Raw genomic sequence first — 288,358 nt, forward strand, 5'->3', positions numbered from 1 at the left:
TCACTAGACTTCGGATCCAATAGCCACTGGATCCCCTGAGCGCTTTCACTATTAGCACTCAGTATCTTTCTCAAGCGTCACCCCTGCTTCCCTGCTGGGTCCCTGGCTTGGCACTCACAGATACTCTTCAAGTGTCACCCCTGCTGACATGCTAGGTCCCTGGCTTGGCACTCACTGATGCTCCACAAGCGTCAGCTCTGCTGTCCCGCTTAGTCCCTGTCTTGGCACTTGCTGAGGTTTTCCCACTTCTTCCCTGTCCCTGGCTGATGAGAAGACTGCTCTGGTACTGTCCTCAGCTTACTCACAGCGGTTTCCGGTAACAAGGTGGATGGTCCCTTCCCCTTCTACCTCCGACCACAGCTGGTTCCCTGTCTGGCTGAACCACTACTAATTGTTGGACTACAAGCCCACAGTCCCAATCCTGCGCTGCTCTCCTGCTTCTGGATAGGCCCTCAGATAGCCTAGCTGCCAGATGCCCCCCCCCGGTATAGGCTTCAGGCTTCCGGCCTAGCAGCCCGGGGCAGCATAACACATGTCCAGACAGCCGTCTAGGTGGCACATACCCCGATCACCTGACTCCATCCAAATTAATAGGCTCTCCCAGCAGGCCAAGGGGTTTAAAGAAACACCTGTCAATTGGCTGGGACACCCCATTCAGTCATAATCTGTCTTTGCTATGCCCTTGTCTTATCCAATGTCACCAGCTTCCAGGCCACCTAGTGACAGAAGAGAGAAGTGCAGCAATTCCAGAATTAGGGGGAAATCAATTGATGTCCTAACAATGCTACAAGTATATGGAAAAAATGGATAGACTTTAACCGGTTCTCGACCACCTCACGCAGATATACTGCGGTAGAATGGCTCCCCTGGGCGAAACCCCGTACGGGTACGTCCTACCCTTTTTCGGTCACCAGAGGGAGCGCACTGCACGGCGGGGGGCTCGATGCACTTGGCCGGTGGCGATTGCATGCACGAGCGCCAGCACGGGGATTTGTGTGTGTAAACACACAAATCCCTGTTCTGTCAGAGGAGAGGAGCCATATCGTTTGTTCCTACCTACTTCCCCACACAGTTAGAACACACTGAGGGAACACACAGTTAACCTCTTAATCACCCCCTAGTGTTAACCCCTTCCCTGCCAGTGACATTTACACAGTAATCAGTGCATTTTTATAGCACTGATCGCTGTATAATTGTCAGTGGTCCCAAAAAAAGTGTCAAAAGTGTCCGATCTGTCCATCGCAATGTCGCAGTACCGCTAAAAATCGCAGATCACCACCATTACTAGTAAAAAAAAAAAAATAATAAAAATGCCATAAAAATGCCATAAATCTTTCCCATAGTTTGTACATGCTATAACTTTTGCGCAAACCAATCAATATACGCTTATTGCGTTTTTTTTTTTTTTTTTTTTACCAAAAATATGTAGAAGAATATATACTGGCTTAATGCCGTGTACACACGAGCAGACTTTTCGATGGATTGGCGGCATTACTGATGAAGAATTTTTTTTTTTTTAATTTGGGGATATTTATTATAGCAAAAAGTAAAAAATATTGTTTTTTTTTTTCAAAATTGTTGTTTTTTTTGTTTAGGGCGCAAAAAATAAAATCCGCAGAGGTGATCAAATACCACCAAAAGAAAGCTCTATTTGATGGAAAAAAGGAAGCAAGTTTTGTTTGGGTATAGCGTCGCACGACCGCGCAATTGTGAGTTAAAGCGACGCAGTGCCAAATTGTAAAAAGTGCTCTGGCCAGGAAGGGGGTAAAATCTTTCAGGGCTGAAGTGGTTAAGTGGTTAAGAAAACTAGGAAATATACAGAGAAATTGATAGAATAGGCGGTGAAGGGGAGAGTAGAAACATAGAACAACAAGAGGGGAAAAAGGGTAGAGGAGACCGAAATCAGGAGGGGGGAGGGGGGGGGGTAGAGGGTGGGTGGGCCGGGGGAAGAGAGAGAGGGGTGGTGAGTGGGAGGTTATTACACACATATACTGTATATGTACTCTATATATATATAGATGTCCTGATGAATACTGTTTCTTTTTAAGTATTTGAAATTTGTTGGCTTTGTTATATATAAAACCAAATATAGTTTAAATTAAAAAAAAAAAAAAAAGGAGTGATTCTGATTGGTCTGTGCTGGTACACATCATAGCTCTGATTTGTCCTGGAAGAACTGCAGAAAAAAGGGGGAGAAGAGCGGGGATTTCAAAGTCCCAGACTGCTACACCAGCTGAGTGGTCAGTGACAGCTCATCACCCATGGAGGTAAGTACAGCAAGGACTGGGGGGTCGGAGGGAAGGGTGTAGGGTGTTAATTCACCTTTTCATTTTTTTTGGAAAAGGTAAGCTAATCCTTTAAAGCTGAACTCAAAGAAACTTGAAAATTCTCCCTTGCAGTGAGGTTGCACCTGCACTGCCAAGGTAGCTAGCTAGTTCATGTTTAGGTCTAGTGGGAATGGAAAAGTAGATTTACTTACTAGATCCTCCTCTCCTTCGCACTGTTAGACCTGTCGTGCAGTGTCTTCTCCCACATGCTCCAGCGGTCTAAGGTCTTGACGTCATCAGGGCTGGTGCAGGGTTCATACCAGTGGCGGCCCGTGCATTGTGGAGTTCACCAGAGCATACGGGCACCCCCCCCCCGGCACCTCCGCCGCCCTCCCTATTCATGTGCCTGGCCCCTTTTGGGATGCCGGACACATGAAATACTATGGCGGGGATAGGCAGGGGGTGGGTATTTTGAAGCACGTGATTAGAGCCAAAATAGGGTGGTCTCGGGGTGCAGAGCACTGCGTCCTGATCCCACCCCGTTGTGTGGCATAGCGAATGAATTTTCGCTATTTTCACATTAACGTTCCCCCCTGCCAATCAGGAGGCAGGTCAGTGAGACTTATCTCCCGATTGGCCAAAGCATTAGGCGATCCTATTGGATGCCTAACGCTTTGGCGGAAGAGGAGACATGGTGGAGGAAGCCTAAGGAGCCGAGCGAACACAGGAGTCGCAGCTTCCTGCCACTGCAGAGAGCCCAATCACTCCAGGAGAGGAGCAGAGTCCCGCCACACGAGTGGTAAGTCCCGCCAGACTGGCCGCGAGGGGGTTGGTTAAAGTGACAGCAGAGGGACGCGCCTGGCTACATATGATGGGCACAGTGGCTGTATTTGGTGGGCACATTGGCTGCACATGAGGGGCGCAGTGGCTTTATTTGGTGGGCACAGTGGCTGTATATGATGGGCACAGTGGCTGTATTTGGTGGGCACAGTAGCCGCATATGATGGGCATAGTGGCTGCATATGATGGGGACAGTGGCTGCATATGATGGGGACAGTGGCTGCATTTGATGGCAAAGTGGCTGTATTTGATGGGCACAGTGGTTGCATATGATGGGCACAGTGGCTGCATATGATGGGCACAGTGGCTGCAATTGATGGGCAAAGTGTCTGAATTTGATAGGCACAGTAAGGCTGCAATTGATGTTTCTTTTTTAAGTTTCTTTCAGAATTTTTCAGTTTGTTTGTGCCCCCCCAAAAATTTTGAGCACCAGCCGCCACTGGTTCGTACCCTTGCATTGGATGCAAGTACACCAAGGGACACTTCCACTGCCAGAGCATAGGGGAGTACCACCTGCAGGGGAAGCAGAGAATCAGGTAAATAATGTGCCTCGGGGCTTTCACACTGGAGCGGTGCGCTAGCAGGACGCTGAAAAAAGTCCTGCTAACAGCATCTTTGGAGTGGTGAATGAGCGGTGTATACCTGTGGCCTCCTTAGTCACAACCCTTCTCTACAACCCTAAGCTACCCGATAGCTTAACTTACCAGATGATCTCACCATGGTTGCAGAAGAACCTTTTTCACTATGGACACCTAGTGAACCCAGTGACTAGGGTACTACTATCTTTTGACGAACTTAGAACTAAGCATGACCTTCCCCGTAATGCTTTCTTTGATTACCTTCAAATTCGGCATTACACCCTTACCTTCGCCCCTAGCCTTCAATTCTCCACACTCTCCCCATTTGAAGATTTAATCTTATCTGGTGCCTCACAGAAAGGACTGACCTCGGACATATATAAAAATTCTAAATTCTTCTGACAGAGTCTCATTAGGGAAACATAGTTACATGCGTACATGGGAGGAACACCTTGGAGAGGAACTGTCCCCGGAACAATGGAGAACCATATGGTCCTGTGCAGCCAAGATCTCTATATGTACACTTTATAAAGAGAACACTTATAAGGTGCTTTTCTTTTGGTATATGACACAATCTCGCCTACATGCTATATACTCATCGACCTCGGATCTCTGTTGGAGAAGTCTTCAAGACCGGGACACATTACTCCACATTTATTGGAACTGCTTGTCTCTTCAGTCTTTTTGGCGCTCGGTCCAGGGACTTCTCCATCGGCTGTTTGAAGTAGATATTCCTTTCTCCCCTAGGCTTTTTTTATTGGGTCTTCTCCCTCCCAAACTCCCCTGGCTAGCCAAAAAACTAGCCACACATATACTAACAGCAGCAAGGTGTTAAGTGGTCCTTCACTGGAAAAAGCGAAACCCCCCCCAACATTACCTGATCTTTATGCTACAATTAAAGATGTGGAGCTTATGGAGTCCATGTTGGCCCATTTGGTTGACCCGGTAGATCGACATACGGCGATATGGGAGTGCTGGAATCTTCGAAAATATCCCCCTTAATTGCCTGAGATTCCCCCTGCCTTGTGCTGTGAAATTATTTAGAGCCCAGGAGTGACGAGTCCAGCTGGTTGGTTTTATTTTTTTTTTATACCTTTCTTCTTTTTTTTTTCCCTGGATACGCAGGTCATGCTATTATACAGTAAGTTACTGTATATGCTGATAGTATGTTTGACTGAGGTCCTCTTATTGTTATTACTTCAAAATTATGTTCTCACCTTTTACAGAGATATATCCTAGCCTCTTATGTTAATAGGCTATGTCTCATATTTGATATTTGCTGGACGCCTTTATGCTATCCAAAGAAGTTTGTTTTTATTATTTCCCTTCCTTTTTTTCCCTCCTCATTTGTGTCTTATACTTTTGTATTGAAAAGATCAAAACTTAATAAAAATGGTCAATTATCAATAAACACCAATGACCCCGTGCCAATGGAAGCCATGCATGCCCATGCCATCACACTGCCTTCACCATGTTTTAAAGATGACATTGTGTGCTTTGGATCATGAGCTGTTCCAAGCCTTCTCCACATTTTTTTCTTCCCGTTATTCTGGTACAGATTAATCTTAGTTTAATCTGTCCAAAGAATGCTTTTTCCAGAACTGGTCTGACTTTTTTAGATGTTTTTTGGCAAAGTCTAATCTGACTTTTCTATTCTTCAGGCTTATGAATGGTTTTCACCTTATGGTAAACCCTATGTATTTGCTCTCATGAAGTCTTCTCTTGATTGTAGCCTTTGACAATGATACGCCCACCTCCTGGAGAGTGTTCTTCACTTGTCTGGATGTTGTGAATGGGCTTTTCTTTATCATAGAGAGGATCCTGCAATCATCCACCATTGTTGTCTTCCATGGACGTCCAAGCCTTTTTATGTTGCTGAGCTCACCAGTGTGTTTTTCTTTCCTCAGAATGTACCAAGCTGTTGATTTGGCCACTCCTAATGTTGCTGCCATCTCTCTGATGGATTTGTTTCAGTTTTGAAGCCTTACAATGGCCTGTTTCACTTGTATGGACAGCTCCTTTGAATTGAACGCATGATGTAGGTTCACAGCAATAGATTCCAAATGCAAATACCACACTTAGAATTGACTCCAGACCTTTACCTGCTTAATTGATGAAAAAAATAAGGAGTAGCCCACACCTGGCCATGAAACAGCTTTTGATTCAATTGTCCAATTACTTTAGGTCCCTTGAAAAAGGGGGATGGTTATTCTTAAGAGCTTTAATTCCTAAACCCTTTCTCCGATTTGGATGTACATACCCTCAAATTAAACCTGAGAGTGTGCACTTTCAGCCCATATCCATCATATAACTATAGATTGAATATGTTTTAGTAAATACTTGAAAAAATCTAAAATTATGCCTGTGTCAAAATATATATATGGACCTAACTGTATGTGCAACTATCAGTCCCCAGTAAAATCTTTACTCACTGTATCTCCAGAGATGTCTGCCACCCAGTCTTCACAGGTAGATCCCCAATGAGGGGAATGCCAAAGTCCTCCTCCAGACCTGGACTCTGAAACAGTGTCCTTCAGCAGGTATCCCCTTCTTAGCTGTCCTCTTCTGGCCCTTAGTGCAGCAAATGCTGAGGCCCAAATGGTGGTTTCTAGTCTTAGTGATCCTTCTCCTACAGGTAGCAGCCCCAGGAATGCCAGAACCCTCCCTGATAAGGAAAGAAAAGTCTGCTCAGGGCTTCTGCACATTTATCACCACCCCAGCCATCTTTTAGGCACCCCCTTGCAGGGATTGCCTAAGTCATGATAAATATTCAGCTGATCATTTAAATGCTCTAGAAGCTTCTTCAAGAGGTAGAGGGAAGGAATCATACTCTCAGCATAGGAATCCTGAGCAGACCAAAACAATCAACTACCACTTCACTAACTACAAAGTGGAGCAGCAAAAAATGAATTTTTTAAAGTAGATTGGAAATGATTTGAATGCGTATTCCGCTTCTTATGACTTGTTATCATATGTTTGAAGTGATGGGAAATCTCCCTAATGGGGTCACAGCCAGCAATAAAAAACAGACAGAGGCTCTGACCCTTAAAAAAGTTTTATTTGAGTTCTGCTAATTTCCAAATTGGCATGCCTTCATCCTAGAAAAGTTCTAACCCTACACCTCCCCCCTATAAAAAAATGAGTCTGGAGTTGAGCTTGTACTGGTTTTTGTAACTTATCCAAATTGATTTTCAGTGGTGACATGCATGTGGTATCCCTGAGAGGAGCAAACTTGCATGGTGGGCACCAAATGTCCCTTGCTGCCCATAGAATGAGGGTGCATCTGCAGTATTATTGTCGATAATGCATTAGGTTATTAAAGAGCTGGCTCTGATCTCTGGCTTGTGTTCTCCTCGGCTTTTATCTGTACCCAGTGGAAAGCTTCAGTGAGGTGTATTCCTCTGGGAGATCTTCCGCTGGTCTGAACTCAAACCGTAGAGATTCCTGTTTCCTGTGTCTGACTCAGTATTATGGCTTTATGTCTAGAACAGAATACACAACGTACCTGCCAATCATACCAAAAAGAATACAAATTCAAGGTCATGCAAAAATAGCTCAGCCATAAAACATCCATCCTATTCTGAACAGTCAGCATGTAATCTTCAGATTCCTATAGACAGGATCTTCCACGTCTATTGTATGTCATTTTATTTTTGTATATTATTTTATTTTTGTAGTTATCACTATATATATACATATGTATACACATATATATATATACATATACAGTGCTCAGCATAACCCTAACAGATTTGTCAGAAAACCTTTATTTTTCTTTCAGAATTTTCTGAATATTCCCACAAATGCGGGTTATTGATTGCAACCAAATTTGTTAATTTGCACACACAAAAAGTATTTTTCCTAACAAATTCTTTCAAGACCATGTTGCAAAAATAAATACACCCCAATGAAAGTCTTAGGAGCAAAGCTATATGTTAGACAACAAAATCCTAATTACCAAGAATTCAACTAAATGTGAGTCTGATTATTCATTAAGCACTTGCCACCCGCCATATAGCAAAATGACGGCGGCAAAGTGGTTTCAATATCCTGACCGGACGTCATATGACGTGATTAGGATATCGCATCGCAGCGATCGTTGTTGCGGTGTGTCAGTCTGACACACCGCAACTCCGATCTAGGTAAAGAGTCTCTGACGGAGACTCTTTACCACGTGATCAGCCATGTCCAATCACGGCTGATCACGATGTAAATAGGAAGAGACGGTGATCGGCTTTTCCTCACTCGCGTCTGACAGACGCGAGTAGAGGAGAGCCGATCGGCTGCTCTCCTGACGGGGGGGTCTGTGCTGATTGTTTATCAGCACAGCCCCCCCTCAGATCCCACCCAGGACCACCAGGGAAGCCGCTTAGGACCACCAGGATGGCCATCCACACTGGACCACTAGGTATGCCCCCTAGACCCCCAGGGAAATACCAATCTGTGCCCAGGCAGCTGCCAATCAATGCCCAGGCAGCTGCCAATCAGTGCACACTCCAATGCCTACCATTGCCAGTGCCACCAGGGTTGCCTATCAGTGCCTCATATCAGTGCTGCATATCAGTGCCCATCAGTGCCACGTATCAGTGCCCATCAGTGCCCAGCAGTGCTGCCTATCAGTGCCCATCAGTGCCCAGCAGTGCCGCCTATCAGTGCCCATCAGAGCCCATCAGTGCCGCCTATCAGTGCCACCCATAAGAACCCATCTTTGCAGCCTTTCAGTGCCCATCAGTGTCGCCTATCAGTGCCCATCAGTGCCCACCAGTGCCACCCATGTGTGCCCATCAGTGCCGCCTATCAATGCCCATCAGTGCTGCATATCAGTGCCACCCATCAGTGCCGCCTACCAGTGCCCACCAGTGCTGTATATCAGTGCCCATCGTCAGTGCCGTCAGTGCCCGCTCATTGGTACCACCTCATCGGTGCCACCTTATCAGTGCCTGTCAGTGCCGCCTGATCAGTGCCCATCAGTGAAAGAGAAAACTTACATATTTACAAAATTTTTTAACAGAAACAAAAGCAAAACTTTTATTTTCTTCAAAATTTTCAGTCTTTTTTTATTTGTTTAGCAAAAAATAAAAACCGCAGAGGTGATCAAATACCACCAAAAGAAAGCTCTATTTGTGGGAACAAAATGATAAAAATTTAGTTTGGGCACAGTGATGGATGACCGCGCAATTGTCATTCAAACTGCGACAGCACTGAAAGCTGAAAATTGGTCTGGGCAGGAAGGTGTATAAGTGCCCTGTATTGAAGTGGTTAAACAGGTTTCCAGCAAACAGTTGATTATAAAAGGGGTTGTAAAGGTTCACGTTTTTGAAAAAACATCCAACAATACCACCCCCCCCAGCCCCCCCATTTTACTTACCTGAGCCCATGCACCTGCTGCGCTCGCCCCCGATTTCCTCTTCGCCGCTCAGGCTGGCCGTTGATTGGCTAGTGAAGTGGATTGGCTCATTGGCTCACGCTGCTGTCAATCACATCCAATGATGCGGCGCGCTGGGGGGCGGGGCCGAGTGATACAGTCGGAGGCTATAGCCGCCGGCTGTATCACGGGAGCGCGCCTGCAAGAACTAAACACCATATGAGAGAGCTCACATGAAGGTGTTTAGTTCTTGCAGGGAGGAGCTGAGACAGCCACCAAGGGACCCCAGAAGACCAGGTTCGGGGCCACTCTGTGCAAAATGAGCTGCACAGTGGAGGTAAGTATAACATGTTTGTTATTTAAAAAAAAAAAAAAAAAACCTTTACAACCCCTTTAACAAAGAAAACCCCTTCCCATTTCATGTTGTCAGCAATGGCCCCACATGGAAGAGAAATATCACAAGGCCTGAGAAAGAAAATAATTTCTTTACACAAGAAAGGTGAAGGCTACAAGAAGATCAGCAAAGCTTTACTTATCAGTCAGAATACTGTAGCAAAAGTGACACAAAAATGTAATAGAGATTGAACTGTTACCATCTTACGGAGATATCCAGGCCGTCCACGGAAGTTAACACCTCGACTGGAGCGTCTTCTGATGAGAAGGGTTGAAGAAATCGAAATGCAAGTTCACTGCAGTTAGCTAAAGAGATAGAAAGCCAAACTGGGGTGATTGTTTCCCGTGACACAATACTATGGCGAACACTGCTGAGGAATGGCATGCATGGGTGTCGTCCACGAAGGAACCCTCTATTAAAGCCCATTCACAAAAAAGCCCACCCAGAATTTGCCAGGGCCCACGCTGAAAGAGAAGAAGACTACTGGGACTCTGTACTCTGAGGCTTCAGTGAATAAGGCTCTGCCCTTTTACAAAGCCACATATTTGAACAGGGGGCACTTCTTAAATATGGGGGATGGATGGCTTCACCTCTCACTGTAACTGATTTATTTTCACACTTGTTTAAAATAATTTTTCTACCATATGAGCTTTAATGATCTGCACCTCATTGCCTTTGAAGGTGCGGGTGAATAGTCCTGTGCTAAATGTATAGTGGGTTTCATATTTCATATCTCCTGGACAGGGTGGATGGTTTTATCGCATGGATCCCTATGTTTTGGTCAAATATGTAATGGGGGGTTGATGGAGTGGTGTGGGTTGGATTGACAAGCTTCATAGGCAATGCTTATACTTATGTCAATGTAATGCACTTTTTCTTTTTGTGTATCACTTCTTTTCTTTATTTTTTGGGACGGCTTATCGTATTGTGGTGGGCGGTCCTTACTGTTGGTTTGTATACTATATGTGTTTTTAAAAACAATAAAAATAGTTTTTCCAAAAAATAAATAAAAAATATTACTTTTCAAAAGGGTTGTACTCATTTATGTTGAGCACTGTGTGTGTGTATATATATATATATATATATATATATATATATATATATATTAGGGCTGTTACTGATTAAAATTTTTGTGTTCGATTAATCGATTTTTTTAATTGATTAATTTCGATTAATTATAACGCACATACAGATCCAACTACTTTTATCTGATTTAGCACCGTTTACGGCCGGACATAGCGGGGCATGGCTAGGACTTCACACGTCATAATTTCAGCCTTACCATGCCCATAATCACAGCCTCACCATGCCCATAATCACAGCCTTACCGTGCCCATAATGCAGTCTCACCGTGCCCATAATCTCAGACTTCCCGTGCCCATAATCGCAGCCTCACCGTTCCCATAATGCAGTCTCACTGTGCCCATAATCGCAGCCTCACCGTGCCCATAATCATAGCCTCACCGTGCCTATAATGCTGTCTCACCGTGCCCATAATCACAGCCTCGCTGTGCCTATAATCGCATCCTCACCGTGCCTATAATGCTGTCTCACCGTGCCCATAATCGCAGCTTCACCATGCCTATAATGGCAGCCTCACCGTGCCCATAATGCAGTCTCACCGTGCCCATAATGCAGTCTCACCGTGCCCATAATGCAGTCTCACCGTGCCCATAATCGCAGCCTCACTGTAGTCAGTGCCTGTGCCTGGATTACACAGTCTGCGGGCATCTCCCGCTGTGTGTCTTGGAGCTGAGTGTGAAAACTTTGGCCGCGCTGTGAGAAAAGTCCCGCCCTCCTCCTAGATCAGCTCGTGTGATAGACAGAACACTGTGTCTATCACACGAGCGGCCAAAGTTTTCACACTCAGCTCGGAGACCACAACACCATTATACCATAGTTTTTAAGATCAAAGATACATGTTGGTGTCCCTTGTCAATTTTACATTGTATTTTTTTAAATGTAACTGCCTACTCCCAAACTGTTATTTGAAGGAAAAAAACACATAGCCAAGTATTATTCTCCACAATTATTTTATTATGCATTAAAAAAAAAAAACAAATAAAATTAGACATGCTATCTGCCAACAGAACAAAAAGTGCATTCTATGCATCCAAAAATATAGAAAATATACCAAATCAAATCATTATTCAACCAAAAAAATAATGTCAAAGCAATAACTCCAAGGCCAATAATAAATAACACATTATTCCGCAACATGTCTTGTTGACGAACGACCGTTCAGAAACTAACTGAAAAGCGTGAAAAGAAAAGTGCGAAATGAAAAGCACGAATCAACACTCACCAAACTTCTACCAACACAAAATTAGCAGAAGGAGCCCAAAGGGTGGCGCTAAAGAGCTGAAAAACAACGTAGTACATCACTACGTTCGTATTTGTTGGCCGACAATTCCTTGTCATTTGTATGCAAGACAAGCTTGGGCCAACGCCCTTCAGACAAAAGTCCACGGTTTTGTTGGCCAACAATCCGATCGTTGTACGAAGCTTAAGTGTCCAGTAATTTTTCTCAGTCACATGCTATGTGAGTGTTCTCCAGCAGGGTGTGCTAGAGACATTACTGCACATTATAGATATTTAATACCTAGCCAATCAGCAGGCCAGAGGAGCTTGCTGTGCATGCTAGGAGAGCTATTAAATATCTGAGTTACTTCCTGCTCTCTCTTCTTCCCTCCAGGGACTTTACCTGAGAGAATGTCTGTGTGATCCACTTATCTAGGCCTTGGGCCTTAGGGCCTAGAGATATGGAGTGTTGAGGGATATCCTGTCATGGGAGGTGTGCCTAAGCTGCTGGCTGGGATGAAGTGCTACTGGCCGTTAGGGAAGCAAAGCTGCAGTTGTCCTACCACAGGGATGGTGAGTGACCGACCGAGCTGGGAAGCACCACATGAACCTTCCCACTGCTGTCCTGCCTTGTACACTAATGCCCTGTACACACGATAGGATTTTCCGATGGAAAATGTGTGATAGGACCTTGTTGTCGGAAATTCCGACCATGTGTAGGCTCCATCACACATTTTCCATCGGAAGTTTGAAAGCTTGCTATAAAATTTTCCAACAACAAAATCCGTTGTCGGAAATTCCGATCGTGTGTACACAAATCCGACACACAAAGTGCCACGCATGCTCAGAATAAATTAAGAAATGAAAGCTATTGGCTACTGCCCCGTTTATAGTCCCGACGTACGTGTTTTACGTCACCGCGTTCAGAACGATCAGATTTTCTGACAACTTTGTGTGACCGTGTGTATGCAAGACAAGTTTGAGCCAACATCCGTCGGAAAAAAAACATGGATTTTGTTGTTGGAATGTCCGATCAATGTCCGACCGTGTGTACAGGGCATAAGACTGAGAATACACAGGACCCTCAGTTGACAAGGAACCACATTCTGTGACAGAAGGATTGATATTAGTGAGAAGACCATGTATGGGACTAGAGATTGTGTACTGTTAATGGAACCCTCAGGTGTCCTGTGTTCCCGAGTCCCCCCCTCTTCCCCCTCTTCATGCATGTGCATTATTAAAACATCTAAAATGTATTCAAAGTGACTGGTGCCCTTAATTAATCCACCACCACCCAGGAAAAAGGACTTTCACCCTGAGTGAGAAGGAATGTGCCTGGGACATTTATCACCAAGTAAGTGGGTTTGAAATATTCACATGTACCTAGTGGGCATCAGTAGAGCAAAATGTTCCAGTACTGGTTACCGATAGTGTTACACCTGGAATTCAACTTTAAAGTACTTAAGAACAGAGGAGGTTTTTGTCATTGTATGAGTACTAGCTGCAGTTTTTTAATACAGTATTAAAGCAAAACTTAACTGTATCTGAGCACCACAAACTGAAAAGGCTATTTATTTCTTGTTTTAATATTAAAAAGCAAACTTACCCACCCATCTTTGTCACCATGCTTTATTTTTCCCTAGCAATTTTAGTCACAGCCATCGTGAGTAAGGACAGATGATTCATGCAGCGTTTACTTCCTAGAATCCATCTGCCCTTAGCACAGGCATGAAGGCAGAAGGGTGTGCTTAGCTGATAAAGCCCTTTCTCCCCTCCTCCAGATGAGAGATAAAAAACGCACAAGAAGACATGGGATGTATGACCTCATTTTGGCCTAGACCAGAAACCAGAAGTAACTGAAGAAATATAAAACAAGTAAATGTAATATACCTTCCTGTGTATGTACTAATGCTAGCAGCATGAGGATTAAAAATAGTTAATGTTGATTGAAAAAGTTTAGTTCCGCCTCAGATGCAGAAAATATAGCAGATTATATGTAATGATATCATTAACATTACACGGGGTTAAATTGTAAGTATAATAAATACAGAACCTAAATAGGTCCCTGCACCTGCACAAATTAATCATTTGTAATTCAATCAACTGCCGGGACACAGATGTAAGGAGGGGCTCCGCTGATGGGGACACAGATGTAAGGAGAGGTTCCGCTGATAGAGACACAGATGTAAGGAGGGGCTCCGCAACCAGGGGACACAGATGTAAGGAGGGGCTCCGCTGCTGGGGACACCAGATTTAAGGAGGGGCTCCGCTGCCGGGGACACAGATGTAAGGAGGGGCTCTGCTGCTGGGGACACCAGATGTAAGGAGGGGCTCCGCTGGGGCACCTGATGTAAGGAGGGGCTCCACTGCTGGGGACACCAGATGTAAGGAGGGGCTCCACTGATGGGGACACAGATGTAAGGAGGGGCTACGCTGCCGGGGGGCAGATGTAAGGAGGGGCTCCGCTGCTGGGGACACCAGATTTAAGGAGGGGCTCCGCTGCCGGGGACACAGATGTAAGGAGGGGCTCTGCTGCTGGGGACACCAGATGTAAGGAGGGGCTCCGCTGCTGGGGACACCAGATGTAAGGAAGGGCTCCGCTGCTGGGGACACCAGATGTAAGGAGGGGCTCCGCTGCTTGGGACGCTCATGTAAGGAGGGGCTCCGCTGCTGGGGACACCAGATGTAAGGAGGGGCTTCGCTGCTGGGGACACTGATGTAAGGAGGGGCTCCGCTGGGGGCACCTGATGTAAGGATGGACTCCGCTGGGGGCCCCTGATGTAAGGATGGACTCCGCTGGGGGCACCTGATGTAAGGAGGGACTCTGCTGGGGGCACCTGATGTAAGGAGGGACTCTGCTGGGGGTACCTGATGTAAGGAGGGACTCCGCTGGGGGCCCCTGATGTAAGGATGGACTCCGCTGGGGGCACCTGATGTAAGGAGGGACTCTGCTGGGGGTACCTGATGTAAGGAGGGACTCTGCTGGGGGCACCTGATGTAAGGAAGGACTCCGCTGGGGCACCTGATGTAAAGACGGACTCTGCTGGGGACACCTGATGTAAAGACAGACTCCGCTGGGGGCACCTGATGGCATCTGGTGGCAGGCAACGTGGCAGGTGACACGCTCATGGCTCCCACTGCTTCTGCATTATGATGAATTGAATGATTTTATTTTATATTACAATGTGATAATAGAAATAATGCGCTTCAATCATCCTGACACCATAACAACCATGGTGCTGAATGATTGAAGCGCTAACACCAGGTGTTTGGAGTATCTTTATCTGTTGATTGTTAAACTTTCTGTAATATTATTATTATTATTTAAGGTACTTATATAGCACCGTCAATTTACGCAGCTCTTTACATTTACATTGTACATTCACATCGGTCCCTACCCTCAAGGAGCTTACAATCTAAGGTCCCTTACTCACATTCATATACTAATTTAGACAGAAGCCAATTAACCTACCAGCATGTCTTTGGAGTGTGGGAGGAAACCGGAGTACCCGGAGGAAACCCACGCAGGCACAGGGAGAACCAGGAATGCTACCCATTACACCACTGTGCCGTCCGAATACACATATTCCTATTGTGGTGTAGGATCTGGGCCTGCTGTCCCTCTCTCTCCCTCACTTCACTTCCTGGATTTACACAGACAACCAGAGGCACACCTCTTGCTCTGCAGCCGTGCAGCTTTCATTGGCCCTCTTATGACTCACCCCCCCTCCCTTCCTGGCAAACTCTCACAAGAATGAGAGAGTGCTGTGCATGATGTCATAAGCCTAGGCTAATGCCCAGACAAGAAACAGGAAGTGCGCTGTATAAGTTATTTACTGGCAGACAAAAAAATATTTTGCTATCCAAAGTTAAAGCAGACCTTCAGAGCCCATTCACACAGGGACGACTTGTCAGGCGACCTAGTCGCCTGACAAGTCGCCTCCCGTTCTGTGCTATGGAACCGTTCTAAGGGGAGCGACGCAAGTCGCTCCGACTTAGAAAAAGGTTCTTGTATGACTTCGGGGGCGACTTGGGGCAGCTTGCATAGACTTCTATGCAGAAGTCGTTTTGCAAGTCGCCCGGGCAGTCGTGTGCAGGTCGCCTCGGTGAGGCGACCTGCAAGTCGTGTTGCCCCTGTGTGAATGGGGTCTCAGTCATTTTTTAAAACTTTCCATCTATTAAATCTTCTGCTCTTGTTGTTTTAACTTTGGATAGTAAAACTTTTTTTCTGACAGTATATACCTTATACAGCCCACTTCTTGTTTCTTCTGCAGGGCTGCAGAGCTGGAGGTGTACCTCTGTGTGTCTGTAAATCCAGGAAATGAACAGGCAACAGCTTCAGTTGCCCACAGTTAAAATGGTTGCAGCTAGACTCAGTGGAGGGAGATTTCTGCAGCATATTTGGCAAGTACAAAATCACAGTATACTGTATATAAAATAATATGCAAAGTGATTGGAGGGAAGCTTCAGAATGGCAAAGATGTTTTTATTACAAATTATGTGAGCAGACTGCAGTTCATCTTTAAAACAACAAGGGCAGAGGATTTAAACGATAGAAAGATGAAAAAATAACTGAAGTTCCACTTTAATCTCCTGTTATTCTATTTTATTTACAGAACAGGTCATTAAGGCTTTTAACAGGAAAATCTCACACCTAATATTACATTGTGTATCCATGCACCTATGTATAAATTACTTCTTTGGCTAGCCACAACTTTGAAGGCTCCTTTCAGACCTATTACAAAAGATGTGTTGTATTTGTTAAAGTGTCACTAAACCTGCATAAAAAACTATCAATAAATGTTGTATTACATGCTCTTCATACAGTACTCACTCAGTCACCATGATAGTCATTTTCTATTTTCTGCAAAAACCTGGTTGATCCTGCTGTTCTCTATCTCCCCCTTCTGTCCATGCCCCGAATTCAGCTAGGGAGTTTCTATGCTGAGCATTTTCTCACTTATCACATCTGAGCAGTCCATGTGAATATAGAGTTACACATGTGGGTGTATACACAGTAGTAAATGAAAGCCCACTCCCTCCCTCCTCTATGCCCACTAACCAGCTAAACAAAGTGGGGGCTAGATATAATATGTAGATTGATGGAGGCTTCACCACCCTCTTACTCTAAGACACAGGCTGGAGGGGCATGACACAGCCTGTAACTGGCTGAAATCATTGCTGAAAAATAATAAAGGTTTGATTACAAATATATATTTGTATCACAATTTAAAACAGTTTGGTAATATTAGTTATTTATTTTTACTCTGTTTGCCAGATGTAGCACCCTGATGTTTAGGCAGGGTTGCTAATAAATTTATTTGCCAAGCGATAGTTGCCTTGGCCAATTGCTAGGAGGTCAATTGATTTCGCCCTAATTCTGGAATTGCTGCACTTCTCTTTTCTGCCGCTAGATGGCCAGGTATCTGGTGACATTAGATAAGACAAGGGCATTGCAAGGACAGATTGGGAATGAATTTAGTGTCTCTGCCATGGGCAGGGATTTTCTTGGGTCCCTTGACCTGCTGGGAGAGCCTATTTATTTGGGTGGAGTCAGGTGATCAGGGTGCTATGCCACCTCGACGGCTGTCTGGGTGGATGTGTGTTGTGCTGCCCTGGGCAGGAGACCTATCCCAGGATTTCTGGCTGCTATATTGTCTGAGGGCCTATCCAGAAGCAGGAGAGCAGCGTAGGGTTGGAAGATACTGAGTGCTACAGTGAAAGGGCTCAGGGGATCCAGTGGCTAGTGGATCTGAAGTCTAGTGAGAGAGACTGGGAGCTCGCTGAGTGAAGACCCACAGTGAGTAAGTGCAGGATAAAGAGAACTGTTCGTGTTGCAGATAGTTGAATACCTTTTACCGTTAGTAACAGCTACAAGATTGTTGCCATAGGAGACAGCGGTCCTACCTATGCAGAAGTGGTGTCCAGCTGGAGACCTTCACCTGTATAGCTGTCTACCTATAGAAGCCTCGGAGTCTGCTAATTATCTTTGCGTCTACCTAAGGGTGTCCTGGCCCTAACCCTCTCTCCCACAGTTCTGTTTAAGAGACAATAAATCTCTTTGCATTCAAAAGGTGTTTGGCGACCAGCTGTTCATCTTGCATTACACCCACCAAGTCTTGTAATCCACTCCACTGAAGGATGTCAGCTCTCCCTAACTCTGGAGGTAACTATTAGGCCTAAAGAGGCCCAGGACTTTGGTACACAAAGGCTGTTTTTTTTTTTATTTTGAACATGTAACCAGCAGCAGAGGATTAGAAGCGCCCGCCTCCTGCTTATGTTTCCCTGCAGACAGACTGGGGAAGAGCTGGGTCATGTGACAGCTGTATATCAATTAGGAAAAACATACTTTTTTAAATAAAAATAATTACAGTGCTATCATCCATATACAGAAATAGAAAGGACAATGTAAATTAAACAGTGTGTGTTTAGTATCACTTTAAGGAGTCTATGCATTTAAATAGGCTGCCAATGTACACAACAGATTTAAAGTGATACTAAAGTCTTGTTTTATTTTTAGTTAAAAATAACAAACATGTTATACTTACCTACTCTGTGAAATGGTTTTGCACAGAGCAGCCCCAATCCTCCTCTTTTCGGGGCCCTCTCCTGTGTTCCTGGCCCCTCCCTCCTGTTGAGTGACTCTGCAGCAAGCTGCTTGCTATGGGGGCATCCGAGCCGAGCCACAGCTCCCTGTGTCCATTCAGACACAGAGCCGTGGCCCGGCCCCTTTCTCTCCTCATTGGCTCACTGACTTAAATTAACAGCAGTGGTAGCCAATGGCACCGCGATGCTGTCTCAGCCAATGAGAAGGGGAGTCCCAGACAGCTGAGACACTCCTGCAACATTGCTGGATCTAGAGGGGGCTCAGGTAAGTATTAGGGGGGCTGAGGGGGGCCGCTGCACACAAAAGGTGTTGTATGTTCATGCATAAAAAACCTTGTGGCTTTACAACCACTTTAAAATGGTCTGTACCTTCTTTTCCAATGTAGTGCACCACAATGCACAGTAGTGCATTGCTGTGCATTGTGGTGTGCTGCAATGCAAGTGTGTAGGATGTGTGCTGGTTTAGTGCATTGGAGTTACATTTGTAGCACCCTGATGTTTAGGCAGGATTGCCAGTAAATTTACCTGCCAGGTATAGTTGCCTTGGCCAATTGATACAAGATCAATGGATTCCACCCTAATTCTGGAATTGCTGCACTTCTCTCTTCTGTCACTAGATGGCCGGGTATCTTGTGGCACTAGATAAGAGAAGGGCATTGCAAGGAAAGATTAGGAATAGATGGGGTATCTCAACCAATGGGCAAGGATCTTCTTGGGTCCCTTGGCCTGCTGGGAGAGCCTATTTATTTGGGTGAGGTCAGGTGATCGGGGCCAGAGCCTGAGGCCTATCCTGGGGACATCTGGCTGCTAGGCTGTCTGAGGGCCTATTCAGAAGCAGGAGAGCAGCGCAGGGTTGGGACTGCGGCTTGCAGTCCAACCAAAAGTGGCGGTTCTGCTGGCCGGAGAACCTGTCGTGGTGGGAGGTAGAGGGGAAGCTGTCGCCACTAAGGGGACCATCCACCTTGTTACCAGAGACCATCATGAGTAGCTGACGCAAGTACCAGAGCATTATTCTCACCAACCGGGGACGGTGAAGAATTGGGAAACTTCAGCAGGTGTCAGGCCAGGGACCCAGCCAGCGGAGGTGATGCTTGCAGAGCAGTCGTGTGTGCCAAGCCAGGGACCGAGCAGGCTAGTGGGGTGATGCTTGAGGAGTATCTGTGATTGCCAAGCTAGGGACCCAGCAGGGACGTGGGGGTGATACTTAGTGAGAGGTTTGGAAGAGCTCAGGAGATCCAGTGGCAGTGAGTCAGCGGGTCTAGGTGATAGACTGGGAGCACAGTTGAGTGAAGATCGAAAGAAGAGATTGTGGAGAAAGTTAAAGAGTTCATTGCAACCTGTGTTAGAAACTGTTCAAGGAGACAGCATGTCTACACATGCAGATGTGGCGTCTGGCTGGCTATCTTTTCCTGCATGGCTGTCTACCTTTAGAAGTCCCGGAATCTGCCAATTAACATTGCAACTACTAAAGGGTGTCCTGGCCCTAAACCCTCTCTCCCACAGTTCTGTTTAATGCCGCGTACACACAAGACACAGACTTTGCCTGGCGGACTTTTCGCCGGACTTTGTCTGCTAGGTGCGCCGGACTTAAAAACGGACGGACTTGGACACACACGATCACTCCAAAAGTCTGATGGTTTTGAACGTGGTGACGTACAGCACGTACGACGGGACTATAAAAAGGAAGTTCAAGCCCCACTACGGCACCCTTTGGTCTCCTTCTGCTAATCTCGTGTTTATCTCGTATTAGTAGAAGTTTAGTTAGAGACGATTCGCGCTTTTCACACTTCAGCTTATTTCGATCGTTTTCTGCGGTTCAGTTTGTGCTTGTGAGGTTTGTATCTGCTTTTCAGTGCGTGTTGGTCAGTTCGTAACCTGCCTAGCAGGCCGTTCTGGTCCGCTCGTTCCTGATTTTCAGGTCGCTCTCCATAGGCCTTGCTGTTCTTCAGTGCGTTTGTTATAAGTTTGTTTGTTTGACCAGCCGACCGTTTTGAAGCCATGTTGCGTGGACGTACTCGTTCTCGAGTTCGTGCTGCGTGGGGACTTGGTGTTGGGGTTAATACTTTGACCCATCCAGTCCATGAACAGGGCGAGGAGGAGTTCATGGATGAAGAATTGGTTGCGCCAGCTTGACCAATTCTCGCACATGCCTTTGCTGCGTGAGATCCGTGAGAATAATCCTGAGGATTTCAGGAATTATCTCAGGATGACGGACCCCGTTTTTGAACGTCTGCTAGCTATGCTGACCCCCTATATCAGCAGGCAGGATACCTGCATGAGGCAAGCCATCACTGCGGAGCAGAGGCTAGTTGCCACTTTACGTTACTTGGCGACTGGGAGAAGTCTTCAGGACTTGAAGTTCTCGACAGGCATCTCCCCCCAGGCTCTGGGGATCATAATCCCAGAGACCTGTTCTGCTATTATTCAGGTCCTGCAGAAGGACTATATGAAGGTAAGTTTTATCCTTTAACATTACATGATATGTATTAAATGTTTGCTAATGTATTGTCTAAATGTCCTCGTTATCTAATTACCATGCTTGAAATATGCTGTGAATGTCCCCTTTATCTTCATGCATGCCTGTTTTTTTACATTAATCATTTTTTGCCCTACATGCATATTTACCTTCAATAACCTCCCCACCATGCAATCCTGGGTCCATTTATATCTCTAGCCTATAGTCCCTTGAACAATGTATATTGTCAGCTCCATTGTACTGTTTTACCCTCCCCCACCCCCTCAAATGTTAGCAACTGTCAGGTGTTTTTTTTTACCTAATTAGAACCCCTCCCCCACCCCCTCAAATGTTAGCAACTGTCAGGTGTTTTTTTTAACCTAATTAGAACCCCTCCCCCACCCCCTCAAATGTTAGCAACTGTCAGGTTTTAACCTAAATTAGAACCCCTCCCCCACCCCCTCAAATGTTAGCAACTGTCAGGTGTTTTTTTTAACCTAATTAGAACCCCTCCCCCACCCCCTCAAATGTTAGCAACTGTCAGGTGTGTTTTTTAACCTAATTAGAACCCCTCCCCCACCCCCTAAAATGTTAGCAACTGTCAGGTTTTTTTTAACCCAAATTAGAACCCCTCCCCCACCCCCTCAAATGTTAGCAACTGTCAGGTGTGTTTTTTAACATAATTAGAACCCCTCCCCCCACATTAAAATTGATCAATGGGCCATCAGAGGGGATGAGTAATCTTATAAGTGGGCCTTATGTTTTTTAGAATTAAAAGCAAAAAAACACATATTAATAATGTTCGACTGCTGTTGTTCAAGAATGTTTTTGTGTAATCTTTTATCCAAGTTATGTTTCAAAGTACTTATCTTATTTTTGTTATTGTTTCACTCCACAGTTTCCTTCCAGTACACAGGAATGGCAGACTGTGGCCTCCCAGTTTGGTGACCGTTGGGACTTTTCCAACTGTGTCGGGGCAATCGATGGGAAGCATGTCCGCATTGTGCCACCACCCCATTCGGGGTCTTATTTCTACAACTATAAGGGGTTCCATAGTGTAGTTTTGATGGCGGTGGTCTCGGCACAATTGGAATTTATGTTCGTGGACGTGGGGAAGAACGGCCAGATGTCTGACGGAGGAGTCTTTGCACAGACCAAGCTGTGCCAGTGTCTCCAGACTGGTGGCCTGGGATTGCCACCTGATGACCAGAATGTTGATGGACTCCCCTCAGTTTTTATCGCTGATGAAGCATTTGCTCTTGGCGAGCACTTGATGAGGCCGTTCCCCCAAAGGAAACTCACCCCTGAGAGGAGGGTATTTAATTACCGGCTTGCCAGAGCAAGAAGAGTTGTGGAGAATGCCTTTGGGATTCTGGCCAGCCAGTTCCGTTTGTTCCTCTCGGCCATAAATCTGTACTATAACTATAAAATAAATCATGTCATACTGGCTTGCTGCATTCTCCATAATTTTTTGAGAAGACATTCAGCTACATATATGACCTCTGTTGGGCCTGAGGCCGGACTTGTAGTTGACCAAACCCTCACAGGCCTGGAAATTGGCCGTTTTGGCTTGGCCCCCCAAACCGCACATCAAGTGCGTGACCGATATGTGAATTATTTTAATGGTCGGGGGGCCATTGATATTCAACAAGAGCTCTAATTTCTTAAAAAAATAAACAAAATTTTTTTTTACAAAAATATCTTGTTTTTATTCTTGTTTGCATTTAGTTTTGTCTGTCTCCTAGTGCACTTGTAGTGGCAAGTGCATTTCCCTTTAGTTAATAAGGCCCTTTGTCACTGTAACCACACAAAAATTTGCAAAACATCTTATTGATAAATAATCAGCCACACACATTGTAGTAGTAAAAACATTTTACTGTCTGCACATTGAAAGGTGCATTTTTGGGAAAGGTTTTTTTTTTTTTTTTTGTTATTTTAGGCATATTTCCAGAAAAATAGACCTTTTATACAAAATTAAAATTAACAACAGTGTTTTTAAAACCATACAAAAAAACAAAAGAACTTACAAAGTTCAACATCTGAATAACGGTGCTGCTGATGTCACCCTTGTAAAGCCGACAATTTGAAGATGCTCAAAATTGGGTATTAAAAAAGGTTCAAGTCAACATGTGCTATCTCCCATCATGGGGGAGCAATATACGTGTTTTGTGTGTGCAATCCCTTTGTTCCTCTCACAAACAAACATTTTGATGATGAAGGGGTTGCAAACACAAAACAAGTCCATTGAAATCCCCTGATGGAAGATAGCACATGATGACACACCATGTGCATCTGCAAATAGTTTTTTTTTTAAGGAAAAAACTTCAAAAATTGAACTATACACAAACTTCACAATGAAATGAAGAACATGATTGATGTTTTTAGGCTAAACGTTATTATATTCTGCCCAAAGCATCAATCATTTCCTGTTGCATGGTGTCCAGCCGATTCTTCATGCTGTCAATTTGGTCACGCATTCGATCAATTTGGCCATTCCACAACATTATCTGGCCAATAAGTCTTTGTGCACTGTCTGTGCTAAATGGCTCTTCCGCTTGGCCTTCCACAACCAGAACCTCACCTAAAATGTGTTGCAAAAAAAATGGGTTAAAATATGGACGCATAAATAGATTTCCTTGAGCTGGGGTGTCAGTCACTCACTTGGTAGGGTTGAAATGTCGCACACTTCCTCCACCTCTCCTTCCTCCAGCTCGTCGGGTGGGCGTGGTCTTGGGCTGGGGCTTGGGGTAATGTCAGCTTCAGGCTGGTGACTTGGGGGGGGTCCTGGGATCCTTGGACTGATGTCTGAGTCTTTTCTCCCCTATGATAATTAAACAAAAGGTATAGTTAAAACACAGTGATATTTCTTTGTCAAAAAATTATTATGAAACGTTGGTTATGAGTTGGGGACAAAAGACAGGATGAAAATTCCCTCTGAACAACAATTAAAAACAAGACACATTTTCATGCAAGTTTCACAGATGCAGACACCTCAATGATCTCCTATGTGTATTACCCCTCAAAAATTTCTTTATGGTCACATAGTACACTAGTGCTCGTGAGTCCAGATGTGGAACCAGCTGCTGTGTCCTGTCCTTACATTACACTGAATAATTTTTGAAGAAGCATTATATTTTCAAACACATCTACACCACATCACCACATTTTTGGAATCCGACAAGTTCTCAAGACCTAAATGTATGTCCAACCCTGTACCATCGTTTTTGGCGAAAAAAATACGTCATTTACATAGTATCATATGTATTTTACAAAGAACGATCTTTACGAACGATGCTGTATAAAGTCAAAAAATATGGATCAGCATGCAAGTTAAGTATCTCAATAGGAACACACAAGTACTTACTTTTTTTAAGCAGCTTCTTTATTCGCCAATATTGTTCCGGCTCCCTACTTTTGATGTCAGACCACCGCTTCCTCAATTGTTCTTTTGACTGTTTAGTGCCAAATTTTGCTTCTAGAGCGGTGACAACTGAGGCCATTATTTTGTCCTTCCGCATATTCGGGCGTGTGTACGGTCCTTTTTTCCCATCGTAGTCCTCCCTTCTCAATATGGACACCATCTCCACCATCTCTTCAAAAGCCATGTTGGTGGCCTTATATCTCCTCCTGGATGTGGATGGTTGTGGCTCAGGGCTTTCCTCCGCGCTACTTCCACTTAATGTCTCCGCCATCTTTCTCTATATACTCCCCTTGCGCAGTGAAGAGTGAAGAGGCAGGGACAAATCGTACTAAAGAACGTCAGGGGCGGGCGACGCAGGCGGAGCATGACACATGCGCAGTGTATATAAAGCTATTACGATGGCCTACGTATGTCCGTGCGGAAGTAGCGAGCGTCAGAGACGAAGGTAAGATTAAACGTGTGTGTGTTTGTTGAATGTGTTTTGTGTGTGTGTGTGTGTGTGTGTGTGTGTATATGTGTCCCCTAGATTATGCCAAAAATAATCCTGGGAGTTCTGATTGACATTACAGTTTTTATCTTGTGTCTTGTCTTTCAGCAAAAATGAATCCCTTTAAGGAGGCAGATTTTTTGACAAGATTCATTGATTTGTATCAGGAAAACAAAAACCTGTGGGAGGTCAAACACCCATTATATTTCAATAGAGATGTGAGGAAGGCAACACTGGGCACACTTTTGGAATTTCTGAAAACTCGAGTCCCCCCAGGCAGACCTCAAGTTTGTGGACAAGAAAATTGGTATCTTGTGCAACATGTACAAGCGGGAACACAATAAGATCCAGGAGTCGCTCAGATCTGGAGCAGCAGTCGACCAGGTTTATGTACCCAAGCTGTGGTACTACCAAAAACTGCGATTTCTAGATGACCAGACAGAAGCAAGGCAATCACTTTCGACCCTTTCCCCCCACCCTTCCCCCCACCCTTCCCTCCAGCCTTCCCCCCACCCTTTCCTCCAGCCTTCCCTCCACCTCCACCCCAGCTGAGGAGTCCCAGGAAGAACTGGGCCTTTTCATCCTTGATGAAGTGGATGCGCCCAGCTTCAGCCAGGTATCCTTTTTTGTTGAATTTATGATTGTGTAAATATTAATGATGTAAACATCTCAAATTTTTAAGTGCTTCATAAAAAATAACTTCATCACAAATCTTAATATGTAGACATATCACTAGACAGTAGTGGCCAAAAATATACTAACTTCAGATATTGATGAGCAGCTGAAATAATGGTGGGGTCAAATAGATAGCCTTTACTATTTGTTTAGAATTATATTTGCAAGTCATGAGTTGAAAATTGTGTGTGATTGCGTAACCCAAAATTACAACTATGTCCCTTTTTTTTGACCCAGGATGAGCTCAGCCAGGAGGAGGCCTTGCCCAGTGAGAGAGAGGAGGAGGCCTTGCCCAGTGGGAAAGAGGAGGAGGCTGTGGCTGGGCCCAGTAGAAGCCGCACGGAGTGTCAGGTGCCTCCCCTCCGCATTACCACCAAAGGGCCAAGAAAAATGACACAAACTGAGGAGGAATCCCTAGCCCTCATTCGTAAAGCGAGCAAAATCATAAGCACACCACCCAATGCAGAGGAGGCGTATGGGACATATATGGCCAGCAGATTGCTGGAACTGGAAAAGGGGCAATGCCTCCTCTGTGAGGGTTTGATCTTTCAGGCCTATCAGAAGGGCTTGAGAAGGGAGCTTACTGCATAAATAGATTTCCTTAAGCTGGGGTGTCAGTCACTCACTGTGAAGCCACTCCTCCTCCTCCTGCCCCAAGTACACCACCAGAGGCACAGCCTCCGAGGAAGACTGCAGAGAAGCGTGCAGGGAAGGCTCCACAGAAGAGTTGAAAGTGATTGCCTGGCTTCTGTCTGGTCTGACTGTGCTCCCTGTGCTCCCTAGTCGCAAGATACCAATTTTCTTGTCCTAAAACTTGATGTGTGTCCTGGGGGACGAAAGGCTTCATAGATTCCAAAAGTGTCTCCAGTGTTGCCTTCCTCATTTTTTTTTTGCCAAAAATAAATGGATTTTTTATTTACCTTACATTGACTATGTGTTTGTATTTCAAAACGACATTTGGTTTTGGAGTAGGCAGGTATAGGTCAAAAAGACTATGTGTGTTTTTCAAAAAGGCTAAATCATTTAGAAAATCAAGTGCAAAGTACTAGTGAAAAGTGCACTTGAGAAATTGCACTGCAAGTGCACTTGTTGGAAGTGCAGTCGCTGTAAATCTGAGGGGAAGAGCTGAAAATGAGGGGAAGCTCTGCTGATTTTATCATACAATCGAGTGCAAGAAAAAGGTTTTTTATTTATTTGTGGTTCCTTGCATGTGCAATTCCAAGTAGAATTTGCACTTGTAGTGAAAAATGAATTTGCCTTTGGAAAATAAACCCCCCTATGTCTAATTAACAAGGGACACCAACCTCATTAAGGTTCATTAAAACAACACAAAATATTAAGGTTATTGTGGTAACTTGAAACTCCAAAACTAAAAAAAAAAAAAAAAAAATTTTAATTTAGCACACATTGTAAAATAGATAGTGTTTAAATCTAAAAACAAGAAAGATGAGTCCAAAATCTAATTTAATACTTTATTTATGGAGATCTGGCTTTTTTAAAATATCATATTAGTCATGGCATGAGGATAAATCATGAAGAAAGTCGTTTGTGAGAACTCTGTGTGAATAGAAAGCAGCAAAACAACTTAATTCCTCTCGCATTATAAAGAAAAAAAAAGCGCTGTATTAAAAGATCACAGAAGAGGAATGTGCTAGCTTCAATACGAAGGCTAGTTTTACTAGACCGAGCGCTTCCGTCTTGTAATTGCTTCAGAGCATGCGTCAGTTTGAGTTCGTCGGACTAGCACACAGACGACCGGTTTGTCCGCTAGAAAGCAAAGTCCGTCGGATAGATTTGAAACGTTTCAAATCTAAGTCCGTCCAACTTTTGAGAAAACAAAGTCCACTGGAGTCCACACACGATCGAATTGTCCGACCAAATCCGGTAGGCCGGATGAAGTCTGCCATAAAGTCCGCTCGTGTGTACGCGGCATTAGAGACAATAAATCTCTTTGCATTCAAGAAGTGTCTGGCTCCCATTAATCTACCTTACATTTTACCCACCATGCCTCGTAACCCACTCTACACAAAAGGATGTCAGCTATCCCTAACTCTGGAGGTCACCATTAGCCTGGAGAGGCCCGGGACTTGGCTACATTCAAAATAAATGGTATTTCAGAGCACCACACTGCAACAAATAATTCTGAATGGGCCCTTAAAGGAGATTTACAAACTATCTAGCAAACTGTATTAGCAGGGCAAGATGATGTGTATATATATATATATATATATATATATATATATATATATATATATATATTTATTTATTTTAAGATTTTTTATTATTAGAAAATGAGGATCACATACAAAAAGCCATATAAATTCAAAACAAGGCATAAGAACAGTATACATTCACAGGTCCAGCCAAAAGGCCAGTCCTTCAAACATAGAAGACCCCCCAATGGAGCCCCATACTAGACATCTGTTTCCTAAAAGTCTGATATTTGGATTTTGTGTTTTGTTTTTCTAAACAAACAAAAAAAAACAGCGTACAGTATCAATAACAAAATAGGATACAATTGAATTTCCCCCCTCCCTTCCTCTTGAGACCCCAAACACTCTAGAGGACCTAGGAGCCAACGGGCCTCCTCCATTTTGTAGATCAACTACAGTGCCTTGAAAAAGTATTCATACCCCTTGAAATTTTCCACATTTTGTCATGTTATAAGCAAAAACATAAATGGATTTTATTGGGAGTCAATACTTTGTAGATCCAAAAAAAATCAGTCGCAGTGTTACTGATCCCAGCGCTCAAAGAGAAATTTATGCACTATAGCTGCTATTATATAAGAAGAAAATTATAAAAATATGCAAAGATAGAAATAATCCCAGCATTAACAGCACTTCCAGAATATCCAAACGTATTCAGTGCAATTAATGACATTCAATGAACTATAAAATTAAACACAAACATAGTAAGTGAAAATAAAGTCCATAGAATAGTCCTTAGATAGTGTATAGTATTCCGTATCCCATCAAAACCATAGAAGGAATTGTTCAGTTGCTGAATACCGTTACCGATACACCACGAGCACATAAAATCCCCCTTGGTAATGCACTCACCACAGATAAGGGTCAGTAAGCCTGATATTTCCACACAATGCTGGATAAACACCTGTTGTTGGATCGTAAAAGGTCCCTCATGGAATGGCTCAAAAGTGCATCATGCAAAACAAAGGAACACTCTGCATAGCGTAATACTGTAATTTTATTAAAAAATATCCCCCACAAACAATATATGCTTAAAGGATTAACTATAAAAACAGCATGTAATCATTAGCCTGTTTACCACAGCATATGTCCTCTCACCGCTTCCTGGAATGGCTGGCCGCGATGAGACCCGGGATGACACACATCATGATTGACAAGAGAGCCACGTGGTCATGCCCTAATGCGTTTCGTCATCACATCTTCGTCGGAAGGCGTGGCCACATGGCACGGCTCACTTACTAAATACTCAAAAGGGGCGGGTAGTTAACCCTACATGAAATGAGGCATAGCAGACATCACGAGTATCACTGTGGCCTTTGTAGAACCACCTTTCGCTGTAATTACAGCTGCAAGTCTATGTTGGTATATCTCTACCAGCTTTGCACATCTAAAGAGTGACATTTTTGCCCATTCTTCTTTGCAAAATAGCTCAAGCTCTGTCAGATTGGATGGAGAGCGTCTGTAAACAGCAATTTTCAAGTCTTGCCACAGATTCTCAATTGGATTTAGGTCTGGACATTGACTGGGCCATTTTAACATGAATATGCTTTGATTTAAACCATTCCATTGTAGCTGTGGCTGTATGTTTAGGTTCATTGTCCTGCTGGAAGGTAAACCTCCGCCCCAGTCTCGAGTCTTCTGCAGACTCTTAACAGGTTTTCTTCTAAGATTGCTCTGTTTTTGGCTTCATCCATCTTCCCTTCAACTGTGACCAACTTCCCTGTCCCTGCTGAAGAAAAGCATCCCCATAACATGATGCTGCCACCACCATGTTTCATGGTGGGGATGGTGTGTTCATAGTCATGTGCAGTGTTAGTCTTCCGCCACACATAGCGTTTTGCTTTTAGGCCAAAAAGTTCAATTTTGGTCTCATCTGATCAGAGAACCTCCATCCACATGTTTGCTGTGTCCCCACATGGCTTCTCGCAAACTGCAAATGGGGCTTCTTATGGCTTTCTTTCAATAATGGCTTTCTTCTTGCCACCCTTCCATAAGGGCCAGATTTGTGGAGTACACAACTAAAAGTTCTCCTGTTAACAGATTTTCCCACCTGAGCTGTGGCTCTCTGCAGCTCCTCCAGAGTTACCATGGGCCTCTTGGCTGCGTCTCTAATTAATGCTCTCCTTGCCCGGCCTGTCAGTTTAGGTGGACGGCCATGTCTTGGCAGGTTTGCAGTTGTGCCATACTCTTTCTATTTTCGGATGATGGATTGAACAGTGCTCCATGATTGAACAGTGCTCCGTAACTTAAACCTGCTTTAAACTTCTCCACAACTTTAGCCCTAAACTGTCTGGTGTGTTCTTTGGCCTTCATGATGCTGTTTCTTCACTAAGGTTCTCTAACAAACCTCTGAGGGCTTCACAGAACAGCTGTATTTCTACTGAGATTAAATTACACACAGGTGGACTCTATTTACTAATTAGGTGACTTCTGAAGGCAATTGGTTCCACTAGATTTTAGTTAGGGGTAACAGAATAAAGAGGGCCCGAATACAAATGCACTTTTTAGATATTTATACATTACATCATACATCATTTATTTGTAAAAAAATTTGAAAAACATTTTAATTTTCCTTCCACTTCACAATGTGCCACTTTGCGATGGCCTATCACATAAAATCCCACTAAAATACAATTATGTTTTTGGTTGTAACATGACAAAATGTAGAAAATTTCAAGGGGTATGAATACTTTTTCAAGGCACTGTATGTACAAGAACCATTGGGCAGTTGCAGACGAGGTACAGTAATCCAAACCCCATCAATAATAACAGTGTGTATTTACTTCAGTTAGGGCCTATCAAAATACATGTATCATGCAGCAGCGTTTCCCCCCTCATGGAATTATCTCATTGATCCACCTCTCCCTTCAGAGTATCTCTAGAATCCATCCACTGAAACCACACCTTCCTAAACTGCTTGGGGAAACCCAGTGCCTCATTTGTCATACGATATAGAAGAATGTCATCATTTATTACTTTAATCCACATCCCCAACGTCAGTTTTTCCATATATATCCATCCCCTTGCTACGAGCTTCCATAACCCCAAAATAAAGGGGGAGCATATATTAGGAATGTCAAATGTATCAGCTATAAACTCTGTCACGATAGACCACAGAGGCCTTATCTTGGTACACTCTCATTAAACTTAATTCCAGTGCCAGATGCTAAAGCGTGTGGATGAGAAAAGGATGCGAGATGGCTGCGGGTGACGTCACGACGCTTCCTTCCTGAACGCGTTGTGTCCCTGTGGGCGGAGACTTCATCAGCCCACAGCGACGCAGCGCGTTCGGAAGGAAGCGTCAAGACGTCACCCGTGGCCATCTCGCATCCTTTTCTCATCCACACGCTTTAGCATCTGGCACTGGATTAGTGCCATGTTTTTAAATTTAATTTCAGTTGTTCATTAATAAAGTTTACTTTGCGGAGAGCACTATGTTGTACCCTTCTCTATTTACATGATTCATGTGCTTTGGGAGTATCCTTGCTGCATAGCCCTTGCTTTTTGTTGTTATTTGACTGATCTAGATCCGTTGCCTATCATCTCCATTGACCCGTAAGGGAAGGTGCATTTGACCCTCTGTAATTAAAGGGTCCCTGCGCTGAGGTGAGAGGCTATCTTTAACATTGGTGGAGGGATCACATATACCCACTGAGTTTTCTGCATGATACCACATCACTGATGACCATTTGGATATAGTGTTTCATTGTTTGATTTATGAACTTTATTACATATACTTTAGCGCTGCACCATCTGTTTTATATTGTTTTCCGGGATTTGTGATTGTTGAGTAGATATTTTGTCATTTTACATACATATTTGCGCTGATTTGTTTTCCTTTTTTATTTTTGTCAGAGGAAGCTTTGTGACATAAAAATATTCCTATCCATGTGTTAAAGCTTTTTGAATTGAGTCTATGGTCATAAAATGTCTAGTAGTGGGAAGGAGTGGAGGGTCTGAAACACAGGAGAAGAAATACCGAGTACAACTCTGCTCATGAACTTCTATATTGTGGAAATAATAAACATGGTTGTGTGGTCCGGAAATAGCGCCATCTCTGATGCTTATGAATACTGGCTACTGGCATGTCACATTTATATCTTTTGAACACGGGACAGGGACATTGCTGCTTCTTTCACTCACGCTAATAGCAGCTGGAAATCAGATATTTGTGCATCCCAGGACAATGGAAAATGGACGAGGCAGAAAACAGTGAGAGCATCCGTAAATAATTTATCCAAATTAATGAGCAATAAACGAGACATCTCCTCAGCTAGGAGTATTTACGGGAAGTATTATCAATATTTCATGGGCTGCCTTTCTCCGCCCACTATGCCATTTTTATAGCCTACATATTGCCAGCAGTTATAGGCACGGTGCCATCCTGACTGCAGTTAGGATAGGTTTGTGCTGTCTGTTACTGAATAATACATTCTTTCTAAAGTATATATTTAGCTATGAAACCCTAATGATTAAGTAGTTTGTTTATAAGGTAAGTACATTTATAAAAGATTGCTTCATCAATATATCTAAATTGTCAAAATCTTAGAATATGCTTTTTTAATAACACTTCACATCACCTGCTCACATTTAGAAAATGTATTTTTAGCTGACTAGATTGTCCAAATGTATAGATGATCTAAGGATTTCTGTGTGTTATGGTCACATAAAGCAAACCTGACTAGGGGCAGAACAGCCATCTGCCAGGCACTGCTTTAAGAAGACAGAAAGCCTAAAACAGATTTAAAGGCATTTTTTATGGAAAGAGAAAGGGAGGGTTTTTTGCCAAACGTGTCCTATTCAGGAGAATTCCATTCACTTCCTGTCCTATAGCCAGAACAGGATGTTAGAGGAAATCGCTCCAAAGTGAGAAAATCCCTTATTGTCATAAAGCCCATTGATTTCCCCTCCATCCCTGCTCTGGTGATAACCCAAAATTTGGAATTTTCTTTCACTCTCAGAGATAATGGTAAACAGGACAAAAAGAAAAGGTTGAATCTTTATAAGAAACCAGACAGATCTTCTAATTCAGGGGTGTCCAAACTTTTTTTAAAGAGGGCCAGATTTGATGAAGTGAACATGCGTAAACCATTCTTTGAACCATTAAAATTAAATGCAAATTATCTAATACACCGCCCAACAAGAATTCTCTTGCCTTTGGGCATGAATGCAGCTTCACAAGTGCCATGAATGCAGCCTCACCATTGCCTTGAATGCAGCCTCTGAATGCAGCCTCACCATTGCCATGAATGCAGCCTCTGAATGCAGTCTCGCCATCTCACCATTGCCATCAGTGCAGCCTGATCCATGCCCATCTGCAGCCTCGGGGGGGACAGGGAGGGGGCGGGACGAGCGCCATCAGATTACATACAGGAGAATCTCCCGTTTACTCGGTGACCTCTTTAATACAAAGTCCCGCCTCTTATGATAGACAGAATAGTCGTCCAATGCCAGCCCAGGAGACGGGACTTCCTATTACAGAGGCCACCAAGTAAACAGGAGATTGTCCTGTATGTAATCTGACGGCACTTGTCTCGTCCCCTCCCTGTCCCCTTCGAGGAGCGATGAATACGGTATATCTCTTTTTTGGCCCCCCAATAAATCCCTGAGCACTGCGCGGCACTCAGAGATTCGTTGGGGCCACAAAAGATATATAAATGTAAATTACCAGTTAGACCGTATGAAACTGGAACACGGGCCACAATTGGCCCGCGGCCAGGACTTTCTCCACTCTATACAATACATTAAAAAAAAAAAAAAGTTTGCCGTTAGCTATACTTTAACCACTTGAGCCCCGGACCATTATGCTGCCTAAGGACCAGAGGTCTTTTTCCAATTTGGCACTGCGTCGCTTTAACTGCTAATTGCGCGGTCATGCAATGCTGTACCCAAACGAAATTTGCGTCCTTTTCTTCCCACAAATAGAGCTTTCTTTTGATGGTATTTGATCACCTCTGCAGTTTTTATTTTTTGCGCTATAAACGGAAAAAGACCGAAAATTTTGAAAAAAAATGATATTTTCTACTTTTTGTTATAAAAAAAATCCAATAAACTAAATTTTAGTCATACATTTAGGCCAAAATGTATTCGGCCACATGTCTTTGGTAAAAAAAATGTCAATAAGCATATATTTATTGGTTTGCGCAAAAGTTATAGCGTCTACAAACTAGGGTACATTTTCTGTAATTTACACAGCTTTTAGTTTATGACTGCCTATGTCATTTCTTGAGGTGCTAAAATGGCAGGGCAGTACAAAACCCCCCAAATGACCCCATTTTGGAAAGTAGACACCCCAAGGAAATTGCTGAGAGGCATGTTGAACCCATTGAATATTTATTTTTTTTTGTCCCAAGTGATTGAATAATGACAAAAAAAAAAAAAATATTTACAAAAAGTTGTCACTAAATGATATATTGCTCACACAGGCCATGGGCCTATGTGGAATTGCACCCCAAAATACATTCAGCTGCTTCTCCTGAGTATGGGGATACCACATGTGTGGGACTTTTTGGGAGCCTAGCCGCGTACGGGGCCCCGAAAACCAAGCACCGCCTTCAGGATTTCTAAGGGTGTAAATTTTTGATTTCACTCTTCACTGCCTATCACAGTTTCGGAGGCCATGGAATGCCCAGGTGGCACAAAACCCCCCCAAATGACCCCATTTTGGAAAGTAGACACCCCAAGCTATTTGCTGAGAGGCATATTGAGTCCATGGAATATTTTATATTTTGACACAAGTTGCGGGAAAAAGACTTTTTTTTTTTTTTTTTTTTTTTGCACAAAGTTGTCACTAAATTATATATTGCTCACACAGGCCATGGGCAAATGTGGAATTGCACCCCAAAATACATTTAGCTGCTTCTCCTGAGTATGGGGATACCACATGTGTGGGACTTTTTGGGAGCCTAGCCGCGTACGGGGCCCCGAAAACCAAGCACCGCCTTCAGGATTTCTAAGGGTGAAAATTTTTGATTTCACTCTTCACTGCCTATCACAGTTTCGGAGGCCATGGAATGCCCAGGTGGCACAAAACCCCCCCAAATGACCCCATTTTGGAAAGTAGACACCCCAAGCTATTTGCTGAGAGGCATGGTGAGTATTTTGCAGCTCTCATTTGTTTTTGAAAATGAAGAAAGACAAGAAAAAACTTTTTTTTTTTTCTTTTTTCAATTTTCAAAACTTTGTGACAAAAAGTGAGGTCTGCAAAATACTCACTATACCTCTCAGCAAATAGCTTTGGGTGTCTACTTTCCAAAATGGGGTAATTTGGGGGGTTTTGTGCCACCTGGGCTTTCCATGGCCTCCGAAACTGTGATAGGCAGTAAAGAGTGAAATCAAAAATTCACGCCCTTAGAAAGCCTGAAGGCGGTGCTTGGTTTTCGGGGTCCCGTACGCGGCTAGGCTCCCAAAAAGTCTCACACATGTGGTATCCCCGTACTCAGGAGAAGCAGCAGAATGTATTTTGGGGTGTAATTTCACATATTCCCATGGCATGTTTGAGCAATATATCATTTAGTGACAACTTTGTGCAAAAAAAAAAAAAAAAATTTGTCTCTTTCCCGCAACTTGTGTCGCAATATAAAATATTCCATGGACTCGACATGCCTCTCAGCAAATAGCTTGGGGTGTCTACTTTCCAAAATGGGGTCATTTGGGGGGGTTTTGAACTGTCCTGGCATTTTATGCACAACATTTAGAAGCTTATGTCACACATCACCAACTCTTCTAACCACTTGAAGACAAAGCCCTTTCTGACACTCATTGTTTACATGAAAAAGTTATTTTTTTTTGCAAAAAAATTACTTTGAACCCCCAAACATTATATATTTTTTTAAAGCAAATGCCCTACAGATTAAAATGGTGGGTGTTTCATTTTTTTTTTTCACACAGTATTTGCGCAGCGATTTTTCAAACGCATTTTTTGGGGAAAAAACACACTTTTTTAAATTTTAATGCACTAAAACACACTGTATTGCCCAAATGTTTGATGAAATAAAAAAGATGATCTTAGGCCGAGTACATGGATACCAAACATGACATGCTTTAAAATTGCGCACAAACGTGCAGTGGCAACAAAATAGATACATTTTTAAAAGCCTTTAAAAGCCTTTACAGGTTACCACTTTAGATTTACAGAGGAGGTCTACTGCAAAAATTACTGCCCTCGATCTGACCTTCGCGGTGATACCTCACATGCATGGTGCAACTGCTGTTTACGTTTGACGACAGACCGCCGCTTGCGTTCGCCTTAGCGCGAGAGCAGGGGGCGACAGGGGTGCTTTTTTTTTTTTTTTTTTTTTTCTTTATTATTTTTTTGCTTTTTTATCTTATTTTTAAACTGTTCCTTTCATTTTTTTTTTTTTTAATCATTTTTATTGTTATCTCGGGGAATGTAAATATCCCCTATGATAGCAATAGGTAGTGACAGGTACTCTTTTTTGAAAAAATTGGGGTCTATTAGACCCTAGATCTCTCCTCTGCCCTCAAAGCATCTGATGACACCAAGATCGGTGTGATAAAATGCTTCCCCAATTTCCCAATGGCGCTATTTACATCCGGCGAAATCTAAGTCATAAAATGCTCGTAGCTTCCGGTTTCTTAGGCCATAGAGATGTTTGGAGCCACTCTGGTCTCTGATCAGCTCTATGGTCAGCTGGCTGAATCACCGGCTGCATTCTCAGGTTCCCTGTTGAGACAGGAGAGCCAGAGAAAAACACGGAAGACGGTGGTGGGGGGGGGGCATTCCCTCCCACGTCTTGTAAAAGCAGTCTAGAGGCTAATTAGCCACTAGGATTGCTTTTACATGAAAGCCGACCGCTGGCTGAAAAGAATGATACCAAGATGATACCTAAACCTGCAGGCATCATTCTGGTATAACCATTCAAAGTCGTGAATGGCGTACCTGAAGACAAAAAAATGGTTAACAATAAAGCACAGTAAACGGTAAAGTATAAAAAATTGCATACCTGAAAAGCAAACGTGATAAAACATAATAACAATAAAACATTGCAGAATAGAATACAGTAAAAAAGAGCAGAACAAGAGAGAGAGAATAGAGAGAGAGAGAACAATAAAATGACAACTATTTTTTTTTATTTTATATATATATTTTTTTTTTTACACTTTTTTTGTAACTAACTTTTATAACGGTAACCGGTTCCAGGTTCGGGTCTCTCAAAATGCGATGGCATCTTGGGAGACCCTGTGAAAGTGTGCCTAGTCTGTGCAATGCTGTACCCTACGCTAATACTCAACTAATGAATGGTAGCGTTCAAAACATTCACCAATGCAAAGACCAGGATTGTCAGGACAGGAGGGACAATAATAGCGGGTGTCACGCCTATATCCGCGCTTGCTGCAGACACAACATCTTTTTTGGGGGGTTCGTTGGGTAGGGGTACTCGAGAGGACATAAAGAAAATGCCTCTCATGCAGCCGACTGCATTTGGTTTTGGCTGTGAATGGGGGAAGTACGGGCGCTGCAGAAGCGGTGGGTTCCCAATTAGGATTGGCGAATGCAGCAGGAAGAGCACTATGGGCACGACGGGCCTGTGTTTGTCTTCTTGGTGGCAGCGGGACACTACTTGTGCTTGCCACCTCACCAGCTTGAACTGCACTTATGGGACTCGCCACGTCACCAAGTGTTACTGCAGTGCTGGTTTGACTACGACCGGGGTGTACTAGGCCGCTGGCGCTTGCCAGTTCAATAAAAAGCTACCAAAAAAACTGTTAGCGATCGCAGGGATCAGGCCTGACTCTGCGAATGCTGCAGTTATGCGTTAAGTGTTTTGTAAGTGACAGTGATCGATCGATACTGAACTTGGGTGGGCTGGGCCGGGCGGAGGGGCAAAATGCAGGTGCTAGCAGGTATCTGGGCTGATCCCGCTAACACTGCGTTTTTGGGAACCCTAAACTGCTGGGGACGCCAGTATAGATCTGATCGGATCAGATATTGATCCGTTCAGATACTATACCACTAAGGGAGGTGTACGGTGCGTGCGTGGGTGTTAGCGGTACTGGCGCTAATCTGACGCTGCTTGGGGCTGGTGCTTGCCAGTTCACCAAAATACTACCAAAAAACTGTTAGCGATCGCAGGGATCAGGCCTGACTCTGCGAACGCTGCAGTTATGCATTTAGTGTTTTGTAAGTGTCAGTGATCGATCGATACTGCACTTGGGTGGGCTGGGCTGGGCCGGGCGGAGGGGCAAAACGCAGGTGCTAGCAGGTATCTGGGCTGATCTCGCTAACACTGCGTTTTTGGGAACCCTAAACTGCTGGGGACGCTAGTATAGATCTGATCGGATCAGATATTGATCCGATCAGATACTATACCACTAAGGGAGGCGTATGCTGCGTGCGTGGGTGTTAGCGGTACTGGCGCTAATCTGACGCTGCCTGGGGCGACGCATATCACCGCCGGGCGATCAGGGGGCTAAACCTTTATTCGGTAATAAACGGCGGGTGCCCTGACACTATAAAAAATAAACAAACTAACCAGCGTCACCCGTAACAGTTATACGGTGATCAGTGGTGAAAGGGTTAACTAGGGGGCCATCAAGGGGTTAAAACATTTATTCGGTAGTATATGGGGGTCCCTGTCGCTATAAAACGCTGACGGCGAACCTAAATATTTAGGTCCCTAACTAGCGTCACCAGCGACACTAATACAGCGATCAGAAAAATGATCGCTTAGCGACACTGGTGACAGGGGGTGATCAAGGGGTTAAAACTTTATTAGGGGGGGTTAGGGGGGTATCCTAGACCTACAGGGGGGTAATACTAACTGTCCCAACACTGTAACTGTCACAAACTGACACCAATGCAGTAATCAGAAAAAAAAAAAACTGCTGGTGTCAGTTTGTGACGGGGGGGGGGGGGGGGTGATTGGGGGGGGATCGGGGGGCGATCGGGGGGGGGGATCGGGGTGTTTTGTGTGCCTGGCATGTTCTACTGTGTGTGTGTAGTGTTGTGCACTCACATACCTGTCTTCTCTCCTCGGGCCGGAATGGAAATTACCGAGCTGAGGAGAGATGACATAATTTCCTTTGCTGCTGTTTAGCATACAGCAGCAAAGGAATGATGTGATTGACCGGCGGCGATCGTGAGGGGGGGGCCACGAACGGATGGCCTCCCCCTCATCTCCGATCGCCGTGGGACAAAAGACGACCGCCTCGGGCACCGGGGGGGGGTCCGATCGGACCCCCCACCCGCGGAAGGCAAATCACGTATATGTACGTGATTTTGCCTGTCCGTGCCACCTTGCCGACGTAAATCGGCGTGAGGCGGTCGTCAAGTGGTTAAAGCTGATATAAAATACACAAATTATAGCAGCTCTCTAGTCATGAACACATTATGAAATTGATTTTTTGAAAGCAGGTAATTGAATTTGACCTGGAATCAGCCTCAGCAAAGCTCAGGCTGGGAGAAGTGTTGTAAATAGTAATGATATTAAAATGTTACTAAACCCAGGACTATATCTGATCTCCCACAGTACACAGAATTTGGAAATGCAATAGCTTTAGTAAATATAAACTGCTAAATACCTTTTATCATCAGCAGTATATAGCAGTCTTGAGACTTCTATCAGTGTTCAGCAGAGCACTGGTTAAAGCTTGTAGGAGGAGTTTTCATTCTCCCCTGATTGTCCTATGAGGCTGCAGAACCTCTGTCTGGCCCTGTGCTCATCACATGCACTCTCCCAAGAAAAAAAAAACTCCCTAGGAATACTCACCAAACTGAGTGTGTGCAGCATGCCCCCAAGGCTCTGTTCTAGCAGGAGATGGGTTGGGGAAAGTGGAAGAAGGGGAGGATTCAGAGAAGACAGTATCAAACAGCCTTATTACACAATGCAGAAAATTAACCCCTAGGTTCCACAGTGAGTATGAAAAACATGCTTTACTGCATATACAGACTGATTGTACTGTTATGGGTTTAGTAACACTTTACCTATTCATTTAATATAATTGTTAGTGTAGCCCTACCCCCCCAGGAGCCGCTGGTAATTATGGGTATCTCCCACCCTACACTGTCAGTCACACAAATTTGCTGGAGTCAGGAATCAGTCCTTGCAGCTTTGTTTTTGGATTTTTGTTAGGGGAGTTGAACTTGGATAGGGGATAGGGTTTTTATGGGATGCCCACTTGATCAGCACAGAAAGAATTCTCCAGGGACACAACTATATACACATAGTATATACACTTCTCTTCTACCTCCAGCACAAGCTTGCTTATAGAACTACATCTTCCAGGACCAGCTAGCACTGCAAGGATGATCCAACCTAGATCCAGTTAGACCTGCAGAAGATGCCCTTTGCAGGCAGGGACCCCAGGCCCCTATGGTAGTGTAGCAGAAAAGAAGTTGCAGTGCTTAGCTGTCCTATTCCTGTGGCTACTGACCCAGTACCACCTTTTCAGGCACTTCTAGCCCACCTGGCTGCAGCTACCCCTTTCACTAGCCCTCCTGCCTAAAACTCCACAGTTCTCCCAGACTGACTCTGCATCCATCCCTGACCGCTTGCACCCAGTCCCTTCAGACATGCCTGTAACACTCACCAGCCCTCCTGGCTGTCTCCCTCCCTGGAGATTTGCCCGGAAGTGTTCTCCTGCTGTCATTCTCCTTGCGCTCGTGCCTCCTGGTCAGGATACCCCTGTGTGTCCTAAAGACTTGAAGAGGGGTCCCTTCCGCACCCAAGCCCAGGACTGAGTTCACCCCCCCCCAGAAAGGGGGTTACTCTCAAAGGTCTCTAACAGCCTAACACGCCATCTCCAGTTTGCATCCGAACTCCACTACTCCAACTGGGCTGACCCTGAGTATTTGAGGGGGCCTTCCCCCTGCCAACCCATTGGTTAGGGATTGGTTAGGGCCCTCAAAATACTTCAGGCAGCTCCTCCTCCCCTCCACTCCCATCCTTCTGGAATCCTCTGCTAGTTTCCAGAAGTAGGAGGAGGTATTAGAAATGCTGCCTATGGGTCATACCAGCCTCCCTGAGTAACTCAACCCTGACCCAGAAAAACACACAGGCTTGGCTGCTATCCAAGCCTGAACAATTTACCTACACTGTACAAAAACTAACTTTAGCCCTCTAGCAAATTATTGGATCCCAGAACAGATGACAAGTCCAAAAGAGTATGTGCAAAATAATACAATAAGCAGAAATCTCCAAAGTCTGGTTGTCTTATCATACCTTAGCAGGCATATTGACACTCCACTCATCCAGCTTATATGTCTAATCTATTTAGGCATCCAGGTAGCTTTCATGCATGCAGTAATGCATATTGTATCTTAGATCACTCCTTCCATCCATAATACTGTCACAGCATTTACAATATTTTCTTTATATACAGTTTCTTACCTTATGTACAATAAAGGCAACTGATTGGTTGATCAAAGACTTTTGATCTAGTATGTTAACCACTTCAATACTGGGCACTTTCACCCCCTCCCTGCCCAGGCCAATTTTCAACTTTCAGTTCTATCACATTTTGAATGACAATTGCATGGTCATGCAACACCGTACATATATGAGATTTTTATCATTTTTTGAGACAAATAGAGCTTTCTTTTGGTGCTATTTAATCAACACTGTTTTTTTTTTTTTTTTTTTCCTAAACAAAACCGAAAATTTTGAATAAAAAAGCATGTTTTCCTTACTTTTTGTTATAAAAGTTTGCAAATAAGTAATTTTTCTTCTTCACTGATGTGTGCTGATGAGGCTGCACTGATGGGCACTGATAGACTGCACTGATTAGGCGACACTGATGAGGAGGCACTTATGAGGCTGCACTGATAGTGGGCACTGATGGGCACTAATAAGGCTGTACTGATAGGCGGCACTGATAGGCGACATTGATGGGCACTGATGAGGAGGCACTGACCGGTGGAACTGATGGGCACTGATAGGCTGCACTGATGGGCATTGCTGGGACTGCACTGATAATTAGGGCACTGATGAGCAGTGCCCTGATTATCAGTGTAAACAATGTGCTGACAGGCTTGCTGGTTAACGGCTCTTCTTTCCTCCCACAGACACAGTGGAGAGGAAAGGGCTAATGAAAAATGGCAAGTTTGTTTACATGGGACACAGCTGATCACATGATAAAGGGCCACTTTGATTGGAGGACACAGCGGTCATAGAGCGCTCCCAATGCGCACCGTAGGAGGTACTAATTTTGGGAGGATGTCCATGGATGCCCTCCCAGAACTGGACTACTGCTCTGTAGCTGGCTTTTGGCTATGGTGTAGTGGGAAAGGTGTTAAACAAGATAAAAAGACGCTACTTGTAGTTACTGAAAATAACAATTAATGCCAACTGTTACATAAGACAGTAAACAATTATCCATTTGACCAGTCTCTTCATCCCAGTGACATTGATTCATATATTGCACTTGAATACTCGGAAGCTCACTTTAGATGTAATTTATGCTTATTCTCTCCTGAGGCCTCGCTCATCTTCTGTGACTACCAGGCTGGGTCCCTAGGATGCCCTGTGCTGTGAGTCAGACCCAGTATTATGGTTTTGGTCACAGGAAAGGAGCCTAAGCATACTCCTTCAATACCAGGGCCCTCCACCACCTATGCCAAGTTACATCACTTCCTGACCGGCTGTTCCTTTTGCACTGGACACTAGTACTGTGGTCATTGATTGGCAAAGGCAATATAGCCTCCTCTGAATAGCTTCACTACATATTAGACATCTGTACTGTATCTTCTCTATCTCTTCTTGTCCCTGGGTGTTAGCCCTATTCTGTGATACGCCAAAGGATTGTCCTAAAATTATTTCAAACCAGGCTAAGTTATGTAACATATACTGTATGTTTCTTTACTAAAGTGGTAGAAATTCAAATGAACAGTTCAACTTGGGTATTTCCAACACACGTTTCTGTAGAAGTTCTTCTCCGCGCCCCTTGGTGCCCATTAGGTGTTTTTTTGGTGTCCCTGCCCCATGAGGTAGTCATAACTCACATGGGTGCGAAAAGTCCTTTAGAATCCTTAGATGAGAGGCACAAGTTCATACCCCTGCAACCCTGACTGGGCTCCAGCAAGGGGTGGTTAAATGGAAATGTATAAATCACATCCTTAGCAGCATACTTGTTTCTTGGATGGGGTAACATGGAACCAAACCTCTGCCCCTTGTGTCATGTGTTTATTCCCTTTCGCCCTTTCAATGACAGCATGCTGCCTACTTAACATGCAGAGCCTACTTTTCAATGCCTATACAAGAACCAGGAAAAGCGGTCAGGATGATATGATAAAAATGTTGTCAAAAGTTCTAACCTTTCCTCGCTCTACTAATTGAACATTTTTTCATTTGTGTAGATCCTCATTAACCACTTGCCGACCAGCCACCATCATTTTACTGCGGCAGTTTGGCACGATCCCGCGAACCGTCGTAGCTATACGTCGGCTCGCAGGATCGGGATAGGAGGGGCGCGCGCCTGCTGCACAGCGGGGGTGCCGATACTCGTGGTCGATGGTTGCGATGACCGCTGGCCACGAGCGATCATGAGCAGGAGACACAGAACAGGGACACACATTTCCCTGTTCTGTTCGGAGTGACAAATTGCGTGTTTCTATTAGCTAGGAACCACGATCTGTCACTTCCTCTAGTCAGTCCCCTCCCCCTTCAGTTAGAATCACCTCCCAGGGAACACAATTAACCCCTTGATCGCCCCCTAGTGTTACCCCCTTCACTGTCAGTGACATTTTTACAGTAATCGATGCATTTTTATAGCACTGATCGCTATAAATGTATAAATGGTCCCAAAAATGTGTCAAAATTGTCCGACGTGTCTGCCATAATGTCGCAGTCCTGATAAAAATAGCAGATCGCCGCCATTACTAGTAAAAAATAATAAAAATGCTATAAATCTATCCCTTATTTGGAGACGCTATAACTTTTGCGCAAACCAATCAATATACGCTTATTGGGATTTCTTTTTACCAAAAATATGTAGAAGAATACATATCGGCCTAAACTGAGAAAAAATTAGCTTTTTTTTTAAAAAGGGGAAATTTATTATAGCAAAAAGTACAAAATATTGTGTTTTTTTCAAAGTTGTCGCTCTTTTTTTGTTTATAGCGCAAAAAAAAACAAAAAACACAGAGGCGATCAAATACCACCAAAAGAAAGCTCTATTTGTGGGAAAAGAAGGATGACAATTTTGTTTCGGTGCAGCGTCGCATGACCACGCAATTGTCAGTTAAAGCGACGCATTGCCAAATCGCAAAAAATGGCCCGGTCGTTCAGCAGCCAAATCTTCCAGGGCTGAAGTGGTTAAAGAAATTTACCTTCTACAATGGAAAGCATAACCCTTCTTCACTCTAAAACTAAATAAAGGATTGTGCTTAGGATCACCTAAGGTTGGATAGTTCTGTGTTTCCTGATCAGCAAAGATCCTTTAATGTTGGCTATACCTGAAATTACACAATTGTGCCGTAAGAACATATTCTTCTACATTTTAATGAAAGGCCCAGTTTAACAAAAGTAACCCAAACACTGGACAAGTAAAGTAAATGTAACAGTGAAACCACTAATCATGCATAAAGTTGTTTATGGGCTGTGGCTTTCCAGACAAAGGGAAAATGCAGCGTGGGCAGTGGATGAAGCACAACCTCAGTATCATCCATGTATCAATTAGTACACTGTAAAACAAATTTGATCTGTGACCACAATTTAACTGGCTGCATAATATCATTCTTGGCTTTGAGCATCTTATTAAAGTAAGCAATGGTTTGCATGAACTACATTTGTATGTTTGGTGTCAGATTTGGGGAGCAATGGTACCTTAGACTAAAGGACTGGCTGTGGCTGACATCTTAACTGAGGAGGAACAGGGATATGGTCGTGCTTATAGATATTATATAAAAGTTACCGAGGTTAGAACTCTTCCCATAATTGTCATATTTTTTTAGTTTGTTTACTTGGGTTCTCCTTAAACATAATCATTTCCTCTATGGACTGCATCTCGCTCATCTCACATACCCATTCTACTATTGTAGGGCTCTTCACTTTTCCCCAATTTCGAGCTATTATTGTCCTTGCGGCTGTTATCATATGACGAAAGATATCTCCCTTAATAGCTTTCATTGATCCTGGAATAATTGATAATAATAAAGTACAGATATTTAATTGTATATTAGATTTTTCTATTTTCTGATATATACGAAATATCTTAAACCAGAAATCCAACACCATTGGAGAATAATACCAGATATGTGCCATTGTGCCTCTTTCATGGAGACATCTCCAACATGTTTCCGAATTACCTCCATTTATATTATGTAAATCCACTGGACTCCAGTACCATTTTGTCATAATTTTATAATTTCTTTCCTGATGCTTAGCAGCTAATGATGATTTATGTGTCAAAAGAAACGTCTTTTCTCATTCTGATGGTAATATCGGCCTCTCTATTTCGGCTTCCTATTTTCTTGTGTATGTTGATTCAGTAAGTGAGCCAGAAGGAAGTAAAAGCTTATATATCATTGATAAATTATGTGTCACCAATGTGAATTAATCAATTTCAGATCTTTTTATCTATTTTTAATTCAAATTATACATGGTCCACTTTTTATACTCTTTTGAGAAAATGACAGGATTTGTAGGGAAAGATTGGGAATCAATCATGGAGGGGTACTTAAAGGATTTTGGTAGCAAGGAACAAATTGATTTTGAAATATCATCACTTTTTCATAGACTTTCAAAAACCCTAGAGAAAAAAACCTATGCTTTATTGGCACACCAAGTCCTTTGAGGACTATATAAGAGAGGATATCAATCCCCTAGGCCTCCGAGTCCAGATCTTCCTCACCCTGGAAGGTCTTGACTCTGAGTTCAAAATGAAATGGGAAGAAGTTCTAAAGGCCTGCTCACGAGGCCTTATGACAATCCTAGTAGATGAATATAGAAAAAGATCTAATATTCTAGATATTGATATTGTGAATATTTGTGGTAAGTTACAACAACTAAAAACTCACAAATCCCTAACTAAAAAGGAAGAAAAACTTAAAAACACCTTGAGGTTTTCAATAGGGATATACTTATCAAAAAAGGACAAAAGCTTATGAGAGACAAAAATGCGTTTAGGGATGGTAAAGCCTATAGATGGACCCAGAATACAAACACACAAAATAAAGGGAACCCTAATCAAAAACACCCCCCACTAGCTCACAAGAGACACTCAACCGATCTGGTTCTCATTTTCCCACTCTAAATAAACAAAAAAACACAGACAGCACAAAACGCCAATATCATGCTGATCCATCTGAAGGTCATTCAGCAAAGAAACCGGTATTGGATATACCACCTCATGTTTCACTCTCTAAAAACACTTCACAAGGTCCAACACCTTCATCCAAAATGAATCCACCCACCAATAATACCACCATTATAAGGGACTCAATTTCCCAATCAAACATCACACTATCTGATTCTTCAAATATTACCCCCAACGATCCCTCTTTTTTAGAGAAGATCCTGGCGGGTGTCCAACACCCACAACCCAATTTGAACACTTACACACAAATGACCCTTTAACTACTTCAATTATCACTGATTGTGTCAGGGATACTGACCTTAACATTATTAATTTGTCCTCATATACTCTGTCAGAAGATGAAAAATAAGTCCTCAGGAGAGGACTAAATTTCTGTCCCAGTCAGGATTTGGACAGGTTTGAAGTCTACAAGGACCTTCAACTTTTCAAATTTAACAGAGATTTCTATACCCTGATTGATACTGCTTTTTCTAACAACACAATAACTAAACAACTTTGGAATTACATCAGAAATGACTTTCCTCGGGTGCCCACTTTTTATGCACTACCCAAAGTTCACAAGAACGACAGGAACCCCCCAGGTAGACCCATCAGCAGCAGGCTGATTGATGAGTGCTTAAAACCATTTGTGAGAGCGCTACCCTCCTTTGTGAGGGACACTTCACATTTTTTACAGATTCTAGACAATTTGACTATCCCTGATAATTGCACTCTGGTTACAGTAGACATCAAAGCGCTTTATAGCTCCATTCCACATAGTAAAGGTGTGGCAGTTGCCAGGCACGTTTTGCTTAAGGATAAAGACACTGATCCAGCTTATAGCGAATTTATAATTTCACTATTGGAATTAATTCTCGAACACAACGTGTTCACGTTCAATGGCTCCCACTACCTCAAGGTGCAGTGGGTTGCGATGGGTACTTGCTGTGCCCCATTGTATGCCAACCTGTACCTGGGGGAGTGGGAAAACATGTTCCTTGCAGATGAAGAGATATCAGTGTATACGGACCACATTTTAGGGTGGTACCGATACATTGATGATATTTTTATTATCTGGGATGGCTCGCATGATATGCTTTTGAATTGCCTTTCTAGGATGAACAAAAATTATTTCAACCTTTATTTCACTATGTCTCAACACAAACAGCGGATTGCGTTTTTGGATGTGGAAGTCTATAAGGGGGAAGGGGGGACCCTCCTCAGTAGACTTTATAGGAAACCAACTGCCGGGAACGCAATCCTGCATGCTACTAGCTTCCATCCTAAAGCTCTCATTGATTCCATACCATATGGACAATATCTTAGGATTCGACGTAACTGTACTGATGATGCGATCTTCCAAGTTGAGGCTAACAACCTGCGAAGCCACTTACTTTCGAGAGGATACTCTCATGCCTCTCTAAAAAGAGCCTTCCAAAAGGCATCCAAACGATCAAGACACAATTTGTTATACTCCCAAACACCTTAAAGCAATGCTAATTCCCTCAGAATTATTACAAGATTCACAAATCAACAACACAAAGTAAAGAATATTGTTGAAAAGTACTGGCACATGCTCTCACTCGATCCACTCTTAGGCCCACTTGTCCCCAACAAACCTTTGTTCACATTCAGGCGAGCCACTTCGGTGAAAGACAGAGTTATGAGCACTGAATTTAAAGGTGATCATCGCAAGGACCACTGTAAATACAAGGGGACCTTTATGTGCAGGACCTGCAACTATTGCAGGTTCATGCTCACCCAGAAAAATCCTGTCTTACCGAATGGCCAGATTTTCTGCCCCAGGCATTTTGCTAACTGCAGGACATTTGGGTAGTCTATCTATTGATCTGCGACTGCAACTGCTTTTATGTCGGGAAAACAAAGCTCGAATTTTGGAGGAGAGCTAACCGACATATACGCAGTATGCAGGTATGCAATCCATACCTCTCGCTTGGGCGCCATACTAAATCTATACGCCAAGGTATTTTTCCCAAGATTAAATTTCTCATCCTTGACTGTGTGCACCCCAGCTCCAGGGGAGGAGACTGGAACAAGATTCTCCTCCAGCTTGAGCTGCGGTGGATATACAAACTTGAAGCAACACGTTTTCCGGGTTTAAACAAAGCCATCTGCTTCAAACCGTTTCTTGAGGGGTTTTCCTCAGGAGGATTGGAGCTTTAACGGCTCTCATACCTCCATCCCCTCGGATGTGGTTTTTGCATGCACCTATGGCTCTATATTCTGATCCCTATATAAATTCATACAATTTTTCATAATTTATCTCTCCTCTTTTTTTTATGCATAATAGAGTTATAATATGTCCTGCTATTTGTCATATTGTCTAAATCATGTCAAAAGATTTTCTTGTTGTGCTGTTTGACTTATTTTTGTACCAATATATGTATTGTTTTGATATGCCGTTTGTCCTCTTTGCTTGATGCCCACTTGTTATTTTTACCATCGCCCTCTGCTGTTTTGTTCACCTCCTTCCCCCCTCCCTCTCCTCTCTCTGATGGGTGGATTTGCTGGGGGTCCACCCGGCACGCAAAGCTGCCCAGGTATTCCATGTGGGGAGACACTATTCTCTCAGCGTTAAGGCCTCTATCTTGCTCCTCCAGCGGACATACTCGATTCGCTGTTGGGGCATTGCGTGTCGGTGTGGGCAGGTCCCCGTTCCAGCGCACGCTACTCCTTGGCGTGCGCTGTGGACAGGGGTGCGTGCGCACGGCTCAGGGGGCCGTCCTGGGATCAGGCCCTGTCCTCTTTCCCTGCCTCCTCTCCAGCTAGATCAGCTGTGTTTTATACGGCTGCTTGCGATATGGAGGAGGGAGGGGGTGTTCTCTGCATATCAAGGCAGCTCTCTCTGGCATCCAGTTCAAATCCTGGGTTGGGTGCTGGAGCGAACGGTCACATTATTCCCACAGGTATGTTTTTTGGCTGGCCTGTTTATTCTACCATTTGCATTTGGTCTGTTGGATCCTTGACTCCCTATACATCACCTTTTGTCTGTTGACTCCCTCACACTTTTCACTCTCCAACAAAAAAATTTTTTTCAAAAAAGTGTTGTTTTTTTTAATCCATTTTCACTCTTTCCTTTAGCTGTGGCATTCGCAGACAGCCTCTCCTCTTGTTACGTTTTTCTTACCACACAAATAGCAACGCAGCCAAGTCATTTCCACGCACCACTGTGCAGGTATTTTTATTATATATATATTTTTTGTCAACAATTTATATACAATATTTTAGAACCAAGCTATTTTTTATAATGGGCTAATATACTTCATTGCATTAAAGCTTTGTACCCTATGGGAGGGTCTATCGCAACTTTGAGATTTTTTTGAAAAAACTGTTTAAAGAAAACCTGTACACATTTTTTAATACCTTACATTCATTAATTCATTTCATGTTTTCAGGGTCCTTTCCTGCTTTTCGGCCCCAGTGGGTCCTCTGGCTTCCCCTCCTTCAGGTTGGTGTTGTGTGGGCGTGGGGGAGCTGGACCAGCACATACGGGCCAGGCATTCTCCTGTTCTTGAGGTATGCCTGCATATTGAACTCTGTGGCTCAAGCAATTTGGAAACAACTCCTCTTGGCACCTCTATGTTTTTAAACAATTGTGACTTCCAGTCTATGTAAGTGCTCTCCCCTTTATTATCCCTCCATGAATCCTGCCTGACACTTTATATTTGGATGTACAATATGTTATATATTTGTATATTTATGCTATAATTTTCTCTATTTTAATGTCGAATACTGAGTTTCTTGTTTAAACTATACTCCTGAAGAAGGAGGATTACATTTTCACTCCGAAACGCGTTGGAAACACTAGTCCATTATATGTATTCTGATTTGTATGACAACACTGGAATGTTTATTCTCAACATTTTATTTATTAAATGTTGTGTAATTTTCATATTTCAATAAATACTTTTGATATTAGAATATACCTTTTTACCATTCTGTGCCTTAAAAGTCTGCCACCTGGGAATCTTGTTTCATTTCTTGTAAACATTGGATGTGGCACAACTATATGCCCAATTGTAAACCGACTCACCCTCGCTTTGCTCCTGTATTAGTAATTGCTCAAAATTTGTTAAAGATCTATCTATTGAAGAAAGTTGTGATATAGTTCTAATATATGTAGATAACTGTTGATATTGCATCCATTTATGTTCATGTTCAGACCTCAGCTCGGACAGCTTAGGAATATTGCCATCCACCAGGGTCTGAGCTAATCTTATATTCTCAAAACTATTCCACTTAATAAAGGTTCTGACCTCTAATGCTGGTGGAAATTCGGGATTAGAAAACAAAGGGGTCATCGGCCCTGTGTAGAAAGGCATTTTCTTTTTAACATTAAATCCTATATCTTCAAAGTTGATGACACAAGGAGCGTTAACTCCTTCTTCCCAGGTCGAAACTGGGGGTTTACCATGGCAATGATTTAAGTTTCAAAGGGGTAATATCTTCCTCTAAAGTTACTCATTGTTTGTACTTTGCATTATGAAACCAATCTATAATCCTAATTATAGATACTGCACGCAGATATATTGTGAATTCCGGGAGGGCAAGGCCTCCATTATTTTTTGTCCTAATTAAGATTTCTCTTTTTATTCGTGGTGATCTCTGAGCCCAAATAAAACTTCCTATAGCTGTGCCATTAAATTGATTGGAGGAATCAATGGCACTGCTTGAAATACATATAGTAGTTTTGGTAGTATATCCATTTTCACTATATTAATCCTCCCAATCCATGAGTAAACCGATCTATCATACCTTTGAAGTGATTTTAGAGGTGCCTCTTAATATGTTATGCCATTTGACCATACACCATCATTTCATTATGTCTAAGATAATGTCACCATTTTGTAAGCTATACTAGTGCTAAAGGCCAACTCCAATAGTGGATACAAAAGGAAAGTGTTAGAACCTGTGTCAGCTTGTAATTGCTATCTGTTTTCCTGTTTGAAGACTTTCTCTTACTTTTCTTTTTTCCTCAGCTTTGTTAGTAACCACATAGGATGTAAAGGAAATTTGCTCAACAGGGACAGGCAGCAAAAAAAAAAAGTGGGTCTATCCCTTTCCCACTTTACTAAAAAATGTACTATTATTAATGACAGGGATTGAGAGATTCCCCTCATTTCCCGGTTAGCACACAGAAAGTGAGATCTTCCCATTAGGGACACAAGTGCTCAAAATTTGAATATTTCAGCCTACCCTTTCATTGGACTTCCCAAATGCACACCAAGTCAGAATGACAGTTTTCCAATCATGTATACAGCACCACAGGTTCCAAGAAAACAGTTTTTTCTCTGAAACAGGCTGCTGGATACCTGGACCACCATACCCACACACAGGGATTCATTGGCATTCATCTGGGCATGTGAAGACGTATACAACTTTCACATTTTCTAGGCTCCCTACCAGATCCCAAGACTTTCTGTAGACCCTTGTCTTTTTATGAGGACATTTGCATCAAACATGAGCCCTTAAAGGACACACTATCGGAGACACACCTATTGTTCCTTTCTAACCTCCAGTTACCCCTTTTCTGCAGAACAGGTAGAGCTCATTCTATTCCTTTCTCATAAAGCCTCTGTAACCAATATCAGGAACTTGATTACATGCCTATTATAACTCACGCCAAATCCTAAATCTAGATACAAGGGGCTCCTTACTGATCCAAGGCCTGCATCCCATGTAATTGGAAACAATCCCAGCCCCCCGTCCATAGCTCAATGGTACAATGGCATTATGCTAAAGGAAATCTGACTGCCTCCCATAAGGATAAGGCAGAAGCCTTCAGGAAAACATGGTTTTAGTGGGTACAATACAAATTTTCTGTGGAAAACACAAATGCACTTCCAAACGCCAATACAACCCTCCCTTTACAAAGTAATTAAAAGCAAATGTTTTTGTAACCCCTTTCCAGCAAAGCAAACTAATCCCCACCTTCACTTAGAGTCTCCTGGTAGCAACCTCAATCCTCTTCCTCCCCCCTTTTCCCCCATTAGTCCCCCTTAAACCAGAGGTGGCTTTCCCACCCGGAGCAAGTCACTATCCCTTTATAATATCACCAACCTATATAACCAAAATGTATTATTTTCTTTCTTTTTCTAGTTTTTTAAAAATCTTTTTAACTCCACACCATACAGATAAGGGAATTGATCTACAGCTGTAGAACTATGTAGACATGATAAACATAACAGTTTGTGCTGTACATGACCAAACATACTTTAACATCCTATGGTTAATGTATTGCATGAAAGTTACTTTGAACTGTATCACTTTCAACTGTTATATATATTTCCTTGTCAAAAGAAGTTTATTGAGTATACAATGTTATAAAGATACATAAAGTAAGTTTACAAGGATCTATAAAGTAAGCTCATTGTTTTACAGTAGGGTTTATATAGGTAAATATCATGAAATTTCAAATATTAAACATTGGGTTCACGTAAACCTAAATTAAAGATATATATATCATTTCCTTAGTTACTTTTGTAGGTATTTAAATGATTTATACCTATTATACATATTGTTTACAAGTAGAGTGTATATAGGTCAAATAAATTCTGATAATGAGCTTTAATCGTAAGGTGGAGAAAAGGAAAGAGAAAGAAGAAAAAGGGTTGAAAGGTAGAGGTATGGTCCACAAGGTTGTCCCGCTCGTCAGTTTATTATTCTTTTTAGTTCTCTTTGAAGCCTTAGAATGGGTGTCTCTGTAAGTCATTTAATCTGTTACCATGGCAACAGGACAGAGTCATTGAAGTTTGACAGGAACTGTTGTTTTATCCAAGGATGCCAAAGTTTTTCATATTTTGGAATTTGATTTTGATCGATGGCTACCATCTTAGCATGGGACATTGTATTATTCATTCTGTGAATTGTTTCTGCTAGTACCAATGTAGGAGATTTCCATGCCTTGGCCACTGTTTGTTTTGCAGCCGTTATTAGTTGGATCATAAGTTTGAATTGAGAGAGTGTTAACCATTCCGGTTTTAGATTAAGTAAAGTTAAATATGGATCTGGTTGTATCATTTTTTTAAATATTTTAGATGCAATCATGAAGACTTCCTTCCAGAAGGTTTGGATTACTGGGCACGTCCACCATATGTGTAAATATGTGCCTATTTCTGGGCATCCTCGAAAACAAAGAGCTGAGGTATTAGGTGAATATTTTGCCACTCTAGCGGGTACAAGGTACCAGCGAGTTAGGACTTTATAATTTGTCTCCAGTGCTAAGATGTTGGGTGAAGATGACTTAGATGTGAGCCATATGTTAGACCAGTCCGTGTCTTTTAAAGTTCGTCCCAGGTCCTCCTCCCACCTCTGAACGTAAGAGGGTCTATTAAGATTTGCTACTCCATATAATTGATTATAAAGTGATGAAATTGTACCTTTAGTAAATGGATCTTTTGTACAGATTGATTCAAAAATGGATAATTGGGATAATGGTGTATCCCTGTTTAGGAATGGTGTATAGAAATTTTTGACTTGGAGATATCTAAATATCTCAGAGTTTGGTAGATCATATTTTTCTCTAAGCGATGGGAATGAAAGGAATGATTTAGATGCTATGAAGTCATTTAGTGTCTGAATGCCTGATGTTGTCCAAGCTTTAAAAGAGTTTGGGCAGATCCATGCCGGATAAAAGGCCGGATTTCTGATAAAAGAGAGGAGAGGATTGTGTGGAGATTGTAACTGATATTTGGTTTTTAGTTTATCCCAGAGAGATAAGAAGTGTTTAGTTATGGGATTATGAATTTTAAAGCGGTCTTTAGGATCAAGCCATAATAAATTTGATATTAATAGAGGGTCATTTTCTGAAGCCTCTATAAATACCCATAATGGGATTTCCTGTTTTGCATGGTATTTGGACAGACTGGCCAAATGTGCTGCTCTGTAGTAGTTAGTAAAATTAGGGTATCCCAGGCCTCCTTTATTTTTGGGAAGATGTAGTGTGTGTATAGGTATACGTGGTTTAGAAGAGCCCCATATAAACAAAGTTGCTTTTTTTTGTACTATTCTCAAAAAATAGGAAGGAATTGGAATAGGGAGGACTCTGAATAGATAAAGCAATTTGGGTAGAATAGTCATTTTGATTGCATTAATCTTCCCTATCCAGGATAAAGGAAGTTGCGACCATTGTTTTATTAGATTTGTGATCTGTCTTAATACAGGAGGATAATTGGTTGAGAATAAGTCAGAATGAGATGCTGTTAAATGAATTCCAAGATATGGGATTGATTTTTCTGCCCATGTGAATGGGAGTGCAGCCCTAGCCGGGATCAATTCCATGTTTGTGAGTGAAATATTAAGCACTAGGCATTTCTTAGGATTAATCATAAGGCCGGATAGGGCTGCAAATCCATCAAGAGCTGGTATTAAGTTAGGACCAGAGACCTGTGGTGATGATAGAAAAAGTAATATATCGTCTGCAAATATACATAATTTGTGTGTAATACCTCCTACTTCAATGCCAGTTATAGTTTGGTTTGTTCTGATGTATTGGGCCATGGGTTCGAGTATAAGGGCAAATAATAAGGGAGATAATGGGCAACCCTGTCGGGTACCTCTTTCGATATTAAAGGCTTCAGATTTGTATCCAGCATATTTTATATAGGCTTTGGGTTTATTATATAATGCTTTGATCCATGTTAAAAAGTGGGGTCCAAAACCCCATTTTTGTAATGAATATTGCATATATTGCCAGGATACTGTGTCAAATGCCCTCTTAATATCGAGAGATAGAAAACATAAAGGGATTTTCCGTTTTTTAGCAATATGTGCCAATAACACTGCCCTGCGTATATTATCGCCTGCCTGTCTATTTGGCATGAAGCCTACTTGATCTCTATGTATTAACTTTCCTATAATGCTATTGAGGCGTTTTGCTATTATTTTTGCTAATAATTTAATATCGAGGTTTAACAGAGAGATAGGCCGATAATTCACACAGGAAGTATCATCAGAAAGGGGTTTTGGGATCATACAAACAATTGCCATTAGTGTTTCTTGCCGAAAAGAATGTCCATCTAGAAGTTTGTTAAAAGTTTCAGTGAGAATGGGAGAGAGTATTTCTGAGAATGTTTTATAGTATAAAGCCGAGTAGCCGTCTGGGCCTGGTCTTTTGTTAAGTTTTAGGTCTTTTATGGCGTTAGCAACTTCATCTATAGTTATAGGCTCATCCAAACTGCTTTTTTGATTCTGAGATAACTCAGGTAAGGTTATTTTTGAGAAGAAGGATTCAGCCTCTGTAGGATTAAATTCATTGTTTGTCTTGTATAAAGTTGCGAGATGTGAGTGAAATTTTTGGACTATTTTAACTGGATTACAAGTGTAAACATTTTTTGATAATTTCAAGCGTATTGGTTTGAAAGATTTGTTAGTTGAATTTAATGCCCGAGCCAAATATGTACCGGGTTTGTTTGTATTCATGTAGAAATTGTGTTTGGAGCGTTTGAGGGATTTATCAACTGACTCAGTGAGAAATAGATCGTATTCCAATCTAGATTTTTCCAGATGAGATTTTGTACTCTGAGATGGATTATCTTGAAATGATATGTAGGCTGCATTAAAATTGAGTTCTAGTTTTTTTGCTAGATTTTTGCGTTCCCGTTTAAATAGTGCCATTTGTCTTTGTATTGTACCACGCAAGACAGGCTTATGAGCTTCCCACAGTGTTATTGGGGAGATGTCTGTTGTATTATTAATTGATATGTATTCCTTTAAAGCTTGTTCAATGGCCATCTGATGTAGTGGGTGTTTGAGCATTATGTCCGGTAAGTACCACGTTGGGTCATGCGCTTTTGGTATGGCTGAGGCTATAGTAGTGTATACTGCATTATGGTCAGACCACGGAATCGGAATTATATCTGATGCAATAATTTCTGGTATCATTCCTATTGTTAGAAAAATATGATCTATTCTGGTGAAGGTTTGATGAGGGTGCGAGAAATAAGTGAATTTCTTTTTCATTGGGTTACTTTCTCTCCACGAATCTACCAGATTGTATTTGGAAAGAAGTTGAGAAAAAGGTAATCTAGAGGTTATTTTGGATGGTGTAAAAGGTGATTTATCTAGAAATGGGAGGAGGACCTGGTTCGAATCCCCACACATTATCACTGTTCCTATTTTGTGTGTATTAATCACTTGTAATATATGTGAGAGGAATGGTGTAGGTTGTTTGTTAGGAGCGTAGTAGGAAATCACCGTGATTGCTGTATCCATTATATAACCCATGAGTATCAGGTATCTACCTTCTGGGTCTTTAATTTCTGATGATAAGGTGAATGGTGTGGATCGGTGAAATGCAATTAGAGTTCCCCTTTGCTTGGTACAGGCAGAAGCCGTGTAAATTTGTTGATAAAAAGGAGAAATATATTTTGGAGTAGAATCTTTGGTGAAGTGTGTTTCTTGGAGGCATACTATGTGAGCCTTCTTGGTATGGAAAGTACAGAAGGCTTTGGTCCTTTTTTGAGGGACATTTATTCCCTGAACATTCAGGGAAAGTATATTCAGTGGTGCCATGGCAATAGATCAAATAGTTTTGACTTACTTTTTGTTATGCAGAGCTGACTGCGCAGATCAACCTGTGTGGACTGAAGAGATGAATAGATAGAAAAGAAACCAGTGAATTCTGGAGTAAAGAGTAAACAAAAAACATATGAGATTAGATGATACATTGTATAAATTATTTTTTGCAAGTAATCACAATTTACCCGTGAAAGAGAATAAATATCTCTCTCAGGGGAATAAGTGCCTTCGTCACACTCCCACATAATATGGTTGGGAGAATGAGGAGGGCTAATGGGGGTACACGGATCGTCCGCTTACAGGAGAGAAGTGCTATGTCAAAAGACATCAAAATGATGTTTCATTAATTGGAGTGCAGAATATAGTTTTTGTTGAAATTATTTATTCCAGGGTGGTTGTATATGGTTAGTCTTGCCCTAGGCTAAATAATTCAGTTAGAAAGGTACTGTTAATAACTTTGGTATTGATGAAGATAGTTTGAATTATTTTGGGATTTTAACCCTTTTAGAGTAAACAATTACATATTTTATTCATATGTAACTGTTTAGATATGTTAACTCATAAAATTGAGGTTGTATTGCTTCAGATTAGAATAAACAAAAACATAATTCTAGGAACTAGTTAGGTAATAATATATTTGTTTTAAGAAAAGAAAGAAAAAGCTTCCATTACTTCTGGATTATTGAACATATATGTCCTAAAAAGTAATAAATCTATTGTTATTACCTGATAGTATATAACTGAACAAGAATTTCCTTATTTCACTTATATATTCTAAGGCTATATGAATCAGAAGTAATAAGAAATATAACTGGAATGTAACATGATCCCACACAGTGTGTGACTATCAGAATGCAGTTACATTCAGTTATAAATATAGGTTTTTTATAGAGAACCATCTCTTAGTATAATAAATGAAGAGATATCAGGAATTAGGATGTCAGTCCATTGAATCTTCTTGGTCCATGGATGATGTGGCATAACGGCCTCTTTTGTGAGAATGATGATTCCCATTTTGTTCTGAAATTTTCTGGGTGCTGCCTGAAGGTGAAGAAGATGCCATTCTTCTGCGTGTGGGAGTGTTGCTGCTTGTGGGTTCTGTCAGATTTAATTTTAAAAGGGTTTGTTGTAATTCATCTGCTGATCTGCTTCTGTAAATTGTACCTTGGTAGTTAAATCTGACTGAAAAGGGGAAGCCCCATTGATACATAATGTTGTGGCGTTGCAGTTCCATTAGTTGGGGTTTCATGGATCGTCTTTTAGTAATAGTAAGTTGGGATAGGTCAGCAAAAATTTGATAATTGTGTCCTTGAAAATTAAGTTCCTTTTTTTCTCTTGCAGCAATTAGTATTTGTTCTTTCGTTCTGTAATAATGAAATTTTGTGATTATATCACGTGGGGGTCCATCTTTCTTTTTGGCTGTGAGGGCTCTGTGTACTCTGTCCAGTTCTAAACGTTCAATAGGGATATCTGGCTTTAGTTCTTGTAATAGAGCAGTAATAGTAGATTGCAGGTCTGTCACAGTTTCAGGTATTCCCCTTATGCGCAAGTTTGAACGTCTGGCTCTATTTTCGTAATCTTCGAGCTTAGTTTGAAGTATTAAATTCTCTTTTTTTAATTGTTCCAATTCTGTTATATTTTCTTGGGTTGTAATTTCAATTTCATCCATTTTTATTTCTAAGGCTGCGGTGCGGTTTCCCAGCTCTCTTATTTCTTTGGTTAGGCTTTTTGTTATTTGGTCTGAGGTTTGTTTTAAAGCCTTATGAAGCATCTTTTCAAATTGTAATAATATTACTGGGGATACTGAGGAGGCTTGTGGAGAAGTTTGTGAGAGGATTTGTTCTGTATCTGACTCAAATGGAGAGTCTTGCTGTGACATTTTCTGTCTGTGAGAGCGCCCTGGTGCTGTATATTGTGAGGTGACTGGAGCTGCTTCAGCTGCAGTGAGTGTCTGTGAGCTCTTTGTGAGGTGATTTTTATTTCTGCCACGGTTTCCTCCCAGTACCATATTTCCTGCCCAAACTTTCACAGTTTGTTCCCTGGGGCAAAAAGGTTCAAATGGATACCTTTTGAGCCTGCAGGCTCCGCTTTGTCCTTCTCTTCTCTCCTCAGCGGTGTGGAGCTCTAACAATGCATGTCTGCTCCGCTAGGCTCCGCCTCCTGCCCCCTGTTATATATATTTCATAACATGTTGATCTCCTGTTCATATAAAGGGCCTGATATACAGTAGAGTCTAATCTATCCTTAATCTAATAAAAAAAAAAAAAAAACTTTTGCCCGGAGTTGGGCAATAAATACAAAATGCATAATCTAGAAATACTAGGATTTTAAACTACAGTATATACAGTATCTCACAAAAGTGAGTACACCCCTCACATTTTTGTAAATATTTTATTATATCTTTTCTTGTGACAACACTGAAGAAATTACACTTTGCTGCAATGTAAAGTAGTGAGTGTACAGCTTGTATAACAGTGTAAATTTGCCATCCCCTCAAAATAACGCAACACACAGCCATTAATGTCTAAACCGCAACTAAAGTGAGTACACCCCTAAGTGAAAATGTCCAAATTGGGCCCAAAATGTCAATATTTTGTGTGGCCACCATTATTTTCCAGCACTTCCTTTAAGTGGATGTAAACCCAATGTCATCCTTTCTAAACTACTGCCATGGGGGTTATCTATAAGGATATACATGCCTCCTGCATGTATCTTTACCTGTCAAATGTCTCCCCTCTGTCTGTTATGAGAGCTGAAAAACTGTAGATTCTGTGGGTGGGTCTGTTGTCTGGAGCTCGGTGGGTGGAGTCGTGATGTCAGTAGACTCCCCGCCCACCTCTACACTCCCCTGTGTATTTCTAACACTGAACTTCTGCTATGATCTCTAACATCCAGTGAAAAGACAGGAAAGTAACCACATGACTTCAGCATGCCAAATCATGGTGAGGTGTGGAACAGCCAATCCTTGCAGAGCTGCTGAAGAAAGGAGTGGGGGAGGGAATTTAAAAATACTGCATGTGTCTTAGGCTGTCACTCACAGCAAGGGGGAGTATTTGACAAAGTTTTTCTCACTTTGTCAAGATTTTTCTCACTGAACAATAAAAGAGGATTGCTCAGAGATGGATTAACTCTGTGTGGCAAGACTGGGCTCAAATGATAGGAAATCTTATACTCTACAGTATGATATGTATATATATATTTTTTTCGGCTTTACATCCACTTTAACCCTCTTGGGGTGGTGTTCACCAGAGCTTCACAGGTTGCCACTGGAGTCCTCTTCCACTCCTCCATGACAACATCACGGAGCTGGTGGATGTTAGAGACCTTGCACTCCTCCACCTTCCGTTTGAGGATGCCCTACAGATGCTCAATAGGGTTTAGGTCTGGAGGCTTGGCCAGTCCATCACCTTTACCCTCAGCTTCTTTAGCAAGGCAGTGGTCGTCTTGGAGGTGTGTTTGGGGTCGATATCATGTTGGATTATTGCCCTGCAGCCCAGTCTTCGAAGGTAGGGGATCATGCTCTGCTTCAGTATGTCACAGTACATGTTGGCATTCACGGTTCCCTCAATGAACTGTAGCTCCCCAGTGCCAGCAGCACTCATTCAACCCCAGACCATGACTCTCCCACCACCATGTTTGACTGTTGACAAGACACACTTGTCTTTGTACTCCTCACCTGGCTGCTGCCACACACGCTTGACACCATCTGAACCAAAAAAGTTTATCTTGGTCTCATCAGACCACAGGACACGGCGGAGGCGAACGGGTCCTCTTCCTGGCTTGGTGTGGAGACGACTGATGGCCCCCACCCGTCTCCATAACATTGCAGGGCGGAAACCACAACAAAACGTCACTTCTGCCCATAGCTCTTAAAGTAACATTTTTATTTTTTTTTTTAAATGACATTTAATTTTTTTTTTTTTATTGCATTTTAGTGTAAATATGAGATCTGGGGTCTTTTTGACCCTAGACCTCATATTTAAGAGGTCCAGTCGTGCTTTTTTTCTATTATAAGGGATGTTTACATTCCTTGTAATAGGAATAAAAGTGACACTATTATTTTTTTTCTAAAAGAGCAGTGTAAAAATAAAAAATAAAAGGTAAAATAAATAATTTTTTTTTTTTTTTTTAAACGCGCCCCGTCCAACCAAGCTCGCGTGCAGAAGTGAACGCATATGTGAGCAGCACCCACATATGAAAACGATGTTCAAACCACACATGTGAGGTATCGCCATGATCGGTAGAGCAAGAGCAATAATTCTAGCCCTAGACCTCCTCTGAAACTCAAAACATGCAACCTGTAGAATTTTTTAAACGTCGCCAATGGAGATCTTTAACCACTTAACAACCGGCCCATAGCCGAATGACGGCTACAGGGCGGTTGCATAACTCTGGGAGGGCGTACAGTGACGTCCTCCCAGAATTCCGCTCTCGCGCGCCCCCCTGGGGCGCGCATCCGAGAACATCCATGTCCGCCGGGTGCAGAGGACCCGGCGCATCACAGATCATGGTAAACAGCCGCTGATCGCGGCCGTTTACCATGTGATCGCTCCATCAAATGACGGAGCGATCACATGTAAACAAACCGGCGTCATATCATGACGCCGGTTCCTCTTTCCCCTCTGTGTACCGATCAGTACACAGAGGGGGAGGGATCAGATGGCAGCAGCACTGTGGGCTGGATGTGTAGTGCCCACAGCGCTGTTCTGTGACATGTGCAGCCACATCCATGGATCCATCCATCCGTGCTCAGCCATCCCTCCATGCTCAGCAATACCCTGCACTACTCTGCAATACTCTGCAATTCCCTGTGCAATACTCTGCAACTCCCTGTGCAATACTCTGCAATTCCCTGTGCAATTCTCTGCAATACCCTGTGCAATACTCTGCAATAGCCTGCAATACTCTGTGCAATACTCTGCAATACCCTGTGCAATACCATATGCAATACTCTGCAATACCCTGTGCAATACTGTGCAATACTGTGCAATACCCTGCAATATCCCGCAATAACCCGAAATACCCTGCAATACTCTGCAATACTCTGCAAAACCCTGCAATACCCTGCAATACTCTGCAATACTCTGCAATACCCCGCAATACCCAGCAATACTCTGCAATACCCTGTAATACCCTGTAATACCCTGCAATACTCTGCAATACCCCGCAATACCCTGCAATACCCTGCAACTTTGTGTTAAAAAAAAAAAAAAGTATTTTAACCACTTCCCGCCCGCCGTCATATGACGCTCTTGACTTTGTGCGGGGATATCTGAATGATGCCTGCAGTTACAGGCATCATTCAGATATCAGCTTTTTCAGCCGGCGATTCCCTACACCATAAGAATGATCATAGCGGCTGTTCCGCTGTTTGATCGTTCTTACGGGAGGCGAGAGGGGATGCCCCACCACCACCCTCCGGTGCTTCTACCGACTCACCGCTACGATTGAAGCCAGGATTTTTTTTTTTTATTACTTCAGGCTTCCCAGCCTAGAGGTGAGATGTGGGGTCTTATTGACCCCATATCTCACTGTAAAGAGCACCTGTCATGCTATATTCCTATTACAATGGATGTTTACATTCAGTGTAATAGGAATAAAAGTGATAAAAAAAAAAAAATTGGGGGGAAAAAAGTGTCAAACTAAAATAAATAAAGTAAAATGAACAATACAAAAAAAAAAAATTGAAAGCACCCCTGTCCCCGTTTGCTCGCATGCAGAAGCGAACGCATATGTAAGTCCAGCCCACATATCAAAACGGTGTTCAAACCACACATGTGAGGTATCTCTGCGAATGTTAGAGCGAGAGCAATAATTTTGGCCCTAGACCTCCTCTGTAACTCAAAACAAGTAACCAGTAAAAAATTTTAAAGCGTCGCCTATGGGGATTTTTAAGTAGCGAAGTTTGGCGCCATTCCACGAGCGTGTGCAATTTTGAAGGGTGACATGTTAGGTATCTGTTTACTCGGCATAACTTCATCTTTCACATTATGCAAAAACATTGGGCTAACTTTACTGTTTTGTTTTTTTTTTAAAGCACAAAACAGTTTTTTTCCCAAAAAAATGCATTCGAAAAATTGCTGCGCAAATACCGTGCGAGATAAAAGGTTGCAATGACCACCATTGTATTCTCTAGGGTCTTTGCTAAAAAAACATATATATATAATGTTTTGGGGTTCTATGTAATTTTCTAGCAAATAAATGATGATTTTTACATGTAGGAGAGAAATGTCAGAATTGGCCTGGGTGCTCCAGAACGCCTGAAGGTGCTCCCTGCATGTTGGGTCTCTGTATGTGGCCACGCTGTGTAAAAGACTCACACATGTGGTATCACCGTACTCGGGAGTAATAGCAGAATGTGTTTTGGGGTGTAATTTGTGGTATGCATATGTGGTGTGTGAGAAATAACCTGCTAATATGACAATTTTGTGAAAAAAAAGAAAAAAAAAATCTTGATTTTGCAAAGAATTGTGGGAAAAAATGACAACTTCAAAAAACTCATCATGCATCTTTCTAATTACCTTGGAATGTCTTCTTTCCAAAAAGGGGTCATTTGGGGGATATTTGTACTTTTCTGGCATGTTGGGGTCTCAAGAAATTAGATAGGCCATCAGTAATTCAGGTGTGATCAATTTTCAGATATTGGCACCATAGCTTTTGGACTCTATAACTTTCACAAAGACCAAATAACATACACCAATTTGTACTTATTTTTACCAAAGATATGTAGCAGTATAAATTTTACCCAAAATTTATGAAGAAAAATGACTAATTTGCTAAATTGTATAACCGAAACAAAGAAAATTTCATTTTTTTACCAAATTTTCAGTCTCTTTTCTTTTATAGCGCAAAAAATAAAAAACCCAGCGGTGATTAAATACCACCAAAAGAAAGCTCTATTTGTGAGAAAAAAAGGACAAAAATTTCATATAGGTACAGTGTTGCATGACTAATAACTAATTGTCATTCAAAATGTGAGAGCACCGAAAGCTGAAAATTGGTCTGGTTATTAAGGGGGTTTAAGTGCCCAGTGGTCAAGTGGTTAAGGGTGAATGTTTGTCGCCATTCCACAAGCGGGCGCAATTTTGAAGCGTGACATGTTGGGTATCAATTTACTTGGCGTAACATTATCTTTCACAATATAAAAAAAATTTTGTTAACTTTACTGTTGTCTTATTTTTTAGTTAAAAAAGTGTATTTTTTCTAAAAAAAAGTGCGCTTGTAAGACCGCTGCGCAAATACAGTGTGACAGAAAGTGTTGCAACGACTGCCATTTTAATCTCTAGGGTGTTAAAAAAAAAAGTATAATGTTTGGGGGTTCTAAGTAATTTTCTAGCAAAAAAAAACAGTTTTTAACTTAAACAGCAAATCTCAGAAAGAGGCTTGGTCCGTAAGTGGTTAAATAATACAAGAGAAAACTTTGTTTTTCGTTACTGTTTTTTACATTCAGTCCATCTACTGCACTTTGGGTCTCATTTGGAAGGATAAGTCTCTGCTATTTTAATTTTGGGTATGTACCAGCAGGTTGAATCACCCTAGGGTTTCTAGGTCCATGGCTATTATGACACAATTACATAGCGCCCAACTGTCCCTGATTTCGAGGCACTGTCCCTAATTTGGAACAAAGTCCCTCTGTCCCTCTTTCCTCCTCATTTGTCCCTCATTTTGGTCTGATCTGTATAGTTGTATATAAAATGCACTATTTATCTTTTAAAAAGTGTTTCCCAATGCTAAGCCTTTCATCCAGTTTCTAAATCGTTGCATTTGTAAATTTCAAATGCCAGTATAAAGGAATAGAAGTGGTTAAAAAAGCTCTTCTGGGTTTGGCTTATCTTTTTTTGTATAATTCTCCTTTAAGGGGGTGTGGCAGGGGGTGTGTCTTATGCCTTCATACCTTTGCTAATAGGTGTCCCTCGTTCCCAACTCAAAAAGTTGGGAGGTATGCAATTACACTATTTCTGTTGAAGTTTTAATTCATTGTGCATTACACAGAAAGCAATGGGACCCCATTCTAGGATGAATAAGGAAACTTCCAAACTTGAATGAACTACATTCCTGGTGTGAAAAATACATTCATATTCACTATCAAAAATGTTGCAGGTGTAGGAAGTGCAACTAAGCCTAGGCTGGCAAATTTGGATGGAGATAAAAGAAAAAAATGAGGGCTGGCACTACAAGGGTGGATGGCCCTTCTTCATTCCTGAATCTAGTCAATGAAGCAGTGAATGATCAAGACACATAATACCTAGATAGAAGGCTTTTCTATCACTCACGCCTGTAGGCACATAAGCTTTGCTCTCAAAATCACACCACTCTGCTATGATCACTTCTGTTATAAAGAGCATTTTACTGGTCTTAAATTGGTTGATAATATAGTGACAGTGTGACAGTTATATGAGATGGGAAAAAAATGTGTTAGCCATAACTGTACAGGAAAAAGCCACCTCCATACTTTTGCAATAAACACACAAACCTACTGTGCCGAATAGTAATCACTGTTCAGGAAATAGTAACATTTATAAGTACCCCAATATGATAAAGATGCTGAGTCATCAAGGTTAGCTATTTCTTTATTCTCTCACATAATTCTGTCCCATTATGGCCTATGATGATGATGATTATGATGATTATGTAGCTGGTGTGGCAAAAATATGGACCACTCAGTTCTAAACTGGCGACGGACCACAAAGATCCATAATTAATACTGAGTTTATAAAGTTTTATAAACATACATCTAAAAGAGAAATGCATTTGTAATTGACATGCTTGTTATTAAATGTGTTTATTTGGAGTGTTCTTTACGTTGCTTCCAGAATCTGCATTCTGTGTGTATCACAGGGTATTGTGCCTGAGGCAGTGCCAACACTGTCTCTGCCAGCGGGAGAGATGGGGCCATAGGGAGTATAAGGAGCCAGGAAGGAAGGAAGGAAGGAAGAAATGCAGAGTGATATAGGGAAGCTGGTCGGATCACATCAGATAAGCTTTGATGAAACATGTTCCCTGAGTTTACAGCAAGGCTGGATGGATCATCATTGAAGGAAAGATCATTATGATTCAGTGACAGTTGCTGCTATGGAGTTGCATTGCTGGTGAATAAAGGGTGAGTGTTCTTTTTTTATTACTGTAAATACCACAGTAACATTATATATGATTATATTATTTTCAATCTATAGCTTTCATGGTAGGCATTTGCAATTTTTACCTAAAAGCAGAATATTCCCTGCAAAAAATGTAACATTTCATTTCCAGGAATAGGGTTTGATTATATTGCTGGAAGCGTGATGAATATACATGGTATATCCTCAGTAGAAGGGGTGATTAGTTACATGATATGGTTGAAGATTTTACATGTCACATGACAGGGCATATATAGATATATGAATATACATTGCTTAAATGTACCGGTGTTGTTGCCCTCAATGACACTTTATAGAATGATATAAGGGTTCATTATTTGTGAGTTTTGAGATGTAAGAAGCAATATCAAGTGCTGTGTCAGCTTTTTATGTTCACCAATAAGATGCTAAAAATATTCAAATGCTTTTTTGCCACTTTTTTCCGGAACCCTCATATAATGTCCATCTTTCATTGGTGTTTCTTAGGCTACACTATTTTCTTTGCCTCCAGCTTTGTAATGACCGTCAGGCCAAGCACCAGAAGATGGAGTCGGGAGTTTGTGCCACCCACAGAGGTTCGGTCTGCTTCCGGCTCCCGGGAGAGGTCGCACTCCAGGGAAAGATCCAGGCAAAGGCAAGTATTTCCTGTTCTTATGTGTTCTGGAGGAAGCATATAATGTACTAGACAACTGCATGTGACTTGAATGATTTGGTTTACAAATTTTCAGATGCAATTGCTGGTTTATCTGGTAAGCAAATGTTGCACTAGACAGCATTTCCAAAAAATGCTTACAGTTGTAGTACTTACATAAACCTGCAAGTTCTTAATGTTAATTCCTAATATGGTAAATGGGATATGATTGATGATAAGATGCCATTAAACAAACATAAAGACATGCGGTGTGATAAAATACATGCTTAGGAGTACATAGACATAACAGGAGAAATAATAGCTTTTTTCAGTCTTAACTTTGTTATTTTTTTTATATTTATGTACATTATTTACACAATGCAGATATCCCAATGTGAATTTTATTGGTTTAGCAGTATGTTCAAATGCATTGCCTCTGGATGGTCTCACATGTAAAGATGCACCCTTTATAATTAGAATGTGTATGTATACTGTGTATATATGTTTATATATACACTATATTACCAAAAGTATTTAGGCGCCTGCCTTTACACGCACATGAACTTTAATGTCATCCCAGTCTTAGTCCGTAGGGTTCAATAATGAGTTGGCCCATCCTTTGCAGCTATAACAACTTTAACTCTTCTGGGAAGGCTGTCCACAAGGTGTAGGAGTGTGTCTATAGGAATGTTTGATCATTCTTCCAGAAGCGTATTTGTGAGGTCAGGCACTGATGTGGACGAAAAGGCCTGGCTTGCAGTCTCCAATCAAATTAATCCCAAAGGTGTTCTATCGGGTTGAGGTCAGGCCAGTCAAGTTCCTCCACCCCAAACTCGCTCATCAATGTCTTTAAGGACCTTGCTTTGTGCACTGGTGCACAGTCATGTTGGAACAGGAAGGGACCATCCCCAAACTATTTCCACAAAGTTGGGAGCATGAAATTGTCCAAAATGTCTTGGTTTGCTGACACCTTAAGAGTTCCCTTCACTGGAACTAAGGGGCCAAGCCCAACCCCTAAAAAACAACCCCACACCATAATCCTCCCTCCACCAAATGATTTGGTCCAAAATTCCCATAGACACACTCCTAAACCTTGTGGACAGCCTTCCCAGAAGAATTGAAGCTGTTATAGCTGCAAAGGGTGGGCCAACTCAATATTAACTTCAGCCCCGGAAGGATTTACCCACTTCCTGACCAGGCCATTTTTTGCGATACCGCTTTTACTGAAAATTGCGTGGTCGTGCGAAGCTGTACCCAAACAAAATTGACGTCCTTTTTTTCCCACAAATAGAGCTTTCTTTTGGTGGCAGTTGATCACCTCTGCGTTTTTAATTTTTTGCGCTATAAACAAAAGAAGAGCAACAATTTAAGAAAAACCCCAAAAACTAAATTTTTTACTTTTTGCTATATTAATTATCCCCCCCCCAAAAAAGTCTTCCTCAGTTTAGGCCAATATGTATTCTTCTACATATTTTTGGTAAAAAATAACACAATAAGTGTTTATTGATTGGTTTGCGCAAAAGTTATAACGTCTACAAAATAGGGGATATATTTCTTTTTTACTAGTAATGGTGGTGATCAGCGATTTTTAGCAGGACTGCAACATTGCGGTGGACAGACCTGACACTTTTGACACTTTTTTGGGACCAGTGACATTTATGCAGCGATCAGAGCTAAAAATAGCCACTAATTACTGTATAAATGTCACTGTCAGGGAAGGGGCTAACACTAGGGGGCAATCAAGGGGTTAAGTGTTCCCTAGGGAGGTGTTTCTAACTGCGGGGGGAGTGGACTGACTGGGAGTAGAGAGAGATCGATGTTCCTGATCACTAGGAACAGCAGATCTTTCTCTGCTTCCCTGACAGAACGGGGATCTGTCTGTTTACATTGACAGATCCCCGTTCTGGCTCTCTGAGGAACGATCGCGGGTTGCTGGGCACGTGCAACAGCTCCGGCGTCACGCAGCAGTCACGTGCGCCCCCTATAGCCCTTAACCACTTAAGGACCGCCTCACGCCGATGTACGTCGGCAAGGTGGCACGGGCAGGCAGAATTACGTACATGAACGTGATCTGCCTCCCGCGGGTGGCCGAGGCGGTCCGCTTTTGTCCAGCGGCGATCAGAGGTGAGGGGGAGACCATCCGTTCGTGGCCCCCCCCTCGCGATCACCGCCGGCCAATCAGATCATTCCTCTGCTGCTGTATGCTAAACAGCAGCAAAGGAAATTATGTCATCTCTCCTCGGCTCGGTATTTTCCGTTCCGGCGCCGAGGAGAGAAGACTTCAATGTGAGTGCACAACACACACACAGTAGAACATGCCAGGCACACAAAACACCCCCCTTTACCCCCCGATCCCCCCCAGATCACCCCCTAATCACCCCTCCCCCCCCGTCACACTGACACCAAGCAGTTTATTATTTTTTTTAACCCCCCCTAACCCCCCCTAATAAAGTTTTAACCCCTTGATCACCCCCCGTCGCCAGTGTCACTAAGCGATCATTTTTCTGATCGCTGTATTAGTGTCACTGCTGACGCTAGTTAGGGAGGTAAATATTTAGGTTCGCTGTCAGCGTTTTATAGTGACAGGGACCCCCATATACTGCCTAATAAATGTTTTAACCCCTTGATTGCCACCTAGTTAACCCTTTCACCACTGATCACCGTATAACTGTTACGGGTGACGCTGGTTAGTTCGTTTATTTTTTATAGTGTCAGGGCCCCCGCCGTTTATTACCGAATAAAGGTTTAGCCCCCTGATCGCCCAGCGGTGATATGCATCGCCCCAGGCAGCGTCAGATTAGCGCCAGTACCGCTTACACCCACGCACGCAGCATACGCCTCCCTTAGTGGTATAGTATCTGAACGGATCAATATCTGATCCGACCAGATCTATACTAGCGTCCCCAGCAGTTTAGGGTTCCCAAAAACGCAGTATTAGCGGGATCAGCCCAGATACCTGCTAGCACCTGCGTTTTGCCCCTCCGCCCGGCTCAGCCCAGCCCACCCAAGTGCAGTATCGATCGATCACTGTCACTTACAAAACACTAAATGCAGGCCTGATCCCTGCGATCGCTAACAGTTTTTTTTGGTAGCATTTTGGTGAACTGGCAAGCACCAGCCCCAGGCAGCGTCAAGTTAGCGCCAGTACCGCTAACACCCACGCACGCACCGTACACCTCCCTTAGTGGTATAGTATCTGAACGGATCAATATCTGATCCGATCAGATCTATACTAGCGTCCCCAGCAGTTTAGGGTTCCCAAAAACGCAGTGTTAGCGGGATCAGCCCAGATACCTGCTAGCACCTGCGTTTTGCCCCTCCGCCTGGCCCAGCCCACCCAAGTGCAGTATCGATCGATCACTGACACTTACAAAACACTAAACGCATAACTGCAGCAATCGCAGAGTCAGGCCTGATCCCTGCGATCGCTAACAGTTTTTTTGGTAGCGTTTTGGTGAACTGGCAAGCACCAGCAGCCTAGTACACCCCGGTCGTAGTCAAACCAGCACTGCAGTAACACTTGGTGACGTGGCGAGTCCCATAAGTGCAGTTCAAGCTAGTGAGGTGGCAAGCACAAGTAGTGTCCCGCTGCCACCAAGAAGAAGACAAACACAGGCCCGTCGTGCGCATAATGCCCTTCCTGCTGCATTCGCCAATCCTAATTGGGAACCCACCACTTCTGCAGCGCCCGTACTTCCCCCATTCACATCCCCAACCAAATGCAGTCGGCTGCATGAGAGGCATTTTCTTTATGTCCTCCCGAGTACCCCTACCCAACGAACCCCCCCCAAAAAAGATGTTGTGTCTGCAGCAAGCGCGGATATAGGCGTGACACCCGCTATTATTGTCCCTCCTGTCCTGACAATCCTGGTCTTTACATTGGTAAATGTTTTGAACGCTACCATTCACTAGTTGAGTATTAGTGTAGGGTACAGCATTGCACAGACTAGGACACACTTTCACAGGGTCTCCCAAGATGCCATCGCATTTTGAGAGACCCGAACCTGGAACCGGTTACAGTTATAAAAGTTAGTTACAAAAAAAAGTGTAAAAAAAAAATATATATATATATAAAATAAAAAAAAATACCGTATTTATCGGCGTATAACACGCACCGGCGTATAACACACACCCCAATTTAGGAGGGAATTTTAAGGAAAAAAAACTTTTAGGAGGGAAGTTGAAGGGAAAAAACTTACATTTAAATGCCCATCATTGCAGCCTTCTCAGTGCAGCCTTGCCCCAGTGCAGCCTTGTCAGTGCAGCCTTGTCAGTGCAGCCTTCCCCAGTGCAGCCTTGTCAGTGCAGCCTTGTCAGTGCAGCCATGTCAGTGCAGCCTTGTCAGTGCAGCCTTCCCCCATTCACATCCCCAACCAAATGCAGTCGGCTGCATGAGAGGCATTTTCTTTATGTCCTCCCGAGTACCCCTACCCAACGAACCCCCCCAAAAAAGATGTTGTGTCTGCAGCAAGCGCGGATATAGGCGTGACACCCGCTATTATTGTCCCTCCTGTCCTGACAATCCTGGTCTTTACATTGGTGAATGTTTTGAACGCTACCATTCACTAATTGAGTATTAGTGTAGGGTACAGCATTGCACAGACTAGGACACACTTTCACAGGGTCTCCCAAGATGCCATCGCATTTTGAGAGACCCGAACCTGGAACCGGTTACAGTTATAAAAGTTAGTTACAAAAAAAGTGTAAAAAAAAAAATATATATATATAAAATAAAAAAAAATACCGTATTTATCGGCGTATAACACGCACTGGCGTATAACACGCACCCCAATTTAGGAGGGAATTTTAAGGAAAAAAAACTTTTAGGAGGGAAGTTGAAGGGAAAAAAACTTACATTTAAATGCCCATCATTGCAGCCTTCTCAGTGCAGCCTTGCCCCAGTGCAGCCTTGTCAGTGCAGCCTTGTCAGTGCAGCCTTCCCCAGTGCAGCCTTGTCAGTGCAGCCTTGTCAGTGCAGCCATGTCAGTGCAGCCTTGTCAGTGCAGCCTTGTCAGTGCAGCCTTGTCAGTGCAGCCTTCCCCAGTGCAGCCTTCCCCAGTGCAGCCTTCCCCAGTGCAGCCTTGCCCAGTGCAGCCTTCCCCAGTGCAGCCTTGCCCAGTGCAGCCTTCCCCAGTGCAGCCTTCCCCAGTGCAGCCTTCCCCAGTGCAGCCTTGCCCAGTGCAGCCTTCCCCAGTGCAGCCTTGCCCAGTGCAGCCTTCGATCCCCTGTCTTCAAAATCGCCGACCGCGATTTGAAAATGGCGCCGCCGGCGCCGAAATACACAGAGCCGGTCCTCGGCTCTTTCCGGCGGCTCTCGTTCACTTTCGGCTCCACTCGTAGTCCCGAGCGGAGCTATCCGAACCTAGCCGAGTAGGTTCGGATAGCTCCGCTCGGGACTACGAGTGGAGCCGAAAGTGAACGAGAGCCGCCGGAAAGAGCCGAGGACCGGCTCTGTGTATTTCGGCGCCGGCGGCGCCATTTTCAAATCGCGGTCAGCGATTTTGACATTTTGACAGCTCGGGATAGCATGGTATCGGCGTATAACACGCACCTGCGACTTTCCCCTGATTTTAAGGGGAAAAAAGTGCGTGTTATACGCCGATAAATACGATAGTTGTCGTTTTATTGTTCTCTCTCTCTCTCTATTGTTCTGCTCTTTTTTACTGTATTCTATTCTGCAATGTTTTATTGTTATTATGTTTTATCATGTTTGCTTTTCAGGTATGCAATTTTTTATACTTTACCGTTTACTGTGTTTTATTGTTAACCATTTTTTTGTCTTCAGGTACGCCATTCACGACTTTGAGTGGTTATACCAGAATGATGCCTGCAGGTTTAGGTATCATTTTGGTATCATTCTTTTCAGCCAGCGGTCGGCTTTCATATAAAAGCAATCCTAGCGGCTAATTAGCCTCTAGACTGCTTTTACAAGCAGTGGGAGGGAATGCCCCCCCCCCACCACCGTCTTCCGTGTTTTTCTCTGGCTCTCCTGTCTCAACAGGGAACCTGAGAATGCAGCCGGTGATTCAGCCAGCTGACCATAGAGCTGATCAGAGACCAGAGTGCTCCAAACATCTCTATGGCCTAAGAAACCGGAAGTTACAAGCATTTCATGACTTAGATTTCGCCGGATGTAAACAGCGCCATTGGGAAATTGGGAAAGCATTTTATCACACCGATCTTGGTGTGGTCAGATGCTTTGAGGGCAGAGGAGAGATCTAGGGTCTAATAGACCCCAATTTTTTCAAAAAAGAGTACCTGTCACTAGCTATTGCTATCATAGGGAATAAGTGTCGGCCTGGCGTCGAATGTAAACAGCAATTGCACCATGCCTGTGAGGTGTCACCGCGAACATCAGATCGAGGGCAGTAATTTTAGCAGTAGGCCTCCTCTGTAAATCTAAAGTGGTAACCTGTAAAGGCTTTTAAAGGCTTTTAAAAATTTATTTAGTTTGCCGCCACTGCACATTTGTGCGCAATTTTAAAGCATGTCATGTTTGGTATCCATGTACTCGGCCTAAGATCATCTTTTTTATTTCATCAAACATTTGAGCAATATAGTGTGTTTTAGTGCATTAACATTTAAAAAAGTGTGTTTTTTCCCCCCAAAATGCGTTAGAAAAATTGCTGCACAAATACTGTGTGAAAAAAAAAATGAAACACACACCATTTTAATCTGTAGGGCATTTGCTTTAAAAAAATATATAATGTTTGGGGGTTCAAAGTAATTTTCTTGCAAAAAAAATAATTTTTTCATGTAAACAAAAAGTGTCAGAAAGGGCTCTGTCTTCAAGTGGTTAGAAGAGTGGGTGATGTGTGACATAAGCTTCTAAATGTTGTGCATAAAATGCCAGGACAGTTCAAACCCCCCCAAATGACCCCATTTTGGAAAGTAGACACCCCAAGCTATTTGCTGAGAGTCATGTCGAGTCCATGGAATATTTTATATTGTGACACAAGTTGCGGGAAAGAGACAAATTTTTTTTTTTTGCACAAAGTTGTCACTAAATGATATATTGCTCAAACATGCCATGGAAATATGTGAAATTACACCCCAAAATACATTCTGTTGCTTCTCCTGAGTACGGGGATACCACATGTGTGAGACTTTTTGGGAGCCTAGCCGCGTACGGGACCCCGAAAACCAAGCACTGCCTTCAGGCTTTCTAAGGGCGTAAATTTTTGATTTCACTCTTCACTGCCTATTACAGTTTCGGAGGCCATGGAATGCCCAGGTTGCACAAAACCCCCCCAAATGACCCCATTTTGGAAAGTAGACACCCCAAGCTATTTGCTGAGAGGTATAGTGAGTATTTTGCAGACCTCACTTTTTATCACAAAGTTTTGAAAAATGAAAAAAGAAAAAAAAAAGTTTTTTCTTGTCTTTCTTCATTTTCAAAAACAAATGAGAGCTGCAAAATACTCACCATGCCTCTCAGCAAATAGCTTGGGGTGTCTACTTTCCAAAATGGGGTCATTTGGGGGTGTTTTGTGCCACCTGGGCATTCCAAGGCCTCCGAAACTGTGATAGGCAGTGAAGAGTGAAATCAAAAATTTACGCCCTTAGAAATCCTGAAGGCGGTGATTGGTTTTCGGGGCCCCGTACGCGGCTAGGCTCCCAAAAAGTCCCACACATGTGGTATCCCCGTACTCAGGAGAAGCAGCTGAATGTATTTTGGGGTGCAATTCCACATAGGCCCATGGCCTGTGTGAGCAATATATCATTTAGTGACAACTTTTTGTAAATATTTTTTTTTTTTTTTGTCATTATTCAATCACTTGGGACAAAAAAAAAATATTCAATGGGTTCAACATGCCTCTCAGCAATTTCCTTGGGGTGTCTACTTTCCAAAATGGGGTAATTTGGGGAGGGTTTGTACTGCCCTGCCATTTTAGCACCTCAAGAAATGACATAGGCAGTCATAAACTAAAAGCTGTGTAAATTCCAGAAAATGTACCCTAGTTTGTAGACGCTATAACTTTTGCGCAAACCAATAAATATACGCTTATTGACATTTTTTTTACCAAAGACATGTGGCCGAATACATTTTGGCCTAAATGTATGACTAAAATTGAGTTTATTGGATTTTTTTTATAACAAAAACTAGAAAATATCATTTTTTTTTCAAAATTTTCGGTCTTTTTCCGTTTATAGCGCAATAAATAAAAACCGCAGAGGTGATCAAATACCATCAAAAGAAAGCTCTATTTGTGGGAAGAAAAGGACACAAATTTCGTTTGGGTACAGCATTGCATGACCGCGCAAATTAGCAGTTAAAGCGATGCAGTGCCAAATTGGAAAAAGTCCTCTGGTCCTTAGGCAGCTAAATGGTCCGGGGCTAAAGTGGTTAAAGCAGCCGCTGTACAGCTATGGCAATTTGCGCAGGGGAGCCAACCTGCTGCCGTATAACACCCGAAGTCCACAATTATGCCAGACAGTGCCTCACTATATATATATATATATATATATATATATATATATATATAACTCATATAATATATAGATTCATTACACACAGAGTGATATATTTCAAGCACTTCTTTCTTTTAATTTTGATGATTATGGCTTACAGCTAGTGAAAACCCAAAATTCAGTATCTCGGATAATTTGAATATTACATAAGAACAATTAAAAAAGGATTTTCAGTACAGAAATGTTGGCTTACTGAAAAGTATGTCCATATACAGTATAGTATGCTCTCAATACTTGGCCGGGTATCCTTTTGCATGAATTACTGCATCAATACGGCATGGCATGGGGGCTGTGCCTGTGCCTGTGGCACTGCTAAGGTGTTATGGAAGCCCAGGTTGCTTTAATAGCGGCCTTCAGCTCGTCTGCATTATTGGGTCTGGTGTCTCTCATCTTCCTCTTGACAACACCCCACAGATTCTCTACGGGGTTTAGGTGAGGCGAGTTTACTGACCAATCAAGCACAGTGATACCGTGATCATTAAACTAGTTATTGGTACTTTTGCTAGTGTGGGCAGGTGCCAAGTCATGCTGGAAAATAAAATCAGCATCCCCATAAAGCAGGTCAGCAGAGGGAAGCATGAAGTGCTCTAGAATTTCCTGGTAAAGGTCTGCACTGACTTTGGACTTAATAAAACACGGTGGACCAACACCAGCAAATGACATGGCTCCCCAAATCATCACTGACTGTGGAAACTTCACACTGGACCTAATGCAACTTGGATTCTGTGCCTCTCCACTATTCCTCCAGACTCTGGGATCTTGATTTCTAAATGAAATGCAACATTTTTTTCCAGAGCACTTCATGCTTCCCTTTGCTGACCAGCATTATGGAGATGCTGATTTCATTTTCCAGCAGGACTTGGCACCTGCCCACACTGCCAAAAGTACCAGTACCTGGTACTTTTGATGTTCTTAGGGTCATAGTCTGCATTTTCCTTCCTCCAAACATGGCTAGTCGAGTTAATGCCAAAGAGCTCAATTTTGGTGTCATCTAACCACAGCACTCCTAATCCTTCTCTGAATCATTTAGATGTTCATTGGCATGACTGTACATGTGCCTTCTTGAGGAAGGAACTGTTTGGAGAAAGAAAAATGCTGACTATGAGAACACCATCTATACAGTCAAGCACGGAGGTGGAAACATTATGCATTGGGGCATGTTTCTCTGTTAAAGGGTACAAACCGACTTTGCCGCATTGAGGGGCCAGTAGATGGGGCCGTGTATTGCAAAATCTTAGACGAACCTTCTTCCCTCAGCCAGAACACTGAAGATGGGTCATGGATGGGTCTTCCAGCAGGACAATGACCCAAAACATACTGCCAAGGCAACAAAGGAGTTGCTCAAGAAGAAGCACATTAGGGTCATAGATTAATCCTATAGAAAAAAAGAGACCTTAATCCTATAGAAAAATTATGGAGGGAGCTGAAACTTCAACTTGCCAAGTGACAGCTAAGAAACCTGAAGGATTTAGAGAAGATCTGTAAAGAAGAGTGGACCAAAATTCCTCCTGAGATGTGTACAAACCTGATAACCTGATAACCAGGTTACGTCTTACCTCTGTGCTTGCCAATAAGGGTTTCTCCACCAAGTACTAATTCATTTTTTTTGCTTGGGTATCAAATACTTATTTCTTATTGTACATCAAGGGACACAGAGCCATAGTAGTTACTATGTGGGTTATAGGCCACCTTCAGGTGATGGACACTGGCATGCCCTAAGAGAAAAAGTGCACTCCCTATATAACCCCTCCCACTGCTGGGAGTACCTGGGAGTTTTTTCGCCAGTGTCTAAGGTGTTGGTCATGAGTAAAGATGTGCTGTGCTGAGCTCCACTGGAGCAATCCTTGCTGGGGCTATCCATGCAGCCGGATCCATTGAAAGTGTCTTTTTGGCCGAATTGAATGGTACCCAGGCCTCGTATCCGTAGAAACAAGGTCTTGCCTGTAACGCTTCCCTTTTTAGAGAGCTGGACCCCAGGATACAGTACTTTTTGGTATTAAGGCTGGTGATGGTGCTAATACAGGTGCAGGATTGTGGGTTTCCCTGAGGATCCCCAGCTCCTGAAGGTTTAACGGAGCCCACCATGAAGGGTGAAGATTGGGTCTGTTGGTTTACCACAGAAAACCCTGCGGCAGGAAAGGTAAGTGGAGTTTTCTAAGAAATTTTTCAAATTTTCTTATGAATGTCTCCTTTAATTTAGTTAATGTTGTCATGCCTATGCGTCACCACTGGGGGCTGTATAGAGCAGTTACCGTCTCATGCTTCTCAGAGAGCCCACGTTGTGTCTAGGAAGCAGCCGTTTCTTCTTCCTCCGGCTAGCAGCAGACCTCCGATAAGTCTGGGGGGTTCCCTCTTCCCACCAGACGCCCTCCTGTGCTGTTTTTTCTTCCCCTCTCCTTGAGGAAAGAGCGCAAAAAAACGGGCGCGAGCGGCACGCTGCTCGGCGGCTTCCAGACCCCCTTCGCCATTCCTTCTTCCCTCTCTGTGGATCCCATAGGATCGGAGCCCGCGCTCGCGTGGGAAAAAGCTCTTTTTTTAATAAAAGAAGGGAAGGGCCGTAGGCGACGGGGGCGGGGCTTAGCGCGGTGTTGGCGTCCTCCAACGTCCAGCGCCGGAGGTATGTTTTTAAAAGGCACCATTTCTGCTATTGCAAGCTGCGGAGGGACACAAGAGCAAAGGTGGCATATAAGAGGTTTGGTGACACAGGCATTCCTTTTGACACATTTACTACTGCATCAGGCTGAGCATTAATAGCAGTGACAGAGCTGGACTATTGCTCAAGCAGTGGATGCATTCCTTCTGGTAGTACCTCTGCTTTGTGCATTGGGCTATGGTGGGAAGGGAGGTGAAAAACACCTCAAAAAAGGGCTCTAGAATGACTTCTATAGTCACACGAAAGCCTAGATCCATCCCAGTAAAGATGGCATCCTCCCCTGAAAGTAATATGGCTGGTCAGAGGGAGCCATCAGGAGGGGCTGGTGTTGCAGCTGCTCTTAACACTGCAGCCCCTGTGTATATTACTAAGGAGGTTTTTTCTTCAGCCATTTTAAGCTTGGAGCAAAAAATTGATGCTTTAATCGCATCCCAGAGTGGAAGTAAGCGCAGCAGGTCTCCATCCATTGCTCAGGACCCTCTTGCTGTGGAACAAGGAGCGAGAGATGACGATTTTCTGTCAAAGGACCAGGAAGAGGCTGATGTCTCCTCTTCCGAAGAACCAAATACGGAAGTATTAGGTTCGCAGGAAAGGTTGTACAGTCTCTCACTGAATTGGTCCGCTCCACATTCTTACTGCCAGTAACGCAGTCAGTCGATTAGCCCACCTCTGGTTTGGGTTCACTAAAGCCTCCCCAATCTGTTCATGCTTTTCCTATCCATTCATGGCTAAGAAAGCTAATGTATTCTGAGTGGGAGCACCCAGATAAACAATTTTTTTCCTCCAAAAAAGTTTTCAATACTTTATACTATGGAGGAAGAGTTTTATAAGAAATGGGGAATTCCAGCAATTGACGCTGCTCTATCCTCTGTAAACAAGAACTCGACTTGTCCAGTAGACAATGCTCATATGCTAAAGGATCCAAAAGATAAGAAGTTGGAATTCCTTTTTAAGAACTATATTTCACTCGCAGGTTCAGTCGTTCAGCCGGCACTGGCAGCTATTGGAGTATCTCATTCCTTAAAGGACCAGTTTATAGAGGTACTCAAAGTTATTCCTGACCAGCAGGCCCAGGAGTTGGCCGGGATATCATAAGCGTTGTGTTTTACAGTAGATGTAATGAAAGATTCTATTCTTCAGGCCTCACGGCTCATGCTAGGGCTGGTACATGTGCATAGAATCCTATGGTTGAAAAATTGGTCAGCCGAAGCGCCATGCAAAAAGCTCTTGGCCAGTTTCCCTTTTCATGGTGAATATGTTATTTGGAGACGATCTGGATAAGTATATCCAAAGAATTTCTAATGGGAAAAGTTCCCTTTTACCGGTTAAGAAGAAGTTTAAGCATTTTTCTTTTAAATGTGCTTCTTCTCCAGTGCCAGGGGCATCAGCCTCCAGGCAGTCACGACGGCCTCACCGCCAGGTTCAAGAGGTAAACCTCAGGGTCAGTCCCAGGGTCAAAAGAGGACCTGGGGGAGGAAACCCACAAAGCAAAATACTAAAGCCTCCTTATGAAGGGGCGCCCCCGCTTGCTCGAGTGGGGGGAAGGCTTCTACAGTTTTCAAGGGTCTGGCAGGAACAATGTCAAGGTGGATGGGAGGCTTCCTCAATTTCTCTAGGTTACAAACTAGAGTTCTGAGAGTTCCCATCTCCTTGTTTTCTCAGATCAAACGTTCCCAGAGATCCAGTGAAAAAGAAGTCTCTCTTTCTAACTTTGGATCATCTCTTGTCTCAAAGAGCAAATGGGGATGTCAGACCCATTTTAGGTCTCAAAGATCCAAACCGGTTTTTGAATATCCGTTCTTTTTGCATGGAGTCAATCCGATCAGTAGTCTCCATCCTACAAGGGGGAGAACTTCTGGCGTCATTCGACATCAAGGATGCTTATCTCCATGTGCCGATTTTCCCCGCTCACCAGAAATTTCTACGCATCGAGGTAGAAAATCGTCATTTCCAGTTTGTAGCTCTGCCTTTCGGGCTAGCTACTTCACCTTGAGTGTTTACAAAGGTCTTGGCTCCTCCTTTAGCCAGGTTAAGGGCTCAAGGTATAACTATACTAGCCTACTTAGACTATCCACTCTTGATAGATTAATCGGTAGCCCGCTTAAACCAAAGTTTGGTCACTGCAGTCAGCTACCTGGAATACCTAGGTTGGATTCTCAACCTAGAAAAATCCTCCTTAAAACCATCAAGGAGATTGCAGTACTTGGGGCTGTTCATAGATGCAGTTCAGAAGAAGGTATTTTTGCCCCAGGAAAGAATCGGTTCCTTAAAGGAACTGATTCAGTTGGTCAAAACAAAGAAGAATCCTTCTATTCGACTTTGCATAAAGTTATTGGGAAAGATGGTGGCTTCTTTCAAGGCCGTTCCTTATGCGCAGTTTCATTCAAGACTGCTGCAAAACAGTATCCTGTCAACTTGGAACAAGAAGGTCCAAGCTTTGGACTTCCCAATGCATTTACTGTATCCACCAAAGTGCGTCAGAGCCTCAATTGGTGGTTAGTATTCAAGAATCTTCAAAAAGGAAAATCCTTTCTACCGTTTACCTGGAAGGTGGTAACAACAGATGCCAGCCTTCTGGGCTGGGGAGCAGTCCTGGAAGAAGCGTCTGTCCAAGGGAAATGGTCCAAATCAGAGATGACCTTGCCCATCAATATTCTAGAGATTTGGGCAGTACACCTGGCCCTCGAGGCCTGGACGCTCAGACTACGGTATTGTCCTGTCAGGGTCCAATCCGACAATGCCACAGCTGTGGCTTATATCAATAACCAAGGGGGCACGAGAAATCGTGCGGTCCAGATAGAGGTGACTCATATTCTATTTTGGGCAGAAAACAACATTTCTTGCCTATCAGCAATTTTAATTCCAGGGATAGAGAATTGGCAGGCGGACTACTTAAAGAGGAGTTCCACCCAGGGGGGCCGTCAAAAAAAAAAAAAATTAAAAGTCAGCAGCTACAAATACTGCAGCTGCTGACTTTTAATTGGGCACTCACCTGTCCCTGGGTCCAGCGATGCGGGGGATCGAAGCCCCGCTCGTCCCCCCTCTCCGCTCGTCGGCGCCGGCATTTCAACTGTGGGTGCCGGGCTGTGGCTTCACAGCCTGGCACCCACTGCGCATGCGCGAGCGGCGCCGCGCGCCGTGATTGGCCGCTCAATCACCTGGGACCTGTAATGGGTCCCAGATGATTAACAGGAGGGAGGGAGCAGAGCGGAGCCCTTCCTGTGCCTGGGGGGAAGTGATGTCACCAGCCCAGGCAAAGGAACAGGCAGACTACGAGGGACCACCTAGCAACAGGCATTTAGAGGTAAGTGAAAAAAAAAAATATCCAAATCTTTTTTTGTTTTTTTTTTTAGAATTTTTCCAGGTATTTTTGTTTTTTGGGTGGAACCCCACTTTAAGTCACCAACAATTGTTCCCGGGAGAATGGTCCCTTCACCCCGACATCTTTCTGTCAATATGCCAAAAATGAGGAGTTCCAGACATGGATCTGTTTGCGTCCAGGTTCAACAACAAGATCGACAACTTTGTGTCAAGGACAAGGGATCCGATGGCATGTGGAACAGATGCCTTGGTTTTTCCGTGGGATCAGTTTTCCCTGATCTATGCGTTCCCTCCTGTTCTGCTGCTTCCACGCCTTCTTCACAGGTTCAAGCAAGAAGGGAAGGAGGTAATTCTTATGGCCCCAGCGTGGCCCAGGAGATCTTGGTTTGCCGAGATCATAAATATGGCGGTAGGGGACCCTTGGACCCTACCACTGTGGCCAGACCTTCTTTCGCAAGGTCCGGTATTCCATCCTACCTTACAAACGCTAAATTTAACGGTTTGGCTATTGAGACCCACATTCTAAAAGACCTTGGGCTGTCAGCTTCAGTAGTTTCTACTTTGGTTAATGCTAGGAAGCCGGCCTTCAGAGTCATATACTATAGAGTCTGGAAGGCATATGTCTCCTGGTGTGAATCCAGGGGTTGGCACCCCAGAAAATATGTCATAGGTAGGATACTTGAATTCCTACAAATGGGATTAGAAATTAAGCTGGCCTTGAGTACTATCAATGGCCAGGTGTCAGCCTTATCGGTATTTTTTCAACGACCTCTTGCTTCACACTCTCTGGTTTGTAACTTTATTCAGGGGTAACGTGGATTAATCCCCCAGTTAGGTCACCCCTGAACCCTTGAAGTAGAATAGTAAAGTATCGAACCAGGCAGAACTTCAGCAATGCAGGTTTATTAACAGCTGATAACATACAGGTTTATGTTCAAAATATTACAATATACAGGTCTAATTTATACAGTTTCTTACAATGCATGCATATTAGATATAAATATTCTTATCCTCTAACCAAATTTAAACAATTGTGAATTGTTCTCACCTTGAACCAGAATGGGTCTTTACTGCCAATTCTTGGGAACCTCTCACCTGATAGGGACCAGCCGATCTGCCGGTCATCTGGTCCCCTCACAGAGTTCTGGGTTCCAGCTCGACCAAGTTCTTGAGGGAAATTCACCTGAGACCACATTCTGGAACAAGTTAAGAAGTCTTCTCTGACTCGTACGAGGAGACAAGTTAGGACAGATACTTGCCCATTGGTTCTGACCTCTATGACCCGTGCAATAGGGCAGCATACATAGAGTTCAGCCTTATGAGCTCCTATCTGACTTGTCCGTCTAACAATTGCAGAGCTTGCATTTATATACCATTTCACAAGTCTTATCTCAACTATCTTTCTTACCTATGATTGGTCGCTAAGATCTACATCAAAGTAACCAACCATAAATCTGACACCTGTTCTACAACCAGACAAACTTAATTATTCCCAAAATTCCTATATGTTCATTAAAGTTATTTATAACTGTTTTTGTCCAATTAAAAACACCTGTATAGAGACAGTCTGGCACCCAGCTGTGTTATCAAACTCTCCTTATCTTGATAAGATTTAACTAGCTTTAAGGATTTGCAGATTTACAACTTTGAGACAATTAACTTTCAATAACCCCACCAGATGTTTTATATGTTTCACTATATGCATGTATTTTAACAGTTTTAATGAGGGCACAAGCAGACCTTTGTTTGACCCTGTCAAACTTAATTAATGTTCTGTACATAACTTTCCTGTATTCCACCTAATTATTTTAACCACCTGTTTTCTTATCTGTCTGAGACCATTCTACATAACTTGAATCTATTCTAATGAACTTTCATCCAGTAGACTATCTTAATACATTTTCGAGAACACCTGTTTACAAGTACTTGTCATAAAGCAGAGGTCATTTAAAGTTCAACACTTATAAATGAAGACTTTCTAAATCTATGGAAAACACAGTATACATTATTAAAGATTAATAATTGTTGCTTTACTTATTGAATAATAATATTGATAAAACCACTACTATATAATAATATAAATAATAATAATAATAATAATAATAATCAATAAAATATATGCAAATCAATATATACAATATGAAATACATTGGCTAATATGAGATTCCACAACATTTCCCCCCTGTTGAGGCTTCACACAAGCCTCACAGCAATTACAATACAGATCACCCCCCATGCCCTTCAGAGACCCCATACACCCGACACTTATCACAAATTGTCCAAAAAATAAAAACAAATCAGTCCAAAAAATAAAAATAAATAAATAAATCAGTCCAAAAAATAAAAATAAATAAATAAATCAGTCCAAAAAATAAAAATAAATAAATAAATCAGTCCAATCAAAAACACTGCATCTTCTTCTGTAGCTGCAAAGTCCTTCTCCATATGTGGCACGGAAAACATAGTTGTCAGTCTCAGTGGCATTGTGATCATTCTTGCCACAAACTTCTTGCAACAGGCAACAGTTACTCAGCAACATCACATCAAGGATAACAGGGAAGAGGAACAATCCGTTCAGCTAGTGAATGAAAGCCAAGTATGTGGTCCCAAGGAGCATTCAGCAGACTCAGTCCCATAAGGCTCTGCCTTTTCCTGTATAGGTCTTTTCAGCTTAGCCAAGTACTTGATGTGTCTGGAGAGATCTCCTTCATCATCATTTGCTGGTCCAGTATCATAGCACAAGCTGCTTTGGATGCTGTAAGACACAAGTTCAGTGCATACCTGTTCTGCAAAGGTACAAGTCTCAGATGTTCCAGTTCCTCCTTTTATGCATGAAATCCTTCCTTTGTAGTAATTAACATTTGTAACAAGTTGCATCATGTCTTTTGCGATCACCGAATATTTGTCTGGATATAAAATACACTTCAAAAATATAGTTATAAAAAATAAAAATAAAAATAAAGTCAGTGTCAGGATACAATAGGCCTCTGGCAAGCATTTCAGGGCAACCTACAAAGCAAGCCATACCTACACTCTCATCTTATCTAATAACTTAATTTAGTGTGTTCCTTTTACTTCTACAACATCCGCCAAAATAATATACATATATCTATATAGTTTTATCATAATACAATACTCTTACAATATTAATAATATTTATTATTACAAATCCCTTGAAGTACATGTTTTCACTACAAAGTATTTTATATAGAATATTCTTTTACATTTCCCAATCTATACTATTTCCCATACAATAATTGTAAAATTTTTATCATTTCTTAACCTTGACTCCACCTATCAGTCACTATTACCCTGGTCATGTCATACTGTCAATATAGTCAGTCCAGATATTTCATTAGTTTTAATTTTGTAGTCTTCCCACAAAGTTTGCTAAACCCAAAACCATTTCACTTTTTGTCAATTTTTGCACATACTATACTGCAGAATATTTTACAATAACAGTCAGCATGGATCTCTTCTGTCAGTCACTGCTATACTGTCTAAGTCAGTAGCCTACCTCTCCTATGTCTTAAAACATAAATTATAAAACAAAATCAAGACAAATATCATAACATATCCCATAAAGCATCAATAGCATACAGTCTTTAGCGATAATGTCATACCCATTACATTAAACCTCCCCACTTTTTTATTTTTTTCCAAAAAATGATAAAACTATTTGTTTATAATGATTGAACATTTACTCAAAGTGGAACTCTACTCACAAAAATGTGATAAAACAAGGTTTATTACCAAGAAAAATACATTCCACATTAATTATTATGCTACCATTTTACTGAAACCCATAACCTTTGAGCAACAGTAGAATTCCAGGCTGTCAGCAGACTGTCCTCTAGTTTTTATGCAGTGCAAAAAAAATAGAGCACAACTGAGCCTGTGTAGAGCAGGGTAGAACAGTGGATTGTAAACAGTATAGGCACTTATTTTTTACTATGCTTCATAGCTACACCTGCAAAAGGTCAAGTAACCCAGCAGGAATTAATTTTCTGACCAAAGTTCCACCTTAAGGTGTTCACAAGAATAATACTTATAACATATATAACAAACAAAACAACAGTAAGTCTCTACATACAAAGTATCACATATAATTAATTAGCATTGTCCATTACTGAAATACTTCCAATGTCTTTGTCTGCAACAGTCTCTTGTATGTATTCCACTTGCACTTATGTGAATAACACTCTTGGTAATCTCAGTCAGACTTTGACTACTATAGAAATGGAAAATGTCACTGTCACAAATGTGGATTTAAACGGACACTTGAATTGTGAATTCTTCCACTTCCTTTTATGATCTTTAATGTACTTGCAGTCATCAAGGGTTACTGACATACATTCCTTTAGTGGCTTTGATTGGAACAAGAGATCACATCTAAAACAAGGATCTGTTTAGAAACAAAACTACACCAATTTGGTTAATTACTTTAAACACATGAACATTTTATCTCCCACTGTACAGAATGAAGTCTAAGCAACTATCATTTGCCTCTAGAACTCCTAAACTTAGTGACAAATCTATCCAAAGTTTCATATGGCCCAGCAAATTGTATTTCATTTTGTCTACAACAGCCCATACAACCTATCCACCAATGAATATGAGTGTGGACACAAGGTTCTATCGTCTATGCCAAGCATAGAGCAAAATGGAACTGATTTTTTCATAAAAATGGGTACAATTATCTGATATCAGTGCTGTATACACTCCAAGCCTGGGAAAAATTTCCCACATCAGACACTTAGCTGTTGTCTCATACATTTGCATGACCATATGAAAAACTGTGATTTACTTTAAAAAGGAGCAGACATTTATTAAAGTATATCTATATCTACAGCTTTGTTCTTTCATTGCAATAAAGTCTATATACAGGCACACAAAATAGACTTTGAAGAACTACATTTTGTGAAACTACATTGTGATTGTTCATAATTAAAAAGAAATCAAAATAAAATTACATGGTCACTTGCACAGTCTGTTAAATCTAAAGAGGTTAAGAAAATGTGCATTACTGTCCCTTCCTTAAGAATAATTATATACAAATTTTATTGTTAATTAGATCATATTAATGCAGAGTGACCCTAATCAAAAAAACTGACTTTGCCACCAGTAGTAGCATAACTAGGAACTTGAATAATAAAAAATCAAAAGGAGTGAAATTTTACAAAGTATAACTTTACATATGAAAACGTCTGGCTGCTCCTGGAATAAAGAAACAAAAAAATTTATTTAGGCACACTAATAATCAACCTGATAATTACTAAATATTGTAATCAGGTAGGACAAAATAAGTTCTAGCCAATACCAATAAGGGACCTTGCTCACCAGAGCTTACAAGCTAAGATTAAAAATTAAGACTCTAATTATCTAATTCACCCCCCTGTATGTGCTACATATAGCACATATAATAAGATGGTAGCACTGTGACCATGCATCACTCTTCACTATTCTTTTTAGAAAATAAGAAACAAAAATAAATTTGGAGTTCCCTTGTACCAAATAAATAAATCCCATTACTATCTTTGTGAGTACTACTAAGTAGGCAAATATATAAAGATGACAGTATACATAATACTGTACAATAAGATAGGGACATGACAAAATAAACAACAAAAGCTACAAGGGAGAATAAGCACCCTACTTACAAGAGTGATACACTAAAAATAAAATGCACCTTTCACTACTACAGTCCATAATATAAAAGACAAAATACCTATTATAATCTACAGTTTATATTCTAATAAAAAATCAACAATGTTTAAGAATAAGAATGTATTCTGAGATGTTTTTTTTTTTTTTTTCTGGTCAGCTCATCCAGTTTCTGTCTAAAGGCACCTAAACGTGCCCCATTATCTCAGTACAGAGCACTGAGATGAGCTGTCAAAAAAAGTGATTTAATGCTGTTGCACATAAGCTCCTAAACACATACTGAAAAAAATACAGTATTTCGTCTAACATGTAAAACCTACAACTGTAAAATCTTTTAAGCATGACATTAATTACATTAGCGGCATTGAATTTATCTACAGATTTTTCCTTCCAGAAGCAGTATGCTGGATACAAAAAAAAATATGGGTGAACTTTGTGTCGTAAATTACTTAAAACGAACAACTTTCTTTTGTCTACAGTTTAAATAACTTCTAACTCCCTCAGCTCATTAATGGTGCTATCTAGCTGAGGTACATATTCAAAAGAATATAAAAAAAAAAAAATAAAATAAAAAATGAATCGTGCCTTCCACACACACACTCACTCACTGCCAATAACATTTAGAACTTTGACGCTAAAGTCAATCAGTCACCATAGATGTATCAATCCCTAGCCTCTCAACGAAAGACACATACAATCAATCACATAGGGATTCATTTTACACCTCATACAAAAAAAAACCACACACACACATTTAACTCATATAAATATAAATCCTTCTATCAAATACTAATAACAAGTGTCACGAAATCAAATATATGACACAGAAAGTTCTAATTGCATTTGTATGGAGGATACATACAATTTCCCTATTCATCATACACTATGCAGAAATTAGCATCAGTTGCATACTTCTTACAATTCACTCATAGAAATAACACATAGGGTCCTTTCACACCAACGTTTTTACAACCACTACAGAATTATTCTAACCTAATATGGGAGATGATCAGTCTCCCTCACACATACAATATTCCCTAACAGTCTACAAAGATTACAAAGAAATTAACTTACATTTGTGAACATTCATTAACAAAATGTCATTATCTTCTGTTTTCTATATAGCAATACAGTCACTCCACCTAGCAAAGTATGCATACACATGAACACAAATTCCTGACTATATATAAATATACAAATATTCACAGAATTATTAAAACTGACAGGTTAGTTAGTAATTACTTATGGACAGCAGTGCTCAGAGTAAAGCCAATAGGCACCGTATGCGCATACGTCTCCTTACCAAAATGCTTGTCTCAAGACACGAAAAACCGCCAAGCCCTGCTTGCCACGGCGATCAGGAATGTCTCAACCTGATCTTAACTCAGTTAGTACACAGACCATTACAACAGATACATATAAACACATACACTTATAGCACAAAGACAATACATACCTTTTAACTTTGTTAACAAATGGAGCTCCAAAACCTTTACCTTATTTACCTGTCAGGACTTACCTTTCCTGACATCAACCTTCTAAACTCATGAGTATTATTTTACACCACAAAGGTACCTTTTCTACTAGTAGTTACATATCAGTACTGTTTCAGTTTTTTAACTTAGGCTTTCTAGGGATTTGATAACCCCAAAGCCTTCTCCTGATTGATTACCAATCCAGGAAACCAACATGCATGTTAACGCAAGTTCTCCAGGGGTCTTTAAGTCCCCAAAACCTCATCCAGACAAAATTTAGCAGTCAAGGTAAACAACATGCATGTTACGCAAGTTCTCCAGGGGTCTTTAAGTCCCCAAAACCTCATCCAGACAAAATTTAGCAGTCAAGGTAAACAACATGCATGTTACGCAAGTTCTCCAGGGGTCTTTAAGTCCCCAAAACCTCATCCAGACTTAAATTCGCAGTCCAGGGAATCAACATGCATGTTACGCAAGTTCTCCAGGGGTCTTTAAGTCCCCAAAACTTCATCCTGACTAATTTTTGCAGTCCAGGTAAACAACATGCATGTTACGCCTAGGTTTACATAGAGAGTAATTAACCCTCTACAGGGGTACCCCTTCGGAAAAGAAAGAATTGAAAGAAAAGAAAAAGAGAAAAGAGAAAAAAAAAATTAAAAAATAAATAAATAAATACATTTTCTACCCAGGGTATCTCATCCTGTACAATGTACTTTAAGGCATTCACAGTTGAGAAAACCCAACCTGCCATCACAAAGATCTGCCTGGTGGACAGCGATACCCCAACAACAACCACCCGCCCCTCCTAGCGCTAGCAAAACACGGCACAACACAATGCAGAACTAATAATAGGTGTCTGCTAACCTGATATAAATTGCGCAAAATTGTGTTGAGCTCAGTGCCTCACCAGCATGGAGTTAGGCAAGATCGGAGTTGAGGTTATGCTGTCCCCGTACGGGCCACCAAATGAAGTAGAATAGTAAAGTATCGAACCAGGCAAAACTTCAGCAATGCAGGTTTATTAACAGCTGATAACATACAGGTTTATGTTCAAAATATTACAATATACAGGTCTAATTTATACAGTTTCTTACAATGCATGCATATTAGATATAAATATTCTTATCCTCTAACCAAATTTAAACAATTGTGAATTGTTCTCACCTTGAACCAGAATGGGTCTTTACTGCCAATTCTTGGGAACCTCTCACCTGATAGGGACCAGCCGATCTGCCGGTCATCTGGTCCCCTCACAGAGTTCTGGGTTCCAGCTCGACCAAGTTCTTGAGGGAAATTCACCTGAGACCACATTCTGGAACAAGTTAAGAAGTCTTCTCTGACTCGTACGAGGAGACAAGTTAGGACAGATACTTGCCCATTGGTTCTGACCTCTATGACCCGTGCAATAGGGCAGCATACATAGAGTTCAGCCTTATGAGCTCCTATCTGACTTGTCCGTCTAACAATTGCAGAGCTTGCATTTATATACCATTTCACAAGTCTTATCTCAACTATCTTTCTTACCTATGATTGGTCGCTAAGATCTACATCAAAGTAACCAACCATAAATCTGACACCTGTTCTACAACCAGACAAACTTAATTATTCCCAAAATTCCTATATGTTCATTAAAGTGATTTATAACTGTTTTTGTCCAATTAAAAACACCTGTATAGAGACAGTCTGGCACCCAGCTGTGTTATCAAACTCTCCTTATCTTGATAAGATTTAACTAGCTTTAAGGATTTGCAGATTTACAACTTTGAGACAATTAACTTTCAATAACCCCACCAGATGTTTTATATGTTTCACTATATGCATGTATTTTAACAGTTTTAATGAGGGCACAAGCAGACCTTTGTTTGACCCTGTCAAACTTAACTAATGTTCTGTACATAACTTTCCTGTATTCCACCTAATTATTTTAACCACCTGTTTTCTTATCTGTCTGAGACCATTCTACATAACTTGAATCTATTCTAATGAACTTTCATCCAGTAGACTATCTTAATACATTTTCGAGAACACCTGTTTACAAGTACTTGTCATAAAGCAGAGGTCATTTAAAGTTCAACACTTATAAATGAAGACTTTCTAAATCTATGGAAAACACAGTATACATTATTAAAGATTAATAATTGTTGCTTTACTTATTGAATAATAATATTGATAAAACCACTACTATATAATAATATAAATAATAATAATAATAATAATAATAATAATAATAATAATAATAATCAATAAAATATATGCAAATCAATATATACAATATGAAATACATTGGCTAATATGAGATTCCACAACACCCTTGGGACTTAAATTTAGTCCTGTCAGCTTTACAAAAACAGCCTTTTGAGCCAATACGAGATATTCCCTGGGTCCTCTTGACAAGGAAAATAATCTTCTTGGTTGCCATATCTTCTGCAAGAAGAGTATCAGAGTTGGCTGCTCTTTCTTGTAAAGAGCCATATTTGATTATTCATAAGGATAAGGTTGTATTATGGCCTCATCCTAATTTCCTACCGAAGGTAGTGTCAGGTTTTCAGTTAAACCAGGATATTATTCTGCCTTAATTTTTTCCAGAACCTCGTTCTGCGGAAGAAAGGTTACTACATTCTCTTGATGTGGTGAGAGCGGTCAAGGTGTATTTAAAAGTGACCGCTCAGATCCGTAAAACAGATGATTGTGGTGGAGGAAGCACTTTTTGATGTAACTAACTCCAGCACCCTGGGAAGAAATACTTAGTGGAGGAAACTTTTACACAACACTTCATTGGACTAATTGGAAAATAAAAACTCCTCCTACAAGCTTTAACCAGTGCTCAGTCGGACACCGATAGAAGTCACAAGGCTGCTATATAATGCTGAGGAGAAAAGGTATTTAGCAGTTTATATTTACTAAAATAATTGCATTTCCATGTTCTGTATACTGTGGGGGACCAGATATAGTGAATGCAGGGGCCTGAATTTAGTAACACTTTAAAAATGCACAAACTGTGCAGGGGTAGAAACTCAGTTGCCCTGACAAGCAGGGAAGAATTTTAGAACTTCGCATTATACAAGAGAATGTGTTACTGATTTATGGTAAGGTCTGTACCATGCCTGACAGCCCTGACACCCTAGGCCAGCAACTGAGTTGTCTATGCAGAAATCGAGCCAGAGGCGGCTCTCTAATTAGGCGAAATAGGCGGTGGCCTCAGGCCTCGCAGTCATAGGGGCCTCGCACAGCTGGCTAGTTTACCTAATTAGAGAGCCGCCTCTTCCAGCAGCAGAGATCTCCGTCCCGAGTCCCCTCGCCCTGCTACAGGGAGAGATAACAGGCTGCGAGTGAGACGTGTGATCGGAGCTCACAGACATCTCCGGATCACAGACAGGGAGGGAGAGCCGCTCAGTGTACAGCCTGCTCTGACAGATCTCCCCCCTCCCCCTGCTGCCCGCACAGCCAGACAGAAGAGGAGAGAGAGATTCTGCTCCTCCTCCTCCCGCCCTCTCCTCCTGTGTCTGCCCCGCCCACTCTCCTCGGCAGTGTTCTCGGCTCTGCCTCAGAGAACGGGATGTGTGGGCGGGAAGATTCAAACTGAAGCCCAACAAAGAGAAAAGGACAAGGGGAGTCTGATCCATCCATCCATCCCTCCTGCCTCCCAGTGAGTACACTGATGTAGGGGATGCTCTTCCTTCCCTTCTTCCTCCATTCCCCTCTCTTTCTTTCCATTCTTTTTGTCTCTTTCTTTCTCTTTCCTTCATTCTTTCCCCATCCCCCTCTCTTTCTTTCTTTCTTTCTTTCTTTTCTTTCTTTCTTTCTTTCTTTCTTTCTTTCTTTCTTTCTTTCTTTCTTTCTTTCTTTCTTTCTTTCTTTCTTTCTCTTTCTTTCCTTCTATCTGTCTTTCTTTCTCTTTCCTCCCATCTGTCTTTCTTTCTCTTTCTTTCCTTCCATCTTTCTTTTTTTCTTTCTTTCTTTCTTTCTTTCTTTCTTTCTTTCTTTCTTTCTTTCTTTCTTTCTTTCTTTCTTTCTTTCTTTCTTTCTTTCTTTCTTTCTTTCTTTCCTTCCATCTGTCTTTCTTTCTCTTTCTTTCCTGTCCATCTTTCTTTCTTTCTTTCTTTCTTTCTTTCTTTCTTTCTTTCTTTCTTTCTTTCCTTCCATCTTTCTTTCTTTCTTTCTTTCTTTTTTTCTCTTTCTTTCCTTCCATCTGTCTTTCTTTCTCTTTCCTGTCCATCTGTCTTTCTTTCTCTTTCTTTCCTGTCCATCTTTCTTTTTTTTTTCTTTCTCTTTCTTTCCTGTCCATCTGTCTTTCTTTCTCTTTCTTTCCTGTCCATCTCTTTCCTTCCTTCTTCCTCCATCCCCCTCTCTTTCTTTCTTTCTTTCTTTCTTTCTTTCTTTCTTTCTTTCTTTCTTTCTTTCTTTCTTTCTTTTTTTCTCTTTCGTTCCTTCCATCTGTCTTTCTTTCTCTTTCCTTCCATCAGTCTTTCTTTCTCTTTCTTTCCTTCCATCTTTCTTTTTTTCTCTTTCTTTCTTTCTTTCTTTCTTTCTTTCTTTCTTTCTTTCTTTCTTTCTTTCTTTCTTTCTTTCTTTCTTTCTTTCTTTCTTTCCTTCCATCTGTCTTTCTTTCTTTCTTTCCTTCTTTCTTTCCTTCCATCTGTCTTTCTTTCTTTCTTTCCTTCTTTCTTTCCTTCCATCTGTCTTTCTTTCTTTCTTTCCTTCTTTCTTTCCTTCCATCTGTCTTTCTTTCCTGTCCATCTTTCTTTCTTTCTTTCTTTCTTTCTTTCTTTCTTTCTTTCTTTCTTTCTTTCTTTCTTTCTTTCTTTCTTTCTTTCTTTCTTTCTTTCCTTCCATCTGTCTTTCTTTCTTTCTTTCCTTCTTTCTTTCCTTCCATCTGTCTTTCTTTCTTTCCTTCTTTCTTTCCTTCCATCTGTCTTTCTTTCCTTCTTTCTTTCCTTCCATCTGTCTTTCTTTCTTTCCTTCTTTCTTTCTCTTTCTTTCCTGTCCATCTTTCTTTCTTTCTTTCTTTCTTTCTTTCTTTCTTTCTTTCTTTCTTTCTTTCTTTCTTTCTTTCCTTCCATCTTTCTTTCTTTCTTTCTTTCTTTCTTTCTTTCTTTCTTTCTTTCTTTCTTTCTTTCTTTCTTTCTTTCTTTCTTTCTTTCTTTCCTTCCATCTTTCTTTCTCTTTCTTTCCTGTCCATCTGTCTTTCTTTCTCTTTCTTTCCTGTCCATCTCTTTCCTTCCTTCTTCCTCCATCCCCCTCTCTTTCTTTCTTTCTTTCTTTCTTTCTTTCTTTCTTTTTTTCTCTTTCGTTCCTTCCATCTGTCTTTCTTTCTCTTTCCTTCCATCAGTCTTTCTTTCTTTCTTTCCTTCTTTCTTTCCTTCCATCTGTCTTTCTTTCTCTTTCTTTCCTGTCCATCTTTCTTTCTTTTTCTTTCTTTCTTTCTTTCTTTCTTTCTTTCTTTCTTTCTTTCTTTCTTTCTTTCTTTCTTTCTTTCTTTCTTTCTTTCTTTTTTTCCATCTTTCTTTCTTTCTTTCTTTCTTTCTTTCTTTCTTTCTTTCTTTCTTTCTTTCTTTCCTTCCATCTGTCTTTCTTTCTCTTTCTTTCCTGTCCATCTTTCTTTTTTTTTCCTTCTCTTTCTTTCCTGTCCATCTGTCTGTCTGTCTGTCTTTCTTTCTCCACCCATCCCCCTTTATTTCTCTCTTTGTGACAGCCTACCAGAATAGGTAGGATCTGTGAGAGCAGTTTCCCTGTGCAGCTCTGCTTGAGGAAAATATATCTTTATTATGCCCACTTACCTACCCCCTGTACTGTCCACTCCCCTATACTGTACCCTCCTAATACAGTTCATAATACAGTGGGGCCTCATGTCTAAGTTTTGCCTAAGGCCTCACAAAGTCTAGAGCCGCCTCTGAATCGAGCCCTGTGTCCACAGTTATCCTGCCTGTGTGCCTGCAATTTCCAACTATCACCTAGCTGTCCTCAAACAATGCTTTTTGATGTACAATATCATTTCTGTTTGCAAATATTTTTCTTTGTTGAATCACCTTTCAAAATGTAGCCTGTGCCTTTGTGGTCATTTTGATCCTGCAAATTGATGCCACTTTGTCTAATGTGAGATCAGAATCAACTAATAGCTTTTTTTAAATTGTGTCTGGTAAGGCTGAGCACAATTTTATGTCTGAGCATGTTCACTTTCTAATAGTCTTTAGCATTAAAGTAGAACTATAGGCAAAACTTTTTCCTGGTGCCTCCATGGCAGCTTACCTGTGACAAGCTCCGCCTTGGCTCCTCCCTCAGGACCAGTGAATATTATAAAAGAAAAGGATTAGTGCACTCCCAGCATTCTCCTTTTATCCGCGCTGAGTCGGGTGGGCCGCATAGGTCCTAGTGCCGCCGTCCATGCTTGAGGTTGTGGCGGCCATCTTGAATAGGGGCAAATTTTACACTTTTTGCCCTTGTTTGTCAAAATAATTTTTTAGAAGGTTGTATCTTTCACAGATGTCCCTACCCTCTCCATTGTTTATTACTGAGGGCTTTCAGCATGGCATCCTGCTATTATCTGAGGAGGTTGCCTATGCAGGGAGCTCCTGGAGGGGACCCTGTTTTTTGCCAACGGTAAATGTAGTTTATTTCTTTTTTTTAAACAGGAATACCGTTCCCTTGCTCCAGCTGAAATACCAGTCGCTAACTTCTTTAACTTTCTCTAACTGTTTTTTCTGTCTGCTGCCTAAAATAAGCAGTACGCCACCCGAACAAGACCCTCTCCAACATTTAAGGTAGGGACCGTCGTCCAGGTGAGTAAAATTAAAAAAGAGAGCACTTATGCTGGTATGTTTATGTATTTTAGCCTTGTACCCCAGAAGAAGTCCAAGCGGACATCAAGGCGACATAAACAAACCTATGAAGGCCCCAACCAGGGCACACATCCAGATCAGGATACCATGCAAGCGGTGAGGGTTCATCTGTGAAAAGACATAGTTCTTCACAATCACCAACTCTCAAATCCTAAATGCCGAGCATGCGGGGTCATTCCATTAGCAGCCAATTGGTCTGCGAAAGCTGTTTTGGAATCTATGCAGCAGACAGAGAGTCAGAGGGTTAACAGGTAAGCTTTCCTACTCAAAAGATGGGCAGGGGTTACATAGCGGAACGAGCAACAGCAGTTCCATTGCAGCAATTAGCTTAACCTCCTCCAGAGGAGTTAACTCTTCCTGGCCCATCCTCGAGAGAATCCTCTCACCATGCAGCAAGCATCCCTCCTAGACATCTGGATAATAGTGTGCCATCTGAGGATACCTCAGAAGAGCTCAGCCCTCGCACTTCAACCTTTTCCTAGTTCAGCCCTATGTCCAGGCTGTAAAGCCAGCTATTGGCTGGGAGGAAGCCAAGACTACATCTGAGAAGTCAAAGATGTACTTCCCATTTCTAGAGAAGCAGGTTTCCTCCTTTCAGCTCGGTTTCCACTAGTGCGACTTGTCATGCGACTTGGGACTGCAAAGGTCGTACCCCATGATTTCCAATGAGTACCGTTCATATCTGTGCGACTTCTTCAAAGTAGTCCCTGCACTACTTTGGTCCCACTTTGATGCGACTTGAGGTCCATAGACCTCAAGAATACACAGGCAGTTTCAAGTGGCATCAAAATCGTGGCAAAAAAATGCGTCAAAATTGTGCGACTTTCAGGTCGCAATAGTGGAAACCTAGGCTTACTCTGATGGATAATGTCAGAGACATTGTTGAAAAAAAAAAATAAATAAAAATTTTCCTCTCAATTGCCTAGGAAAACTTTATCCACTTTCGGAACAAGATTCTGCAATGCCAGACCTTCCACCGGAGGTAAACGCGACAGTGGTTTGTATAACAAAGAATTTCATCTCACCAATCGATGATTCAGCCTCAATTAAAGATCCTTTAGACCAGTGGTCATCCACCCTATCCTCAGGGCCCACTAACAGACCAGGTTTGCAAGATAACTGAAATACATCACAGGTGATATCAATTGCCACTCAGTGATTGCAGTATTCTAGTCTGCATCTCCCCAAGGTAATACATAAAACCTGGCCTGTTGGTGGGCCCTGAGGACAGGATGGATGACCACTGCTTTAGACAGACGAATAGTCCCCAACAAAAGGAGCTTACCAAATGGCAGTTAAACGCCTAGAAGTCAGCAATTGCCTTATCACCTGTATCCAAAGCCATGCAGACATGGACCGAAAACAAGGAAAGAGGGATTCATCAAAATGTTCCTAGGGAAAATCTAGTCAAGGCTTTGGACGAATTATGGCTCTCAGCAGACTTCACCGGTGAGACGGCGATGGATACAATTCGATACTTCGCAGGATCAATGTCACTACTTGTGATAGTCATATGGGTATTGTGGTCAGAATTTACGGGCAGCTGACACTGTGTCAAAACAAAATTAGTATAAATACAGTTTTTTTTATGGTAAATCACTCTTTGAAGAAAGGTTACAGAAACACATTTCCCGCGTCACAGGAGGAAAGTCAGACTTGATTCCCCAGGACAGCAGAATTAGATGTACCCCGGGGATTCAGGGATGCTTACTTGCACACACCCATACTACAACTGTTACAGAAGTATCTGAGATTTTCGGTTGACCAGGTCCATCTAAAATATCAGAGTCTCCCCTTTGGACCCTGCACTTCCCTCAGAGCCCTCACTAGGGCTCGGATCACTATCCAAGCTACTTTACAAGAACTGGGTCTCAGTTCTTATCACTAACAAAACAATATCCTCCTTTTATGAAAAGATCCAGCCCAGCTAGTGGAACACAGGTGGATGCTGTGTTCTACACTATCAAGATATGGTTGGATGATAAATCATCAAAAGAGTCACCTTTTACCTCCAATTTAGGCGCCATATTCAACACTGCAAAAGGGACGGTGTCCCTGCCATCTTAGAAGGTGTGGGCGATCATTCAGAAAGTAAGGAGATTGAGGACATGGTCCTACATAACAGCCTCGAGCTAACTCAACTTAGGGATTTTTGTCTATTTGTATCCAGATGGTCCCATGGACACATGGATACCTCAGGCACCTTTTATCTAGAATTCCTGAAGCGTTTATCCCAGTCCATATACCAAACAAGTTTGATGCACAGGGGTCTGCACTAGTGGACAGAGGGAGATGCCTGTAAAGCCACGTCCATTAAGGCATGTTTTCTGGACCACAGTTACCACAGACGCCAATGCAATAGGCTAGGAGGCACATTGCAACCAGATCTTGGTTCAAGAGAGTTGTGGCACACATCATCGCTTATCTCACATCAACAGCATTTGCTCTCTCAGATCAAGGACAAATCAGTTCTGATTTGGATAGACAATAGAGCTGCAATATCATACACACATCACCAAGGCGGAACCCACAACAGTTCCTTACTAAGGGAAGTGGAACCCATCTTCATTTAGGCAGAGGGGAATCTGAAGGACCTAAGAGTAGTCTATCTTCCAGCCCACTTAAATGCCAATCACCTATCCCAAGGATTCCTGGATCCCAACAAATAGTCCCTACAACCAAAGTTATTCAGTTGGATTGTGGGCCAGTGGACCTTTCTTGAACTGCATCGTTTTGCTACAGCAAGCAATACTAAGCTGCGGAAGTTTGTTTTACATCTACCTCACCCTTGGGCAGAAGCAATAGATGCCCTGTCAATTACTTTTGATATTTTGCTTGTTTATTTATTTTTTCAATGCATACATCCTTGTATTTACCTTTTATCAATTGTAGATGTATTTACATCCTGTTGTAACTACCTACCCCTGAAGAAGAGAATCAATATCGCAGACTTGAAACGCGTTGGGTATCTCTGTTGCTCCCATTTTCAACAGGCTAATGGTTGTTGTCAACTGTTGTGTTATTGCATATTTCTATATATTTCTATATCTGCATCCTGCATATTATATGTATTGTACATGTTCCTTTTTAACTTTATTCTATTAAAAACATTATATATTTTTCAATACTGTCTTACTGATTAGATGCACACTACCCTTTCAAAGTCCCATTTAGAGGAAAAATTTCTTTAACTACCCTGTCAAGTCCTTGGGCATGCAATCTAATTTAGGCCTCCTCCGGCCTCCTACCTCAAATTCTCTCGAGACTTGCAATATCAACAATAACGGTGATAACAGTCCTGCCATATTTGCAGAGAGACCCATGATTCCCTAGGGCAATATATCTTAGTGTCCAGCCTCCGGTAAATATTCCTCTGATACCCTTTCTTCTGGCTCGAGGCATCACACCCATCAGAATCCTCACAGATTGAACCTTCACATTAGAATGTTAAAACACAGAGGCTTTAATCGTTAGTATGTTCCTCGAGAGTTGTTTCAACTCTACTCAAAGCACAGGAGCCTTCAATACGTATGACAAGGTTTGGAGTAAGTTTATATCTTTCCCTAACGGCAAAACTTCAATCCTGATGTACTCTCTTCCTCTCAACTCCTTGACTTCCTGCAAACAGACCTGATTTAGGATTAAGCAATGTAAAGGCACAGCTGGTGGCAATATCTGCTGTGACCACAAGAGATGGGCCAAAGATCCTTTAATAATCAAATTCTTCAAGACAGTCAAGAAGATAAGCCCCCCCATTAAAATCTTTCCCACTTGCGATCTTTCTATCGCTCTGGAGCCCTTATCCAAACAGCCTTTTGCCCCATCTTATTCAGCATCCTTGTGGAATTTCACTTGGAAACTATTTTTCTTTGTGGCGATGGCATTGGGCTGGGGAGTATCAGAACTTCAGGCTCTGGGATCTGAAGACAATAATATTATTTTCTGAACTCTGAGTGGAACTTAGAACGGTACATGGATTCATCCCTAAGTTCTCCTATTCCTCTACTATCTCCGAGCATTGGGCCCTGTCAATCTTTTCAGATCCAATTTCGACCTTCTTCACAAAGATGATATTACTTTGGTACTAAGACACTATCTTCAAGCCACAACTCCCTTCAAACTTTCATCTAACCTATTTGTAATACCCCCACCAAAAAAAAAAGGGGCAAAGAAGCATCATCTGGGGCAGAGGCATCCAGAATGTGGCCCTTCGGCCAATCCGGAACTGCAGTATCCATCATGCCTAGTCATGTCTGTGAATATCAGAGCTTTAAAATACCTCATTGGACATGTGGTGCTGTGGCAGCTGGGAAGCCATAGTTTGCAGATCCCTGCTCTAGTAAAATAGTTTCTTGGATAATCAAATTGGTTAAGAAGGCATACAGGGCTAGGGTTCTAGAACACCCCCTCTTCAATTGGGCTGTATGCCACCTGGTTGTTTCTGCTTCTTGGACAGCCATAGCAGACATATCCATGAAAATGATCTAAGGGGTAGCATCATGGTCATCCCAACATGCGTTTAGGAGACGTTGCAGAGTAGACCAGGCAGCTTTCTCATCTGTAGAAACTGGCAGATAGGCTATCAGGCCGGCATTTGCATATTTTAAATCCTTTTTCAAATAAATCGTTTACTATGCATCATCCCACCCATTTCAGCTAGTTATTTGTCACAGGTATGCTGCCATGGAGGCACCAGGAAAACAGAAATTTGTTTCATACTTACCGTAATTTTCTTTTCCTGGTGCCTATTCATGGCAGCATACAATCCCACCCTCGGTATGCTATATTACGTAGAATGCTGGGAGTGCTCTAATCCTTTTCTTTTATAATATTTACTGGTCCTGAGGGAGGAGCCAAGGCGGAGCTTGTCACAGGTATGCTGCCATGGATAGGCACCAGGAAAAGAAAATGACGGTAAGTTTGAAACAATTTTCTGTTTTCTTTCATTTTGGATAGAGCAATGGAGGGTTATAACCCCTGTAAGGTTTATTTTTGCCATCTTTTTTTCCCATTGGTGAGATTTACTTTCACTTCCTGTCCCATAGCCAAACAGGAAGTGAGATGAAATCCCTGAAAATGAAGGGATTCTCTTGGGGATTCCCAGGTCATCAGAACTAGTGTCCCTATTGGAAGATTTCCCCTCTATTACTTTTCTGGGGATAACCGAAAATTTGGATTTTTTTTTTCCTTTCATTTTTAATGATAATAGTAAACAGGACAAATAGAGAGGGTGAATCTCCAGAACGGGGGCACAGACAGCGATAAAAACTGACGGGTGTTGTAATCCTTTCCCCTCTATCCAAATCTAAAAAGAAAAAGTTTTGCCTTTAGTTCTACTTTAAGTTTCAGCTCAGACAGAAATGTGTCTGATGCATTGGTGTTGGTATATGGTTAGAAATTAGTTTAACGATAAAGGCTAGGGGTTAGATTTTAGATTGAGGTTTAGAGTAAGGGTAAGTTTTTGGATACATTCACTGCCATGCTAACACTTATATATGTGTCTGCCTTATGCATGTTTATTTTGTATGTTATTTACTGTTACATCAAAGCTCAGTACTCTATCCTCCCACAAAGATTGGTTTACATGTATTTCTGCAAAGTAGTCAATTTATACAGGAAATATTATGCTGAAAATTATTTTTATAACTTCTGTCCATACTACATTATATACATCTGAACCAGACTGCATATTACCCTACCTTTATTTCTGTTCTATGCAAACTCAGGTTTTGATACCCTCTATATTTTATTTCTTTCTGTATCTATTACTATGTGAATATTACTTTTAAAGCAATAAAAATAACATTAAAAAAAATGCTTATAATAAGCCTTTCTTTGGGGACATACCTATAAAATGCAGGCAAATCTAGGCACATTTGGTCTGTCTAGGTTCTCTTCCATTTACTGGCCATTTTCTCCATGTACAGTATACATAGTATGTATGCTAACAACTCTATGCATGTTCACAAATAGGTTAATTTAGGCCTGATGGTTTTTTACCTTTCTTTTTTATACATTCACCCTGCGGTATGATGCCTAATGTGTTGTGCGGAGTCAAAATACCCCGAAACGTCACATCATGCATGGCGCCGCTTCCCCCGAAAGCATTTACTAAAAACATGTTACTAAGATAAACATTACTAAACAAGACATGCATTGTTTCAAACATAGTACAGTTCAACAAGCAACGGGTGTGATGGGGGGTAGGGAAGAGAGATAGGGGATGAGAAAGTGTTCACAGGCCCAAAGCTTTATTGAAAGGACAAAGACACACAAGGGAGAGTGGGGGGAAGGGGAAATCTTCAGACCTCCTCTTCCTCCTTGAAATCCATCAGGTTATAGTCTGTGAGCAGACTGTGAACCAGTCTGCGACAGTCCTCAATAGACATCCTCTCCCACTGGTGGATAAAGCACTTTCTGGCACACTATAAAGCGTCCTTAAAGCAGCACAACACCCACCAAGCGTTACCAATGTCCTCCTGGGAAAAAGTCCCACAGAAAAGTCAGTTCAGCACACCAAAGTGTGTAGTGGCAGTCTGTGGCACAAAGTCATTAAGTTCTGGTTCCAAGGCCCTCAACAGGCCCTGTGCAAAGGGGCATTCCCAGAAAATGTGCAAAACAGTTTCCTCCTGGATTATTCAAAATGGGCAGTGCCTATATCTGCACAGGTTTCAGGCATGCATAAATGTCCTGAGCGGCAACCCCCCTGGATTGAAATCCATGCCAGATCTTTGTGCCTGTTGGTGAGACCCTTTGAAGAAACATTCCTTCAGACCACTTTGCAAGTGCCTGAAGGTAGGCCTGGAACAGTCTCCACAGTGTCCATGGCTCAAAATACCTTGTAGATAGTTTTTGGCTTCCACAAGTTGGGCTTAACTCCATGCAGCTCCTGCTCCTTGATAAACTTAAAAGTGTCCAAGTAGTACCAAGGATTGTCCCAGTTGTAGGGGGTGGAACTGTCCTATTTGACCTCCAAAGAGGCAGGAGGAAAAAACGGGACATGTAGTTTCCACCAGAGTCCAAAGTTCTGTCCACCAAAGAACACCCTCAGTTGGTTAGCGATCTCTGGCACACCCTTACCACCCTTCAGGGGTTCCTTAAACATGACTGCCTGCTTCACTCTGTCCATCTTGGAGCCCCAGATGAAGTGAAACACCGCCCTGGTGATGGCATACCTCCCAACTGTCCCCGATTCCGCGGGACGTCCTGCAGTTTGAAGTAAGTCACGGGGTCCCGCGGATCTGGGCTGAAGTCCGGGAGCCCAGGGCTGGAGCTTATTCAGTAGTGGTATCCTCAATGGGTGTAATGTGTGTTCTCACACACAGCACCCATTGAGGATTCCTGGGAGAAGATCTGGCCACAATCTCTGCCCCCCCTCCTCAATGCAGTCAACGGTTGTTAGGACCACCGGCGTCCTAACAACTGATGACATCATTTGCAGGCCTCTCAGCTCCGCCCCCATCTTCGGCTCCCAATCCTGCCTTTCAGAGGCGCCTATGCCGGCTCTCAGCAGCCCCGATCCTGTGTGCCAGTAGCCCCTGATCCTGTCGGCCAGCAGCCACGATGCCAGCTCTCAGTGGCTTGTGGAAGGTAAGTGGAACTCTTTCTTACACAGAAGCACTCCACTTGCTTCTGTCTGTTTGCGCCAGGCACCCAAGGGGGACATGGCCCACATTTGCTGGGGGCAGGGCCACAACTGCCCACATTGAGGATACTTGGAGGTGTCTTCTTTCCCCACCTGTCAGGACTGTAGCATGGAGCTGGTGAAGTGCTGTGCAACTCCTCCTCGACTCCATGCTGCATCCCTGACACTTTGAGCTGTCAGCAGCACTGTGCTTAAAAAAAAAGCACAGGCATACATACCATTCTGCATTGGTAAGGTAGCTGGAGGGGGGGGGGGCATTAGTAAGAGAGGAGGGGGGAATTGGTGAGAGAGCTGGGGGGGTATTAGTAAGAGAGGATGGGGGATTGGTGAGAGAGCTGGTGGGGCATTAGTAAAAAAGGAGTGTGGAACTGGTGAGAGAGCTGGGGGGCATTAGTAAGAGAGGAGGAGGGAATTAGTGAGAGAGCTGGGGGGGGGCATTAGTAAGAGAGAAGGGCGGAAATTGGTAAGAGAGAGCTGGGGGGGTATTACTAAGAGAGGAGGGGGGCATTGGTGAGAGGGCTTGGGGGACATTAGTAAGAGAGGAGGAGGAGCATTGGTGAATGAGCTGGGGGCACTGCTCAGAGAGCTGGGGGGGGGGGGGGGTTGCTGAGAAAGCTAGGTTGGGGGCATTGGTGAGAGAGCTGGGGGAGCATTTGTGAGAGGCGAGAGAGCTGGGTTTTGTTTAATTACACCCCTTAAGCCCCTACCACCATTAAGACTCTGGCCACACCCACATTTTGCCATTACGCGCGCCGCAGCTCACTTACTCCCTCATTTGTCCCTCGTTCTGAAGTTCAAAAGTTGGGAGGTATATGATGGCCTTGCAGGTGTTGACCCAGGGGGGCCAGGCCTGCATTACTGCCCAATCATACAATATTTTGGTTGTATTATTTCACAAAGTGTTCCATCTCACTAGAATGGATCATGGGAAGAGACAAACGTAACCATGGAGCATTGTTTTGTATCCGATGATCTTGAAATTTTGCTTTGTAGACTTTTTACTCCCCACCCCTTCAGCTTTATTTCTAGATTTACTCATAGTGCTCAGCTTTGCTAATGTCTCATCCTCCTCTCTTGTCCTTGGAAATGGCCAATAAGTGCCTTATACTGTATTAAAGCTGTCAAAAATTTAATGAAGGACTGCTATTGTTGCCCTTTTGAATAAATGCTAGATGCCAGGCTGGAATATTAACGTTCTAGCTCCAAAGTGTTCAAAATGGTTCAAAATTACTTACTTGGAAGTATAGAGACTGGGAAAGTCAAATTAAAATCCTTATCTGCATACTTGTTCTTGGTCATTGACTGAGAATGTATTCAAGGTACTGTAGACAATCAGCATAACAGCCAAGCAGCTTTTATTTTCAAAAGGGGGCCAGCAATAGTGCAGCAATAGTTTCTCTCATAACAGAGGCAGCACAGTGGCTAAGTGGTTAGCACTTTCAGCTAGCAGCTCTAGGGTCACCTGTTTGAATCCCAACCATGGCACTACCTGCCTGGAGTTTGCATGTTCTTCCTGTGCCTACGTGGGTTTCTTCCAGGTACTTCATTTTCCTTCCACACTCCAAAGACATGCTAATTGTCTCCTGTCTAAATTGGCCCCAGTATGTGTATGTTCTGTATGAATGTGAGTTAGGGACTTTAGATTGTAAGCTCCTTGAGGGCAGGGACTAATGTGAATATACAATTATATATATATATATATATATATATATATATATATATATATATATATATATATATATATATATATATAGTCATGCTCAAAAGTTTGCATACCCTGGCAAAAATTGTGAAATTTTGGCATTAATATTGAAAATATGACTGATCATGGCAAAAAAATGTCTTTTATTTAAGGATAGCAATCACATGAAGCCATTTATTATTATATTATTATTATTACATAGTTTTTTTGGATTCTTTTTAAATAATAATGATAACAAAAATCACCCAAATGGCCCTGATAAAAAGTTTACATACCCTGGAATGTTTGGCCATGGTACAGACACAGAAGGTGGCACACACAGGTTAAAATGGCAGTTAAATGTTAATTTCCCACATTTGTGGCTTTTTCAATCACAATTAGTGTCTATGTATAAATTGTCAATGAGTTTGTTAGCTCTCATTGCACTAAGTAGGCTAGACACGAAGCCATGAGGAGGTAGAAAAGAACAGTCAAAAGACCTGCGTAACAAGGTAAAGAAACTTTACAAAGATGGGAAAGGATATAAAAAGCTATCCAAATCCTTGAATATGCCAGTCAATACTGTTCAATCACTTAATAAGAAGTGGAAAATTTGGGGATCTCTTGATACCAAGCCAAGGTCAGGTAGATCAAGAAAGATTTCAGCCACAACTGCCACAGAAACTGTTCAGGATACAAAGAAAAACCCACAGGTAACCTCAGGAGAAATACAGGCTACTCTAGAAAAAGATGGTGTGGTTGTTTTTAAGGAGCACAATATGATGATACTTAAACAAAAAAGAGCTGCATGGTCAAGTTGCCAGAAAGAAGACTTTACTGTACAAGTTCCTCAAAAAAGCCTGGTTACAATATGCCCAACAACACCTTGACATGCCTCATTGGCTTTTTTGTGGCATTGTCACAGTAAAGGCTTCCTTCTGGCAGCTCAATCATGCAGCTCTTTTTTGTTGGAGGTTTTGTTGAATTGTGCTCCTTAAAAACAACCACCCCGTCTTTTTGGAGAGCAGCCTGTATTTCTCTTGCGGTTACCTGTGGGTTCTTCTTTGTATCCTGAGCAATTCTTCCACCAGTTGTGGCTGCAATCTTTCTTGGTCTACCTGAGCTTGGCTTGGTATTGAAAGAGCCCCTAAGTGATTAAACAGTACTGACTGGCATATTCAAGGCTTTGGATATCTTTTAATATCCTTTTACATCTTTATAAAGTTACATTACCTAGTTATGCAGGTCTTTTTGACTGTTCTTTTCTACCTTCTCATGGCTCAGTGTCTAGCCTGCTTAGTGCATCCATGTGAGAGCTAACAAACTCATTGACTATTGACTATCAATATTAATGCCAAAATTTCACAATTTCTGCCGGGGTATGCAAACTTTTGAGCACAACTGTGAATGTAAAGCGAAGCGTAAATTGGCGGTGCTATATAAAATAAATAAACAGGGTTTCTTTAAAACTAACATGCTTCTACTGTGCTCACTGAGTAGATCTGCTGCTGGGGGTAGTAAAAAGCGTGGTACCTCCAAGTATTAGGGGGAAAACATAACACTCCCCCATTCTTGCTTCCCATAGTGCAGTCTTATAAAAGTCAGGTCCAAGTGCTGTGTCAATGGAGATGGGGGAATTAGAAAGAACAGTGAGTGGTTCATGTAAGTGGAAACTTGCACATTAAGCTTTGTGGGCTGCAGCAACAGATCTAAATGGCAATAGTGCTTAGAGAAAGGTAAGTACAAACTGTCTTTGGAGCTTGATAGGAAAGGAACCTATCAAATTGCCTAATAGAGGCAAAGTACATGCTCACTTTAAGCTAAATATGACCCTAACCGAGCAGCAAGTATGGACAACCATTTTTCCTGTGCCTTTTGTAATAAGTAATCCCATTGCAGTAATTCATATTGATGCAACCAGAGAATAATTAGAGGTTACTGGAGCTAATATACTTCTGTGGGTTTTATATGGTGATGTACACCAGATCTCTCTCCATCATACCACCCCATCTAATGAGTGGAGGCTGGTCTGGAGGTGGAGACTGTACTCCAATTTATAACATCCTACCTGAGCCCACAACACAGAACATGTACACTTACAGAAAAGAGACCACTTGCATTTCTCAGGTAACTACTGTGACAGTGTTTTGTATCTGTTGGTTTTTGCATGCATAATGCAATGTTCATTTGCAAAGTTATGTATTAGCTTAGATAAGTGTTGGCATGTTTGCGATAACATATATAGTGTATGGTATTGTAGGTATATTCCCAGGGTTTAGAAATATGTGCTTACTCTGGTAATATAAAAAAACTAGACATAAAAAATCACAATATTATTCCTGGCAGGAAACTAGGGTTTTGTTGTATTTTTAGTTATATTTTTTATTTATTTTATATATTTTTAAATTGTTTAATTCAAAATCGAATTAATCTTTATTATTCTAATGGTTAATCCTTCATTTGCCTTTGTTGTTTACAAAATGTCTTTGGAACTATAGTAAAAATATATGTGGTCTGGAACCTTATATAAGGTACTTTCCTACTAAAGTGACATATTGTATTTTAGAAGTCGGTATATTTATAACAAAAATAGAGAACATTGTCTATTATGATTACTATTATCATGCTACTAAATATTTTGTAAGCTGTATTACCTGTTTGTTATACAGATAAACATTATACCATTTGTTAATAAGACATAAAAATCTCATTCTTTTACATGAAATTGACAATCCCAAATTGTTCTGTTATAAGAAAGGGGTGTGTATCACTTTTGCTATTTCTTCTTGTTTAGTGTAGGAACTTAATTAGCACTACATCTATCCCCCAGCAGTAATCAGTGCAGTTACTGATCTTATCTTAGATCTACATTTAAGACATTGCACAAACATAATTTAACGTAGAACTATAGGGACAACTTTTTTATCATTTTCGATCGAGTAAGCGAGGGTTATAATGCCTGCCATATTTTTTTTCCCCACCATCTGTGTCCCATTGCGGAGATTTCTCTTCACTTCCTGTCCCATAGCCAAACAGGAAGTGAGAGGAAATCCCTGAAAAATAAAGAGGTTGTAAACCTGAAAACAAAAAAAAAACAAAAAAAAAAAAAGTAGAAACCTGTAAGACAAAGGCATAATGAGCTAGTATGCATCGCATACTAGCTCATTATGAAATACTTACCTTCGGACGAAGCCCTGCAGCAGCGCCCGCAGACCGCTGACACAGCTGACATCTTCCCCAGTGTTTCTTCCGGATTTGCGGGCTCCGGCGCTTTGATTGGCCGGAGCTGCGATAACGTCATAGTCACGGCACAGACAGCACATAAGGCCGTTTCTTCAGAACGCATGCGCCAATAAGGTAATCTGAATATATAGTAAATATCTCCTAGTAGGTGCACGTTTAGGAGATATTTACAGTACCTACTGGGTAGCCTTATTATAGGCTTACCTGTAGGTACAATTAAAAAGGAAAAAACTTTACTTCCTTTTTAAGGGACTTCTTTGGGGACCTCCAGGTCATCAGAACTAGTGTCCCCATTGGAAAATTTCCCCTCTATTACTTTTCTGGGGACAACCCAAAATGTGGGATTTTCTTTTAGTTTCACTTTCAATGATAATGGTAAACAGGACAAACCGAGTGTGTGAATCTCCTTAATGGGGACACAGACAACAATCAAAACTGACAAGCTTTCTAACCCCTCTCCACCTTATTTAAAACAAAAAAAAAGTTTTACCTTTAGTTATACTTTAACATTGAAACCCCTAAACTGTCATAAATGTTACCATTACCAAGTCTGAGTTAATAAAAACTGAATGAAAAAAAAACCTGACAGCTCAGGTCAGAGATGCTGTACTAACAATCCGATGTTAGTACAGCCATCTCCACCTGCTGTTCTATTGTGTTCTGAAAGGAGACCATAGGTTGAAGAAAAGTAAATTGCCAGATTCCCCCATCAACAAAGTCAGTCAGTGTGCTAGCATGTTGCACTGGGAGCCTTCCCCACCTTCAGAATACAATGATCACTGCTAGCTGTTATAGCTGCCGGAAGTGATCAGGTGAAAAAAAAAAGTACAACCAGCCTGCCCATAGACGGATCAAAATTCAGTTGGTCCCTGCTGAACGGGCCAAATTTCGATCCATCTATGGCTGGCTTTAGATCCTCTGTCACTATTGTCTGTGTCCCCCTTGGAGAGATTTTCCTATACTTCCTTTTCTTTTGACATGATGTCAGAAAGTAATGGGAAATCGTTTAAATTGAGACAGAGGTTTTTTTTTAATTAAAGTGGAGAAGGGTTAGAACCTCTGTCAGGTTTTTATTGCTCTCTGGGCCTTCCTATTCTGATTACCCCTGTTCCTCTTTCTACTTGTCTTATTGTTCAAAGAATAAAATAAAAAGAAGATTTACACAATGGGATCCCACAATGCAAAGAAACCTGATAGTAGTTGTAACCTCTCCCTTTTATTCAATATTAAAAAAAAGCCTTTAGATGCAATTGTGCTTTGGCACTTTTTCCACTTTTTACTTTGTTTAAGCTTTTTAATATATTGTAATATATTAATATATGTAATATATTGCAAGTTACCAATCATTAGATGTGGTGGCTGCATTAGTTTTCTTTTTTTGTAGGCTTCCCCCCCCCTCTGTTTTCACCTGATGATCTGGCAAATAACACATCTCCTGTATTAGAGTGCCCCCACTCGGACTGAAAGAGGTTAGGGGCACCTTTGGACAGCAACATTGTTAGGTTGGGAGGGGGCAGGTGTTAGATGTACTAGCAGATTTAAATACATTAACAAATTTAAGCTGAACTCCAGCTAACGCTTTCTAATCAATTATAGCAACAGTTTTGTGTCCTTTTGTGATAAATACATAAAATCTGACCATTGTAAGCACCCCTGCAAGTGTTTGATGGTCTGTCTCATCCCCATAACGGATAATACATCTGCAAGGGAGCGTGTTCTTTTGAAAAACAACAGACTTACTGGCTGGATCGCCAGATTAAAATAAAAGAAAGGAAGCCTTAAAAAGAAAACAAATTCACCCATCATGTCTAATAATTGGTAAGCCGCAATATAGTAAATATTTTCTATACTAGCCATAGACTCTATACAAACTTTTGTTAGTAGAAAAAAAAAAATAGACTCATCGCAGATGAAAAATATAGCCTTGTCTAGGACACACTTGAGGCTCTTACCTGAAAAGGATGGAGCAGCTGCACGCTGGTGAGGTCATCAATCTGTTCTCTCTCATCCTGTCAGTGGCTTTGATTTACTAAAGGCAAAAAGGCACTTTGCAAGAAAATATATAAAATTTGCATATTGAATGAGGTGAAGCTCTGCTGAAGTCCATCATCCAATATGGGCAAGAAAAAATGCTTTTCTTTTTACTTACCGTGCACGTGATTGGATATTTGTGCTAAGTGAATTTTCTTCACACTCACTAAATATGAGAAAAAAATTATTTTGCAAAATTAAAATTCCCTTGCAAAGTAAACAGCCAATTAGCTTTTAGTAAACAAACCCCAGTAAGTTCCATGTCAGAATTATGTTGTGTAGCAGAGCCCAATTGACTCAGAGTACTGACCCTTCTCCCAGTCTGCTTTCCACTGTTGGGTTACAGAGCCTAATATTCAGACAGATTCAGGTATACATGAAGGCTGTCTGTAAAAACATTATTTTAAATAAACTGATAACTGAATTGAATTGTGTTTTTAATATACTGTATGCCTGTTCAGCTTTAAGTTGTTACTAAACCCACAACAGTAAAATCAGTCTGTATATGCAGCAAAGCATGCTTGTTATACTCACTGTGGAACCTAAGGAGTTCTTCCACAGTCCCCTGTGCTCCTCCTGCTAGTACAGAGCCCTGGGGGCACTCTGCAAATGCTCAGTTTGGTGTGTATTGCTAGTGAGGTTTTTTTTTTTGGAAGGGTGCATGTGATCAGCACAGGTCCAATCAGCACTGTCAAGACAGAGGGTCAGGGGTCATGCAGCCTCATAGGACAGTCAGAGGAGAATGAAAACTTCTCCTACAAGCTTTAACCACTTCAATACCAGGCACTTAGACACCTTCCCGCCCAGGCCAATTTTCACCTTTCAGTGCTGTCGCAATTTGAATGACAATTGCGCGGTCATGCTACACTGTACCCAAACAAATATTTTATCATTTTGTTCCCACAAATAGAGCTTTCTTTTGGTGGTATTTGATCACCTCTGCGGTTTTTATTTTTTGCGCAACAAATAAAAAAAGACCGAAAATTTTGAAAATAAAACAAGTTTTTCTTTGTTTCTGTTAAAAATTTTTTGTAAATAAGTACGTTTTCTCCTTCAATGATGGGCATTGATATGGCTGCACTGATGGGCACTGATACGGCGGCACTGATGGGCACCGATGAGGTGGCACCAATGAGGTGGCACTGATGAGGTGGCACTAACGGGCACTGATGATGGGCACTGATAGGCGGCACTGATGGGCACTGATAGGTGGCACTGGTATGCGGCACTGATGGGCACTCATAGGTGGCACCGATGGGCACTCATAGGCGGCACTGATGGGCACTTGTAGGTGGCATTGATTGGTACATATGGGTGGCACTGATGGGTACTTATGGGTGGCACTGATGTGTGGCACTGATGGGCACTGATAGGTGGGCACTGATGGGCACAGATGGGCACAGATGGGCAGTGACAGGTGGCACCAATGGGCAATGACAGGTGGCACAGATGGGCAATGACAGGTGGCACTGATAAAACATTGCTGGGCAGATCTGGGCATTGCTGGGCAGATCAGTGACATAATGGTGCCAATCAGTGCCCATTTGTGGGCACTGATTGGCACAGATTGGGCACATGTGGATGGCCATGGGGTACATACCTGGCCATCCATGTTGCCCCTTCCCTGGTGGTCCTAGTGGCGATCCCTGGTGGTCCAGTGTGGTGATCTGAGGGGGGCTGCGCTGATAAACAATCAGCGCAGACCCCCCTGCCAGGAGAGCTGCCGATCGGCTCTCCTCTACTCGCGTCTGTCAGACGCGAGTGAGGAAGAGCCGATCAACGGCTCTTCCCATTGACAGCGTGATCAGCCATGATTGGACACGGCTGATCACGTGGTAAAGAGCCTCCGCCGGAGGCTCTTTACCAAGATCGGTGTAGCGGTGTGTCAGGCTGACACACCGCTCCACCGATCGCCGCGATGCGCGCCCCCCGGGGCGCGCTGCGGCATGTTATCCTGCTGGACGTCATATGACGTCCAGTCAGGATAACAGAACCACTTCCCGGACGTCAATCCGCTATAGGGCGGGCGGGAAGTGGTTAACCAGTGCTCAGCCGGACACTAATAGAAGTCACAAGACTGCTATATACTGCTGCCGATAAAAGGTATTTAACAGTTTATATTTACTAAAATAATTGCTTTACCATGTTCTGTGTACTGTAAAAGACCAGATATAGTGAATACAGGGTCCTGGGTTTAGTAACACTTTAAAGGAAATCTTTGGCCACAGCATACACTTTCATTGTATAACATCATGTTCACGTTGTGAGTTCTGCATGTGTGCTGGCCATCTCTGTTCACAATTTCCTGGATTCCGTGCATGCATTGCAGCTTCTCCTCAGCTGTTTGCTTTCGATTTCTAAGGACTACCTATCCCATGGTACCTTGCTGTCTGCAAGCTATGGTTTCTGTACTGACTGCACCTCCTCTCAGCACCTCTGTAGTTCAGAAGGCAAGCTCTGTGAAATGTGTGACACAGCAGTGCCTATCAACGGGATATAGTGAAGAGATGTCAAAGAATTCAAGGATGTGGGGCTCTTCACAAAACTGTACAAACTTCAAGATCATTCAGATATTTAGGCATAGGCTAGAAATAGATAAAGGACAATCCGCAACTCCATACATGCTCTTTAAATCAGTCCAAATTTATTATATCTCCATAAAGATAAAAGTACAATAGAGGTAGACTCGTTTCTGCCACAACAGCCTTGTGTAAAAGGCCGTTGCGGCTGAAATGTGTCTACCTCTGCTGTACTTCTATCTTTATGGAGATATAATAACTTTGGACTGATTTAAAGAGCATGTATGGAGTTGCGGATTGTCCTTTATCCATTCATCACTTTGGCAGCTAAGCAACTGCACATCCTGTACCCGATAGCTCAGGAGGAGTTTCATTATTTTGAGGTAGTAGCACCTTTCGTTGTTGTTTATAGGCTAGAAATAATTGGAAAAAAATGTGGAAAATGAATATGACTTTACATTCTGATTCACATATATTCTTTAGAGATATTTTTTTTTCTTATAGGCACTTTGCACACACAGTTATCATTGCTACTTGTGCTGGTTATATGAAAAAGCCTGCATACACTAAAATGGTTTCCTCTCTCTCTCTAGATTACTGGAGAATTCCACAGATCTGGCCAGGATGAGGAGTCGGAGGAGCGGTCTGCTGGAGAGTTCCCGCACGTTGTACTCTAGCATGTCCCGCAGTATAGAGTTGTCACTGGATGAATTAGTAAGTTCACACCTGAACACCTACCAGTTAGCCTAAGAAAGGGTTCCTTTCTTTGATGCTACATGTGATTCTCACATTACAGGATGCTGTCAAATTTATTGAGGAGAACTTCAAGAAGAGGGAGTGCATAACATACACCAAGGATGCAAGATCACAGTAAGTATACATTTTAATCCCTAATGTCCCCCAGGGGGTACTTCATGTTCCCCCAACTCCTGAGTCCCACTCAGTGCTAAATCCAACTCCAAGATTCTGAAATCCTGCAATCTCCTGTGGACATAGTACAAGTACAGTGGTCTAGATTATGCGCTACTGTACACCATTGCACGGTTTACCAAGAGTCTACAGGAGATGGAGGCAGTTTGGGGAAAGAAGTGAGTATTCATGACCCTAACTGCACATCTTTAGAGAAGATCACTGCAACATGACAGGAAACACCTTGGATAGTAGTAAATACATAATGACACTCTCACTGAGGTGTAAAGTATCACCTCAGAGTGCCATTATGTATTTATTACTATACAACCCTTTCTTAGGTTACTTTTTTTAATGCTATATATTTACCATGCACTTTTTTCAGCTTATTTGTTGCTACTTTATAGCATATAGTCATTAACTGCATTTGTTTTGGGTACTTGCAAAATACTTGTGCGATACTTGTGTGTATGGTCTTGATTCTGGCTTATTGTGGAAATCTTTGAGCACAGTTAGATCTGTGTATGGAGTTATTTTTGGTTTATTACAATATTTGCCTGATTTTTTCAACCATTACAAGTCCGTGGAAAACTGCAGTAGATGGCAAATTTGGAGCACGTCATTCTTAATGAGCTATAAGAGAGCCAGTGCTTACTTTATACAAATACCACTATTACTTACAGTGCCTTGAAAAAAGTATAAATACCCCTTGAAATTCTCCACATTTTGTCACATTACAACCAAAAACGTAAATGTATTTTACTGGGATTTTATGTGAAAAACCAACACAAAGTGGCACATAATTGTGAAGTAAAAGGAAAATAATAAATGGTTTTCCAAATTATTTTTAAATAAATATATGTGAAAAGTGTGGCGTGCATTTGTATTCAGCCTCCTTTACTCTGATACCCCTAACTAAAATCGAGTGGAACCAATTGCTTCAGAAGTCACCTAATTAGTAAATCGAGTCTACCTGTGTGTAATTTAATCTCAGTATAAATGCAGCTGTCTTGTGAAGCCCTCAGAGGTTTGTTAGAGAACCTTAGTGAACAAACAGCATCATGAAGGCCTAAGAACACACCTGACAGGTCAGGGAGAAAGTTGTTGAGACGTTTAAAGCAGGGAGCACTGTTCAATCCACCATCCGAAAATGGAAAGAGTATGGCACAACTACAAACCTACCAAGACATGGCCGCCCACCTAAACTGACAAGCCAGGCAGGAAGAGCATTAATCAGAGAAGCAACCAAGAAGCCCATGGTAACTCTGGGAGGAGCTGCAGAGATCCACAGCTCAGGTGGGAGAATCTGTCTACATGATAACTATTAGTTGTGCACTCCACATATCTGGCCTTTTTGGAAAAGTGGCAAGAAGAAAACCATTGTTGAAAGAAAGCCATAAGAATTCCCGTTTGCAATTTGTGAGAAGCCATGTGGAAGACACAGCAAACATGTGGAAAAAGGTGCTGTGGTCAGATGAGACCAAAATTAAACTTTTTGGCCTAAAAGCAAAATGCTATGTGTGGCAGAAAAATAACACTGCACATCACTCTGAACACACCATCCCCACCGTGAAACATGGTGGTGGCAGCATCATGTTGTGGGGATGCTTTTCTTCAGCAGGGACAGGGAAGCTGCTCAGAGTTGATGGGAAGATGGATGGAGCCAAACACAGGGCAATCTTAGAAGAAAACCTGTTAGAGTCTGTAAAAGACTTGAGACTGGGGCGGATGTTCACCTTCCAGCAGGACAACGACCCTAAACATACAGCCAGAGCTACAATGGAATGGTTTAGATCAAAGCATTTTCATGTGTTTAGAATGGCCCAATCAACGTCCAGACCTAAATCCAATTAAGAATGTGTGGCGAAACTTGAAAATTATTGTTCACAGACGCTCTCCATCCAATCTGACTGTGCTTGACCTATTTTGCAAAGAAGAATGGGCAAAAATTTTACTCTCTAGATGTGCAAAGCTGATAGAGACATTCCCAAAAAGACTTGCAGCTGTAATTGCAGCGAAAGGTGGTTCTACAAAGTATTGACTCAGGGGGCTGAATGCAAATGCACGCCACGCATTTCACATATTTATTTGTAAAAAAGTTTTAAAAACAATTTATCGTTTTCCTTCCACTTCACAATTATGTGCCACTTTGTGTTGGTCTATCACAAAAAAAACCCATAAAATTTACATTTTTGGTTGTAACATGACAAAATGTGTAAAATTTCAAGGTGTATGAATACTTTTTCAAGGCCCTGTACATTGAGGGCCTCTTTTTTGTGGCCATGACAGTAAAGTCACTTACAAGAAGTTAGCAGCATAATTAGCACACAGATACACAGGTGAAATCCCTCCCCTTGTCTTGCTGTGCTGGATATTGGTTCAGCTTTAAAATGCCCATATGTTTACAACTTTTAGGGCATTTTCACACTGAGGCGGTTGGGGCGGTAAAGCGCCGCTAGTTTTAACGGTGCTTTACCACTTTTAAAGCGGCGCTTTGATGCCGCTAGCGGTACGCTTTTAACCCCAGCGGTACGCTTTTAACCGCTTTGCAGGTGCTTCGGCAGCGCTGCCCATTCATTTCAATGGGCAGGGCGTTTTATGAGCAGTGTATACACCGCTCCTAAATCACCCCAAAGATGCTGCTTGCAGGACTTTTTTTAACGTCCCGCAAGTGTACCGCTCCAGTGTGAAAGCACTCGAGCTTTCACACTGGAGTGATAGGAGAGGTGCTTTACAGGCGCTATTTTTAGCGCTAAAACGCCTGTAAAGCGCCTTATGCCGTGTACACACAGCTGGTTTAGCCGTTGTAATAAAATCCAACGGTTTCTCCGACGTAACTCCGACTGAATTCCATTCAAGCGGTTTTGCCTACACACGGTCAACCCAAAGTCAGACCAAAGTCCGACCGTCCAGAACACGGTGACGTACAACATTTACGACGGGACTAGAAAAAGGAAGTTCAATAGCAAGTAGCCAATAGCTTCCGTCTCGTACTTGCTTCAGAGCATGTGTCTTTTTTGGTCCGTCAGACCGGCATACAGACAATCGGTTTTTCCAAAAGGAATTGGGTCCGTCGGAAAGATTTACAACATGTTCTATTTCTAGGTCCGTCAGATTTTTCGACAAAGAAAATCTGATGAGTGCTGAAAGCATATCTGCTCTAACAAGGCCTACACACGATCGGTATATACGATGAAAAGCTTCCGTCGGACTCTTTCTGTCGGACAGTCCACTCGTTTGTACGCGGCATTAGTGTGAAAGTGACCTTATACTTTAAAACTGTATTTCATGAATGTGTTTTCTTGTTGTAGAGATGGCATTTGTAAATGTGGATACTCCAAGATTCAACATATTGAAGGGACTCAGACCAACCAGAACGATAAGTGGAACTATAAGAAGCACACAAAAGAGCTGCCTACAGATGCATATGGAGATATTCAGTTTGAAGCATTTGGAAGAAGAGGCAAGGTATGTTATTAATATCCACCTCAGGTGTACAGACACACTTTTAAAGCCAACCTCCTTTACTGCTTCTTCAGTACTCAGGAATTAAAAATAAAGCACATGGCTAAATGGCTCAAAACACACACATAAAAAGTTTGATGTGCATTGTGTTTTACCCTTACTGTAATGCCACTTTAATAATTCAATACGTTTGTTTAAAAAATGATTTGGGCTATGGCATTGGCTTGTGCTAATGCCTGAGCCGTCATCTTAAGGCTTTCCTGGGTTGGCTACCTTGTTTAGAAGAATGACATAGTATGGGAAGTTGCTGCCTGGGATGTATTTAAGACAGCATGTAAAATGATTTGTACTGCCGTAGCTAATCTCGTTTTTTTTTTTTTTGGTTGAACAGCTAGCCAGATAAAAAGATTTTTGTTGTTGGAATAAACCTGACATATTGAGAAATTTAAAAGAAAGATAAGTACAAGGCAATTTTAGTTTAGATCATGATTTCCTAAAAGTGCAGTATGGGTCTCTACTGAATAAAATGTATGTAAACAATAGAATTTTTACTGTTGACTAAATGTAGTCTAGGTTTCTATTGTAATTATGTGCAACCAATGCCCAAATTTATAACAAAACTGAATTTATTGTCTGCTTGCTAAATAGGTATACTATGTTTTCCAAGTGTGATTTAGCAAATATTACTGCACAAAGCAGTCTGCCTGCTAACATAATTTTAAAAAATAAACCCAATTTTCTGAACAAATTTGTAAATGAAAAGAGACATAAATCCAATAATGTAGATAATCATCCATTTATTCTGTGCATCTCCAACAAGATGGACCAGTTGATATTTTTTCCAATTTCTATTTTACAATGCATCATAAAATAATGTTATTTTTTAGCATTACATTTTTATATCTATAACTATAAGGTACCTCTATTCCGTTGTATTACTGTGTAGTGCTAACCCCGAAAGGGCCGCAAATTTTAACTGGTTCTTTCCCAGACAGTGCAGAGGCCACCAGTCACCAAAGCAACAGTCCATTCACTCCAGTTCCAACAAACAGTCTAGGGGTTGTTGTTTTTTTAGTTTATTGCCTGTTGAACTTGGGATGAAAGAGGAGTTAGGGTGGTATGGGATACTCAAGTCATGCTGAATAGTCACACGAGGACACTCTCGACTAGTCTAGGCTTCTCTGAACAGTCTTAGGAATTACCAGAACTGAGACCCTGTAAGTGCTGTCTCAGAAAAGAGCTGCTGGTGGCACTTTTCTTTCAGAACAGGACACGCCACTTGTACCTTGTGCTCTGGTCTATTCTCATAATGTCCCGCCAGGACAGCTAAACCCCCCAGTTTCCTTCCTTTCCTTATGCATCAGGACAAGTATTCAGTTCCTAACTTCCACCAGACACTCTTTAGGGAGGGAGGGGTTAATACTCACAATGCCACAGGACAGCTGGACACCTTCCAGCTTCCACCCGACATTCTTCTGTGATTCCTCCAGACCAGATCCATAGATGGGACTACTTGGTTATCCCCAAAATTGATTAGGAATAGCCCCCCCAGCTCTGCCACAGCTGGGATCTTAATGAAAATCAGCAAAGACTGCATCAGAGGGGCAGAGTCCCCAAGGCTGTGGGACTTCTCCAGAAGGACAAGAACAATGCTGTTCTAGACCTCAAACTATTTATTTTATCTTCCAGCCACCTACTGGGCACATCTCCCCAGGGACTGGCTGCGGAACCATAAATATTCAAGATTTGACTCTCCCAGCCCTCTATGTTCTGGAAGCTTCCAGAATGCAAGGGGAAGCAATCAAAGCTGCAGCCTGTGAAATCTAAAACAGCCCAAAGAAATCAATAGCTGCTCAAATTATTACAGAGGGGCCAAAAAGAACTGCATTTGCCTATCATCCTAGCAACCTATCCAGGAGAGTGCTACAACTGTAACAAATTATGTCATTATTTTTATTGATTATTACAGATATCAGATATTTGCAGGTACTGTCCTTTAGGCATAGTTATTCACTGTGAATCTTCTAATTTTAGTATATTCGCTTGTCCCGGGAGACAACACCAGAGACATTATATGAGCTCATGACAAAATACTGGCAGCTTAAAACACCAAACCTCATCATCTCTGTGACGGGTGGTGCCAAGAACTTCTCTCTGAAACCAAGAATGCGGAAGATCTTTAGCCGTCTAATCTATATTGCACAGAGCAAAGGTAATTTGGGAGACCCCAATAGCAATTGTGTGGGATTAGGAATGATCAAGAGCAAAATATTATTACAGCCTTTTTGCAGAATAAAAAAATTGTGAAATTGTATTAAGACATGAGACCGCCGGAAAACAAGACATTTAACAGAATAGATCAGAATGATCAGACAGGGAGCATTTTAACTTGCAGTTTATTGAGCAGGTACAAAGTTAGAAGCAATAACAATAAATAGGTTCATGATGGCTAAAGACATGCATAGACTGCAGGATAATGGAAGCTGCACAAACATGGACTCTATACAGTAATGTCTCTGTGACTCAGTCAGGGTAACATGGCTGCACAGCATAGTCTCTATAACAACAGAAAGTCAAGAAATCACTACATAATTATATAGTTATTCTGGTTGAAAAAAGACACAGAAAAGAAAAGTCCATCCAGTTCAAACAATCAATGGAAAAAAAATAAAAAAAATATACAATCCTACACTGAGCAAAATTATAAACGCAACGCTTTTGTGTTTGCCCCTATTTATCATGACCTGAACCCAAAGATCTACGACTTTTTCTATATACACTAAAAGGCCTATTTCCCTCAATTATTGTTCACAAATCTGTCTAAATCTGTGTTAGTGCGCATTTCTCCTTTGCCCAGATAATCCACCCACCTCACAAGTGTGGAATATCAAGATGCTAATTAGACAGCATGATTATTGCACAGGTGTGCCTTAGGCTGGTAACAATAAAAGGAAACTCTAAAATGTGCAGTTTTACTGTATTGTGGTGGTCCGGGGGATCCGAAAACAAGTCAGTATCTGATGTGACCACCATTTGCCTCACGCAGTGCACCACATCTCTTTCGCATAGAGTTGATCAGGTTGTTGATTGTGGCCTGTGGAATGTTGGTCCATCCCTCTTCAATGGCTGTGCAAAGTTGCTGGATATTGGCAGGAACTGGAACATTGCGTCGTATACGCCGATCCAGAGCATCCCAAACATGCTCAATGGGTGTCATGTCCGGTGAGTATGCTAGCCATGCAAGAACTAGGATGTTTTCAGCTTCCAGGAATTGTGTACAGATCCTTGCAACATGGGGCCATGCATTATGATGCTGCAACATGAGGTGATGGTCGTGGATGAATGGCACAATTATGGGCCTCAGGATCTTGTCACAGTATCTCTGTGCATTCAAAATGCCATCAATTAGATGCACCTGTGTTCGTTGACCATAGCACTGGATCCACAACATTGACATCAGCAAACCGCTCATCCACACAATGCCATACATGCCGTCTACCATTTGCCCTGTACAGTGAAAACCGGGATTCATCCGCGAAGAGAACACCTCTTCAAAGTGCCAGACGCCATCCAATGTGAGCATTTGCCCACTCAAGTCGGTTATGACGACGAACTGCAGTCAGGTCGAGGCCCCGACGAGGACAACGAGTATGCAGATGAGCATCCATGAGATGGTTTCTGACAGTTTTTTGCAGAAATTCTTTGGTTATGCAAACTGATTGTTGCAGCAGCTGTCCGGGTGGCTGGTCTCAGATGATCTTGGAGGTGAAGATGCTGGATGTGGAGGTCCTGGGCTGGTGTGGTTACACGTGGTCTGTGGTTGTGAGGCCAATTGGATATACTGCCAAATTCTCTGAAACACCTTTGGAGGCAGCTTGTGGTAGAGAAATGAACATTCAATTCAAGGGCAACAGCTATGGTGGACATTCCTGCAGTCAGCATGTCAATTGCACGCTCCCTCAAAACTTGCGAGGCCTGCACATTTTTGAGAGGCCTTTTATTGTGGCACACCTGTGCAATAATCATACTGTCTAATCAGCATCTTGATATGCCACACCTGTGAGGTGGATGGATTATCTGGGCAAAGGAGAAGTGCTCACTAACACAGATTTAGACAGATTTGTGAACAATATTTGAGAGAAATAGGCCTTTTGTGTACATAGAAAAAGTCATAGATCTTTGAGTTCAGCTCATGATAAATAGGGGCAAACACAAAAGTGTTGCGTTTAAAATTTTGCTCAGTGTATATACACAAAACTATACCCACAGTTGATCCAGAGGAAGGCAAAAAACCCCAATAAAGCATGATCCAATTTGCTCCAGCTGGGGAAAAATTCCTTCCCTTCCATAGCTTGGTGTCATCCGCAATCACTGAAATAGTACTTTTAATCCCAGAACCTATATCATTTATAAATATGTTAAAAAGTAAGGGTCCCAACACTGAACCTTGGGGTACACTACTAATAACCTTAGACCATTCTGAGTAGGAATCATTAACCACTACTCTCTGAATACGGTCTTTAGAAAAACAGTTCAGAGTACAGCTACTTGTGATAATCCTCATCAACAGTATTCCTTCAGTGAAGTCCAAGTAAAAAGGTGAGCAGCTGGAGAAATCCAATGCCCAAGTTTAATGGGCTACCCCACTGGAACTGCAGTACTCTGGTAACAGTCGGGGAGGGGTTACCTACAGTTGCTGAGTCTTCTGGGGAAACTGTGTGCAATTAGGCTCAGCTGCCTGCACGCTGGTTTTGATAGTGGAGACCTTTCACCTGGCTGCAGATCACTTGCCTGACTACTTCTGGCTCATCAGCTTTGGCTTCCCTTTGCTGCTGAGGGAAAGCTAAAGAATGTATTCTCCCTGAGTGTGTCCAGGAACTGTTGGAACCAGAGTTGCAGTTAATAAGTTAAAAGGGCCTGCATCTGTAGCCAAACATCAGGATTAAATGGGCACTCCGTCACAAACATAATCCAACCGAATTGCCTCAACTGGCTTAAATTTGCATATATCTAGTACTTACATGTATGGTGGGGAGAACTGCCTGTGTTGTTTGTAGTGACCAGTCAGATTCCACTTTCACCAAGTGGAGTATAAAAAGTAAAAAGAGAAGTATGATTAGTTGGAAGACAATTTCTTCAAACCCTTTATATTGTGTTTAACTATTGAATGCATTGGTAGAGGAGGTTTACATTAAGATGCAAGTCTTTGTTAAATTATTTTCCTTTTCCCACACTTAGGAGCCTGGATATTTACAGGTGGAACTCACTATGGTCTTATGAAGTACATAGGAGAAGTGGTTAGAGATAACACCATAAGCCGGAGCTCAGAAGAAAAAGTAGTGGCTATCGGCATCGCAGCCTGGGGCATGATCTCTAACCGGGACACACTGACCCGGACGTCCCCAACGGAGGTGCATGAATTTCAATTTACTATATTATAAATGATTTTGGAGCTAGGGGTGCTAACATATTGAAAATATTATATACCTATACCGAACTCAAATGCTGTGCATCATGAAGTCAACAAACTTTTCCTGCTTTAAATGTATAAGTAAATGTGCAGTAATGTGCAATTTTGACCTGAATTATGTTGAAAACTCTATGGGGGTTATTTAATAATACTGAAGAGTGCAAAATTTTGTGCAGCTTTGTATAGAAACCAATCAGCTTCCAGGTTTTATTGTCAAAGCTTAATTAACCACTTCAATACAGGGCACTTATACACCTTCCTGCCAGGACCAATTTTCAGCGCTGTCGCAGTTTGAATGACAATTGCGCGGTCATCCAACACTGTACCCAAACTAAATTTTTATCATTTTGTTCCCACAAATAGAGATTTCTTTTGGTGGTATTTGATCACCTCTGCTTTTTTTATTTTTTGCTAAACAAATAAAAAAACCCCAAAAATTTAGAAAAAAAAAAAAAGTTTTGCTTTTGTTTCTGTTAAAAAATGTTGTAAATAAGTAAGTTTTCTCTTTCACTGATGGGCACTGATAAGGCGGCACTGACAGGCACTGATAAGGCGGCACCGATGAGGTGGCACCAATGAGCGGGCACTGACGGGCACTGATGATGGGCACTGATATGCAGCAATGATGGGCACTGGTAGGCAGCACTGATGGGTGGCACTGATATGCAGCACTGATGGGCATTGATAGGCGGCACTGACGGGCACTCATGGGTGGCACTGGGTGGCACTGGTGGGCACTGATACATGGCACTGAAGGGCACTGATACCCGGCACTAATACATGGCACTGATAGGCATCCCTGGTGGCACTGGCAGTGGTAGGCATTGTGAGTGGGCACTGATTGGCAGCTGCCTGGGCATTGATTGGCAGCTGCCTGGGCACAGATTAGTATTTCCCTGGGGGTCTAGGGGGCATACCTGGTGGTCCAGTGTGGATGGCTTCCCTGGTGGTCCTGGGCGGCTTCCCTGGTGGGCATGGGTGGGATTCGAGGGGGGGCTGTGCTGATAAACAATCAGCACAGACCCCCCCTGTCAGGAGAGCAGCCGATCGGCTCTCCTCTACTCGCGTTTTTCAGATGCGAGTGAGGAAAAGCAGATCACCGGCTCTTCCTATTTACATCGTGATCAGCTGTGATTGGACATGGCTGATCACGTGGTAAAGAGTCTCCGTCAGACTGACACCCCGCAACAACGATCGCTGCGATGCACACCCCCAGTGGCTCAATATCCTGCGGACGTCATATGACGCCCAGTCAGGATATTGAAACCACTTTGCCGCCGTCATTCTGCTATATGGCGGACGGCAAGTGGTTAAACAAGCTGAAGTTAGAAGCTGGTTGGCTACCATGCACAGCTGCACCAGATTCTGAGTGCTCCAGCTTTAGTAAATCAACCCCTTTGCATCTCCATCAATATCGTGTTGATATTATGCCTAACTGTACTTATATTAAATGCTTTGCGTAACCTGTATCCTCTGTGACAGGGAAATTATGTGGCTCACTACACCCTAGAGGAGCAGAAGCGAGATCCCCTCTACTGCCTAGACAACAATCACACGCATCTGATTCTGGTGGATAATGGCACCAATGGACATCCAAGTGTTGAGGCTGATCTTAGAGCTTCGTTGGAGAAGTATATCTCCGAGTTAAATGTGCCTGGTACAGGATTTATCTGCCTAAGGGTCATTTCACTAAAGTATAATGCATGTAGTGTTTTTTATTTGACTGCCTTACATGGCTAGATTTTCTCTTGTTCGGCCCAATTGCTTTCCCCATTGTTGCTAACAGTGTGGATAGAGTAATCTCCACTACCAGCTATTGTATTTAGGCTGCGAGCACCACCTGCAACTGCTGGAATACAGTGGCGCTGCCAAACAGTGACTGCATCTGATAAGAAATGATTAAAGTGTTACTAAACTCACAACAGTAAAATCAGTCTGTATATGCAGTAAAGCATGCTTGTTGTACTCACTGTGGAACCCAAGGGGTTAATCCTCCGCGTTGTGTAAAAAAGGCTGTTTGATCCCGTCTTCTCTGATCCTCCCCTTCGTTTACTGTCCCCAATCCATTTGCTGATAGAACAGAGCCTGGGGACACTCTGCATATGCCAAGTTTGGTGTGTATTGCTACAGAGTTTTTTTTTTGGGGGGGGGGGGGGGGGGGGTGATCAGCACAGGACCAATGAGCACTGTCTAGACAGAAAGTCAGGGGTCATGCAGCTTCATAAGACAGTCAGAGCAGAATAAAAAGTCCTCCTCCAAGCTTTAACCACTGCTCTGCTGGACATTGATAGAAGCCATAAGACTGCTATATACATGCATACCCCACCTTTAAGTACACAATGGGGTTTATTTACTAAAGCTGGAAAGTGCAAAATCAGGCTCACTTCTGCATAGAAACCAATGAGCTTCCAGTTTTTATTACCAAACCTAATTGAACAAGCCGAGGTTAGAAGCTCATTGGTTTCTATGCAGAAGTGAGCCTGATTTTGCACTTTCCAGCTTTAGTAAATAAACCCCATTGTGTACTTAAAGGTGGGGTATACCTGTACTGCTGATGACAAAAGGTATTTATCAGTTTTTATTTACTAAAATAATTGCATTTCCATGTTCTGTGTACTGTGGGAGAACAAATATAGTGAATGCAGGCTCCTGGGTTTAGTAACACTTTAATATTAGCAAATACATAGGTCATTTAACTTTTTGAAGAATGCTAAATTTAATCTGTGTCCACTTTTGGGTATAGATATGGTTGATTATATTGCCCATTTGATAATGACTTGCCAAATAACCTCAATTCATAGAAAATTTGATTTGTTATAAACATACCCGAAAGTGCTGAATTTGCTTACATTGAACCATGTAGTACCACAGACTCCAGAACCATACAGAATTGATAGGCATATATTTTGATAGGCAAGTAAAATTAACCTTTTTAACGTTGATGGGCCCTTAATTAATTTTCAGGTCTCAGGGAACTCCTGCCAATAATAACAATTTAAAAAGCTTATAGAACATTAGTGTAGTGGAGTGGTCTGTGGGAAGAATGCTTCTTACATTGGTGGTCACTGTGAAGACTATCCTTATTACAGATAGCTGAAAAGATAATTGGTGTAGGTCATATCTGAGAGGCAGAAATAGCTAATTGCTCAAGGAGCCCCCAGCAACCTTTGGAGGAATCCTGGTGGAGAAAGGCTGAGTAAATTATCTAGCAATACACAATTCAATTGGTAATACACACATACAACTGTAGTGTTTTAAATTTGCTAAATGCAAAATATATCCTTTAAATATGTTATATAAAATATTGTTGTGCTTTTTCCTCTGCAGAATCCAATTATGGTGGGAAAATTCCTATTGTATGTTTTGCACAGGGAGGTGGGAAGGACACACTGAGGGTGAGTTGACATTTTACAAACATTGCAATAAATTACTTCTTTGCACTATTAGAATGTTTAGCTATTTATCACAGATCACAATTTACCTGTGGTTGGTTATAATTTAATTTGGCTAAAAATTATTTCCTTCATATACAGTATTTAAAACACTCTTGTCCCAACTGTCTATATTTGGAAGGGACAGTCTCAGGGTTGGAATGTCAAAAAAGACAGCCTCGGGTCAACTTGGAGCATTGTTTGGATGGGTTGGGTTTAGAGGCTTATCTGCGTGGAATTGTGCTCTAAAGATGTTGTAAAATATGCATATACTATGCAAATATGGTTGGTGTTACTAAACCCACAATAGTAAAATCAGTCTGTATATGCAGTAATGCATGCTTGATATACTCACTGTGGAACCTAAGGGGTTAATCCTCCGCATTGTGTAAAAAGGCTGTTGATCCTGTCTTCTCTTATCCTCCCTCTCTTCCACTGTCCCCAATCCATCTCTTGGTAAGACAGAGCCTTTGGAGTCACTCTACACATCCTCAGTTCGGTGTGTACTGTTAGCGTGTTTATTTTTCTTGGCACAGGGCCAATCAGCACTGTCTAGATAAAGGGTCAGGGGTCATGCAGTCTCATAGGACCATTCAGAGGGGATGAAAACTCCTCCTACAAGCTCACAAGACTGCTATATACTCCTGATGAGAAGCAGTATATTTTTACTAAAGTAATTGCATTTCCATAATCTGTATACTGTGGGAGATCAGATATGATGAATGCAGGGTCCTGGGTTTAGTAACACTTTCACAATATATAGCTATAGCAAACCATGCAACTGCTATGGGGCCCAGCAGCATAGAGGTCCAACACTCTATAGGGGCATAATGATTTTGTGAGACAGCATGCATGTACACTTTCGGCATCTTCAATGAGAGATATTATGTTTAAAGGAAATCTGTTATGAAAAGAACATGGATGCTGTCATTATTGACTTTTTCTGAAAGTGCTAGTTTCCTGACTGTTATATTGAACCTTTTGCTTCTCTATCTTGAGTACAAAGAGTCTGCACACTGTAAAGAAGAACTCAACAGACTGTTGACATCAGTTTTAGTTAATCCATGTAAGAATAAAGCATTATGTTAATACTTAATAGTATTTTCATGACACTGTATAGAAGGGCTCTTGTTCTTTGTGGGGAAGCAGTGGTCTCTCCACAAAGGTCTAGCATACCCCCCTGCTGAGTTAAAGCAAGAGCTTTCCAATTGACATAAACATTGCTGAATGCAGAGCTTTAAGTCTTACTCAGTGGGGGGAACATCAGACCTCCTCAGAGAGACCACTGCTTCCACATAGACAGCAAGGGTTCTTCTAGCAAGAAACAGGCATTTCAATTTAGGTTAAGGCAGCTTTCTAAAGAAATCAAACTGTAAGCTTTTACACACCCATTGTTTTGCTACACCTGCAATATATTCAGATGATTTAAACTGAAATTGCAGTTGGGCTTTAACATAACATGCAAGCTAGGTAAAATTAAACAAAATACAACTGAGGCTGGGTTCACACTGATGCGAATTGGCTGCGGATTTCCCGCATCCAATTTGCATGACAGGAAACTGTGACCGGCTCTCAATGTAGCCGTTTCACACATCCCTGGGTCGGCCGCGGAGCTGATTGCACAGGGGTCCTGTGCGTCTTTGGCTCTGTTTTTTTAGGTTCGAATTCAGGCTGAAATTCGGGCCTGGTTTGTCCCTGAAACGAAGACAGTGTGAACTCAGCCCAAAGAAAACTAGAAGACTGCCATTATTAATCTTTGCTTTTTAAGGCCCCATTCACATCTGGTGATTTGGAATCGCGGGTGGAATCTCCACTATTCTTCCTGTGATTCCAAATCGCACTGTAATTTGAGGCAAAACGTGCTACACATACAGATTATGGTTGCCATTCATTTTTAAAGGCACCTCAAATGCGGTGCAGTTTTGCCGCAATTGTCACGTGCCAGAATTGCATGGCAGTCGCAGCAAACCGCCTCTCATGATGCTTGTCGCCTAAAAGGGAGCAGGAGCTTCTTTTGGGCAACAAGCTACACGCAATGCAGTTTGCCGTGATTATCACTCGTCAATCACAACAAAACTGCCCTGCGCTTGATGTGCCATTAAGAATGAGTGTCACCCAAACATGCGTGGCACGTTTTGTCATGATTGCAGTGCCATTTGCATGCAACCCCAAATTGCCAGATGTGAATGAGACTTTTAATTTCAAGAAAAAAACAAGGAGGAAAAAACGTACGGAGCACATCAAAAGTGCACATGCAGTAATGCATCCAGAACACGTACTGCATTTTTGTGGTGTGAACCAGCCCCAAACGCAAGATGTCTGGTTGTCATTGTAGCACCCTCCGTGTTACTTAGTGTAGGTACATTTAGTTTAGCTCCTCTGTAGGCAGAAGAGCAGGGGTTCAATTTGTTTTTGCCTGTGCAGTGCTTCAAGGCTGTAGCTCTGTTACCTCCCCCTGGCTTCTATAACTCAATGGAAAGTTCTAGAACTTAGAGGGCGAAGAAACAGAGGCTGCAGCCTGAATATTGATGGAGTTCCCACCTATCCCTGAGGAGGCAAGGCTCTGTAGGTGGGGGAACAGTCCCATAAATAGTCAGAAGGCTGGCAGTCGGGGAGCAGAGCCCAGGGTCCAGTCGCCTGGAGGGGACCCGTGGGCAGAAGGAAGACAAGGAGGGCAAGAGGGAGAAAGGCAGAGTGAAGGAGCAGCTGGAAGTCTCATACCCTTTACCAGCCTCAGCTAGGCTAGCTGAAACCCTCCTGAGAGCAAGGCCCGGATGGTATAGCAGAGCAGCCATGAACCTATACCCCAATTGTCACAGGTTTAGGCCTCATGTACACTGCTGCTGGTAAACGGACGTTTAGGAGCAGTTGGGAATTTTTTCAGCTGCCCCTGAACTCTCCTCTATGTTATCTTTTCAGTACATGTACACATGGTCATTTATAGTCCTTTCCAGGCAGTTGAGTTTAGAAGCATTTTTTGGAAAGCAAAAAAATGCGTTCAGAGGCATTTGAAATGCCAAATGCCTGTAACAGTTTGTAAACATGTGTAAACGCGGTAACTCGTGTTTAGCCGTGTTTCATTTACAGGTGTTTTTAATGGAGATACTTTTTTGACTATTTGCAAAAAAAAAAAATTCTAAATGCAAATGTGGCTAAACGCCGCATGCAAATGCAACAAAACGGAAGTTTGTAAACGTTGGTTACTATCTGTCAAGTTAAATAGTTCAGGAGAGGTTTTAAAACGTCCCGTGTAAATTAAACCTTACTTTAATTTACTCTCACTGAAGGCTATGTACTGTGTTGCTTTTTATTGCTACACCACAGGCACTGTGATGTATATATGTTTTTCTATCTCAAAGGATTTTAACATGTTTTATAAAAGAACTCCATTGAGAGCTGGCTCGTCTCTGCCTAATTCCTTTTTGCTTTCAAGTAGGCAATAAATACAGCAATCAAGAGTAAAATCCCATGTGTAGTGGTGGAGGGATCCGGGCAGACTGCTGATGTCATTGCCAGCTTAGTGGAAACCGAGGGCACTACTTTAGCATCATCTGTCATTAAAGAGAGGCTAGTTCGATTCTTGCCTCGCACTATATCTCGATTGGCAGAAGAGGAGATGGAGACGTGGATACGATGGGTACAGTATCTTACAATTTATTTTTACTAAAGATAAAAATTGGATTGTGAGTTGTATCTGTTCAGGTGCTTTGTGATCCAGCAATACTCTGTGCTCCAATGAGCATCATTTTATACTTAAAGGACTGGTATGCATTTTATCAGTATATACTTTGGAATATTTTTTAAGTAAACCTGGCTTAGTCTAATGCCGCGTACACACGATCGGAAGTTTGGCCCGCAAAAACCCAATGAAAGTTTTTCGTCGGAAAATGTGACCGTGTGTATGCTCCATCGGTCTTTTGCTGGCGGAATTCCAGCCAGCAAAAGATTGAGAGCATGCTCTCAATTTTTCGGTCGGGAAAAGTTCCTATCCGAAATAGCGATCGTCTGTGGCAATTCCGACGTGCAAAATTCCTACGCATGCTGGGAAAAAATTCAACGCATTCTCGGAAGCATTGAACTTCATTTTCTCGGCTCGTCGTAGTGTTGTACGTCACCACGTTCTTGACGGTCGTAGTTTCAGCGAACTTTTGCGTGACCGTGTGTATGCAAGGCAAACTTGAGCGGAATCCCGTCGGAAAAGCCATCATATCCTTTTCCGATGAGAAATCCGATGGTGTGTACGTGGCATTAGATGTAAAAATAATGTTCTTTAAAACGATCTATATGAAGCCCCTTGAATGCTAGGCCCAGGCTGTACCTGGGCCTCTTGGGGCCTAATGGACCCCATGTTATATTTCTAAAGCAGATAAGTCAGTTTTTTGCTCTGGGCAATATTTTGTGAGGTCATAGTATGATTCCACTTGCAAATTAATTAGAGATAAAATGCAAAGTTTACATTTTTGAATTGTCTATAGTTCAATTTACTTACTCTTTTGTTTGGTATAGAATGTATGTTAAGCAATATACAGTATGTAGATCTTGACCATTGGGTACTTCCTCAAGTTTGTCATAGTCTATCAAATTTTAAAATGTTCCAATATTAAATCACTGAATGAAATGTACATAAAACTAAGAGGCATATTTATAAAGCAGTGAATGTGACATTCAGCAAACATTCTCAGGCCCTATAATTTAAAACTCATACACCAGCCAGGTTCACCTTAATTAAATATTCGGTGAATGCCACATTCACTGCCTTTTAAATATACCCCTACATTTTATTCACAAAAATGCAAATATTTTGTTAATGACGATGAGGGTTATACAGTCAGTTCCAGGCTTTCCAAGAAGACCCACTCCATAAGATACCCATAAAAACCCTCAACTTCTGCACATTTCTCAATGGACTTACAAAAGGGCTGCTCAGGTGATATTATATAGGAAAGGTATAGGAATGTAATACTTTACCTTATAGGGTGCATTGGGGGTTATTTACTAAAGGAATATCCACTTTGCACTGAAAGTGCACTTGGAAGTAAAGTCTCAGTAGATCCGAGGGGGACATGCAAGGAAAATAAAAAACAGCATTTAAGCTTGCACATGATTGGATGATAAAATCAGTAGAGCTTCCCCTCATTTCAGATCTACCCCTTAGATTTAGAGCGACTGCACTTCCAAGTGCACTTTCAAGTGCACTTGCAGTGCAAAGTGGATTTGCCTTTCGTAAATAACCCCCATTGTGTACATCACCCACCTCCACTTTTGTCTCTGACTCATGAAACTTTTTTCAATGCATTCATAAAGACAGGAGTACATATTTCTTCAAGAAAAAAAGGAAACAATATGATATTGTGTCAGGCATTGAACAGCATGCTCAAAGGTCTGTTTACATGTGTTTGATGTGTTATTGCATGTTATGTTGCATGTCTGAATGTGTGTTGCGGTAATGCAAGTTTCCACAATGCAACAGTGTGAATCTGGCCTAAAGCTGGCCAAACACTGATAGATTATTATTGTTCAGCCTGCAGGCTGAACGAAGAAAACAAACCAATTCCTACATACACCCTATACAGCATGGATGGATAAATCTCCCGCTCCAGCTGTCTCTCGGGCGGCTGTCAAGATACCTGTACAGCGGCTGCTTCTGATTTAATGCACCTGCTGTTCAGCCAACAATTTTCCACCTCGCACATTCCATTTGTCAATCAAAGGATGTTGGGCAGGAGGTGATCTTATTTATTGTTTCAAGTAGAAATCAATGGAGAATCTGAAGTTCTAAATTAGAAAGTCCAATTTACATTGATGTCTGACCAAAGTTTAAACTGTTAATTATATCTGTCCTTTCATACTGCTTCTGGAAAACATAACGGGAATGGTAATTTTATAGAAATATGCAATAGGTCAGATGTAACTCCCATATATTATCTCCCAATATCCTCAGTTGTCTTTTTTTTCTCCTGAACTGGCTAAAAGCTGTACTACAGCTTCCAGAAAAAAAACTGTGTACATGGAGTTCTTTTAATAATCACTGTTATATAAATGGATGAATATGTAATTAAGGTTTTAGTGGTCAGACAGAAGCCGCTTGTGTTCTTGTTATAGTACGCATACTTCCTCTATTAAGGTGGCACATGAAGCTTTTAAAAGACAGACACACCACTCTATGTGTCTAATAAGTGTCTAAAATTCCATTTTACTATATAGTACTCCAAAACAGTACCCCATTTCTGCAATGGTCATATGTTTTTATCATCCCCATGCTATTAGTGTAGAACTAAATAGCCATTACTAATTATATTTTTTTTTAGCATGCATTTAGCTTTTGTTCACTTTTACCATTAAGTGTATCATCTGTGCTTATTGAACTGGAGTTGGGAACAGTTAAAGAATAATCAAATGCAGGTATCTTGCTAGCCAGTAGGCTTCATTATGGATCATTAGTGAATACGCATAGTACTGCCGACTGAATTACATAATAAAAGGATTGCTTTTTAACAACAATTACATTTAAAAGGGAAAAATTATATATACTGCTTCAGAGACTGCCACGGACCAACAACCAATACCAAACCAAACCAAAAAAAAAACCTACAAAAAATAGTAGAACTACATCCCTCTAGAAGTCAGTTTATTACAAACAAAAAAAAAAATGTACCTGGGTATAGAGAAATTACCCCTCATAAAAACATACCCCACCACTGTACTACATCCATGGACAAAAGATTTGACAGATGAAAGTATTACCTGACCAATATTCTTTCACCTGGCAACAGGTGTCGTTATCTTAATTAAGCTACGCCCTCACATATTGATGCTTTACAAGGGTAATTACCCAGCTATTTTTACTCAACTGCTTGAGGATGTACAGGCATGAACTGATACATCTCTTTCCTAGATGGGAAGAATTGTGTTGGTAAAAATGATCGTTCTACCCAAATTGCTGCATTATTTTCAAACTCTTCTGATTTCTGTGCCGCTAGAAGCAATCTAGAAATTTCAAGCAAAAATCTTTAAATTCATTTGGGAAACTAAGGTTAGAAGATTGGTACAAACTACATTATATGCTCCCAAGAATTTAGTAGGTCTTGGAGTTACTGATTTCCATAGATACAGCTGACCAAAATGTGTCAATTACACTCTTCCTATTATAAACCGGACTGAATGTCTTTAGAGGCCCAAGCCTGCTCCCTTCTACCTATAGAATTGGTGCTTTGGCTCCCTTCCAAACATCGCAAAGCTCTTTTGGGCCCAACCCTTTCTCATTTCACAGGCTTATGAGACTCTTCTTGTAGGCAGTTGCCCCTTCGCTCCCCTCATATCCTGCCCTCCCTTCAACAATCCCTTGTTTCCACCAGGTCTACAATCTTATCAGTTTCTATTGTGGATGGACAAGGGATTATATCAGATAGGCCAATTTTTCGATCAAAAGGGCATACGCCCCTCCTAATATTTTGTGCAGCATTTAGAGATGCCATCTTCTGAAAGTTTTTGTTTACAACAAATTCTACATTACTTATGCTCTCTTCAAAAAATGAGTGCTGATCTTGCCACACAAATGCTTTTTGAGAATAGATGTTTGCAAACCACATTGCATTGGGGAGTGCATTTCAGTGTACAGACTATTTGTTGTCCCGTCTTCCAAATTGTACTATCAACTGGCATGGGAAAAAGATCTTAACTTAGACCCGATGATGTGGATTGGCAAACCTGGAACGCTCGTATTCATAAGGGTATTATAAATGTAGAGTTGAATAAAGCTGCGCTAAAAAATTAAACAACATATGTAGATATAGTCCATATACCACAGGGAATGTGTACAAATCTCTAAAAACTTCCAACACAACGGCAGCCTATGTATCACATACCAGGTGCTGGAGGCCAATGGAGAGAGGGCTTCCTTTGCAGCTAAGTTCCAGACTCCCCTGAAGGTGAGACAGGAGGAGTCGGGTACAAAGTAGCACAGGTCGCCTGTGAAGTTGCTTGCAGAAAGCTCAAGAATCCTGCTGTTGTGATGAACAGAATCTGCAGGCAGGTGGTACCTGTGAAGTGAGACAGGTCTGTAAAGTCACTGAAATAATAGAGTAGTCAACACAAGCCGAGATCAGAATCAGGTTTAAAGCAGAGCAGACGAAGTCAGGTGGAAGCCGGGTCAAACACGAGAAGCAGGCAGAGGGTATTCGTGAGACGAGCCGGGGTCAGGAACAGGAGCAAGGAATCACAGGAACACAGGTAACAAGCTGAGATCAGTCAGCAACTTTAAGCACTGATACACTTCCTTATAAAGGCCCATGTGATCTGCTGCTGGGGTTGCTGGGTCCAAGAGCCCTTCTCCTGTTGTTGGTGGAGAAAATAGGACAATCTGTGCTAAACCTTAGATATGTGCATGTGAAAAATTATAAAATGAAATAAAAAATATGCAAAAATGAATATGTGAACAAAAAGGTGCAGCATCAAACAAAAAAACAGAATATCCAGCTTATATAAATGTGTAAAAAAGGGAAAGATGCACAACCAAAAATATATAAACAATGAGTGGTGTATCATGTCGTATGATCTCTATAATTTGGGATCCATCTGATCTGGTAAGTGGCGCTGTTTGCTTTGACCATTGAGGAACACAATCGTTTTAATGTTTTCTGATGCCCTGTGAAGTTTTGTGTTTTGGATATAATATTTACACTAGTCTATGGACTATATTATATAGGATATTTTTTTCCTTCAGAATTTGCCACTCAGTGTTTAAATCACAGTTATATTGCTACATTGTTGGTAATAGAAATAACTTTTTGGACACAATACCTACAGCAGTCTTTTGGACTTTAAAATATAGGATTGTTTCATTCCTTTTTTGACAATTGCCGCTGAGTGTTCAATCACAGTTTCAGTTGTTACATTGTTGATAATATATTGTCACATCACCACTAATTGTTTATATATTTTTTGTTGTTGTCAGTGCCCTGACAGATGCTGGGTCCTAAAGACCTTCTCCTGCTGTCAGCGCCCTGACAGTGCTCCCCCACCGACGGGCAGCCTACAGATGCCCATTTGGGCAATTTTCTCTGGGTATTTGGCCCAAAATTCTCAGCGGAATCTGGGGGCATGTTCATTGGCTTCGGGTTCCCAGGAGCTTTCTTCGGGTGGATATCCTTTCCACTTGATTAAGTATTGGATCTGCCTACCTCGTTTTCTGCAATCTAAAACAGATTCCACCTCGTATTCTGTTTCCCCTTCAACAGTTACCGATGGTGGAGGTGGTTCCACTCTACCTGGAAAAGGATCCGGTATGGCCGGCTTGAAGAGAGAGGCATGAAAGACTGGGTGAATTTTGTATGAATCGGGCAGAGATAACTCGAAGGCCACTGGGTTTATTAAACGCTTAATTGGAAAAGGGCCAATATATCTCGGCCACAACTTCTTCAAAGGGCACGGTAACTTCAGGTTGGCTGTTGATAGATATACTTCATCACTGACTTTAAGGGAGAGATTCCCTCTTCGTTTCCTGTCAAAGAACCTCTTATAGTTGGACTGAGCCTTTTGTATACATTCTTGGAGGGATTGGTAATTCGGTTGTATGAAGGCAAGTCTGTCCTGTACAGCAGGCACTGCTGATTTGGGTATAGTCTCTGGTATAGTGGAAGGGTGGAATCCATAGTTGGCCCAGAATGATGACTGCTTGGTGGCAGAGTGTAGCGAGTTGTTAAAGGTGAACTCCGCCAGTGGAAGCAGGGAAGCCCAATTGTCTTGGGAAAAGGCTGAGAATCAATGTAGGTACTGCTCCATGGTTTGATTTGTACGCTCAGTTTGCCTATTACTCTGGGGGTGGTAGGCCGAAAAAAGGCAGAGTTCCACACTTAGGGCTTTACAAAGAGCTCTCCAGAATCTGAAGGTAAACTGTACCCCTCGATCTGAGACAATGTTGTTGGGCAGACCATGGAGTCTCACGATCTCTCTGATGAACATGTGAGCTGTCTCTGTAGCTGAAGGTGTGCCTACCATAGGCAAGAAATAGGCCATCTTTGACAGGCGATCCACCACCACCAGGATTGTAGTGAATCCTTCAGAGGGCAGAAGATCAATGATAAAGTCCATGAAAATCATTTCCCATGGACGGTTAAGGACATTTAAGGATCTCAATAATCCCCAGGATTTAGTCTTGTCACCTGTGCTGTGCAGGCACACCGTGCAGATTCTAACATAGGCTATGCAGTCTCGAACATGGTTGGGCCACAAGAAGGACCGTTGGATGAGCTCACTAGTTTTATGGGCTCCAGTGGTCAGCTAAAAGGTGGTCATGGAATGTTTTGAGAACTGGAAACCTTGCCTCCTGGGGTATGAAGACCTTATCTTGATGCCAGAGTAATCCGTCCTGTCACCTTAGAGAAGCATGCTCTGATTCAGGGCAAGATGCAGTCGATCTCAAGCTAGGCAGAATAAACAAAAAGTTCTGGGCAGAGAGAATGGTGCTCGGGGGAGCAGGTTCAGCAGATTCAGGGAACATCCGGGATAGGGCGTCTGCCTTCCCATTCTTAGATCCGGGTCTATATGTCAAATGGAAGTTATATCTTGAAAAAAAATAAGGCCCATCTGGCCTGCCAGGGCCTTAGGCCGCTTAGCGGATCTCAAATATTCTAAGTTCTTATGGTCAGTAAAGATCATGACTGGGTGAGTAGCACCCTCCAACAGATACCTCCACTCTTCAAATGCTACTTACCAGGAGTTCTCTGTAACCTACGTCATAATTCTTTTCGGCTTGGCTTAGTTTTTTGCAGCAGAAGGCTACTGGGTGCAACAAGGCCTTTGGGCCCAGACGCTGGGAGAGGACAGCTCTTGTAGCTATTTCAGAAGCATCAACTTCAAAAATAAAAGGAAGTTCTGTGTCCGGGCGTTGCGATACTGGAGCAGAGGTAAACAAGATCTTCAGACATTCAAAGGCTGCCTGGGCTTCCTGGTTCCAGAGGAAACAGGTATGAAGGCGAGTAAGCTGAGTTATTGGGGAGATAATGGTCGAGAAGCCTTTGATAAACCTCCGGTAGAAGTTGGCGAAACCAACAAATCTTTGGACTCCCTTTCTATCAGAGGGTGCAGACCATTCAAGGATTGCTGAGACCTTTTGGGGGTCCATTGAAATCCCCTCAGTGGAGATTATGAGCCCTAAGAACTGGATGGACTGCTTCTCGAATTCTTCTTGACAGTGATCTTGTTGAACTCCCTGTAGTCAATAGACGGCCGGAGGGAGTGGTCCTTCTTCTCAACGAAGAAAATGCCTGCTCCTGCGGGTGAGGAGGCAGGACGAATGAAACTCTTGCCCAGGTTCTCATCAATATATTGCCTGAGAGCTTCCAACTCAACCTCGGATAATGGGAAGATGCACCCAAAAGGTATCTCTGCTCCAGGAAGAAACTCGATGGGACAATCGTAGGGCCGGTGCGGGGGCAGGGTATTGGCTTTCTTCTTGTCAAAGATGTCAAGGAAGTCATGGTAAGCTGAGGGAACAAGCTGACTGGTATCTGTTGAAGGTTGAATGGTTAGGCACGCAGGGGGGTCGACTTGTATGGGAATGCCACATTGTTGGCAACAGTAGCTGGAGGAAAAGGTGACCTCTCATTTGGACCAGTTGATTGATGGGTTGTGGGTCTGCAGCCAAGGTATCCCCAGGATGACTGGGAAAATGGGAGATCTGATAATATCAAAGCGGAGGAATTCCTGATGACCAGTGTCTGAGGTTGCGAGAATGGGGACAGTCTCTTGAGTAACAGGCCCTGAGCTAGGTGGAGTGCCATCAGCGAGGTGTATGTCCAGTCTTTTTTTCTTGAAAAGGAGAGGAATATGCAAGTCTTTTGCAAGGTTAATATCTAAGAAGCAGCTGCATGCTCCTGTTCCCTTTCTTCCGGGCTCAAAGAGGGTTGGATTAGATCTATCTGCATAGGCTCTACATCGGATGTGTTGGAGGTTGGAGGAATGGAGGCAGGGACTGCTGGGGCCGGGACTTTGGGTAGTACCCAAGCTGGCCTAAAGTTCTGGGATGGCTTGGAGCGCCGCTCCCGCAGGCGCCTGTCCTACTGAATTGAAACTTGAATGAGAGCCTCAAGTATAGCGGGAGCCTCAGACCTGGCTAGCTCATCCTTGAGGGTTTCGGACAGGCCTAGGCGGAATTGGAATCTTAGGGCTGCATCGTTCCAACCTGTATCAGCTGCCCACCTACGGAACTCTACATAGTCTTCCACTGCTCGTCTGCCTTGCACAAGGGAATGAAGAGCTGATTCGGCAGTGGCGGTTTTCTGCGGGTCGTCATATAATACTGCCATGGCTTCAAAGAATGTAGTGACTGAGTTTACCACCTCATCCCTCTTTTCAAGCAGGTTATGAGCCCAGGATTGTGGTTCATCAGACAGGAGGGAGATGATGAACCCCACTCAGACGGTCTCAAGTGAAACTTTTAGCCTTTAATAAACTACCTATATGGTACGATTTACACTATGGTGAGTTTGTTCGCATTTTTGGGTAACGCTTGTTCTACTTCCTTGACTGGCTGATGATCGAGTCTCCCTGGTCGCCTGGTGTCTAGACCAAGATCCTTCCTACCTAATACCTGTGAATTGCCATCTCAATACCCTTCTGGACAGAGGCCCTGGCTGGGTTTATAAGCCGCAGGCTCATGAGAGCTTGCCCTCTGGTAAGCACACACTCTGTGGTGGAGGTGCACTGTTTTTTAGTGGTGTTTATTGCAAGATTACACACTGGTGCATATTATACGGACTGAATCTGTGCAACACATAGGCTGCCGTTGTGTTGGAAGTTTTTTGAGATTTGTACACATTTACTGTGGTATATGGACTATATCTACATATTTTATTTTTATTTATTTATTTTTTGTTTCATTTTTTAGTGCAGCTTTATTCAACTTTATATCTGTATATGTGTGTATCTCATGTTCCTAGCAGCTGCTTTGTTTTTTGTTTTTTTATTTTTCTATCCCTTATTTGTTATTTAGCGGCGCGGTAATTTACATTTTTATCACTATTATAAATGTAACACTGGTAGAGGCAAGCTTTAGGCCGGGTTCACACCTACGCGAATTAGATGCGGGTTTCCCCGCATCCAATTCGCATAGCAGGAGCCGGTTCACATATCCCCGTTGCGGCTACGGAGCGCACTGCACAGAAACGCTGTGCGTCTTTGGCTCCGTTTCAGGGCCGAATTCAGGCATAGATTTGGCCCTGATTCATCCCTGAGATGGGGAACAGGGACGCACAGCGCTCCTGTGCGATCCGCAGCGGGTTCCAGTGTGAACCCGGCTTTAAAGTTTAACCTAGATGGTATTTAGTAACAGAACGCTTCTCAAAAATATTTCTAGGTTCTTCATCCTCATGCTTTTGGCATGAGGATGAAGGTGGACAGTTGGGGACACCCCTTCATATTTGGTGAACATGCCCTAAGGGTAGGCAGTTCTGGGGAAATGTCCACTCTTTGATATATTCTGTTACAATGGTAAATATTGTGAAGGACGCTCGGATTGCGCTGCTGAACATGCCAGTAGATGACATCCCGTGATATCCACAGATCCTAATTTACTTTATATTTTTGGTGGCTAAAATAGCCATTGCAACAGCTTCGAAAAGCCCTGTAGTCGACTTGGCCCTGTTGAAGCCCAAGTTGACTTGGATTATGCTTAATGAAAAAAAATGTGAGCGTCCTACAGGATAAACAAACACTTTTTGATAAGGTATGGAAGCCCTGGCTTTCTTACTTACAGGTAAGATATTTAACGGCAGCAGGTTATGTAATCGGTGGGGAGCTTTCGGATGGACAAGATTATTTCCTTTTCTTTTTTACTTCTCTTTTCTTCTCTTATTTTCCTTTTTTTTGCCTGTCTTTTTACTTATCAACAATGCTGCATATTGTGTAGTTTTATGGTTACACCTCTTTTGATGAAACCATATCCACACTTATGGTATATCTGTACCAGTTTTCCTAACAATTTTCTCAAAATGCGTTGGATATAAACCAATGATATTATAGTTGGTTTTCTATTTTGTAACTCGTTATGATATTTTTCTTCTGAAAAAACAATAAAAAAACTATTAAAACAGAAAGTATTACCTGACACATGTTCACACATAATAGAAGATAAAAAAAAAACTGTCAATTAGGTTTATATTTTACATCACATTTTAAGAAAGGGTAATATCTCTTAATTAACAAACACAGTGCAATTAACAAAATTGCACAATAGTTAATAATAATAGCCCCACGATGTACTTGTATTCGTTTTTGTTAGATTACTACACTGAATTGCTGAAAACTAATATTGGCTTATATTTATACTTTGCATTACATACATGCAACAGTAGGAAACAATCAATCAACTTACCCACTACTATATGATTCAAAAATAAAGACATGTGGTATGGATTAATGCTGTACCTTTGCAGATTAAAGAAATAATGGAACACCTTCATCTTCTGACTGTAATTAAGATTGAGCAGGCTGGCGATGAAATAGTAAGCAACGCTATTTGTTATGCTCTATACAAAGGTAAGTGGGCAATACCATGACTTACAGTATGCTACTGGCACACGATCTTTTACTACTCTACCTAAAACAGGAGACTAAATTCACTTGACTTTATCAGTGTTATTGTGTTAAAGTAGAACTATGGCTTCCCATTAAAAAGTGTGCTGCGACCTTTAATTATAAGTGCATCTGCACTTATAGTTTCCTCTTAGTTCCCCTGCAAAGTCCCACCAATACATGTTAATCTTGCCAGTGTAGTGCACCTAATGTAACTTCCTGTGATGGTGTGGCAACAATGCTGCATTGCCACAGTCTATATGAAGGTTCTGAATGTTATGTATACTGTGCCTGCTTGCACTACATTGGGTTAAAAAAAACGTTGCAAGGGTTGTGGTGATTAGCATTGTCACACGAGCCTGTAGCTTGTAGTTCTGCCCACTGCTTTCTGGATTGATGGCACTGCTTCTGCTGCTGAATAAATCCCATTGTGAGCTGCAGTGTCTGGGAGAGGGAGTGTGTGAGACACAAATGAAGGAGGATATGGCTCAATCAAGGAAGGTAAAGAAAGTTTTTTAATTTACTTTATGAGTCTTGTGCATCACATAGTAACTAGACGTGGTACTTGTTATACAGGAGCCTTTAGTTGTACTTTAAGATGACTGGTAAGTATGTCACATTCCTATTTGAAAATTAGGCCAGACTGTAGAGTACCTAATATACTAATGATGTTGGAATGTTTATGACTTTCTTTTAGGCAGGGCTTTTTTTCTCAGAGAAAAGGTGCAGGAACTTAACCATGCCCGCCACACACACAAAGCTGCCAAATGGCATCAAATAGTAGCTCTTCCCTCTGCATACAACCCCTCCCTCCACTGCCCTTATCTTCTCCCCCTCCTTAAATGCTCCACAATCTGTCATATGTCTTACCTTTGTTGCAATATTAAGCTGAAGCACCTATCCAGCTGTAGTACCTCCCAGCATACTATACTATACTACAGTCACTTGCAAGGGATATCATGCAGTAGGATCATCAACAACTGGTCACCAGGGAAAAAATGGAGACCACAGAGGGTGCAGTCTACCACGCACCCTCTCCTGCCCATGACTGCACTGAACCCTGGGCACCTGTTCTGTATCTCCCTTGTCCCTGTCTGGCACTCAGTGGGATCTGCGCAGGAGACCTGTGGGTGTACTGGGAGATAAGCTATCACTTGTAAACGCAGAAGCTGAACTTCAGTGTTATTAAGTGATAGTGATGATCAGGGAGCAGAAGACCTGAGCCAGAGGTGGTGGAACTGAGTTCCTCCTAGTTCCTGCTGAAAAAAAGCCCTGCTTTTAGGTTCCAAAAGCTCTTTGCTATGGTTTTACAATAGTGTGAAACAGGGAAAAGATATTTGAGCTACAAGACTATTCTCTAATACCAGCCATCATTTTATGCCTTTGGGTCATTTATAGGGCTTCCAGATGTGCTTCAAATAGCTGCTATTTTCTACAAGAATGTGTGCTCAAAATACATGGAATTCTTTTAATGCCTCATTCACACAAGCGTACTTAAGCGCACACAGGTATGAGGGCCGTGTTTTGCCTGCACAGGATGCATGGGTGTTTAACCACTTCCTGCCCGGCCTATAGCAGATTGACGGCTGGGCAGTGGTTCAGTTATCCTGACTGGGCGTCATATGACGTCCAGCAGGATAACCGCCGCCACGCGCCCGTGGGGGCGCGCATCGCGGTGATCAGTCTGACACACCGCTCCACCGATCTTGGTAAAGAGCCTCCGGCGGAGGCTCTTTACCACGTGATCAGCCGTGTCTAATCACGGCTGATCACGATGTCAATAGTAAACGTCGTTGATCGGCTTTTCCTCACTCGCATCTGACAGACGCGAATAGAGGAGAGGCGATAGGTGGCTCTCCTGACGGGGGGGGGGTCTGCGCTGATTGTTTATCAGCGCAGCCCCCCTCGGATGCCCACACTAGAACCACCAGGGAAGCCACCAGGACCACCATGGAAGGGGGCAACATGTGGATGGCCAGGTATGTACCCCATGGCCATCCACATGTGCAAATTATGCCCGATCTGTGCCAATCAGTGCCCACAAATGGGCACTGACTGGCACCATTATATATCAGTGATGCCCAGCAATGCCACCCATCAGTGTCATCAGTGCCACCAATCAGTGTCATCAGTGCCACCCATCAGTGTCCATCGATACCACCTGTCAGTGCCCATCCATGCCCATCAGTGCCCTCCTATCAGTGCCCATCCGTTCCACCTATCAGTGCCATCTATAAATATCCATCAGTGCCACCCATAAGTACCCATCAATGCCACCTATGAGTGCCCATCAGTGCTGCCTATAAGTGCCCATCAGTGCCACCTATGAGTGCCCATCAGTGCCGCATACCAGTGCCACCTATCAGTGCCCATCAGTGCCACCTATCAGTGCCCATCAGTGCCACCTAATCAGTGCCACCTCATCGGTGCCCATCAGTGCCGCCTTATCAGTGCCCGTCAGTGCAGCCATATCAGTGCCCGTCGTTGAAGAAGAAAACTTACTTATTTACAAACATTTTTAACAGAAACAAAGAAAAACTTTTTTTTTCAAAATTTTTGGTCTTTTTTTATTTGTTGCGCAAAAAATAAAAACCACAGAGGTGATCAAATACCACCAAAAGAAAGCTCTATTTGTGGGAACAAAATGATAAAAAATTTGTTTGGGTATAGTGTTGTATGACCGCACAATTGTCATTCAAATTGCGACAGCGCTGAAAGCTGAAAATTGGCCTAGGCAGGAAGGTGTCTAAATGCCTAGTATTGAAGTGGTTAATGCATTCCTGTGCAGGCAGTACCACTCATGTCAACTGTGAGGCCATGATTAAGGCCTGATGGCTGAAACGCGTTGACTTTTTTGACTGTTGTTCACCTGCATTATTAAAACAATGTTTTAGCTGACTTCCATGGCACCGGCCTTTCTACCTTTTTTTCAACAGTGACGCAGCAGCTGCACAGACACAGTCCCTGAATTCACACTGCATGCAGCTGCACCCACACAGGTGTCAAATTGGGAGTAGTAGCTGTAGAACACCTGTGCATCTTGTCCAAGCAAAACACGGCCCTCATATAGGAGTGCGCACAAGTACACCCATGTGAATGAGGCCTAACTGTTTCAGTGAAGTCACTGATCTTTGTAGATACACAGATTTGAACAGACTTTTTCATAAATATAGTAATCCACCCATAAGATTAACATTCCATGGCTGTAAAAACATGTACTTATGATTGATACATAATGCTGCTGGTTGTAAAGGTGTTTTCCTAAGTGCCAATTAATTAGGAATTGTAATACATGTAGTATAAAGCCAAAACAGTGCGCAAAACCATATTGACTGAATATACCTGTATATAACTGTACACAACAAAATATATTTCTCCTGTGTTTACATCAATAAAAATAATATAAACATTTGGTGATTACACAAATATAAAGTACAATCAACAGCTAAAGTGATTTTAAAGGGAAAAAAAAATAACATACATCTCTATACTTACCTGCTCTGTGCAATGGAATTGCACAGAGCAGCACGGATCCTCCTCTTCTTGTATCCCCCGCCAAAGCCCTGGCCCCTCCTCTCTGTCCAGTGCCCCAATGGGAAGCAGCTCACTCCCGATCCCTGCTGCTGCTTCCATTGACACAGATAGCGGGACTCGGCCCCACCCCTGCTCTCTCGTCACTGGCTTTGATTGACAGCAACAAAAGCCAATGGCTCCCAGTGCCCCTGCAAGGCCAGTGAGACATGGAAGTGAGGGGACAGAAGAGCTGCAGATGTGCACAGCGCTGAATTGAACGAAGGCTCAGGTAAGTAAAAGAAGGGGTAGAGGGCCAAAATGGATGCCTAAACATTTGTTACCTTAATGCAAGGAATGCATTAAGGTAACAAATGTTTAGGCTTTAGAACCACTTTAACTCATACAATTGTTCATAAAATGTATGTAAAAATTAAGGTCCACACCCAGTGTCCACAAACAGCCCAAAAGGGCTACTAACGCATGGTATAAAACATGTGCATTGTAATCAAGCATTCGGTGTTCCCAACTTTGCAAACCACCAAAAGTGCCAACTTCGTACCAGCTGTATATGATCTCTGGGTTTTAGAGATCAAATGCGCTTGTGAAAAGGGTTAAACCCAACACATTTTATGTTTCTACGTTTTTCTACTTCTGGAATACAGCCAATATCCCAGAATGCACAGCTCCTCTCAGGTGTAATATTAGGAGAAAAAGAAGATCAACTTAGGGTAATAATGCTAAAACATAATTTAGCACTTGTGCTTTGAAGTCAAACATTCAGTGCTCCCAACTTTCAAACCACCAAAAATGCCAGCTTCTTAGGAGAAATGTATGATCTTTTTATGGGGTTAATCCCCACCAGATCCGCTGCATGCTTGCACATGTTTTTCCTTTTGGAACAAAACCAAAACCCAAGGACGCAAAGCTCACCTCAGGAATAATAGAAAGAAAAGCAACCCAACATAGGATAATTACGCTAAAACACTTCTTTATTAATTAAGAAAAAGTACTCACAAATATCACCGGTTAAACTCGCAAACACCACACCATTGTACTGGTAGGCAAACTACAAAGTCACTGGCCGCAAGCCCTGCTTCCTTATTCTTTTTACAATACATGTAGTAGTTTACAATTTTGTGGTGGCTGCATTAGCCCAGAGACTAAAGGCCTGCTAGGTTACCATCTATATTTAAAAAAAATGTTGATATAACATTGTTTCAAACTGTTTACCCTTTGTCATTGCTTTTGATTACAGCTTTCAGCACTAATGAACAGGATAAGGACAATTGGAATGCACAGCTGAAATTGTTGCTAGAGTGGAACCAATTGGATCTTGCTAGTGAAGAAATCTTCACAAATGATAGGCGATGGGAGGTATGGCATATGCTGTCATTGTGAGCAATATGTTTGTGGCTTTTTTTTGATAAAATATTCTGTAATTAAATCATACATACACCATTTAAATATGCATATCTGTCAGTAGTTATGGGCAACAGCAGGCCTAGACCACTTGCAGGCTGGCAAGTCATAAAAGCAAAAGTAGGACAATTCAGTTTCTATATCAGACTCATTATTTTAGATTATTTTCTCTTTTGTCACTGCTGATAATGAATAAATACAATAGCCATCACACCTTAACTAGTGAATGAAGACTACTGACATGATGGGTCATATACTGAGGTAAATGTGGTCAAAGATTTGGGCTGATGATTTTTTATGGAAGTTGGAAATTATTTTTTAGTTCAGTCTCAGGTTAATACTGGGGCTAGACCTATAGTACACCTACCCTCAAAAAATACGTCCCCCGTTTTAAGTTGTCCAACTCACTCGCTTAAAGCCTTAAACATTACCAAAGGCCACAAAACATTTGAATTTATTATAGAAACTTCTGCTTTGGACCTCACATGACCAGATACCTACTGATTTAGTCACATGACTGTATAATTATACTCAGCTGTACTGTTCTTTTGTTTTTATTAGTCAGCTGATCTGGAAGATGCTATGTTTGCTGCACTAGTGAAGGACCGCCCAAAGTTTGTGCGTCTTTTGCTGGAGAATGGTCTAAATCTACACAAGTTTCTGAGCAGTGAAATCCTTAGTGAACTTTTTTCTCAGCATTTTAGTACCCTAGTATTTCGTAATTTGCAGATTGCCAAAAACTCTTACAATGACTCCTTACTCACCTTTGTCTGGAAAATGGTATTGAGCTATCAAAGAAACCGCAAAGAAGAGAGGAACAGCTGTGATGACTCAGACATTCAGGTAAGAGCACTTATAAGTGATAAATACATGCATGCATCACCCCTTTAAATGATCTGCAAAAAAAATAAATGGTTGAACAATTCCAAAGTAAGCCATCAGAAATAGACTTTTACAGGTTTAGTGCTAAAGGCGAAGGCTAACTCTTTTTTATGTAAGTTACCTTTCCTAGCGCATTGTGGCAGCAAACAATGGGATGTGGCTCTGCCCTCACAACCTGATAAGACTGGTAAAATAAATCAAACAGAACTGGCTTGCAGCATTCTCTTTTCTGTCCTTGCCTGATCAGGACTGGAGTTGCAACGTATCCCTTACTGCTTGTTGCCCCCGACAAGTTCAGCCTCTCCTGGGTGGAAGTCCTTCCTGTACTGCCTCTAAATAATCTATATGGTTGGAGCCCCATTCTGGTGGTCTTGGAGGCATGGCCTGTCAAAAAAAGCTTTAAACAAGCTTTGGAGTGAGTGGCAGCATTTTCCCTTTGTTTTTCCTTTCTTTTCTCTGTTTGTCAGTGTTTTCTCTGCACCCATTTGTGTTGTGGGCATTTGCCATTTCCAAGATGGCAGCAGCAGTGGAAGTACACTTTGAGCATGGATGACAGGAAGTGATGCAGCCACTGTAGGCACTTTTTCCTGGCTTGCCTTTTTGCAAGATAGTGCTGGGAACCAAGGCCGCAATCTGAACATGCTCGGGCAGGTGATATCATCACTGATGGCCAGGGGTGCCATTTAAGGCATTTTCTTGGCAACACATGAAAGTGTTCCCTTCTCTTGCATGCTGGATGCTTATGTGGTCATTGTCTGCAGGTATTATTTCCCTCTTCCTATCTCAGGCTCCTTCTCTATGCTTGCTCTAGGATCTCAGTGTCATGCTGTTTTTCATTTCAGTCTGCTGCTTTACCTTGTTGCTATGGGGAACGCTGCCCAGTCAGACCACCCATTGCCTGTAAAGAAGTGATTAGGCAAGTACTGAAGATTTTGAGAAAAAGAGAGCATCTGGTCCCAATGCTGTTGTAATATCTACAGCCCTGCAAAGACCTCAAGATGAAGGTGGCCCTCTAAAGGCCAAAATAAGTTGCTATCAAAGCACAAACATTCCAGGCAATGTTTATAAAGGTCATCATCTCGCCTCTCATAATTGCTCTCCATGTACAAAACATCACAGGTTACCAGCCCTAATAGTTGCTGGGTTTGTAGTGGAACGTTGTTGCCTGACAAGCTCGTACATCAAGTCTGCTTGGAGGAAGTGGCCTACAGCCCTGCAAGGACCTCAAGATGGAGGGAGCCTTCTAAAGGCCAAAACAAGTCACCATCTAGGCACAGACATTCCAGGCAATGTTGATCAAGGATATAATCTCGCCTCTCATTATCATTGCTCCCCATCTACAAAACATGCCAGCCCTAACAGTTGCTGGGTTTGTGGAGGAAAGTTATTGCCTGGTAAGCTAGTATATCAAGTCCTCTTGGAGGAAGCAGCGATAGACAAAAAGCGGCTGTCAGGGAAGTAGCAGATTAATGAATTGGCCAAAGAGTCAATACAGGAAGCCTCTACTCCTAAGGTGGCAGCTGAATTGCCTGGCATTTCTAGCCAGAGCCAGCAGGTAACATCCGAATTGGAAAGTTCATCGGAGGACAAAGACATTAAAGGGGCTAAAGGCTTTGACTTATGCTTAATAGAGCCTTTTGCAAGGGTAGTTAAGGAGGCAATCGCCTGTAATGAAGTGACAGAAACTCTCCACAAGGTTAGAAAGTACTTCCCAAATCTCAAGAAAGATCTGGTCTCATTTCCCTTCATTGAGGTACTGGAGGAGTTAATCTAGGAAGAATGGCAGGGGCCAGAGGAAAATGCCTGTATGAATCACAGGTTGTCAAAACTGAATCCTCTGAAAGAGCCAAAAGCCAATCTGCTGCTGTCGCCTCTGATGGTGGATGCATCACTAATGCAACTGGCAAGACGTGTCACCTTGCGGTTACGTTCAAGGACGCTCTAGACTGAAATTTAGATCTAGATCTGAAGTGCTCTTATATAGCATCTGGAGGTGCCTGCAGAACAGCAATACCATTTGCAGCGGTAGGCAGAACAATACTGAGTTGGATGGCTAATTAAAAAAGCTCTTCTGGAGACAGTGGAGAGAGAGAAGGTGGTAACAGCTTTGTAAGAGCTGAAGTTGGTGGGAGACTTTGTAGCTGAAGCGGCAGTAGACATCATTAGATGTTCTTCAAGAGCGATGCTGTCTGGGGTGTGAGGAATTAGCTCAGCAGAGTGTTCTACATGTCTCCCTGGATGAGTGCAAAGTACAGTGAAAAGACACAGCAGGAACTTGGTAAAACACACTTGAAGTTTATTTACAAAGTCTGTGTCCATACAGTACGGGCACCAAAAGGGCAAAATAAAACAAAAACAGAAGATTATTATTATTATTATATAGGATCTATTTAGTGCTGACAGTTTACACAGTGCCTTACAACATTAGGGCAGACAGTACAACTAAAATACAATTCAATACAGGGGGGAATCAGAGCCCTGCTCATTGGACCTTCTGACAGATTGGGGTAGCAAATTCCAGAGGATGGGCGAGGCTGGGGAGAAGTCCTGGAGGCGGATATGGGAGGAGGTGATGAGGGAGCTAGAGAGCAGGAGGTTTTGGGAGGAAAGAAGAGGGCGATTAGGTTGGTATTTTGAGACTAGGCTAGTGATGTAGCTGGGGGCAGAGTTGTGGATGGCTTTGTAACTCATTGTTAGTATTTTGAATTAAGTTGGGTGAGTGGCAGCCCATGGAGGGATTGGCAGAGAGGGGTAGCAGACATTGAGCGGTTTGTAAGGTGGATGAGTCTGGCAGCAGCATTCATGATGGACTGAAGGGGGGATAGTCTATTTAAAGGTAAGCCAATGAGGAGGGAGTTGCAGTAGTCAAGGCGAGAGATAACCAGGGAGTGAATCAAGAGCTTTGTGGTTCCATTGGTTAGAAAGGGACATAGTTTAGAAATGTTGCAGAGGTTGAGACGGCAAGCTTTGGAAAGTGATTGGATGTGGGGCCGAAAGGAGAGTTCAGAGTCCAGGATAACACCTAGCATGCTGACATGTGGGGATGGGTGGATGGTTGTGCTATTGCTCTTGACAGAAAAGTCAGGGGAAGAGGCATGTGGGGGAGGAAATATAAGCTCGGTTTTGGACAAGTTGGGTTTGAGGAAGTAGTGTGACATTCATACAGATATGTCTGTTAGTAAGTTAGTGATGCGTGAGGAGACTGATGGAGTGAGTTGAGGGGTGGAGAGATAGATTTGTGTGTCGTCAGCGTAGAAATGATATTGAAAGCCGTGAGAGGCTATCAGCTGACCCAGGGAAGAGGTGTAGATTGAAAATAAAAGAGGTTCAAGAACAGAACCTTGGGGGACCCCGACAGAGAAGGGAAGAGGAGTGGAGGAAGTAGAATTGTAAGTGACACTGAAAGTTCGTTGGGATAGGTAGGATGAGAGCCACTGAAGAGCACAGTCACGGAGACCGAGGGAGTAAAGTTTTTTGAGGAGGAGGGGGTGGTCAACCGTGTCAAAGGCATCTAAAAAGGTCCAGAAGTAGGAGTACAGAATAGTGTCCGTTGGTTTTTGCAGTTAGTAGGTCATTTGTGAGTTTTAAAAGAGCAGTTTCTGTGGAGTGTTGAGGGCGAAATCTAGATTGAAGGGGATTAAGAAAGTTATTTTTGATGAGGTGGTCACTCAGTTGGTTGTAAACCAGGCATTCAAGGAGTTTAGAGGAAAAGGGGAGCAAGAAGATAGGGCGTATGTTGTTAAGATTGGTAGGGTCCAAGGACAGCTTTTTAAGTATGGGGGTGACCAGTGCATGTTTTAGAGCATTAGGGAAAATGCCAGAGGTGAGGGAGAGATTGAAGATGTGGGTTAGAGAGTGTAGGATAGAGTCAGAGGGCGACTGTAGTATTTGAGAGGGACAGGGACAGGTTGTTAGGTGAAAATAAATCCTTGCCATGTTGGGCGGCTAACAACACTGGAACCTAACTACCTGTCCTGGAGCAACCTTCTGCTGTTCTGGAACCTGACTGTCACACAAAATAAATCATAATTGTCGTTTAGTCTCATAGACTTAATCTCACCCTATAAGCAAATGGCTGCTCCCCAGTCTGTCCTGCACAAAGATCTAGTTCTAGGATGGAGCATCCTCCCTAAGCAGCCTGGGAGTTTTGTAAAGCCCAGAGTACTAGACCTGTTTCAGCTGAGCTTGTTAACCCCTCAGTGAGCCAAGCAAGCTCACCACACAGCACAAAAAGAAAAACAGTATATTGCTTGAATCTGGGACAAATATACCTCCCATCCTGGACACAACTTGTAGTTTTCCCTGGCTTCCAGTCACAGCGGTCACAGCAAGGAGGGCATTATGGCTGAGGCCTGGGTCGGTGGATCCCGCTTTAAAATCAAACTGGTGCAAGTTACCTGACGACTATTCCCAAGACCTTCTTTTTCCAGGAGACTTAAAGCGGGGTTCCCATTTAAAACAAAAAAAAAATTAAAAGTCAGCAGCTAAAAATACTGCAGCTGCTGACTTTTAATCGGACACTTACCTGTCCCAGGGTCCAGCTTCACAGCCAGGCACCCACTGTGCATGCGCGTGCCGCGTGGCACGCCGTGACTGGCCCCCGCAATCATCTGGGACCGGTCACGTGTCCCAGATGTTTGACAAGAGGGATGGTGGAGAGTCGATCTCCCTTCCGAGGGAAGTGACGTCAGGAGCCCAGGCACCGAAGGAGGCAGACTACGAGGGACCCCCTAGCAATAGGCATTTAGAGTTGAGTAAAAGAAAATTTTTCTCCAAATGTTTTTTTTTTTTATCTTTTTAAGCACATTACTAATTTTTTTTTTTGGGGGTGGAACTCCACTTTAAGAGCGCATTTAACCAGGCCAGTGGCAACTTGGTGGACAGCACAGTGACGAGTGTCTTCTAAGGTTATTTGCAAGTCAGCAACATAGTCCTCCCGGAACACCTTCATCACACATTATTAGGTGAACCCAGCTCAGTTCACGACAGTAAAACTTGGAAAATTTGTTATGCAGACGCATACTTATGCTGCTGATCATTAAAAAAAAAATTCTTGCGCCCTCCCGTCTGGTGAGTTAGTTCCCATTGTATGCTGCTATGATGCGCCAGGAAAATTGAAAATCATATACTCACCTTACCGTAATTTTCCTTTCCTGGTGCAGCTTTACAGCAGCATACAGATTCTCACCCAAATGGTGAGAATTACAGAGAATACTGCGAGCTGGGTCTGTCTTTGATTTGAGCCACAACCCATTGTATCCTGCTGTGAAGATGCACCAGGAAAGGAAAACAATGAAAAGGTGAGTATACAATTTTCAGTTTTTGCAAGAGCATGTTACATAGTACACTAATGACTGGATTCACTAATGACTGAGTCTTCTCTAATCGCAGTGTTTAACTGTTTGGCCATAAAACCCAACCTTGTATTTTTTTCATTGTATGGTCAGTTTCTAAAACACAGATTTTCTTTAATAACAGAAATGGAATTCCATTTTCACTTTGAGTCACTATGGATTACTTAAGTGTTATTTGCACAAGTTTATTACATAAAAATATAACTATAAAATAGATTTTCATTTGTAGCATTCTGGTTATGGAAGTATAAAAAATAAAATTATAAATATGTAACAGATAAGAATACTTTATATCAGGGGTAGGCAACCTTATAAGGGGTGGAGATCTACCTAACCGACATAGAAGAAGTCAAAGCTCACCGGGCACAGTGTCGACTCCTCACACCTGATTTAAACTTTGAATTGAGTACTACAGCGTTGCAATTGCTTGTACTTGGTTTAAATCATGTGGTGAGGAGGCAACATATTGCCTCCTCACAACCTGTCAAATACACTCAGTTCGTTTTTCAGAAGAGCAGCACTGCGGGTGTAGTGCATCTGTGACCCTCCTGGGTTAGTTGCGCTTTGCCAAAGGATGGCGGGTCAGCAAGCTACCAGTCACCTGGCCATGATCTACTGGTTGCTGATCCCCACTTTACATTGAGCTACATACCAAAATCTGATCAGAGAAAATTGGCTCTATGTCCCTTTCATTGTTGTCATAATTTGGGCACCTACTTTTCACATCTGCTGACCATAGGCGTGCGCACAGAGTGTGCCAGGTGTGCCTGGGCATACCCTAATCACCCTGTGTTATGCAGATTCCCCCTGCTGCCCAGGTCCCTCCACGTGCCTCCCCCACCCCATAGAGCTGCCAGCTTACTGCTGGCTGCTGTGGGGGATGTTTCAGGATGGAGAGTGGGGGAAGGGGCTGGTGCAACTGAGGCTGCATCGAAAAGGACTCGGGAATCTCTGTCCTCAGTCCCTTTCTCTGTTTCAAAAGTGAAACATCAGGGGTCTGTTTATATCCCCTGATATTTCACCAAAGCCCCCCAACAGGGCCCCTAAAACAATTATAATATAATATTGTAAAAAAATAAATAATAATATTGTGAAAAAAAAAAAAACAAATTGTAAAAAATACTAAAAAATATATATATATATAGATCGATCTATCTATCTATCTATCTATCTATCTATCTATCTATCTATCTATCTATCTATCTATCTATCTATCTATCTATCTATCTATCTATCTATGTATATATATATACACACACACACACACACACAGGCATGTGTATTTGAGCTTTGGGGTGCACATCCTAATGCAATAGGCTACGCACACCTATGCTGCTGACTGTTTACAAAGCTCCACCCCGGTCATTGTGAGCAGCTACTACTGGTCAGTAATGTTTTTTTCTTTAGTTTTTTTTTCCATATTAATATTTTATCTTGATAGGTAGAAAGTGTTTATTAAATAGAACAAAAAGCATAGCTGAATAATTAACTTTCGTTTTGAATTGTTGCCTTAAAATGATGTATGACAGTATTGTAATAGATGAATAACTTTACATATTTTTTTCTTTATTCAGGATCTCACACCAATAATCAAACATCCCATCCAGGTTTTGTTCATATGGGCTATACTGCAGAACAAGAGAGAGCTGTCTAAAGTAATATGGGAGCAGGTAACATAGCATTGGTTTACATTTTCAGTTTATAGCACAGATTTCCTTGTGTAAACTACATTAAGGGTCCAGCCTACCTTGAATTGGTATTTCAGATGTTGGCACACTCAGGAAGGCCTAATTTTCCATAAAGCTTGTGTCCTCCATTGGTGAGCATTCCCTGCTGGAGTTCCCATGTCTTCTGTGTCTTGTCAGGTCTCAATATTAAGACTTTGCTTTATGATCACATTAAAGAGGCTCTTTTGAGGAAAAGGAATGCTGCAGGTATGAAATGCAGGCATGTAAAAGTATACATATCTGCAGCTGGCCCCAAACCCTCATGTGGCAGCGGAATTTTGTGCCATTCAGACAGGCAAGGCTTCAACACATTCTGACAAAGCACGCCTACCACTTTCCTGCAGATTACTTTTAGTCGCTGAGGCTGCCCATTATAATCATGGGTCAATAGAAATGTGTGGTTGTTGTTCTTATCAGCATGCTTTGACATAAGAGTTTGTTAAGCTGCAGTTGGTACAGTATATAGGTGTCTGCACTTCATGCCTGTGTTTCATCAGATTAAGCGACCCGTCAGAATTTGTAACGGAAGTGAAGTTCTGTCGCTGCCATCTTGCTATACCCCGCACTGGTCCACAGTAAGGATACAGTGAGAAGGCGGCAAGCGGACATGTTGTTACACTCATTGGAGTCTGGCATTTCACACTTATTTTTACCACTAAATGGAGCTTATATAGTGACATTCAGTGTTTTTTAACCAGTCTGACTATTTTGATGTTGAATTGTAAAAGCAGCGACAAGCCTGCTGATCTCACAGGTTTGCTGATCTGGCAGAACAACGCTGATTTTGCAATTTAACATCAAAACAGTCAGACAGATTTGCAAAAACTGTATTTCAGTATATAAGCTCCGTTTAGTGGTAAATATAATTGTGAAATGCCAGACTCCGGTGGGTGTAACAAGATGTTTGCTTGCTGCCTTCTCACTGTATCCTTACTGTGGACGAGTGCGGGGTGTAGCAAGATGGCAGCGACGGAACGTTACTTTTGTTACAGAATCTGACGGGTCGCCTAATCTGACTAAACACCTGCAACAATCTCCATCCTTCACAGAATTTCTTTAACAACCCCTGTAAGGAAAATGCCTAAAACATTCCAGAGTTCCTAATATCACTGCCTTGTCTAGATATATTGTAATACCGGGACACTGGGTAAATGTTTTGGAGAATGACTGACAGTTGTATGGCACTTATATTATACAAACACTCTCATTTTGTATGAAGAAAATAAATTTGGATTAGCGAAGGAACAATCAGAGTAGACTCTAGTATCTGTTACATTTCCATGAGTTTTATTTTAATTGCATCTGTATTTAATACAGTATATGACTGACAAATATCAGAGAGAACCCTGCATATGGTGTACAATAATCTTACCTTCATTCAGCACCTTCAGGTTTAAGCATTTCTTTGGGAATCCCACACACAGTCCATCATTATCACAACCAGGCTTTGCTAATGTTACCTTAACATGTAACTTATTAATAGAATCGGATGAAAGCTCTATCTGTGGAGCTTGTAGGCACATAGCCTCTAGCACCCAAAGCAATGCTCTGCTTGTATCGTCTCTTTTATTCAGAACAACGTCTTGTTTTACTGATCTTAGTCTGGTTAGACAAACTTTCTAAAATTGTGTAAATATACAGTACATATAGAAGAAACTACATTATTATTGGTGTTGGGAAAGGCTACTTCTTTGACTTGTCTTCCTTTGGCATTTAAACAGTTAACATATACGTATTTAACTAAGTATTTAGCCGTTTCCTACATTTAAACTCTCTTAGATTTTATATCATGATTACCATACATCCTTATACATGTTCCTAACTGGTACATAACCTTCACAACTCTAGAAAATGTTTTTTTCTGGCAGACTTCTATGGCAGCATACTTTTGGGTAGCCTCGCCCTCGCTCCTACCCTATAGGACCCCACTCCCATAAATTATCAGGCTGAGCCAGAGGCAGCGTTCCTTTTTTGTCCTCCTCACTCATAGGACCATTTTGTATGAAGTTTCCTACCTTCTGGAAGTCGTGGCGACCGGGGTCTCAGGCGGGACAGACACAGGGATTTCAGGAGCGTCCTGTGGTGTCCAGAAGTTTCCAGGATGGCTCCAGTAGTCACTGAGTCCCCAGCTAACAGCAGGGTGGTGAATGGCACACATGCGTAGAAGATTGACACCTGTAATAACTGGAGCTTTGCCAATGGCAAGCAGTTGTGCCAGGTCAGATGCCCTGCTAACAGCAGGTAACCTCTAAAGTGTGCCCAGCATGATGGTGTGCTCTGCTTTGGTATCCAGGTCACCCTGCAGATGCATCGATTGCTCTGTGGAAGAGTTCCAGGATATGTGAGTGTAGCGCACTACCCCCGTAGGAGCTGCTAGTTAGTTCATTACAGTACATGCTGGTTTAACCCCCGCTTCTTCCACCCCGATGTGGTAATCACAGACATAGTTGAACAGTTCAAACAATAACTTTTATTCCTGATTTGGCAGTAGTGTTACTTGAATGAAGCCAAACGATATAAGTTGCCTCTTGTCTAAGCTGCATGAGTAGTTAGAATCCTCCCTTAACAAACTGGCTCATGCCCCTCTGAAAAGCATGTGGTACTACTGAAATGCTGGGTGTCTCAGGCCTCACCTGCCTTCTCACCTCTGATCACTTGTTCCCTCGCCAGCTCAAGGAAGTCCAAGAACCCCCGATCTACTCAGGTCTGTCTGCAGCCACTTCTTGATTCTTTGTTTTAAAACCTTCCAGCTATGGAGTCTTTGAACCTCCATGTCTTCCAGCTATACTTTGCAGCTCTCCTCCCTCCTGTTTCCTGCTACTTCCCAACTGTACAGCACTTCCAAGTTATACCTAAAGAACGATACTCTGAATAAAGTTCTTTGGGCCGACTGATTGGATTTCTCCTGGGGTATTAATTCTTTAAGGCCCAACTCCTTTCACAGACTTCTTTATTGACCCGTACTCCAACACTCTTTTTAAGGTATTGATTCTCTAAGGCTGAAGGTCTGTACCTCCTCCTCCATGACCCACACTTTAACACCTTTAAGTCTCTTGGAAGCACTGTTTCCATGGGTTTACACTCACTTGTACTCCTGATCAACAGTCCATGTTTGCCATAGAGGGTCGATCACCCAGTCTTCCTCCTGTTAGTTGTAGCAGCTTCCTCCTGATGTCTCCTCCATCTCTCCTCCCCGCATGGCATGTTCCCCTCCCCAGAGGGGAGAGCACCCGAGCTGCATCAGCCCCTACATGCTGTCTTCTTCTATTTCTCCAACTCCTAGAATCCCCCAGGAGCATGTGACCTCCAGTATATATGTATGAACCCGCCCCTGCCCAAACAAATTAAACATTGGACCAGGGCCATACACACTGCCTGTCCTTCAAGCCCTGACCCGCCTCCTTTCCAGAACATTACTCTGAAGAAACATGGGAGGGTTTTCCAGGATGATGATGAACAGGTGGTCACACCCCCCTTTAACCTATAACTCCACCCTAACCCAAATCAAACCTCCAGACCTGTACAAACAGTAAGACCCCTTTCACACCGAGGGCGTTTTGCAGGCGCTATAGCGTTAAAAATAGCGCCTGCAATCCGCCCTTAAACAACTGCTCCATTCAATCCAGTGTGAAAGCCCGAGGGCTTTCACACCGGAGCGGTGCGCTGGCAGGACGTCAGGAAAAGACGCTCCTCCACCGCTGCTCCCCATTAAAACCAATTGGGCAGTGCTGGGATACCGCTGGCAAAATGCCGCTATTGCGGCGCATTGCGGGCGGTTTTAACCTTTTCTCGGCCGCTAGCGGGGGGTAAAAGCGCCCCGTTAGCGGCCGAAATGCGCCGCAAATCCGACGGTAAAGCGGCGTTTTCCCACGGACAATATAGGCGGCTCGGTGTGAAAGGGGTCTAAGGCACTGGTAATTTAACCTGTCTTTTAACCAAAAGGTGGTGGGCGCTACATGAGTATGTTTGGCTTGATCAGTAGAAGGGACCAGGTGGCATGTGGGCTGCTAGGCAGTAAATCCACTTATGTTAAAAAAGAAAACAAATAAATAATAACCAAAATAAAACATATGGAGATGTTTGTGCTCTGGTGTGCATTGTAGCATTTTTATCAAAATTTGGTGCAGTTGCTTTCTGTCTTGAACAGATATTGTTTTAGCAAGGTTTTTCTTTCTGTGTTGGAGGCTCTGTCTAATGAAATCACCTGTGTAGTGATGCTTTGATGTGAGAAGTCTGCAGTGGTAGTATTGCTTTAGCAGTGGTTAACCCCTTAGGGGTTTTCTCTCACCTAGCAAACAAACAACTGTTAATTTGTCCCTCTGTATAGCTTAAGAAACTTCAGCAACTGCAGTTTGAACTGGGAAGGTTATTTAATTCCTGCACGACTTGAGTATCAATTGTACATGTTAGAATATTTCTTTTCTTAAAAATGTGGAGTTCTCCCTCATTGCCGGTTCAAACTGAGGCGACCTGTCAGGCGACTTAGCCTCCTGACAAGTCGCGCTCCATTCAGTGCAATGGAACCATTCTAATCAGAGCGACTCAAGTCACTCCGACTTAGAAAAAGGTTTCTGTTCCGCTTGCGGGCGGCTTCAGAGCAACTTGCATTGACTTCTATTACAGAAGTCATTTTCAAACCGCGTTGAAGCTGTGCTGTACGGGGCATTGCCTATTTTTCCTATGATGTGTAAGCTAGAAGCTTATTCTTGAAGAAAAGGTGCAAATTGAACAGAAGGACAGAACAGCAGAATGCATTGGTGGTCAGCACCTTGCAGTACTGGGTTGCTCAGTTCAAAACCCAACCAGGACACTTCTACCTGCAATGCAGGATGTCATATTAAGACACTTATGGTGAAAAGGTTTTCCAGCATAATGTGTCACCTGTTTGGTTGACGTGGCCTTCATGAGCTTAGCCATATACATAAAGTTGTCATTGGAGGATGCTATGTCCTTCAGGGGTATACTCAATCATTATGATTGGGTGTGTCCTTGGGGGTGTAGCATCTTCTGGTAGTAGCTTTGTGTTGGACTTGTCCCTAAGGGGTATATCTGTCTGCAGTTGCAGCCTGGGAGCCTGCCTTAACCCTTGCCTCTCTTCCAATGCAATGGATGTTGGGATGAAGAATATTAATTCTATCCTAAAGAATAATTCTGGCAAGTGGGACAATCTGGTCTGCATTGCAAGAGTTTACACTGCCCCCTTCAGGGGCTAGCTTTATCTCGATAGCAAATACCTGAAGCTGATTCTAAACGTAGAACAGAGAAGAGGTTGCTTACTGGCCTTTCTCATATTTGTTCCACTAATACGTATCTTATGGGTAACTGGTTGCTCCTCTTTTGATAGGAAGATGCAGCTTTGGTCTCAGATGGTTGGACCCTCAGGCCAAGCACTTCAGGCCATGTTGGTCAATCAGTCACTTTCAAGCCTCTGACTGTGCCAGGAGGAATCCTTTGCTCCAAAAACAATAGACAAGTTCTGCTAGCCAACGTGGTTCTTACCGTCTTTAGGGATGGCAATTCCAATTCCAGCAGATGTGATTTTAAGAGGCGTACTATTGTTGCTCAAAGGGATGCCTATTTCCAACTCCTAGAGCTGTCTTCTGACATACCTCTGTTTCTACATGGGTCAAGATGTCATGCAGCATATATGTCTGCTGGTTGGGTTCTTGATCCACTCCTCCTCTAGACAGGGAATCCTGTGAAGTATAAAGAGGGAGTTCTCAGAACCCTACAAGAGATTGGCTGGCTAGTCTTTCAAAAAGGGTTATGTGACTCCTACGCAAATCCTTGTGTATCTGAGAGGTTAATCCATCACGGTTCAGGATACATAGTTTTTGCCACTAGAGCATACTGGTGGTAGGACGCTGGGTAATCCTGGTTTTCCTTTCTTCACCTGTCAGTGTCTCAATACAATACCTGATGATCAGGACCATGGTCTCTCCTATCCCTATATTGAGGTGTGCTCACTGGAAATGGCTTCCCGTCCGGAAAGGGTTTCCCTGTCGGGAAGTTCTTTTGCCAGTAAAACTCCCTGGTTGGGAAATTATTTTAAACATTTTGTTTTTTTGGTCAGCTCTTTTTTGCTCCCTGGCTTTCTAATCTCCAGTGAGGCTGAACAACATCACAATAGTGTCCTACATCAGGGAGCAGGTCAGAACCTGCAGGGTCAGTCCACTGAGAAGAGGTAGAGATGACTGTGATCTGGGTGGAGTAGAATCTTCTTTATCATCTCTTTTGACTCTACAATTCTGGCAAGAATACATATTCTGTGGCCCAATTGGACAATAAGTGGTTCGTACATCCAGGTTCCTCCAAGTGGATGTTATCTCTGGACAAGATTTCAGAGTTAGATCTCGTTGCATCCCCTCATTGTTACAAGTTGGAAAGCTTTTCCCTAGGGGCCTGGGCCCAGCCCTGGGTGCGGATGCTGTGTCAGATCAGGAAAGGTCTCACAAGCCATATGCTTTCCAGTTCGACCAATATACAGTTCTTTTGGGGGTCTGTTGCTAAAGACCGTGGCAATTTTTGCAGTAATTCCCTATTGGCCAAACAGGCCTTGGTTCCTGCCTTTAATATCGGGGTACCAGATTGAAGTCCTTTTTCTCGGATGAGATCTTCTGTTGTAGAGAGCAATATTCCACCCTTGTTCATCACTTCCAGTTTCTCATTCTGGCAGGAAGAGACTGATCAGGCTTGGCTGTGGTTTTTCTAAGCTAATACTGTATCTATAAATCCTACAAAAGGATTTGAATAGAGCTTGTTCAGTTTGGACTGGTTTGTTTTCTTTGCTTCAGTCCTCAGATCAGGAGCATTCTGGACTTCAACTGATCCTAAAGCTCTCTTAGAGGGTATTTCTCTGCAGTCCCTGTCGTATCCAATGTCTCATGGGTAGACTATCCCTTATTCATCCAATACTTTTTTTAATTTAAAGAGTTTTTATTGCAAAGTAATAAGCATAACAAAACCATTATTATGATACACTTCAGTTTTTCGTATATACAGTATATCAATGGCATATCAAACATCCCTAACACTTAGTACACAGATAAACGTGCATGGTTGTAACATAGCATAGGCATTTGTTATCATCATATGGTGATATAGTCTGGGCCAGTGTGTCAGTGGCCATATCTTTCACACATTTTCCTCACAATAACTTTATACCTCTCAACCAGTCATTATCCAGCCCCCCCCCCCCCCGGTCTACAAGCAACGAAGTTGCCTCAGTTGAACAAGCTCTTTAGGGCTAAGTCCCAAAGTATCAAGCCACGGTGCCCATAGTCTGTCAAATTTCCCAGAGCTCCCCCTGTGTTGGAATATGTACCGTTCCACGATAGGTGTATTGCCCATATGTTGAATCCAGGATTTCACAGTCGGCGGGCTGGAGGATTTTGATCCCATAAGTATTGATTTCCTAGCTTGGAACAAAGATCTAGTGAATGCCGTCCTCATCATTTCCTCTGGGATTGCCACCTCCAATATGCCCAAAAGGCAACACATCAAGAGGAAAATTTGTTTGGAATACCTGGTTAAGCATGGCAAGAATCCCCCCTCCAGTATCTGTGGAGCTTGGGGCAACGCCATAGGAGATGTATCAGGTCCCCCGGCACCAGGGCCGATCCTAGGGTCACAGACACCTGGGTGCAGAAATATTTCTGGCGGCCCCACGTGGGCGTGGTCTTCTTACCAACTCCTCCCCTTTACAAATGTTTCTATGGCAATGACTCAAACACAGAGATGCTCTCCTAAGAAGTCTTCGTTACCCTGGGATCCTCCCATGATCTCTTAACAATAAAGCAAATACAGGAAGAGCGTACACTAATGAGACCTGGAGGGGAGTCTCTCTGATGCACACAGAGAGGGCTTCTGTTAGAGAGTCTGTTAGAGAGAGCCCCCAGACATATTACAGGAGATGGTCAGAGACTGTAGACATGATACAAGAGATGGTCAGAGACTACAGGCATGTTACAAGAGATGGTCAGAGACTACAGACATAGTACAGGAGATGGTCAGAGACTGCAGACATGATACAAGAGATGGTCAGAGACTGCAGACATGATACAAGAGATGGTCAGAGACTGCAGGCATGTTACAGGAGATGGTCAGAGACTGCAGACATACTACAGGAGACAGTCAGAGACTGGAGACATTTTACAAGAGATGGTCAGAGACTGCAGACATAGTACAGGAGATGGTCAGAGAATGCAGACATATTACAGGAGATGGTCAGAGACTGGAGATATAATACAGGAATTGGTCAGAGTCTGCAGACATGACACAAGAGATGGTCAGAGACTTCAGACGTTACAAGAGATGGTCAGAGACTGCAGACATGTTACAAGAGATGGTCAGAAACTGCAGACATGTTACAAGAGATGGTCAGAGACTGCAGACATGTTACAAGAGATGGTCAGAGACTGCAGACATGATACAGGAGATGGTCAGAGAATGCGGACATATTACAGGAGATGGTCAGAGACTGCAGACTTACTACAGGAGACGGTCAGAGACTGCATACATGTTACAAGAGATGGTCAAAGACTGCAGACATACTACAGGAGACAGTCAGAGACTGCAGACATGTTACAAGAGATGGTCAGAGACTGCAGACATAATACAAGAGATGGTCAGAGACTGCAGACATGATACAAGAGATGATCAGAGACTGCAGATATGTTACAAAAGATGGTCAGAGACTGCAGACATAGTAGAGGAGATGGTCAGAAACTGCAGACATGATACAAGAGATGGTCAGAGACTGCAGGCATGTTACAAGAGATGGTCAGAGACTGCAGACATAGTACAGGAGATGGTCAGAGACTGCAGACATATTACAAGAGATGTTTAGAGACTGCAGACATACTACAGGAGACGGTCAGAGATATAATAGAGGAGATGGTCAGAGACTGCAGACATGTTTCAAGAGATGGTCAGAGACTGCAGACATACTACAGAAGATGGTCAGAGACTGCAAACATGTTACAAGAAATGTCCAGAGACTGCAGACATAATACAAGAGATGGTCAGAGACTGCAGACATATTACAAGAGATGTTTAGAGACTGCAGACATACTACAGGAGACGGTCAGAGATATAATAGAGGAGATGGTCAGAGACTGCAGACATGTTTCAAGAGATGGTCAGAGACTGCAGACATACTACAGAAGATGGTCAGAGACTGCAGACATGTTACAAGAGATAGCCAGAGACTGCAGACATAATACAAGAGATGGTCAGAGACTGCAGACATGACATAAGAGATGGCCAGAGACTGCAGACGTTACAAGAGATGGTCAGAGACTACAGACATAATACAGGAGATGGTCAGAGACGGCAGATATAATACAAGATTTGGCCAGAGACTGCAGACATGTTACAAGAGATGGTCAGAGACTGCAGACATAGTATAGGAGATAGTTAGAGACTGCAGACATAATACAAGAGATGGTCAGAGACTGTAGACATAATACAAGAGATAGTCAGAGACTGCAGACATAATACAAGAGATGGTCAGAGACTGCAGACATAATACAAGAGATGGTCAGAGACTGCAGTTCTTATGAACGTTAGTAGATAATGGCTGATCGGCCCTCTCACCTGACCCAGCGATACAGCAACAACCGTTCCTCTGATCAGGAGTCAGCTCACTCTGAATTGCCCGTGGTGACTCCGCTAGGTAGCACCCAGATCTGTATTCCTGCAATGACTTCCTTCCTTTCTCCACCAGGGATGGCGCCAGGCTGTGTGGCTTTCCCTCTGGTGGCGCAGGGCAGTGGGGTTCTCTCTCTTATGGTGTTCTCTCAGCACTGACCTCTCCTCTGGAGTCCTGGGTGTACTTCCCTGAAAGCTTTCCCGGGCTCCTGTCTCTCTCCCTCCCATTCAGCTGAGCATGCTGTGTGGGCTGCAGTTTCCGTGGGGCTGCCAGTCCTCGGGACTACATGTCCCACAATCCTCTTCTTTGCTTCTTTTTTTTCTTCCCTGGCCGATATGAAGGCAGGGGAAGAAACATAGTGCGCCACTCACTAGTACAGCAGCGCGCGGAAGGAGGAGAGGGAGAGGGGAAATAAGAGCCCGCGACTGCAGTGGCGTCACTAGGGTTGGTGTCACCCAGTGCGGTAAAACATGGTGTCACCCCCCCTCCACCAACTATAGTCGCCCCTCAGTACAGACCCCCCTCCACTAAGTGCAGACCCCCCACTAAGTATAAACCCCTCTCTCAGTACAGACCTCCCAACAGTATAGACCCCCCTCAGGACAAACCACCCCCCCTCCATTAGTACAGACCCTCCAGAACAAACCACCCCCCTCCATTAGTACAGACCCTCCAGAACAAACCACCCCCCTCTATTAGTACAGACCCCCCCCCCAGAACAAACCACCACCCTCTATTAGTACAGATCCCCCGACAAACCACCCCCCTGCATTAGTACAGACCCCCCCAGCCAAACTACCTCCCGTACATTAGTACAGACCCCCCCCAGGACAAACCACCCCCCTACATTAGTATAGACCCCCCCAGGATGAAACCACCCCCCCTACATTAGTATAGACCCCAGGACAAACCACCCCACCTACATTAGTATAGACCCCCCAAGACAAACCACCCCCCTACATTACTATAGACCCCCAGGACAAACCACCCCCCCCTACATTAGTATAGACCCCCAGGACAAACCACCCCCCTACATTAGTATAGACCCCCCAAGACAAACCACCCCCCCCTACATTACTATAGACCCCCCAGGACAAACCACCCCCCCACATTAGTATAGACCCCCCCAGGACAAACCACCCCCCTACATTAGTATAGACCACCCCAGGACGAAACCACCCCCCCTACATTAGTATAGACCCCCTCAGGACAAACCCCTCCCCCTACATTACTATAGACCCCCCCAGGACAAACCACCCCCCTACATTAGGTTAATTTAAAACACACCCGGGCGGCAGCTGGATAGGAGAGGACAGCATGCGTCAGTGAGACGCAGGAGGTCGGAGGAGGAGAACTGTCTGGAACACGTTGGGCACGGGCACGGGCCGCCCCCCCCCCCCAGTGACGTCACACAGAGACAGCTGCTCCGATCTAATTTCGCTCTCCTCCTCTGACAGGAGGAGGGAGGGGGGATGGGCTTCGGCACTCGGCAGGTCGAGGCGGCGACCAGCAGAGAGCTGCCTACGGACAAGGAAGAGGAGGAGGAGGGAGGGGAGCACTCTGGCGCTTCAGCGCCCCCACCTCTGTGGCGCCTGGGTGCACTGCACCCCGTGCACCCCGTCCAGGATTGGCCCTGCCTGGCACTATCTTACACTTGCCACACAACAAGTCGGGAAGTTTGCCCATTTTGTGAAGTTTTACTGAAGTGTAGTGTGCCCTCAGCAGTATATATAATTGGGATACTTTCTCGGATACATTTGGTCCTCCGAGATAGGGCCCATGAGGTCTCTCTCTAAGAAAGTAGAAAGGAGCACAAGATAGCATTGGTAGATGATACCTTTTGTTTCAGTGGCATTTTGGAGTATGTGAAAAATCGGTGTCTGTGATTGTACCTTCTACCGCGGTACCTTGTGCTTTAACCGCATGCTGTAGTTACAAGTAGTAAAATAGCATATTAGAGAATAATGCAAACTTAGTTTGCAGGTCAGGGAAAGAAACCAGTCTCCCATTATGAAAAACATGCCTAAGGTGGGTTATTCCCAGTGTACAACACCTGGGTCCCCGTTGGAGTTTGGCCAATTCCTCATACGATTTATTCTTCCAAATCGGGCTGTAAATCGTATACCCCTTTACCTGCTGCAACTGCTTGACCTTATTCCACACCTTTTGAATAAGTGTGTAAGTGGGCATTTGTTTGTTGGGCCGTTGGAACAGCTGAGCCTCCAAGCCCTCTGGTAAAGGCTTCCAACCCCCGTTCCTATAAGCAGGAGTTTAGCTGCCGAACCAGTGGAATTGGGAGACATGGCTCAGATCAAGTGCTGCAGCCGTGCCGCCAGATAATATAGCCATGGGTTGGGGAGTGCTAAACCACCCCCATCTTTGGGATACTGCAGCTGCTCCAATCTAATCTTGGGGGGGGGGGGGGCTGGTATGCCAAAGCAGTAGTCTAAATAGAGAGTTGACCACTCAAAATATCTTTAGTGGAATAATCACGGGTGTGTTGTGAAGCAGCTACATAAATTGGGGCATAAGAGTCATCTTAATGAGGTTGGTTTTCCCTGCTGAGGACATTTTAAGTCTGTTCCATATGTTTATTTTATCCCTAAAACTGGTTTGTAGGGGTATATATTTAGGCGGCAGTAGTCAGTTAGTTTAGGGCATAATTGAATGCCCAAGTATCTAAAGGAGGTTACTATGGGGATGGGACAGGGAAGCACTGCCCGCGGCTCCAGTACACCGTCCAGATGCATCAATGCAGATTTGGACCAATTAATGGTAAGGCCGGAATAGTGGCCAAAATCTGCAATGAGTGACATGACTTTAGATAGTGAGTTGTCCACATCCCCCAAAAAGAGGAGCATATCGTCAGCGTAGAGCATGATTTTCTCATGCAATCTGCCATAGTGAAATCCTTCGACTTGTGGACAGTCACACGCCTGGGCAGTGAGGGGCTCAATGGCAAGTGCAAAGAACAGAGGGGACAGGGGACAGCCCTGCCTAGTCTCTCTGCTCAGTGCAAACGCAGGAGACATCCTCTCAAACATGCGTATGGCTGCTTGTGGGGAGCTGTACAATAATCGTGCCCACGCAATTAATCTAGGACCAAAGCCAAATTTAGATAATACAGCCCAGAGATAGCCCAGCTGACACTGTCGAATGCCTTGGCATCAAGAGACAACAGCGCCCTGTGGCCGGTACCATCCGCAGGGGTCTGCATGTTCAAAAGAGTCTTCTAAGGTTAGTTGCAGTGGACTTACTTGGCATAAAGCCCGCTTGATGGACAATAGACAGGACAACCTTGTTAACCCTTAAGGCTAGTATTTTTGCTAATATTTTTACGTCACTTTGCAGCAAGGAAATGTGCCTATACGAGCTCGGATCCACCGGATCCTTACCTGGTTTCTGGCTCATTGTGGGGTGTAACTAACTTCCTTATGCATAGGGTTTCTGTTGGCTATGATTAAAACCCTACTTTTCCGACATCCCACCCTTGTTTTTTGGGCTAGTTAGTTCCCAAACGTATGCTGCCATGGAAGTCTGTCAGGAAAACTGAAAGTTTACTATCAAATACTTACCATAGATTTATTTTCCTGATGGACTCCATGGCAGCAGGAGTTCCCTCCCAGAGTCATGAGTAAGCTAGCTACGGAACGCGGCCTCTGGCTCAGCCTGAAAATTTATGCGAGTGGAGTCCTATGGGGTAGGAGCGAGGGCGGGGCTATCCAATCGTATGCTGCCATGGAATCCTTCAGGAAAGGAAAATTATGGTAAGCATTTGATAGTAAATGTTTTTCTGGCTTTGTGCCCTTGGGGGCATTTCATGTTTCCTGATCTGTCTGGCATCTGCCAAATAGACATGACATCTGTTAATATTCCTTCAATTCCTGTCCTGTCTGACACCTGTCAAACAGTTATAAAGTAAGGAGATATCTCCTAAAGCAGATCAGGGTGAAAAAGGTAGCAGAGTTTCTAACCCCTACTTATTTTTTCCAATATCTAAAAAAAAAAATATTGGGATATAGTCTGAGCTGTAATCACAGTCTGATTTAGGTTTGAAAATCCACAGTGCTGCATTTTTTTGCAGTCTGCTATTACAGAAGAAACAATCTTGGGACACATAAAATTTGCTAATAAGAAAATAGTATACTAAAATGTGAGATCCTGTGGGATCTTTGAAATAACATCAAAAAGATCTTGGGGAACACCTGACCCATGAATGGTCCTAAAATATGTGGTCTACTGGATGCTTTACAGTAGCCATTTATTCGCCGCATAATGTTTTTTCCCACCTATTTGCAGCAATTGCAATTGAGTAAGCACACCTCTAGGGAATGTATCAGCACAAATGTGCTAATTCTTCTAAACATTCATAAACCAGCTCTTCCGGCTAATCAGGCTAATCAAAGATTACTTTTCAATTGTATAGTTATATAGTTATATAGTCCTAGAGTTCTCTAAATCACATGAAAAGCTTTATATCATTATTCATCTACTAACACTGTTTAGTTTGAATCACCTTTAAATATCTAAAATGTGTTACCGATTACTTTTCCCAAGACAAGGGGATGCACCTTGGCTGCTCTGGGTGCCAGCAAACTGCTTAAGAGTCTGGCTAAAGTAAAGAATGACATCAGTGCTGCAGGGGAATCAGAGGAAATTGCAAATGAATATGAAGCCAAAGCAGTAGGTAAGAGGCAATTTAAGCTGTCATCTCTGATATGTTAAAGCAGGCATTTGTGACCTGACAGTTGCCAGTGGTGCTAGGGATGATTGGACTGTACCAAAGTTAACAAGAATGCATTTACTAAGCGTGCAAGTAGCATGGTAGCCTTTGAGTTATTGTGTATTTTTTGATGATCAGATTGATAGCTTTGTAAAAATTGTAAACATTAAATATTTATCACAACCTTATCAAAATCTATAAAGAGCTCAACAATCCCAAACTTATAGTAAATCAGGAGTAGATGATAGGTTGTATAAATGATAGTTTATTGTGTGGTTGGTATCCCTAAACCATTGACTGCAAGTCCCGCTATTTGGGGTTGTCCCATACAAGCCTGTGGGGAGTTCTCCAAAACAAGAGAGGCATAGAAGCTGGAAGTGGATTTGCCCCAGAACTGAAACCACTTGCAAAAGGAAATTAGGACACAATCTACTTTCTGTTCTCTGATTTTCTTTGTTTAATAAAATTAAAGTGGATGTAAACCCGAAAAAAAAAATATATTTTTTTTATATCATACTGTAGAGTATAAGATTTCCTATCATTTGAGCCCAGTCTTGCCACACAGAGTTAATCCATCTCTGAGCAATCCTCTTTTATTTTTCAGTGTGATAATTCTGAGAAAAACTGAGAAAAACTTTGTCAAATCCTCCCCCTTGCTGTGAGTGACAGCCTAAGACACAGGCAGTATTTTTTAATTCCCACCCCCATTCCTTTCTTCAGCAGCTCTGCAAGGATTGGCTGTTCCACACCTCACCATGATTTGGCATGCTGAAGTCATGTGGTTACTTTCCTGTCTTTTCACTGGATGTTAGAGATCATAGCAGAAGTTCAGTGTTAGAAATACACAGCAGAGTGTAGAGGTGGGCAGGGAGTCTACTGACATCACGACTCCACCCACCGAGCTCCAGACAACAGACCCACCCACAGAATCTGCAGTTTTTCGGGTCTAATAACAGACAGAGGGGAGACATTTGACAGGTAAAGATACATGCAGGAGGCATGTATATCCCTATAGATAACCCATATGGCAGTAGTTTAGAAAGGACATTGGGTTTACATCCACTTTAAGGTTTTCTTTAAAATCCAAATGAGATGTACATATTTTGATTTTACAATAAAGTGCATTACTGACCAAAAAAGATAGGTAAGAAGCTGGGCAGAACAATGACACATTGAATAGCCTATTCCAAAGCACTACGGCCCTTTAAAATGGCCTGTGCCAGATTCAAATGTTCTCAACTGCCCATTTCAGTAACATTACCAACATGTGCGGCATGTTCAGGTAGTTCCTTTTTACAAAGTGACACTATTAATGCACCAAATTAAAAAAATAATTGCCTCAATTTCGTAGATAATAAGGGTGGAAGTAAATAAGACCTACTCTAATCTGGCATACACAGACAGGCAGAGTTCCTGTCCCTGTATGCAGTGTAGCAGAGCGACATATTTACCATCGTTACCCTCTCCCTGTTACTGGTTGTTAAGGATGCTGTCAGCTTCACAGCTGACCACACCTCACAACCAGTGACACTGCAGTGGGTGGAGCCTGATGTGAAAGCTGAGACGCTAGTTCCCCATCAGGTATGCTCTCACCTTGTCATTGACAGCAGGCAGTGGGCAGATTCTATAGCTAATAGCAGGCTGTCTATTGTCTAAGGATCCACCTACTGTCTGCTGTCAATCACAAGGAAAGTGATCTGATGGGCAACTAGTATCTGTGATTCCCCATTAGCTGAATCCCCATTGGTATAAATCTCCTTGACGCTTTGCTGCCTGTGAGGTGCAGCAGCAGGAATGAAGCACAGTTGCACTAAAAGCAGAGAGCCCACTTGGACGTACTGGTCTCAGTGCGCCTCCACGCTCAGTGCATGCCCCAGATTTACAGTGGGGATGGAAAGTATTCAGACCCCCTTACATTTTTCACTCTTTGTTATATTGCAGCCATTTGCTAAAATCATTTAAGTTCATTTTTTTCATCATTAATGTACACTCAGCACCCCATATTGACAGAAAAAACACAGAATTGTTGACATTTTTGCAGATTTATTAAAAAAGAAAAACTGAAATATCACATGGTCCTAAGTATTCAGACCCTTTGCTCAGTATTTAGTAGAAGCACCCTTTTGATCTAATACAGCCATGAGTCTTTCACACCTGGATTTGGGGATCCTCTGCTATTCCTCCTTGCAGATCCTCTCCAGTTCTGTCAGGTTGGATGGTAAACATTGTTGGACAGCCATTTTTAGGTCTCTCCAGAGATGCTCAATTGGGTTTAAGTCAGGGCACTGGCTGGGCCATTCAAGAACAGTCACGGAGTTCTTGTGAAGCCACCCCTTCGTTATTTTAGCTGTGTGCTTAAGGTCATTGTCTTGTGTGAAGGTAAACCTTCGGCCCAGTTTGAGGTCCTGAGCACTCTGGAGAAGGTTTTCATCCAGGATATTCCTGTGCTTGGCTGCATTAATCTTTCCTTCGATTGCAACCAGTCGTCCTGTCCCTGCATCTGAAAAACACCCCCACGGCATGATGCTGCCACCACCATGCTTCACTGTTGGGACTGTATTGGACAGGTGATGAGCAGTGCCTGGTTTTCTCCACACATACCTCTTAGAATGAAGGCCAAAAAGTTCTATCTTGGTCTCATCAGACCAAAGAATCTTATTTCTTACCATCTTGGAGTCCTTCAGGTGTTTTTTAGCAAACTCCATGCAGGCTTTCATGTGTCTTGCACTGAGGAGAGGCTTCCGTCGGGCCACTCTGTCATAAAGCCCTGACTGGTGGAGGGCTGCAGTGATGGTTGACTTTCTACAACTTTCTCCCATCTCCCGACTGCATCTCCGGAGCTCAGCCACAGTGATCTTTGGGTTCTTCTTTACCTCTCTCACCAAGGCTCTTCTCCACCGATAGCTCAGTTTGGCCGGATGGCCATCTCTAGGAAGGGTTTTGGTTGTGCCAAACGTCTTCCATTTAAGGATTATGGAGGCCACTGTGCTCTTAGGAACCTTAAGTGCAATTTTTTGCAAAAATTAATTTTTTCGTAACCTTGGCCATATCTGTGCCTTGTCACAATTCTGTCTCTGAGCTCTTCAAGCAGTTCCTTTGATTCTCATGTGCTCTGACATGCACTGTGAGCTGTAAGGTCTTATATAGACAGGTGTGTGGCTTTCCTTATCAAGTCCAATCAGTATAATCAAACACAGCTGGACTCAAATGAAGGTGTAGAACCATTTCAAGGATGATCAGAAGAAATGGACAGCACCTGAGTTAAATATATGGGTGTCACAGCAAAGGGTCTGAATACTTAGGACCATATGATATTTCAGTTTTTCTTTTTTAATAAATCTGCAAAAATGTCAACAATTCTGTGTTTTTCTGTCAATATGGGGTGCTGTGTGTACATTAATGAGGAAAAAAATGAACTTAAATGATTTTAGCAAATGGTTGCAGTATAACAAAGAGTGAAACATTTAAGGGGGTCTGTATACTTTCCGTTCCCACTGTATGTACCTGTTTGCCCAAACCGACATTTGTTGTGTGCGGGTACATTGGAATTCTTCGACGCTCTTTATGAATTCCCCTGAATGTCTGTGTATAGTGTATTTTTTAAAATATTTGCCTGGGTTCTATCTGGATTCAGTCTGAAAAAATACTGGTAAAAGGACTTTGTTTTACACCTAAAGGACTCAATTTGTATGACTGCTTTGGTTTGGCTCTGGCCTTACTATTGATCTGGGCTGTCAATAATCATTTAGAAATGTATTCTCTAAGTAAGTAAAAGTTGGCTTGTTTGTATAACCACATAGAAGCTTGTATTTAATCATGGCTAATATACCTGAGGCCCCAAGGATCACTTTAGCTCTGTGTATACAGAGTTCATAAGATTGCTCCCTCGCCAGATAAGTATTTATGTGTAATGGATTCAGATTAATATTTTATGCCAGTTGTTATGAATAAAATGACTTTATAGACTGAACACGTCAGAACAATCAGCTGCTTATATTTTAGTAATAACATTTATTATACCTAGCTCGGTTTCTATTTTTAATATAGTGAACATATAAACTCGTAAAGCTATAATGAAAGTAAATTCAGGAGTTTGTTGAAGTGGACCTGTCAATAACATTTATAGTTTATATAAATAGGATGTTAGCACTGCCAAATCACAAAATTGTGACTTAAAGAGTGCCTCTTTCTATGAGCTGGCAAATATGTGCCCAGTCCTTGTCCTTGGATAGGTAATTTGGTATTTTAATGTTAATACAATGAAATGTTAACAAATTTGTAATTGTGAATGTCTTTAATGCAACCCTTTAATTTAAAAAAAATACAAATCAGACATATCTGCAATAAGAGAAACTGAAAACATACCTTTCTCACTGTTCACACAGCAGAAATGCAGGTCATTCAAGAGAAATCATACACTGAAGTCCTCTGGGAAACCAACACTTTCCGGAGGAGTCATTCTCCATGGTCCCTCACAGCAGCAACTACCATTTCTTTCCACTGACCTCCACATCACTATTGTGATCTGTGATGGCATGGAGATTGGTGAGAGGAACCACTAGGTGCTGCCAGGTACTCCTGGAAGTGTTGGTTTCCCAGGGGAAAACCTCTTGCTTTATTTCTCTTGAATAGAGTGACGTGTTGGTGGCCAACGCAGTGGGAAAAGTTCAGTCTCTTTTTTTTCTTTGCAGGTAAGCCTGTTTATTAAATCATTTATTTTTTAATGACAGGGTCACTATAATCCCCATTTGTTGCCATTTTTGGCTTAGATAAATTGAACAGACCACAGAAATACAAGGAAAAGGGAAGTGCATTAGAAGACTGGGCTGCAGGCATCATGTTTAGCAGACTGATTCTAAAAGCCAGTTTGATAGTTAACAGATTCAATTAATTAGCAAATGCAACTCCACCATATGTGTGGCCTGTACTTTCCACCTCTCTAACATGGTCTGTATATGTCCACTCATGTGTAGTGGAGGCTATTAATATGCTGATGTCAGCAAGTATGAAAAATACAATGAAGTAAAGGGTACATGTGGCAAGTGTTGGTTAAATAATAATAAGGTTAAACACCTTATTTATTAACATGTTGTCAACACATTTCCTATCTGATTGTGTTAAGGTATAACTAAAATCAAAACTTTTTTTATTTTGTTTTGGATAGAGTGGAGAGGGATTAGAACACCTGACACTTTTTATTGCTGTTTGTGCCCCTGTTAGGGAGATTCACCCTCTCTATTTGTCCTGTTTACCATTATCATTGAAAGTAAAAGATCCCAAATTTTGGGTTGTCCCCAGAAAAAGAATAGAGGGAACATCTTCCAATGGGGACTTTAGTACTAGATCCCCAAAGATTTCCCTAAATTTGCATGGATTTCCTCCCACTTCCTGTTTGGATATGGGACAGGAAGTGAAGGTAAATCTCTGAAACGGGACACAGATGGCGACAAAAAACCTGACAGGGGGTTATAACCCTCCCTTGCTCCAAAATGAAAAAAAAAATGTTTTGTCTATAGTTCTACTTTAAATAAATCAATTTAAAGTGATTGTAAGCGAGCACCTTGTAAAACAACCCATTCAGTTTAAAATAGTAATGAAAGACAAAACATTTGTGTATAGATATTTAAAGACATTATCAATCCTTTTTTTTTTTCCTTTTTTATAAGTGATCACATTCCCTCTGTTCTCAGCTGCATAAGAGCTGGGGGCAGGAAAAGCAGAAGCACACTGAGCTTCCCAATAAAAGGCTGTGCAAGGAGGGCATGTCAGGACAAGTCTGATCATTGGAGGAGAGCAGGCTGAGCTCCCAGCACAGCTAGAGAACTGACCACGCTGTGTTCTCCTGCTTAGTGTCAGTTTTTAATAGGAAAGCAGAGGGACTGGCAGAAACACCAGGGATTTCACAGGAAGGAAGTGATACAAAGAGAACAGGAGGCTTCCTCATAGAAGTACATGGTAAAGCAGGCGCACATCAGGAATATGAAATGTTGGGGTAACAAACACTTTAAGAAAAACACAGCTAAACCTATTTAGTAAGGCTTTGCAAAGCACATCTGTATTATGCAATGTTCCGTAACCTGTAGCAGCACCTCCGATGTTGTGTTTAATTGGTTTAGAGCAGTTAGAGCAATGAAAAATGATCACACTGTGACCATGGGTCATTGTACTGTGAACATTGTTCTTTGTCTTAATAAATAAAACCTAATACATTGAACAATTTGCATGTTTGCAATAGAATTTCTTTGTAGCAGAAAAATGTATTGTGCTGTCATGGCCTAGCATGTTATTGCTAACAAATATTCAGTGCTGGGTGGAATTCCAAATTCTAAAAGCATACTTACCCGTGCTGGGACAAGGTCATCTAGTGCCCAGGGCAAAGATGATGGACCCCCCCCCCATCCCCCCTCAAAAAAAAAAAAAAAATTCAAGCGCCAATCTTTACATAAATCCCCTTTGCAAACCAAAATTTCCCCCCAAAATAATTCCTCCTCTTTCAGTACAAACCCCCCCTCCCAGCTCAAATCCTGTTTCCCTCCCCAACTCCCCCCGCTTAGCACAGATCCCTTCTCCTAGCACGTATCCTCCCCACCCCCTCCCGAAATTTCCCACCTAGCACAAATACCCCCCCCAATTTCCACTCCCAGCACAAATCCCCCCAATCATTCCTACTAGCTCACCCCCCCCCCAAATCCCCCTCCCTAACAGAAATCCACTCCCCTCTCAAATTTCTGTTCTGAGCATAAATCCTCTCCCGTTACAAATCTCCTCTCCTGGACAAATCTCTACTTATCCCCCCCCAATCATCCCTACTAGCTCAAACCCACCTTTCCTATCACAAATCCCCCTCCGCTAGCACTTATACTCCCCGCAAATTTCCCCTCCTAGTACAAATCCCTGCAATCACACCTACTAGCACAAATCCCCCCAATCCCCCTTCCTACCAGAAATCACATCTCCTACTAAACCCCCCCCCCCCCCCTCCAAAGTCACCCATTCTAGCACAACCTACTAAAATCCCCACTGCCCCCAGGGCAATCGTCCCTCCTGCCCACCCCTTGTCCCGGCTCTGAATTACTTACTGTGCATTTACTCACTTGAACCATCCTGCTATTTCCTGTGATGAACAAGGTTTTGATTTGTGGATTTTGTATGCAAAGAGTAGACTGAATAGAGCATGAGTACCTGGCAACTTGGCCAAGAACCACTGGGAGAAAGCATGTTATGTTACTAATAAAAATACATATGTACTTCATTTTATAGCAGCCAAGAAGAGATTGGCCTTTTAGCTTAGCTGGACTCATTTGTTGTTCTTTGCTTTGTGTTGACTTGCTACATATCTTGTTACTATGCTTGGTTATTAAATAAAGCCATTTGTGTGAAACATTTTTATACATATCCATAATCTTGTTAATGGTCTAGAGCTATTCACAGAGTGCTACAGCAATGATGAGGATTTGGCAGAGATGCTGCTTGTGTATTCCTGTGAGGCCTGGGGAGAATGTAGTTGTCTTGAGATGGCTGTAGAGGCAAAAGACCAACAGTTTATAGCACAGCCAGGAGTGCAGGTAAGAAGCAAGCATATATATATAACACACACACATATATATATATATGATATAACACACACACACACACACACACACACACACACACACACATATATCTATCTATCTATCTATCTATCTATCTATCTATCTATCTATCTATCTATCTATCTATCTATCTATCTATCTATCTATCTATCTATCTATCTATCTATCTATCTATCTATCTATATATCTCAAAGTAAATGAAACAGCTTTTCACCCTGTCTGTTATTCATCATGTGCAGAAAACTGCCTAGCTCACCAAATTCCTGTGGTTGCCAAAATGCTAATTCTCTGAAAAGTCCTAAACAGAAATGAGCTCCTGATTTTACCATTGGCAACATTTTGTAATTGTTGTTCACTGAGCTGCTTTAAAATGTTCTTGAAATAATATTTGCCTATCAACACAGGCCCTTATTTAGAGTGGTATATTTGATGTTCTTCATATTTGTGTTTCTTCACTGTTATTTTATTTGGTCATTATTTTTGTACTGTTGCTTTTTTTCATTAGTTTTTTTATTTTACTTTCTCATAGTCTGATTTCTTTCTTTCTGTGATAATGAGGCTGGTGGGGGGGGCTGTATTTTGCCAACAAATAATTTTGAGGACAGTTGAAAACCACTTCCCTAGCCCCCAGGAACCAATTAAAGCCCTTTACACACTTAACCATTTCTTTCCCGCTTGCACAATGTACTGCCGGTGTGGGCAAAATGACATATTGGTACGTTGCTGCATACTTCCGAGTTTAGGACGCGCACATGTGCACCCCCCCCCCCCCGCCTGGCAGCCGCTGTGATCAAGCCCCAGCCAATGATTTACTGCCAGGACCTGTTGATCGGCTATGTACAATCACAGCCCAGAGCTCTGTGTTGATAAACAACACAGAGCTCTGTACAGAGGGAGCAATCTGTCAGTTTCGCATCCCTGCAAGGCAGGGACACGAAACTGACAGATCTAATAGTAAAAACAGCACACTTTACACACATTACATATAGTTAGGCACACGTTTAACCCCTTGCTCCCCCAAGATGTTAACCTCTTCCCAGCAAGTGTCATTAGTACAGTGACAGTGTATAGTATTAGCACTGATCACTGTATTAATGTCACTGGTGATGTCAGTGGCAGTTAGCCAGTTCCCCCCAGTGTCAGTTAGTGTCAGGTTGCCCACTGTCACAGCCCCATTATAAATTGCTGAATACTGCCATTAAAAAAAAATGAAAAATTCTAGTATATATACCATAGTTTATAGGCGCTATAGCTTTCATGCAAATTAATCAATATACACTTTTTGGGATTTTTTTTCTTCACACATATAGAAGAATACATTTTGGCCAAAATTTATGAAGAAAATAGATTTTTAATTTTTTTTGTATCGGATATGTTTTATAAAAAATATAATATACATGTACTGTATAATATAAAATATAATATAATAGAAAAAATATTGTTATCACAGATAACTATGGATAAAAATATTGAGTATCACGGCTCATTAAAAACGTACTTCTATTCTGACACACATTCAAAATGTTTGAAAACATGGTCCCCTCGGTTGGAATACAATAGAAGTCTTGACCTTGACCTACTCTATACTTTCCCTTTGACCTAGCAGGTAGCTTATGGAATGAATACACCTGGCTGGACCACCACTACCTCTCTCCCGATGACAAGCCGCTAGGCCCACCCCTTTCTCAATGAAGCACTATGCCTCCTGGGTTATGTGGTAATCAGGAGGCACTGTGGGCAAAGTGCACGTCTTTCGCCTAGGCATGGGGGACGGGTCGAGTTTTCTTATTTAAAAAAAAAAAACAGGTATATAAAAGAAGCCTTTTAGCACAGTGGAGGGAAGGAGGGGTGGAGAGGAGACAACACCAAATTAAGGGTGAAGATCTGCTTTAAGAATCTTACTATTTTTCTCACAGCATTACCTTTGGCATGATTTACAGCCTATGTAAAAGCAAATGTAGCACTACCCCCCTTGGGATTTCAGGTGACAGGGTTCCCCACTGCTGCACAGCCAGGCACATAACATTTTCAGTGTACATCCAGAGTCCGTGAACAGTCCTTGAGCTTTGGTTTTAGGTTTTATTAGAGAATAATAACTTGGATAGGTAGGGGAATTATGGGATGCCCAGCTTGAAAATGGTCCCAGCTTTACCTCTGCAGGAAATGCTAGCCCACGTGGCTGCCTCTTCCACCAGCCCATCTGGCTGCTTCTTCATCAGCTTCTTCACCAGTCTACTCGACTGACACTCTGGAAATCTCCCAGGGCAAGGCTTATAGAAGACTTAAGCACACCGCTGCCTTTAAAGGAGACCTGCTACATGGGGCAGTCTCTCACCTTGTCAATCCCTGCACCTTGTTGATGTACTCACACTGCCCTTCCTGCTCCCACTGCCTCTCAGGAAATCCACCTTCCAACTTCTGTGGAAGGATCCTTCCATGCCAACCACCTGAGCCCTGGCCCGAGGTAGAGCCCCTCCCCGGCAGAGGTCCCTTGAGGGCCACTGACACTCTCCCTCAGCACTGCATCTCTATCTACCACTCAACTCTTCTCCCAGCATGCCTCATTGCTATTTAAGGGCTCACTTAGTCCCCTGCCAGGCTCACTTCCTGGGGATTGGCTAAGGGCCCCTAAATAGGCTGAACAGCCCCTTCTAGCTTCTGCCCTCTAGTCTCTAGAATGTTCTCCAACTTTCTCAAACCTGGCGGAGGCACCAGAGAACTGTCTGTATGAGTCAAGCTGCCCTGAACTCTAATATGCCTGACCCAGTTACAGACCCAATGGTTAAATATGAGTCAGGATATGGTTTAACTACTCTCACACTAGTAGCACACTAGAGGGTGCTACACTTTCTTAACAGTTTCCTTCCTCAACTTTTCTTTTTCCCCAAACTATCTCCCAAACTACATAAGGCTTTCCCTTACAGATCATTCTCTCTTTTTAATTCTACCACAGAACTTTCTTTCCAAGCAATGGTATGGGGAGATTTCCAGAGATACCAAGAACTGGAAGATTCTTTTGTCTCTGTTGCTGTTTCCTCTTATCAGCTGTGGCTTTATATCATTCAGGTAATTTTCTTTAAAATCATCACCAGTCAAGACTTTTCTATAGCTTTGAATCAAGTTGGGGAGGAATTAGAAAAACTTTCAGGCTTTAAATCCTTTCCTACATTCCTATTGAGTAAATTTCCCTTCACATCCTGTTCACTTTGTGACCCATCTGCTGGGGAGGGAGTGAAGTGAAATCTCCCTATCGGGGTCACAGAAAGCAGTGTGATTGTTTGTTATTGCTGTTTGTGTCACTGTTTTGGAGATTTCCCCATCCCTTTCAATTCTGTCTGACTCCCATCAAATAGGATGTGAGGGGAAATACCCCCAAGGGGGACACTGACGTCAATAAAAACCTAAACCTTCCCCACTCAAGCTGATTCAGAATTACTTTACACTAGAACATAGAATGAAGGGTAACTAAGGGCTAGTGTACACAGACATTTGAAATGTGTTTGTTTTGTGTTCATCATACATTGCAATTATCATGCATCTACAGTACCTGCATTTACCATGCATTTGGCATACATTCACATTGAGTTTTATTGTAAACTATACTCAACTCAACTCTATCGGTACAGTGTCCACAAGCTCACTCACCAAGGTAAATATCTTCACCTGGACTTGTTCCAGGTTCAGGATTTTTGGTCATCTAGATTGGCCGTTTTGAGATGGTATAACTGCCATGCATGTACACGGGAGTTCATTCTTGCTGTTGCCAGGATTGTACACTAAGCTGCGCATGTGCAGGTTAGTGTACATTTTTAAAAAAGATTGTGAACAAACCTGTAAGAACCTTTTATTGCAGAAGAGACATAGGGGTTTATTTGCTATAGGCAAATAGGCTGTTCACTTAGCAAGGGAATTTTATTCTAGTTAATGAACGAGATGAAGCTCTGCTGACTTCTAGCATCCAATCATGTGCAAACAAAAATACTCTTTTTTTTTTTCCCTGCACATGATTGGGTATGCATTGCAAAGTGAATTTTCATCACATCCTCTAAGCCAGCCTTTTTCAGCCAGGGTGTCATCAGGTTTCTTCAGGGGTACCTTGGCAAAATACTGAAAAATTGTATATAAACCAGTGGGTGGATGAAGACTGCCTTTTAGTTATACAAAGCCACAGGTTATCACTGTGCACCATTACAACCTTCTAGCCGCCGGCGTCCTAACAACCATTTATGGAGGTCAGGTACCTGCACAGCATCCTTGTTTTCCCCTCTCCATTAGCCCCGGAGACACATTAGCTGAATATGGGAAAAAGAGAAACACTAGAATACTAGTCAGTACCAGTGTACAAAGCTGTATTTGCTTTGAAAGAATAAATCACCCTTAATGCTGGTGAATGTGTGTGAATGCTGCTGTGATATGTAAAACTATTAGTTTAACTTTTTACATTTTATAATGGGGTGCCTCGAGATTGTGCAGAATTTTGAAGGGTTCCTTTACTAGAAAAAGGTTGAGAAACACTGCACTAAGCTAAGGAAAAAATCCCTTGCAAAGTATGGAGCTTATTTGAATTTTAGTAAATCAACCCCATAGTATGTCTGTTCTGCAATAAATTGTCTGCTTGATCACTCACATTAAAGGGTAACTTCACTTTTCACTGGAAAAAAATAGCAAAAAAATAGAAATAAATAATAATATACAGTAGCATATACAATTGTGATTCAAATCATATTGTAATTGAACGTTATTAAAAATTACCTTTCCTTTTCAATCTGCGGCTCTATCATTTTATGTAAAATGCAATGCAATATGGCTACCTGGAGGTGTTCTGTACACAGAATGTGTACAGAATGCCCCCCAGAAACATAATTTCCTGCTTGTGTGATTGGCTCACTGATTTTCTCAGAAGTCTGCACTAAGATACAAATCAGATTTTTGGCATCCCCTGCAACAAAAATGTCATTTTTGGTGAGATAATCCCAATAGGAAATCACATCTAAAGGGATGCAGACCCAGCAGCTTTCCTCATTAGAGCCCTACAGGTGCAGCAGCTGATTGATTATTATGGAACCACTTCCATACAGATGCACTCTCCACATGGACACAGACTAACAAAACACACAGTGATTTCTTCAGAATAACAAAAGTTAGAAATCTGCAAATAAAGTTTGTTAAAATCCTTGTAATGTACATAAATCACCCAGGGGGGAATGTTTTTTTCTCAACAAAAGTGGAGTTACTCTTTAAATACATTCTATAGAGCAGTGATGGCGAACCTTGGCACCCCAGATATGGTGGAACTACATTTCCAATGATGCTCATGCCCTCTGTAGTGTAGGTGAGCATCACGGGAAGTATAGTTCCAAAACATCTGGGGTGCCAAGGTTCGCCATCACTGCTATAGAGAAACAACAGTATGGTGTATTTATCTTTTTATGTTTGGGTTCTTGCAGGAAAAAAGCAACTGATCCAAAAAGACCCATCTTATTGAATTACTTGGCTTTCTTCACCTCACCTTTTGTTGTCTTCTCCTGGACAGTCATTTTCTACATTGGGTTTCTACTTCTTTTTGCTTATGTCCTTCTTATGGATTTTCAGATATACCCTACAGGACTTGAGATTGCTGTCTATGTACTGGTTTTTATCTTACTATGTGATGAGATCAGGCAGGTATGATGGCAACTGGTATGACACAAACACTGATCATACATAATGAATTTATTTATACAACGGTCTTCAATAAAGAAAAAAAATTCTTAAACAAAACCTTTCTGTTTTAACCATAGCAACCAATTAGAATAATACTCTAATTTTGCAGTCGTTAGAAAGAGAATTTGACTGATGATTAAGAGCAATACAGATAGTTTTGTTAAGCAGTTGAACAGTTTCCATGAATGAGGCAAGCATGGTAACCATACAATACTGAGCACTCTTCTACAGCTATGTGAGTTTAAAAAAAAAACAACAAGACCCAAATTGTGTGGCCCATCATTTGCTCTTCTTGGTTGTCGGTGGCTGATGTGCAACAGATTTTTTTTTTTCTCAAACAAAAGGTTTTATTGAAAGTAAGGTTTTGCATACAGTTCCAGAGCATAAACAATAGTTTACAGAATGTAAGTCATATCTTACATAAACGAGGCAGTTAGCACATTACACCGAAGTCTCTTATCAGATACAAAGTACTTTAGAAGACCCGCACTCCCCCCATGATTTTTCACCTGTTCTCCCCTACCTTGATAACCATTTGTGTAATACTCTCCGTACATCCTTTTTAAATTAAACTGATAAAAGTAAACTTTAGAATAGGCCGTCAATCACCAAATCCAGGCCTGGTACATCCAGCCATTGAGCCCATAATTTCTCGTATTTTTTAGAGGATTCCCTATGCTGATATATAATTTTTTCCATACGGAGTGTGACCCCCATTTGTGTGATCCATTCTTGCACCGTGGGTGGGTCTGTGGGTTTCCAGTGCCTGAGGATAAGCAGACGGGCCTGAAACAAAGCTCTTCTAATAGCCTGCTTAAGGATATCCTCATATCCTCAGTCAGAAGATCATCCATTATCCCCAGCAAACATGGTTTAGGGTCTAAAGGTATCAGTATCTGGAAGACTCTATTAATAGTGTCAATGACACCACTCCAATAGAGGTGCATCTCCATAAGAGATGGATGAGATCTCCATGATCTCTGGAGCATCTGGTGCAGGTGGGGTCAGTGCCCATTCCCATACGGGCCAATCTAGCCGGCGTGTAGTGTACTCTGGAAAGTATATAAAGCTGGGAGAGTTTTTGAGCAGCGTTCAGCGAGCACATGGAAACTGCCTGCAAGGCTTTCTCCCATTGTTCCTCTTCAAATGCGATGTGCAACAGATTTATTTACAAGCAAAGAATTAAACCTGGTCCTCATATGACCACATTTTTTATCTATTCTATTTCATATATGAGGGGGAGCTGTTAGTCCTTAAGGTTTGGTACGCTTGTCATTTTTTTTTTGTCTGGCAAAGGTAAGCTTAGAATCATTGTTTGTGGTCAATGATCTGCATTACTTGTTGATAATTCCTTCAGCATTGAAACTACACTGAGCACAATTATAAGCGCAACACTTTTGTGTTTGCCCCTATTTATCATGAGCTGAACTCAAAGATCAACAACTTTTTCTATGTACACAAAAGGCCTAATTCGCTCAAATATTGTTCACAAATCCATCTAAATCTGTGTTAGACCCCATACACACTATTAGACATTCTGCATATTTTTGTTTTCAGATTTATCAAAACCAAATAATATGAGGTCAAACCTTAAGAGTTTCAATATGTATGCAATCAGGCAGGCCCTTGCACTACTTGGTTTTGGTAAATCTGAAGACAAAAATCTGCAGAAAATCTAGTGTGTATGGGGCTTTAGTAAGCACTTCTCCTTTGCTGAGATAATCCATCTACCTCACAGGTGTAGCATATCAAGATGCTGATTAGACAGCATGATTATTGCACAGGTGTGCCTTAGGCTGGTCACAATAAAAGGGCACTCTAAAATGTGCAGTTTTATCACACAGCACAATGCCACAGATGTCGCAAGTTTTGAGGGAGCGTGCAATTGGCATGCTGACTGCAGGAATGTCCACCAGAGCTGTTGCCCTTGGATTTAATGTTCATTTCTCTACCATAAGCCGTCTCCAAAGGCGTTTCATGGAATTTGGCAGTACATCCAACTGGGCCTCACAGCCGCAGACCACGTGTAACCACACCAGCCCAGGACCTCCACATCCAGAATCTTCACCTCCAAGATCCTCTGAGACCAGCCAACCGGACAGCTGCTGCAACAATCAGTTTGCATAACCAAAGAATTTCTGCAGAAACTGTCAGAAACCATCTCAGGGAAGCTCATCTGCATGCTCGTTGTCCTCATCGGAGTCTCGACCTGACTGCAGTTCGTCGTCGTAACCAACTTGAGTGGGCAAATGCTCACATTCAAGGGTGTCTGGCACTTAGGAGAGTTGTTCTCTTCATGGATGAATCCTGGTTTTCACTGTACAGGGCAGATGGCAGACAGCGTGTATGGCGTTGTGTGGGCGAGCGGTTTGCAGGTCACAATCAACAACCTGATCAACTCTATGTGAAGGTGATGTGCTGCACTGCGTGAGGCAAATAATGGTCACACCAGATACTGACTGGATTTTAAATCCCCCCGTCCCCCCCATACAGTAAAACTGCACATTTTAGAGTGGCCTTTTATTGTGGCCAGCCTAAGGCACACCTGTGCAATAATCATGCTGTCTAATCAGCATTATGATATGCCACACCTGTGAGGTGGATGGATTATCTAGGCAATGGAGAAGTGCTCACTAACATTTGTGAACAATATTTGAGAGAAATAGGCCTTTTGTGTACATAGAAAAAGTCGTAGATGTTTAAGTTCAGCTCATGATAAATAGGGGCAAACACAAAGGTGTTGCATTTATAATTTTGCTCAGTGTATATCATGAAATATTCTGGACAGTGTTCTTTGTGGCCAGAAGATTGTCCTTTCTTTGAGAAGTACCCAAAGGCCTAACAATAGCTACATTAGTTCTTCTTAGTTTGATGTATAGTAGCATCACAAAAACCTCAGAAAAAATATATCTTAAATGTTCGTTCTGTCCGACTTTATCATGACTTTCGTAGGTGGCAAAAATATATTGCAACTGAAAAGCATGGGATAATTATACAAAGGGTTCAGTTCAAGCACCTGTGCCATATTGTTTTGCCACTTGATTAAAAGAGTTGCCTGGGAAATATCCCAACCCACAGCCCTTGTTGGGTGGACTTTGGACCCCAGCAGTTTGTAGTGAAAGTGGGGGCATTGATGTGTAAAGGGGTAACAGCAGTGATCTCTACTAGTCTCATGTAGCATGTTCCTAGTTTCACACTGTATTCTGTGGCACGTCTCCAGTATCCAACCACACCTGTAGCATGTCCATAGTCCCTGACCTTCATTTTCTGTAGTATGTCTACAGTCTCTGTCTGTGCTCTTCAGCATTAAATATGCTGAACATTTTGTGCAGATCTTTGGGGATGTCAGGGGCACAGTTGAGGTCCCCTATACCCTGTTAACCACCACTGAGTTTGAATGTCTTTACCTATTTTTTAAGTGTTGGATAGAGTAGGGAATGATTAGAACCCTATTTTTTTTTTTATTTATTGCCTGTGTCCAGTTGGAGAGATGTCCCCTCACTTGCTGCCCTGGAGAGACACAAGAAGAAATGAGAAGAAATCACCCCAAATTCAGAAGAATTCCCTCTTAGACAGTTGGCACCCAACAGGTGTCCATATTTGAAGATTTTTCCCTGCTCCCTGTTTCCATGAATCTTCCTAGCAGGGACATAGACAGCGTTAAAAACCTTACATAGTTTACAATCCTCCTCCACTATGTTCAAAATTAAAATTAGAAATGTTTTGATCAGAGATAAATGTAAAATGCTTTATACTTATAAAGCAGACTGTTGCATGATTTACTGCCTTTAGCTCCATAACATTTATGAAAAAGGTGAGTGCTGTTTGAAGTATTTACTAGCCCTGATATCATCAATATCTAGGTGGACTGAAGGTTGGAAATGCTGCTGCCATATCTAAATCTAGTACGTGATGGCAGCACCCCTGTTTAAAGTTCTTTTAGCATCTGTGGTGGTTTAAGCCCAGTCAAATAGTGTTAAAGCACTGTTTTTTACTAAGTTTTTGACTCTACACTGGAAATGAATAGGCTGTACGTGGTGGCACGCATTATCTTGTGTTTTTGAAATAAATAATTTGAATTGACTACAGCATTAGGCTTTATATCGGTGCACTCAAAATGCTTATGGCAGGACTTTTTTAATTCACTTCAGTACAATACATTGGTGGAAACAGACTGTATAAAAATCAGTCGATATTCTACCTCAGAAAATGCAGCAACATGAAGGACAAAACCATTAGTAGAAATTAGCACTTAAGAGTTGAGATCTTTCTGGTATAAAATGCCCAAATTAATATTACTGTAATATTTACTATTTTCATAAAGATATGAATACTGATATTCAGTGATTTATTCTAAATCAAAAATGTTATCACAAAAACTTCAGCTAAATGATTTGTGGGATTTACATGGGTAAAATGTCTGTTTCAACATGATATGTGATTGGTTGCTAATGGGTGCATCACTTTCCCTTCCTCCAGTTTTTATACATCAGGTATATATATGTTTATTAAGTCTTAAATGTATTTTTTCACACATGTATGCTAATATCTGTCTATCCACATAGATGTACATGAGTGGAATCAAGTATTTTATTGATCTGTGGAACATTATGGATATCTTGGCCATCTTATATTTCATAGCAGGAATTCTATTCAGGTCAGTCTCCTTCCTAAATGTATAAATTAATAAATACCTGGATTTATATTATAATACCAAACAGGTCCCTAAACATTATGGATGATAGCCTTTCTCCAGCATAGCTTTGTTGAGGGTGTCTTCAGGAGTCTTAAATTACCCACCGACCTGAGGTTATCATTGTCCATTCTAGTCAAATTCCAGATCAGGTTACGATCGATACATAAGACATTTTTGGGTAATATAGCTCTCACACAACTACCATAAAGAAAAATAGCAGTTTGGATGGACTAAACCCATAATACAAAAAATAAGCATTTGGCTATTAATGTGAAATGTTCCCTGCAGAAACTGTCTAAGCTTCTTCTTTTCTGATTAGGTTGCAGAGGAACAACTCCAGCTCACTGTACACCGGACGGGTTATTTTCTGCCTGGATTATATCATTTTCACTGTCCGCCTCATCCACATCTTCACGGTTAGCCGTAACCTAGGACCAAAGATCATTATGTTGCAGAGGATGGTGAGAAAATATTTTGTGGTGTAATTTGTCCAAAGGCATGATATTTTAAAGGCTTGGTTTGTAAAATTTTATAGTATAGGCTAGGATTTGCAGCAACGTTCCTGTTCCTCCCTATACCCATTTTACACTACCTTCCCTGGCTTCCTAGCCCCTAGTACAAAATATAACAGAGTATGTAGTATATACAGTACATCTGGAAAGCCTAATTTATATTTTCCAGTGGCGGCCTGTCCATACGGGACGCAGGAGCGCTGCCCCTCTAATCCACACATCTGGCCCCTAATCTACATGCAGGCGCCGGATGTGTGGATTGCAATGGGGGTTTAATTGGCCTCAAAAAAGGGTGGGCTCCGGGCGCACCCAGTTGTGTGACAATAGCTAATAAATATTCACTATTGTCGTCCTGATTCTCCTCCCGGCCAATCAGGAAGTGGATCCTGAGACCCATCACCCGACTGGCCGAGAGGAGAAGCAATCCTATTGGCCGCCGAGGAGGGAGGAAACGCAGGGGAAGCCGCCGTGAAGCCCAGGAGGAGGAGACGCAGGGTGAAGCTGGCGCCCAGGGGAAGCGCTGCCCATGACCTACAGTGCCTTGAAAAAGTATTTATACCCCTTGAAATTTACCACATTTTGTCATGTTACAACCAAAAACGTAAATGTATTTTTATTGGGATTTTATGTGGTAGACCAAGACAAAGTGGCACATAATTAGGAAGTGGAAGGAAAATGATAAATGTTTTTCAAATTTTTTTACAAATAAATATCTGAAAAGTGTGGCGTGCATTTGTATTCAGTCCCCTTTACTCTGATACCCCTAACTAAAATCTAGTGGAACCAATTGTCTTCAGAAGTCACCTATTTAGTAAATAGAGTCCACCTGTGTATAATTTAATATCAGTATAAATACAGCTGATCTGTGAAACCCTCAGAGGTTTGTTAGAGAACCTTAGTGAACAAACAGCACCATGGAGGCCAAGGAACACACCAGACAAGTCAGGGATAAAGTTTTGGAGAATTTTAAAGCAGGGTTAGGTTATAAAAAAATATCCCAAGCTTTGAACATCTCAAGTAGCACTGTTCAATCCATCATCTGAAAATGGAAAGAGTATGGCACAACTGCAAACCTACCAAGACATGGCCGTCCATCTAAACTGACAGGCCGGCAAGAAGAGCATTAATCAGAGAAGCAGCCAAGGGGACCATGGTAACTCTGGAGGAGCTGCAGAGATTCACAGCTCAGGTGGGAGAATCTGTCCACAGAACAATTATTAGTCATGCACTCCACAAATCTGGCCTTTATGGAAGAGTGGCAAGAAGAAAGCCTTGTTAAAAGAAAGCCATAAGAAGTCCCATTTGCAGTTTGCGAGAAGCCATGTGGGGGGGACAGCAAACATGTGGATAAAGGTGCTCTGGTCAGATGAGACCAAAATTGAACTTTTTGGTCTAAAAGCAAAACGCTGTGTGTGGCAGCAAACTAACACTGCACATCACCCTGAACACACCATCCCCACACGTGAAACATGGTGGTGGCAGCATCATGTTGTGGGGATGCTTTTCTCCAGTAGGGACAAGGAAGCTTGTCAGAGTTGATGGGAAGATGGATGGAGCCAAATACAGCGCAATCTTAGAAGAAAAGCTGTAATGCCGCGTACACAGGAGCGGACTTGCCAATGAGCTAAACTCTGTCGGCATTTCCGACGGAAAGATTAAGAACATGTTCTATATCTGAGTCAGTCGGAAATGCCGACAGAAAAAGTCCGATGGGGCATATACACGGTTGGAATGTCCAACCAAAGGCTCCCATCGGACTTTTTCTGTCGGAAAGCCTGGCCATGTGTACGCGGCATTAGAGTCTGCAAAAGACTTGAGACTGGGGCGGAGGTTCACCTTCTATCAGAACAATGACCCTAAACATACAGCTAGAGTTACAATGGAATGGTTTAGATCAAAGCATATTCATATGTTAGAATGGTCCAGTCAAAGTCCAGACCTAAATCCAATTGAGAATCTGTGGCAAGATGGGAAAATTACTGTTCACGGACGCTCTTCATCGATTATGACAGAGCTTGAGCTATTGTGCAAAGAAGAATGGGCAAAAATTTCACTCTCTAGATGTGCAAAGCTGGTAGAGACATCCCCAAAAACACTTGCAGCTGTAATTGAAGTGAAAGGTGGTTCTACAAAGTATTGACTCAGGGGGGCTGAATACAAATGCACGCCAAGCTTTTCAGATATTTATTTGTAAAAAAAATTGTAAACCATTTATCATTTTCCTTCCACTTCACAATTATGTGCCACTTTGTGTTGGTCTATCACATAAAATCACAATAAAATATACTTGCGATTTTGGTTGTAACATGACAAAATGTGGAAAATTTCAAAGGGTATGAATACTTTTTCAAGGCTGGTGACCGACTGACAAAAATTGTAGGTTGTAATTTTTTGGTGGCCTGTAGCGTTCTATTTAAAGATTCCCAATTTTAAATCCCACCAGTGAGACTTCTGTACTTTCTAAAGTTGAACTCCAGATGTTTACATGCAGATTGGACCAATGTATAAGCAGCATTCCTTTTACACACTGACCACAGGGATTTGCCAATGACAGCTGATCACAGAAGTAAACAGAAGCTGGTTATCCACTTTTTTTCACCTCATGATCAGCGTGAGGAGAATGGAAGAAATCCGGTAATCGATCCCAATCTGTGCCCGCCAATGCTGCTAATCAATGCCAACCAGTGCCTACTGGTGCCACATATATCAGTGCCACCCATCAGTGATGCCAATCAGTGCCCACCAGAGCCAAATGTCAGTGCCCATCAGTGCTGCCAATCAGTAGGGACGTTCTTCCGCATTTCTGGTGCATAGAGCCCATTGAAATAATTGGACTGCCCTACACGTGACCTACCTCTTTATCCACCCTGTCAGTACACCTTTGCATCCTAAAACCCCTGCTAACCTCTGCACCCAAACCTCCCTCATCCTCTCCACTCCTCCACCCCTTTAACTCTACCTGCCTCCTCTGCTCATCTTTGCACCCACCTTCCTTACCTCTATACATCCCCTCCTTGCTCACTTGTGCACTGAAACTGTAATTCCTTCTCTGCCTACCTCTGCACACCTTCAAACACCCTTCACCCCACCAATTTGCTTACCTTTGCAGAACAGGCTGATGTTAGGCTGAATGACCACAGTTGCAGGCAGGACTTTCAAGCATGCCCCTTTATCTCCCCAATGGGCAGCATTCAGCAGAAGTGATGGTGAATATGACCTCAGGGGGGCATGATATACACATAAATGCCTCCTCTATTTACATATGAATGCCGCCGGTCCGCGACTATTTACATATGAATGCAGCCGCTATTTACATGTCAATACCGTTTATTTACATGTAAACACACAGTCTGTGGGTGAGTCATCTGTTCACAACAATAGGGAAGAGCTGGGCAGCATTAGTAGCAACACTTCACACAGAGTAGACTGGGGGTTCATGTTCCATACATTAGAAAAAATGGGAGTAGGCCCAAGGATGTTGAAAAGAATACAAATTTTATATAGACAACCAAGAGCAGCAATCAGGATTAATGGGGTACTCTCAGAACTTTTTGAAATGAAGAGAGGGACAAGACAGGGGTGCCCTCTGTCCCCACTCCTTTTTATCCTATCACTAGAGCCCTTCCTCGCAACACTACGCAACGACCCTGATATTAAAGGACCCAAGGTGGGTAATGAAGAGCACAAGTTATCGGCATTCGCCTATGATGTGCTCTTTTATATAATTAAACTGGAAAGTACACTGCCAAAGCTAATTAGAACGATTAAACAATATGGAGAGCTAGCAAATTTAAAATTAATATGGGGAAATCCGAAATCCTAAATATAAATCTAAGAAAAACAGAAGAGGAAAAGTTGAAGAAGGAATTTCAATTCATATGGAAAAAAGAAATAAAATATTTAGAAGTAAAACTAGCTAACTCCCTGGAGAAAATATACAAAAAGAACTACATCCCCCTATTAGATGAAATCAGGAAAGAGGGAAGAAAATTACAGACTAGACCAATATCTTGGATAGGCCGGATAAACGCTATTAAAATGACCCTGCTCCCAAAAATTACATATAAATTCCAAATGTGACCTATAGGTCTACCATCATATTACCTCAGAAAACTAAAAACAATATTAACAAATGTTATTTGGAAAAATAAAAAGCCGAGGGTATCTCTAAAGATTCTAAGACAGGAGAAAAAAAGGGGGCTTGGCGGCTCTGGATATTGTAACATATTACAAAGCAATAATCTTGTCACGAGCGATAGAATGGGCAAGGGATAATCAAGAAAAAAGATGGGTAAATTTAGAAAAATTTTATAGTAAGGCACAGTTGGGAGTAATTATTTGGAATCCCCCTCAACACAGAACGTTAGATGAAAATACACATGGGTTAACATGAGTGGTACTTAGGATTTGGGACAGAACCTATAAACAGTTGAATAAAACTTATAACTCACCACTATTAAGATTAAAGAATAACGAGTTTTTTGCCCCGGGGAAAGTGAGTATAGGGGGGAATTGGATAAAGAAAGATAAGGTGGAATTAAGAGAGATAGTAAATAAAGGGAAAATTAGAACACTTCACGAGTTGCAACAGAATACAGAAACATGGGTTTCTGATCGCATCCATCCCTCTGCCACTGATCCCCTCATCCCACCATCCCTCTGCCCCTGATCCCAATCATTCCACCATCCCTCTGCCCCTGATCACATCCATCCCTCTGCTCCTAATCGCATCCATCCCTCTGCCACTGATCCCCTCCATCCCACCATCCCTCTGCCCCGATCCCATTCATCTCACCATCCCTCTGCTGCTGATCCCATCCATCCCACCATCCCTCTGCCCCAGATCCCATCCATCCCACCATCGCTCTGCCCCTGATCCCATCCATCTCACCATCCCTCTGCCCCTGATCCCATCCATTCCACCATCCCTTTGCCCTTGATCCCATCCATCCCACCATCCCTATGCCCCTGATCCCATCCATCCCACCATCCCTCTGCCCCAGATCCCATCCATCCCACCATCCCTCTGCCCCTGATCCCATTAATTCCACCATCCCTCTGCCCCTGATCCCATCCATCTCACCATTCCTCTGCCCCTGATCACATCCATCCCTCTGCTCCTAATCGCATCCATCCCTCTGCCACTGATCCCCTCCATCCCACCATCTCTCTGCCCAATCTCATCCATCTCACCATCCCTATGCCGCTGATCCCATCCATCCCACCATGCCTCTGCCCCAGATCCCATCCATCCCACCATCCCTTTGCCCCTGATCCCATCCATCTCACCATCCCTCTGCCCCTGATCCCATATATTCCACCATCCCTATGCCCTTGATCCCATCCATCCCACCATCCCTCTGCCACTGATCCCATTCATTCCACTATCCCACTGCCACTGATCCCTTCCATCCCATCATCCCCCTGCCCCTGATCCCATCCCTCCCACCATCGCTCTGCCACTGATCCTATCCATCCCACTATCCCTCTGATCCCATCCATCCCCCTGCCCCTGATCCCATCCCTCCCACCATCTCTCTGCCCCTGATCCTATCCCTCCCACCATCCCTCTGCTCCTGATCCCATCCATCCCACCATCGCTCTGCCACTGATCCCGTCCCTCCCCCACCATCATCCCTCTGCCACTGATCCCAACCATCCCACCATCTCTCTGCCCCTGATCACATCCATCCCTCTGCTCCTAATCGCATCCATCCCTCTGCCACTGATCCCCTCCATCCCACCATCCCTCTGCCCCTGATCCCATTCATCTCACCATCCCTCTGCTGCTGATCCCATCCATCCCACCATCCCTCTGCCCCAGATCCCATCCATCCCACCATCGCTCTGCCCCTGATCCCATCCATCTCACCATCCCTCTGCCCCTGATCCCATCCATTCCACCATCCCTTTGCCCTTGATCCCATCCATCCCACCATCCCTATGCCCCTGATCCCATCCATCCCACCATCCCTCTGCCCCAGATCCCATCCATCCCACCATCCCTCTGCCCCTGATCCCATTAATTCCACCATCCCTCTGCCCCTGATCCCATCCATCTCACCATTCCTCTGCCCCTGATCACATCCATCCCTCTGCTCCTAATCGCATCCATCCCTCTGCCACTGATCCCCTCCATCCCACCATCTCTCTGCCCAATCTCATCCATCTCACCATCCCTATGCCGCTGATCCCATCCATCCCACCATGCCTCTGCCCCAGATCCCATCCATCCCACCATCCCTTTGCCCCTGATCCCATCCATCTCACCATCCCTCTGCCCCTGATCCCATATATTCCACCATCCCTATGCCCTTGATCCCATCCATCCCACCATCCCTCTGCCCCTGATCCCATCCATCTCACCATCCCTCTGCCACTGATCCCATTCATTCCACTATCCCACTGCCACTGATCCCTTCCATCCCATCATCCCCCTGCCCCTGATCCCATCCCTCCCACCATCGCTCTGCCACTGATCCCATCCATCCCACTATCCCTCTGATCCCATCCATCCCCCTGCCCCTGATCCCATCCCTCCCACCATCTCTCTGCCCCTGATCCTATCCCTCCCACCATCCCTCTGCTCCTGATCCCATCCATCCCACCATCGCTCTGCCACTGATCCCGTCCCTCCCCCACCATCATCCCTCTGCCACTGATCCCAACCATCCCACCATCTCTCTGCCCCTGATTGCATCCATCCCTCTGCCACTGATCCCCTCCATCCCTCTGCCCCTAATCCCATCCATCTCACCATCCCTCTGCCCCTGATCCCATTCATCTCACCATCCCTCTGCCCCTGATCCCATCCATCTCACCATCCCTCTGCCCCTGATCCAATCCATCCCACCATCCCTCTGCCCTGATCCCAGCCATCCCACATCCCTCTGCCCTGATCCCAGCCATCCCACATCCCTCTGCCCCTGATGCCATCCATTTCACCATCCCTCTGCCCCTGATCCCATTCATCTTACCATCCCTCTGCCCCTGATTCTATCCGTCTCACCATCCCTCTGCCACTGATCCCATCCATCCCTCTGCCCCTGATCCCATCCATTCCACCATGCCTCTGCCCCTGATCCCATCCCTCCCACCATCCCTCTGCCCCTGATCCCATCCATCCCACCATCCCTCTGCCACTGATTCCATCCCTCTCTCACCACCATCCCTCTGCCCCTGATCCCATCTATCCCACCATCCCTCTGCCCCTGATCCCATCCATCCCTTTGCCACTGATCCCAACCATCCCACCATCTCTTTGCCCCTGATCCCATCCACCCCACCATCACTCTGCCACTGATCCCATCCATACCACCATCTATTTGCCACTGTTCATATCCATCCCACTGCCCCTGATCCCATCTACCCCACCATCCCTCTGGCCTTGATCCCATCCATCCCACCATCCCTCTGCCACTGATCCCATCCATACCACCATACCTCTGCCACTGATCTCATCTATTCCACCATCCCCCTGCTCCTGATCAAATCCATCCCTCTGCCACTGATCCAATCCATCCCTCTGCCCCTGATCCCATCCATCCCACCATCCGTTTGCCCCTGATCCCATCCATCCCGCATCCCTCTGCCACTGATCCCATCCATACCACTATCCCTTTGCCACTGTTGCCATCCATCCCACTGCCCCTGATCCCATCTATCCCACCATCCACCTGCCCCTGATCCCATCCATCCCACCATCCCTCTGCCACTGATCCCATCCATCCCACTATCGTTCTGCTACTGATCCCCTCCATCCCACCATCCCTCTGCCCCTGATCCCATCCATCCCACCATCCCTCTGCCACTGCTCCCATCACACCTCCACCACCATCCCTCTCCCACTGATCCCATCCCACCATGATCCCATCCATACCACTATCCCTTTGCCCCTGATCTCATCCATCCCTCTGCCACTGATCCAATCCATCCCTCTGCCCAGATCCCATCCATCCCACCATCCCTTTGCCCCTGATCCCATCCACCCCACCATCCCTCTGTCACTGATATCATCCATCCCACCATTCCTCTGCTACTGATCCCCTCCATCCCACCATCCCTCTGCCCCTGATCCCATCCATCCCACCATCCCTCTGCCACTGCTCCCATCACACCTCCACCACCATCCCTCCATACCATTATCCCTTTGCCCCTGATCCCATCCATCCCTCTGCCACTGATCCAATCCATCTCTCTGCCCCCATCCCATCCATCCCACCATCCCTTTGCCCCTGATCCCATCCATCCCACCATCCCTCTGCCACTGATCCCATCCATACCACTATCCCTTTGTCACTATTGCCATCCATCCCACTGCCCCTGATCCCATCTATCCCATCCATCCCTCTGCCACTGATCCAATCCATCCCTCTGCCCCTGATCTCATCCATCCCACCATCCTGTTTCCCCTGATCCCATCCATACCACTATCCCTTTGCCACTGTTGCCATCCATCCCACTGCCACTGATCCCATCCATCCCACCATCCCTCTGCTACTGATCCCCTCCATCCCACCATCCCTCTGCCCCCGATCCTATCCATCCCACCATCCCTCTGCCCCCCGATCCCATCCATCCCACCATCCCTCTGCGGCTGCTCCCATCACACCTCCACCACCATCCCTCTCCTACTGATCCCATCCCACCCTGATCCCATTCATCCCACTATCCCTTTGCCACTGATCCCATCCATACCACTATCCCTTTGCCACTGTTGCCATCCATCCCACTGCCACTGATCCCATCCATCCCACCATCCCTCTGCTACTGATCCCCTCCATCCCACCATCCCTCTGCCCCTGATCCTATCCATCCCACCATCCCTCTGCCCCCGATCCCATCCATCCCACCATCCCTCTGCGGCTGCTCCCATCACACCTCCACCACCATCCCTCTCCTACTGATCCCATCCCACCCTGATCCCATCCATCCCACCATCCCTCTGCTGCTGATCCCTTCCATCCTTCTGCCACTGATCCCTTCCATCCCACCGTCCCAATGCCACTGATTCCACCCCCCATTCCTCTGCCCCTTATCCCATCCATCCCTCTGGCACTGATCCCATCGCCCCTGATCCCATCCATCCTTATGGCCCTAATCCTATCTATCCCACCATCCCTCTGCCCCTGATCCCATCTCACCATCCATCTGCCACTGATACCAACCATCCCACCATCCCTCTGCTCCTGATCGCATCCATCCCTCTGCCACTGATCCCCTCATCCCACCATCCCTCTGCCCCTGATCCCAATCATTCCACCATCCCTCTGCCCCTGATCCCATCCATCTCACCATCCCTCTGCCCCTGATCACATCCATCCCTCTGCTCCTAATCGCATCCATCCCTCTGCCACTGATCCCCTCCATCCCACCATCCCTCTGCCCCTGATCCCATTTATCTCACCATCCCTCTGCTGCTGATCCCATCCATCCCACCATCCCTCTGCCCCAGATCCCATCCATCCCACCATCGCTCTGCCCCTGATCCCATCCATCTCACCATCCCTCTGCCCCTGATCCCATCCATTCCACCATCCCTTTGCCCTTGATCCCATCCATCCCACCATCCCTATGCCCCTGATCCCATCCATCCCACCATCCCTCTGCCCCAGATCCCATCCATCCCACCATCCCTCTGCCCCTGATCCCATTAATTCCACCATCCCTCTGCCCCTGATCCCATCCATCTCACCATTCCTCTGCCCCTGATCACATCCATCCCTCTGCTCCTAATCGCATCCATCCCTCTGCCACTGATCCCCTCCATCCCACCATCTCTCTGCCCAATCTCATCCATCTCACCATCCCTCTGCCGCTGATCCCATCCATCCCACCATGCCTCTGCCCCAGATCCCATCCATCCCACCATCCCTTTGCCCCTGATCCCATCCATCTCACCATCCCTCTGCCCCTAATCCCATATATTCCACCATCCCTATGCCCTTGATCCCATCCATCCCACCATCCCTCTGTCCCTGATCCCATCCATCTCACCATCCCTCTGCCACTGATCCCATTCATTCCACTATCCCACTGCCACTGATCCCTTCCATCCCATCATCCCCCTGCCCCTGATCCCATCCCTCCCACCATCGCTCTGCCACTGATCCCATCCATCCCACTATCCCTCTGATCCCATCCATCCCCCTGCCCCTGATCCCATCCCTCCCACCATCTCTCTGCCCCTGATCCTATCCCTCCCACCATCCCTCTGCTCCTGATCCCATCCATCCCACCATCGCTCTGCCACTGATCCCGTCCCTCCCCCACCATCATCCCTCTGCCACTGATCCCAACCATCCCACCATCTCTCTGCCCCTGATTGCATCCATCCCTCTGCCACTGATCCCCTCCATCCCTCTGCCCCTAATCCCATCCATCTCACCATCCCTCTGCCCCTGATCCCATTCATCTCACCATCCCTCTGCCCCTGATCCCATCCATCTCACCATCCCTCTGCCCCTGATCCAATCCATCCCACCATCCCTCTGCCCTGATCCCAGCCATCCCACATCCCTCTGCCAATGATGCCATCCATTTCACCATCCCTCTGCCCCTGATCCCATTCATCTTACCATCCCTCTGCCCCTGATTCTATCCATCTCACCATCCCTCTGCCACTGATCCCATCCATCCCACTATCCCTCTGCCACTGATCCCATCCATCCCTCTGCCCCTGATCCCATCCATTCCACCATGCCTCTGCCCCTGATCCCATCCCTCCCACCATCCCTCTGCCCCTGATCCCATCCATCCCACCATCCCTCTGCCACTGATTCCATCCCTCTCTCACCACCATCCCTCTGCCCCTGATCCCATCTATCCCACCATCCCTCTGCCCCTGATCCCATCCATCCCTTTGCCACTGATCCCAACCATCCCGCCATCTCTTTGCCCCTGATCCCATCCACCCCACCATCACTCTGCCACTGATCCCATCCATACCACCATCTATTTGCCACTGTTCATATCCATCCCACTGCCCCTGATCCCATCTACCCCACCATCCCTCTGGCCTTGATCCCATCCATCCCACCATCCCTCTGCCACTGATCCCATCCATACCACCATACCTCTGCCACTGATCTCATCTATTCCACCATCCCCCTGCCCCTGATCAAATCCATCCCTCTGCCACTGATCCAATCCATCCCTCTGCCCCTGATCCCATCCATCCCACCATCCGTTTGCCCCTGATCCCATCCATCCGGCATCCCTCTGCCACTGATCCCATCCATACCACTATCCCTTTGCCACTGTTGCCATCCATCCCACTGCCCCTGATCCCATCTATCCCACCATCCACCTGCCCCTGATCCCATCCATCCCACCATCCCTCTGCCACTGATCCCATCCTTCCCACTATCGCTCTGCTACTGATCCCCTCCATCCCACCATCCCTCTGCCCCTGATCCCATCCATCCCACCATCCCTCTGCCACTGCTCCCATCACACCTCCACCACCATCCCTCTCCCACTGATCCCATCCCACCATGATCCCATCCATACCACTATCCCTTTGCCCCTGATCTCATCCATCCCTCTGCCACTGATCCAATCCATCCCTCTGCCCCGATCCCATCCATCCCACCATCCCTTTGCCCCTGATCCCATCCACCCCACCATCCCTCTGCCACTGATATCATCCATCCCACCATTCCTCTGCTACTGATCCCCTCCATCCCACCATCCCTCTGCCCCTGATCCCATCCATCCCACCATCCCTCTGCCACTGCTCCCATCACACCTCCACCACCATCCCTCCATACCACTATCCCTTTGCCCCTGATCCCATCCATCCCTCTGCCACTGATCCAATCCATCTCTCTGCCCCCATCCCATCCATCCCACCATCCCTTTGCCCCTGATCCCATCCATCCCACCATCCCTCTGCCACTGATCCCATCCATACCACTATCCCTTTGCCACTATTGCCATCCATCCCACTGCCCCTGATCCCATCTATCCCATCCATCCCTCTGCCACTGATCCAATCCATCCCTCTGCCCCTGATCCCATCCATCCCACCATCCTGTTGCCCCTGATCCTATCCATCCCACCATCCCTCTGCCACTGATCCCATCCATACCACTATCCCTTTGCCACTGTTGCCATCCATCTAACTGCCACTGATCCCATCCATCCCACCATCCCTCTGCTACTGATCCCCTCCATCCCACCATCCCTCTGCCCCCGATCCTATCCATCCCACCATCCCTCTGCCCCCCGATCCCATCCATCCCACCATCCCTCTGCGGCTGCTCCCATCACACCTCCACCACCATCCCTCTCCTACTGATCCCATCCCACCCTGATCCCATTCATCCCACTATCCCTTTGCCACTGATCCCATCCATACCACTATCCCTTTGCCACTGTTGCCATCCATCCCACTGCCACTGATCCCATCCATCCCACCATCCCTCTGCTACTGATCCCCTCCATCCCACCATCCCTCTGCCCCCGATCCTATCCATCCCACCATCCCTCTGCCCCCGATCCCATCCATCCCACCATCCCTCTGCGGCTGCTCCCATCACACCTCCACCACCATCCCTCTACTACTGATCCCATCCCACCCTGATCCCATCCATCCCTTTGCCACTGATCCAATCCATCCCTCTTCCCCTGATCCCATCCATTCCACCATTCATCTGCCCCTGATCCCATCCATTCCACCATCCCTCTGCCCCTGATCCCATCCATCCCACCATCCCTCTGCCCCTGATCCTATCCATCCCACCATCCCCCTGCCCCTGATCCCATCCCTCCCACCATCCCCCTGCCCCTGATGCCATCCATCCCACCATCCCTCTGCCACTGGTCCCATCACACCCCCACCACCATCTCTCTCCCACTAATCCCATTCCACCCTCACCACCATCCCTCTGCCCCTGATCCCATCCATACCACCATACCTCTGCCACTGATCTCATCTATCCCACCATCACCCTGCCCCTGATCCAATCCACCCCTCTGCCACTGATCCCATCCATCCCAATATCCCTTTGCCCCTGATCCCATCCATCCCTCTGCCCCTGATCCCATCCATCCCACTATCCCTTTGCTACTGATCCCATCCATTCCACCATCCCTCTGCCCCTGATCCCATCCATCCCACCATCCCTCTGCCCCTGATCCTATCGATCCCACCACCCCCCTGCCCCTGATCCCATCCCTCCCACCATTCCCCTGCCCCTGATGCCATCCATCCCACCATCCCTCTGCCACTGGTCCCATCACACCCCCACCACCATCTCTCTCCCACTAATCCCATTCCACCCTCACCACCATCCCTCTGCCCCTGATCCCATCCATACCACCATACTTCTGCCACTGATCTCATCTATCCCACCATCACCCTGCCCCTGATCCAATCCACCCCTCTGCCACTGATCCCATCCATCCCAATATCCCTTTGCCCCTGATCCCATCCATCCCTCTACCCCTGATCCCATCCATCCCACTATCCCTTTGCTCCTGATCCCATCCACCCCACCATCCCTCTGCCACTGATCCTATCCATACCACTTTCCCTTTGCCACTGTTGCCATCCATCCCACTGCCCCTGATCCTATCCATCCCACCATCCCTCTGCTACTGATCCCCTCCATCCCACCATCCCTCTGCCCCTGATCCCATCCATTCCACCATCCCTCTGCTACTGATCCCCTCCATCCCACCATCCCTCTGCCCCTGATCCCATCCTTTCCACCATCCCTCTGCCCCTGACCCCATCCATCCTACCATCCCTCTGCCCCTGATCCTATCCATCCCACCACCCCCCCTTTCCCTGATCCCATCCCTCCCACCATCCCCCTGCCCCTGATCCCATCCATCCTACCATCCCTCTGCCACTGCTCCCATCACTCCCCCACCACCATCCCTCTGCCCCTGATCCCATCCATACCACCATACGTCTGCCACTGATCTCATCTATTCCACCATCCCCCTGCCCCTGATCCAATCCACCCCTCTGCCACTGATCCCATCTATCCCACTATCCCTTTGTCCCTGATCCCATCCATCCCTCTGCCACTGATCCAATCCATCCCTCTGCCCCTGATCCCATCCATCCCACCATTCCTCTGCTACTGATCCCCTCCATCCCTCTGCCCCTGATCCCATCCATCCCACCATCCCTCTGCCACTGCTCCCATCCATACCACCATCCCTTTGCCCCTGATCCCATCCATCCCACCATCCCTCTGCCACTGATCCCATCCATACCACTATCCCTTTGCCACTATTGCCATCCATCCCACTGCCCCTGATCCCATCTATCCCATCCATCCCTCTGCCACTGATCCAATCCATCCCTCTGCCCCTGATCCCATCCATCCCACCATCCTGTTGCCCCTGATCCTATCCATCCCACCATCCCTCTGCCACTGATCCCATCCATACCACTATCCCTTTGCCACTGTTGCCATCCATCCCACTGCCACTGATCCCATCCATCCCACCATCCCTCTGCTACTGATCCCCTCCATCCCACCATCCCTCTGCCCCCGATCCTATCCATCCCACCATCCCTCTGCCCCCCGATCCCATCCATCCCACCATCCCTCTGCGGCTGCTCCCATCACACCTCCACCACCATCCCTCTCCTACTGATCCCATCCCACCCTGATCCCATTCATCCCACTATCCCTTTGCCACTGATCCCATCCATACCACTATCCCTTTGCCACTGTTGCCATCCATCCCACTGCCACTGATCCCATCCATCCCACCATCCCTCTGCTACTGATCCCCTCCATCCCACCATCCCTCTGCCCCCGATCCTATCCATCCCACCATCCCTCTGCCCCCGATCCCATCCATCCCACCATCCCTCTGCGGCTGCTCCCATCACACCTCCACCACCATCCCTCTACTACTGATCCCATCCCACCCTGATCCCATCCATCCCTTTGCCACTGATCCAATCCATCCCTCTTCCCCTGATCCCATCCATTCCACCATTCATCTGCCCCTGATCCCATCCATTCCACCATCCCTCTGCCCCTGATCCCATCCATCCCACCATCCCTCTGCCCCTGATCCTATCCATCCCACCATCCCCCTGCCCCTGATCCCATCCCTCCCACCATCCCCCTGCCCCTGATGCCATCCATCCCACCATCCCTCTGCCACTGGTCCCATCACACCCCCACCACCATCTCTCTCCCACTAATCCCATTCCACCCTCACCACCATCCCTCTGCCCCTGATCCCATCCATACCACCATACCTCTGCCACTGATCTCATCTATCCCACCATCACCCTGCCCCTGATCCAATCCACCCCTCTGCCACTGATCCCATCCATCCCAATATCCCTTTGCCCCTGATCCCATCCATCCCTCTGCCCCTGATCCCATCCATCCCACTATCCCTTTGCTCCTGATCCCATCCATTCCACCATCCCTCTGCCCCTGATCCCATCCATCCCACCATCCCTCTGCCCCTGATCCTATCGATCCCACCACCCCCCTGCCCCTGATCCCATCCCTCCCACCATTCCCCTGCCCCTGATGCCATCCATCCCACCATCCCTCTGCCACTGGTCCCATCACACCCCCACCACCATCTCTCTCCCACTAATCCCATTCCACCCTCACCACCATCCCTCTGCCCCTGATCCCATCCATACCACCATACTTCTGCCACTGATCTCATCTATCCCACCATCACCCTGCCCCTGATCCAATCCACCCCTCTGCCACTGATCCCATCCATCCCAATATCCCTTTGCCCCTGATCCCATCCATCCCTCTACCCCTGATCCCATCCATCCCACTATCCCTTTGCTCCTGATCCCATCCACCCCACCATCCCTCTGCCACTGATCCTATCCATACCACTTTCCCTTTGCCACTGTTGCCATCCATCCCACTGCCCCTGATCCCATCTATCCCACCATCCACCTGCCCCTGATCCCATTCATCCCACCATCCCTCTGCCACTGATCCTATCCATCCCACCATCCCTCTGCTACTGATCCCCTCCATCCCACCATCCCTCTGCCCCTGATCCCATCCATGCCACCATCCCTCTGCTACTGATCCCCTCCATCCCACCATCCCTCTGCCCCTGATCCCATCCTTTCCACCATCCCTCTGCCCCTGACCCCATCCATCCTACCATCCCTCTGCCCCTGATCCTATCCATCCCACCACCCCCCCTTTCCCTGATCCCATCCCTCCCACCATCCCCCTGCCCCTGATCCCATCCATCCTACCATCCCTCTGCCACTGCTCCCATCACTCCCCCACCACCATCCCTCTGCCCCTGATCCCATCCATACCACCATACGTCTGCCACTGATCTCATCTATTCCACCATCCCCCTGCCCCTGATCCAATCCACCCCTCTGCCACTGATCCCATCTATCCCACTATCCCTTTGTCCCTGATCCCATCCATCCCTCTGCCACTGATCCAATCCATCCCTCTGCCCCTGATCCCATCCATCCCACCATTCCTCTGCTACTGATCCCCTCCATCCCTCTGCCCCTGATCCCATCCATCCCACCATCCCTCTGCCACTGCTCCCATCCATACCACTATCCCTTTGCCCCTGATCCCATCCATCCCTCTGCCACTAATCCAATCCATCCCTCTGCCCCCTGATCCCATCCATCCCACCATCCCTCTGCCACTGCTCCCATCACACCTCCACCACCACCCCTCTCCCACTGATCCCATCCCACCCTGATCCCATCCATCCCACTATCCCTTTGCCCCTGATCCCATCCATCCCTCTGCCACTGATCCAATACATCCCTCTGCCACTGATCCCATCCATCCCACCATTCCTTTGCCCCTGATCCCATCCATCTCACCATCCCTCTGCCACTGATCCCATCCATACCACTATCCCTTTGCCACTGTTGTCATCCATCTCACTGCCCCTGATCCCATCTATCCCACCACCCCTTTGCCCCTGATCCCATCCATCCCACCATCCACCTGCCCCTGATCCCATCCATCCCACCATCCCTCTGCCACTGATCCCATCCATCCCACCATCCCTCTACCCCCGTTCCTATCCATCCCACTATACCTCAGCCAGTGATCCCATCTATCCCACCATCCCTCTGCCCAGTGATCCCACTATCACTTATATTTTTTGCATTTAGGACAGAAATGCATTTCAGGTCTTTGTTAAATCTACTGACCAGCCCAGAACTAGTTTGTGAGAGAGTCAGTCTTTCTCACATTTTCACAGCTCTTATGGCAAATAAGCCTTTCTGTTTTTCCTCTAGATGTAAAGAATGCTTCTTTGTTTTCTGTAATGAACAACTTGTAGCCCTCTTTTGGGATGGTGAACAAATGAAAAAAAAATGCAGTTCTCCTGACTGCTTCAGTTTTTGGATAAAAACCATGCGCAGTAATCGTGGTGCATCAAGGAATCTAATCAAATTGAATTGTGGACAGGATAACTGTAATCGAATCGTGAGACCAGTGAAGATGCGCACCTTAATGACCGCGCAATTGTCATTCAAAATGAGACCGCACTGTAAGCTGAAAATCAGCCTGGGCAGGAAGGGGCTATAAGTGCCCAGTAAGCAAGTGGTTAAACAATTACTGGTACTACAGCGTGAGGATTCTAATTTAAGGACCTGAAATACATAAAGGAAAATTGTAAATGAGTATATGTTTAAAACTGAAATTGAATACAGTAGAATATACACATTTAAATACATATCTGCAAACCGTTTATTCTGCAAAAAGATTTATAATTCTGTTTGGCTCATTTTATGATTCCCTGTCCGGATATTTGACCTCAAATTGAGTTATCCTTTCTATACAGATTGTGTACTGGCTTTGCTTTGTTTTAAGTGGAACAATAAAAGATGAAATTCACTTTGTGGGTGTGCTGATCTACTTTGGAAGTATTGACCCTGTAAAATTTAAATTTGACTATTAATAATAAAACATTGTCCTGCAAAAACTGTCTATGCTCCGACGTTTCTGCTTAGACTGCACAGGGACAATTCCAGTTCACTGTACAATAGATGAGTTAATACTGCCCGGATTATATAATTTTCACTGCCCACCTCGTCCGTAGTTTATATAAATACACACAGTCTAATATGAAAAGATTTTTAATTCTGTTTGGCTCATTTTGTGATATCTGTCAGGGACAAATGGATAGAAAAATGATTGAAGAGCTGGTCATAATCATTTTGTTCTCTTTCTACAGCTCATAGATGTCTTCTTTTTCCTCTTCCTGTTTGCTGTTTGGGTTATAGCGTTTGGAGTGGCTCGTCAGGGAATTCTAAGATGGAATGAGCAACGCTGGGAATGGATTTTCCGCTCTGTTATATATGAGCCATATCTGGCTGTGTTTGGGCAATACATTGCTGATGTGGATGGTAACCCTCTACTATCACTATAAGTCCAATAAGTAAAGCTGAGTGCCTGAAATACGTCTGCTGCAGTCAATACATTATTGTGGTCTTCATATTTTGGTGGGCAGAATGTGCCATGGTCACAGTGTGACTACACAGACACCACCTCTGGCCTCTCAACCTATGTACATCTCCTTTGCCATAGGGAGTACTTTAACTTACAATTCAGTGTTTATGCTTGCCGTCAGTCCTCAAAGTTGGTGAATGGACAGATTGAATCAAACACCAGACAGTTGCAGTTTTAAACGTTTACTGTACTTCTTGAGGGTTCAATATTTGGAACAGATATTAAAGTTCAGGCATCAACAGTTCAGAAACATGCTTCTGCAGCACTCTTGGTCTCCATCAATTCACCTCCTAATCCTCCTCTTTACCTATTGCTGGAATACAACATCGTAGGACTTGGCCCCCAGGACCATTACCATGGGGTCCACACAGCCAGAGGCTTCTACTTCTTCCTCTGCACAAGTTCCTCTCCCCATCTCTTACTTCATATATATATATATATATGTGTGTGTGTGTGTGTATATATATATATATATATATATATATATATATACACAATGGGGGAAAATAATTATTTGATCCCCTGCAGATTTTGTAAGTTTGCCCACTTACAAGGAAATGAAGGGTCTATAATTTTTATCATAGGTGCATTTTAAATGATAGAGACATCTATCAACTAAAAATCCAGAAAAAAAACACATAAAACAAATGTTATAAATTAAGTTGCAGCTCAGTGAGTAAAATAAGTATTCGATCCCCAAGCAAAACATAACACCATACTTGGTGGAGAAACCCTTGTTGGCAAGCACAGATGTAAGACGTTTTTTGTAGCTGGTGACCAGGTTTGCACACATGTGAGGAGGGAGTTCGGTCCACTCGTCTTTACAGATCTTCTCTAAGGCTCCGTTTCCACTTGTGCAACCTGTCCTGCGACTTAGGACTGCAAAGTCGCAAGACAAGTCGTACCCCATGATATCCAATGAGTATCGTTCATATCTGTGCAACTTCAAGTCACAGCAACTTCAAATTAATCCCTGACTTTGAGGGACTTGAGGTCCATAGACCCCTGCCTTCCCACAATGCAATTCGCTGTGTGCTAGCAGCCAAATGTTATGCTTGAGTGCTGTCATAGGGGGGCTAGGGCGTGGCGGGATGTAAGGACTGACTTTGGGGAAGTCTATTTGTGATTAGGCCTTTGCAGAGAAATCTGCAACAACTGAAAATATAGATGGGAGTAGAGCTGGCAGACATACAGTAGGTACAAGAGGGCAAGTTTACAGCAGTAATGACGCAGGGGTTATTTTAGAACAGGTTCTTGTTTCTGCTTATTTAAATCCATTTTGTGCTTTAAGATAGTTCTACTGCTCATAATTGACATGTTATTATTTATTAATATATTTTTTGTTCCTAGGGACAACTATTGATTTTAGTCATTGCACTGTAAATGGGAACGAGTCAAAACAGCTGTGTGTGGAAATGGACAATGATAACAATCCCAGATTCCCAGAGTGGATCACAATCCCACTTGTCTGTATCTACATGCTCTCCACCAACATCCTGCTTGTAAACTTACTCATTGCTATGTTTGGGTAAGTTAACAAAAAGAATAGTCTTCTATAAATGTGTTGCCCATAAGAACCAATATGTTAAAATATTATATTGCCACACTTTCCTGATCTCTAATATCCATCTATCTCATTTCAGGTTTTGTTAATTAAGCATATGGTGAGTGGGTTGAGATTTAGTTTAGAATTTGTTTTTTAAAGACAGTAAAAATACACAAACTCTAGGAGGCAGTCAATGGTGGGATCATGTGGCAGTATTTTAAGCATAAATTCTAGGTGAAGTAGATGACTTGTGGGGAGCTACGGCAGCAGTAAACACTCAGAATCCAGAGGCAGTGACAGAACTGTATTGTAGTCAAAGTTCAAACAAACACAACAACCCTACCAGGTGCACTCACAGAATGTTGCAGCAAACAGTAGGTCTCGGAGGCACAAACAGCGTCTGTCTCGAATGCAGCCTGGCCAGTTTGTGGCCAAATGAGGAGGATTCCAGGAAGCATAGTGTGTCCCTGCTCTTTTCCCTACTAGTTTGGAACCTCTCCTTACCACTAATATTGTCGCTGAGAGACAAGTGACCTGTCCCTACACTACCCACTCACGAAGTGCGTGCCAAGCCAGGGAGCAAGGGTCTTTAAAGACTCTGCCTGACCCAAGATGGCCACCAGAGTCTCATGGGATGGCAGCATCCAATCAGATAGTGTCCCCTTGACCGAGGAAACCATAGAGAAAAAATATTTCTCTTTACTTCCTTTCCCTCTGCAATGCCACTGCAGTTGAACACCACCTGCAGTGGAGAAAGTAGACTGCACCTGCCGACAGGCTGAATCCCATTACGAATTGTCAGATCACTGTGGGAGATGCATTTTTAGCAACATCAACAAACAGCAGCAACTCAAGATATAATTTAAATCCACAATGCTGATTGATTGACCAAGTCCTCAGTAGGTTGAACGGAAAGAAAAGATCCAATTCCCCCATGGACACGTGGGAGAGTTCCCCGCCATCAGAATGTAATGATCAGCCGACAGCACTGATTGTTCGGGAAAAACTCAACAGCCTTATTGTATAGATCGACTTCTGTACAACCAGCCTGCTGAACCATCTGAATTTCAATCCATGTATGGGCCGCCTTTGGTGACATTACTTGTCAGTAATGAAGTATGTTCTGTGTCATGCGGGCCACTGAATCCTGGAGAAATCTTCACTATAGAGATGCCCCGTCCTCTTTGTCTCTAAATTTCTGGCGCTACAGGGGTTAAAGAGGAAGTAAACCCTGATGGGTTTTACGTCCTCTTTTTTCCCCTGCAAAGTAAAAGCATAATGGGCTAGTATGCATCGCATATTAGCCCATTATGTGCCACTTACCTGCAAACGAAGCCCGCAATTTCCCCACTGATGTACGCATCCATCTTCACCCCTCTTCCTTCTGGGGCCATGGACTCCGGCTCTGTGACTGGCCGGAGTCACCTGACGTCACTCCCGCGCATGTGTGCAGGAGCCACCAGTCACGGCACGAGCCCCTTAGACACGGCACGATCATGCCCCATCTTCAGTGTGCATGCACCAATGACATTGGCGCAAGCGTATATGGTAAATATCTCCTAAACCGTGCAGGTTTAGGAGATATTTACAGTACCTACAGGTAAGCCTTATTATAGGCTTACCTGTAGGTAAAAGTGATGTAACTAGGTTTACAACCACTTTAATAGCTTTGAGCTCTGGGCTGGGCTGCTGTGAAAAAGTTGCATCAGGGACCTGCCTTCTTTTCCCTCCTCATCCTTTGTGAAAAGTTCTTTCATTGCTTTCACTGCATGAAACACAATCTCTGAATGGGGAGAGAATTTGGTGCTTCATCAAACTCTCCCCCATTCACAGATCCTGTGCGGGTCCCCAGGGTGGCTTTTTCATAGCATTGGGCTCAGCCGGGAGTCCAATGCTATTAAGTTAAGAGACAGGAAGAGGACGGGCATCCCTGCAGTGAAAATTTCAACAAGATCCTGCTGCCTACATTAGGTAGTACATACTTCATTACAGGTAAGTAATGTGACTGTACAGAAAAATTGGATATTTGTTTTACTCATCATAAAATCCCTTCTTGAGTTCGTTGATGGACACAGCTCTTCCTTATTTTTGACTGTACAGTTATAGTGCCACCTTTAGGGGTAGTGGTAATATTCCCATCACACACATCCCTGGATCAGGCGCAGAAGTAGCAGGTGCTGCAGCAACATCCAGCTGGAAACTGGAAGCATCAAAGGTCACAAGCAGTGCTGTGTTCTTTTTTTCAGCCCAGTGTTCTACTCCTAAAGGTCAACGTTCATTTTTGCCAGCACACTGCGGATTATCAATGCCATCCGAAAATGTTTTTTTATTTAAGAATGATCACATCACAGAAAGAAAGGTGCAAGGTTTTATAGCCACACAGGACCCCTTTCTCAGGCATGTGAGGGGGTCTCCTCCTCCAGGCAGTGGTACTGCGCTGCTCCAAAACATTGCACCTTTCTTTCTGTGATATGATCATTCTTCAATAAAAAAAGCTTTTTGGACGACATTGATGATCCATGGTGTGCTGGCAAAAATGAACGTTGACCTTTAGGAGTAGGATACTAGGCTGAAAAAAAAAGAAAAATACAGTACCACCTATGAGCAGTCATAACTGTTGGTAAACCCCCCTAGGCAGCTCAGTTCCTCACAAAGCAGTACAAGGAAAAAAACATATTAGAGGGGTGGCTGCTGTACCCTTCAATGAATTCAGAGCAAGGGATTTTACGGCGTGTAACAAAAAAATTCAGTTTTCTCTTTTCTCGTTCATTGAAGGACACTACTCTTCCTTGTTCTTGACCGTAGGGATATCCCAAAGCAGTGCCTCATTGAGGGGTGGGTAACCAGAGAAAAAACACACAACAACACACAAGAACCCCCCAGAAATGAACAAGAGAACTCAAACAGCTGCCTGCAAAACCCTGTGGCTAAAACACACATCAGAAGATGCCCGAATATCAACTTTATAAAACTTGGTAAAAGGTGTGCACAAATGACTAGGTAGCCACCTTGCAAACTTGAGACACAAACGCCTGATTTCGGAAGGCCCAGGAGGCATTATTCACCGTGGGGGGAGTGTCCCGTAATGGAGAAGGGAGAAGCCTGACCCTTAATGGCATAAGCCCGGGCAACAGTCCGTCTGATCCATTGTGAAATAGTGGCAGAGGATGCCTCCAAGCCTTTAAGTGGGCCATCTGCTATCACAAAAAGAGAATCTGACCACTGAAAAGAGGCCATAGCAGACAGATACACACGAACCACCCAAACCACATCCAACAAGTGTACCGCAACCGCCTTAGGATGAGAAGGGAGCGGACACAAGGGCCATAGCCAAAACTGGGCCAGGGTCGGAACCAGTGACTGTAAACATAGGGCGACCAATGCCTCCTTCCTGTCTGCAAGATCCTTGAAGAAATGAGACTCCTTCCCCAGTATCATGGTTATCTTGTTCAACCTAGAGATGGGAGGGTCCACGACAGGGGGAGAGGATCTACTTCTTCAGAAGGGCCTCCTCAAAGGGGTAACATACCAAAAAGTGTTTTCTAACTACAAAAGAATGCCTTGGGCGTTCCTAATCTTTGTAAATAAATTTATCAAAATAAGCATGGTATGGAAAAACCTACCAGTTAGGACTGCCCATAGGCAGTGCTGTGCTCTTTTTTTCTGCATATTGTCCTACTCCTGAAGGTGGTGCTATAACCCTACGATCAAGAATAGGGAGGAGCCGTGTCTTTCAATGCGTGTAAGAGAAAAACATTTAGCTAAACTTCAGCTTTAAGTGTAAATTCATATGGGCATTGGATGCAAATGAGCTTCCATTGCCTGTGTTGTCACAGTAGTGTGCCATTGACTTTTAAATTGCTTAGGAAGCAATGTAACATATAGGCAGCTGTGGCCAGAAGCATTCACAAAATGCTCAGTTAGTTGTGTCACAATACTATGTCCCCCCCCCACCCATCTCAGTGCATTACTTCTGACCTGTTTAGGAGTGGCTTGGCAAGCCTCAGAACCATATACTAAGCATCTCCCTTTGCTGCCCAAATAAATCCAGTCTAAATGAAGTCACCTTTATTATTGCCTGTGGACAGTGAAAACATGAACAGTTGGATTGTGTAGATTGTTTTGGGTTTCCATTTTTACAGTTTTATTTAGTACCCAGTCTTCGAATTCTCCTTTAATGTTTTATTATTTCTATTAGATACACAGTGGGCACTGTGCAGGAAAACAATGATCAAGTGTGGAAGTTTCAGCGCTACTTTCTGGTCCAGGAATATTGCAGTAGATTGACCATTCCATTCCCATTTGTCATCTTTGCTTACTTTTATATGGTACTGCGGAAGATCTTTAGTTGCTGCTGCAAAAAAAAGGCGCCTCCGCCTTCACCTTGCTGTAAGTGACTGTCACTACTTTTTCTACCCGCAACAATATCTGTATAGTAACATTTTTACTTATAGTGAGGAAATATTTATCATTAGATATACTAGTAATGCAGCAAAAACATAATCCTTAAAGTCCCACTATCAGTGCTCTGAATTGCCCTACATATATCGATCATCCCCGAAGGAGCCTCTACGTTGTTCAGGCTTTAGTAATGACTGGCCAGGACTGACCCAAGACTCACTGACATACCTTGTGGGTTTCAGTGAGCTTTAATAAATTGTCAAAGGAAGCCCTGGAAGGAGGGAATTAATTAAAACAATCACAGCAATAACACAATCCTATAACAAAGAGACCGTAAATGCACATGACTACATTATGGACAAAACAAGATTACCACAAGGCCTAAATAAGGGGTATCAAAGTCCCCAACTACCCTACAGTCCAGCTGACATAAATATAACTTGGGTTGTTCCTACAGAAACGTCATTGGCCAAGAGGTCTCTGACCGCTGTAGTCTGGGTCTCCGGCAGTCCCATGACTGCCTGAGACTTTCATGTTTTTTTAGTCCTCCTTCTTTATACCCCGGCACTCCAGGAGAGGTAGTTTCACACTCCCTTGGCATGCCTGGGCTGGGACTACACTTACCAGTGCCCTTTATTTATTTATTTATTTTATTTATTTCAGGTACTTATATAGCGCTGTCAATTTACGCAGCACTTTACATATACATTGTACATTCACATCAGTCCCTACCCTCAAAGAGCTTACAATCTAAGGTCCCTAACTCACATTCATACATACTAGGGACAATTTAGACAGGATCCAATTAACCTACCAGCATGTCTTTGGAGTGTGGGAGGAAACCGGAGTACCCGGAGGAAACCCACGCAGGCACAGGGAGAACATGCAAACTCCAGGCAGGTAGTGTCGTGGTTGGGATTTGAACCAGCGACCCTTCTTACTGCCAGGCGAGAGTGCTACCCACTACACCACTGTGCCGCCCATCACCACTGTGCCACCCCTTGCAAGTCTGTCTAGTCGGCAGGGCTTCCGGTCCCAGCTGCGGTCACTGACAATCCTAATCTCTCTATCCACTCTTCTCCTTAGTCCCTTAGGGTAGGGAAGTGCAGAAACAGCGCAATGTGGGTGGCCTCCTCTCTGAAGTCTGGGCTGTGCTCCATCTGCTCTTTAAAGTGGCAGTGGCTTTATACAGTATCTCACAAAAGTGAGTACACCCCTCACATTTTTGTAAATATTTTATTATATCTTTTCATGTGACAACACTGAAGAAATTACACTTTGCTACAATGTAAAGTAGTGAGTGTACATCTTGTATAACAGTGTAAATTTGCTGTCCCCTGAAAATAACTCAAGACACAGCCTTTTAATGTCTAAACCGCTGGCAACAAAAGTGAGTACACCCCTAAGTGAAAATGCCCAAATTGGGCCCAATTAGCTATTTTCCCTCCCCGATGTCACATGACTCTTTAGTGTTACAAAGTCTCAGGTGTGAATGGGGAGCAGGTGTGTTAAATTTATGTTATCACTCTCACTCATACTGGTCACTGGAGGCTCATCATGGCACCTCATGGCAAGGAACTCGCTAAGGATCTGCCTTAGCGAGTCAGGATTTAAAAAAAAAATTGCTTGTATTGCAAAACGCTCATTAACCGTGTTACTCGCAATCCGAGGTTCCACTGTACATTAATAGTTTTTAAATGTAAAAAAAAAAAACTTCAGAAAACTAGTCCTAGCCATTTTAATGTGCTTGAATGTTTTTGTTTTATTTTCAGCATCAAAGGGCATAATGATTTATAATTTTAGCCTTTGCTGTTAGATTACAACATTTGGAACAAGTATTCACTCTTGTGCAGTATGTCACAGAAGGACAAGCATATTTTATAACAGAATTCAATATTTCTCATTACTGCTTAGTCTATCAGCCATGATATGAATAACCCCATTAGATATTTCAAATGCATAGGCACAATTTCAAATTAGGGACGTTCAAAAGTTTATGCCCCTCTACCATATCTCCCAAAATTCTGAGATAAGAAAGAGGGAACTCTTTTAACTAAAGTATGCTGGCAAAGGACATACTCCTGTTGTGCCTGCAGTTATATAGACCACAAGGGATTTATATGCAAATATGCTGTATTTGGTTTGCAATTATTTAGAAGATGGATGAAAAGGTTAGTGTGGTGAAACACTTTTGGCTGTAAAATTGTCCATTTTTTATGATATGAAAAGGTGCAGGTTACATATTAGGATTCCTTAATAACGGTAGGTTGGATAATTTTTATCGATACCCTCCGTTTGAATTATTTTGTTTGAGGAATTAACGTACTTTAACTAATAAAAAATGATTTGCCTCTGCAGGTAACAAGAAAGAGGATATTGAGACCATGGCATGGGAAGCTGTGATGAAAGAGAATTATCTTGTGAAACTTATTAGCCAGGCACAAAGTAACTCAGAGTGAGTGTCTTCTTGTGGTCAGTGATGGAACAGGCCTGTGGAAAGAAACTGAAGGAACATTTTTATATACACGTAACATAGCTAACCCATGTAAAACTGGCCTTTAAAAATGTCAAAATATCAATCTGCAAATGGAACTAAATGAGCATCTCTATTCATTTGCAGAAAATCACAGTTCTCCAGTTTTTCTCAGTATACGCATGGAAAGTTCTCTTGTCTGTTGAAAATAAAACCAATAATAATCCGCACAATGAGGATTCCTGAGTTGCATAATTATTAGTGGATAAGGGGAATTAACATGCACATTTGTGGGAGGAGCAGAGAACCATGATTTGTCCAATTTGACTGATTCTTTATATTGGTGATGTGTGTAAAGGCTGGGTGACATTACTTGACTGAAACCTAAAAGTGTTTTGTTCATTCAATTTGATAATATATGAAAATTGGCCACTTCTTCAGCACCACTGTCCAGTGGATCATGTTATTGGGAAAGCAAAATTAATAAAATATCTCATATATGTGCAAATTATGGTTAAGGTTTAGATCGTGTTTTCAAAGCCATTAAACATATCCAAACTCCAGAAGGTGATCAATAGTTGGATCCAGGGGCGGGATGTTAGGTATAAAATCTAGGAGTAAATGGCTAAACCCAATTATGAATTGTCATAATTACTGTGGGAGCTGCATTTTTAACACTGTTAACTTAAGATATAGTTTAATCTCATGCTGCTGGTTGGCTGACTGCGTCCTCAGGAGCCATCATGTCAACAAGTGTTCACATATTTTACTTTCCATCCTATTCACTTCATAGAAACTGATCAAGGAAGTCATTTATTTTTCATGCTTATTTTATTAGGTGTAACATGATTTAAATTCATGGATAATCAGTTGCCCGTAGGGGCCTTTATAGTAAAGAATTTAAAGAAATAAAATAAAAATGAAAAAAAAATTCAATAAATAGTATATTTTGTAAATTCATACTTTTTTTGTATTCAGTTTTTGAAAAAGTATAAATTATAATAACCAATGACCCTCCAATTGAAATCCTAATTCCAACCTACAATTCATTTCCATTTCCACATCTTGCAATTATTTGGGGCAAGGCCCCCCCCTTCCCTCATGTACTGGCAGATATAAACCCAACCCACATGATATTTAATGTTCAATGTTTAACGTTCAGTACTGGACTCTGCATCACCAGTTTGTTGTCACACTATAGTGTTGAAGTGACTATTAAATTGTACTGTTCCACTAGCCATATATTGCAGCTGCATTCTCGAGTCTCGTACATGCCGAGTTAAAATATTTTATGTATCTGCTGGGACCTTGTTGGTATGACCTCCACCCTTGAGCTCTCAGACTTGCACAAGAACCCAATCTTTATGATAGGGTCTTCTGTTTCCTAATTTATTTACTGTATAATATTTAGGTTAAACACTGGGAGTAAAGGTGGTAGTATACCCAAGGTGAGCACAAACACCCAAATCTTTAAGGCTGGGAACTACGACAGGGAAACCTCACAACTGAAGTTTTCAAGGAACACAAGAAGCCAATAGCTTTGGGGTGAAGTCAGCTGCACCCAAAATCAAACAATTAATTTAAATAATTGGGAAAAAAGTTAACAAAATGTGTTTTCTAAAGGAAAAGGATAGTAAGCTGTTCATAGACCTAAATGTATTGAATAAATTAATTTAAAGGAAATGTCTACAGGCATACCCCACTTTTAAGTACACAATGGAGTTTGTTTACTAAAGCTAGAAAGTGCAAAATCAGGCTCACCTCTGCATAGAAACCAATGAGCTTCTAACCCCAGTTTGTTCAATTAAGCTTTGGTAATAAAACCTGGAAGCTGATTGGTTTCTATGCAGAAGTGAGCCTGATTTGGCACTTTCCAGCTTTAGTAAATAAACCCCATTGTGTACTTGAAAGTGGGGTATGCCTGTACTTGCAAGGGTGTGTGGTAAACATCATGCTGTTTAAAAATAATGTCACATGGTTTAGACTAGAAGTAGGCTATTGTGCCACCCTCATGTTGTGTTATCCTCAGATCTTCTAGGGCCCAATGTTAAATGGTTGACATTACATAAAATCACAATGATATCACATATGCCAATGGCTCTTTCTTATGTAACGGGGTTATGCTAGCATGGATGAAAAACTCTCAATACCCAGTGATGTGACAATCCTTGTTGGTTAAACAGTGCTTTCTGAATGTGTTGCTGAGATCTGTATGAACAGAACCTCATAGCACCTCATTCTGTGAAGAACTCCTAATAAATGTATTCTTAATATAAGAGTACAATACAGTCTTCTCTGAATTTTTTAAGCAAATACACTTAAAGAAAGAGGTACATGAAAGAATTACATCCAGATATGTCAGGACTTTGACAAAACTGATTTTTGTTTCCTTTTAGGACAGAACACAGATTTAAGCAAATGGAGGCAAAGGTAATCTTAGCATCTTTCCTCTTGCGGAATGAACATATAAGGTGTCATATGTGTACCAGTTTTTCCTTTCATCTATCTATATCACATCTCTTCGCAGCTAAATGACTTGAAAGCATTAATCAAAGATCTTAGTAGCAAGATAAAGTGATGTCCTATACACAAGGGCGTAATATGGTAATGTATTATAAAACTTCAGTTAATGCTTGCTTGTTTATAGTATTTTTCCAGTTTTATTTCTTTAAAATATACACTATGTAAAGGCAACAGTTTATTTTTTTTAGTTTGGATAGAGTTGGATAAAATTTGATCTGCCAAGTTTCTACTGTTGTTTGCGTCCCCTAATGGGGAATTCCATCCCTCTCTCTCTTTGTCCTTTGACTGTAATCACTGAGACAGAGCGCAAGTGGAACTTCAAAATTTAGAGGTGTAATAAGAGCAAGCAGTGAAGGGAAATCCTTCGCTGGGGACAATTGTTCTAATTACAACTATCTAAGAGAGTTCCCCTCACTTTGGAGAGATCTTCTCTCACTTTCTGTTGTGTCCCGAACAACACCAACAAGAGATCTAATTGAGCCTAGGTTCACAATGCTGCAGGATTGAAATCGTGCGAGTTCAGCTGAACTCGCACAATTTCATACCCGCATATCAGTCCGACTTCGAGGGGCGATTTCAGAGACATCTGTACGGGTTCCTGCACAGATATCTATTGAAATCGCACCCGAAGTCGCCAAAAGTAGTACAGAAACTACTTTTGAGAATCGATTCGAACGGTGCCATTGCCTGCAATAGCCGCCGATTTTGGCATGCGATTTGACATGTCAAATCACATGCCAAATCGCATCAATGTAAACCTAGGTTAAGGGCTGGTTCACACCAGAATCAACAATTAAAACTGTAACACCGTTCCAGGTGATCTGATCACTTGACTAAGAATCAGGTGTCGGTCCAGTCCACAAACTTGGTACTTGAAGATATATGCAAAGGAGATGACCACACTCCAATCTTCAGAAAAAATCAGTGCTTTATTTAATAAAATCCACATCAGACATCAAATGTACACGATACATGAGGATACGAGCATTTCACAAACAAATTTGCTTAATCACAACCTTCAGAGCACATGTGAAGTTAACTCTTATATATCCAAATAACAGCTGAATCGAATAAGTGCTTGAACAAGCTTCAAGTGAACTACATATAAGATGTATAAAAAAACAAAATTTGTTTTTTTTTTTATACATTTTATATGTAGTTAACTTTCAGTGTTTTTTGTGTCTGTTTTTCTTACGTTTGTCCAAGGCAGTTCGTTCAAGCACTTATTCGATTCAGCTGTTATTTGGATATATAAGAGTTAAAGTGGATGTAAAGCTTTACATATACCTAGTGAAGTGAACAGCCTCAGATGATACACAGAGATAAAACAAATCTCCCTACATAAGTTTTAAAAGCATATCTGCTGTCTTCAGCTTTATATGTTCTTTAGAAAGTTTAGATTGCGTTAAGAGATTTTCTCTTCCTGTTCAGCACTGCAGTGAAGTCTGGGCATACAGCCAAGACAGCCGATTGGAGGAAAGGCACACACCCCCTCTCCACATAGGCAAAGACTCTCAGAGCTGTTCTGTGAATTGGGCAGCTCTGTGCTAATCTATGTATAGCAACCTCCCATGACACAAATTTCAGGCTGCTTTTATCTCAGTTGACGGAGAACTCGTCAGAAGTTATCAGGCTGATCACAGAAGAACGGAGCAGGAGAAAGCCACGGGACATAGTGCTTTGTAGAGAGATAAGAAAACACTGCAGATATATGTGCCCAGCTCAAATTTAATGAATCGAGTTTACATCCACTTTAACTTCACATGTTCTCTGAAGGTTATGATTAAGCAAATTTGTTAGTGAAACGCGTTAACCATGCTGCTCTTAACCACATGTATTGTGTACATTTGAAGTCTGATGTGGATTTTATGAAATAAAGCACTGATTTTTCTGAAGACTGGAGTGCGGTCATCTCCTTTGCATATATCTTCACACCGGAATCACACAGGAATGCAGTGCGCGTTCCTGGGCAATTCCTGTGCATTCCCCTGTAGTGCGATTTTAAGCCTATTTGCTTGAATGGGCTGAAATCGCATCGTATGGCACAAAAAATGGTGCATGCACTACTGCGTAAAAATATGCCGCGCCTGATCGGATGGTTCTGTGGTACCATGCGACCTAGTACCTGCAAATACACTGCAATTGCGATCTGCATTTGGGGTGCCATTAACAATGAATTGGCACCTGCAGTGGATTGCAAAGACAGACAGCTGCTACTCTATTGTAAATAAACAAAAAATAAAACTGTGTATAATCTTAAGAGTGGCGCTAATCCACACAATTAATTCATAAACCCCTTAATCAATAATTGTGAATATTACTCTATATGTATTTTAACCTGGGAGACAGGTAGCAGGTACAAAGCTCCCTGGGATGAGCAGTCTTTCAGGCACAGATACCAGATCCAGTGAGGTAGTGACAAACAGTGCGGTGTTTATTTGTGATATATACAAGTTTATATACAGGTGCTGTACAGGGTTCCAGAAAAACAAATAGAAACAAAAATAGCCAAACAAAAACTTAGCCATGTCTCGGCACTAACTATACAATATTTACAGGTCCTAACTACCAGGCCGAGCAAGCTTACAGCTTGTCAGCTTCCACATACACAGCTTAATAGCTTTTACCAACCTTTTGCTCTCCTAGACAGAAATTGTCTGAGGTTCCCAGGCCAAGAGCACTGGCTGTCTGTCTCAGGTGAGTTTAAATTGGCCTGGGGGAGAGGACAAAGATCCAAACTGGACCATGACTCAGAGATCCCTGAATGTGTATGACAGGAGCCTGGGAGACGTATAAACCCCAAACAGGACTTTTCCCGGCTCTCTCTGGGACGCTCTGCTACAGTATATATAATTCCACATATATAATAAACAAATTCCGTGCAAAAAATATATGTATAAAGTGCTAGTGCATATCAAAGTGCAAAGAGAAAAACTTATGTGCAAAATTCTTAAGGTGCTGGAAAAAATAGTCCAAAAAATCAATCAGCAATATTAGATTGAAAAAAGTAATATTATCAAAATAGTGACAAAACAGTGAAATAAAACGTCTTTACTTTGTAAAAGGTTCAAGTGCTCCACCACTGTGTGAATCCTTCACCGTTCTCTCTAAATTGGACTCACCAAGTCAAAATATTGATAAAACAAACCAGCTGGAGGACCACACTCTCCCCAAACGATCGTCAATCACGGTTCTATGGTCAGATTTCTCTCTCACAGATCACAGCATTTCATGGGAAAGATAAAAAAGGAGGAAGGAGGCTCCCGTAGTGTAAAAATATCTAACAGGCTTATTAAAACGTGTCTGTAAACCTCTCACATTTGAAGAGTGCTTGCCCAGCACTAGGGAGTAACGCGCTTTTTAGCCGTTCACCTCCGGACCTGTCACAGACCGTGAGTATGAACTGGCATCCACGATGTCGTCAGCGTCTTACACCCGCCCTAAGTCCGTTTCGTTATATGATGTCTTCAAGGAGCGGCAGGACGTCTGAAGACACCGCACCATATTTATAGAGGGCATTCATCCAACTTTGCCCTTTCACCAGCTTTTTGCATCAGTGCGTGTACATACATATATATATATATATATATATATATATATATATATATATATATATATATAAAAAACATTATAAACATTTTAATATATCTCTGTTATAAAAACATCTTACAATTATAAAAAATACATATTCCCTAATGTCATGTTGTAAAACGTAAATAAAACATGTCAATGGGTCCACTCCCTTAAATCCGTAGACTCTTTGTCTCTTAAAGTGGCCACCTAATGAACTTAACAAACTCTCTTAAAGGGGTCATCTTGTGAAAAGGGTACTCCCCTCTATAAATTTCTACGGTTTTTATAGTCCAATGTCGACCTGAAATATTCAGTAAATGGGTGAACACTACTCCTAAACTGAATTCAGACTAGAAATTAGTCAGAAAACAATTCAAGTCTATATCAATGTACAACCCATTTGTATACAAAGTATTCATAAGATAGATCCAATGGGTCTCACGTCTTGACACGTCATTTCATCTATCCATACCTCTCTAATGTCCTTCTATTCTTTCAATTCCATATACAGTCAACAAGCTTGGATCTTTATTGTGTTTTAATTTAAAATGCCTAGACACACCGTGGAGGTGATTTACTAAGACGAATGCTCTGCGCCGGTTCACACCTTAATTGGTGCGCCGAAAAAGTCATTAACCGAACGTGCGAACCAGCGCACTTTGAAACGCAAAACGATAATAAATATGTAAACTGCAACTGTCGCTAGGGTAACTGTGGTTTTCCAATTGATAATAGCACACGCCCAAACCAATTGTTTAATTTCATCTCATCGGATTTGTCTTGTTAGGCAATTATTAGGTGTTCTCAGTTAATGAACTCTTTTGATGCTAATCTCATTCCTATCACTTCTAATATATTTTTGAAATATTTTTTTTTCTTTTTTTACCCAAATCTTTCAATACATTACAAAGAACAGAGAAGTGTTTCTAAACCCTATAAATGTATATTTTCAGATCTTGATCTTTAAAGGTGTCCATACACTGCAATCAGTTAGATCTTAAATAAATTAGATTTAGTGCAAGAGCCTGATTGATTTCCTATAATTTGAATTAATTGTTCAAGTGTATCTTCCTATTACCTATTTTGCCGAAATATCGAGTTGTACAGAGATTGGCCAATCAGAATGCATAACCATCTTAAGAGTGCATGACCATCTTAAGTGCCAAATTTGGAATGTAGATGTGCCATGACCCACTTGTATTCTCCAAATGATATTTCTTGGGTATTTTACAAGGCACATGAGAAACCACCTTTTTTCAAGACATGTTAGAGTGATCAGGAATCTTCAAACTACGGCTCTCCAGCTGTTGCGAAACTACCCATCCCATGAGGCATTGTAAAACTCTGACATTCACATACATGACTAGGCATGATGGGAATTGTAGTTCCTGAACAACTGGTAGACCGTAGTTTAAAGACCCCTGTGCTAGACCATTATTATGCCTCCAGAATTGGGAGTGTGGCATCTACCAAAATTCTCTCTGCTGGTGGACACAAGAACCTACATCTATAGATATATATTTTGGCAGCACAGTGGTGTAGTGGTTAGCACTTTCACCTAGCAGCAAAAAGGGTTGCTGGTACTAATCCTGCCCGCAACACCATCTGCCTGGAGTTTGCACGTTCTCCCTGTGCCTGCGTGGGTTTCCTCCAGGTACTCTGGTTTCCTCCCACACTAAATCGGATCCTGTCTAAATTGGCCCTAATAAGTATGGATGCGTGTTAGGGACCCACACAAACACCACCCGATGTTAAAAAAAAAAAAATGTTTTCTTAATTTGCAAATAAGGATCATCTCTTCCTCAGAACAGTGAGGCATGGTGGTGGGAAGAAATTAGCAGCAGTACAAGTAACATCCTGTAGGGGCATGATGTCATTCCTGTGTGTTGGCCACCGCTTCTGGGAACCAGATATGCGCCAAGGGTACATACCTCCGCGCACACAGCAGTTGCACATCTCACATACACAGTGGTCGCGCATCTAGCTGCAGGAACCCAATTTTTAGGGAAATTGATAGTAAAGCAGATGCTTTACTATCAGATTTCCAGGACTGGACTAACAAATATTTCTAGTGAAAGGCAACAGGTGTTTTCTATTAAACAAAGTCTAAATGGGCCATTGACATGCATCACAGTTGAACTTAGGAATGTGCCTTTGCTAAATGAAATCCTTTCTTATTTTTGCTTGGGGATAGAATGCAGAGGGATTAGAAGTCTTGTCGGTTTTTGACTGCACCCCTGATAGGATGAAGACAGCTCCAAAATTTTGTCACTTTCTCCTTCAAATGTATTCACTTCCTGTCACATAGCCAAACAGGAAGTGAGGGTAAAAGCCTACCAATTTCTTTCTTTGGGGACACACAGGTCAATCTAAATAGCTTCCCCATTAGGTAAATTGCAATCTATCATTTTGTTCTGTACACCCCACATTATTAGGTATCTTGGACTTTGGGTTTTATTTACTAAAGGCAAATCCACTTTGCTCTACAAGTGCACTTGGAAGTGCAGTTGCTGGAGATCTAAAGGGGGGACATGTAAGGAAAATAAAAAATCAGCATCTCTGCTTCTACATGATTGGATGATAAAATCACCAGTGCTTTCCCTCAGATTTACAGCGAGTACACTTGTATTGCAGAGTGGATTTGCCTTTAATGAACCCCAAAATACCTAATAATGTAGGGTGTACACAACAAAGTGCTACAGTGCAATTTGCCTAAGGGACATTAGTTAGATTGCCCTGTGTGTCCCAAGGAAAGACATTGGTAGGGTTTTACCCTCACTTCCTGTTTGGGTATGTGACAGGAAGTGAAGCCAATTTTAAGAAAAGGAACACAAAGCCCAACCTAAAAAAGACAAGCAGGGGTTCTAACACTCGCTTGGTTTCCCTCAATTGCCCACAATTAGAATAGTATTGTCTTGAGCTCGATTTTAGCTCGGTGCTCTAAATCAGCGCTTCTCAACCCTGTCCTCAAGTACCCCCAACAGGCCATGTTTGTAGGTTTTCATTTATCTTGCCCTGGTGCTTTAAATCAGGCAATGGCTTTGTATTTTGGACAGCTATTTAAGCTAAGATAAATTCCCAAAACATGTTTTGTCGGGGATACTTGAGGACTGAGGCTGAGAACCACTGCGCTAAAATGGAAAATTGAATACTTACTGCTCTGTAATTTTCCTTTCCTGGTGCCTATCCATGGCAGCATATACACAATCCATGCATATGCTACCATGAAGGCACCAGGAAAGTAACTTTTAGACAAATCTTACCATTTTTGTTTTGCCATGCCAAGCTGCTAGTTAAGCTGCAGCTGGGAAATCTGTTGCATGAAAATTAACAAAATACATAAAACATATACATTTGATACAAATTTTATTGGTCAACAAAACAGGACTTGGAAAAGAGCAAGGAAAGCAAAAAACACATGTATGTTAATTTGAGACACTATATGGAATATGGTTTTGATGTCTGACCATTTTGCATAGGAAATTAACAGGATTGCGCCCACAAACGGACATCTTTTAAGGATTTAAACATTAATTAGTCACAACATCTTGAGGAAGATTTTGCAAAATAATGCAGCACAGACAATTAAATCAAAGTGAAACAACCTACAAACGACACACAATGACAACATCAAAAATAACTTGTATCTTCCAGATATCCCCCTTAGGAAGATACGAGTTAATACCAGTATCGGCACGCATAGGGGAGGGGATAGGACGGTGCAGGAGGCAGTGGAGCGTTTTTAGCTAAAAGAAAGGACACATTACTTCAGCATTATCCCTGAGCTTGTAAAGAGTGGTGCACTGTAGCACCCATGAAATGTGAGTACCTCACAGTAGGGGCTAAGTTTTATTTATACAATAAATTGTTTAAACAATATCACACTATCACGTTTTTTTCATCATACACATGTGGAACACGTTACCAGCAACCAGCCCAGGATTTCAACATAAACACTGAACCCAGAGGTGGTTCATATGCATGTTTTGACCAGGCTTAATTCGCAGGGTTACACGCTCTGAGGTGAGCGCATATACTGAAGGGAGGAGCATAAGACTGGACAAAAGGACACGTTTTGCCGTCACCAGTTGCTCTGGATGTTTTGAACTGTGAATGAACTGTATATATAATGCATCTCAGTTTGTGAATCGAGCAAAATAGCACTTTGCACATAGCACTTCTTAGTGCATGGGAACACATTTGTGAATATTTTGAGCATATATATATTGGATTTATTTTATGACAGATGTTGATATTTGAGTATTAATGTATATATTTTATTTTGTTGCACAGAGTCACTTTAATTAATAATTAGTTGTGGCACTCATTAAGCACTATATGCATGTGGTTTTCTATAGGCATTAGTAGAGTGTGGATATAAGGATAAGCAGAGATACTAATAAATTAGTAGTTCACATGCTGCAATATAATTGAGCACAGAGTTACACCAATTTGAGTTAGTGGTGTCATTATATAATTTTTTATGTGGTTTACTACAGACATAGTACAGCGTGTGTATACATGTGTATTAAACACACAAGCATTTTTTAGTGCAGCACTTTTTTTATTATATTTTTTTGCTGAATGCACAGCCTTATGGGATGTGATCGGTGCTAGCAGCTGAATATATTAGAACTGACAATTTGTGTATGGTAGCTCGCAAGATCACCATTGTTTAGATTATTCTAGGCTTACCTATAGGTAAGAGTCAAACAAAACAGTTTACAACCACTTTAACAATACTGGCCAATAATTCTTTATAATATTTTCTATTTCTTTAGATTGTATATTGAAATTGGTAATAAAATGACAGCTACCTTCATATTTCTTCTCCTTCTTTGTTGGATGCAGTAAATCTTGTCTATTTTTACCTAATATTCTATTCCTTTCTTTTATCAAAAATGGATATTCTGACAGACTTTTCCAAAAAGTCATATTCTGGATTACAATTTCGTCTAATCCTGGTAAACTGACTGCTCGGCCTGCCATATATCCACCTCCGATGATGACAACCCCCCAGCTCTCTCCATCTGTCTCCTCACGCATCACCAACTTACTAGCAGACATATCAGCCTGGATGTCACATCACTTCCTCAAACTCATCTATCCAAAATCGAGCTCATGATATTTCCTCCCCCTGGTGCCACTTCCCCTGATTTCTCTGTCAATATCAATGGCTCAACTATCAATTTGTCCCCCCACGCCAAGGTCCTAGGTGTAATCCTGGACTCAGAACTAACCTTTCGGACCCACATCCTTTTGCTATCCAAAATTTGCTGCCTTAACCTCCGCCACATCTCCAAGGTATGCCCCTTCCTAACCACAAAGCTTCTAATCCACTCCCTGGTCATCTCTCACCTCGACTACTGCAACTTCTTCCTTATTGGCTTACCTCTAAATAGGCTATCCCCACTTCAGTCCATCATGAACGCTGCTGCCAGGCTCATCGACCTCAAAAACCACTCAGCAACTGCTATACCCCTCTGCCAAGCCCTTCATTGGCTGCCACTCGGCCAAAAAATAAAATTCAAGATACTAACTATAACTTACAAAGCCATGCACAACCTGGCCCCCAGCTACATCACTTACCTAGTCTCAAAACACCAACCTAATTGTTTTCTTCACTCCTCCCAAGACCTCCTGCTCTCAAACTCCCTTGTCACCTCATCCCATGCTCATCTTCAGGACTTCTCCAGAGCCTCTCCCATCCTCTGGAATGCTCTACCCTAATCTGTCTGACTTTCTCCGACCTTGTCCACTTTCAGACGATCCCTGAAAACTCATCTTTTCAGAGAAGCCTATCTGGCCCCCACCTAACAACTGAACATTTATTTTGTCCATCAGCACATCCCCCACAGTTATTACCTCTTGTATCTCTTGACCTTCCCTCTTAGATTGTAAGCTCTAAGGAGCAGGGCCCTCTTATTCTTACTGTATTAAAGAGTATTGTATACCCTCAAGTTATAAAGTGCTTCGTAAACTGTTGGCGCTATATAAATCCTGTATAATAATAATAATAATAATAATAATAATAATATTATAGCTGTTCCTGTCAGTCTCCTTGAAATGCTTCTTGGTGCCGATCACTCCATTCCGCTTACATAAAGTAAGCTCCAAAAAATGAATTGTGTCATGACCCCACTCTCCAGTGAAAGTCAGGCCATATTCATTATTATCTAAATTGTGTAAGAATTTTAATAGACCATCTATGGGTTCCTCCCAAATCATTATAATATCATCTATATAGCATTTGTATAGCTTCATCTGTGGCCACTTATGATGTATTCTTTCGGCTTACCGTTTTGCCATGACCAAATTAGCAATGCTCTGAGCATACTAGGCTCCCTTGGCTACTCCTGTGAGTTGTTGAAAAAAGTTTTTATCATACCAAATATAATTATTGGACATGGCAACATTTAATAACTCAAGAATAAATGCTATGTGTTTAATTTTAAAGGTTCAACTTATTCTCCAACACCCATTTTCCTGCATCCATAGCATACTTCTGATTGATACTGGTGTACAGTGAATTCACATCCACTGTCACCAAGTATCCTTCTTCCCTATATAACCCTGCATCTAATATTTTAATCAACTCCCGACTATCTTTGAGGTAAGAATACTTTTTTACCACAATCTTCTGCAGATATAAGTTTACAGTATAAATTCTCCAATCCTAGAAAACAATGATCCAATGCAACTTACGATAGGTCTTCCCGGGAGTTTTGTAGTCCTCTTATGGATTTTTGGTAAATAATATATGGTTGGTACCCTGGGGGGCTCTCGGTAATAAATATTTAGCTTCTTTCTCTGTAAGAATCTTGGATTTTCTACCCTTTTCAATAATCTTTTTAAGTTGCTGTTTTAATCTCTTTGTAGGGTTGCTTGATCATTTCTTATATGTATCTTTCACTATCAATAATTTTGTCATCTCCTTTTTATAATTTTTTTGTCCAAAACAACAATGGCCCCATCCTTATCCGTTGCCCTTACTATGATATCTTTCCTTTTTTCCAATTCCCAAATCCCTTCCTCAATGTATTTTGGTGATTTCTTGATTGCCTTAGTGTTTATCTCTTTAATATCTTTTTCTACTATAGTTTTAAAAAACATCAAAAATGTCACTCCTTTTATTCTTGGGATGGAAAACTGAGGCATTCCTTAAAACACTCAGCACATATTCTGTCTCCTTTGGTCCTCCCATTTTAAAACCATTTTTATTTATCTCAAAAAATTTTCTTTAATTCAATTTTCTCAAAAAATTTTGCAAATCAATATAAGTGTTGAATTTATTGACATTGACATGGGAAATATAAGTTATATAGGCACACCCTAAACAGGAAGTTTAGCTCCCAATATAACCACTCCCCTTACTGGGAGTACCTCAGTTTTGTAGCAAAGCAATACACGTGTAATCAGAAAGTGGGGAGGGACCTCTGTGTCCCATGATGTACTCCAAGAAAAGGATTCTACAGGTAAGCTGTTATAAAAATCCTATTTTCTTTATCATACATCACGGGACACCGAGCCACAGTAATTACTGTATGGGATGTCCCAGAGCAATGCTATCTGAGGGGAGGGGACACCAACAAAAGTAGGGTGCAATCAGACCTGAGGACCTATACTGCTGCCTGCAGCACCCTGCGCCCAAAGGCGATATCCTCATGCCTTCTTACATCCACCTGATAGAATCTGGTGAATGTATGGACTGAAGACCAAGTTACGGCCTTGCAGATTTGAGCCATGGAGGCTTGGTGATGCACTGCCCACGAAGCACTAACAGCCCTGGTGGAGTGCGCTTTGATTTGAAAAGGTGAAACTTTCCTCTTCAAACCATAAGCTTGAATAATTACTTGCCGAATCCATTTAGCAATAGTGGATTTCGACGCTGCCCATCCTTTCCTAGGACCTTCAGGCAACACAAACAAATATCTGTTTTCCGAAACTGAGCAGTCTCCTTCAAATAGAGTTTGACTGCTCTCACTACATCCAAAGAATGTAGTGACTCTTCTTCCGTAGAACAGGGTTCCGGAAAAAATGAAGGTAGAACAATATCCTGGTTTAAATTAAAACCTGAAACCACCTTCGGCAGAAAGCTAGGATGAGGACGCATTACCACCTAATCCTTATGAATAATTAAATATGGTTCTTTACAATTCTGATACCCTTCTTGCAGAAGACATGGCAACCAGAAACCAACTTTCTTGTCAAATGGATCAAGGGAGTACGTTGTATCGGCTCAAAAGGCTGTTTTTGTAAAACCGACAAAACCAAATTCAAGTCCCAAGGTTTTAAGGGTGACCTAACCGGCGGATTAAGTCGTGTCACCCGCTGTATAAAAATATGGACCAGGAAATGCGAAGCAAGTGGTCGTTGGAACAATACTGATAAGGCCGAGACCTGGCCTCTGATGGTACTCAAGGCCAGCTTCATTTCTAGTCTTATGTGCAGAAAAGCAAGGCTTCTACCTATAACATACTTTCTAGGATGCTAACCGCTGGACTCACACCAGGAAACATATGCCTTCCAGACTTTATAATAAATTACTCTGGAAGCTGGCTTCCTTGCATTAATCAAGGTAGATATCACCGAGCCTGAAAGCCCACAATTGTTCAGAATGTAGGTTTCAATAGCCAAGCTGTTAAATTCAGTGTTTGTAAGGTAGGATGTAACACCGGTCCCTGCGATAGCAGGTTTGGACGTGGTGGTAGGGGCCATGGGGCCCCTACCGCCATCTTTACGATATCTGCATACCAAAATCTACTGGGCCACGCTGCGGCCACAAGATCCCCTGACTTCCCTTCCTGCTTGAACCTGCGAAGAAGTCGTGGTAGCAGCGGAATAGGAGGGAATGCATAAATCAGTGAAAAAACTGATTCCACAGGGTCACCAACGCATCTGTTCCGTATATGATTGGTTCCCTGGTTCTTTACACAAAGTTGTCAATTTTGTTGTTGAAACTGGATGCAAACAGATCTACGTCCGGGATTCCCCCCATCTTTGGCATCTAGCCAGGAAGATGTCGGGGTGAAGGGACCATTCCCCTGGGAACAACTGCTGGTGACTCAAGTAGACCGCCTGCCAATTCTCTACCCCTGGAATGAAGATTGCTGATATACACGGCACATGCTTTTCTGCTAAGGTTAGGATATGGTTTACCTCTACCTGGGCTGCATGACTTCCGGTGCCCCCTTGGTGATTGATATAAGAGACTGCTGTGGCATAGTCGGATTGAATCCTGACAGGACAATTACGCAGCCTGAATGTCCAGGCCCTTAGGGCTAGGCATGCTGCCCGAATTTCTAGAATGTTGATGGACATATCCTTCAGTTCTGGACCATTTCCCTTGGACAGTCACTTCTTCCAGGACTGCTCCTCAACCCGAAAGGCTGGCAGCTGTTGTTACCACCTTTCAGGTAACTGATATGAAGGGATTCCCCTTCTGCATTATTTTGGATATCCTCCACCAACTGAGGCTCTGGCATACCTTTTGCGAAAACTTTTTAGGAGGGAAAAAATGCTTATCTGGGTGATCCCACTCAGAATACATATGCTTTTCCAGCAATGAACGGACAGGAAAGGCACGCAAGCTTGAGGAGGCTTTAGTGAACCCAAACTTTTAAATGTGGAGCGGACCACTTCAGCAAGGGATTGCACCAGCAATTTCTCAGCTTGTGAAGCTGAAGAAGGTCCTTCCCCCACCTTGATCCCTCGGAAGAGGAGTCATCAGCCTCTTCACAGTCCCCTGAGGGGGATCCCTCTTCCCCCTCCCACCGTTCCTCTGTTTGAGGGTCCTGGTGGTAGAAGGGGACCTAATGTGTTTTCTTCCACTCTGTAAAGATGCGATTAAAAACGCTAACCTTTCCTCTAATCCCATCATGGCTGATGAGAAAACCTCAGTAATATAGATAGGGGCTGAAATGTCGGAAGCAACCCTTGACGACCCCGACGGCTCACTCTGACCAACCTTCCTAGGCCCTTCAATGGGGATGGTGTTGCAGAGGGAGGGTCCCTAGAGCCTGAGGGCGAACCCTTTGAGCCCTTGTTTTTGGGGTACTTACACCTCCCCTTCTGACCATAGAGCTAAGCACAAATGCGGAGGTACTACCAAAAATGCACCGATTGCTGAGCAAATAGTTCAGCAACTGCCGCTGCTATTAATGCTCAGCCTGATGCTAAGTAAATATGCCCTGGGAATGCCTGTGTCACCAACACTCACATGCCCCCGTCTGCTCTGTGTCCCTCCGTTAGCTGAATGCACCTGCAAAAGGTGCACTTTACACAGCTTTACACAGCCCTGCGTTTGTGAATGTTGAATCACGTCAACGACGCACTAAGCCTCGTCCCCTCCCTCTAAATTCCCACCGCGCCCCCCCTCTCACTTTTCAAAAAGGACTGCTTTCCCGTGCGATTGGGGCTCTGATCCGATCGGATCGGCATGTGGGAGGGGCTGGAGAGGAGGAGAGCTGCTGGAGAAAACCGCCATACTATGGCAGTGGCGATGGGAGTGGCGCGGTATACCGCCGACTTATCCCTGCTCCCTCAGCCTCCTGGAGAGAAGAAATACCAGTCCAGGTGGGGGAATTCTACAAGAAAAAGCCCCCCTTTCCAACATCTTACCTGGGCTTGGGCTGGAGGAAGCGTGCTGCTTGTAATGACACAGAGCGAGACAGACAAGCATGAAATTGGGTACGTGCTCTTGACAGCCCCCGGTAGCGACTTTAGGCACGACAACATTTTACTTAAAGTGGTTGTATACCCTTTTTTTTCACTTTGACCTACAAGTAAGCCTTTAATAAGGCTTACCTGTAGGTAAAAAGAATATCTCCTAAACCTGTACGGTTTAGGAGATATTCCCCTTGCATGCAGCCGCTGACTTCAGTGGCGCATGCGCTCTGAGTTTCCCGGCTGAAAGGTCTGGCAGACGCTGGACCTTGCCGGAAAGAGGTCTCCCGCGCGCATGCGTGGGAGTGACTACATCGCAGCTCTGGCCACTCACAGCGCCGGAGCCCCGATACCCGGAAGACACGCTGAGGGAAAATGTCCGCTCCCTCGGCGTGGACCGAGATCACCTGCCGACGCCTCGTTCTAAGGTATTTCATAATGAGCTAGTATGCGGTGCATACTAGTTCATTATGCCTTTTGCCTTATAGGTTTAAAAAATAAAATAAAAAATCTGCGGGTTTACTACCGCTTTAAAGGAGAAAACCCATAAGAATTAAAAAATTCCTTAGGAATCTCCACTTACCTTATCCAGCTGAAGGGTTCTGTGGTAAACCAGACAGACCCAATCTTCACCCCTCATGATGGGCTCTGTTTAAAAAACCTTCAGGGACCGGGGCCCCTTTTTATCGGGGGGTCCACACCCCTGGACCCATAAAGCACCCCACCAGGAATATATGACTGAAAAAAAACAAGCACTGGATCCCGGGGTCCAGCTCTCTAAAAAGAGAAGTGTTACAGGAAAAAACCTTGTTTCTTCCGACACGAGGCCCAGGTACCATTCAATTCGGCCTGAAAACACACTTTAAATGGATCCGGTTGCATAGCTGGCCCCAGCAAATGAATATTCCAGTGGAGATCAGCCTAGCACATCTTTACTCGTGACCAGCACCTACGACACTGGCGAAAAAACTGAGGTACTCCCAGTAAGAGGAGAGGTTATATAGGGAGCTAAAGTTCCTGTCTAGGGTGTGCCAGTGTCCATCATCTAAAGGTGCCTATATAACCCATACAGTAATTACTGTGGCTCTGTGTTTCGTGATAAAGAAATGCCTGTGCCTGTTATTCTCTCTTTCTTTTTCTTCCTCCTTCCTCCTCTAGTCCCTCTTCTTCTCTTGTTCTTAAAAAAAAAAAAGAGAGAATAACAGGCACATTCATTTTTAATCTTAGTAGTGCTATTTTAACAGAAACAGAACTTACATTTTTTGATTCAGGATTATGTTATATTCCCCGTGACAATGTCAATAAATTCAACATTTATATTGATTTGCAAAAATTTGTGGTAAAATTGAATTGAGGAATTTTTTTGAGATAAATAGAAATGGTGATCTGTGAGATCTGACAGAGAGAAATCTGACCATAGAACTGTGATTGACGATTGTTTGGGGAGAGTGTGGTCCTCCAGCTGGTTTATAATTATCAATATATTGATCTGGTGAGTCCAATTTAGAGAGAGTGGTGAAGGATTCACACAGTGGTGGAGCACTTGAAGCTTTTACAAAGTAAAGACATTTTATTGTACTATTTTGTCACTATTTTTATCACATTACCTTTTTCATTATAATATTGCTGATTGATTTTTTGGACTATTTTTTCAGCACCTTAAAAATATTGCACATAAGTTTTTCTCTATGCACTTTGATATGCACTAGCACTTTATGTACATATATTTTTTGCACAGAATTTGTTTATCATATATGTGGAATTATATATACATATAGAGTAATATTCAAAGTTATTGATTAAGGGGTTTATGAATTAATTGTGCAGATTAGCACCACTCAATATTATACACAGAACTTGCCTTTACCTCACCTCATTCTGTTGTGAACTGGCCCTAAGTGATGTTTTATTTGGACCTGCTTCTGGAAATTGCAGTAGTTACCCAGTGTCTTATAGTTATAATTAAAGTAAACTTGCCACCATAGTTGACGAGCAGAAATAAGCTCATTCCTGAATACTAGGCACGGACAGTTTTTTATTAGTATGATTTATCAGAAAATTGCCCACTGAACACCCCAAAACCTGGGCCCAGGCAGCATTCATATTTTGAATTTTAGAAATTGAATAACAAATTTAGCCCACCCATTGGAAGATGGTTTTAGAAAGTGGTATCGTGCAGGCAATTGACTATGGTCGACTGTCTAGTAATTCATACCCCATGGCCCTTTGGTAATACCTGCATTCCTTTATGAGCTTATTGTTACCTGTAACCTGTAATGATAAATGTAAGCCTTTGCATGTACTATTATAACCTAATTTATTTAGTATGTGGAATGTAATGCATACAATTATTGATATTTTTGGTTCCAGAAAATTATATAATTGTTTTTTTTAACAGTATTCAATCAGGAAACATAGATGTATGGATACTCACTTATTGTCTTATTGACTAAATATGTCCTATTACTGTAGTTCATATTTACTTACAATGCATTCAGCAGTTTTAAAATGGAACCCACTGTTTTAACCATTAACATGTCACCCCTCTCTACTTCTTACTTCCACACTTTTTTCCCTGATCTCTTTATCCAGATAAACCAAATGTTCCACTTTTCCCAGGTTTCATCCTCTACTAAAGAGATAAGAAGAGAGTTTTCAGAAAGTCACACCATCAGTGGATGCTCTCACAGTTTTGTCCTTTGCCAAAAATTCTAATGGAATTCCATGTTATACCTCTCTTTTATTAAATAGATTAACTGTTTTACTAATGCCATGGAGTAGGTGACTAAAAATAGGTAGTAGCAGCCTAAATGCACATATAACCTATTACATGTTGAATCATGAAGGATGTCCAGCCGCAGAGCAGCAAGGCTGTTAAAGCAGATTTACTTCCAAAGATTTGTGGAATAATATGGCAAGTGTACTCAAGTAAATACTGTGGATGATTGCAATGACTGCAAAAGAGATTTAAATATAGAATGTAGGCCTATAGGTAGTAAAATGTTAAGTCCTACTACTATATTTCTGAATAGTAGTTAGAGTAGAATAGTGCAGTTCGAACGTTTACAAAGCATGGAATGCAATTCCCGTATATTGTATTTATATGCTTATTACCATTCAACACAGTCTCCCCAACAATAAAGACATTCTCCTCCACTGTGGTCTACAGAATTTTCAGATAATGGCTACAATGAGACATTCTCCTAGTCATCAGTTTTACAGCTCTGGTCGTATCTTCATACCAGAATCTGTTCCTGACCAGCCAACTGCTGTGACTTCAGTAGATGCTTCGTTTTGTATCTCCAGTTCATAGTCGCATCAAACAACAGTTTGCCTTTGCTCATTTTGAGATAAGCCAGTATATGTTCGTGATGTTGTGTTTCGTACTTGTATATGTATTAAAAAATAAACTTCGTAAAGACATACTTCTTTCTTTCTTGTCCCTACGTATTTAGTGTTTTAGTGGAAATGGTGGTTGTTAAAAAAGAAATTGTTAAAGCATTTAAAACTTCATACTATCCCTCTTATTCAACTGTCATATACAGTATATCCATTTACTGTAGCCCATGACTTTTGGATGACCCCATTGAGTGTCCTGTAAGTGGACAGTCAATAAATGTTTGCTTAACTGCTGGGTCAGTGAACTACATTATGAAACAAGTGTATGCAACATGACATGTGCTCCTGAGCTGTGAAAATATAGCAAGCTTGTGTATAAAATCTGTAATAGATGAAAAATGTCTGCTTCACCCACAACTGTCTCATCTTAAAGCGGAACTTTACTCTGTTAATCAACACTGACTATTTTGAATCCTTATGCTGTTAGCATTAGTAAATAGATTGGAAGATTTATCATATTTATGTAGCCATGGTGACGAGCACTCCTGAAAAACAATCCGCCAATCACCCTGCTGCCAGACCCCAATACATCACTTGAGACAATGAGCAGTCATTTGTGTAGTTTTGTTGTGTTTATTGCGGGATACAACTTGGTTGGGGTAAAGGAAAATATGGGATGCCCATAGCACTTAGTGTATTGTCATCACATTGTTAAGACATTGATTAGCAGCTTTAGCCTTGAAATGATGCACCTTTAACATTCACAGTCTATTTCCTCTGCATATCTCCTCTGCAGACTATTGCACATCCTCCTCTGCACTGACTCCTGCAGAATATCCCTCCTCTGAGTTCTTCTCTCCTTGTACAAATCTTCCACTGCAAAACTGTTAGATTACTGTTGCTTCACTTCCATTGAAACAAGAAGGGATCACTCTGAATAACCCCCGCTTGCAGACCATAACAGTGTTGATTCAGCAAATCAATAAGCCAGAGGCATACAAAACCTCTCCCCGATGGCTCCATGAGTTTGGTAGCCACACAGTCTTTTGGAAGGTATTACCAGTGTGCTTTACCAGGCCAGAGATACACGGTACCTCCCCCCAACGGCCTGACACATGGTAATAGGTGGACTACTGTTCCCAGCCAGTCCATCACTGCAAAAGCTGTGTTCCCCAGCCACAGCATTTTGCACTACTCTCAACACTTCTCCTGTTGCTTCTTGTACACTGACCTTCTCCAAAGGGGCAAACTCTGTGTTCCCCGGTCACAGAACTCTGCTCTTCTCAGTCCTACTGTTACTTCTCCTTCACCGATCTTCTCCTGTGTACAAGTCCTGTGTTCCCCTGTCACAGCAGCTAGACACCAACTCCATGGTGAAGATCTTAATCCAGGAATACATCCCAGTGGCTCCTCCATCCCTCCTCTGCGCTTGGCGTGCCCCCACGTGGGACCACCCTGCGGTAGACTCCTAAAACTCCATTCTTTCTTCTTGCACCATCAGAACTCCTCCCTGGCAGCATGTGACCCCAGCTTAAATTGGAGGCCTGCTCCCTGCCAATAAAGCAGGGTAATTGGTCAGAGCTCCTCACATGAGCTGCCTGCCACTCAAACCTCAGGTCCAACCTCTCTTCCAGAACAATCTGCCTGAAAGCAGGGGAGGCACCTCTGAGTCAGAGCACAGGTGGCCACACCCACCACTATACCAAACACTCCCAGTCCCAAATCAAAACAACCAGGCCCAGCCTAAAGCACAGGCCTGGCTAAATTTGCCTACACTGAAAGCTTTAAATCGAGAAAATCCTATTCTAGCACCTACCTAAAGTTAGAGGGTGCTACATTTACTTGTGTTAACCACTTGTCCATGGCACATATACCCCCTTTCAAACCAGGTCAAATTTTCAGCTTTCAGTGCTCTCACACTTTAAATGACAATTACTCAGTCATGCAACACTGTACCCATATGAAATGTTTGTCCTTTTTTTATACAAATAGAGCTCTCTTTTGGTGGTATATAATCACCACTGGGTTTTTAATTTTTTGCGCTATAAGTAAAAAAAGACCATACATTTTGTAAAAAATTTTTTTTTCTTTGTTTCTGTTATAAAATTTAGCAAATTAGTAATTTTTCTTCATAAATTTTGACCAAAATTTATACGGTTACATTTCTTTGGTAAAAATTGCCCAAATCAGTGTACCGTATATACTCTATAAGCTGAGTATTTCAGCACATTTTTTAGGCTGAAAAAATCCCCTCAGCTTAACCCCTTCCCGCCGACTGTACGCAGATATGCGTACTCGGCTTTCCGGGGTTATACCGGGATGATGCCCGCAGCTGCAGGCATCATCCCGGTACCGTTGTTTACAGCGGGCGATCGGCTACCTGAGTATAACAACCGATGCGGCTAAAAGCCGCTCGGTTGTTATACCGGAGGAGCGGGAGGGGACATCCCCCCCTCCCACCGCCTCCTGCCGCTGTTACCGGGCCTACCGTGCGATCGGGAGGCCCGGTGTCTAATTGTCTGTCTTCGGCGGCTGGGGGCGGGCTGGAACGAAGCTGTGGGCGGCTTCGTTCCAGCCTTCTCATTGTAAATGCGGAAGCGACGTCATGACGTCACTTCCCGTTTACTCGGCTGCCAATGGCGCCGAATTTAAAAAAGTACACAATATTCAGAATCGCCGTTTTCAGCGATCTGAATACTTTGAAGTGCAGAGGAGGGATCGGGGGTCTTTTAGACCCCCGATCCCTCCATAAAGAGTACCTGTCACCACCTATTACTGTCACAAGGGATGTTTACATTCCTTGTGACAGCAATAAAAGTAAAAAAAAAAAATTTTTTTAAAAACACAATTTATAAAGTAAAAAAATAAATAAAAAAAAAAAAAAAATTTTAAAGTGCCCCTGTCCCCGCGAGCTCGCGCAGCGAAGAAAACGCATACGGAAGTCGTGCATATGTAAACGGTGTTCAAATTACACATGTGAGGTATCGCCGCGATCGTCAGAGCGAGAGCAATAATTCTAGCCCTAGACCTCCTCTGTAACTCAAACCTGGTAACCGTAAAAAATTTTTAAAGTGTCGCCTATGGAAATTCATAGGTACCGTAGGCCATTCCACGAGTGCGTGCAATTATAAAGGGTGACATGTTTGGTATCTGTTTACTCGGCGTAACATCTTTCACATTATACAAAAAAATTGAGGTAACTTTACTGTTTGGACTTTTTAAAATTCATGAAAGTGTCCCTTTTCCAAAAATTTGCGTTTAAAACACCGCTGCACAAATACCGTGTCATAAAAAATATTGCAACAATCGCCATTTTATTCTCTAGATTCTCTGCTAAAAAAATATATATAATGTTTGGGAACTCTAAGTAATTTTCTAGCAAAAAATACGGATTTTAACTTGTAAACACCAAATTTAAAAAATAGGCTTAGTCATGAAAGGGTTATACTCGAGTGAGCCGTACCTTTCATTACTAAAACAGTGTGCCTCCCGCTGTGTTATGCATTCTGTTCTGCCGTCCTTTGTAACAAAGCCCCACCTCCTCCTCATCCGTCCGTGATAGAGGAACACTGATACAATGCTGAGAAACTATCAGCGTTCCATCTATCACAGACGAAGAGGCGGGGCTTTGTTACAATGGACGGCCGAGCAGAATGCATAACACAGTGGGAGGCACACGCTGTTTTAGTAATGAAAGGTATGGCTGCAGATGGGCACAGTGAGACTTTAGTAATGAAAGGTATGGCTGCAGATGGGCACAGTGAGACTTTAGTAATGAAAGGTACGGCTGCAAATGGGCACAGTCGGCCTATACTCGAGTACATACGGTACATACAAATATAGCCTAATAATTAGAACCATTTTTATTCCAAACTGTATACAGCTGTTTCACACCCTTTGGCCATCATCAGTGCAGTTTTTGCAGATTACTTTAGCCCCTACTGCAGGAGGAAGAGGACAGGGCAGCCCTGCAGTGAAGATTTCTACAGAATCCAGCAGCCTGCACGTCGTGGGCCATACTTCATCACAGGAAAGTAATGTAACTAAAGCTGTAAAGAAAAAGTTTTTTTAGCTAAACTTCAGCTGTAAGTTATGAGTACCTTTTGGTAAGTTATATACAATGTGTAAATGAGGCAAGGAAAAGTTCTGGACAGCCGCACTCCGGAATATAACCTTTATTATAAAATATCAAAAACACAAGCCACAGCAAAAAATGGGACAAAGGAGCTGACGCGTTTCACACTTAACAGTGCTTATTCATAGCTACCCTACCAACAAAAACAATTTAATATATACTGATCCATATTGGACATGTGACTGCATATGTAGTTAATTAGATCCAATTATCTAATTGAATAACCTTATATGACGGACGTGATTAACATATGTGATTGGGAAGGTGCACATACATTTGTGTATCTAGGTGTATAAAACACAGTGAATGAATGAGTTTGAAACTAAAAACAAACCCAAGTAAATAAAGTGTTGAGATGAATTATAAACGGTAGATACAGCATATCAGTGCATAAACAAATGTAACCTTAGTTGTTAATAGACATAATAAAAATAGTGAGATTGTGAAATAAAGATTAAATGAGTTGACGGAATAATAATAATGGAGAAAAAGTGTCTGTGAACAAAATATAAATAAAAGAAAGGAAAAAGTGTCTGTGGACAAAATATAAATGAATATAAATAAATATAATTGAATGAATGCCACCCTAAAAAAATGTGTACAAGGAACGTGTATTTACAAATTCTTTGAGGTACACCGGACCTCTGTTGTATATATGGTAATTGTGCCGTGGGGCTACAAATATCAAAGAAAAATACAATTGCTAACATATGAAAAAGTATTTTCTTTAAACATAGACACTTATCATTATTAAAATATAGAACAAAGTTAAAACATTATACTCAAAAAATCATCATAATGTATGCACAGGATAGATAATGTGCACCTATGAGCACTCCTTTGATGTCCAAAAATTACTCAACAAATCCAACTTGGAAACCATTCTCATAATTGAGGCATTTGAACAATATTGTGAGTATTCTTTTTTGAAACAGACAAAACAAGAGGAGTGGGCATGGGAAAGATGAAGCAAGAACCCCCATTCTATACGTAATAAGAATTTAGGAAATTAGAAACTACCTTGAATGAAAATAAAAATAAGAATCAAAATAGAAGGGTGTAAAAATAATAAGCCATGAAACATCAAGGGATTGGATAGTTATCCGAATGAGACTTTATTTCCAAGTTGGATTTGTTGAGTAATTTTTGGACATCAAAGGAGTGCTCATAGGTGCACATTATCATTCATTATGATGATTTTTTTAGTATAATGTTTTTAACTTTGTTCTATTTTTTAATAATGATAAGTGTTTCATATGTTGGCAATTGTTTAAACTTTATATTTGAAGTTTACATCCACAGGCATATATGTGAGTAGGGATTGTATTTTTCTTTGATATTTGTTGCCCCATGACACAATTACCATATATGCAACAGAGGTCTGGTGTACCTCAAATTTGTAAATACACGTTCCTTGTACACATTTTTGTAGGGTGGCATTCATTCATTTATATTTATTTATATTAATTTATATTTTGTCCGCAGACACTTTTTGCTTTCTTTTATTTAGATTTTGTTCACAGACACTTTTTCTCCATTATTATTATTCAGTCAACTCATTTAATCTTTATTGTTTCACGATCTCACTATTTTCAAGTATGTCTATTAACAACTAAGGTTACATTTGTTTATGCACTGATATGCTATATCTACAGTTTATAATTCATCTCAACACTTTATTTACTTGGGTTTGTTTTTTTAGTTTCAAACTCATTCATTCACTGTGTTTTATACACCTGGATACACAAATTTATGTGCACCTTCCCAATCACATATGTTAATCACGTCCGTCAATTAAGGTTATTCAATTAGATAATTGGATCTAATTAACTACATATGCAGTCACACGACCAATATAGATCAGTATATAGAGTGGGGACAGAAAGTATTCAGACCCCCTTAAATTTTTCAATCTTTGTTATATTGCAGCCATTTGCTAAAATCATTTAAGTTCTTTTTTTTTCCTCATTAATGTACACACAGCACCCCATGTTGACAGAAAAACACAGAATTGTTGACATTTTTGCAGATTTATTTAAAAAAAAAAAACCTGAAATATCACATGGTCCTAAGTATTCAGACCCTTTGCTCAGTATTTAGTAGAAGCACCCTTTTGATCTAATACAGCAATGAGTCTTTTTGGGAAAGATGCAACAAGTTTTTCACACCTGGATTTGGGGATCCTCTGCCATTCCTCCTTGCAGATCCTCTCTAGTTCTGTCGGGTTGGATGGTAAACATTGGTAGACAGCCATTTTTAGGACTCTCCAGAGATGCTCAGTTGGGTTTAAGTCAGGGCTCTGGCTGGGCCATTCAAGAACAGTCACGGAGTTGTTGTGAAGCCAGTCCTTCGTTATTTTAGCTGTGTGCTTAGGATCATTGTCTTGTTGGCAGGTAAACCTTCGGCCTAGTCTGAGGTCCTGAGCACTCTGGAGAAGGTTTTCATCCAGGATATCCCTGTACTTGGCCGCATTCATCTTTCCCTCGATTGCAACCAGTCGTCCTGTCCCTGCAGCTGAAAAACACCCCCACAGCATGATGCTGCCACCACCATGCTTCACTGTTGGTACTGTATTGGACAGGGGATGAGCAGTGCCTGGTTTTCTCCACACATACCACTTAGAATTAAGGCCAAAAAGTTCTATCTTGGTCTCATCAGACCAGAGAATCTTATTTCTCACCATCTTGGAGCCCTTCAGGTGTTTTTTAGCAAACTCCATGCGGGCTTTCATGTGTCTTGCACTGAGGAGAGGCTTCCGTTGGGCCACTCTGCCATAAAGCCAAAACTGGTGGAGGGCTAAGTGATGGTTGACTTTCTACAACTTTCTCCCATCTCCCGACTGCATCTCTGGAGCTCAGCCACAGTGATCTTTGGCTTTCCCTCTTTCACCAAGGCTCTTCTCCCCCGATAGCTCAGTTTGGCTGGACGGCCAGCTCCAGGAAGGGTTCTGGTCGTCCCAAATGTCTTCCATTTAAAGCGGGATTCCGGCCAGGAAATTTTTTTTTTAAAAGTCAGCAGCTACAAACACTGTAGCTGCTGACTTTAAATAAGTACACTTACCTGTCCTGGGTGTCCGCGATGTCGGCCGCCCGAGGCCGACCTGTCCCTCGGCTCTCGGGTCCCTGCACCGCCATCCTAACTAAGGGAAACAGGCAGTGGAGCCTTGCGGCTTCACTGCCAGTTTCCTACTGCGCACGCACAGTTCCCAGAAGGTAACGGGGCCACTCACCGAGGAGCAGGACACGCCGCGGAATATATGAATGTCACAGCAAAGTACACAGCAGAAAGAAAAACTGAAATATCACATGGTCCTAAGTATTCAACTTAGGACCATGTGATATTTCAGTTCTTCTTTTTTAATAAATCTGCAAAAATGTGAACAATTCTGTGTTTTACTGTCAATATGGGGTGCTGTGTGTACATTGATGAGGAAAAAAATGAACTTAAATGATTTTAGCAAATGCAAGTGCGGCTATCCAGAACTTTTCCTTGCCTCATTTGCTAAATGCTTAGTTTGCACCTGGTGTTCCAAATCTGAGGGGAGTCCTTTTTTTCCATACATCCAACTGGAGCAGTGATCCCTCCCCCCTTATATACAATGTGTGTATATATATTTCAGACATATTGGTGTTTTTTTTCAGTGACTTGTTTTGAGATTCCTTGTGAGACAAAAGATGGGGCGAATGTGCACCCATATCAGAAATATCCATTTTGGATAAAATTGGTCTGTAATTTACATTCAATTCCAGTCAAAGTATGGTACGATTTGCGTGTATAGTTGTGAATGATTTCAGTTCTGTTTTACATGGACTATTATACTACAAATTTACTGATCCCAAAGACAACCTTGAAAACTATTTCCATTACTATTGACAGACAGTAGAATTCTACATAAATTTCAAGGCCAGTTGGGTTAAAAAAAGTCAGACAAACATGTAACTTTTGAATCATCTGATTCTGAGAATCCTCAGGACTGAAGGCCACAAATAGGTTAGCTTAATAATTTACCCCTAATGACCCCAGGCAGTGAATGAACATATATGTGCTCTGTATAGTACAACGGCCCCACTCGGTCTCCTGTTAGGGTGAAGATGATCCAGTTTGGCATTCTCCTTGGGATTTTTCCCTTCTGTTTAGGTAAAGTATCAAGGTAACATTTTTTTTACAATATAAGATTTGATGCAGTTTCCACAGCAGCTGATGTTTTTAGGAGTTGTGTATACATGTGTGGTCTTATGTTACTCCAAGTAAATTACGGCACGCATGCAGAAAAACTGACTTCCTCTTTCTCTAGAAGAGATTTACATGAGAGGATGCATTTTAACTTGTTGTGTAGGGCACCTATGGCAAATAGATGGACTACTTGCACCTTCTTGAAGCCAATAGGCTTCATCATAAAGGTTCAAATGCCAGATGTTTATGCTAATCTGAGGGCAAATCCACATCTTAACCAATCCTGAGGTAATTGGCGGAATCAAGCAGCAATAATTGAATATCTATACATTGTTTAACAATCGTCATCTACCACTTACTTAGCTTCCTGTGGGCAGGGCTCTCTATCAGGTGTCATTGCTTTGCTGGTATGATCCCCCTGTGGTCAACCATACCCTCTCTACTCCCCACAATATAGCACAAAGGTAAAACCCATGCTGCAAGTGTGCCTCTGATATCCCCTAGGTTCTTCCCAGACATGTTTGATGAATACATAGCTCATTTTTACTCAAGTATTACTAGGATGAAAAATAAGACTCCTAGAAAGATAAGCTCAGTTCTCTTCATACTTAATCTGTGTGGTATATGCCTTTAACCCAGTACAGAGAGACAACAGTTGGTTGATTAAACTGAACCTGTCAGTAAACTTAAAAGTCTACAAAAACGAATTACTGACATGTCACAGTATACAGCAAGAGTCTGTTCACTTTTTTTGTTACTAAAGAAATCCTTAAGCTCCAGGCAGGTAACTGCCTTAGCTGTGCAATCCATTGCAGGCAGGAGGAAGTACTCCAATAATCCCAGAGACTGCAGCCATGTGAAAAATCTAACATTAAGCCAGCCCTGACTTAGAGATGAGCCTTCACTGTGTGCAGTAATAAAGTGCAGAGTTGAAAAGCGGCTTGTCCCATGTCACAACACACTGTAACTTATTTGTTTGTATTAGTAGGGACGTGCTGAACTCCCAGTAACAGAATGGGGTCCCACCAAGCAAATAGCACAGACCTCATGCATGCTCTCACTTAACTCCTTCACTTTCCGTACCTCATGACCAGGCCATAGATCTCCTTAACACAGGTTTGGATCCGGTTGCTATTGGATACTGACTGCTAGGGAAGAAGCCAGACAACGACCCCCTCACTACCAGAGCATATGTCACCACCAGTTACCACATCTTTTTTACTCTTAGCAAATACATTCCTCTTTCTTGTCTTGCAGAGTTAAACCTTTGTAGTGATTTTACTTCATATCCTATTGTGCTTTACAGACCCAAGTTTTTTTGCTATGCCAAAACCAACATTCACTCCTTTAAATAACTTCAGACCAGGCTCAGAAAGGTTAATGTAACTTTACTGAAGAAATTCAGCATAACAATTCAGTATGAACAACGTCCTTCCCCTAATCCTAACTAGAATAGTATAGTAGCCCAGACATACCTCCATGAGATGAGAGTCCATTATGGCATTTTCTATGGCTTGGACGACTTCTGAAAACTCCAGTTCCTTGAGCAGCACCAACAATTGTGCTCCCAGGTAATGCTGGAACTCACTGGAGCCACCGGAGCCTGCAACTCGTGGACCTCAGCCATCCCCCTTTTTTAGTATAGGTTGGCTGACTAGGACTAAAAGCCCAGGAACTGAGCTAGAATTATTTAACCCCTTCCCCAGCCTGGGCCAGCTGCTGGCTCACCAGACTATACAAGTTTCAACCTGCCTACAAGCAATTTTCTGTGTCAGACATTTTAACCCGCAGGCAAGGCAATTACTTTAGATGGACTAGAGTTTACATTTTTGTGATATCTCTCAGACAGCATCACAATCCAGAAATTTGATGCTGACTACTAGGAATGAGTGAATCTGCCTGGGTTTGATTCGCAGCCAGTTTCGTAAAACATCCTCAAAATTTGAAAAGTCTGAAATTTCCACCAAACCCCATTGAAGTCTTTGGGAAAGGAAGGTGGAGGGGCTTGATAATCAATTTGTCCTTTTATGGGGCTAATAAACAAACTATTGTCAAAAAGAGGCATAGGGAGTCAGACACTGTCATGGGGGACATGTAAAAGAACAAGGAAAAAAATGAATGTACAGCAAGGAGAGGGCCTTTTAATGAAGCTTCGATGAACCACATTAAAAACACATAAATCCTTTAAATTACAGGAGGATGTGTTAAAGCTGTATGTGATGTAACAGAATAGTATGATGTTCGCATATTTTTTCAGCAAATCAACTATATGCTGGGTGTGCTGTGACTCTATTGGTTGGTCATCTTGAGAAAAAGGATATGTGTGCCCTATCTTCAGGACCTGCATGCCCCCCAATACTGCCATGCACAGCACCTCTGTTTCTCATTTTCAACCTGCCCCTAAAACTATGGTAATAGGGGGGTGAATGTATGGTGCTTTTGATGCACATTAGTTACAGCACAGTAATATGGCCCTGCACATAGGGGTTTCTTTTCGCATTCATGCATTCATCAATGCCTGGGACAAAGTGGGATTGTGTTTATGTGAAAGTCAACATTAAGGTAAAACCCTGGCTTAGAGATGGGCCATACACTTTGTGCAGCTGCCTAGCTGCAAACAGATCCCTTCTGTGTACACTTGTCCCATTATGCTGCACATTTTGACTTCCAGAATGTAGCATTTACAGGGGGGACACCCTGAGCCTGTGCTCTGCTCCACCAATCCATCTCTTCTCTGTCACCTCACTCCCAGTGACAGAATGGGGTCTTGCTGTGCACTAAGCCTGGACCTCATATGTGCACTTAATTAACTCTTTGAGCTCTCCCGTACCATGCAGCTAGGTACTTGGGGTCTCTGTATTGTGGGTTTGGTCCCGGTTGCTTTTGGGGAACCAATCACTATGGAGGGAGCCAGAGCATCAACTCCCTCACTACCGGAGAAACAGTCGCCCATGCCTGGTACCACTCTTCGCTATCTGGCTGCTATTACATTCCCACCTGTTCATGGTTACCCATAGCAACTGCACTATTGCCGCCAACTCCTTGGCTGGGTTAACCTTTGTGGTGGCCTTCCATTTCTTCCTTTTCAACCCTGTGTGTGCTTTACTGGCCCTGTTCTTCTAGATACGCCATGTACCATCATGCACCCCTTTATAAATAACTTCAGACCAGGCTTTTGATCGTTTAAGAGCTTTATTTATCATGCTGCAATAATACTCTTCAAAGTGCACACAGTTCTCCTCTAACTAACTTACCCTGGGCTGCCCAGGCATACCTTTCCAGGTAGTACTCCATTAATGGTAGTGTCCTTGTGAGTTAGATTCCCGTGCAGGGAGCTAGAGGGTGGCTGATAGTTACATCTTTATAGGAGGATTTCTTGCTTCTTTCCTATGCAGTCCCCAACTTCCTCTCTTCATCCCTTCTTCTCTTGAGCCCAGCCTTCCTCTTATTTATATACAGCACAGGGAGTAGGGCAGAACCCATAAAAGCTGGGAAAAATGCAGAACGCACAATAACCCTTCCCCAGCCAGGGCAGCCCAGCACTATAGTTGCAACCTGCCTATATACAGTGGGGACGGAAAGTATTCAGACCCCCTTAAATTTTTCACTCTTTGTTATATTGCAGCCATTTGCTAAAATCATTTAAGTTCATTTTTTTTCCTCATTAATGTACACACAGCACCCCATATTGACAGAAAAACACAGAATTGTTGACATTTTTGCAGAATTATTAAAAAAAAAAAAAAAAAAAAAAAACCTGAAATATCACATGGTCCTAAGTATTCAGACCCTTTGCTCAGTATTTAGTAGAAGCACCCTTTTGATTTAATACAGCCATGAGTCTTTTTGGGAAAGATGCAACAAGTTTTTCACACCTGGATTTGGGGATCCTCTGCCATTCCTCCTTACAGATCCTCTCCAGTTCTGTCAGGTTGGATGGTAAACGTTGGTAGACAGCCATTTTTAGGTCTCTCCAGAGATGCTCAATTGGGTTTAAGTCAGGGCTCTGGCTGGGCCATTCAAGAACAGTCACAGAGTTGTTGTGAAGTCACTCCTTTATTATTTTAGCTGTGTGCTTAGGGTCATTGTCTTGTTGGAAGGTAAACCTTCGACCCAGTCTGAGATCCTGAGCACTCTGGAGAAGGTTTTCGTCCAGGATATCCCTGTACTTGGCCGCATTCATCTTTCCCTCGATTGCAACCAGTTGTCCTATCCCTGCAGCTGAAAAATTCCCCCACAGCATGATGCTGCCACCACCATGCTTCACTGTTGGGACTGTATTGGACAGGTGATGAGCAGTGCCTGGTTTTCTCCACATATACCGCTTAGAATTAAGGCCAAAAAGTTCTATCTTGGTCTTATCAGACCAGAGAATCTTATTTCTCACCATCTTGGAGCCCTTCAGGTGTTTTTTAGCAAACTCCATGCGGGCTTTCATGTGTCTTGCACTGAGGAGAGGCTTCTGTCGGGCCACTCTGCCATAAAGCTCCGACTGGTGGAGGGCTGCAGTGATGGTTGACTTTCTACAACTTTCTCCCATCTCCCGACTGCATCTCTGGAGCTCAGCCACAGTGATCTTTGGGTTCTTCTTTACCTCTCTCACCAAGGCTCTTCTCCCCTAATAGCTCAGTTTGGCCGGACGGACAGCTCTAGGAAGGGTTCTGGTCGTCCCAAACGTTTTTCATTTAAGGATTATGGAGGTCACTGTGCTCTTAGGAACCTTAAGTGCAGCAGAAATTTTTTTGTACCCTCGGCCAGATCTGTGCCTTGCCACAATTCTGTCTCTGAGCTCTTAAGGCAGTTCCTTTGACCTCATGATTCTCATTTGCTCTGGCATGCACTGTGAGCTGTAAGGTCTTATATAGACAGGTGTGTGTGTGGCTTTCCTAATCAAGTCCAATCAATATAATCAAACACAGCTGGACTCAAATAAAGGTGTAGAACCATCTCAAGGATGATCAGAAGAAATGGACAGCACCTGAGTTAAATATATGAGTGTCACAGCAAAGGGTCTGAATACTTAGGACCATGTGATATTTCAGTTTTTCTTTTTTAATAAATCTGCAAAAATGTCAACAATTCTGTGTTTTTCTGTCAATATGGGGTGCTGTGTGTACATTAATGAGGAAAAAAATGGACTTAAATGATTTTAGCAAATGACTGCAATATAACAAAAAGTGAAAAATTTAAGGGGGTCTGAATACTTTCCGTCCCCACTGTATATAGCTATAGTATAGTTAGGTTTAAGGAGCTATAAACACAGGCGAGTACACAAGGGTATGTAGCTTAACACACTGCAATCCGCAATAAAGCACTGTATATCATAGTATTTCACTGTGTAGCACTGTATCTCTCTCTATCCAAGTTTGTCAGATTTTCCTAACCAGCTCCAACACATTGACAATATGGCTGCTGGGGGCCCTACCTTTTATAGTGAGGGGACTGACTTAGAATGACGCAGGCAGGCAAAAGGGCGTACCCATACGTCCCTTTGAATTTGCTGCCAAGCGGGCGTGCGCCGCGGGAGCGTGCCCGAGGGTCCCGCAAACTCGATGTTCGCTGGTGGCCCACAACTGCCTAGCAACATAACAGGGATCTACTGCTCCCTGTCATCGGAAGCAGTCATCTCTGTCATGTTGTAGTGAGCCCATCCCCCCTACAGCTAGAACACATCCAGGGAAGACACTTAACCCCTTGATCGCCCCCCTAGTGTTTAACCCCTTCCCTGCCAATGTCAGTAATCAGTGGCCTTTTGTAGCTCTGATCACTGTATAAATGTCAATGGTCCCAAAATAGTGTCAAAAGTGTCCGATCTGTCCGCCATAATGTAGCAGTCCCAATAAAAATCGCAGATCGCCACCATTACTAGTAAAAAAAAAAAAGAATAATAAAAATGCCAGAAATCTATCCCCTATTTTGTAGAAGCTATAACTTTTGCGCAAACCAATCAATATACAATTATTGCGATTTTCTTTACCAAAAATATGTAGAAGAATACATATCGGCCTAAACTGTGGAAGAAATTTGTTTTTTATATATTATTTGGGGATATTTATTATAGCAAAAAGTCAAAAATATTGTTTTTTTTTTTTCAAAATTATTGGTCTTTTTTTTTTTTATAGCGCAAAAAATAAAAAAACGCAGAGGTGATCAAATACCACCAAAAGAAAGCTCTATTTGTGGAAAAAAAGGACGTCCATTTTGTTTGGGTACAACGTCGCAGGACTGCTCAATTGTCAGCTAAAGCGACGTAGTGCCGAATCGCAAAAAATGCTCTGGTCAGGAAGGGGGTAAATTCTTCTGGGGCTGAAGTGGTTAAAGGATGAGTTCCTTTTTATTCACTACATTTTATGTATTAACCTCAGGATTTCCAACACCTAATGCCAGACAAGAAGTACTTAGCAGAGCACTAGATGCATCTCTTAATCAGCTGAATAGTCAATCCTGGGGGAGGAACCTATTGAAATTGTCACATACTGGAGTGACAAGGATAAAGCCCTTACTACAGGTGAGTTGAACACAAGTTTCCTTAAGTACACTGACTGCATCCTCAGCTCTAATGCTTTAATAAAAATCCTGTCTCAAGTCTACAAATTTCCGCTGAACCCTGAACGTCTTTTGATTGCAGATGAAATATCAAAGAGGTGATGAAGAAGTGTTTGAAGTCAATTTAAAATTTAGTGTGAGAGAAACCAACTGTGATAAGGATACAACCATTGACCCCACAAAGTGTGAATTCAGTGCTGGACCATATATGGTGAGTACGGCATGAACCCTATCTGCCACACAATACAAAGGGATCTGTAGTCTGTTCTGCTTTTACACGCATTAATATTAGTCTAAATTTATTAGACAGAGAAGTTTTATATAAATTTTAAAATTATATAGACCATCACTCCAGCATTTACATGTTTACGCTAAATGTGTATGTTCTTGTGAAATATACAGTTTCCCATCAGTTCTATAATTGCAAAGAAACCTAATGCATGGCCTTCCATATTTTCCAGTACCAATTTTCTGATGTTAAAACTCGGTTACAAGCTAAAGGACTTTTCATCACATCAGGAGTACATACACCTTAGTTTTTTTAGTGGTCCCCAACTTTTTTGGCATCGGGGACCAGTTTTGTGAAAGAAAATTTTGCCAAGGATCGGCTGCAGGGGGGGCGGGAGTTCTCCGCGGCTGATTTGCCGGGGCAATGGCTGGTGTTAGCTCTTTAATCATCATGGCACCATGATTGATATGGTGTCAGGATGATTGAAGCACATTATATTTCTATTATTACATTGTAATATAAAATTAAATAGTTCAACTCACCATAATGCAGAATCAAAATCAGTGGGAGCGCTGATTGTGTCACTTGCCATCGTCGCCTGTGCTCAGATGCAGCTTGTCACTTGCCACTGTTGCCTGTCACAAGATGCAGCTCGTCACTTGCCATGTCGCCTGCCATCAGATGCAGCTTGTCATTTGCCACATCACCTGCCATCAGATGCAGTTTGTCACTTGCCATGTCGCCTGCTACCAGATGTAGCTTGTCACTTGCCATGTCACCTGCCACCAGATGCAGCTTGTCACTTGCCACGTCACCTGCCACAAAATGCAGCTTGTCATATGCCATGTCACCTGCCACTAGATGCAGCTTGTCACCCACCACCAAATTCAACTTGTCACTTTCCACATCACCTGCCGCCAGATGCAGCTTGTCACTTGCCACGTTGCCTGCCACCAGATGCAGCTTATCACTTGCCTGAAAGACTCACAACTCTTCTCTCTGCCTCATCTCAGCGCTATGGCACCCAAGTATGTAAACCGTCACATGTGCAGTTGCTGAGTCCTATCCCAGAGTGAGGGCAGAACAGCTGCAATGTGGGGATGGGTGGGGAGAGATGATGTAATCTCTCTGCTTACTCGCCGCACCTCTGATGGAGTAGCCTTCGTGGCCCAGCTGTGAGGGGGGATCAGCGTTGATGCAGGGTGGTCAGTGAGAGATGATGTCATCTCTCTGCTCACCCGCCGCACCTTTTACAGTGCAGCCTTTGTGGCCCAGCTGCAAAGAGGCCACGGACCGGCACCGGTCCATGGCCCGGGGGTTGGAGACCCCCGTTTTATATAATATTTATTTTAAAAAGCTGCAGGAAATGTACTGTCATAAACATCTGTGGCTAAATGAGAAGTTAAATAATAGTGTACTGCTTCTACTGCATTGAGGCCAATATAATAAACTGTGGCGTGCTCCCTAAAGCTGGAATCTCCTTGTTTCAGGACCCCCAGAAAGTGCTGCTATGAATTATATTTCACTTAGACAGAAATAACAGTGCTGCATACCTCCCAATATTTTGAGATGGGAATGAGGGACACCTACGTATGTAGGCATAGGACACGCCCCCCCTGGCACACCCCCTTAACGCTTCAATACCGGGCCTATTCTGGCACTTCTCTCCTACATGTAAAAATCATCATTTTTTTGCTAGAAAATTACTCAGAACCCCCAAACATTATATATGGTTTTTTAGCAGACACCCTAGGGAATAAAATAGTGGTCATTGCAACTTTTTATCTCACACGGTATTTGCGCAATAATTTTTCAAACGCCTTTTTCAAACGCCTTATGGATTAAAAAATAACAAAACAGTAAAGTTAGCCCAATTTTTTTGTATAATGTGAAAGATGATGTTACGCCGAGTAAATAGATACCTAACATGTCACGCTTTAAAATTGCGCACAATCATGGAATGGCGCCAAACTTCATTACTTAAAAATCTCCATAGGCGATGCTTTAAAATTTTTTACAGGTTACCAGTTTAGAGTTACAGAGGAGGTCTAGTGCTAGAATTGTTGCACACGCCCTAACGCACGCGACAATACCTCACATGTGTGGTTTGAGCAGCGTTTACATATGTGGGCGGGACTTATATGTGCGTTCGCTTCTGAGCGCGAGCTACCGGGGACAGGGGCGTTTTAAATTTTTTTTATTATTATTTTTTTTTTTTTTTTACTTAATTTTTTTTATTTTTACACTTTTTTTAACATTTTTTTTTTTTGATTACTTTTATTCTTATTTCAAGGAATGTAAACATCCCTTGTAATAGGAATCTATGTGACAGGTCCTCTTTATGGAGAGATGTGGGGTCAATAAGACCCCACATCTCTCCTCTAGGCTGGAAAGCATGAGATCGGAAAAAAAATTCATTTCATGCTGACAGCCGCGATCGCAGCTTCGTTTATTTCCGGGATCCCGACATAACATCGCGCCCGGGCCTCCGACTGTCACAGAGATGACTGGTGACCATCTGGTCACCAGTCATCTCTATCGTCAACATCCGGCGCCGGCCGATTCATTCTCTGGGCTCCCGATGGCACGGGAGAGCCCGGAGAAGCACCGGATGGTGGCGGGGGGGGCGTCCCCTCCCGTCGCCTATAAGAACGATCAAGCGATGCAACTGCCGCTATGATCATTCTTATCGTACACAGAATCGCCGGCTGAAAAGAATGATATCTGAATGATGAATTTAGCTGCAGGCATCATTCAGATATCCCCCCTAAAATTAGAGGACGTCATTTTACTATAGGCGGGTATTGAAGTGGTTTAAAGGAGAATTAACAAAATAAAGGTTATTTAAATCCATAAGGACTTTTTTTTCAACTACTATTCCTTTATATTGGCTTTTAACATTGACAAATGCAGCAATTTAGAATTTGGATGAAAGATGTAGCACTGGGAAACACTTTTTGAAAGATAAAAAGTGCATTTTATATACAACTATATAGATCAGACCAAAATAAGGGACAAATGAGGAGGAAAGAGGGACAGAGGGGGACATTGCTCCAAATCAGGGACAGACCCTCGAAATCAGGGACAGTTGGGAGCTATGGTGCTGTTAAATAGGCAGCTACTACCAATCATTGACAAGGTGCCGGTGCCTACTGACTTTTCCCTTTTCTTATCCTTAGTTCTGTGTTGATTTTATAGGAAACACCGTGTGAAAGTCAAGTAATGGTATCTCGTAAAAAAGCTTTAGTTGTAAAAGCCCGTTGCAACCTCTACACCACCTCCTCATCTGAATCTCACAGCAGCGAGGAGGTAAGTATTAAAAAAAGTTTGGATATCATATTGTTTATGTTTTAATTTGGATCTTTAACGTGACACCAAACAATATATTTATTTTTCAAAAATAATCCATATACATTTTCTACTTAAAAAATATGTTATCCTGTTGTACCATGTACTTCTAATTACAAGTATCCTGTTCTCTTTGAATTCCTTCCCTTGTGTGAAATACCTGGGGATCCTGCCTGTCCCCCTGGTTTCCTATTTCAAACTGACTACATTATGCATGAGAGCACATCCTTCCCAGCATGATCAGTTTTCTGGTTGTGCTGGGTGAACAGACTGCCTGTCCTCCAATGATCAGGTTTGCGCTGACACTCTACCCCCCTCCTCCACAGTTATTCACTGGGAAGATTAGTGTACTGCTGTTTCTCCAGTCCTAGCTCTCTGATCTCCTTATGCAGATATGAACAGAGATTGTGTGATCATTTATTGAAAAAAATGTATTTATATATTTTTTAAATGGATTCACAAATGTTTTGCACTTCATTACTATTTTAAACTGAATGAGGTGTTTCACAAGATAAGAGTGCACATATACTTTAATGGCCCTGTAATCTAGTTTTTATTAAATTGTTTCTTACTATATTTTCTGCCTCCTTGTAGCATCCCCTGTGAGCTCCTAAACTTCTCCCTGTTCCCCTCACATGTGTTTGTTTAAAAAGAACAGTGCATGTTCGTTGTGGTTTTGTGCACTGCTCTATGCACACTACACGTCCTATAGTCTCTGGTCCCTGGTTCCTAGTCCATCTCAGGAATAAAAAATAGAGGGTGGCTACACTGGTGGGATCATGGACCAAGAATGAACATAGTCACCCCCTAACAGGAAGTTTGATTATAGCAGCCAAAAAAAAGTAATTTGGAGATCTGGAGGAGAATGAGAGTAATAGAAAGTACTTTTTTAAGTTAAAAAGACATACTTGAATAGAATATATATTTTTTTAAATCAGAGTTTAGTGTCACTTAAAGGAGGTATGGGACATCACTTGTCACTTTTATGAGTTGATTTAGATTTTTAAAAAAAGTTTGTGAAGAAAGTGAGGAAATTGCCAACTGGACGACATTATCCATTGTGGAGTGATAAATACATTCTGGCTGCTTTTAACTGATCATGATAAACAATCATTATTTTCTCATATGAGCATCATGTTTCATAAATAAATATGAATATATTTATTTGGTGCAGCAAGTTGGGGATCGGTGTAGAGAAACTGTACATCCAGACTTTTGCAGACTTTGAAAAGGGTGGTTGCATATAAGCCCCAATTTTTTAAATTATTTTTGAATACAGTAGTAAAAAGATATTATTGCTGTCCGTGTTCCCTGCTGGAGAGATCCACCTTCAATATTTGTCATGGAGGTAATTGTGTCCAGTACAGAAAGTGAAAGAAGATTCAAAGTTTTAGAGTTGTCACCAGAATAGGATGTAGAGGGATATTTTCCAAAGAGAACAACTGTTCTGGTAAGTGATGGAGGAAATTTCCACTAGTTTTGCTCTTATTTCCTGTTACATTTCCTGCTGAGACAAAACAAAAACCTGACTGGAGTTTTAGGCATTCCATTCTGTATCTATTGGTGACCTTTAAATAAAATTAGTCTTTCATATTTAATCTGTTTGCAGGCCTGAATTTTACATGGCCCAAATAGACGGTATATAAATAAATTGCCCTATATAGGATTGAATAAAAAAGCCTCTTATAAGCATTTTTCTTAAGCCTGCAACATTTGTAAACTACATCATTTAGTATAATTTATTGTTCTTTTTCTTTCATGACACAAGACATTCTTGACAATTCCCAGTTCACTTCATGGAAGGATAAGGGGTTATCCAGGTGAGTAATTATTAGTGATTTACCCCCCATTGATTACCCCCAGGCCCTGCTAGATATCATCAGTCACACTACCAACTGCCAACCCATCTGTCCTTTTACCTAAAGCACATCTGAGTCCTACAGAGCAAACCACATAGCATTTTCTGATTTTCTTCCTAACCCTTTGGTCACTGTGGAACCATCTCTTTGTTTAAGTGTAGCCCTTTGAGATTATTTTATGACTAATCTTCTAACAATCATACACCCATAGCACTCAATAGAGATTTTTTTCAGTCACTTAAAGTAAAAATTGCCCATGTAGTTCCTTTTTTCAGAAGTTCGGCAGCATTTTCCATTTCAGATCCTAAAAAAGGACATCAGTTCCTGTTTCTAAATTTCCAGAATACATGGATGGAGAAATAATTGGTCATATGATGTCATAGACAGATACAACTATCGGGACCAACTTACAACATGAGTTCTATGCTAATTTTTCAACAGCCTCTGGTCAATGAAAAGTTTTATTAACACTAACTTTGCAAGGAGCAAACTAATTCATGCTTGGAAATGTAGCCATTAGCAATTACAGTGGGGAAGGAAAGTATTCAGACCCCCTTAAATTTTTCACTCTTTGTTATATTGCAGCCATTTGCTAAAATCATTTAAGTTCATTTTTTTCCTCATTAATGTACACACAGCACCCCATATTGACAGAAAAACACAGAATTGTTGACATTTTTGCAGATTTATTAAAAAAGAAAAACTAAAATATCACATGGTCCTAAGTATTTAGACCCTTTTCTGTGACACTCATATATTTAACTCAGGTGCTGTCCATTTCTTCTGATCATTCTTGAGATGGTTCTACACCTTCATTTGAGTCCAGCTGTGTTTGATTATACTGACTGGACTTGATTAGGAAAGCCACACACCTGTCTATATAAGACCTTACAGCTCACAGTGCATGTCAGAGCAAATGAGAATCATGAGGTCAAAGGAACTTCTGCTGCACTTAAGGTTCCTAAGAGCACAGTGGCCTCAATAATCCTTAAATGGAAGACGTTTGGGACGACCAGAACCCTTCCTAGGGCTGGCCGTCCGGCAAACTGAGCTATCGGGGGAGAAGAGCCTTGGTGAGAGAGGTAAAGAAGAACCCAAAGATTACTGTGGCTGAGCTCCAGAGATGTAGTCGGGAGATGGGAGAAAGTTGTAGAAAGTCAACCATCACTGCAGCCCTCCACCAGTCGGGGCTTTATGGCAGAGTGGCCCGACGGAAGCCTCTACTCAGTGCAAGACACATAAAAGCACACATGAAGTTTGCTAAAAAACACCTGAAGGACTCCAAGATGGTGAGAAATAAGATCCTTTGGTCTGATGAGACCAAGATAGAACTTTTTGGCCTTAATTCTAAGAGGTATGTGTGGAGAAAACCAGGCACTTCTCATCACCTGTCCAATACAGTCCCAACAGTGAAGCATGGTGGTGGCAGCATCATGCTGTGGGGGTGTTTTTCAGCTGCAGGGACAGGACGACTGGTTGTAATTGAGGGAAAGATGAATGTGGCCAAGTACAGGGATATCCTGGACGAAAACCTTCTCCGGAGTGCTCAGGACCTCAGACTGGGCTGAAGGTTTACCTTCCAACAAGACAATGACCCTAGGAACACAGCTAAAATAACAAAGGGGTGGCTTCACAACAACTCTGTGACTGTTCTTGAATGGCCCAGCCAGAGACCTGACTTAAACCCAATTGAGCATCTCTGGAGAGACCTAAAAATGGCTGTCCACCAACGTTTACCATCCAACCTGACAGAACTGGAGAGGATCTGCAAGGAGGAATGGCAGAGGATCCCCAAATCCAGGTGTGAAAAACTTGTTGCATCTGTCCCAAAAAGACTCATGGCTGTATTAGATCAAAAGGGTGCTTCTACTAAATACTGAGCAAAGGGTCTGAATACTTAGGACCATATGATATTTCATTTTTTCATTTTTAAGAAAATCTGCAAAAATGTCAACAATTCTGTGTTTTTCTGTCAATATGGGGTGCTGTGTGTACATTAATGAGGAAAAAAAATGAACTTAAATGATTTTAGCAAATGGCTGCAATATAACAAAGAGTGAAAAGTTTAAGGGGGTCTGAATACTTTCTGTCCCCACTGTATATGTGGGAAACCTAGTAGGCCAGCAATGGGCGGCTGTTAGCTCCTGCAGCTAATCCTGGCCATTTGCATGTAATCACTCATGAAGCGATTAACCTGCAATGATAGGCCCTGGATGCAGTTTGCAAAAAAGTCTTCTTTTCAGTGATTAAAAAAACAAAAACAAAGGGTTTTATTTGACCAGAGCTGCTTACACATTAGTATATGACTGAACACAAAGACCAGCTCTTTTATATGTTACTAAACTTTCTGAAGGTTGATTAAATACTTTTTCTATGGTACCTAAGCATATAGTATCAATATTCATAGGCTGCTCTACTGTGATATTTTTAATAAAGTGGCACCCCTGGTTTTGTTTCCTTCTAATTTGTCAGGGACAGGCTTTTGAGCAGAGGAATTTTCTCTGGTCTAGTGTGACCCTGCATTCTCTTTCAATTGACACTTCCTCGCTAAATTGAGAATAATCACACATACAGTGGGTATAGAAAAGAATCACCCCCCCTTTAAAGTGGTAGTAAACTCTGTTCTACCACCTGTACCTACAGGTAAGCCTATAATAAGACTTACCTGTAGGTACTGTAAATATCTCCTAAACTTGCACTGTTTAGGAGATATTCAGAGTGCATCCAGCCGGTGACGTCACCGTCACTCTGAAGGTTCGGCATACAGTGCCAGACCTTCAGAGCCCGTGCCGTAAACAGTGGCTCCCGCACGCATGCCTGGGAGTGAAGTCATTGCACCCCCAGCCACTCATGTAGCCTGAGGCCACGTACCTGCAAGGAAGACCCGGGGAGGATGGAAGCCCTCTCAGTGGTGACAGCGCAGCGCTGGAGGACTTCGTTTTGAGGCAAGTTTATCATAATGTGCAAGTATGCAATGTATACTAACACATTATAACATTGCCTTGCAGGCAATTTTTTGGATTTTTTCTCAACTGTTAACTTTACTACCACTTTACCCACTTAAGGACTGGAAGGATTTACCCCCTTAATGACCAGGCCATTTTTTTTTTGATACGGCACTGTGTCGCTTTAAAATGACAAGTGTGACGTTATACCCAAAAACAAAATATATGTCCTTTTTTTCCCACAAATAGAGCTTTTATTTAGTGGTATTCGATCACCTCTGCAGTTTTTATTTTTTGCGCTATAAACAAAAAAATAGCATCAATTTTGAAAAAAAAAACATTTTTTACTTTTTGCTTTAATAAATATCCCCCAAAAGAATATATAAAAAATATATTCTTCCTCAGTTTAGGGCGATTTATATTCTTCCACATATTTTTGGTTAACAAAATCACAATCAGCGCATATTGATTTGTTTGCGCAAAAGTTATAGCGTCTACAAAATAGAGAATAGATTTATGGCATTTTTATTATTATTATTTTTTTTTTTTTACTAGTAATGGTGGTGATCAGCGATTTTTAGCAGGACTGCGACATTGCGGTGGACAGATCGGACACCTAACTGACATTTTTGACACTTTTTTGGGAACCAGTGACAATATAACAGTAATCAGTGCTAAAAATATGCACTGTTATTGTACTAATGACACTGGCAGGGAAGGGGTTAACATCAGGGGCGATCAAGGGGTTAAATGTGTTCCCTGCAGGGGTTTTCTAACTGTATGGGGGATGGGCTGCCTGGGCAAACACACAGATCCATCTTCCTGCATAGCAGAAAGACAGGATCTGTATGATCTCCCCTGTCAGAACAGAGATCTGCTTTGTTTACACAGGCAAATCCTGTGGGGAACGATCGCAGGTGGCATCTAGTCCACCCCACCGCTGATTGGCTCCACCGCTGGCCAGTGGACATGCACGTGTCCACAGAATAGAAGTTTCCGAGCCGACCTAGATAGGTTTAATTCATTTCTAACTTTGTTTCAAGTTAAAGTAGTTGTGTATGAAAAAAAAAAATTAAAAAATGTGCCCATAGCTCTTAAAAGGACATATGTTTTATTTTTCAAATGACATTTAATTTATTTTATTTGTTATTGCATTTTAGTGTAAATATGAGATCTGAGGTCTTTTTGACCCCAGATCTCCTGTTTAAGAGGTTCTGTCATTATTTTTTTCTATTACAAGGGATGTTTACATTCCTTGTTATAGGAATACAAGTGACACCATTTTTTTTAAAGAACAGTGTAAAAATAAAAAAATAAAAAAGGTAAAATAAATAAGAATTTTTTTTTTTAAACACGCCCATCCCGCCAAGCTCGCATGCAGAAGAGAACGCATACGTGAGTAGCGCCCGCATATGAAAATGGTGTTCAAACCACACGTGTGTTATGGTCAGATGAGACTAAAATTAAATTATTTGGCCTCAACACCAAACGATATGTCTGGTAGAAATCCAATACGCCTCACCATCCCAATAACACCATTCCTACAGTAAAGCATGGAGGTGGTAATATCCTGTTATGGGGGTGTTTCCCAGCAGCAGAGACTGGAGCACTTGTAAGGATAGAAGGAAAAATTGATTGGGGCAAAATACCATCAAATTTTTGAGGAAAATTTGCTGTCCTCTGCCAGAAAGTTGTCAATGGGAAGAAGATTTACGTTCCAACATGACAATGACCCAAGGCACACCACTAAAATGACCACACAATGGTCTAACCACTTAAGGACTGAGCTTCTTTCTGAGATTTGGTTTTTACAAGTTAAAAACTTTTTTTTTGCAGAAAATTACTTAGAAAAAAAATTATATATTTTTTTTCTAACACCCTAGAAAATAAAATGACGGATCGGTAGAGCGAGAGCAATAATTCTAGCCCTAGACCTCCTCTGTAATTCAAAACATGCAACCTGTAGAATTTTTTAAACGTTGCCTATGGAGATTTTTAAGGGTAAAAATTTGTCGCCATTCCACGAGCGGGTGCAATTTTGGAGCGTGAGATGTTGGGTATCAATTTACTTGGCGTAACATTATCTTTCACAATATAAAAAAAAAAATGGGCTAACTTTACTGTTGTCTTATTTTTTTAATTTAAAAAGTGTATTTTTTCCAAAAAAAGAGCGCTTGTAAGATCGCTGTGCAAATACGGTATGACAGAAAGTATTGCAATAACCGTCATATTATTCTCTAGGGTAGGGATATGCAATTAGCGGACCTCCAGCCATTGCAAAACTACAAGTCCCATCATTCCTCTGCCTCTGGCTGTCAGAATCTTGCTATGCCTAATGGGATTTGTAGTTCTGCAACAGCTGGAGGTCCACCAATTGCATATCCCTGCTCTAGGGTGTTAGAAAAAATAATAATGTTTGGGGGTTCTAAGTAATTTTCTAGCAAAAAAAAGTTATTAACTTAACTTAAAACGAAATCTCAGAAAGAGGCTCAGTCCTTAAGTGGTTAGACCAGTGTTTCTCAACTCCAGTCCTCAAGACACCCCAACAGGTCACGTTTTCAGGATTTCCCTCAGATGAAACAGCTGTGGTAATTACTAAGGCAGTGAAACTGGTCAAATCAAATGTGCAAAATAATTGAAATCCTGAAAACATGATCTGTTGGCGTGCCTTGAGGACTGGAGTTGAGAAACTCTGGGTTAGACCACTGTGTGGTCATTTTAGTGGTGTGCTTTGGGTCATTGTCATGTTGGAAGGTAAATCTTCTTCCCATTGACAACTTTCTGGTAGAGAACAGCAAATTTTCCTCAAAAATTTGATGGTATTTTGCCCCAATCAATTTTTCCTTCTATCCTTACAAGTGCTCCAATCTCTGCTGCTGGGAAACACCCCCATAACAGGATATTACCACCTCCATGCTTTACTGTAGGAATGGTGTTATTTGGATGGTGAGGTGTATTGGATTTCTACCAGACATATAGTTTGGTGTTGAGGCCAAATACAGTCAGGCCCATAAATATTGGGACATCAACACAATTCTAATCTTTTTGGCTCTATACACCACCACAATGGATTTGAAATGAAACAAATAAGATGTGCTTTAACTGCAGACTTTCAGCTATAATTTGAGGGTATTTACATCCAAATCAGGTGAACGGTGCAGGAATTACAACAGTTTGTATATGTGCCTCCCACTTTTTAAGGGACCAAAAGTAATGGGACAGATTAACAACCAGCCATCAAACTTTCACTTTTTAATACTTGGTTGCAAATCCTTTGCAGTCAATTACAGCCTGAAGTCTGGAATGCATAGACATCGCCAGATGCTGGGTTTCATCCCTGGTGATGCTCTGCCAGGCCTCTACTGCAACTGTCTTGTCCTTGGGGCATTTTCCCTTCAGTTTTGTCTTCAGCAAGTGAAATGCATGCTCAGTCAGATTCAGGTCAGGTGATTGACTTGGCCATTGCATAACATTCCACTTCTTTCTCTTAAAAAACTCTTTGGTTGCTTTCGCAGTATGCTTCGGGTCATTGTCCATCTGCACTGTGAAACGCTGTCCAATGAGTTCTGAAGCATTTTGCTGAATATGAGCAGATAATATTGCCCGAAACACTTCAGAATTCATCCTGCTGCTTTTGTCAGCAGTCACATCATCAATAAATACAAGAGAACCAGTTCCATTGGCAGCCATACATGCCCACGTCATTACACTACCACCACCATGCTTCACTGATGAGATGGTATGCTTTGGATCATGAGCAGTTCCTTTCCTTCTCCATACTCTTCTCTTCACATCACTCTGGTACAAGTTGATCTTGGTCTCATCTGCCCATAGGATGTTGTTCCAGAACTGTGAAGGCTTTTTTAGATGTTGTTTAACAAACTCTAATATGGCCTTCCTGTTTTTGAGGCTCACCAATGGTTTACATCTTGTGGTGAACCCTCTGTATTGACTCTGGTGAAGTCTTCTCTTGATTGATGACTTTGACAAACATACACCTACCTCCTGGAGAGTGTTCTTGATCTGGCCAACTGTTTTGAAGGATATTTTCTTCACCAGGGAAAGAATTCTTTGGTCATCCACCACAGTTGTTTTCCGTGGTCTTCCGGGTCTTTTGGTGTTGCTGAGCTCACCAGTGCGTTCTTTCTTTTTAAGGATGTTCCAAACAGTTGATTTGGCCACACCTAATGTTTTTGCTATCTCTCTGATGGGTTTGTTTTGTTTTTTCAGCCTAATGATGGCTTGCTTCACTGATAGTGACAGCTCTTTGGATCTCATATTGAGAGTTGACAGCAACAGATTACAAATTCAAATAGCACACTTGAAATGAACTCTGGAACTTTTATCTGCTCCTTGTAAATGGGATAATGAGGGAATAACACACACCTGGCCATGGAACAGCTGAGCAGCCAATTGTCCCATTACTTTTGGTCCCTTAAAAAGTGGGAGGCACATATACAAACTGTTGTAATTCCTACACCGTTCACCTGATTTGGATGTAAATACCCTCAAATTAAAGCCAAAAGTCTGCAGTTAAAGCACATCTTGTTTGTTTCATTTCAAATCCATTGAGGTGGTGTATAGAGCCAAAAAGATTAGAATTGTGGCAATGTCCCAATATTTATGGACCTGACTGTAATTTAATTTTAGTCTCATCTGACCATAACACCTTTTTCCATGTGGCCTCAGAATCTTCAAGGTGCGTTTTGGCAAAGCTCAGTCGTGACTGCATGTGGCCTTTCTTGAGGAGTGGCTTTTTTCTTGCAACCCTCCCATACAAGCCACATTTGTGGAGAATTTGTAATGTTGTTGTCACATGCACACAATGACCACTCTTTGTCAAAAATTCCTGCAACTGCTTTAGAGTTGCTGTTGGCCTCTTGGTAGCCTCTCTGACCAGTTTCTTCCTGGCTCTTTCATCCAGTTTGGAGCGACGTCCTGATCCAGGGAGGGTCCGTGTTGTACCAAATACCTTGCACTTTTTAAAGGTTCACGTTTTTTCACCTTATGCTTCCTATAAAAAAACATCCGACATTGCCGCCCCCCCCAGCCGCCCCGTTTTACTTACCTGACCCCTGGAAAGTCCCACGCTCACTCCCGACATCCTCTTCGCCGCTCAGCCTGGCCATTGATTGGCTAGAGTGGATGGATTGAAAGCCATTGGCTAGAGCTGCTGTCAATCACATCCAATGATGCGGTGCGCCGGGGGGCGGGGCCAAGTGATACAGTCGGCGGCTATAGCCCGCAAGAACTAAACACCATGCGAGAGAGCTCGCCTGAAGGTGTTTAGTTCTTGCGTGGAGGATCTGAGACAGCCGCCGAGGGACCCCAGAAGACCAGGTTCGGGGCCACTCTGTGCAAAACGAGCTGCACAGTGGAAGTAAGTATAACATGTTTGTTATTTAGAAAAAAAAGAATACCTTTACAACCCATTTAATAATAGACTTCACTGTGCTTCAAGGCATTAAAAAAGCCTTTAAAAATTGTTTGTATCATCTCCTGACTTGTGCCTGTCCACTACTTTATCCCGGAGTTCTTTTGACAGTGTCTTGCCACCTATAGTTGATTGTTTGCACTACTAGGGACTGAAATGCTCCAGGAAAGGTCTTTTCATGTTAAGCTAATCAAAATGACCACAGCTGATCACAGCTGAAAGTCAAATGGCTTTGTGTGCCATTAAGAAGGTGATTTTTTTTGTTTTTGATTTTTTTTTCTGACATGGTGTTGCATCTTTCACTTGGTAAATACAGCTGGATAAAACAAAAATGGTGTCTGTCTTAGTTTCAGGCTACAAAGCAACAAAATGTGATTATTTTAAATTTGTACATGACTAATTTGGAAACATTTCTGCACTAACCAAGTGATTCAAGGAAAAAGGTGCCGCTGCTTGTTTTTAGCCTAAATACAAAAAAGCTCAAAAACATATAATACAAAAGAAACAAGCGTGCATCCACTAATAAGTAAATATCAAACAGTGAAATAGAACGTGAATAAACATAACCATGAATAAAAATTCAAAAAGTGCATGTGTCACAATATATAACTGTGTAAAAACAATGATTCATATAAAGGTATTCTGAAGTGAACAAATATCAACTGTGCTATATAAAAACAAAAAAGTCCATGTGAATAATAATCACACTGTGAAACCTCTAAGGAACTTATATCCACTGTGCTGTATACAAACAAGGTCCATATATATGATGATAATAATGTGAAACGTCTAGAGAACTTCCAACATTCGGAAACTTTGATGCTTCTGCAGCCAAAATATGTAACAATAATGCTGCTTACCGGATCAGTTGGACCTCAGATTATAGAGATCATAAGAGCCTGATGCATCAGTCTGCCAGCAATGATTCACTCCACCTGTTCCTCAATCCAGGGAGAAAGCTCTCATCCAGTCGCAGCAAACTAAGGTAAGGGTCTTCCAACTGGATTCTCCTCTGCTGCCTCTTCCAGCAATGTCTCCTCTCAGCTTCCTCTCAGAAGAACCTCTTCCAGCAATGTCTCCTCTCAGCTTCCTCTCAGAGGAACCTTTTCCAGCAATGTCTCCTGTCAGCTTCCTCTCAGAGGAACCTCTTCCAGCAATGTCTCCTCTCAGCTTCCTCTCAGAGAGGAGACATTGAGAGGAGACATTGAGAGGAGACATTGCTGAAAGAGGCAGCAGAGGAGAATCCGGCTGGAAGACCCTTACCTTGGTTCGCTGCGACTGGATGAGGTCTTTCTCCCTGGATTGAGGAACAGGTGGAGTGTATCGTTGCCACCACAGCACAGTGGATATAAGTTCCTTAGAGGTTTCACGGTGTGATTATTATTCACATGGACTTTTTTGTTTTTATATAGCACAGTTGATATTTGTTCACTTCAGAATACCTTTATATGAATCATTGTTTTTACACAGTTATATATTGTGACACATGCACTTTTTGAATTTTTATTCATGGTTATGTTTATTCAGGTTTTATTTCACTGTTTGATATTTACTTATTAGTGGATGCGCGCTTGTTTCTTTTTTAAAATCTGTACATGAGGCTATTGTTATGACAATACTTTTTTACAACTATTGATCAATTTTCATTACATTGGCAAAAATGTTAAAGGGACCAACCATCCTGCTTCCTGCTTGCTAATGTAAGGTTCAGTAAGGTTTCTAAACACACCACAGTATGTTATCTGCTCTATTGAAATGTGACTAAAGTTCCATGATATTCATCTTAATTTGATGATTTCCATATAGCGTACTAAAATATGCTCTGTCAGCTGTATCTTCTGGAGACAAAGCATGTTGTTTTTTGCTTTTTAATTTCTCTTTGTAAGTTTTGTATACTATTTTTGTTTTTGGTACAAAGGCCACTGTTTGTACGGCTGCTGTACTTTTTATGTACAGTATGTTATAACGAAAAAAAAAAAACCTGTTAAAAAAAAAAAAAAAAGCTCATACGTGGAGCTCATAGCAGTCTACTAACACCAAGAGACAGACCAGCCCATCCATCTAGCATATATACAGTTTCCAGATTGCCAGTCTAGGCCAGAATATTATCAAATGGTCATTACCAATCAAATTCTTTTCCAACAAAAGATATGATGGAGGGAAGTTTTTTTTTTTTTTCCTGACAGTTAAGCAATTAACTTTTTAACTTTTGATTAGGTCTAAACCAGCCTGTTCTGTGACAATCAGCTTATATGTAGATGTCTTGAGGCAAATGCCTTTGAGGATTAAGGGATACAATAAAAAATGCATTACAAATGCTGAAGAATGCTGGGAGATTCCACAAGGGTTGGGTTAGACAGAATGTATGGACTTTAACTCGTGAGTGAGTTTGTGTCCTTATAGTGCTGTATTTATCTTCTGTCGCTATGATAGTAGTCTGTAATGTTTATGTTCATATAATAATACATTATTTTCTTCTAACTTGTTCATTAGAGAGGTTTCCAGCCCAATGGGATTCATTTGGAAAGAGGAATCAGATGATAAACCCACACTGGGAGGAGGAAGATAGGACTTCAGACCATTTTCTCTTCAAATAGATATATGTTGTGTACTTTACATATGTTATATAATATTAAAAGATTCTACTGATACTCAATGAGGCGAGAGTTCCTTAATGCATGATAAATTATTCACTCGTTCTACACTTTGAGTGCTTTTGACTTCTTTGCCTCAACCACAATCATATTGTAGAGGGATGGGAGGAGGAAAGATGGAGAGTAGCTACTCTACTCTGCCACTGGCCACATCTTATGCAGAAACAATAGCCAGCAGCCAAAAAAATCAAGCCCCATCCTACTTGATTAGCTGTGGGTTGTCTGCTGCTACTTTGATATACAATAACAGTGATTGCAGATATAGATAGAACTGATGACTGGATGAGTGACCATATTTTCGCACCTCTGAAAACCTAAAGGCAATATCATAAACCTACAATAAACTAACCAGTACAGTTCCTTGGCCAGCAACTTTTTATAAAATTTTTCAAGTTGAGGATGTTGCTTTTATATCTGAAATAGTTTTATAAAAATGACAGTAAAGGCAGATATGTGTCATTAAAAAAAATACACACTATACATATATTTTTCTTTTTTTTTGTGCAAACAGTTTAACAACCTGCATTTTTTATGAAATGTCCTGTACGGCAGTAATATGGGAGGGTGAGGACAAGCATTTGAGGCCAAGTAGAATCTAGTACATTAACATTAAAGTGGATGTAAAACCGATTCATGAAATTTAAGCTGGGCACATATATCTGCAGTGTTTTGTTATCTTTTTTCAAAGCACCATATCCCATAGCTGTCTCCTGCTCCATTCTTCTGTTATCAGTCTGATAACTACTGATTTAGATTAGCAGAGCCCTCAACGATTCAAGGGACAGAGCTGAAAGTCTCTACCTATGAGGAGAGAGGGTGTATGCCTTTCCTCCAATCAGCTGTCTTGGCTGTTTGCCCCTCCCCCCCAACTAAAAAATCTGTAACTCAATTGCAAGCTGGGGGAAAGCATCAAAATAGGGAGACTTCACTTTTTGAATGAAATCCTACTGTTAAATCCTCCAGGCAACACTTAAAGTTAGCCACTGAACCGTGGCAACTGTTCTATAGTCTGAAATGTCAGTCAGTACAATCTGACTCCATCCAGACTTCTGGGATGCAAAGAAGTCTCCCGAGACATAATTCTAGGGTCACGTCTCACTTTGAGGAAGGTAGAAGCTGCGCAGGACTTTTAAAACATGGTCACATCATTAAGCTGACTATAGACAGATAGTTCTCTTTTGGTTCAGCCAATAGATTCCTCCATCCACACCACCCCTACTGGGGTGTTGTATTATTAACAGCAGGAATTGCAGCTGTCACAATACACTGATTAAGAGCTGAAGCTGCTGATCGACCTACGTCTTCCAACATGTCCTTTCCCCCGATTAAATGATTGACTTCTGTGGAGCAGGGACATCCACACATTGGTCGAAATTGAACTGCCAGAATTCTGATCAGTCTATGGTTTCACAAAAATGTGAAAACAGCCAACCACAGGACCACAGGACCAATCGGGTGACAACTTTGTTGGAATTATTTCTGAACCTTTGCGTCACTTACTACTGAACCCCTGCACTCTGTGTCCCTTTAAGCCAGAGCCAGTATTCAGCGCAATGAAAACCACACCCAACTTTTGCTGCAGCACAGAGCGCTGCACTTTCTCTCAGCTGCGGGTGCCCAACTTATGATCCTGCACACAGGCCCACTTCTTTCAGAAAATGCCCCTGACCTGAGCTCATCATTGTGCATCCATTTCAGATGCTTGTATGTGACATCACATACATCACATACATCATATACAAGCACGTGGGCTGGATGTGAGAGGTGGATCAGCAGGATGAGTGTGCCAGGACAGGTAAATGTGTCTTATCTCTGCTTCCTTTCACCACTCTGCTTATAATACATATCATAGATGAGAAGAGGGTACAGCGGTGGAGCAGATGAGCAGCGGGGTTCAGTGTTGAGCCGGATGAGAAGGGGGTTCAGTGGTGGGACATATGAGCAGGGGGTAGAGCAGTGGGGCAGATGTGAAAGGAGGTTTATTGGTGGGGCAGAAGAGCAGAGGGGTACAGAGGTGAAAGATATAGTAAGGGGAGATCTGGCGCTCTGAATGGTGTATGTCCTAGATATAAAACAGTGGGTAATGGCTGTAATAGCAAAGTCAAATAGTCCATACTAATGACTAAGGTAGGTAGTTAAAGGAGGTAGCTATCTTCAGAGGGTGTCCAGAACCTCTGTAAACATGTGGAAAAGCAGAGAAAGGGAGGCACCAACTAAATGTAGTATTAAAAAGTTCAGCAAGTAATGCACAGGGTAAAAACACTTATAGGATCGAAAAAGAAATTCATACCCATCAAGATCTGATCAGTCCCGGCGGTTTCTAATGGCGCTCTGCAGGCTCCGCAACCTGTCCAATGGCTGGGGGGGGGGGGGGTGTATGGGTGCGTCTTGTAGGTAGCTGGGTATCCATCCCAGGGATGAGATGAGAAGGGGGTTCAGCAGTGGGACAGAAGAGCAGGGGGGTAAAGCAGTGGGGCAGATGTGACAGGAGGTGCATTGGTGGGACAGATGAGAAGGGGGTTACAGTGGTTGAGCAGATAAGCAGGGGGTACAGAGGTGAGGCAGGTGTACAAGGGGGTACAGTGGCGGGGGCAGAGGAGAAAGGAGGTACATTGGTGGGATAGATGAGCAGGGGGTTACAGCAGTGGGGCAGTGGAGCAGGGGGATACAGAGGTGGGGCAGATGTGCACAGGAGAAAGGAAGTACATCGGTAGAACACATGAGCAGGGGGTTAGAGTGGTGGGGCAGAAAAGCAGGGGGAACACAGGTGGGACAGATGTGCAGGAGGTACAGTGGTGGGGCAGATGAGAAAGGGGGTTCAGCGGTGAGACAGAAGAGCATGGGGGTACGGCGGTGGGGCAGATGAAAAAGGGGGTACATTCATGGGGCAGATGTGCAGGGGGTTACAGTGGTCGGACAGATGAGCAGGGGGGTACAGAGGTGGGGCAGATGTGCAGAGGGATACAGTGGTGAAACAGAGTATCAGTACCAGAGGGGGTACAGTGATTTGAGGTGTGAAGGTGCAGGAATTGGGACTGATCTGAGGACTGGAGTTGCAGGAATTGGGGCTGAGAGTGCAGGATGTTAATCCCTCACTATTACTCAAGTAGTTTACAGCATTCACTTTATAAACAATCCTTTTCGTGATTGCGAGTGTGAAGTTTTTTTGTTATAAAATCGTCACGCTCAGATTCTTTGAAAAAAAATTTCAGCACACTGTGCTCAAAGTTCACTCCCCCACGTTCTCCAGACCCCGCTATGCTCTCTGCCATTCCCTCGTGCTCTACGACCCCCCCCCCCCTGTGCTCTTTCCCAGCCCCCCTCAACTCCATTAGGATGGAGATTGGGGAAGGGGCCAGTAAATATGCCATGGGCTGCCCAGTCTTATGCCCCGTACACACGGTCGGATTTTCCGACGGAAAATGTGTGATAGGACCTTGTTGTCGGAAATTCCAACCGTGTGTAGGCTCCATCACACATTTTCCATTGGATTTTCCGATACACAAAGTTTGAGAGCAGGATATAAAATTTTCCGACAACAAAATCCGTTGTCGGAAATTCCGATCGTGTGTACACAAATCCGACGGACAAAGTGCCACGCATGCTCAGAATAAATAAGGAGATAAAAGCTATTGGTCACTGCCCTGTTTATAGTCCCGACGTATGTGTTTTACGTCACCGCGTTTAGAACGATCTGATTTTCCGACAACTTTGTGTGACTATGTGTATGCAAGACAAGTTTGAGCCAACATCCGTCGGAAAAAATCCATGGATTTTGTTGTCGGAATGTCCGAACAAAGTCCAACCGTGTGTACGGGGCATAACATGCCTATTTTTTCTCCCAGTTCGGGCATGTATTCATGTACAGTACCTGACCGCGAGATTGTGTTTCCAGCGCGATACCATCGCGCTGGTTCTCGGCGACAGGGTACTGTGAATGTCGCGCTGGCTCACTCATCGGGAAAGGAAAACTTTGTTTTCCTTCCGCGATGAGTGACAGGCAGCGCTGACAGCTGTCTGGTATGAATCCTGAGGCGGGAACACCGCGCCAAATTTTAAATGAAAAAACCGGCGTGGGTTCCCCCCTAGGAGCATACCAGGCCCTTAGGTCTGGCATGGATTGTAAGGGGAACCCCCTATGCCGAAAAATCGGCGTGGGGGTCCCCCCCCAATCCATACCAGACCCTTATCCGAGCACACAGCCCGGCCGGCCAGGAAAGGGGGTGGGGACGAGCGAGCGCCCCCCCCCCTCCTGAGCCGTACCAGGCCGCATGCCCTCAACATGGGGGGGTGGGTGCCTTGGGGGAGGGGGGGCGCCCTGCGGGGCCCCCCCACCCCAAAGCACCTTGTCCCCATGTTGATGAGGACAAGGGCCTCTTCCCGACAACCCTGGCCGTTGGTTGTCGGGGTCTGCGGGCGGGGGGCTTATCGGAATCCGGGGGCCCCCCTTAATAAGGGGGCCCCCAGATCCCGGCCCCCCACCCTGTGTGAATGAGTTTGGGGTACATGGTACCCCTACCCATTCACCTAGGCAAAAGTGTCAATATAAAAAAAACACATTACACAGGTTTTAAGAATAATTTATTAGTCAGCTCCGGGGTCTTCTTCCAACTTCGGGGGGTCTCCTTCCGACTTCTCCTGGTGTTCGGCCTCTTCTCCCGGGCCCCGCCGCTATCTTCTTCCAGCTCTATTGCCAGCGAGGGGCCCGGTCTGCTGCCGCTGTCTTGTCGCCGCTGTCTTGTCGCCGCTGTCTTGCCGCCGCTGTCTTGTCGCCGCTGTCTCGCCGCTTCTTCTCTTCTTCTCTTCTTCCCCGATGTTGACACGACGCTCTCTCCGGCTCGAATGCTGTGTGCGAGCTGCGGAGCCATTTATATAGGCGGTAACCCCGCCCCCTTACGACGTCATGGTCCCAGCATGCGCAGGGACTCTGGGGCCACGCCCCCTTATGACGCCAGAGTCCCTGCGCATGCTGGGACCATGACGTCGTAAGGGGGCGGGGTTACCGCCTATATAAATGGCTCCGCAGCTCGCACACAGCATTCGAGCCGGAGAGAGCGTCGTGTCAACATCGGGGAAGAAGAAAAGAAGAGAAGAAGCGGCGAGACAGCGGCGGCGAGACAGCGGCGACAAGACAGCGGCGGCAAGACAGCGGCGACAAGACAGCGGCAGCAGACCGGGCCCCTCGCTGGCAATAGAGCTGGAAGAAGATAGCGGCGGGGCCCGGGAGAAGAGGCCGAACACCGGGAGAAGTCGGAAGGAGACCCCCCGAAGTCGGAAGAAGACCCCGGAGCTGACTAATAAATTATTCTTAAAACCTGTGTAATGTGTTTTTTTTATATTGACACTTTTGCCTAGGTGAATGGGTAGGGGTACCATGTACCCCAAACTCATTCACACAGGGTGGGGGGCCGGGATCTGGGGGCCCCCTTATTAAGGGGGGCCCCCGGATTCCGATAAGCCCCCCGCCCGCAGACCCCGACAACCAACGGCCAGGGTTGTCGGGAAGAGGCCCTTGTCCTCATCAACATGGGGACAAGGTGCTTTGGGGTGGGGGGGCCCCGCAGGGCGCCCCCCCTCCCCCAAGGCACCCACCCCCCCATGTTGAGGGCATGCGGCCTGGTACGGCTCAGGAGGGGGGGGGGGGCGCTCGCTCGTCCCCACCCCCTTTCCTGGCCGGCCGGGCTGCGTGCTCGGATAAGGGTCTGGTATGGATTGGGGGGGGACCCCCACGCCGATTTTTCGGCATAGGGGGTTCCCCTTACAATCCATGCCAGACCTAAGGGCCTGGTATGCTCCTAGGGGGGAACCCACGCCGGTTTTTTCATTTAAAATTTGGCGCGGTGTTCCCGCCTCAGGATTCATACTAGACAGCTGTCAGCGCTGCCTGTCACTCATCGCGGAAGGAAAACAAAGTTTTCTTTTCCCGATGAGTGAGCCATCTCGGCGCTGGCTCCTGCGACGGGGCTCGTAGGTGTCAAATCTCGCCGAGAAGTGCGGCGAGATTGACACAATATCGCGGTCACCTACTGTATAACGAAAAGCTACTTATTGAGAAGATGATACTCTGTTTTGTAGATAAAAAGAAAAAAATACTTTAAAATGCAGGAGCAGCTCAATAGGGTAAAAGGCATATTAATTTTCCATGTTTACTGTATATCAATAGCTTAATATGCAGCACTTTATAAACTAATAGAGCTATTCTTATTAGTCCCTAACCTGAAGAATCTTACAATCCAATGTCTCTACCTCAAAGAACCCAAGGGCAATTTGATTGAATAACAATTAAGCTATATTTAGGGGTGGACATATCATTTCTTTAGACTGTACAACTGCATTGGTGCCCTATGGCACTTACAGGCCTATTTATCTAGGGTGATTGGTTGCTGAGACTCCTTCTTCTATTATCACATAATTCTGAGCACTACTTACTTTAAGAACATGTGAGAAGTGGAAAGCATTACTTAGGATGCCATAACCGTACTGCTGGTTTGTAATATCCAGGTATTGGTGGATAGAGAGGACATTCCTCCACTCTCTGCTGGACTAACACTGATATGTTCAGAATAATTCTCCCATTTCCTCTTGAAGCCATGAAGACTGGAATCTATCTTGTAGATCAGTATCTATTCATTTATACATGGGCAGTAGTTGAATGGAAGGCCCAAAAAGTGTTTGAGCACAGGTCCCTTTGATACCTATGTATACCATTGTCCACGAATATGCTTTTGGGAGAAAACAAGACATCTATGTTAGCAGATCAGACTAACATGAGCGTTGGAGAAATAGAAATAATAAATCCCCAAAGCCAGGACAACACTACATCCAAAACAAATAAAGAAGTTTGGGCTTTAAATACACTTTATTGATTTTGTTTCTTTAGCCTTATACAACCCCTCATAAAGCAGAAATGTATTAATTGTGTGTTTTCCACAAGAGGATAACCTGCCAACATTTTGGTAAGTTACGTTTCCAAGTGATTGTGTTATGTTTAAAGTATGTTATTAGTCAAATGCCCAGCAGGTGGCAGAGTAACACAATAAATGTGTGCTTTGAGAGAACTCTGCTTGAACCTTATCTTTACACAATTCTGCATAATTTATGACCAGGGATCCTGTGCTCATGAGTATCAGAACAAGCATCTCTTTTTAGACAATCATAATTATTTGAATAATCGAGCTTTGCTATGCTTCTCTTTTTAGAAACATACTTCATCATACAGCTTATGTGCAGTGCTTAGAGAAAACAGGGGTGGTGGATCAGTCTGAATTAGCCCCCATTCACACCTGAGCATTCAGCATTTTCAGGTGTTTGTAAGTGTTCTTATTTTGCACATTTTTTACTCAATTCTTTCTTGTAAGAATGTACATTTTGAAGCTTTTTTTTTTTGGTTTCTCATGTTTTTTCAGGCTTCAAAAGTAGAAAGCAGCATTATCTGTAACATTATATTTCATATGTCATGGTCATTGTCCTTGTATCTGCTGAAACAGCAGCGGGAGCTATTGGTTCCTGCTACTATCAATTATAGCCAATGAGGAGAAAGGGGGGTGGTGGTAGCTGTGCTCTGCGTGTGAATAGGAGCTCGGGAGCGAGCCTGCTCAGGTGCCCCTATAGGCTGCTTGTTATGGGAGCACTTGGCAGGAGGGACAGGCCAGGAGCGTCAGCGAGGGACCCAAGAAGAAGAGGAGTTGCAAAACCACTGCACAGAGCAGGTAAGTATAACATGTTTGTTATTAAAAAAACAAAAACAAACATTGCCTCTACTATCACTTTTAAGCTTTGACAAAAAAACTGGAAGCTGATTGGTTTCTATGTAGAGCAGCACCAGATTTTGCACTCTCCAGTTTTAGTAAATCAACCCCTATGTGTTGGCAGCTTACGTAAAGTGATTGTAAAGGTTGTAAGTTAACCACTTCAGCCCCGGAAGATTTGGCTGTTGAATGACCGGGCCATTTTTTGCGATTCTGCACTGCGTCGCTTTAACTGACAATTGAGCGGTCGTGCGACGCTGCACCCAAACATAATTGACGTCCTTTTTTTCCCCCAAAAAAATTAAATTACAAACGAGTTATACTTACCTGCTTTGTGCAATGTTTTTGCACAGAGTAGCCCCAGTCCTCTTCTTTTTTGGGTCCATTCACACACAGAGCGTGGCTTAGCCCTACCCCCCCCCTCCTCAATGGCTCACTGGCTGTGATTGACAGCAGCAGGAGCCAATGAGGAGAGATAGACCCAGGCGAGTCGCTGCTCTCTTGCACATCGCTGAATCGAGATGCATCAAGGTAAAAAACCTTCTGCCTTTAGAATAACTTTAAATAGTAAACCAATAATATGAAACATACAGAAAAAAGCAGCACTTAAAGAGGAAGAGGAAGAAACTTCCCTCTAATGTTTGTACCTATAGGTAAGCCTATAATAAGGCTTATCTATAGGTACTGTAAATATCTCCAAGCACCAGTGATGTCATGTGAGAAGAAGAGGAGTAAACTGAGCCATGTTCTCAAATACCTGTAAGTATTCTTTTATTCTTCAAGCCAAACAGATCAGCAAAGCACTGAAGGGAAGGTGAGTACCCTGTTTCCCCGAAAATAAGACCTAGCGTGATTGTCGGTGATGGCTGCAATATAAGCCCTACCCCCCAAATAAGCCCTAGTTAAAGTCCCTGTAGGTCTTCTTTTCAGGGTAGGGCTTATTTTCGGGGAAACAGGGTAGGGCTTATTTGGGGGGTAGGGTTTATATTGCAGCCATCACCGTCAATCATGCTAGGTCTTATTTTCGGGGAAACAGGGTAGGTGCAGATGACAGTGCTGCCAATAATGTCAGGTATCATAGAGTGGCCCCATGGGATTGCGCCCCCTGTTAAAATGAATTAACCTTTTCCCACTGGCCAAACACATTTATGCAGCCTCTCGACAGGTGGGCTTTAATGCTGAGAGGTCCCATATATGTGGCTCTATGTAAACACATTACTGTCCTGAGTGCGTGCTCCCTGCACACACCCAGCACAGTAACTGGCAAGTAGTGGAAAGCGTCTGACGCATACTTGCCAATAACATAGGTCACATGATCATAATGCCTGGCTCTGCCTCCCAGCATTTAGAACCTCCTGAAGGGCTGGGAGGCAGCAGTGGGAAGGGGTTAAAGTGGCTGTAAAGTCAGAGTAGTAGTATTACTGACAGCCCCTCTGTTATACCAAGGTATGCTACACATTGTAAATGTTTGTTTCAAAATGATGCTGCCAAATACCTTCTTTCAGATCGCCTCTGTGTGGTCACGTGACCTCCCACTGTAAGGGCTGCAGCGGGAGGGGCTGAGAGCCAACTCTGACGTCAGGCGGGAGGTCACGCTGTACGCTAAGCCCCTCCCATTGCAGCCCTTAGATTGGGGAAGGAGAGCGAGGTGGTGGTGGTCACGTGACTGCCCAGAGGAAATCTGAAAGAAGTTATTTAGCGGCATAATTTTAAACAAACATTTACACTGTGTAGTAAACCTTGTTATAACAGAGGGGCTAGCAGTAATCCCACTTTGACTTTACTGCCAGTTACTAATAGAAGCAGGAGAGGAGGAGAGGGGCGGGGAGGAGTTTGCTCACACACAGACTCCTGAGCTGACAGGTAGAGAGGGAGGGGGAGAGGGGAGAGAGGAGAGACTGTGGGATGATGGAGGCACGACGGTGAAAATTACAGAGATTAAGTAATTCTGCTTAATGGCTTAATGACTCTGCTGCGTCACAGATACCTTTGAGTATATTTGCATTGGTTCACTTCTGTGTTTTGCACTTTGTGTCACAGGGCAATAGTGGGCCTGGATGTCCCAAAGGGAAAAACAGCACATTGCTTGCAAGTGTCCCAGAGGTTTCCCAGGACCCCTTTAGTCCCAATTAATGCTTCATAGTATGTGCAATACTGATACTGTGAAATGTGGATGAATGAACATGGTTGTGATCCCGGGAATGCGTTTTTAATTAGGCAACGTTGTCTATTTTAACATTTGTTGCAACTAATTGTAAACGATCTGTGTTCTGTGATTTCATATTTATCATTTTTGCCTGTTCCCATTTCTCTTTTGAGATACGAACCCCTGTGGTGAATCTATCTTGATCCCCCCTCTCTTGTCCTCCTAGTATTTTTGGTCCTGCATTGGTGACAACCCTGGGTGAGTCGGCACTCCAATCACTGACCTGACCAGTCGGATTTTTGGGCACCAGGTCCATGCCCATCCCCTTCCTCCATTTCCCTTTAATCGATATTGTGAAAGAAATAAACCAAACCATTTAGCTCAGTACAAGCAAATTTGAAGAAATTTTTTCTTTCACTGACCTGAATAAGCACCAAAACACACATTGATGTCTGCAAGGGACCTGTGGGCTGCATAATAGGTGCCTAATAGCTACATGTGACCCCTGGGCTGTAAGCTGGGCCCCAGGGATCTAGATCATATGGCAGTCACTCAGCTATCTAATTTCTTAATAAGATACCTAGCATGCCATTCAGTGTATAAATGAAATTATGACTGCTTATGGAGACCCCGCTGTTCAATTACTCTTCTGATTGTCAGGCCTAATTTTTGGGGTTTCCAGGAGGGATTGTCTCAGCTTGCTAGCTATTTTCTGAGGCTCACGCAGGGTTGTTCTTCCCCACAGTTGATTGTATAGACAAGCTAGCGCTACTCTGTTTGAGTTTTAAAGCTGATTTGGTGCATGTCTTTGCACCTTTTCTTTGTTTTCTATACACATTTGCGCTGATGTCTACTGCTATATTGTAAAAAAGAGTGCAGTTGTTAGCCATAGTAACCAGTAACGTCTAACTTTTTGAAGTGTCCTCCAGAAAAAATATAGTTCGGATGTGAATGGTTTCTATAGTCAACACTATTATTTTGCATAACCACGCTTATACTGAACTCTCTATAAGGGGGCCCTTTTTTTGTCCTTCCATTGAACCTTCTGTCCATCTTAGGGCTTATACATTTGGGAAGTGGTTACATACATTTACTGTTTCTCCTGTAAGTTTGAAAATTTCCATTATTGACATTTATGGGTGTTCCCATGTGTTGACATACATTTATGCCAGTAACAGCTGACATCAGCTTTTAGTAACAGAAACGTCTTATGCCGTGTACACATGGGCGGACTTTTCTGCATCAAAGGTCTGACGGTCTTTCCGACTGACTTTTGAAGGGATTTCCGACAGACTTTCCAACGAACGGACTTGCCTACACACGATCACACCAAAGTCCGATGAATTCCTACGTGATGACGTACGACCGGACTAAAATAAGGAAGTTGATAGCCAGTAGCCAATAGCTGCCCTAGCGTCGTTTTTTGTCCGTTGGACTAGCATACAGACGAGCGGATTTTTCGACCGGACTCGAGTCCGTCGGAAAGATTTGAAACATGTTCCAAATCTAAAGTCCGTCTGATTTTCGACCGAAGAAGTCAGCTGCAGGTCCGATGAAGCCCACACACGGTCGGATTGTCCGACGGATTAGTCCCGTCGGACCAGTCCGGTCGAAAAGTCCGCACGTGTGTACACAGCATAACAGAAAGCTTCTACAAATGCAACTACAAAAGCAAGGTAGGGTAAAAAGCTGCATCAGAGAAGACATTCAATTGTAATTTCTCAGGCATTTTCTTCAGTTTGAAGATGCAGCAATGTGCATGGGAACCTCGCTGTCCCGAGTCTCTCTCTTCTCTTTGGCTAAGGCACAGTAGCAGAAGCCATTAGCTCCCACTACTGTCACAGCCAGTGAGCCAATGAGGAGAGAGCGGGGGGTGGGGCCGAGCCGCGGCTCTATGGCGTTTATTTACTAAAGCTGGAGCGTGCAAAATTCTGCTCGCTTCTGCATAGAAACCAATCAGCTTCTAACCTCAGCCTATTCAATTAAAGCTTTGGCAATAAAACCTGGAAGCTGATTTCTATGCAGAAGTCAGACTGGTTTTGCACTCTCCAGCTTTAGTAAATAAACATGTGTATGTCTTCTGGGCACATACAGCGGGGCTCGGGAGTGAGCACACACCCGTGCCCCCATAGTAGCAGCTTTCTATTGGGGGTTCTGGTCAAGGGGGAGCGGCCAGGACCACCAGCGGGGGATCCAAGAAGAAGAGGATCGGGGCTGCACTCTGCAAAACCACTGCACAAAGCAGGTAAGTGTATCATGTTTATGATTTTAAAAACATCCTTTAGAATCACTTTAAAGCAAACTGCTCTGCCCATTCAGGGCAACACATAATTACCATCTACAGCAACATATAATTACTTCTCCTTCACTCGCAGGCTCTACGTAGGGGAGCCAAAGGAAATTTCCAATACTTGTGGGTATGAAAGGGCATGTGACGAGTCCCACATGACTTGTATTAGTGGACTGTTGGAGATTGGTGTTGTCACTATTTGAGTGGATTTAAATGTCTTCTTACAAAGCAGCTATAAATAAGTTAACTGATTACTACCTCATAAGCAATAATAGAAAGGTGACCCAACTGGATTGATAAATAAATGTGCACGAAGGGTGAAAAGAAACCACCTTAAAGTGGTTGTTAAGCTACGGTGACATTTTTACATAATCCTCTTTGTTTTCTAATGCTATGTGCCCCAGTCTCTGTGTTTTATAAAAAAAATGCCGGCTATACCTGATTTCAGAGCGCCGTTCACGTGACCAGCTGCTTCTCTCCCCTCTTGATCTGACAGCTAGTGTGGGAGGAGCCGAGACTCCCTCGCTGAAGTCAGTCGGGATGAGAGGAGGAGAGAGGAGGAGACAGCTGGCCGGTCACGTGCGCACCAATCGGCGCTCTGAATTCAGATATAGCTGGCATTTTTTTTATAAAACACAGAGACTGGGCAAAAAGCATTAGGAAACAAAGAGGATTATATGACACATTAAATGTTATTTTAGCAGCAGGGGGGGAGGGGCAAGCACTGTCATGAGCAGACAGGCGGGGGGGGGGGGGAGGAGGACAGGATAGCTGCGGATGACGAAGGCACATAAACATAAACTGACCACTGTGTCAGGGCTCAGCAGCCATGATAAACTGTGGTCAGTGTACAGGGGGGGGGCAGAACCAGGCAGGATCAGCCAGGTATTTCAGTTAATACAAGGGGGAAAATTACACAGCACAAGCACTGTGCTGTACACCATCCTTAAACCACTTAAGGACCAGCCGCCGCAGTTGTACTCCGGCACCATGGCTGCTTCTTGCGAATCGCCGTCTTTGTATGTGGGCTCGTACACGGCCATTTGTGGGCGCGCGCGCGCCCACTGGTCAGCAGGGAAGCCAATCAGCAGGTGGGGCAGACTCGATGTCCGCCGGCCACCCGTGATCATTCCGCAGTTACAGAATGGGGATCTGCCTGTGTAAACAAGGCAAATCTCTATTCTGACAGGGGAGAGCATACAGATCCTGTCTTTCTGCTATGCAGGAAGATGGATCTGTGTGTTTTCCCAGGCAGCCCATCTCCCATACAGTTAGTAAACACCTTGAGGGAACACATTTAAGCCCTTGATCGCCCCTGATGTTAACCCCTTCCCTGCCAGTGCCATTAGTACAATAACAGTGCATATTTTTAGCACTGATCACTGTAATAATGTCAATGGTTCCCAAAAAAGTGTCAAAAATGTCAGTTAGGTGTCTGATCTGTCTGCCACAATGTCGCAGTCCCACTAAAAATCACTGATCGCCGCCATTACTGGTAAAAAAATAAATAAATAAATAAAAATACCATAAATCTATCCCCTATTTTGTAGACGCAATAACTTTTGCGCAAACCAATCAATATATATATATATATATATATATATATATATATATATATTTTTTTTTTTTTTATTTTATTTTTTTTAATACCAAAAACATGTAGAATACATATTGGCCTAAACTGATGAAGAAAGTTGTTTTTTTGCTTTTTTAGGGGGGATATTTATTATATCAAACAGTAAAAAATATTGTTTTTTTTTTAAATTGTTTTTATTTTTGTTTATAGCGCAAATAATAAAAACCACAGAGGTGATCAAATACTCCCAAAAGAAAGCTCTATTTGTGGTAAAAAAAGGACATCAATTTTGTTTGGGTACAGCCTTGCACGACCACGCAATTGTCAGTTAAAGTGACGCAGTGCCGTATCGCAAAAAAATGGCCTGGTCATTAAGGGGGAAAGTCTTCTGGTCCTTAAGTGGTTAAAGAAACAGGATGATTTTTTTTTTTTTTTTTTAACGGTAACAAACACTTTAAATCTTTAGCTTTTAAGTGTTTGTTCCTTTATTTGGATCATCGATGCCTGTTATTGCTCTAGCCTTGTAAAACCAAATGTTAGAGAGACCCTGACCCCGGCGCTTGTGCATTCACAGCAATGATGATGTGCGTATGTTTTTAGAACTTTCTCTTTGCAGACAGTGTGAGTCATGACTTGGGCTGTCTGGCACTCATCCAGTCCTTGGGGTATGGTCACAGCTGTCACTTCTGCAGACTATGCATGCACAACACTGGTAAAAGCGCATACAAAGACAAGGTGAAGAGGGTAGTACCAGCTTTTATAGCTCTGTTCCCTCAGCCCTTGTAATAAAAGCTTTACCTTCTCCTGATAATGCCACCTCCCCTAAAAACACTCCAATTGTGCCAATATTTTATAATATGGAAACGGGAAACAGTGTTAAGATGAAAATGTATTCCTGTGATATTTGCCTTCTGCCCACATTAGTAGGAGGCAGCTGGGGCCTAGACAAAGTGAGAACTTAGTGGCAAGCTAACCTCTAGGGACAAAATTCTTCCATCACTTCATGACAGGAACGATCTCAGACAGGGTTTTATTTAGTATTTCACATTTTTTACTTAAACATTCAATCCACCCCAAAAAATGGTGTTTCTGTTTTGTTTTGTAGGCTAAAGCTGCCTTGAATTTCCTCTTATTCCTCTGAGCCGACTGAGACATGGGCGGCCCTGCCGACACAACCAGCTTGAGGAATCGAAGGAGATGGGCAGAAAAAAAGTTGGTTAAACCGTGACTCCAATCACCTGCGGTCACTGTTCAGGTATCCTGTGGGTGCCAGCTGTCAGAATACAATAGCCAGCAGAAGTAGATTTGCTATCCACATTATACAGCGTGGATGAGGGAATGTATGGATTTCTCTTGTTCAGGCCACTGGGCTGAACAATAGAAATCTTTACATGTATGGGCAAGCTTAAAGTGGTTGTAAACCTCAGACATGAAACATGAGCAAAGCATATCCTTCTATAGTGTGTACTTGCCTCAGTTAAGAGCATTAGGGCCCTGTTTACATGAATGACTCCAAAATCTGGCAATTTGAATTGCGACCTTGGAGTGCAACTTTGACGTGACTTTAATACAACTTTACACTCTCTGGCAGTTCAATCGTATCAAAATAGTGCATGAACCTTTTCAAAGTCTCTGTGAGTCACATAAATTGGAACGGAAGCCATTGAAATGAATAGGCTGTGACTTGTCAGGCGACTTTATGTATCTGAAGTCGCATGACAAATCACACTAGTGCGAACGAAGCCTAAGTGTCATTTCTGTCTGCTGCCTCGTTCCTCTGCTATCAGCATGAATAATTTCATACAAGTTTTCCTGATACTAAAAATGTTGACAGGTGAGGGAACTCCAGCTGATTGACAGCCTTAGCTGTTTTCCTGTGTGCTGTGTAAAGGGGTGTGTGTCCCTTCCCTCCAATCAGCTCTCAATGCTCTCCTCACTGAGCTCTGCAGAGTGCAACTTCAGCTCCACGCCCCCTTTTTTTGTGAACTCTCAGACAAGCTTTATAAATTCTGGACTTTGAACGGATGTAGAGAAGAAATGGCGGCTGATACACAGGTACAACTTATGTAGGAAAATTTGTTTCCACTGCTCTTATTGCATTTTCCATTGTAAAAAATACAGCAGGGAGAATTTTTTTTGCTGTAGCAAGCGTGGAAGAGCTGCAATCTCAAGCCTAGAAATCTTACTACTGGAGTACTAGAGAAATGCAACAAACAGATGATTTCAAGTCTATCTACAGGCTCACAAAAAACACCTTGTCCTTTTTCCTTCCCCTCCTTTCACCTAAATGTAAATAATTGAAAGCATACATACAGTATGTCAATTCTAAGAATAGTGCTATATTCCTTTTTCATCTCCAGCATATAACTGTAGGCAGCATAGGTGTGCGCAGCTTGTTGCATTAGGGTGTGCACCAAAAATGTATTAAAACATGGACAGCCTTAGTAGGGCAGTGGATGGTGTCAGTATAGCAGTGTACTTGTCAGTAGGGCAGAGGTTGGTGATACATTTATTTTAAGGAGCCTCATTGGGGGGCTTTGGTGAAATATCAGCAGAGGGAATCTGAGCAGCACAAGGTGATTAACCGCATGCCGACCAGCCGCCGCAGTTGTACTGCAGGAACATGGCTCGGCTGCGCGAATCGCCGTCATGGTACGTCGGTACCATAGACGGCCACTAGGGGGCGCGTGCGCACCACCAGAGGCGCGCGCCCCCCTGCTCGTCAAGGGAGCCGATGCGAGTGCCCGGCGGTCACGATCATCACTGGGCTTCCGCGATCGCCGGGGCACACCGAGAACCAGGATCTGTGTGTGTAAACACACAGTTTCCGGTTCTCTGAGGGGAGAAGAGACAGACTGTCTGTTCATACAGAGTATGAACAGCGATCTGTCATGTTCCCTGCACAGTCCCCTCCCCCCTTCAGTTAGAACACGTACTAGGATACACTTAACCCCTTCACTGCCCCCTAGTGGTTAACCCCTTCACTGCCAGTGACATTTTTACAGTAATCAATGCATTTTTAATCGCACTGATCGCTGTAAAAATGCCAATGGTCCCAAAAATGTGTCAAAATTGTCCGATGTGTCCGCCATAATATCGCAGTCCCAATAAAAATCGCAGATCGCCGCCATTACTAGTAAAAAAAAAATAATAATAATAAAAAAGCCATAAAACTATCCCCTATTTTGTAGACGCTATAACTTTTGCGCAAACCAATCAATATACCCTTATTGCGATTTTTTTTTTTTTTTTACTAAAAATATGTAGAAGAATACATATCGGCCTAAACTGAGGGAAAAAAAATGTTTTTTTATATATATTTTTTGGGGATATTTATTATAGCAAAAAGTAAAAAATGCGTTTTTTTTTTCAAAATTGTCGCTCTTTTTTTGTTTATATCGCAAAAAATAAAAACCGCAGAGGTGATCAAATACCACCAAAAGAAAGCTCTATTTGTGGGAAAAAAAGGATGCCAATTTTGTTTGGGTGCAACGTCGCACGACTGCGCAATTGTCAGTTAAAGCAACGCAGTGCCGAATCGCAAAAAGTGCTCTGGTCTTTGACCAGCCAAATGGTCTGGGGCTTAAGTGGTTAAGGTGTGCCCAGGCACATCCGGCACACCCCCTGCACACGCCTATGGTAGGCAGGCTTCAATGTCGCTCACACATCGCAGTGTTATTTGCAGCAGTACACTGTGAGCCCAGGGTGGGTAATGATGCGGAGACTAGGAGGTCATTCCACCCAGATGTGGTTCAGTGACCACCATCAGTAGAGAACGCAAAGCGCAATGCTCGAACACAGAGCAGTGCATTTACAACATTTTTTTTTTTTTTAATTTAGACTGACGAGGGCGTGGGGTATAAATACATTTTTTATTGAATACAGTAGTGAGGGGTTAGAAACCATTGGCAGGTTTTTATTGCTGTCTGTATTCCTTTTAGGGAGATGCAATTTCTCTAACTGTTCTCATTACCATGTCACTAGGAATAAAAGTGAGGGTAAAAATGTGATGGGCCACCAGAACAGAAATGGAGGGAAAATGTTCCTATTGGGACTTTAATACCTGTGATAACAGTCTAAAAGAGGATATCCCTCGCATTGCAAAGATATATCCACTATATTGTCAAAAGTATTGGGACACCTGCCTTTACATGAACTTTAATGGTATCCCAGTCTTAGTCCGTAGGGTTCAATGTTGAGTTGGCCCTCCCTTTGCAGCTATAACAGCTTCAACTCTCCTGGGAATTCTGTCCACAAGGTTTAGGAGTGTGTCTATGGGAATGTTTGACCATTCTTCCAGAAGCCCATTTGTGAGGACAGGCACTGATGTTGGACGCGAAGGTCTGGCTTACAGCCTCCGCTCTAATTCATCTCAAAGGTGTTCTATCGGGTTGAGGTCAGGACTTTGTGCAGGCCAGTCAAGTTCCTCCACCCAAACTCACTCATCCATGTTTTTATGGACCTTGCTTTGCAAAGTCATGGGCACACAGAGAGATTGTTTCAGGATGGAGAGCAGTGGCACTTCCTTTTCTGAATGAACACAATGAGCGATCATTACCGATCACTCCTGTGCCCATTCATCGCTGAAGCATAGTTAACTTTGTTTACTATGCTTCAGTTTGTGAATGAACAGGAAGCCTCAGAGAACATCCTATTTATTCACCTGCAGCTGAGGCTGCAGAGAAAAGGAATGATAAATCTATGCCCTCAGTTCCTTTCTCTGTCTCAAATGTGAGACATTAGGCGTCTGTTTGCAGTTAAAAGAATTTGAATTTTGTTTTAAAAAACCTTCAAATTATAAAAAATTATTTAAAAAAAATGTATGACTCCTTCATGTGTGCTTTGCTCTCTGAATAGCAATCAGCATTTGGATTGCTCCTCAGACTTCATTTGACAGCATATTGCCTCCTCACAGCCTGCTTTAACCCTACACTAACGCACTGTAACAGAGTGTTTTGCACATGGTTGCGGGGCAGTTGTAGAGCAGCACTAGTCACTTGAATGGGTCTTGTTCGAGGAGAGTATAATGTCTGCCATGGCTGCAAGGTATAGCATAGCCAGCGTGGAATTTAAGTAATAATATCATTTGATTTTTTTTTATTTTTTTGAGGGGTGTACAGGGGGCCCTGCCAGGTAGGCCGTACAGGCCCTGCAATTTCTAACAGCCCTGTGCATACTGCTGGCTTTTCAGAATGATGTAATGAACTGAGGAAGAATATTTAGGATGGCTAACCACCATCTGACAGTCTGTGATAATGAGCCCAAATCAGTTCCTGCTGGCCCATTAATAACCTCTACTTTCTCAAACTGCCTCCCTCTCCCACACTTTCTCCTTGTCAGTGGGTTCTCCTCTCCCTCCACACTCATACCCCCCTCCAACTTTTGAACTTCAGAATGAGCAGGGTACAGGGGACAGCAGGACTGAAGGCAGGGGGTCAGTAGGGCAGGATACTGGGGTCAGTAGGACAGGGTACAGGGGTCAGCAGGATGGAAGGCAGTGGGTCAGTCGGGTAGGGTACGGGGGTCAGTAGGGCAGGGTACAGGGGTCAGTAGGGCAGGGTACAGGGGTCAGTAGGGCAGGGTACGGGGGTCAGTAGGGCAGAAGACAGGGGGTCAGTAGGGCAGGGTACAGGGGTCAGCAGGACGGAAGACAGTGTAAGTAGGGCAGGGTACAGGGGTTAGCAGGACCATTCTTATATATACAGTATCTCACAAAAGTGAGTACACCCCTCACATTTTTGTAAATATTTTGTTATATCATTCATGTGACAACACTGAAGAAATGACACTTTGCTACAATGTAAAGTAGTGAGTGTACAGCTTGTATAACAATTTGCTTTCCCTTTAAAATAACTCAACACACAGCCATTAATGTCTAAACCGCTGGCAACAAAAGTGAGTACACCCCTAAGTGAAAATGTCCAACTTGGGCCCAAAGTGTCAATATTTTGTGTGGCCACCATTATTTTCCAGCACTGCCTTAAACCTCTTGAGTATGGAGTTCACCAGAGCTTCACAGGTTACCACTGGAGTCCTCTTCCACTCCTCCATGATGACATCACAGAGCAGGTGGATGTTAGAGACCTTGCGCTCCTCCACCTTCCATTTGAGGATGCCCCACAGATGCTCAATAGGGATTAGGTCTGGAGACATGCTTGGCCAGTTCATCACCTTTGCACTCAGCTTCTTTAGCAAGGCAGTGGTCATCTTGGAGGTGTGTTTGGGGTCCCTATTATGTTAGAATACTGCCCAGTCTCAGAAGGGAGGGGATCATGCTCTGCTTCAGTATGTCACAGTACATGTTTGCATTCATGGTTCCCTCAATGAACTGTAGCTCCCCAGTGCCGGCAGCACTCATGCAGCCCCAGACCATGACACTCCCACCACCATGCTTGACTGTAGGCAAGACACACTTGCCTTTGTACTCCTCACGTGGTTGCCGCCACACATGCTTGACACCATCTGAACCAGAAAAGTTTATCTTGGTCTCATCAGACCAAAGGACATGGTTCTAGTAATCCATGTCCTTTGTCTGCTTGTCTTCAGCAAACTGTTTGCGGGCTTTCTTGCGCATCATCTTTAGAAGAGGCTTCCTTCTGGGATGACAGCCATGCAGACCAATTTGATGCAGTGTGCGGCGTATAGTCTCAGCACTGACAGGCTGACCCCTTCAACCTCTGCAGCAATGCTGGCAGCACTCGTCTATTTCACAAAGACAACCTCTGGATATGACGCTGAGCGTGTGTACTCAACTTCTTTGGTTGACCATGGCGAGGCCTATTCTTAGTGAAACCTGTCCTGTCAAACCGCTGTATGGTCTTGACCACCGTGCTACAGCTCAGTTTCAGGGTCTTGGCAATCTTCTTATAGCCTAGGCCATCTTTATGTAGAGCAACAACTCTTTTTTTCAGATCCTCAGAGACTTCTTTGGTGTACTCACTTTTGTTGCCAGCGGTTTAGACATGAGATATTTTAAGGGGACAGCAAATTTACACTGTTATACAAGCTGTACACTCACTACTTTACATTGTAGCAAAGTGCCATTTCTTCAGCATTGTCACATGAAAAGATATAATAAAATATTTACAAAAATTTGAGGGGTGTACTCACTTTTGTGAGATACTGTATATAAAAACCATTCTTATATATAAAAGTGATACTACTGCCACAATGTGCAAGAGGTATCCAGTGTTATACAGTTACCAACGTAAACATGACATCTAATATGCAGTGCTTACTTACTTAGCCCTATGGTTTGCCATAAGATATACTTGAGCTGCGGTGACTGGGAGAAAGCCAAATGCATGTGGTGATGAACCCAAGGCCAGGTGTGCAGATGGTGATGCACAACCATGGCAGGTGCAGGTCCTGGTAAACCCGATGGTGTGGGGCCCTGGATCGGTGAAGTAAAAATCCCACTGGAACAATACCAGGGACAGCGTGCAGCCTGTATCCGAATGCTGGTGTTCTGCCGAGAAAGCTCCCCTCGGCGGATAAGGACCCCCCTTTACTGCGCAGGCGCAGCGCTTGCGCAGTAGGAGCCGCCGGAAATAGCCGAAGCCGAAAAGAATAGAAATTAGCTGTACACGGCGCCTGTAAGAGGGCTCCTTGCAGGCTCGCTTCGCTCGCCATGCTTCGGGCACAGCCTCGCTTCGCTCTGCACTTTTTTATTCTCCCTCTGGGTCCACTTGGATGGTGGGGCTTGAACCTGGAGCTAGGGCGCAGGCGCCATGTACAGCTGATTGAAGTTTTTCAGCTTCGGCTATTTTCGGCGGCTCCTAGTCGTTCGTACTGCGCAAGCGCTGCGCCTGCGCAGTACAGGGGGGTCCTTATCTGCCGGGGGAACTTTCTCGGCAAGACACCGGCGCCCCGAGTGTGACGTCATCCCGGAAGTCGCGCTGGCCGGATCGAAGTCAGCCTGGAGTTGGAACGCAAGCCTGCACCGCCCCCTGCTGCCTCCTCGGCCAATGGGTAGCTTAAGCTGTCTCAGTTCCTCCGACTGACATCACCCTGCACTATACCGAGTCCCAGCCTGCCCGCACAATAAACTAACAGGCCGGAACTCACCTTTATTATACTCAGCAAAATTGTGACTGTGCGGCTCCCGTCTCCGCAGCTGAAAGGCTACAATAGCCTAGCTGCTGCACCATGGACGTAGTGCTTTGGGAAGTTTCGACCCCCCTAACCCCCCTTATGTATGGCCCTGAATCAGATAGATTTATTTGTATGGTGCCATGTATCTGCTTTTTTGTGATGGATAGGGTGGTGTCTCTCTTTTGTAGTTACCCCACCTGTGTCCTACTCCCTGGTGTCTGAGCAATAGTCAGTCTTAATGTCGGGGGGAAAAGAAGAAAATGTGAATTTTAAGCTTTACAGACAACTCAGAAAATGATGATTTTTTTCCTTCCAAGTGGCTGCAGTATGAAGCCTTGGAATTGTTCATAAATATGTATACAATGTGGTTAGTCATACACCATTCAAGGAGTAAGGACGCTGGTAGCATCTTTTCCAGACAAAGATTAATAACACATGCAGTTTTAATGCAGAGTATATATTCAGCATTTATGGTGCCTTGATATACAGTGGATATAAAAAGTCTTCACACCACTGGTAAATTGTCAGGTTTCTGTGATGTAAAAAAATGAGACAAAGATAAATAATTTCAGAAATTTAACTTTTTCCACCTTTAATATGACCTATAAACTGTACATTTCAATTGAAAAACAAACTGAGATCTTTTGGGGGGGTGGGGGGGATAAAAATAAAACAAACTAAAAGAATGTGGCTGCATAAGTGTGCACACCATCTTACAACTGGTGATGTAGTTGTGTTCAGAATTAAGCAATCACATTCAAACTCATGTTAAATAGGAGTCAGTGCACACCTGCCATAGTTGAAAGTGCCTCTGATTAACCCCAAATGAAGTTCCACTGTTCTAGTAGGTCTTTCCTGACATTTTCTTAGTCGTATCCTACAGCAGAAGCCATGGTCCGCAGAGAGCTTGCAAAGCTTTAGAGGGATCTCATTGTTAAAAGGTATCAGTCAGAAGAAGGGTACAAAAAGAATTTCCAAGGCATTAGATATACCATGGAACACAGTGAAGACAGTCATCATCAAGTGGAGGAAATATGGCACAGCAGTGACATTTACCAAGAACTGGATGTCCCTCCAAAATTTGATGAAAAGACAAGAAGAAAACTGGTCAGGGAGGCTGCCAAGAGGCCTTCAACATTATAGGAGCTGCGGGTATATCTGGCAAGTACTGGCTGTGTGGTACATGTGACAACAATCTCCCATATTCTTCATATGTCTGGGCTATGGGGTAGAGTGGCAAGATAGACGCCTTTTCTTACCAAGAAAAACATCCAAGCTTGACTAAATTTTGCAAAAACACATCTGAAGTCTCCCAAAAGCATGTGGGAAAATGTGTTTTGGTCTGATGAAACCAAGGTTGAACTTTTTGGCCATAATTCCAAAAGATATGTTTGGCACAAAAACAACACTACACATCACCAAAAGAACACCATACCCACAGTGAAGCATGGTGGTGGCAGCATCATGCTTTGGGGCAGTTTTTCTTCAGTTGGAACAGGGGCCTTAGTCAAGGTAGAGGGAATTATGAACAGTTCCAAATACCAGTCAATACTGGCACAAAACCTGCAGGCTTCTTTGTGCTAGAAAGCTGAACATGAAGAGGAACTTCATCTTTCAGCATGACAATGACCCAAAGCATACATCCAAATCAACAAAGTAATGGCTTTACCAGAAGATTAAAGTTTTGGAATGGCCCAGCCAGAGCCCAGACCTTAATCCAATTGAAAATCTGTGGGGTGATCTGAAGAGGGCTGTGCACAGGTGATGCCCTCACAATCTGACAGATTTGGAGTGTTTTTGTAAAGAAGAGTGAGCAAATAAGTCAAGACGTGCCATGCTGATAGACTCATACCCAAAAAGACTACGTGCTGTAATAAAACCAAAAGGTGCTTCAACAAAGTATTAGTTTGTGCACACTTATGCAACCATATTATTTAATTTTATTTTATTTACCTCCCTTCACCTAAAATATTTCAGTGTGTTGTTCAACTGAGTTGTACAGTTTATATGTCACATTAAAGGTGGAAAAAGTTTTGAAATTATTTATCTTTGTCTCATTTTTTTACATCACAGAAACCTAACATTTTAACAGGGGTGTGTTGACATTTTATATCCTGTACTTATCCTGTACTTATGGCAACAACAATTTCTTATATTTTTTATTTAAACTAAGCATGTGCATATATTGAACCATTCAGCTTACAGGACAGGTTTACTTTTATATTATCTAGCACTAACCCATTACGTCAGCCTTCTTAAAAGAGAAGCATGACCAAAGCTTTTTTGGCCATATTTCTCTGGTGAGTCACAAAGTTAACTTACTTTTGCTCTCCTGTGACACAGAATCATCCAACAGTGGGCTAAATTCTGCTGTCACAGAGACGCTCCAGGCTCTGGAAGCATCCTGACAATAATGTTGGGATCCACCCAGATGCCTGGAGAGGTGCAGGAAGCACAGATCCACAAAATAGATAAAGTAAAAGGAGAAGCATGCACAACATATTCCTCTCCAGCTAACAGCACAGTAGTGACAAATTTCACTTTAAATATCCTGAAACCAGCAGTCACAGGCAGCAGTGCAAAGATGTCATACTGCATATATAAGGCTATATACAATAGTGCCAAGATACATACCAGGAAGTGCACTGCCTTTATTCGGGTGTAATTCAAGACAAAAGGTAAATCTTTCAGGGCACTGCTAGGTGCTGTTTACATATCTATATATTTCCTATAATATTGCAGATCTGAATTTGTTGACATTTCTGCACCTCATTTTTAAAATGCTAGATCCCTGGCTGTAATTCTGACCCTCTAGATTCAATACTTAAGCACTTCAGCCCCGGAAGGTTTTACCCCATTAATGACCAGGACATTTTTTTACGATACGGCACT

General features: G+C 42.9%; 2 protein-coding genes across 2 annotated transcripts; both read left to right on the forward strand.

The window, feature by feature from the left end:
* Positions 1–65,260: 65,260 nt before the first annotated feature.
* On the forward strand, positions 65,261–232,260 carry TRPM8 (transient receptor potential cation channel subfamily M member 8). Its single transcript, XM_073634952.1, has 27 exons — positions 65,261–65,493; positions 65,996–66,143; positions 112,274–112,394; positions 112,477–112,550; positions 115,901–116,057; positions 118,089–118,266; positions 121,293–121,465; positions 123,007–123,181; positions 124,852–124,919; positions 128,392–128,592; positions 139,388–139,490; positions 144,295–144,413; positions 145,020–145,301; positions 152,269–152,364; positions 166,631–166,760; positions 174,216–174,361; positions 177,342–177,454; positions 179,836–180,052; positions 184,657–184,748; positions 185,107–185,248; positions 203,495–203,666; positions 205,120–205,297; positions 209,514–209,704; positions 212,075–212,171; positions 214,586–214,619; positions 214,717–214,793; positions 231,570–232,260. Exons 2-26 carry the CDS (start codon positions 66,028–66,030, stop codon positions 214,765–214,767), a joined length of 3,426 nt encoding a protein of 1,141 aa, XP_073491053.1. The 5' UTR covers positions 65,261–65,493; positions 65,996–66,027; the 3' UTR covers positions 214,768–214,793; positions 231,570–232,260.
* An 8,176-nt stretch (positions 232,261–240,436) lies between these two features.
* SPP2 (secreted phosphoprotein 2) lies at positions 240,437–263,555 on the forward strand. Its single transcript, XM_073634953.1, has 6 exons — positions 240,437–240,561; positions 246,963–247,105; positions 247,226–247,354; positions 250,571–250,681; positions 252,489–252,540; positions 263,452–263,555. The coding sequence occupies exons 1-6, from the start codon at positions 240,516–240,518 to the stop codon at positions 263,553–263,555; spliced, it is 585 nt and encodes a 194-aa protein (XP_073491054.1). The 5' UTR covers positions 240,437–240,515.
* The last annotated feature ends 24,803 nt before the right edge of the window (positions 263,556–288,358 follow it).

This window comes from Aquarana catesbeiana, linkage group LG06 (genome assembly GCF_042186555.1).
Source record: "Aquarana catesbeiana isolate 2022-GZ linkage group LG06, ASM4218655v1, whole genome shotgun sequence".
Lineage (NCBI taxonomy): Eukaryota > Metazoa > Chordata > Amphibia > Anura > Ranidae > Aquarana > Aquarana catesbeiana.

Coding starts and splice junctions, on each gene's coding strand:
- SPP2 (XM_073634953.1), top strand. CDS start 240,516: ATGATCCAGTTTGGCATTCTCCTTGGGATTTTTCCCTTCTGTTTAG. Junction 247,106..247,225: donor GGATAAAGCCCTTACTACAG/GTGAGTTGAACA, acceptor TTTTGATTGCAG/ATGAAATATCAAAGAGGTGA. Junction 250,682..252,488: donor AATCTCACAGCAGCGAGGAG/GTAAGTATTAAA, acceptor TCATGACACAAG/ACATTCTTGACAATTCCCAG.
- TRPM8 (XM_073634952.1), top strand. CDS start 66,028: ATGACCGTCAGGCCAAGCACCAGAAGATGGAGTCGGGAGTTTGTGCCA. Junction 116,058..118,088: donor CATTTGGAAGAAGAGGCAAG/GTATGTTATTAA, acceptor TTCTAATTTTAG/TATATTCGCTTGTCCCGGGA. Junction 177,455..179,835: donor TGTGGCTTTATATCATTCAG/GTAATTTTCTTT, acceptor GGGTTCTTGCAG/GAAAAAAGCAACTGATCCAA.